At 32.0% G+C, this 288358-nt stretch overlaps 16 protein-coding genes and 1 long non-coding RNA gene across 30 annotated transcripts; 8 read left to right on the plus strand and 9 right to left on the minus strand.

Annotated features, from left to right (window-relative positions):
- Positions 1-23082: 23082 nt before the first annotated feature.
- On the minus strand, positions 23083-39989 carry Lon (lon protease homolog, mitochondrial). 4 transcript variants are annotated; one of them, XM_088225441.1, is made up of 15 exons: positions 39365-39963; positions 38556-38814; positions 37617-37860; positions 37438-37479; positions 36820-36949; positions 36467-36607; positions 35922-36085; positions 35279-35508; positions 33469-33661; positions 32091-32278; positions 30483-30658; positions 29382-29547; positions 27703-27889; positions 26081-26270; positions 23083-23632 (listed from the first exon to the last, which is right to left on the minus strand). In XM_088225441.1, exons 1-15 carry the CDS (start codon positions 39866-39868, stop codon positions 23486-23488), a joined length of 2961 nt encoding a protein of 986 aa, XP_088081567.1. In that variant the 5' UTR covers positions 39869-39963; the 3' UTR covers positions 23083-23485. The 4 variants fall into 4 exon arrangements, with proteins under 4 accessions (XP_088081567.1, XP_088081566.1, XP_088081570.1 ...); XM_088225440.1 differs by having other exon boundaries at positions 37617-37914; positions 39365-39962; XM_088225444.1 differs by lacking the exon at positions 37438-37479 and having other exon boundaries at positions 39365-39989.
- A 1159-nt stretch (positions 39990-41148) lies between these two features.
- Positions 41149-44439, plus strand: RpS15 (ribosomal protein S15). Its single transcript, XM_088225448.1, has 4 exons — positions 41149-41185; positions 41401-41486; positions 43103-43325; positions 44244-44439. The coding sequence occupies exons 1-4, from the start codon at positions 41177-41179 to the stop codon at positions 44367-44369; spliced, it is 444 nt and encodes a 147-aa protein (XP_088081574.1). The 5' UTR covers positions 41149-41176; the 3' UTR covers positions 44370-44439.
- A 147-nt stretch (positions 44440-44586) lies between these two features.
- Sirt6 (sirtuin 6) lies at positions 44587-52005 on the minus strand. Of its 2 annotated transcripts, XM_088225447.1 has the most exons (7): positions 51784-51964; positions 51226-51353; positions 50239-50374; positions 47229-47471; positions 45997-46170; positions 45733-45856; positions 44587-45651 (listed from the first exon to the last, which is right to left on the minus strand). In XM_088225447.1, exons 4-7 carry the CDS (start codon positions 47378-47380, stop codon positions 44752-44754), a joined length of 1350 nt encoding a protein of 449 aa, XP_088081573.1. In that variant the 5' UTR covers positions 47381-47471; positions 50239-50374; positions 51226-51353; positions 51784-51964; the 3' UTR covers positions 44587-44751. The 2 variants fall into 2 exon arrangements, with proteins under 2 accessions (XP_088081573.1, XP_088081572.1); XM_088225446.1 differs by lacking the exon at positions 50239-50374 and having other exon boundaries at positions 51784-52005.
- A 78-nt stretch (positions 52006-52083) lies between these two features.
- On the plus strand, positions 52084-66674 carry LOC148282202 (cell division cycle 7-related protein kinase-like). Its single transcript, XM_088225445.1, has 10 exons — positions 52084-52341; positions 52457-52682; positions 52982-53075; positions 54103-54245; positions 58734-58932; positions 59278-59397; positions 59904-60696; positions 63433-63582; positions 64657-64985; positions 66341-66674. The coding sequence occupies exons 1-10, from the start codon at positions 52191-52193 to the stop codon at positions 66482-66484; spliced, it is 2349 nt and encodes a 782-aa protein (XP_088081571.1). The 5' UTR covers positions 52084-52190; the 3' UTR covers positions 66485-66674.
- Positions 66675-73926: 7252 nt separating this feature from the next.
- Positions 73927-77424, plus strand: TAF1C-like (TATA box-binding protein-associated factor RNA polymerase I subunit C-like). Of its 2 annotated transcripts, none has more exons than XM_088225449.1 (3): positions 73927-74558; positions 75737-75943; positions 76053-77424. In XM_088225449.1, the coding sequence occupies exons 1-3, from the start codon at positions 74270-74272 to the stop codon at positions 77393-77395; spliced, it is 1839 nt and encodes a 612-aa protein (XP_088081575.1). In that variant the 5' UTR covers positions 73927-74269; the 3' UTR covers positions 77396-77424. The 2 variants fall into 2 exon arrangements, with proteins under 2 accessions (XP_088081575.1, XP_088081576.1); XM_088225450.1 differs by having other exon boundaries at positions 74076-74558; positions 76120-77424.
- Positions 77425-78305: 881 nt separating this feature from the next.
- Positions 78306-86598, minus strand: LOC148282204 (mitochondrial import inner membrane translocase subunit TIM50-C-like). The gene is made up of 7 exons (XM_088225451.1): positions 86398-86598; positions 85254-85437; positions 85006-85177; positions 83785-83918; positions 80949-81174; positions 80579-80702; positions 78306-78726 (listed from the first exon to the last, which is right to left on the minus strand). Exons 1-7 carry the CDS (start codon positions 86537-86539, stop codon positions 78536-78538), a joined length of 1173 nt encoding a protein of 390 aa, XP_088081577.1. The 5' UTR covers positions 86540-86598; the 3' UTR covers positions 78306-78535.
- A 3053-nt stretch (positions 86599-89651) lies between these two features.
- On the plus strand, positions 89652-98447 carry RpL24-like (ribosomal protein L24-like). Its single transcript, XM_088225459.1, has 3 exons — positions 89652-89776; positions 90054-90376; positions 97626-98447. The coding sequence occupies exons 1-3, from the start codon at positions 89696-89698 to the stop codon at positions 97792-97794; spliced, it is 573 nt and encodes a 190-aa protein (XP_088081585.1). The 5' UTR covers positions 89652-89695; the 3' UTR covers positions 97795-98447.
- A 991-nt stretch (positions 98448-99438) lies between these two features.
- Positions 99439-110649, plus strand: ninaG (neither inactivation nor afterpotential protein G). 5 transcript variants are annotated; one of them, XM_088225452.1, is made up of 8 exons: positions 99439-99636; positions 102766-102960; positions 103048-103272; positions 103354-103675; positions 103861-103985; positions 105409-105592; positions 106596-106815; positions 108418-110649. In XM_088225452.1, exons 1-8 carry the CDS (start codon positions 99562-99564, stop codon positions 108578-108580), a joined length of 1509 nt encoding a protein of 502 aa, XP_088081578.1. In that variant the 5' UTR covers positions 99439-99561; the 3' UTR covers positions 108581-110649. The 5 variants fall into 5 exon arrangements, with proteins under 5 accessions (XP_088081578.1, XP_088081579.1, XP_088081582.1 ...); XM_088225453.1 differs by having other exon boundaries at positions 103354-103546; XM_088225454.1 differs by having other exon boundaries at positions 99538-99636; positions 102791-102960.
- Positions 110650-110855: 206 nt separating this feature from the next.
- On the minus strand, positions 110856-116681 carry Zip88E (Zinc/iron regulated transporter-related protein 88E). Its single transcript, XM_088225458.1, has 4 exons — positions 115494-116681; positions 115029-115241; positions 111625-111781; positions 110856-111185 (listed from the first exon to the last, which is right to left on the minus strand). The coding sequence occupies exons 1-4, from the start codon at positions 116067-116069 to the stop codon at positions 111172-111174; spliced, it is 960 nt and encodes a 319-aa protein (XP_088081584.1). The 5' UTR covers positions 116070-116681; the 3' UTR covers positions 110856-111171.
- Positions 116682-121758: 5077 nt separating this feature from the next.
- LOC148282208 (uncharacterized) lies at positions 121759-125609 on the plus strand. The gene is made up of 2 exons (XR_015822150.1): positions 121759-121900; positions 124383-125609. It is a non-coding gene; the product is annotated as an uncharacterized LOC148282208 (long non-coding RNA).
- A 5378-nt stretch (positions 125610-130987) lies between these two features.
- LOC148282209 (OTU domain-containing protein 7A-like) lies at positions 130988-142969 on the minus strand. The gene is made up of 7 exons (XM_088225460.1): positions 142870-142969; positions 139295-139427; positions 136603-136872; positions 136080-136269; positions 135524-135790; positions 135084-135255; positions 130988-132621 (listed from the first exon to the last, which is right to left on the minus strand). The coding sequence occupies exons 2-7, from the start codon at positions 139419-139421 to the stop codon at positions 131128-131130; spliced, it is 2520 nt and encodes an 839-aa protein (XP_088081586.1). The 5' UTR covers positions 139422-139427; positions 142870-142969; the 3' UTR covers positions 130988-131127.
- Positions 142970-143130: 161 nt separating this feature from the next.
- Positions 143131-187653, plus strand: Crag (DENN domain-containing protein Crag). Of its 4 annotated transcripts, none has more exons than XM_088225461.1 (33): positions 143131-143369; positions 143653-143801; positions 148898-149062; positions 150361-150688; positions 153544-153703; positions 153913-154104; positions 154198-154299; positions 157090-157262; positions 158129-158220; positions 158405-158526; positions 158611-158719; positions 159967-160043; positions 160116-160280; positions 161344-161578; positions 162194-162466; positions 163443-163519; positions 164726-164892; positions 166091-166278; positions 167337-167468; positions 168551-168657; positions 169905-170004; positions 171910-172018; positions 173220-173432; positions 174777-174863; positions 176761-176847; positions 178334-178563; positions 178938-179017; positions 179801-179980; positions 180379-180469; positions 180573-180803; positions 182304-182451; positions 184194-184310; positions 186301-187653. In XM_088225461.1, exons 2-33 carry the CDS (start codon positions 143666-143668, stop codon positions 186482-186484), a joined length of 4857 nt encoding a protein of 1618 aa, XP_088081587.1. In that variant the 5' UTR covers positions 143131-143369; positions 143653-143665; the 3' UTR covers positions 186485-187653. The 4 variants fall into 4 exon arrangements, with proteins under 4 accessions (XP_088081587.1, XP_088081588.1, XP_088081589.1 ...); XM_088225462.1 differs by having other exon boundaries at positions 174789-174863; XM_088225463.1 differs by lacking the exon at positions 176761-176847.
- An 8389-nt stretch (positions 187654-196042) lies between these two features.
- Positions 196043-202110, minus strand: Ras85D (GTPase ras-like protein 1). The gene is made up of 2 exons (XM_088225468.1): positions 201530-202110; positions 196043-197473 (listed from the first exon to the last, which is right to left on the minus strand). The coding sequence occupies exons 1-2, from the start codon at positions 201923-201925 to the stop codon at positions 197294-197296; spliced, it is 576 nt and encodes a 191-aa protein (XP_088081594.1). The 5' UTR covers positions 201926-202110; the 3' UTR covers positions 196043-197293.
- Positions 202111-205182: 3072 nt separating this feature from the next.
- LOC148282212 (uncharacterized) lies at positions 205183-225377 on the minus strand. 2 transcript variants are annotated; one of them, XM_088225465.1, is made up of 12 exons: positions 225122-225377; positions 224085-224232; positions 222639-222874; positions 220162-220389; positions 218333-218446; positions 217738-217878; positions 215753-217306; positions 215574-215660; positions 215359-215465; positions 210902-210990; positions 206657-206765; positions 205183-206566 (listed from the first exon to the last, which is right to left on the minus strand). In XM_088225465.1, the coding sequence occupies exons 1-12, from the start codon at positions 225263-225265 to the stop codon at positions 205447-205449; spliced, it is 4077 nt and encodes a 1358-aa protein (XP_088081591.1). In that variant the 5' UTR covers positions 225266-225377; the 3' UTR covers positions 205183-205446. The 2 variants fall into 2 exon arrangements, with proteins under 2 accessions (XP_088081591.1, XP_088081592.1); XM_088225466.1 differs by lacking the exons at positions 205183-206566; positions 210902-210990 and having other exon boundaries at positions 206740-206765.
- Positions 225378-226355: 978 nt separating this feature from the next.
- LOC148282213 (uncharacterized) lies at positions 226356-237536 on the plus strand. The gene is made up of 10 exons (XM_088225469.1): positions 226356-226556; positions 226631-226785; positions 228572-228822; positions 229876-230034; positions 230589-230905; positions 232656-232842; positions 233372-233876; positions 234286-234392; positions 235733-235876; positions 236702-237536. The coding sequence occupies exons 1-10, from the start codon at positions 226508-226510 to the stop codon at positions 236769-236771; spliced, it is 1944 nt and encodes a 647-aa protein (XP_088081595.1). The 5' UTR covers positions 226356-226507; the 3' UTR covers positions 236772-237536.
- A 3596-nt stretch (positions 237537-241132) lies between these two features.
- On the minus strand, positions 241133-243303 carry LOC148282214 (uncharacterized). Its single transcript, XM_088225470.1, has 2 exons — positions 243177-243303; positions 241133-242400 (listed from the first exon to the last, which is right to left on the minus strand). The coding sequence occupies exon 2, from the start codon at positions 242398-242400 to the stop codon at positions 241396-241398; it is 1005 nt and encodes a 334-aa protein (XP_088081596.1). The 5' UTR covers positions 243177-243303; the 3' UTR covers positions 241133-241395.
- A 21396-nt stretch (positions 243304-264699) lies between these two features.
- On the minus strand, positions 264700-270596 carry LOC148282215 (uncharacterized). Its single transcript, XM_088225471.1, has 2 exons — positions 269820-270596; positions 264700-268677 (listed from the first exon to the last, which is right to left on the minus strand). Exons 1-2 carry the CDS (start codon positions 270594-270596, stop codon positions 268249-268251), a joined length of 1206 nt encoding a protein of 401 aa, XP_088081597.1. The 3' UTR covers positions 264700-268248.
- Between the last annotated feature and the right edge of the window lie 17762 nt (positions 270597-288358).

Below are 288358 nucleotides of genomic sequence, written 5' to 3' on the forward strand. Positions count from 1 at the left end.
CAAAGGTCTGTGGTTCGAATCCCACTTTACCCCAACTTGATTCCCATTTTCTAATAGTGAGTTATTTACAACTCGTTGAAAATGGCCCTCAAAATTAAATATTTGGGTAAATCATAAGAACGCAAATATTTCTTTTTCCAAAAAAAAAAAAAAAATATTGAATCTTACAATTTTATACAAAAATTAAAAACAAAGGTTAACAAAATAAAAATATTAACAAATTACAACAGGGATGGAGAATACCTTAAACATAGGCAAAATGGTAAATGTTAAATAGTGTGTAAAGTGGCCACATAAACCAGCCAATGACAGGTCATAAGCCCTGTAAATGCCTAGACTTCCACACACCCTTCTCAAAAATGTTATACCTCTCTGTTACAACCAATTAAGGTTAAAAACACGTATAAAATAATGAAAACGCTTTTTCCCTTATTTAAGGTATTTTCCATCCCTGTTGTAATTTGTTAATCTTAATGACTCCCGAGGGGGTGAAATCCAGTCTTTTGTCTACGAACATTTGGACAAACTAAAATATTGAAAAAAAAAAATAAAAATAATAAGTCTTAATAAATTTATTGCATATTTAACATATTTAATACCAGGGAATCTATATAATCTAATAGTTTTGTATCCAAAGAAACACAGGATTTTCCATCGATGGACCAATATTGAAGGCGCAAGCGGAAAAGTTCGCAAAACAATTTGGAAACGACGATTTTAAATGTAATAATGTCTTCATGTGATAGGTATGTTTGTTAGCCTGAAATATGTTTACTTGAATAGGGAATTGTTTAGTAATAATTTAAATCGTATTAGTAATAGATCCGATAGTGTACTGTCAATTCCAGGATGCAGAACTAAGTTCGCACAGAGGCACTCCTTACATGTTGGTCCAAGATCCTTCAATCTTCTAACTAAGGAACTACAAAACATTAAATCACTGGTACAGTTTAAAGTAGGTTTAAGGTCTTGAAAAAAAAAAATTTGAATTAAAATTAATAATAAATGCATACTGCAAATAAATCATGTTTTCGTAAAATCAGCATACGTTAATTTGGTTTTCTTTTATTTTTCTTTTATTTTATTTTCTTTTCTTTTCTTTTCATGTCATACCATATTTATATGCTATACACTTTTTAATAATCAAAAAAGGAATGGCCCACGCTCAGACGCTGAAGTCTTTGTGGGCATTTTTTCAAATTTATGTTATAGCTTAATTTTAAGATGTATTTTTCTAAAGTGTATTTTTGTAATTATATAAGTAAATAATATACATATGGAAAATAAACAAATAAAAAAAATAAAAAGAAAAGCATTTATTATAAGTTTCCCAAACATTTTTTTTAAATTTTTTTTAATGAATTATATATACTTACACATATGTATTTACTCGTTTACTTAGTGAAGATGTGCACTAGCGATTGTATAAAAATAACTTTTCTCTGGTACAACGAGCAAATTCAATCGGCCCCATCTTTATCGTAATGACCAAGTTCGACTGTATTTGTATAGATTATAGAAAATATGTTATTTAACGGTAAAAATGCATGTTAGTTTCTTAATATGTACATTTTAATATATCTCCTCTTTTGTTTAACCATTCTGTTTCTATGACGTCACATGAGTATATTTTTATTTTTACTTTTTTCATATTTTTATTTACTGTTTTTACTAGACTTATGTCTCTTATTTCTTCAAATAATGAAGTATTTTGCTATAACAGGCCGAAATTGAATGATTAGTTTTACAAATTATGGACTATAGATTACTAAACACCAGTTTGTTAATTTTTTGTTTTTAAATATTTGTATTTAAAAAAATGTTATCATTTACAATATAACACGACTTTACAGCACCGTCTCCAAGGGGATTTTTTAGTATAGCTTTTTAAGAGTTAATGTAACAAGACGTCTCAGCACCGTTTGCAGAAGAATTTTTTAGCACAAGCTTTTAAGGGTTCAAATCGAAGATCGAGAATAAATTAAAAAATAAGTCAAACACCATTTATTTATATTCTAATCCCAATTTAATATTTTTTATTGTTTCCCATACCGGTAGACGGCTTACAATAAATATAAAATGTATTTCTTAACTTTTTATCTACAAAAAAAGCTTTTTTCATACACTCCGTACAATATTTCAACCTTTGACGACTCCCACAGTTGAGGTAATTTAAAAACGAAAAAGCATGTTTACAAAACTGAGTAAATACAATTTTTATGTATAGCACTTATATTTTACGGGCTCTTTGCTTCAAATAGCAAAAATTGCCATGTGTGAGGTTTTTCCGTATTTTTATATGAAAACACCAAATCGCTTTGAATCTGTGTATTTCTATATTAACTTTAGCAAGTTTATATCAAAGTACTTTTTTTATTAAGTTTTTTTATCATGCTTTACTGTCAAACTTTGTTTTTAGATTTTTCGTCTCAGCCTACAGCGTTCATTCGTCTTGCGTCTAATTTTACGAGTTCAAAGTAATCTGGAGAATCCATTGTACAATTTAATATTTCTTATTTCGTATTGTATTTTGAGATAAATTAAAAAAAGGAAGAAGATCGCGCGTTCATTATTAAACAAGGTATTTTTATTTTAATATCGTACCTTAATACGTATATAAAGATTATTGATAATAAATGTAATTGAGAACCACTAGCATGAAAAAAGTGGAGTGTAATAAGTTTAAAGGTTTTGTTCATTTTCAAAACGAAACAATTAAATTTTGTTTTAGCTTTTTTTGTGGTGAAACTGGCCCTGAATATTTTTGTATTCCTGTTTTTTTAAATTCTGAAAAAAACAGAGTTTTTACCATGTCAAAATCACTATATTTATTCATTCATTTGTTTTATAATTCATATGATGATTTTTACAGTACAAGGTGTTTTTTTTAGTATCCCGACATAGATAAAACCATGGTTCAGTTTCAGTGCCATAATACGGTGTTTATTGGCAAAAAATGGTACAAAAAGTTTACTTGTATTACAAAAAATAAATATAAAAAAAAAAAAGATTTGTAGGTAGTGTGTAAATAACTTTAAATTTTAAAACTGACTGCTTAATGCTCACTAACTTTTCAAAAGGAATAGTAATTACTGGAGAGAATCGTCCTGAAATGTTTATGACCTAATCTTAGTGATATTTTCATAACCGAAAACAACCTTCAGATTTACGACTATTTTTTTCATCAATCGAGTTTTCGCTGTCAGTTCATTTCGAAATTTTGCAATAACTTAAATATTACATATTACTTGGGGTACATTGTAAATATTATAATGAAATTAATATAAAATAACTCATACTTAAAATAAATATTTAAATGTACAAACATTAGAAAATAGAAGAAAACTGAATGATTTGTTATTTTTATTTAAAGTATCAAATTCAATATTTGATTGTTCCGAACTGTTACAACCGATTAACTTGCGAGTTCCGGGCCGGGTTACCCGATTTAATAAACTATTCTATGTAAATATATCTACCACAAACTACAGTGCACACTCGCCAATAAGGAGAATTCATACATTTGCAAATTAATACGCAAATGACGTAGATATATTTAATATAACACTTTTGAATTTTAAAAGGCAGTGTATCAATTTACTATCTTCAAATTGTAACACCTAAATAATACTATGTTGATTTCAATTGTTTACCGTTTATTGACTTATATATGTATTCTAAATAAGTATTTTTCTAACTTCTTCTAATTTTAAGATTATTTTAATACAACTTATACGCAAAAATGTACTCTTGTTCTCCACTGCAATACACGTATGTATTATTATGTATCATCATATATTTTCTACTAATATGTAATGTTTTTTTTTTTAATTTTTTTATTTAATTTTTATTTTTCTTTCTCTTCTTAATTCATTTTTATTTTTGCTCCTTTCTTTGTGTAAAATGCATTTCTGTCTTCATATTTAAAAATTCACTTCTGTTCTTTCCACTTTTATACTAATATGTAAAGATGATATTTTTGACATTTTTCTTTTTCTTCTAAAAATCATTTATATATTTTTTGCTACTTCTTTGTAAAATACATGTCTGTCTTTATTTGTATATATATATCTAAAACATGTAAAAGCCTAAAAGGCGTTTAAATAAATGAGTAAATAAATAAAAATAAATTGTTATTTAATGTGCTTAATATTAAATACGTTATGAATAGATTACATCGGCCTAAGTTATTTCTTTTACACAGTTTTTAACCATCACCTACATTTCATACTCGGGAAAAACATCAGTCCAGAATGGTTTGATTCTTTCAATATGTTAAGATAGTAAATTTACTCTACATGATCGTTAATTTCAGCCTTGGCATAAATAAAGAAACTCAGTAACTGTGGGTAAGTTTTGTAATGCCTGAGTAGTATAGTATTTATACTGTATTTCCTACACACACCAAGGTATGATTTGTTTATGGCAACCTTAATCAAGTCTGTAAGCAATAAATTCATTATCGTGGGTATATCAAAATTATGATAATCGTTGCTCATTATGGGATTTTCATATTTGTATGTATGTATTGCATACAACCCACGCGAACGTTATCATATTAACATTACCGCCACGTTTGATTTACGTTTTCCACCCTTAAGACTTGTTTTAACGAGACATCGGTTGTGCAATTTTGTATCGAAATATGATTTCCCTTAAAGTATATTTGGAACCAGATTTTGGATGAGTTGGTCAATACTAGCCGCGTGGCAAAGTGCTTTGTTTATGTTTATACAAACTAGACGCTAGAAATTAACTTTTAAATACTTGGACGCTGACGTCATGGATTTTCTTTTATTATTATTATTTATTGATACATAAAATATCGTGTAAGGGTTGCTCTGTATGAGCTGTTATAGAATGGGTGGAGGGGCGGCAATGGCTCTGGTTTACCTGATCGGAGAACTTGGTTTATTTATTTAAACATTTTATATACTTATATACAGTTTATATACATACTCGTATAAGAGCTGGCAATTTCTTCCTACCTACCCATACCGTTCATTTTGAGAAAATGAGCAGTATATTTATGAACATATTGTAGGTACGAGTATATTATATTATTTTAATTATAAAAGAAAACATAGATGTTTTTTTGTAGGCAGAAATTAATAGAATATCTACACTATGCTATGAAGAGAGGAGGGAGTAAAAGTGTAGAGGAAAGAAAGAGAAAGGAAAAACTCGAATATTCAGATAGTTATTTTTCATTAGTAATTTAATCTTTTCCTGCCCAAGGTGTCAAATCTTTGTTTTAAGTGTTTTTACGTAAAAATATTTTTTTATTTTTTTATTGTAAAAATGAATTATTTTAACCCTTTACGGGATACATATTTTGTGTTGACTTACGTCTTGCAAACCTAATAAAATATATTATTTTTTAAGATAATAAACCTATTGCATTTGAAAAAGCTGAATAAAAGACTGAACTACCAGTGCAAGTTATTACGATGGACATAATTAAGACTTATTATTAATACGAAATATTATAAAACAAATCCCTCAATTTCGGTGGTATATTAATGTTCTATAAAGAGTTAAAACGGCACAAGATTATGTGAACACGTCCTTACAATAACTGATCAATTATAGCGTTGTTATGTTGTGATAGATTTTCGGTTTCAGGGCCAGTCATGTTTTTCTACGTTTTGCGTTTTTTTGACATCTAGCGGATACAAATTGGCGGTTTCGGGGTTTCACTTTTAAATGTCAGAAAAACTCACTGACTAGAACTCGCGACGTGGGCGTTGTAATTTCGAAATTTCGATGGAGATTTTTAAATTTACAAAACTTTAAAATATCATAACGATAATAATAAAATACATAAAAATATTTTTAAAACCACTGAACTTTCTCATAATTATTATTTTTATATAATGTCACTCGTGTCTCGTGTGCACGAAACTTTAAGCCCCCAACCATAGCTAGAGAGAGCACATTATAAGAGTCTCCTTTCTGAAGAACTTGATATCGTTAAGTACCACATTAATCTACTTGAACCGGCATTAGGGCCCAATACGTGCTAATCTCCCAATCAATACACCCCGCCAGCCCATAGACAGACATCCATTGTAATTTGCTACGTTCGACTTAGAAATTATGGCGTCTTTAAGAGCAACTCAGCTAGGCCTAGGCGAGTTGATTAATCATTGTTTATATTATCGTAATATGATATGCATGTGAATTTGAAAACCATTGTTTGACTTTAGGCTATCAAAATGAAAGGCAAGTGATCCTTAAATTCACCAATTTAGAATGACTAGTGACCACTTCCCGACATCTTCAAGACTAATATTTTAACCGTTAGAATTAGCAATCGTCAGTTACAAAAATCATGACCGCAACCAAAACAGATTTCTAAGAGCCATAAAAAACTCATTAATTTTAGTAAATTGAATTTTGAAGATCTTTAATATTTTTACAATGTAACTAAATTTTTCTAAAAGTATTGATTTAAATTCTATGACTTAATATATAAATTCTTATGAATGAAGCCTATGCAAAAACTAAAATATGGTATTTGCAACTACTGTACGGATCAGAAAATCAAAATGACATAAACAGAATACAAAAACAACAAAATAAAATATCATAGTTAGTATATAACCTCGCTTATCTAACAGCAACTAAGTAACTCTTGAAACAAACCTAACAATAAAATATGATTGAACTCTTTCAACTAGAATCCTTAATATTTATTTAAAAATGAAACATTTATGTAATTGAAGACGAAGAACTAAAACTTGAAAAAAAATGTAGTAAACATGGACACAATACGAGAATATCAGAACAATATCATATACAACATGCTAAAACGAGACAAGGACAGTCGAGACTAATAAACCAGGGACGGAAATTATACAATAAACTACCAGACAAAACCAAACAAAAGACTCAGACAACCTTAACAAAAAATGTTTAAAATATTATCATTAACGATAGAATACTAATATAAAAAAGAAAAATTATTTTGTCAAATGAATGTAATCCGTAAGGGTTATTTTATAAATAATAAAAGATATTTTATAAAAAAATATTTTACATTATTTTTTTCTTTGTTTATTCGTATTATTGTTTACACGGGCTCAAAGGTGTGTGGTCAGCGCGTTTCCCTAAAATGCAAGACATGAAATCTTTACTTATTTTTTTTTATACTAGAATGTTTCATTGTCCCTAGACTGGCACCTGAAAAGTAAGACTGATCATCTTACCTTCATGTCACAAAATTAATCATTAATAATAATCAATACGCTGTGATTGGTGTACCAATACAGTGCCCTTTGCACCATTAGGTGCGGAAAGGGAACGACGATGATGATGGTTCTTATTGCATATTGTAACGTGTTTTATTTAATTATATGTTTAAAGAAACTCGACTCACATGTTTTATGCGTTTATGATTTATATCATTAATAGTAGTGCTTTGACACTTATAGAATACGCAGACAGGGTATTTATTTATTTTTATTTCACGTTTTACATAACACTTTTGTTTTATAATGTAAATACCTCACTGACCACAACCCGTGTCTAGGCATTCATTAACATGATTTAATTTACTTTTGGCGTCTAAAAATATACATAAAATAAAGCATATTCATACTTAAATCCACTCAGATACATAACTAATAGTAAGAAGAAAAAACCAAAAACAAAATAATATAATTAGTACAGCTCACATATTTAACAACTGTATACATTAGTCCTATGTTATATAGTACGAGTACTATAGTCTAAACTTATCAATAATGTCAAACGCGTTTTAATCGCCTGACAACAATTGTTAAAATTATATTGGCAATTAAAACTTGTTTGATATTGTCGACAAAATAAGTACATTGCTACGCGAATTCAATAAAACACGTTACAAAACTTTCCTTCTTAAAAAAAACAAAAAATTCAAAGTTAGTAGATCAAATTGAAATCATTAAAATCTTCAAGTTAGTTTTCCTTAAAGGAAATGTTCAGAATATATTTTAAAGTAGGATTTTGCCACATACATAAATAACATTTACTTCAAGATTCTAAATAAAAAAGTAATGAATATAAAAAATGTTAGAATATCAAAATAAAACGAAAGTGTTTTTTTTATTTAATAGTTTAAATAATAATTTGTGGGATTAAAGATACAGAAATTTGTTTTAAATTATTTATCTTTTTGATGTATTTAGTTTAATTACATTCATAAATTTAGAATAACTAGTCATCACTTTTTCGTAATTTTCAAGACTAATATTTTTTTTATAAAAATCAATTAGTAAACAGCTTGATAAAAAATGCACGAAATTTGTGAATATTTTTTTAATTCCTTGATCACCATCGGATATTTATTTATTTATTTATGTTAAAGAAACAAACAGTCGACAATGATATGGTAACATTAAAAAAAAAACGGTTTAAAGACAGACCAGCGAAGTTTCTAAATAAAAATCATACATATTATTAAATTGTGTTACAACAAAAGGATATGTGTATTTGTATGAGAGTAAGTGTAGATGTGTGTTTATGTATATTAGTGTAGGAGTAAGTGTTCAGGTGTGTGTAAGTGTGAGCATCATTAAATAGTAAGTGGGATCGTATCGCAGCCAGAAATAATAAGTATTAATTTATTTTTAAATAAATTAAGGGGCATGTAGAATATATCAATAGATGAAAAAAAAACATTATCGTTAGAGCAAGAACGATAGAGGAAAGAGTGTTGTGCATAGTTAGTGCAACAGACTGGCAGATGGAATAAATACTTATTTCTTGTCACGCGAAAGGGGACATTAAGATTAATTTTGGAGAGTAGGTTAAAAAAGTCTACTTTATTATTTAATAATTTATGTAAATAGCATAATTTAGATACAGTGCGTCTATTTCCAAAGGTAAAAAATCCATTTTGTTTGGCAAATTGGCTGTAAGTACAAAGCATTTTATTGTTTTTATAATCTAGGTATTTTAAACATTTTCAATCCGTTCTATGTTTGTTATAATACACTACTACTTGAAACATTTCTGGAACCGTGGTATATATGTTTACACTAAATGCAGCTCTTAGCACCCATCTTGTGTTCCACTCAACAAAGTTCCGGAACTTAACGGGTAGTAAGTAAATGTGAAGCATCGTAAAAAGGCGCGACAGTAAACTGGCATACACAATCAGTCATTTTTACTCTTCTTCGCGTTTTGCACGGCAATATTAACGCGACAACTCTCATTGTTCAGAACATGATTTCAAACTTTCGTTCTATGAAGCATCATTGCTATTTAATTATACCTCAGTGTTTAAAACGCACTTTTTAGCATGCGCTTCAGTTCCATCGGCGATTTGGTCTTTATTTCCTCTTTGGTCGCGATACGTCGACCTTCCATAGTCCTCTTCATATTTGGGAACATGAAAAAGTCACAAGGGGGCAGCCCGGTGAATACAGTGGTTGGGGCATCAACACGGTCTGTTTTTTTGTCAAAAAGTCGCGAGGCGTGATCGGCAATTTGTCATTTTCGCTGCGGAATGATTTTGAAAATTCTCCGATCACACGAAAACACGTCTTACTATTTTGTCTAAAAAAAAACAACGCATCCAAAACGGCCGAAAATTGACAGATCAATTATGTGTACCAATGTTGAAATAACTAGGCTCTTATAATTACGTATTGAAGTTCAAAAATTCCTCGTATATTTACGCAAAATCAGTAAATAAATAAATAAATAAATAATAGTTAAATCATAAAGGCAATTTGTAATACCATATTAGATGTTTTCACAACAGAAATGAAGCTGAGGAGAAAATGGAGGTTTAGGGATTTACAGAGCTTTTTATCCGTCATCGGATGTGTTAAGTGATCACAAAACACACTAACACACCTAACATTCACCATTCTGCCTATACACAAATAGTTTAGCTTAGTCTCCCATATTCACGCATGGCTTATTTCGATTCTCCATATATGCTTGGTTTAAATATTAATAGCATAATAAATAATGTTTTGGATGTTGGTAGCACTAACTTTGTGGATCATTGTTATATGTATAATAATAAGTTAAGTTATATGTATTTGCAATAACAATTCTGACGTTTCTGATATTTTTAATATAAAGTACAGTTTATATGAACCAACTCTATTTAAATATTTCAAAGTTGATAAAAGTAAACTTACATTTGTTTTTTAATTAATTTTGCTTTCTATTTACTTTTTGTATATTTTTGTTAGTACATGTTACGTATTTTTTGTATTATTATTTTCAACATAAAAAAATATTCCCTTTAAATTGATAAAGTTATATTTTGTAATTTAAATTTATTTACATATTTTTTCGTTTAATGTACCCTTTCTTTTTTTACCATTTTAATTTTTATTGTCTTTTAGTGATTAATTTTTTTGCAAAATATGTTGGCTTGTTCATCGTATGAAACCACTGTCATAATATGTACATATATTGTTTTATTAAAAATAAAAAAAAATATTTGCGTTCTTATGATTTACCCAAATATTTAATTTTCAACGAGTTTTAAAAAACTCACTGTGAAAAATGGGAATCAAGTTGGAGTGGAGTGGGATTCGAACCGCGGACCTTTGATCCGTGAGTCCGAGACACTAGCCACAGGACCGCAACCCGACTCATATAATCTTTTTATGCTTTTTTTTTCGTTTATCTACTGTGTATTATTTGAAGTGTTTATTTCTAAACACTATGTACTTTTTTGATGTAAAAGACACCACGTGCCGTGTATATTAATAAATGATTATAATTTTTGGGAGATAAATAAAATTATCATTTTTCTATATTTATAACTCAAAAACATTATGATAAAAATTATTTAATTTAATTAATTATTATGACTTCTCTAGGTCTCTTTATTTTATAAGGATCTTGGAGATGCGAAAGTAAGAACACCGGTTACTGATTATTCTAAATGAGTGAATTAAGCATTCCTTATCTTTTATTTCCATGATAAACTACAATAAACAACATTCAAATTAATGTAAAGCGTATTTCCCCTTTTAAGTGCAGTTATTGCTATTCCATTATTACTATATTTTATCATAGTGCAGAGAGCACTGCAATTAAAGTCCTAATGGTTTAGTTCGTATAAAGGAATTACTATTATTTTTTTATTTTTTTTTTATTTAAATTTTTCATTGATTACATACATTTAACGAAATATTTTTACTTTTAAAATTCACATTCTACTGGTAATATTAATATTTTTAACATCTTTTGTAAAGGTTGTCTGAGTCTTTTGTTTAGTTTTGTCTGGTAGTTTATTGTATAATTTCAGTCCATGGTTTATTAGTCTCGATTGTCCTTTTCTCGTTTTTAAATGTTGAATATGATATTTTTCTGATATTCTCGTATTGTGTTCATGTTTACTACAGTTTTTTTCAAGTTTTAATTCTTCGTCTACAATTACATCAGAGCCTAATTTATGAATAAATTTCAAGGATTCTAGTTTTAAGAGTTCAGTTACATATAATTGTTTTGTTTGTTTAAAAAGTTCTTTAGTTGCTGTTAGATACGGTAGGTTATATACTAACTTTAATTTTTTATTTTACTGTCTTTGTAGTATGTTTCTGTCATTTTGATTTCCTGTTCCCCATAGTAATTGCATATAACATATTTTAGTTTTTTACATAGGCTTCATCCATTTTTAAAAAAATCCTTTATTGATTTATGATGATCATTACATAAATAAATAAATTATGCTAATAAAACACTATTAGTTTGTGACCGTGTAAAAACTTCAATCTTGATTTTCCAACAAACAAAAATTGTGACTTGGTCAGTTTTCCTAGTAAGTATGCTCACGATATATTTTTTGTAAATCTTACATTTTGATACTAAAATCTCGATGTTTAATGGAGTGTGATAAACCCTCGAGAGGGTGCATCATTAAAAACGTATTTCAGATTTGAATAAGTTCTTGTTTAAGTACTTGTATTTCAGTGACTATAATCCGGAGCTATTTTCCCCGCATTTACACTTCTCTCCGAGAGTTATATGCGACGATTAGTATCCTTGTATTCGTCGCCTGTTAATGTGCGCTCTGCTAATATTAGGAAAAATATTTAGAAGACAATTTTACCTCGAAAAGTTTTATGTAAAGCAGAAAAAAGAATACGCACCTTACCAAATAAAACATAACACAGATTACTAATGTCACTAGTGTAAAATATTTGGGTTTAAAAATATATAAATTCATGAGATGGAACCTACAAACTGAAGAAATTTCTAATAAAATAAAACGTTTGATTATTTTTTTCATACCTTTAAGAAATATACTAATAATTAAAGAACTAAAACAATTGTATTATGGATTGGTAAATTCAATTCTGACGTATGGTCTGATTGGCTGGGTAAACTGCACTAAAACGACTTTGGCTTCAGCAGCTATAGCTCAAAAATCAGTGAAAAGAGTCATTAAAAAAACCATACCGATACCCGAGTGATTCGCTCTTCAAAGAATTTCACGTGCTGGATATTCGTCAACAGTATATATTGGGGTCAGTAGCGGTCACGCATCTCAACAGGGAAAAATACGCAATGGTTTGTCATGTTCATAATACTAGACACTCCAATAAGGATCTGATTCTACAGAGAGGAGTTAATACTTTTTTGGCTCAAAGGCAGCAATATTCTGTAGACCCAAAGATACATAACCTTATCCCAGATTCATGGAAATGTGGTGGGATTGCCAGGCTGAGGAAAATGTTGACTGCATTTTTAATACATATTGGTCGGAGGGAGTCAGGAAAATTGTTGTCCGATGTAGAAGGACATAAGCTGATTTCTTGTTTTAATTTTGGTATTATTTATGTATTCATTGTATATTTATTATTTACTTTTAAGACTGAAAAAGCACAAATAATAATAAAACTGTAATTACTTTTAATTACTATTATAAAATACATAATTTACTGCCTTAGAACGAGGAAATTATCCCTAGTTAGGCAGTTTAGATGAACCACCAGCAAAAACAAAAAATACGTATGTTTACTTTAGCCACTTAATTAATTTATTTTATAAATAATTCATTGTAAATTGCTGTAATAAACATAAAATATGTAAATAAAACATAAACTTCATTATCAGTTATGTAATATCTTACACATACATATAAGTTATTAATTTAAAAATAACATATTAGTTATTAATTAACATATAAGTTATTAATTTAAAAATACTTTGTACACTTCCACTTATTTATTTGACCAATTAGCGCTTTCCTCCTCTAATGGGCATCTTCAGACTGATGAATATTATACAGTGTAAGGATGATTTATATAAAACTAAATATTATCTTAAGTGTAGGTACATTTAAAAAAAGGTTGAAAAAGATACAATACGTAATATTTCAATGAAACAGACTGAGAAAAATTATTGAAACATGTTTACTTTAAAAGAGGATTCTATTCTATGAAAAATATTTATTGTTTTATTACAATGTACAGGGTCCAACTAAGGGGAATAATAAGGGTGAGTTTTTAAATTCTATCTGTTGATTTATTAATGTTCTGTCCTACATGTGAAATTTTTATGTTTTTTGATTCGTCAAAATTATGTTTTAATTCATTTAAATGTGATGCATAGTTTGATATATCGTTATTTAATCTATGTGAAGCTAAATGTTCTTTCAGTCTATATTTAATTGCTCTCCCGCTTTGTCCTATATATGAACCAGGACAAGTACATGTTAATTAATATATTCCGCTTTTTCCAAATTTATTGACCTGATCTTAATTATTAATTAATGTTCATTATTAGTGTTATACAATAATCGATATATATTTCCTCACTCTAAACAACTATAAAGAAAATGGTAGAGCCTTAATTGCAAATAATATTTATAGTTTCCTTAATTACGAATAATAATCTAAATAAACCGGGTTGTGGTTCCGTGGTAGTATTGTGGACTCACGGGCCAAAGGTCCAAAGTTCGAATCCCACTCTACCACAACTCGATTTCTGTTTTTCCAGCCATAGAATTAAGAATAGTCCAGAAACCGCATACGCGCATCAAACAGAAGGCGACTAAACTACTCTTAAAAGAGTAGTTTTACGTTTTGACCCATTAGTTTCTTTGTAGACGTCGCTCAGTACGCAACTCCCGATTTGAATTCATCTATGCCATGTTGTGTCGTTTTAAAGTGTAGAAATACTGCTGGGATATTAAAGAAACAGGATGGGGTCACATTTCATGTGTAATTAGCAAATGCATTACTTAAAATTTAAATTATTTTTCTATCTGTCAGATTTTCGAAGAAAATAAAATGGACATTTTGTTTGTGTTGCAGGGTAGTAAATTGTTTTACCCTACTTTGCTCATCTAATGAGAGAACTAATGAAAAATGGATCTCGGATTAAACAACGCCGTGGTAGACATTTGACCGACATTATCTTTAAAACATCAAATATTATTTAACATGAAAAAAAAAATCTGTTTTATGTTAAATGAAATTTGTTTTATATTTTAAGTTCAAAGTTTATAAATTCAATTACTCTTATTAAATTACCCTTTACTTATCTACTTTTTTGTGTCAATCAATGTTTTCGCGTGCACAATAAAATTTTACAGAAATTAACAAATTGCTTTTTTTTACCCTTCATTTGTGTTATTATTATATTTTTTCCCATCTGGCAACATTACGCTTTGATTACGGGCGTTATTTACGACTTTAAGAATGTTTTGAAAATTTAAATATTTGAGTATATAATAAGAACAAGTAATTCTCTTTTTTTTTTTTTTTTTTAAACTTAGCAATTTTACATTTTTTTGTATTTATTTTCCTTTGTTTAAATAAAGAAAGGAGAAAAGGCTGATCTGGGGTTACTCTGTATGGATCCGCTAGCGAAAAGATTTTTTAAGACCGAGTACCTAAACAAAAAACTTGTATTTGTAATTTGACTATGCGGATGTATGTTATCCAGGTTCTAACTCTGATAAGTTAGAACGATTGCAGAATATTTGTATTTGTTATATCTTTGATCTTCGCAAATTTGACCACATAACCGAGTATCGCTCGCAACTACAATGGCTCAGTATCAGGCATAGAAGAAACATTCACATTCTATCACTTCTTCACAATATTTTAAATAATCTCACTCCGCCTGTTTATCTGAGAGAGCTTATCCAACCTCTTTCATAACACGGACTATCTCTTTGTTCTAGTAACGAACCCGAACCCTTTTAATACCCTGTCATAGCTCTAATTTTTTTGCCTCCTCTTTCACAGTAGTAGCCGCTCGATTGTGGAATAATCTACCCACTAATGTTAGAGACGCCCCTTCTTTATTTACATTTAAGTCAAGATTGAAATGTCACTATCTAAATATTTAAATTGTTCCTTAATCCTTCTTCTTTCTTTCCCATCCCTTTTCCTCTCTTCATAGTTTAGTGTAAATTTGTTTTTATATGTATTTTTATTTTGTTAATCTTTGTTTTTAATTTTTGTATAAAATTTTAAGATTCAATATGTCCATAATTTTATAATTTTCTCAAACTGAACGGTTTGGGTAGGTAGGAAGTAATTGCCTTAAGGCAATATGCCCGCTCTTATATATATATATCCGTGGCATAACTTTCATTCGTATAATTATTATTCTTCGCATGGCAAAGATAAATATTTTTTGTATTAAAATCTAGCATATTTATACATATTTTACTGTCCGAATCCGATGTGAATATGTCGGTTTAAAGATAACCACAAATTCAGCTCGATTATTTAAATAATAGTTTAGTTTAGTTTAGTATATTATTTTACTTAAAATTCATTGAATCACTAATAAACGATAATAGATTATAAATATATAATACAATTCAACAATTATTAGTAACAAATTACAACAGGGATGGAGAATCCCTTAATAAGGGAATATGAAAGTCTAGGCATTTACAGGTCTTGTGACCTGTCATTGGCTGGTTTAAGTGGCCACTTTACACACTGTGTAACATTCACCATTTTGCCTATGTTTGAACATCCATATTTCTTCAATTCTTCCATTTGTTGATTTGAGTGAAGTTAAAGAACTGAAACCTTTATTGTTGTGAAGAGATTCATCTGACTGAATTATTTCACATACTAGGCAACGCCTGAAAACAATTTTTCAATTTTCAAACTTCTTCTTGGACCAGTTGGTTTTATTACAATATTTGAGTTTGTCCAAATGACTCCCGAGGTGGTGAAATCCAGTATTTTGTCTACAAACATTTGGACAAACTCAAATATTGTAATTATTAGTAAATTTAACCTAACAAACGAATAAATTTAAATCAACAAACTAAAATCTATAAACAAGAATCTAATGCCAAGCTGTCTTGTCTTGCAAATATTCTTCGACTCTATAGTAGCTCTTTCAAAACAGCCTGTGCTTTACAAAATCTTTTTTAAAAATTCTTGGCGAAACCTGAATTTCAAGAGGTACCTTGTTGTGCAATCGTATGTAGTTTGAGGCAAGAGAATTTTATAAAAATTGCAGTCTAGTAGTGGGCACAATTAGCATATCTTTATTTCTCGTGTTGAACCTATGGAAATCTCTTTTTCTCTAAAAATCCTTAAGAGAGATATGTGGGTTACATAGGTGAGGGGTATAAGCAAACGATGAATGTTACACAATGTGTAAAGTGTCCACTTAAACTAGCCAATGACAGATCATAAGCCTTGTAGATGCCTAGACTTCCATATTTTATCCTCAAAAATGTTTTCCCTCTCGGAAAAAAATAACATCCATCCATTTTTTTGTACGCGCATTCTCGGCTAATGCAACCCTGGTGATGAATAAAAAAAACATTTACGCTCCTACCTTTTTTTGTACTTAATAAATTGAAAGTTTTATGAGCTTAAAACCTTCTCGCGGCAAAGATGTACATTTATCTGAAAACCGCACGTAAATCGGTCCGGTAGTTATCAAGTCCTTCGAGGAGAACCATTTGAACATTGCCTTTTATATATACAGAAGAAGATAAAAGATAGATATAAGTATTGGATTTTGTCTTTACGCATAAGGCGGTGTTCATCAAATAATTGACGCAATTGCGCAAGATTGTTTGAGCGGCTAATTTTTAAAAAACATGGATAATTAATCCAGCTGCTAGGAGATCTATTTAATATTCGTTTGCGGATAAGAAGCTTTGGAGATCTAGGTACTCGTACATTCCCTAACACAATTACGCCATCTCCTTCAACATTTGCGCCGCGTGTTTCCCGAAATTTAATAATCAGAAGATGAGGACATCAAAGCGAATATTACGGCTGTAATGCGAAGCGGTAATGGAGCAACACGACTTGTGTTCGGGTACCTACTTGTACATACGTTTAGTTTAATTTGTTCGGGATGATGAACAGGTTTAATATGTGTGTTCGCGCGAGAATATCTGCGGTTTTCTGGGCTTTTCCCGCCAATTCCTCGGGACTCGTCTAACCTCGCCGTGTTAGGATTGTGTACCCGCTATCCAAACATACAATATCATATTATAATATTGTAAGGGGGAAACAAGAAGCGGAGTAAACGCTGATTCGTAGACTTTAACTGGTGCTGAGGGATAAAGATAAGAAACTGAGATACCTACATCGCAGGGGTGCAAAATGTGCAGAGTCGAAACGCTTTTATTTCTTTCTGTTTTTATTGACGTTAAACCGACCAGCCCGGGTGTTTAACTTATGTTTCTTTTATCTTTTAAAATTAATATTCTAGATAATGGCTGGAATTACAATTTTCTTTTTAATTGTACAAACCGATGATATTACAATTTCCTAACTACGTATAACTGCTATGGTTCATGCAGTGCCAAAAAATGAGGCTTGGATATTTTTCAAAACTTGATCAGTATTGTCGTGCTGTCATAACTTTCATCTACTATGCTTGCAAACAGTTACAGTTATTGTTTTTTTTAATGAAATATTTATTTATTTGGGAAAAAAACAACAGTTTTTACATATATTGCATCATAGAATTAAGAATAGTCCAGAAGGAGCGTAGAATCATATTTGAATACATCGGACTGTGTCTAATAATCCCCCCACTATGTCCTACTTTCGCGCGCGCATTCGTGATGTCGCCGCGTAATGTTGCTTGATGGGAAAAAAAAAACATAAATGTAAGGTTAAAAAAAAGCAATCTGTTAATTTCTCTAAAATTGTATTGTGCACGCGGAAACATTAATTGACGCAACAGAGTAAATAAGTAAAAGGTCATTTAATAAGAGTAATTGGATCAAAGAACTTTGAACTTAAAATATAAAACAAATTTTATTTTACATGAAATGAATATTTTTATATCATGTTAAATAATATTTTATGTTTTAAAGATAATGTCGTTCAAATGTCCCCCACGGCGTTGTTTAATCCGAGGTCTAATTTTCATTAGTTCTTTCATTAGATGAGCAAAGTAGGGTAAAAAAAATTACTACCCTGGCAACACTAAGGAAATTTCCATTTCGTTTCTTCGACAATCTGACAGATGGAAAAATATTTCCATTTTTAAGCAATGAATTTGCTACTTACACATTCGTTTGCTAATTACACATGAAATGTGATACCATCCTGTTTCTTTAAGATCCTAGCAGTATTTTTACGCTTTAAAGGGACACAACACGGCATAGTTGAATTAAAATCAGGAGTTGCGTATTGAGCGACGTCTACAAAGAAAGTAATGGGTCAAAACTCAAACCTACTCATTTATGAGTAGTTTAGTCGCCTTCTGTTTGATGTGCGTATGCGGTTTCTGGACTATTCTTAATTTTATGTATTGCATACAGAAGATGAGAATATATGTTAACTAAAATTGTGAAAACAGTCAATATAAATTTTCCACAGTGATGTAAGCTATTAATTCAGTACATTATAGGTATCAAAATAAAAGCAATTTAAAAATTGAGAAATGCTAGGCACTTAGAAGTTGCTAATAAAAAATACCTCATTGTATTGTAAAGTAAATTTTAATTTAATTAATAAGAAAAAAAATACGGTTATATAAAAATAATGTAAAAGGTCCAAAATATAATAATGAACATACGAGTATAAACATAATTACTGGCATCGTATAACTAAACGGGTGTACTGTCTATAAGCAATCTCCTATATTTCATATAGGAAAGATGAAAATATAAAAATATTATAAATATTTTAAGCATTATCTTTGTGGTCAAACATTTTACTAAATATGATTAACTACTTGTATATAACCACTTACCGATTTCGAGACGTACCCGTCTCTTCGTCTATTATACTCACGATCCCTCCCTTCATCCCTTACCTTTTTTTTCAACTATTTCTCCCATATCATAAAATATTTTCATAACTTAATCAGCGTATGTAAGGGTTGCTTATTAAAATGCATGTCGTGTTGGTTTTATATTTTTGTACAACAACTATGGTGGAGGTGTTTTGCATGTTAGTTTAATTGATGTCCTGACGAAGAGACGGGTACGACTCGAAACCGGTATACATAGAAAAATCGATAAGTGGTTAAATACGTATATTTAATAACATTCAGTGAAATAGTAAAACATTTTGTTAAATTAAAAGTAAGAAAGCCAAGCAGTTAAAGCGCCCCTCACATGACTTTTTCACCCTTGGTAAAAAACATTTTTTATTTATTAAACCAGTTCCGGCATCGTGTACACCCCTGCCTACATGAAAGCCTACCTCTACGCATGCTATTAAATTTACCACCATCGACATCATTATAAATTATAGCCAGCCAATTTTCGTTTGCTGTGTACGCTCCCCCGAAAAGCATTAAAAGAAAAATATATTTATAGATTAATAATACCTATTATGCTGTAAGGTTGATACGTCGTGAAATAATAGATGTGGTTTCGGAAGCCAATGAAACACGTAGAAAAGAATATCACAAACTATTTTTTTAGAAAACAAGATTTTTTGTATTTTTTATTTGAAGTTTATTTGTATTTGATTACATTCATTTAACAATGTACATATTTTTTAAATTCGTATTCTATTATAAATTCTATATTTGAAACACTAACTTTGTGGTTATTCATTATAATAAAATAAATAAAACATTTTTGTTTTTAACCAATATTTTTTTTTTTAATTCTCTGACCGGTTTCAAAGCAAACCAACTTCTTCGTCAAGGTTTACGTAACTAATGAATTCTTTCCTATTTTATTTTTATCATGTTAACTTAATACTACAGGTGGACCCAATAAATGAGTCCTCTCCTGTCTAGCTTCGAAAATATTGATATCAAATTACCACCCTTGTAAGAAAAAAAGACTTGATTTTTTGGGTCCACGTGTAGTATTTAGTTAACATGATAAAAATAATATAGGATAGAATTCATTTGTTACGTAAACCTTGACGAAGAAGCTTGTTTATTTTGAAACCGGTCGGTGGAAAAAAAAATTATAAAAAAATTGTGGTTAAAAACAAAGTTCTTTTATTTATTTTATCATATTCTATTGTTAATGATAATATTTTTAACATGCGCAGACGCATGACAGGCGCCGTATCGCAGTTGGTTAAACGGCTAACTGCGAAACTGGCGTCGCGGGTTCGATTCCCGCCAGTTCCAAGAAAAAAATCCAACAAAGATTTTTTTCTCAATTGGTCTGGGTGTTGTTGTGTATTATTCATAACTTCGTTCCATGTCCTTTCTTTTCCACCTGCTGAAAAGCCTTTAAAATAGAGGCTTAGCGGGTTATTAAAAAAAACTTTTTTAAAGGTTGTCTGAGTCTTCTGTTTAGTTTTGTCTAGTGGTTTATTGTATAATTTCAGTCCCTGTGATGGTATTCTAAATTTCCTCTACCCCCTAGAGGGAGGATAATTTGAGGACTTTTATTTTTTTAATACGACGACACTTCGCTTCATAAAATGGCCACACTGATGATTAAACGTCAAATTATGTATAAAACGGTTCAAAAAACTGAAAAAAAACTAATGCAGTTTGATCAATTCAACCTAATTAAGTGTTTTGAGTAATGCTTAAGGTTGCAATAATGTTCTTAATGAAAATCATCATGTTTGATTCCACGTGTTCGCATTTATTTGACGTTTAATCATCAGTGTGGCCAGATCTGAAGCAAAGTGTAAACGCATGCAAAAAATAAAAATTCGTAAATTAATTTATTTGTAGGGGGTAGAGAAAATGCAAAATACCACAATTTTTTTATAATATTATAGTTCTTCGTCTACAATATTACATCAGTGGCTAATTTATAAATGAATTTCAAGAATTCTAGTTGAAAGAGTTCAGTTATATTTAATTGTTTAGTTTGTTTTAAGAGTTCTTTAAATGCTGTTAGATAATGGAGGCAATATACTAACTTTGATATTTTATTTTGTTGCCTTTGAATTCTGTTAATGTCATTTTGATTTCCTCTTCCCCACAGTGGTTGCATATAACATATTTTAGATTTGACATAGGCTTCATACATTAGTTTTTTTTCAGTTTTTGGAACGAAGTTTTTTTATTTTAAAAAAAAGACTATAATGTCGCCACTTTGCCAATTAAATTGTTGATATGAATTGTCCATGTCAATTGTCTGTCTATTGTTAATCCTAAGCATAGAATTAAGAATAGTCCAGGAGCGTAGAATCATATTTGAATACATCGATCTGTGTCCAATAATTCCCCCACTATACCTCACTTTCGCCGCGCGCATTCGTGAAGTCGCCGGGTAATGTTGCTTGATGGGAAAAAAAATAATCATAACACAAATGTAAGGTAAAAAAAAAAAAGCGATCTGTGGGGTTATTGTGCACGCGGAGACATTGATTGACACAACAGAGTAGATAAGTAAAGGGTCATTTAATAAGAGTAATTGAATCAAAGAACTTTGAACTTAAAATATAAAACAAATTTTATTTTACATAAAACGGATATTTTTTATCATGTTAAATAATATTTTATGTTTGAAAGATAATGTCGTTCAAATGTCCCCCACGGCGTTGTTTAATACGATGTCTAATTTTCATTAGATGAGCAAAGTAGGGTAAAAAAAATTACTACCCTGGCAACACTTGCGAAATTTCCATTATGTTTCTTCAACAATCTGACAGATGGAAAAATTATTCAATTTTTAAGTAATGCATTTGCTACTTAAAACATTCGTTTGTTAATTACACATGGAATGTGATGCCATCCTGTTTCTTTAAGATCCTAGCAGTATTTCTACACTTTAAAAGGACACAACGGGGCGTAGTTGAATTCAAATCAGGAGTTGCGTACTGAGCGACGTCTACAAAGAAACTAATGGGTCAAAATGTAAACCTACTCATTTAAAGTAGTTTAGTCGCCTTCTGTTTTTCATTTCATTTTTTTTTTTGCACCCCATCAGGCCAGGAGGCCCAATTACAGTGGTGAATTACATTACAGAACAACCAGGCTTGAGAAAAATCACATTTTTAAATTTTTGTGTTCTCACCGGGAATCGAACCCGGAACCTTCCGTGCGTGAGTCAAGCGTCTTAACCACTACACCACGGAGGCCGCCGCGTTTGATGTGTGTATGCGGTTTCTAGACTATTCTTAATTCTATGGTTTGAGGCATTATTTGAAATATCATGGAAATATCTTTGACAGAACAATTTTTGCATAGTTTTCTGACTTTATTCGATAAAATTGGGGAAGAGGATAATGAAGTGTTTGATAAAGATGTAGATAAGATGTCGGGAGGTTTCTTACAACGCGTTTCAATTCTCTCCATATTCCCAGAAAATTAAATAATATGAAACTAAAAAATCTTACATCAAAGAAAAAAAAAACAACAAAAGTTATTGTTACAATTTACTACTGAAATTAAAATTTCAGTAGTATGAAATTTAAAAACTTAAATTAAAATGAAAATAATAAAATAAAGATAGATTTGGCTTATCTGAGAAATACTCCTTTACCAGCAAAAAATAGAAAACTAAATAAACTTTGAAAACAATCACAAAAACACACTAATATGGCAAAATTACTGGAGCTAAACAGTGAATGAAAGGACAATTACAGCTGTCAAAACTCAAGTCAAAGTGCCATTTATTTAAATGAAATAAAATAAATTATTTAAATAGGAACATTGATGTACCCAGGATTAAATATTACAATTAAATAAGAAATATAATTAAAGATTATGAAAAAAACACATGAATTATAAAATATAATTTATTTTTTATTATTCACAGAGAACAAGCAAAATAACAATATCTCGTAATGTACATAGCAGTTGTATCCCGGGACAATAAAACTATAATATTACACTTTTAACGCAGCATTTAACATAATAAATAGTATCTTATGGTACTCAGAAATAGTATGCAAACCCTTACAAAGTAAATTACAAAAATAAATGCATTCTACCAAAGGTGTCAAAATTCCATGTCCAAATAGATCATTTTTCATATAAGTAATATTTTACATACCTAAATCACTTTCTACAAGAATGTTTTATTTTATTTTTATCTCAAATTCAGTAAATAATTGATTCCTCCTTTTTATCATCAAAATAATTTTAGGTAACGGCTCATAAGTTTAACTTAACAAATGGCTAGAGTTTATTAATTTGAAAATACTATATCATAAACATCTCTGTAATTACTAACAAAATGAACCTCGAGACCTTCTGTTATAAACGAAGGTAAATCGTTGTAGTCTTTCTTGTTTTCTTCAGGAAGTAATATGCACTTTACGCCAACTCTTTTAGCCTGAAATTTTAAAATGACATTCAAATTTAAAATAAATATTAATGTGGAAATTACATTTGGTAATAAATATTGTGTAATGGATGAAGATTACAGTTGTGTGTAAAATAGAACCAGAACCCTGAACAAGTGTTTTTGACTCGATGGTTTTTGAATAGTAAGTAATAGTAATAATAGGTAGTTTGAACTGAAATACTTCATTGCTCGTGGACTGGCACCTGAAGCGTAAGACTAATTACCTTCATGTAGCAGATGATCAAAATATGCTGCATTTGGTTTACTAATGCAGTGCTCTATGCACCACTGGGTGCAGATTGAGAAATTATGATACTGAATGTTTAAAAAAGTAAAAAACAAATTCTCAAGTGTAAAATCAAAATATAAACCTTTAACATTGATTTTGCTACTCTATGAATAAAATAACAACCTAAAATATGTAACACGTTACCAAGCAATATTAAGAATAGTGAGTTAAATACAGGAGTGAGACGTAAAATATGGTATAATACATGATGTGTCCGGAAAATAATGTCAGTTAGTCGAATACAAAGAAATTATTTAACTTTTTGTTACAACACATCAAAATTCCTCAAAATAGGCTCCTCCTGCGTTAATGCATCAGCTCCAGCAATTTTTCCAGGCATCGAATGTGCCACGGTAGGCCTCCTCCGGAATGCTCCTTAAGTCCGAAGTACAAGCTGCTTGGATCCCTTTAAAAGTCTCGAAATGCTTTTCTTTCATGGGTCCTTTCAGGCGTGGAAACAAAAAGAAGTCGGGGGGAGCCAGGTCCTGACTGTAGGGGGGCTGGGGAATCATTGGAACCCCTGCTTTGGACAGGTAGTTGGTGATGAAGAAGGCGCTGTGCTGTGGGCCAGCGCGTTGTCGTGATGCAACTTTCAGTCGTCTGAGATGTCAGGCCGGACGCGTTGAATCCTGTGTTTCAGTCTTTTTAGCATATCGACGTAAAATTTAGCTTTTACAGTTGTACCAGGTGGTACAAACTTGTGACGGAGCAGTCCATTGATATTAATTGTTCGTGCTAGATTTTAAAACCAGTCGACTGCATTAAATATTTGGGAATAAATGCAACGAGTATCGTCTTGATTTTGGGTCTGCTCATTCTGGCCTTCTCAGGGCGAGGGGACGCCGACCTTTTTCCGATCTGACAGGGCATCTTCTTTAAAGGCTATATTGATCATTTGAACAGTTTCCGCGGCAGTCTTGCCAAGTTTGATGCAAAACTTGATCACCATCCTTTTCTCTACGGAGTGCTCCATTTCGACTTTTGTACAAGGTCCCAAAACAACTTCCGCAGAAACGCATGTCCTCACTCTCCGGATGGTCAGAGAAGCCTGACAGACCCAGCGTTCGTTAGCTGACTTCCCCTACTACCATTCCCAACCGGTCCGCGTGCGCTCCAATGTACAGTTTCACAGACATTACTTTCCGGACACACCATGTATGTAATGTTTTTCAAATAAAATTATTATTAATGTAGGTGAAGTATGAAACAATCGAAGCAATATATAAGAACCTGCGTATGAGTTGTATACTTACAATTCAGCAGGATTTTCATTTTACGATCATTGTACAAATATTTTTGAAAAATAAATTTTAAAAATTCTGATTGATAAATTATTTTTATTCTGGCTATCATAAAGTCTTTTGTTTCAGATGCCAGTCCAGGTACAATGAAATAATGCAGTGAAAGTACTCCCTTCACATACCTGAAAACCGTTTCAAAGACCGTGAGTCTTCCTATTGGTTTCGCTCGTACGAAAAAGCAATGTGTTTTTGATCAGTAAAAAACTCTTTTTTTTTTCAATTTCATATATTGCGGTTATAATTGAATTTAACTTTACTACTATCACTGCCCCTTTCACTGTGAGTTTGGCAAATTATATGGAGGGTCTTTGTCGGATACTGTCATTCTTCCTCATGACCATGTTGCATAAACAAGTTCTAGCATAAACTGTGTATACTTGTATTAAATTCAGTCACAAAAGTAACTGTCTGTCTAATGAAATATTGCAGTATAAATCAACCGTTTGATCTTACGTTTCATATTGACATTGCTAGGAATCGAAATTGGAACCTCGAGCATGTTAGCAACCACTACACTACGAGGTAGACTTATCTTCGCTTGATTTCCTATTTCACGATTTTTATCTGAGAGTAACCTGGTTCTAGTTCATGTCCGCTAAATGTACAAATTATATTAATCATTAATTTTTTGCACAACAATTTCAGTGGTGAATTTCAGTGGTTCAGCACAGAACACACAGAAATAAGAAAAATCACATTAATTTTCGTGTTCTCACCGGGAATCGAATCTGGAACCGGCGTGAGTCAAGCACATTGACCACTACACCACTGAGGCCGCCAATTCACAAAATTTATTTTAATATTTTTCAACACCAGATATTTAAATTTAATTCGATATTAACTTACGGCGATAGTTTTTTCTTTGATCCCTCCAACTGGCAAAATTTTCCCTGTAAGTGATATTTCTCCCGTCATCGCAACATTCTGCCGGATGGGTGTGTTCATAGCTAGCGAAATAAGGGCTGTTGTAATGGTGCACCCTGCTGAAGGGCCATCTTTGGGAGTAGCGCCTTCCGGAACGTGCAGATGGATATGACTGTAACAAATATTTATTTATTTTAACATCAAAAATATTTTTCACTTTGTTTCATATTAATTTATAATTTTGTATAAATCACTTGAATTTACAGTTGTGCGTCAACCGGTTTTGAGGTTGCTTCCGCATTATCAAGACTTATGATCACCCGCGTCACTATTTACATTATGAAATATTGAAAGAAATGATAAGGAGAATGAAAGAAAGGGAGAGAAAGAAAATAATATTTATCATAACGGGAATATTTTTAGAAGAGGAGTTGAAGTGAAATTGAATTGATTATTAATAACCAAAAACTGTCCATAATACAATCCATACTAATATTATAAATGCAAAAGTGTGTTTTTTGATTTGTTTGCATTGCCTTCATGTCGTAACGGAGCGACTGATCGACCAGATTTTTTGCATAGGGATAGCCAGAGAGCTGAGAAGTGATATACTTTTTATCTTGAAAAAAATATCACTCCTTTGGGAGAATTTTTAGTAGAAAAATTAATTACTCTTTTACGTCGCAGCGGAGAGGCCGATTAATGTGATTTTTTACATAGTAATAGCCGGAGAGGTGACGTTTTTAACAAGCAACTTTTCATCTGTTAAAGTATCCAAATCCAATCCTTAATCCGAAAAGGTATCACTTAAAAGTAAAAAATAATAACGATGCACCATCACCATGGACTATTGGATTGTTGTTTGTTTTTTTGCATAGCGATAGTTGGGAGGACTGGCAATTAATACAGACTACTTTTTATCCCGAAAAAAAATATCATTCCATCTGTAAAATTCTTAATGTTAAACGAAAAAACGAATTGATTGACTAAAAAAAAGCTAATAAATTATATGCATATTTTAATAATATTTCGAGTATGTCCAAATTCTGAATTTTACGAAAATCACAAAATTTACTACTTAATTTAAAAACATAGGCAGAATGGTGTGTAATTACTTAAACCTACCATTCACAGGTCATACGAAACAAACAAACAAACCATAACGCCGTTTCCCTGTAGGGGTAGGCAGAGAGGATAGAATACCATATAACTCTCTCTTGCATATAGATCTTGCTTCCTCTACATTCATACATCTTCTCATGCATGCACGCCGATTCTTCCAACTTTTGACATGTCGCTTTAAAGTATTTGTTAGATTTGGTCATGCCATGTGTTACTCATATCATAAATGTCTTTAGCCGTTCTTTCGCTGTCCATTCGCTCTACATGTCCAAACCAATGTAGAAATCCTTTCTAGATTTTGTGAATAATACTAATCTCCGCCTTACATAATGTACGGATCTCGACATTTGTGCACCTGTAATCGCACATAATTCTTCAATAAATTTCCATATTTCCCTCCCGAAAATATTTTCCATCTGTGTTAAAATTAATATGTATTACAAAGGGTTTTGTAAAAATTAGCAAAAATTCTCTAAATATACCTGTTGTTTAAAAATGAGTTTGTTCCGTCTATTTCAGCCATAAAGTTTCTGGCAACAGTGAGAGCTATTCTGACGGACTCTTTCATTACATCCCCTAAATGTCCTGTCAGCTCTAAGGATCCATCACTCTTCGAATCTGGGGAGGCGTCTTTTCTCTTTGCAGTCTCAATAAATAATGTAGATCCACCTGTAAACAAATCCATGTAAAAAATAATAATAATATGGATACATACAACACACTCCTGTCGCCGGAATTTCTGAATTCGAACTGCCATGGTGTTATGTTGCTAGGACAACCAACCAAACAATTGTGTCATTTTGCGTCACTTTTGCCATATTACTACCTAATCTCCGAGTTTTGCCATTAAAAACGTCTAAAAATCGAACGATCTCGTTATATGTTATTGTACATTGTATTTTTTGTGTTTGTGTCCACGTCTAAGACTATTATAGCGACAAGTATAGCGTGTGTGCGCTTTAGAAAATAAGACTTAGTATAGTGTAGACAGGCGTGGTGGCGCAATCGGTTAGACGGCCAACCGGGAAACTGGCGCTGCGGGTTCAATTTCCGCCAGTTGCAAGAAAAATTTTTTTAATTGGTCTGGGTGTTGTTATGTATTTTTCATAACCTCTTTCCATATCCCCTCTTTCCCACCTACTGACAAGCCTTTAAATAGAGGCTTAGAGGGTTATTCCTTTAAAAAAAAAAAAAAATCTATAAGTGAGAACTTTTTTGCTGAAAATACACTGTATTTCTTTGGAAGTGTATGTTGCAAATTGAACATGTTATGTTTTCATGTTAAAATAAAGATTTATAAATTATTTTTAAGTTAACACATATTATTTTGCATTGTGCTTGGACAAACAAAAACAAAAGACACCATGACAGGTCGCTCATTAGCGATTTTAATTTGATAAACTACACAATTAAAAAAAAGTGTTCCATCTGAAGTGTCTTTTTTTATTTTGTCTCCTTTGCCTTAGTTATAATAAAAGCCTCTCAACAATAATCAATGTTATGATGATTTTAATTTGATTTTAAAAGTTTGTTGTTAAATGTGGTGTATTCAATTTGTTTTTTTTTTAAATAGCTAACTAACATTTTTTTATTATATTTTTATTAGATATGTGTTTGCAATAAATTACCAAAATTGACATATTTTCAAACTTATTTAGTCAGTGGTAATAATTAAAAATCGGTAATAAATGCAACCATTTAAAAATTATTTGTTTTAAGAAAAAACTCATATTTAACTGATTTTTAATTATAACTAATGTTTAAAGACGAGGCGTAAAAACTTTTATGGAAAGTTTTGAATCTTCTGCGGATTTATGTTTGGAGCGATATAAGTGCCAACGCATGGCAAACTAAAATAAATTCAAAGAAGAAGAACTGAAAAAAACTAAACATCAAAATTTTGCTACAACGTCGTTGTTCTGTATAATGTATCTGTACTTGTTCTACATAATATCCGGATCATAATTGAGAATTCAATTTTAGAAATAATTTATGGAAAATTATAAAATTTCAAAAAAATCCGTAAAATAAAATATATCAATTGAAAACAAACGCTTTTAAGTTTATATAAAGAACACATTCTAAAATTATTTTAATTATTATTTCATTACGTTAGAGTAGGTACTTTACGACTCACAATACATTATAATATTTTAGTTACCCATAGCCGTCCACGCAAGGCCCATCACAACACCAGGTGGAGTATCTTCATACATGCGGTCATGTGTGAAAACAGGTTTGCCAACAAAATCATTCAAATTTTCTGCATTGACGTTAACAAATTCGACTTCTTTCTTTACTATCTTAAATGCTACTTTTCTTATGACCTGTAAAAAATATTATGATTTAATCACAGCCAATTTTAAAAAAATAAAATAATAATGTATTGAATACTTTAATGCCAATCTCAATTACTTTTTTATTTAAAGTGCATGTTTCTTTTTATTTTTATATAATATAATAAATTTAATTGATCATTGCTCTTTAAGATGTAATAGCATAGTAATGACATTATTTAATATTTTATTTTAAAATTTGTTTGAAACCATAGAAAAATTAAATAATTACTACTTAGTGTTTCTTTTTCTATTAGAATTCAATATAACTCATGTGGAAATGAAATATACGTTTATACATTTATGATTCATATCATTAATTGTAGTGCTTTCACACTTATAGATATATATTGTATGTGCATGTTTCTTTACATTATTGTTATTATGGATAACTAATATAGCGCCATTTTCGTAATATACCTCAAGATTATATACTAGAATAAATTTCATTGATCATTGCTCTTTAAGACGTAATAACATAGTAATAACATTATTTGATATTTTTAATATTAATATATTTTTATAACCGAGTTGAACAGATTAAATCCGCACTGTGCCAGCAGGTGTCATGCATGACTTCGGACCCTCCCTTTTACATTTACTATTGATGATGCCTGTGGGGAGAACGATTGGTCTGTTGAACAGCCTACCGAGAGGTGGATCTTTTTTATGCTGGAATTACCAGTTTAAGACTCTTCCTCTTTTACTATGTATCATAATGTATACTAGTGACTTATTTGTCTTTGTTTACTATTGTTTTTATGGACCTTAATAATCTATTGGGCTTTTTTGTATCATGTTTTTGAAGTTATCTAATTATATAATTTATGTACATAGTAATTGGCAGTAGTGCAGTATTCTACATTCAAATAAATAAATATATATTGCTGTTTGAGGGAAAATTTTGTTTTCATAATAAAGATTACCTTTTCAATGTGTTTTTGTAAATTTCTTACACCACTTTCCCGACAATAACTTTTAATGAGGGAATGTAAGGAGTCATCACCAATTTCAATTTGCTTTTCATTCATTCCGCAGTCTTTCATAGCTTGAGGTATCAGATACTGTTTGGCGATGGCGAGTTTCTCTTCAGCAACATAACCTTCAAACAAAACATAAAGAATACCACTTAAAGCAAAGAAAGCTATAGTAAAATTGAGTCCTTCTTAATTAAATGTTAATGAATTCATTATTAAATAATTCCCTCTGTTGCAACAAATTTAGATCTAAATAACACCCTAGAGAGGAAATCCAGTCTGTCTGCAAACATTTGGACATATTCAAAACATTGTTGAATTAACTAACTGATAAAAGAGGAAGTATCAAAATTGGAAAATTGTTTTCAGGCATTGCCTAGTAGGTGAATTGGTTCAGCCGGATGAATCTCACCCACATGATAAAGGTTTCAGCTCTTTTACTTCACAAAAGTCAACAGATGGAAGAGTTGAGGAAATGTGGAGGTTTAAATATAGGCAGAACGGCGAATGTTACAGTGTGTAAATTGTACAGTGGCCACTTAAACCAGCCAATGACAGGTCATACGCCCTGTAAATGCCTAGACTTCCATATTCCCTTCTCAAAAATGGTTTCCCTCTGTTGCAACAAATTTAGATCTAAGTAACTATCTAGGGAGGAAATCCAGCCTGTCTGAAAACATTTGGACATACTCAAAACATTGTTGAATAATTTCATAATCATCATTCCCTTTCCACACCTAATGGTGCATAGGACACTGCATTCCAGCTGCAGCGTATCTTGATCATTTTTATTTTTTGTTTCATGAAGGTAAGTTGATTAGTTTTACGCTTCAGATGCCAATTCAGGAACTTTGAAATATTCTAGTGTAAAAACACCTTTTAAAATATTTTTCGTTTTATTAAAAAAAAAATCCCTATAAATTACATAGGTTTACAGTACACGTGAATAATAATTTTACAAAATGATAAGAAAAAAAATCTCACATAGGCATAGCCTGTACGTGGGTATACTGGTTTAATCAGCTTAACGTGACAGCACGAATTCATCTCAACCATATCGGGAATCGAACACGAGACCTCTTGCATGGTAGGCCACTGCACTAACCACTACACCACGAAGCTGACAAATAGAATAATTTAACAACTCAAATATTTATCTTTAAAAAATCCTTATTTGATACATTATTTACATTATGATACATTATACATTATTTACATTATGTAGTGGAACCAATATGTGAAATGATTTAATGCAGTAAGAAGTATGTAAGTACCTAGATATTCTTTTAAAATCTATAAAATGGTAACATATTCTACCATAAAGATAATCTACAAAATTAACATAGCTAACAAAATTTATTTATTAAGTATTTTTCTTTGGACTCTTTGGATTTGTTAATAATGTTTTCCTTTCTGGGAAATCCTATCCCAAGGAATACATTTTAGAGGTTTTTTTTTTGACAAAGAACAGTTTTTTTTCTTATTGTAATAAATAAATAAAAATATTTTAAGTTAAGAAATTCAATGAAAGTAGAAAAAAGTATTTTCTGTTGTTACCTGACATGTCAATCATTTCCATTCGATCCCTTAATGGTTCTGGAATAGTATCAATAACGTTTGCTGTGCAGATAAATAATACTTTGGAAAGATCGACAGCTACATCCAAATAGTGGTCTAGGAAATTGACATTTTGTTCCGGGTCAAGCAACTCTAAAAGAGCAGAACTAGGATCGCCTTGGTAACCCCTGAAAAAAAAATCTTGTTTTAAACTGCATATTTCAATATATTTATTAAAAAGCAAACTTAACAAAAATATAGATATTTACTAATCAAATCCTATACCTATATAGCGCGACGCGCCGCTAAATGCGAGGTATAGGAGTGATTAACATTTTTTTAAAGTCATAAAAACTTCAATAGATACGAGGGTTGATGATAAGTTCCACTCCTAACCAGCTTCGAGTTGACCAGCCAAGCCGATGTCAATGCATTATATAGCCTAATATGCCTACATGTATTGTAAAGTATCAAGTGACAAGCTGAAAACTGCAATGGTTTAGTTAAAACAGGCCGCTGACCATTGCAAAATGCTGGAAAATGCTCCAGCACACAATAATAATGATAATAATTTTTTACAATTTTTACAGCGCTGTTTTTGTGAGTAATCACTTCAAGGCCGCTGTACATTATACTATTATTAATTACATAACTCTTAATTACTATTTACTTACAGACAACAAACTTTTACACATATTATGTTTGTACTTCTAAAAATTATATCTAAAAGTAGCACTTTTCAAGTCAGGAAACGATTTCACTAATAAACAAGTTTTAATTTTTTTTCTGAAAAGCGATTCTGTTGCACGATTTGAACTTCTGAAGGTAAAGCGTTTCACGCCAAAGGTCAAGCCCTATTACCAAATTTGGAACTCTGGTTGCGTAAATGTGGTTGTATCACTTTCCCTACAGCAGAACAGGAGGCCGAGCAGAGAGTGAGGCGCCTATCTGCCAGCTTGTCTGGAAAGCAGAGTTCCTTAAGAGTAGCCGTGTTATGCATTGCCTTGTACATTAACCAACACATCTTAAACTCGACCCTTTCTGGAAAACGTAGCCAGTGAAGACTACGAAGCAACGGCGGAAGCACAAGGCGTTAATCTCAATGACTGCTATTCACGAAGCTGGAATTGACTTGGTTGATCACTATTATTCACCTGATCTAGCCCCCCAGTGACTACCGCCTATACCCAAAACTCAAGAAACATTTGCATGGAAATAAATTTTTGGATGACAATGAGGTTGTGTGCTGTGTAGACGGACAAATGTTCTACTAGGAAGCTATAGAAATGTTGGAGCATCGTTGGAAGAAGTGCATACAAGGAAAAAAAGATAAGAAAAATAAAAATTATATTTTTTAAAAAGGTAAAAAGTTACTTACTTTCCAATTTTATCAACTTCATCAATCAGAACAAGGGGGTTTTCAGTTTTGGTTTTCTTTAAACACTGAATGATTTTTCCTGGCATGGCTCCCACATACGTTCTGCGATGACCCTTAATCTCTGCCACGTCTGTCATTCCTCCCACAGAGAACCTGAAGTACTCTCTGTGGAGAGCTCGAGCGATGGAACGAGCTTCGAAATACAAACATATCATTCCAAATTGACAAAACATATTATTTGCTGAAGCATAAAGGCAATTAAATACATTTTACGAGACATATATCTGTAAAAACTTATTCTATGCCGTAGGAGCGGATTATCCAAACAGCTTGAGTATTATTGGTTTTTCCCAACAACTCGAGCAACCAGTGTATGGAAGGTCTAAGAACTTACATCATCTTTTTTTAAAGATTGCACAATACTGATATTTTATTATATCATGCATAATAGATTTTTTTTTTTTTATCAATTTCGTATTATTAAACCATGGAATGCGGGTGACTCACCCGCCGTGTACTTGCCCTGTACATGAGCACCTCTATTATAACCTCAGAGTAATAATGCGTAACCTAGAGAGAAGCCCTATCACTATGTTTCATAGAACGCAAGCGATGTTGGTTTGTTGGTTAGCAACCAATTGGTGGCCATTTTGTTTTATTTGAAAACATAAACATAACGGTTCGATCGGATGCTTTTGTAGCTGTGTTTGGCTATGTTTGTAAATAACTTGGATGTTTACGTTATAATAAATAAAAATCAACTATGGTGAATTGCAGTATGTTTGGTTGCAGCAGTAGGAGCGTCAAAGGTGTTAAAGGAATCAGTTTTCACAGGTAATTGATTCCAAATATTTTCCCATGATTTACATTGATTTTTGGCATTTATTGTCCCGTGTATCATGTTGCTTAAAAACTTTCCTTATATCAACATATTTACTACGGATACTATTTTTCCTCAATTTAGAGGATAAATTTGTGAATCAAAGTATCTTTACTGTTGATTATAGGCAGTATGTCAGGCCCGCACTAGGCATCTATATAAAGTTTGAGTTTTTATTGAGTAGAGGTCGATTACAATTTTACTCGAAAATAGCAACGTTAACCTTGAAATCGCATCTAAAATGACGTGTCCAAATTTCAGGCCGCTACGACTCGCCATTTCGGAGATGTGACGGACAAACAAACAAACTCAACACAGGACTTTGGTTCAATGGAGTTAGGATTTATGTCTCAATGAATATAACATAAATATATTGTGAATAAAATGAATAAATAAATAAAAAAATAAACACAAACATGTATTTTCAGTTTTATAAAATAAATATAGGCGAATTATAGAAAAATAAATTGGAATAACCCTGCAATGATGAATACACGGGTACATATTTGCAACTAATTACAATGCAAATTAATATCCATTTGGCAATTCTCGACCTCAGTACGGCCCATTGTTTTGCTGCAAACTGAACCTAACTTAATACCCAATAGTCATAGAATGGTTTTCCTACGTTTGGGCTCCTCTCTAGGTTACGCATTATAACTCTGAGATTATAACACATTTTAAAATGCATTTTTTTTATTCATTTATGTTATACTGAAATTATTTACTGATTAAAAATAGAATCAACAAATTACTGTAAGATGTCACTCTCCATTATGTACACAATAATTGATTTTTCTTTTATGTAATAGGAACGTTAATGTAAATATATGTATTAAATTTATTTAAAAATTGTATTTAGTTGTAATATTACATACTTATATTTTTAACTGAATAAACTAAAAAAAAATAATCCGTGTAGCCACTCACCAATGCTGGTTTTTCCGATGCCAGGAGGTCCATGGAAACACAATATTTTGCCCTGGGTAGATCCTTTCAGTTGTGATACGGCTATAAACTCTAATATTCTCTTCTTGATGTCCTCCATACCATAGTGATCATGATCTAACACTTTACTTGCCTCATCAATATCTAAGTTCTCTTTGGAAGAAACTCCCCAGGGTAATGATGTTAACCAATCTAGATAATTACGGGTGACGCTAAAAAACACAATAAAACCAATGGTAAACAATTATTTATTTAACACTTTGCATACATACACAATTTTTATACATATAAGGGTGGGCACATTACCTTAAGGCAAGTACATGGACATATTCTAGGTACCGACATATACAGAATCTTATAATTTAGACAAAATTTAAAACAAAAATTAACAAAAAACTTACACTATACTATGAAGATAAATATGTACAAAGGTAAATATGTGCAAACATTTAATTTTTTGTTTTCCAAATTCTATTCTTGTATAATATAACTTTACCGGTGACACATCACATATATTGTCAATTATAAGTTTGAAATCATTTTTAGTCTAGTATTATAACCGTATTATTGTGTATATTACTGTAGATTTCAATAAATATATTGTAAATATTGGCATACAACTTACTTAAATTCAGAGCTATGACTTTCAAGAAAGTTTAATTTGGTCAATTCTTCTTCAATAACGACATTGATTGCTTCCGGAACCTGTTTATCTTTAATTCTCTCTCTGAATTTCTCTCCTACGGCATCTTTATCATCTTTCTCAATACCTAATTCTTTTTTGATAGCCTGTCAACACAAACAAAAATTATAAACATAAAAATTACACATACTAAAAATTATGAGAGCAACACATTCACACTACACGGGTTACAAAGACAGCACGAGCTTGTGGGACACTGACCCCTACCCCCTAAAAATATTCAGAACCTTAACTATGATTTGATATATAGATGGAAACAGTTTTTATTTTAATTTTGAAACTTCATTTTAAGAGTTCTATTTTAACATTTTGATAACAGTATATACTCCTAAACAATGAATAAATTTACGTAACAAATTGACAGCTGAAAAAAAGATACAATGAACAGGAAATCCACTTGACAGTTCATTTATTTTCTTTAAATACTTGAAAAAAATATTGTAGGTGGTTTAAGTTTTCATAAATACCTTCAGTTGTTCTTGTAGTATGAATTTCCTATGTTGTTGTTTTACTTTTTCTTCCACTTCCCGCCCAATCTTCTCTTGCAACTTTGATAGCTCTAATTCTTTCTTTAATAATGATAATGACAACATTAATCTGTTTGGTATCTGAAATAAAAACAAAAATAATCCATTAATAACAATACAAAATATTACTTAAAACTTTATCTTTCTCAACATGGAATATTGTTAGCCTCGAATCATTTTGGACATTTATAATTTATTGATAGCTCTGAAAAAAACTAAATATATAACTTTTTTAAAGTATAAAGTTTTTTTAACCTGAAACTTAAAAAGTAACAGAACTATATTACACTTACATTTACTTCTTCTAAAACAGCTTGCAAGTCAGGAGCATCTGCTCCAGTCAATGCTGCACCGAGATCACTCAAGTAGACTGGATTATCTACTACTCTCTGTCCCTGATGCAGCATTTGATGAAGACTCTCTCTGAAATTCAAATACATATATTAGGAGATTATAGAGAAACTTTGCTATAAATATAATGAGTTTTAGGCATTTCTTTTAGGTTTAACTTCCTATGTTTTTACAGCCTTTCTGAGTACTGATGGTGTTCTTCTGGTTTGTTATGTTATGCATTATTTGCACTTCTTTCGGACGTTTTGGACATCAATACAACATCTAACCAGCTCAGATGATGGATGCCACGATACTGTCAAAAACGTCAGCAAGGAGAGCAAACAACACACAGCATTACAAGCTTAGAAAAACATTGGTAGTACTTTTTAAAAAGTATTCTGCCATTTCACAATCTAATGAATAAAAAAATAATGAATTGTGGCAAATATGGAATAAGATTTTTAATTGTAAGTCTCAAAATTTTGCAGATATCAAAGATAAAGCTATCAAAACTAATGAATCAACTCTTTAAATAAATTTTCCTAAGAAATGTGAATTATTAATCAAAACTAACTTACAACTTTTTTTTTACATCTACTGATAATGATAAGCGGGAACGTCTAAAACAGTAGCAAAAAAAATCCATGTATCTACGTGAATTGTTAAAATCCCGCATTTTACTCAGAATGTTACTACATACTACTTAATGAATTTCTTTACTATGCAATGGGTTTAAGTTTTATTAATTTGAATTTACCTGTATAATGGATTGAGGCTGATTATATCTCTTATAGTCTTGATTACTTCCTGCGTCAGTGCTTTAACTTCTTCTGAATGCTTGAACTTATCATGCACAATATTTTCCACTTCCACCATTAGAACAGGTTCTTTGGATTTCTCAACCGTTCCATCGGCATTTTGAACAAAAGGTTCAACCTTTGCATTTTTAGACATATTTTTCAAATTGCGATGCTTTCTTCTACGGCGCTCTGCATCCGTCTCTTCAACAGTAACGTTAATATCATGTTTAAATGGTGGAAACTTCAATTTCATAACTGCACAGACATACGAAGCATCGGCATTGGGTGTGTGGCGAATTTATGAAAATGATTACGACAAAAATATATTGTCAATATATAAATACATAAAATATAATCATACACAATTTCAAAATAATTTATGTAAGAGTAGAGCAAAAAAATAGTAATTGTGATTTTATATTTTTAATTTAAAAGGGAAAACATTTTTTAAGGGAATACAGAAGTTTGAGCATTTGCAGGGCTTAGGGAGGGGGCCGCTTTAACTAATAAAAACATGCTCATAACAACATATTATTTATTCTCTCTCAACGTTTTATTTATTTATACACAGTTTCCTATTATATTTCTTAATTTTTTTTTATTTGTCCCAGCTTCAATTTTTATAGTTGTATTTTTATTCTTTATTCGGATAACCAACACCTACAATTATCATATATAGAAAATAAAACAAATAACAAATAAGCCAATTGCAGGTTTTCACAAATAGTTGTTGATCATTCTTGTATATAAAACAAGAAATCTATTTTATTGTAATTAAATAGACTGAATGAGTCGGCAGATAAATTAAATGCTTACGCTTCAGGTGCCAGTGCAGGGACAATAAATTATTGATCCATAGATACACTGAAAATAAAGACTAAAATGTAATTTCTAACCTGGAGGTGGTTCCTCCATACTATCCTTCAGCTGTCCCGTTATTTTGATTCTCCGGTGAGCCATTACCACCAGCCTAAGTTTATCTCCCATATCCTGCATCTCGTGTATCTGAGCAAAGGTGCCGATGTTGTATATCTCATCCAAACTGTGCACGACATCTCCTTCCAATTCTTCATTTTTCTTCAAAAATATTCCGGCGTATGGTTGGTTCAGTTTCACTTTACGCCTCAGAAGGTCAATCAGAACCGGGTTTGTTACCTGTAAATTCAGTACTTATTAACTTGTACATATATTTATTTATTTTACTCTAGTAAAATGGCCTGAAGGCGTAAAGCCAATTTTACCAAAGTATTATTAAAAATCATCATACATCATTCATTTTCCGCGCCTAATGATGCATAGGGCACTGCATTGGTACACCAATTGCAGCGTATCTTGATCACTTTTTGTTACATGAAGGTAAGATGATCAGTCTTACGCTTCAGGTACCAGTCCAGTGGAATATTCTAGTATGAAACTACCCTTCGAAATAAATATTTCATTTCAACCACGTCGGGAATCGAACCCGAGACCTCTTGCATGGTAGGCAAACGCGCTGACCCTTACACCATGAGTCCGACCTCGTAGCTTCTAAAGAGCTTAGGTCTAGTATATAACTTATAGTGATATCTTCTGATAATTACGAAAGGTTTTAAGATTGCATGAAAAAGAAAAATGATTGCATCATAATGTAAAGAATATGTATTTTACAAGCAGAAATTTTATTATCAAAGGGATACTATAAATAATGAAATGTACATAAACAAACCTCGACAAGTTTGATAAACCTGGGGAAGACGGGGTTTTTATTTATGGCTATGACTGGTAACTGTGGCCAAACTTCTGGTACAGCAACAGTAGCAGGTAACTGGGCTTGGCCTAAAATAGGCTCGTCGTTATCCGAAGAAATTTCTGTATCAGTGTCTTTTTCATCATTCCGCTTCGAACTATAATATCTGACATTATAAGGAAAATTTAACTGAATCGCATTCACTGGTCTGCACGGTGTAAAACCACAATGGCTAAATGAATTACATTTACTACCGAGATTTCCGAGTATTTTCTCACCACCCTTCTCACACTGACGTATAACACGAGAGTGACTTTTAGAAGTCAATGAAGATAATTCGTAGACTCCAGAGGTTAAAAAAGAATTACGAGATAAATTATGTACAACACTTATAGATCTTTTAAAATTATGCATTATGTTCACTTGGTCTATGTTTTTCGTAAAAAATGAACTAGAGACGCATACTAATTTATTTCTTATCATAATAAACTAATAACCTAAAATATATTACAACAAGAATAATAGCGAAAAATAACAACTGCCTAAATGTGGACTGTCAGATTGTCAGACGATGTGTATAATCTCTGGTCAGATGTAAAGATCCAAAGATAAAATAAAATGTTCAAAAATTGTCTCTGACCACTTAGAATGATATTGTTTGTGCTAGAATGTTGTATCATCATCACTAAATAAAATACATATTATAATAAAAATACCAATAACCAATACTGTAAAAAGATGATTGAAAGTAGTGAAAAAGAATTGTCCTACCGAACTGTGCAAAATATAAAGCATAAAAAGACCTCCCTTTCTTCCTTATTTTCGTAATTCTACTCATTTACTTTATATTATGTTATCTGACTAATCAAAAAAGGGTTGACTAAGAGTTTAGATAAACAAAAAACCATGTTATTGGACCATCTTTTCCATTAGGGCACGGGCCCAAGGTCCCCGACCTGATGAAGGCCTCAAAATTCTACAAGGGTCCCTTTCCAAAAGCCCCAACCTCAGTATTTCCAGGTGCCCCTGCATAGCCTAAGATAGCTCTGCATATGAATATAGAGCAAGAGAAGATAAAAAAAAGAAATATCAGTGGTCTAATGACTAAGATGTTTGACTCATGCATAAAAAGTGTCAGGTTCGATTCCCGGTGAGAACACAAAAATTTGAAACATTTTTTTCTCAAGCTTGTGTGTTTTGGATTCAAAATATAGAGAGTAATTAGTTTGAAGATTTTTATTTTGCATTTCTTTGTATAATGGACACACTTATGATTACACATCAAATGGTGTATAAAACTGCTTTAAAATTGGAAAAAACGAATACGGTTTGTTCAATTCAACATTAGTTTTTTGGGTAGTGCTTAAGGTCGAATTAGTGGTCTAAATTTTCATCTTTAGTTGCTCGTGTTCGTATTTGTTTGACATTTAATCATCATTGTTACCATTATATGAAGCAAATAAAAAAATATTAATGTTCAAATTAATCATTCTATAGAGGGTGGAGAAGATCCAGAATACCACCCCCTGTAGTAAACAGCGTGTTATTAACACTCGTCTAGGATTCTCATTCTTTTTCATACACAAAACTTTATTTTTTGAAAATAGGTAATATTTATCATGCGTTAGATTAGAAAACAATAAAAATAATCATTTATGAACTGCCCCTGTAAAGTTTTACATATAACTGGCCATTCCTGATTAACTATATCGCCTTAAAGTATACTACCGGATATGCTATTTTGACAGCCGCCTCTTCTCTTTCTTTGATTTTGTCGTTTGCAAAGGAAACATGGCCGATGTAAGTATTTTTTACTTATTTGAAGTAATCGGCATCTATCTGAATAATCTTTATATTTTTTAAGTCAAAAGTTTGTGTGTATGACAGTTTTTTGTATATTTGGAAGCAAAATTTGTAGTTTTTCCGCCGTCCTTCTTTATTGACATTTTGGTATCTTTGGTATTAACAATCGTAAATATGGAACATATTCTACCAAAGTTATTATTTTCTTTTAGAACGAAGATCCCCAGAAGAAAAGGCGTGCCTTCAGGAAGTTCACCTTCCGAGGGGTTGATTTAGATCAACTCCTGGATATGCCACAGTGAGTATTCACCTAACCTAAAATTTACATTAATGTTGTAAAACTTGTGCAAATGCTACACGTGAACGCAACAATAGTGTCAATCAATCAATAGTGATAATTATAGTGCTTAATATCAGAATGAAAAGTTTCTTTGGTGATAAGATGTCAAAGTTGATCAGTGAAAACCGTTCTGTGCTACAAAATATTTGACAGTTAATGATTCTTATAATATAAAGAACGCCTGTCAATGGTAAATAGTGTCTAATTAATATAACCATATCCGTAACCTCCTTTTTTTGTACAAATGGAATGTTATTGTTTTTTAAGATTATAGTAAATTGACGACACATTTCTTTTGCTAATATAATGATATCAATTTACTAGACAAATATTTTTTGTTAGGACGTCTCTATAAATCTCGTTTTTTATCAATGTTTTTGATTTTTAGGATTATTCAATATTCACACTTTTGTTTTTTACATTCAAGTTTACATATTGCAAAACAAATACTTTGATACTCAAAGATTCCAAGGAGTAATTTGTAACCTGCCCAGAAAGCTTTCAAGTTTATTTAAAATAAATTTAAGGACAGGAACAAAAAAACATTTATCATTAAATCTTCTTATTTTTACTAAAATATAAAATTGGGTCTGCAGTTGTGTAACTTTGGATCGCTGGTAACGCAACATTACAAAGATTTTCATGATTCATTTACTCTTTTTATTTGATGATCCCTTTAATTCAAAGTGCCCTCAGTGAGATATTTTTATGAAAATGGGGTTAAAGAATCATACTTATTATTATTGCAATTTTTACCAAATTCTCTTCATTGTATGTGAAACATGTGTACATTGAACCATAACACCTTATTTATTTCTTTTTTTTCTAATGTGTAAGGTTTTTCTTCGATATTTCAAATTCTCTGAGAAATATAAATATAGATTAAATAATTACAGAAGTAGATATGTAATACCAGTTTTAAACATCTAACCTCGAAATCTCTATAAAAATGGGAAAAAAACAATTTCGGTAAATAAAAATATCAAAACTATTGTTTATTGTATCTTTATTTATTATTATCTTATCTTATTACTCTTCTCTGGGTGTATATCCGTTATTGGACGTCTGCGATCATGTTAGCTATCATTATTTTCTTTAAGGCTGCCCGGCATAGCTCCACTGAAGACTTGGCATACCACTGCCGCAAGTTCTTCAGCCATGACGTTCCTCTCCTCCCGGGCCCACTTCTGCTCGCAATTTATTAAATGTCATTTATGTTTAGACAAAAGACCTGCCCGTTGACGTACATTTGGTACAACATAGTTTTATCACTTAAGATATCAGAGTCTTCCGCATACCTCTCAAAGCCTACTGAGTAGAAAGTCCATGCAGGGGGTGTAGGAAAGTCCAAAAATAAATACACCGTATTACTTTAATGCATTGTGAAATTTAAATTTAATTTAATATGAAAACTTATTAAATTTCCACCTTGTTATGTGTTTGTTATACTTATTATAGATTTGCGATTTTGACCCGTCAATATTATAGAGGTTTCACTAAGAAATTTTATTACAAAGCGCTTAAGTAAAATCACAACATAAAATGTAAGTTTTTTTTCAATCGTTCTCTTACAGTGAGCAGCTCATGGAGCTGATGCACTCACGCGCACGCAGGAGGTTCTCCCGCGGCCTGAAACGCAAGCCGATGGCTCTGGTGAAGAAACTGCGTGAAGCCAAGAAAGAGGCCCCACCAAATGAGAAGCCCGAGATTGTAAAGACTCACCTGAGGAACATGATTATTGTTCCTGAGATGGTTGGGTCCATTGTTGGTGTGTACAACGGCAAAACCTTCACACAGGTTAGATTTGATAGGTGTTCTTATTTTATATTGGATTAAAAAAGATATGTTAAGAATGTGTATAAGTAGTTTGAAAAATTTATTATTATTTTACTCATTGAAATTTAAAAAGCACTGTTTTTTAATTAAGATTTTCTTTGTCACTACAAAAATAAAAATTTGGGGAATTTCTGCCTTGAGTGGGGAATTAAACCAAGTATAAACTAGATTTATTTTTTTTATTTGACATTTAAACAAGAAAAAAGCACAGGTAATTTTTCCACATAGTTTCTTGCTTTTGAAAAACATATTTCCCAACAAATACGTAAGTGGTGATTGCAACTTTTAAAAGAAATTCATCATATCTGCAGCCAATTGCGTACATGTGCTACCACCCCTGCGTCATTGTTAAACCTTTGACCTCCTAGAGCTTCTTTGAGGAGCTCAAAGACATGGAAATTGCAAGGCGTTAAGTCAGTACTTTCCATCTAAATGGTCCCAATTTTTCTTGTGTCAAGGCCGCTGTATGGGAACAAGCTCGTGGGGAAGAATCACTTCTCTCATTAATAAATCCAGTTGAATTTCGGCGATATTCCAGTCTCACCTCAAAACATCCCAGTAGTATGCAGCATTTATTGACAGACTTTCGTGTAAAAAATCAATCTGCAAGAAGCCTGTGGGAGAAAATAGATAACGTCCAACAGATCTGTAAATTATTAGACATCCATATTCTCTTAGAGAGGTTCTTCATCGCTATTGCATAATGATCCAAGATGCTGCAATTATTAATGTTCCAATATAATGATTGTATTTATTTATCATTATGTGATTTTTAACATTGTGTTTTTAATGAATATTTTTTAACCTGTTTTAAACTTATTTAAATGAACGGCCAATTCTAGGTTGTAAATAAATTATATTTGTTTTTCTCTACTTCAGGTTGAAATTAAACCCGAGATGATTGGACACTACCTCGGGGAGTTCTCCGTAACCTACAAACTTGTAAAGCACGGTCGCCCCGGTATTGGTGCCACCCACAGCTCTAGGTTCATTCCTCTTAAGTAAATTACCATATTTTATATATGCTAAAATGGTTCACATGGAGATCGTAAAATAAATCTTTATTTGGCCAACACATGCTTGTTTTAGTTTTCCATCAAACCTCTATAAAACCTTCGCACCTGCCTCACAAATTTATGGCCAGACATCCTTATATGATTTACATCATTCATTAAATAAAATGTTACTCATTAGGGTATTAATAAAATAAAAAAAACACCAGTTTAAACATAATTATTTGATTTATTGTAAATCATATTTAAAAAAATAACAAAAAAAAACTTCCTTCTCGAAAGGAAAATATTTTATTACAAAATAAACATATGAGTAATCTTAACTTAACATAGGTATGTTACCACATTTATTAGGTAGTATTATGTTTATAAATTTATCTGTCAATATTGTTTTTTGGTTGTGCTGAGAGATCCTTAACATTGGATTTTTCTATTGCATTATCCTGACTTTTGTGATAATCAGTATCCATTGTTTTGACTTCAGAAATAACTATGGGTAAACTATTTTCAAAAGTCATCACAGTTTTTGAGCTAGCTGATTCCACATTTATTTTACACTCTTCTGGTGAGAGCTCCAATTTTACCTTTTGTTCCTTCTGGGCAACGTCTTCAATATTATCTTCTATGTAATTTTCCTTTTTATTCTTTTGAGCATCAGAATCGAGATTGTATTCGGTTTTTATTGACTCGCCATTTCCATTTGACTTGGGCTCTGTAACATCTGGTAAAAGATTTTTACTAGAACATACTGCATCAGAATTGAAATGTAGATCTGATTTTGACATTATTTCTACTTTTGGTTCTGATAATATTGTTTTCATATCAGTTTTTGAATTGTTTAGGTCTTCGTCTTCAATGTGTGATGAATCACATTCATTTACCAAAATAACGTCGTCTTCATCTGAAGTATTGAGTTCTATGACATCGTCTTTACTCTCTTTTATAACCTTTTGACTTTTGACTTTCTTTACGACTATGGATTTTTCCATTCTTTTAAGTTTTTTCGATTGAATTTTCAACTCGTCCTGTTGAATTTTGTATTCTCTTTTTACGAGAGCTCTCTTTTTAATACCACCTTCACATCTCTTTTTAAACTTGGCCTTAGCTTGTATAAGAAGCTTCTTAGGGACAGTCCACTCTACGTATTCATTTTCAGATATAAACACAGGATCCCCTTTGGGATCATATTCTGGTATTTCCAATCCCAATAGTTTCATAATTTCTTCAAAAACATCATCAACGTAAGTATTGATGATTAAGTCCGCTTTATTATCCTAAAAATTCAGATCATTAGGAAACAAAATATAATATTTCAGTTTTAATTAATAAATTTTAACATTTATATAAAGTCTCACGTGTTTAGTCGGTTGTAAGTTGCATATGACTAGTTTCCCTCCGTACCGCAATGTACTTAAAGGAATGTTCCCACTTGGATTAATCTGCAATGTTGTGCCTAAACAAATACTTAAATCTGCCATGCTGTAAAAAATGCAGGAATTTCAAAATAACAATATACTATAATATATCTGATGAATCACCTCTCATTCATATTCTACTCTAAAGGCACATTATTTCTATATTTATCCTAAATACAAAAGATATATCAATTAATTGGTTACCAAGAATTTTTATCAGACAAATCTAAATCATCATCTGGTAAACTGTGTTCCCAATCTAAGATAGTGTCGTGTAGTTTTCCACGACATGGTTTCCTTCCCGTTCCCCCTCCATGGCATTGTATTCCTATGGTCCGCTGGCCTACAGTAGGAGCCGGCGATGATCTCACAAATTGCCTGAAAATAAATAAAATTAAATATGCATATGTCACTCACTTGTATTCAAATTATTTCTATGAGTTTTAATTTAAATATCATAAGCAGTTTTAAGTAATTTTATAACATAATACTTATTCTAAGCTGTCAGTAATTTATAATTTTTAAAAAAAAGGAAAGTGTTATTTATGGCAAAAAAAAAATACTATAACAATTGCATACAACATTTTCTACAAATATTTTTAGTAGTAAATCCAACAATACCTTGATTTAAACTTATAATATTAGAAATCAAACACTGATTTGAGTCTACTGAACACTTTATTTTATTTTTACAAATATAAAAACAAAAATTTCGTGACAATTGTTTCGCCTTGTTGGGGCATTTTCAAACTAATGTGAAGATTAAATTTAAATTTCTTCATAATATTTCAATCATGTTTTAAAATTAAAATGAACAGCAACCAGTTATAATATTATTGATATTTTTTCGACAATTATCTAAGGTTATAAAACTATAAAGCTTCATTAATTATCTCACAATACATACAAGTATGTCAATAAATACTTACTTTGTTATATTTTTCTAGAAATTCAAATATAAATACCTAAATTCCCCATTACCTATTAAACACTTAACCATTGGATTTTCCCGAAATTATGATTAATTTACATGCTATAGTTCAAAAGATTATTTTTATTTTCTACTTAAGTACCTTGAATTATATAACTATATAAGGACATTCAATCCATCTAATCTTCACATTCGTTTGAAAATGCCCTAACAAGGCGAAACAATTGTCACGAAATTTTTGTTTTTATATTTTTTATATATGAAAAAATAGAATAGAGTGTTCAGTGGACTCAAATCAGTGTTTGATTTCTAATATAAGTTTAAATATGGAGTTCTACAAAATAAACACCAAATCAATCAATACCTTAATTTATTCATATTTTTATCTTCCAGGGATTGTATAATATATGAATATCCCAATGAAAACAAACAAGTTTTTTGAGCCAGATACTAACAAGTAATAAACCCTGTTAATACATAGATTTCCTTTTCAATAAAAAAATACCTTTTACAGAAATTGCATTGATCAATAAACATGTTCCCGTGTAATTCAGCCAAAACACTCCTTTCAATCCCTGATTTGAGATGCAGCCCATCAATATTCTGGCTCACAATGTAATGAACAATTCCCTCGTCCACCATCTTCTTGAGAGCCATATGGGTTTTAGTTGGTTTGGCATCGGCAAATGAAATGTTTATACTCGGTTTCAGACCCTTTTCTTCCAGAGTCCACACCCCATTTGGGCCCCTGCAAAGAAATAATAATTTGGGATAGGAATAGATGCTAGGTTTCAAATAGCTAGTGAACTTATTATAATATAATGAACTTTTTTTTTTGAATTTCCAACAGATGTTTGCATCAAAAGAATGTAAAAATTTGGACTAGTAAGGGTGTTTCAGACATAGCTTTCTCTGAAGGCTAATGAACTAACATATCCTACCACGCCACTGTCATAGTAAGTATTTTTGATCAATATTGAAAAGCCGTTTACATGTGGACAATACAATTTATTAAATGGCTATTTTTAGGGCAAAAAAAAGTCCCAAAACATTACCGCCCAAATTGACGAGCAAGCTATCTATGCGGAACAATGACTATCCCAACCGCTGCGTGCGGCCACCGGTGGCCACATTGTCCGCGTACGGTCAGGACCTTGTCACAATAGCGATTCGCTTGTCGTGGACGTGTCCCTCCCAAATTTTTTTTTACCGAAAATGACAGCAGAAAAAAATCTTTTTAATTATTTTGTTCGTTCGTTAACACTTCCAATACATCTTTGTATAAAATAAATAATATTTTGTGTGAATTCACTCGTAATAAACGCTGTTGTGTATTCATTTTCGCAGTACTCACGTGTGAATTGCAGGCGAATTTTCGTATTGTCCCAGCGTTCTGACCTGCGCAGTCGAGGCTGTTCACGGAGCTGGGACAAGACAATATTGAAATACCCATTGTATTATCCACACGTTAACGGCCCTTAATTAATAATCTTATGGCTATAGAGGCATTGAAAATAGTAAATTTAAATACAAATCTTTGAGAAAAAAAAATGTAAAAGCCATATTTGATGCCTCTAGAACCGATACATGTGAGTTGTGGGGGCTTTCAATGCTCAGTTAGGTGTTTATTTCTCATTTTTTCTAAAACAATAGGACTTCTGAGATCCCATTGATAGAAGCGATGATGCTAGATGGAAATCTAAAGCGCATAAGGAAGATCTAATAGTGTAGTTTGGCTAAGGGAGATGTGGTTTTGATCACCCTGTTTGCAGCCAAGTGGTTTGGACCTTTAGCAGGAAGGGGGTTTCTATATGCATCGGTTCTGGAATTAATGGTTTCCGGAGGATTTATTGAGTTAAATAGGTAATCTTTTTACTTGTTTATTATAATTTATATTTGCACCACAACAGGCCAAAAGAGTCGATTATGTGTATTGTTTGTTTGGCTATGCATGATTAAGGCTAAAGGTCTGATAAAAAGTAAGGAAATCATAAAATTTTGCCATTCTAAAATGCCATTTTTCAAATCGTGTCTTTGCATGATTAAATATTTTTCAAGGTATGTTAAAAAAATATACTAAAAAGTTTTATGCATTTGAAATATAACTATTTTTCAACTGGCAGATTACACCTTTTGAAATTTAGACACATTGGTACTCATATAAAAATGAAATATTAAAGTAAAATTAATAACTTATAGATAATAGATTAAACAGGAAAGTTGTTAAAAATAATTCTTAAATTATGGATTTTAGAAGCCTTTCTTTCTAAAAGCCATAGTTAAAGAATTATATGCATTTAAAACCACACAAATTTTGTGCTATTTTTTCTTAATTTCTGGGTTAAATGATACTTTCAGTAATCTTTAAAAAAAATTCAGATACATAGTTTTAATATTTTAGCACAGTAAAATTAGGGTGCACTGTTTTTTTTTTTTGTACAGTTCATTTAAATCTTTAATAAACTTTACTTATATATGAACTTAGTTATGCAGAAAGAAGCCAGCCATAGAAAAGTGAAACTGAGATAATAGCACCTTTATGAAACGAGTGAATAATCAAACCTACACAACAGTTGGAATGTTTTTGACTTAGACAAATGATAAACAATGAATACATATTTTTTTTTACATTACAAACAAGAATCTTATCATGTATTTGACCAGTTTTAATTATTTTTAAAGTACCAACAGATTTTTCTAGTGCTGTGGGTGTTTTTTGCAAATTGAGAAATGCCGTTTTTGTGATCCGACACTATTTTCAGAAGGTGATTATTACATTTTTTGTATAAAAGCGGTCTAGCTATTTTTAGCAGAACATAGAATTGACCTTACTACACCCGATAACACCAAAATCTATTATTTTCCAAACTATGCACTTGCTGCTTTCTCATAAGCGTGTCAGAACGTTTTCAAATAAAATATTCTAATGTGCCTACTAACACAAACGAAAATTTGTATTGTTAATTGAATCGGCATTCACTTCGTAACACTTCATTATAAATTATTATGAAAATAAAACATTGTTATTAGTATGACATTGTGAACAATATTCTGTGTTTACTATGTTAGTTTTATATCACCCGCCGATGGGAGGAGTGCTCTCCCGAAACTGTAGTAGTGTTCTTATAAAAGAATAAAAATTGTGTTACACTAATAACAAAGTTTTATTTTCTTGAAAATTTGAATGTTTACTTGGTTCACCGACAGGCACGAACACATTAACATAGGCTTATTAAACAATCTAACACACTGTAATTTTAATTTACTCAGCAGCTGCTCTCAGGTAATCCTGCAAAAGAAAATCGAGTGGAGATTAGTCGGCCCCATGGTGTACTGGCAATTGTGTTTGCCTGCCATTAAAAAAAATATAATTTAAAAATAAATAAATTTATATACATATTTGGACCCCTGTATTTATAAGCCTTACGTGTCATGTACAAGACTAAGGTACTTGGAAAAATCGTTTTTGTTTGTCTTGGAAATGGGATGTTCGATCACTGATTTTGGTTTGTTACCTTTATGAGTCTAATCACCATTGTTGCAAAGTCCAAGAACAATGGCGCGTGATAACTACTTTTAACGACAGTGTGGATATCTGTTAGGGATATTCCATCTTTCCTGCATTCTGCTTCAAGATTATGGCGTTGTAAACTGAAAAATGGGCACTGAAATAACAAATGTTTAATACTCTGTGAAGAAATATCATCGCATAGACAATAGTCATCATTCCTTAATTTAAACCCATATGGGTAACTTTTCATAGCTCCGTGTCCGGTAAAAATTTGAGTCGTTTCAAAAGTACGGAAGTTTGCTGCATCAGCCAGTTGGGAAAAACATTTTAGTGATTTTACCTGTAGAAGAATCACGGTAATGATCCTCCCAATGCTGCTGCGTATTTTGTTTTATACAGCGTCTAGCAAAGCTAAGGGGAAATTCTGAGAAGAAAGGTGCCGTTCTTTTACAAGTTGCGGCTCTTGCTCATTTATCTGCTCTCTCATTTCCTACGATACCAGCATGTCCTCTTATCCAGCATATTTAAATAATCACCCCTCTGATTTTTAGATGCTTAATTTTACACTGAATATCTACAATTAATGGATTTACCGACCGAATATCAGATATAGCTTGAACGCCCGAATGACAATCTGATAATATTTTATAATAAAAAAATATATTATAATACAACAAATATCAATCTACCGATGTTATTTTATCATGCCGTGTGAATTTTTGCAATAATGTGAAATGGGCCAATCACGTGAATGTACTTTAGTCGTGTAGTCTGACAGACGACACCTTTGAATTCTGGGGTTAGTCATCGTAACAGTTTTGGGTAATGAGGTGGTAGCCCCCCAATGATTTGTAATAAGAGTTTTAAAAGGACTCATACAAAAATGTGATAAATAACAAACTTAAAAGAACATACATCTTATATAGTAACCAAGCATAGAAGAACAGGTTATTGTATATATTTTTTAAATTATAATAATACTCAAATGTACCTGAAATCTGGTATTCCTGCCGACGTACTTATCCCAGCGCCAGTATGAACAACTATATATTTTGATTCTTTCATATATTCAACAAGAGTTGAACATTTCGCTTTCACAGCATCTGCTGAATCGAATTTCTGTCAAATAAATTTCGTAATTAGAATAAACATAAATTCAACAATAAGTATAAAAAGGTAGTACTTACATCCTTAGAGTTGATCACAAATATGGGACAACTTCGAGAAATGAACGTCAATTAATGATACACTGATAAACATTTCATAAAATATTTTTTTTAAATTTGGAGGCATCAAATTTCGTATTAAAATATCTAAATGGGAACCGCGTATATTAGTGCAGCTATGTTGAATAATTGAATTTTGAACTTTTTTTTGGGCAATGGATTATGAAACAATTGTTAAATCTACTGTTAAGTGTACAATAAATTACCCTTCAAACTTAATGTTTTTAACAACAAGGTCGTAGTATTATTTTGTGAAATGTTTGAATTTCTAAGTACCGGGCGGCTAATATAATATTTTAACTACAAAAAATATATCAATATACCTCAGATACACCTAAAACTCCTTTATTTTCATATGGAGATAATCCATCGGCATAAGTGCACGACATTGCATGTGAATTTTATTTATTTATTTTTACTCCCGGCAGACGCCAACAGAGATTAGACGCCAATTCGATTAATTCGAATTAAATCTTTTATAAATCGACAAAACTGACAAATGACAAGCAGGGCAAAATCTTGAGTAAATAAAATTAATAGGCTACTATGTGATCATTTTAGCGGATGGGTACCTACTTTTGATGTCTAGAAAGAACGTTAGGTCCTTGCATCTTTTTTTTATATGGCATTACATTTTTTGGCGCGAGCAATGTTTTCTTTTATGTACGTCACGTAGTCTTTTTTTCGACTTTGAACATTTTTGGCAAGCTTTAAGTGGTCGGGTTATAAAATGAATATTCTCCCTCCAAATAATGATGGAAATATATCCATAAAGCCTTACATACCACCTGTGATACAAAATAATAGAAGCTTTAATTTATCAAAACGGAAGGCTACGCTGAAATCCATGTCTACGGATACTACAAAAAACGACGAGGAAAGTAAGTGTTTTTCTCATGATCTTATACATTTTCGCCCACCAATGTCGTTGTTTATCATGTGACACGATATTATCTTTTATTTATTATGTATTCCTTAATAATTATTTGTTTGTAGGAAAACATATAATTGACCTTTCGAAACGACTTCCTGAGTTGATGAGTATTTTTAATCTACATCACAAAATCGGGGAAGGGTCGTTTTCATCTGTATTTCTTGCTTCCTTAAAATGTCACGAACATTTGCCCCAGGATCAAAGGAAATTTTACGCCATAAAGCATTTGGTGCCTACATCTCACCCTAGTAGAATAGAACAAGAACTTAGATGCTTAAAATACATTGGGTAAGTGACCTGCTTGAATTTCTTATTTGCTGTCAAATGTTAGAGAATCAAACAAAGCCTACCACCTGTGTTTTCTTTCTTCCAAATCAACTTATTCAGTTTCTGCAAACATAACTGGCCTTGCACAGTTGTAACATAGTACACAATGTACATTTGCTTATTTTTTGCTACACATTTTGTTTTCTCAAAACCATGACTGTACCAGATTTCAACACTTATGTTCTACACCATTTTGATCTAATGATATCAGAATAATTTCCATCAACTTACACCAGACATGTAATTAACTTTTTTTTCAGGGGCTGTGAAAATGTTGTTGGCCTTGATTTCTGCATGAGAAAATATGATACTGTTATTTTTGTTATGCCATATCTACCCCACACAAAATTTTCTGTAAGTCAACTCATTATTTTTTGCTAGTAATCCTTAATGACCTAACCTAAAATACAATAATGAAATGCTAAATTTATTAATGTTTGTATTTCAGATCACTTTGAAATATACTTGTCTTAATGCACTTTCTTAATTATATAATTCTCTTCATTTTTAATCTAGGTGTATTATTATTGATTCATAGTAATAATAATAGTATTTTGCAAGCCTACTTCGCTTTCAGGACTGAAATACCATAAAAACATCATTCATGTTTTGGATTCCCGGTGTAATATCGCGGGGTAATTAATACAACTGAACTTCAAAATCAGCATTTCGTCGTGATCGTAGAACAATGACGGATGTGTGAAAAATGCGACAATAACTTTCTTTTATATTTGATCTTAAAAAGGTTTTATAAAGGCTTTATAATATTCCAGGTTTGAAAAAAATATACATATAACTAACCCAAGTATCAACGGATATATTTTTGTACTTTTCGAATTGAGAAATTTAACCACTTTTATGGAAAGTTTAAGAAAATCCCATGTGTTGTTCTACGATCATGACGATTTGTGAGTTACCCACTAAAATCACATTTTTTATCCTCCTCCGTGAATGCTGCTAATAGACAAGTCATGCATTCAAATCGTCATAATATTATGATAGAAATGAATCACTCCTTGCTTATTTTTAGCATTCATGGAGGAAGATACAAATGTGTTTTTAGTGGGTAACTCAAAAATGCTGATTTTGAAATTACCTAGTTGTAGTAATTACCCCACAATATTATGTTGGTAATTGAAATTTCAGTATGAAAGTCTAGCAATTATTTTGTTATTACAATACGTAATATAATTAACAATTTTTTTAATCTATTTTCATGCTAACCATACCATCCTTATATGAACATAAACCTTTTATCTATTTTATTTTTCATATACTGCGTATAATAAATAGTGATAAGTGGCTATGTTATCTTAATGATGTAATAATACTTAAGAATTCAAACCAAAACAAGCAGATAATGTTTATTTATGTTTTACAGGAATATGTTCTCAAAATGGACGCTAAGGAAACCAAAACATACATCAAAAACCTCCTTCTAGCCTTAAAACGAGTTCACCAATTCAATATTATTCACAGAGATGTTAAACCGAGCAATTTTTTATATGATCGCATAAATAAAAGGTATTGTTTGTTTATTGTTTTATAAATTTGTCCAGGTAGATTAAGAATAAAGTTCTGTGTGAAATAGAACCAGAATCCTGGACGAGTGCTTTCGACTCGATGGCTACACTCAGGCAAAAATCCTGCATAAGTTAATCGTTGGAGATGAGTCCACCTTGTAGTTTAGTAGCCGGTGCATTCGCCTACCATGCTTGAGGTCACAGGTTCGATTCCTTGGAATATCGACATGACTTATTAATTAAAAGGTGGTTCTACGCCGCAATATTTTATCTTGGACTGGCACCTGATAGGTAAGGCTGATCACCTCACCTCCATCTAACAGATTATCGATATACGCTGCATATAGAGGACCAATGGAGTGACAGAGGTTTGATGATAATGAAATTTCTCTATAGCACATTAGTTGGCAGGCATAACTCGACCCATTCCATTTATATTTTGAGCATTTTTAGAATCATGGTAAATTTTTTGGCTTACTTTGTTAATAATAATAATTGGTTAATTTATGTAGCGCTGTTTTTGCGAGAAATCATCTCAAAGGCACTTAACATTTTTTTACTTACAATTTTGTGGTAACACTACACATAAATCTGATTGAAACATTAAGGGTATACCTTTTTATATTAAGGGCGCGAAAAAGGCAAACAAAGTATTCTGTGGGCGTAACTACTGACATTGTAGTATTCAAATATTTTTGACATTGTGTGAGCATACAAGGAAAACTGGCCAAGTCAATTTTTTTGCAATTTTGAATTGTTTTCACCAAGTGGATGTTATTTTTCACTCAAAAAAATACCAACTTTACTTATATCTCAAAGTGTTTTTACACAATTGATATTGTATATCGATCAAGTTAGTCTATGAACATTTGCTACAGGAAATATTGACATAATCAAAACACTTCGATTTTAACACAATACGTAAAGCAAATGAAACTTATATTCAAAAGTGTACTAAATGGCATAACTTAAATATTGATTTACCAACAAATAAGAATTCTGACTTGGCCAGTTTTCCTTGTATGCTCATGATATGTACACTAAGAAAAAAAAAGTTTACCATAAACACACTATTATTTCTATAGGCAATACATGACAACAGATAATCATATCTGAATATGGGCGATAATGCTAAAAAAAAATGCCTTAGCTGTTGGCACAATTAAAAGTCTTATGAACGTGTTAATCTCAATTTTTTTTTCTTAATACTAATGCAAATTCAAATGTAGTCTGAAACATTATCAGTGCTGGGCGGATGTCGAGTAACTTGAAATATTGTTGATCTACCTGCAAAAAACCTGTTTTTGTGCATCTTATAAAATGTTTAATTCACGCATGCTCGCTAACCTATGGGCCCCTCCTTTATGTAGAAACAGCCTCGTGTCACCTCTCTTAAAAACTGTATTACAAACATTAAAAACTCCTGTAAATATTGACAATGTAATTTTTTTTTTTTTAATATTGAGATAATTTTACCAGCTGTTTGTACAAATTGCCAATAGATATATATGTACATTGTTCATATATACATCATATCTGTTTGTAATTTTTATTGTTTATTTATTTAATAAATCAAAAATGATATTTTACCTACCTAAAGGAACGTGTCTGGGCAGATAAGGAATACAGTTGTGTTTGAAATAGTACTAGAATCCTGGATAAGTGTTTTAGACTTGATGGCTACTGACGCTTATAAGTCCACCTCATAGTGGTTGATGCTTTTGTCCACTGTGCTTGATACATGTTGAGGTCGTGAAATATTAGTTAAATAGGCAGTTTTATATTGCAATATTTTATTATCACTAGTGGCAATTGAAGTGAAAGACTAATCACCTTACCTTCATGTAACAGACAGTCAAAATATGCCGCATTTGGCCTACCAATCCAAAGTTCTATTCACCATGAGCCTTTTTGAATAAAAATGCATTCCAAAATATTACTCCAGAGATATTCCACAAAATATACATGGCCTATGTAAGACTTCTATTGGAGTATGGAGTCCCTACTTCACTTAAGACATCGAACTACTGGAAAAAGTCCAAAGATGTGCTATAAAAATTCCCAAATTACTCAAAAGGATGCCCTACCATGTTAGATTAAAAGCACTAAAACTTACATCATTGGAAGAACGACGGAAGAGACAAGATTTGATAGAAACTTTTAAGATACTATATGATTACTATGACTGCCCCCTGCACGAGATGTATCAATTAAATCCCAAGAAAAGCTACCATTTCAGTTCAGTGCCGAAAATCGGCATTTATTATAGTAAATAATACAATCTATTCTAAAATAAAACAACTTTGTTTTTAACCACAATTTTTTATTTTTCACCGACCGGTTTCAAAGCAAACAAGCTTCTTTGTCAAGGTTTAAGTAAATACGTAGTTTAGTTACGTAAACCTTGACAAAGAAGCTTGTTTGCTTTGAAACCGGTCGGTGAAAAATAAAAATTAGTGGTTAAAAACAAAGTTGTTTTATTTATTTTATTATAATGAATAACCACAAAGTTAGTGCTTCAAATATAAACTTTATACAATATATTCTGTTTGCAAAACAGTGAAAATGGGTACAATTAAGTCAAACTAGATATAGTACAATTATGCAAAATTAGATTACAAGCAAACATATTAGATACTGTCTATTCTCACTAGGTATGATAAATACCTGTTCTGATGTAGGCAGCGTTTATTTATTTTTATATAATACAGCCCATTTAGTCTTAGTAATGTGTAAAGATGATTTAAAGATGGAAATCTTTTGTAATGCTGAACAAACTGAAATAAGTTCTCATTCCTAGTTGTCCATTTCATTTCGGTAAACCAGTTCAAAAACCTATAGGATGCCTAACCTATTGAATTAAGAATAACGCAGACAAAAAACCAAACAAGAGATATAGGCGCACCAGGGGTGGTATTCCGAACGCATAAACGCGCGTAGGAATTGCATTTTAACGCGTATTTACGTAATAAATACACGTTAACAGGGCGATCTCTTCGCGCACAATTAAGTTCAGAATACCAGCTCTAGGGTGGTATTCTGAATCTTCTCTACCCCCTAGAGAGTGATCAATTTACAGATTTCAATTTTTTGCATGCGTTTACATTTCGCTTCATATCTGACCACACTGATGATTAAACATCAAATAAATATGAACACGTGAAATCAAACATGGTGATTTTCATTAGGAACATTACTGCGACCTTAAATATTACTCAAAACACTGAATTGACCAAACCCTATTTGTTTTTTTTTCGTATTTTAAATAGTTTTATACATCATTGTCGCCATTATAGTCGTTGGAACAATAGGCATTATCCCCCAGTAACTACACACGCGCGTTTCCAGAAATTATCAAGCAGCCAGTGGGCCACTTGGCGACGGTATCTACCTACTGTCTACAAAAGCTTCTCTTCGGACATCTATCTCCCTTTGTTAACCATGGAGTTGAAACAGTGTTTTATTTATTTAGTTTTTTATTGCTTACTTCTTGGCATGAAAACTTGACAGATTTACTACTATGCTCTATTTTTTGTATATTTATTGATACCATTTTAACTGATAGAATTCCACTCGTCCATGCGCTTTGTAGCTGCACGATGATTGGTTCTTTCATATATTTTTTTAAATACCTAAATTTTGTAAATTGGGTCTAGAAATCCAATCGTTTATGCGCTTAGTAGCTGCAAGACGTGTTGTAATCACACTCCTTTTTATTATTCATATTATTATTATTATTTCTAAATATCATTAATAAACTAAATTTATTTGTCAATTTTTAAAATGCGTAAATGGCTAAATTTCTAACTGTATGCGCTCTGTAGCTGCAAGACGTCCTGTTATCTATATCTGTTATAATTTTTAATTGATCTTAATTGAAAACGAGGAACTAGACTTCCAACTGTCCATGCGCTCGGTAGCTGCGAGACGTGCTGGGATATTTATTAATTGTACAGCGCCCTTGAGGTGATTTTCACAAAAACTATATACATATATATTATATAAAGCAAAGTGTCATCATATTAAAAAAAAACCCCACACTATCTACTCTCTAAGGGGTAGTTATATGAAGCAAAGTGTCATCATATTAAAAAAAAAAATCCCCAAACTACCTACTCTCTAAAGGGTAGTTATATGAAGCAAAGTGTCATGATATTTTAAAAAAATAATCCTCAAACTACCTACTCTCTAAGGGGTAGAGAAGATTCAGAATACCACCACTGCAAAGGCTGCCAGTCTATAGCAAATAATAATAAGATACCTAAAATACATCATCTGCTAACATGTGTTCAATGTTTTACATCCTTATTTTATTTTAAAACCTTGACAAAGGAACCGTCATGTCCTGAAACCGATTGACATTTAAAATTTATTTTCGTGACTTTACACAAACTAATTGTGTAGTTATATTATCTACCATGGAAAATCACAAAGTTAATGCTTCAAATACTAATTTTATTAATAATAAGATTGTTTTTTTCTTTTTCAGGTTTCTTCTCGTGGATTTTGGCCTCGCACAAAAAATTGACAGAGTTACACCAAACGGTATAGACCAAAAACCAGCCAATGTCGACACTACTTCAGCAAATAAAGTAAATGAAAATATTAATAATGGTTCCAATTTGGAAACAAATGTCCAAACTGTGAATGGACGAAAAAGAAAATACACCGACTTAAATGGTAGCCAGGTATGTTAAGTACTCAATTGGCATTTAATTGGTTAACTTTACTACTGCATGAATCAGATTTGTTTGTCTATGAAAGTGTTATCTAAATAAGAAAAGACATTGGGTTTATAATTTGGCTTGGACGTGAGCAACAATTGAATCATTTCGCAATTGGTATTATGGGTTTTTTTATCATCACTAACATACAAATAATATTAAAAAGATAGCAATATCCGATACAATTTTTTTTATTTTGCTGTTCTGGGTTTATGGAATTACTACAAAATCGCCCCATATATTTTTGTGAATACTTATAAATATATTAGTGGAAATATGTAATTATAAATAATATTCCTATGTTTTAAGACAACTACAGAAGATGCAGAAAGAAATCCTAAAAGGGCGTTGATAGTACAAATAGATTCAACCGATGACACCCCCTTAAAACCTTTACAGGACGACCACCCTAAAATTGTACCTCCAATTGTAAGTCATGCCTCTTCCTTAAATTTCAATTCTACAACTAGTTTTTATTCATAAAATTTCAATAGCTAATGATTATTCTATAGGTGGTAATGAGTAAATTCAGTGCGTACGGCAAAAATTAGAGCATTAAATTTTATCACAAAGTTTCTTGAAAATGTTTGAAAAAAAAAAGATTTTAACTAAACAAACTACTTTTATTTAATGTCACTAGTTCTTCTAAATCATCCAACGATAGAGTGTTGTGGTAGATTCCCGGTTTAAGGGGAAAAAAAATACCAATCAGCAGAACTCATCGAAGAGAACTTGTGACATCACATGCAGAGTAATTTCAAAATTACAAAACTTTAAAAAAATCACTAAGCTTCCTCATTGTTTCATTGCTTTTTGGTTATACTTTTTAAAATTACATTGTCTTTAAAGGCTTAAATAGAAAACATTGTTTTCCACGGTTTTTTCTTTATACAAACTGAAGTGTTTGGATAGTAATATGTATTTGTTTTTTCCAGAGTTTAGCTCAACCAGTCAGATCTCAAGAGATTTCTCCAAAGTTAGCCGCTGTAAAACGCCAGGTTTTTGCGGATGACAGCGTCAACGCTTCCAAGACAAATATAAACCCAACTGATAGAATAGGAAATCTTCGCCAACCAGCAGATCTAGTACAAAGCTTAGATTTAAATAATTATAGCAATAATTTCTCCAGTAGTTCAACAAATTTAGTCAATTATAATAATTTACTACAAAATTACCAACTTTCCAACTATCCTATTTGTGCTAATGCGTTAGAGTTACAGAAAATAGCGCAGTACTATAGTTATTACAACGCTTTAAGTTACAATAGTTTACTAGCGAACAACATGTACACCGACGGAAGTGGTTCTCATAAAAGTTTGCATGCTGGCATGGACTACAACTGGTATAAAAGCCAGCTAAATACTCACTTGTTGCAAAATAATTTAATGAATTACAATAACCTATATACAAGCCCTAAAATTTCTCACATCGCTAATGGGATGCCGAGTTATCACATTCCTATAGCTAGTAAACCTCCGGTAAAAACAGAAAAACCCAAACAAGTGCCTTTAGAACAAGCGAACTGTGCTCAGGTATCTGTAAAACACGAGGCGTTGAGTAAAAACGGATCTAAAAAGTCAGGGTCCACTCTGAAATTGTGCGGGTGTGGGGGGCGGCCATCGGTGTGCTCCATTTGCCTGGGCAGGGGGGCCTACAATGCCCCCCGCGCGGGGACTCAGGGCTTCCGACCACCTGAAGTATTACTCAAGTATACAGAGCAAACCACAGGTAAATATTATTTAATTGACCATATTTGTTTTTTTGTGTTTTAAGAATTAAGTTGACTGACAAAAATTGTGTAAAAGGAAATTTTGGCACTTTAAAAAATATGTATGTATAGGTTTGTGATCAAAGTAAGGCAATATAAAAAATGTTTACAATTACAAAAGTGATTTATTTTTATGTTCTCATTTGAAAATAATTTAAAAACTTAATTCAACTGACATTTTATAACTAATGTTACCAACTCTTTAGTTTTCTCTGTAGCCTAGTAAAGATCGTCACAGACATAATAATTCATAACATTGTCTTATGGAATAAAACACAGTCCTCAAGAACAATTCATTTTATTTGTATGAATCCCAGTTCCTGACTATCAAACATATCAACATTAGTTATGAACTGGGTTGTGGTCCCGTGGTAATGTTGTGAACTCACAGATCAAAGGTCCGAGGTTCAAATCCCTTTCTACCATAACTAGATACCCATTTTTCCATCACAAGTTATTTTCGGATTTTAAGAAATGGTCTGAAAGTGCCTAAACTTTCATATTCCGTTCTCCAATATTTTCTCCATTTCCGTTTTAATACGTTTATCTTGACTCCCTGGGGGGTGAAATCCAGTACTTGTCTGCAAACATTTGGATAAACTCAAAATATTGTTAAATGATAAGAACTCGAATTTTTATAAATGCTTAGGGAAAATAAGTTTTTTTCATGTAAACTCTGTAATGAAATTGAATGAAATAACTTTATTTGAAAATTTCACTTTTATAAACATTTTGTCTTGTGTTTTTTTTTATAAAATGTAGTTTAATAGTCAATATTTTAAAATAAAATTTTAGTCTAATTACGAAATAAAATATTTGTGAATGTAATATTGCCTTCAAATTAAATAAATATCTGTGTAAACAAGAATATATTAAAAATACTTTTTGTTGTGGTTTGTTGAAAATAGTTATTTCGAATTCTTTGTCTTTACTACTCTACTGATTAAATATGTGTACGTATGCATACAGTTACTTTGATTCCTTACTTTTATAGCAAAATTTTGTAAAGAAGTGAGTTTAAGTGGGTGCAGATTGGTGCTATGTAACATTTTGCCTTTCATTGCATGTTACGCTGCAAGTCTTGACGCATCGCGCGCACAAACCGCTTCACTACAAAATTCCTGTGCCCATCCGTTTCTGTTTGTGCATGTCACTCTACACAACCATTTGCGGCGATGTTCCGCACACACTGCGCGTTTCTTTTGTGTTTGTTTTGAATACCGACAATTGATGGATCGCTCCACGCACGGCTTGTAATGCGTGTTGCGTGCTCTGAAGACGACCAGACTATGGAAAATGTTCAACTTGTGCTACCTTGTGCATTACATTTCAGCAATGTGTACGGAAAATTCTGTTACATTGCACCAGTCTGTACCCACGTTTATATACCTCAGAATTTGATATCACTTTACTTGCAGTAAATCAATAGTTTATCCTTTAGCTTGACTTAACTAAAAAGAAACAATAGAAAACACACTTGTCAATTATAGTATTAGTGATTTGCAAGTCACTTACTTGTTACACTGTACCCGAGATTTGGGAGCCCTAGAGGGTATTGATATTGCTTTTATTTTCAAAAGGTTTAATTCGCAGGCTTATTTGATTTATTAAATGGCTAACAAAAAATTATAATAAAATAAATCAAACAACTATGTTTTGTAATGAATAACCACAAAGTTAGTGCTTCAAATATAAAATTTATTAAAAAATTAGATTAAATGGAAAATGCATTTACTCACCAATGCTCAACTATTTCAGAACAGCAATTAAATGACTTATTTTTTTAATCACTACTTCACACCAACAAAAGCTTTATTTTGCAATTACTATAATTAAATCATAAATTCTGTTATCAAATTAGCTCTGTTTTTTTTTTTTTTTTAAGAAATATTTGCATTCTTATGAACTACCCAAATATTTAATTTTGAGGGCCATTTTCAACGAGTTGTAAATAGCTCACTATCAGAAAATGGTTATTAAGTTGGGGTAGAGTGGGATTCGAACCTCGGATCTTTGAGCCGTGAGTCCGAGACACTAGCCACGGAACCACAACCCGATTATTTTTGACGGTTATTGAATTCTCATTGGCTGTAGAAAAAACAGTGTTGCTCTCTGTTGTGTACCGTTATGTGTATATGTGTTTCACTGTTCCCCACCTAGGGTTACCATTTCAAAATGAAGGGATACCTATTCAGGGTGCCTGAATTGCCTGATTTTTCAAAAAAATACTTGTCTTTTTGTTTCTAAAGTGTAAAATTTTGATGTTTTCTCGTGTCACCAATATAGCCCTTACTGAATCAACATTTTAAAATCTATTCCTTTCTTTACTCCACTGGGCATTGATGAGGGAAACTTTACATTATAGATTTGCTTTTTTATGTATTTTTGTTCACCACAACAGATTAGGAGGCCCAATTACAGAACAGAAACTCAGGCTGGAGAAAAATTGTATTTAATTTTGTGTTCTCACTTAGAATCGAACGCAGAACATTCCGTGTGTGAGTCAAGTATCTTAGCCAATACACCACGGAGGCGTCTATACTACAGTACAAATAACTTCTCTACCAATTTTTTGATCATTGCTTTACTAAAAGAAATTGTACACTATGCAATGGTCCTCATCAAAGAAAGCAAAAATAAATCATATTATTCCTCTTTGATACAAAATTCAACTTAATGTGTTAATTTAATTTTAGCTGTGGACCTATGGGCATGTGGAGTAATACTATTGTCTGTTGTGTCGGGTTGTTATCCTTTCTTCCGTGCCCCTGATGACCTTACAGCATTAGCAGAAATGGTAACACTCTTCGGCAGCAAACCTCTAAAAAATGTCGCCAATGTTTTAGGTACGTGACTTACCTTATTTAAGCATCACTGCATAATATGCACGTAAATCACTTATAGCCAATGCTTGATTCTATTCTTATTTTGACTGAGCCGTACATTCACTGAAAAATATATTCACTGCTCAAATATATACATTTATCTGTTATATCTATCTCTGTGTGATTTTTAGTTCTTTATTCGCATGCTGTTGATCGAGACATTTGTTGTTATCACAATTTTTAATGAGGAACTTCAGCCCTACGGAAATTGGATACAAAAATGTTTTCTTGCGCGCGGTAAAAATTAGAGCATTATATTGTACGGCAAAATTTCTTAAAAATGTACAAAAAAATAATTATTATTTTAATAAAAACGCACTACTTTGAATGACGTCACTGGTTCATATGAACCATCCAATGATATAATAGCTTTGAAGGATATCCGGTTTGGTCACTGTAAACAATCCAATCGAAAGAACTGTCATAGAACAACCTCTGACGTCACGCGGAGTTTTTTTAGAAATACAAAACTTTAAAAAATCATTGCGCTGATACTACTTTATATAAAAATAATATTAATAAAAAAAATTGGCTTAGATTAATATTCCATTAACAAAAAAAAGACACTGAACTACCTCATTATAGGTATTTTCAATGTTTTTTTTTTTAAATACACCATTTTTAAAATTACAATTATTAAAATGAATTAATGTGCTTTATTAGACACATGATTTTAGTTCTAAAGCACTGTTTTTCAACCTGTGGGTCGTGACCCTCTAGGAAGTTGCGAAGGTCGTGGGCACAAAAGCAAGTAGCTTTTGTGTTGCACTCGTGACTGCGATCTCTCTGAGCGAGGCAGAAGTTGATCCTGCTACTCGTAAGGGGTTGCGTATTCAAAAAGCTGAAAAACACTGTTCTAAAGAACTGAGAAATGTATCCATTTAATGTAATGAAATTATTTCAAGTTTGAAGAAATATACAAATTTGTATTTAAATACGCATCTTTGTAAATTTAAACAAAAATATAATGCTGTTAAATCTCTGCATGTATCTTTTTTTCATTTCAATTACTAATAAAATGTGTCATTTTGTCAGGTCGCCATTTAATGTGCAGTCACACCCGCCGGCCGCTAGACCTGAGGAAACTTTGTTCGCATTTACGATATCGTGCCTTGAAATCAAATAGCGCCGGCAACTCTGAACTTGTCAAGTCCACCATACACGAATTACAACAGGATAGAGATCCGAAGGATGTTCTACAGCCGAACGCTAAAGTCCCTGGCGCCAGTGGGAAAAGCGACGGAAAGAAAAACGGGGCAAACAGCAAACTTAAAGGAGCAAAGAAGGCGAGAAACTGCCAGCATTGTACTTTACCACTAAATGTATGTGTCTGTGCACCTGACGGCAGCCACGCTGCTTTGCCTGTAAGTAATCATATTTTATATCTTAGGACATGATACAAAATTAATACAATACAGTCATTCACATTCTATCACTTCTTCACAATATTTTTAATAATCCCATTTCGCCTGTTTATCTGAGAAAGCTTTTCCAACCTCTATCACATCATGGGCTATTTCTTCCTTCTAGTAACGAGAGAACCTTTTCAATATCCATTGACCGCTCTAATTTTTTTTGCCCCCTCTTTCACAGTAGTAGCTGCTTGATTGTGGAACAATCTACCCACTAATGTCAAAGACGCCCCGCCCCTTCTTTTTTATTCAAATAACATATGAAATGTCACTTCCTAGGCAAACTATTGAACTAAAACAACAATAAATTATGTTATTTATTTGTATGGCATTAACTTTGTTGAATAACATGATTTTATTTACTAAATTAAACATTTAAGTTTATAACTTCATCTGTAGATGGAAAGATATGTGCTTTCCGAAACCGAATAGTAGTGCTTCAAAATAAATTCTAATTGGTGTCAAAGTCAATGTGTTCAATTTAATCGGGTTGTGGTCCCGTGGCTAGTGTCTCGGACTCACAGACCGAAGGTCCGTGGTTCGAATCCCACTCTACCCCAACTTGATTCCATTTTCTAATAGTGAGTTATTTACAACTCGTTGAAAATGGCCCTCAAAATTAAATATTTGGGTAAATCATAAGAACGCAAATATTTCTTTTTTACAAAAAAAAAAAAAAAATAGTAATAGTAATTTATATCAAACTTTTGTAAATTATTTAACTAAATATTTATTTATTTATTTGACTATTGTAGTCTGCATTACTTTACGGGCTGTTTTACCCATCACGTAATGCAGACTGTAGACATAAGTTAGAAATTAATGAATAGAAAGCAGATAGCTGCTAAACTGTTGATATGTACAGAAAAATAAATCCATATTATCCGCAGAAGCCGTATTCAACAATCGAATTGTCCTATTAATGGGTGAATTCTGACTTGCATTTGTACTGCTTCTGGGTGTGTAAAACAGTGCACAAGATCTCACTCCAGTATAATTATTGGAAACGTACAAACTGATCTCTTTCACATATATGCAACGCCATTTGAAATCAATATCGAAGTGTTCTTCCAGATTTATTCTTGCAGAAAATATTAATTTGTCAACATTTCATTCTACTTTTTTTTTAAATATTTAAACATATTCATTTAATATTTTAATGACTATGCAAGTTATAAAACAAAACGCTTGATAAGCTTCCACTTCATTTGACTAATTACCGCTTTCCACCCGTGATACTTTCAGACGACTGGTGAATATTACATTAGTATTACTGTATATATATGTAACAATATTTTCAATTTTAGGTTACAAATTCAACTTCCAACATACATTGGTGCGGGTTTCCCGATGAAGCGTTTGACTTGCTAGAAAAGTTGTTGGACTTGAACCCTCACACAAGAATCACAGCATCAGAAGCCCTGCTCCACCCCTTCCTATCTGATTCATGACAAATCATCACGATTACATTTGACATTTGGTGGTGTAATCTTCCAGCGAGCCATTATGTTCCATCATTTCTATTATGTAGTATCTCATAATTACTAGTCACAGGATGTAACCTAAACATATTCGCCTGACACTTCAACCCGCAGGTACAAATCACTACATTTTCAAGATTTATATTTATGTTTTACCAAATATTAAGAAAAACTTACAATTATGTACTCAATGAACTTTCGAATAATCACGCTACGTATATACTTTCATTTAATGTTTAAAATATCTAGGATTATTCAACCAAACGTAATTTAATTGAAAAAAATATTCATATTTATTCTAAAGTTTAGTTTTAGTTATGTATTAATTTAAAATGTTGTATGTGTCGCAATGACTCCATTGGGATTTTACATGTAACATCCTATTGAATTCCATTCATTTATTTTCTTTGTGTTCATTGTTTTCTTTTAACTTTTAAGATAATGTTACAATATTTTCATTTCTAATTAAGATTTTTTTAATGGACTGTAGTTACCATGAATGAATTATTCGAAACAAAATATTATCATGTACATTATTTATTTTCAATGTAAAATTTTGCTACTGTTAATATAGGAATTTTGTTATTATATACTGCCCAACTTGGATGAAATTTATGCTGTGTAAAATATTAAATCCATACTAATTTAGACATCTACCGCTGAATTTAATTTTTCAGTATTTGAATGCAAAAAAAATAATATTTCCTCACAAATTCTGACCATTAATGGTCCTTAAGTGCAGTGTTAAATCATGAAATTGACTAGAAAAATTAAAATACATACATTTTCGGACTAACAAGTGCATCAATTAATACAGACCCAAAAGTATATTTTGTCAAATTTAGGTTTCCCCCTTTTTTGAAATTTTTTCAATACATACACACCCATATTTTTGCTAAACCATCATAATATTTTTTGTCATATTCAACCCTTTCAATCACGGTGTATTTTGCATAGCACATGCAAAAAATCCAAGCTGTTTTTTAACATTTTTTAACTCCTTTAATACCCAGTGAGTTTTAAATCAGATAAATCTCAAGTTCTCTAATTGTAATTATCAAGTTTATTTAATATCACTGAACACTGCTGTGTAATTTTCAAAGTTATAAAAAAATATACATAAAACTGGCGGCCTCCGTGGTGTAGTGGTCAAGACGCTTGACTCACACACGAAAGGTTCCGGGTTCGATTCCCGGTGAGAACACAAAAATTAAAATGTGATTTTTCTCAAGCCTGGGTGTTCTGTGATGTAATTCACTACTGTAATTGGGCCTCCTGGCCTGTTGTGGTGCAAAAATAAATAAAAATAAAAAACTTATCCGAAAACTTTAAGACCTATGATCAGCTCTATGGGATTAAAGGGGTTAAAATCTTATTGCTGCAGTGTGAATTATCCCCCAAATAAATGTTACCATAGTTAACCAAGATTTTTTTTCTGAAATGAATGTATAAATTCTGTCCATTATCATAAAACAAATCTTCCAATACCAAAAATACCTCAAATTTAATATAAAATACTTATTTAATTTGAAGACTAAATGCTCATATTTTCATAAAAGGAGGATACATATTATATACAAATATAGTATATTTTATACTGCTTAAACAACTAAAAATCAAATACCATATAAACTTATCTTTAGATTTGAACATGTATACATATTCTCAAAAACAAAAAATAGTGAAATACATCATATCTGGTTGTAGTACAGATATTTTTAAATTTAAATTATGCATGTATTACTTTTCATGATTCAAATTTTCATGTGGATAAAAACAATGCTAGGTTGTCTTTGTTGATACACTGGGATTGCATTTTATGAATGCATAATTCATTAAAAAAAGCAAGCAAATTTTATTGGGGATGCATCGATGTGCACTTCTGCTGATACAATATAGATATTTATAGAAAAATATTGGCGATATCGGAACCGATATGGATAATGAATTTTAAAAAGTTTTGACTATAAATCAGACAATAACGAAGTTACTTGCATGAATTTAATTGAATAAAATGATAAACAGTACGAAAATAAAATTTGTCATTTTAAAATTTAACTTTCAGAAGTTAATAATGAAAATCAACATTAATGATATGCTCACACAACAATAGTAAAACTATATTGCGTTTGCTTGTGTTTTTGAAACTTAAGTATTGATGTATGTATCAGCAAATAAATATCGCCGATTCCGTTACATTAGTATCGGATGCATCCTTAGTATTTACATTATTTTATTAATATGCCAAATATTTCAAATGTGTAGTAATATGTTACAGAGGCAAATCAGTTCTACTTTCACAACAGCTATGGCTATCAGCTCTCAATATATTGTGGTACCTAAAGAGGCTATACCATGTTTTACATCCCATTAAAAGCATTAGCTATTTAATAAATAACATAATTGCTTATATTTTATATGTATTTTAAAAAAAGAGAACTTTCGAAAATGTTCGATTAAGTAGAGTAAAAAAAATGTAAAGCTTATCTTTGATCAATTGTTCTTCCTTGAATTGTGACTTGCTCGTAATAATTTACTTAAGAATATAAGTGCCGATTTCTGAGCAATAATGATAAATATAATGCTTGTATTTATGTTAATGATTATGAATACTGAGTTAAAATGTTAAATTAATTAAAATTTGTCATAAATTAATTAATGTAAATATTGACTACGGGTTTAGTAAAAATTTAATATTATTAAACATTTATTGAAATGAAGTTAGATGGTTCTAAAGTGTGATTCAATTCAGATAAATAGTGGTTCTATTGAGAACATTATTTAATTTCCATACCTAAAGTAGGTAAGCGTGGCTAAGGCTCTCTGGAAGTATCTGCAGTATGTGGCTCAACCATCCAGAAAGCTTCCACTTGATGGCGGTTGTCACGTGAAGTTATTGCATCCATTGTCTTATTTCTACGTTCCTTACAAAATCAAACCACCGCTCACCCAAAATTATATATCAGGAAAAATAGATTTGTGTGTTAGAACTACATCATTAAAGGATAGTAAATTACCTCTTATATTTTCATGATGATTACTGATTGATAAAAATAATTTGATTATCTGTTCTGGTTTTCAAAATAATAAATCGGCGTATATTTAAATAGACACATTACAAGTGCGTGGCATTTCAAATTGTGGGTAGTTGTATTCCTTGCCTTCATGCTCTAATGGATTTTCATTGTGATCGAACATGACGCTAAGAAAAATGATTCCACTGCGTGTGATGAAAAAAATGCTATAATTACATTGTAACTAAAAAACAATTCATGTATATAATTTCATTTGTAAATACAATCCAATTTATTGAATCAGTGGATAATTTTTTTTTTTTAAAGTACATTTTTCACAGTTTTATCAACTAGCTACCAGCTCGTTATCATAGATATGACACAGAAATAAATTATGGACTAAGTAAATCTCTTTCTCACATGAATGTTTGCATGTGAATATTTACTCTCTTTTTTTTATATTCAGGTCAATGCAATATTAGCTATATCTAAGATTTAGTTGATATAGGAATAACGTGTCTATTTATTATACGTCAATGTTTATTGTAGTACTTAATTTGTTATGATGTATCTCTGAGTGTCGAGAAAAGAGTAAAAACTTGACTTCAATTGATTGTAACACTGGCAAACCCAAATTATAAATGGCTTGCTTTCTGATTGGTTACTACAAGGTCACAGCATTATATTTCAGTACCTACTTCTGTTTTTAAAGTATTAACAGAGGAAAGTCGTAGCACCAGCGTCCTCAATTATTTTCTACTCTTTTTTTTACAGTTTAATTGAGAATAATAACTCATATGTGAGAATGCACCATTATGCAAACTTACAAGTTAAACAATATTATAATATTCTCCTCGTTACTTATATTACTATAAAAATACATTATAGTTTTATCATTTAAAAAAATTGTACTAAATTGAATATTTAAGTACATCAGAAATCTTTTTTTTTGCAAAGCATGAGTAACCCAATTATTTATAGACTTGTGTTTATATAGCTATGTATTACAAATTATGTTAAGATCAAACTTCTGTTAGGTATGCGTGATTTCTGTTGTTTTGTGAATACTTCGATCTCGAGATTTGCCATAATGTATTTCAAATTTGAAATAATATTATTGATTATCTTTTTTCACAATATGTGTTCTAATAATATGTATATGCATGCATGTAGTCGGTATTTGATTTGTTTACAGTTATCATAAAACACACTTAAACAAGTGCCTTCTACCTATAATTCATATTTTAAAAAGCAATATAATTAACTGAAGTTAAAATTAAAATGGTAAAAAGTAAGTGTTTCTTTTATTCTAGAAATATTGTTTTAGTTTAACATTTTTCAGTTGATTTATGTTTGTTTCTCTGTGATTGTAAAAGTTATTTATTTTCTTTTCAACACCTGTTTTGTTATAAAATAAAACCTTTGATTGTTTAACACAGTCTTTGTATTTATTTATTAATTTTGAGGCGCCGTCCACAAACAATATTTCTACATAGTCAATGAAGTTCAATGCTAAGGGGAATTGTATATAAAAAAATTATTGTTGCACACGGTAAAAATCAGACCATTTAATTGAATGCAAATTTTCTCTAAAATGTATGAAAAAATTATAAGAATGAACTATTAGGAGTACAACTTTGCTTCTACCGTTTTCCTGTAAATGGCTGTAGTGATAAGAAGTAATTGAAATAGCAAATCATACACGTCATTCAATAAACTTGGGCATCTGTCAACATAGTCATCTCATAGAAATATTAGTTAAGTTGTGTCTGCATCATAAAGTTATTCTCGATTGAAAATATCAGTTTACAACCTAAATTCTCGTAATTTGCGGGAGGTTTTAATTTTGTGCTTCAATACGAAGAGATCTGCTAAACGCTTCAAGAATGGTGATTTTCTCGCCGAAGACAGCCATAGTGGTGGAAAAGATAAAATTTTCAAAGATGCAGAATTGGAGGCATTACTTGATGAAGACTAGTGTCAAAGTCAAGAAGAATGAGCATGATCATTGGGAGTGACTCAACAAGCAATTTCAAGACGCCTCAAAACCATGGGAATGATTCAGAAGCAAGGAAATTGGATGCTGTACGTGTTGAATGGCGTTTATTTGCTTGTGAACAGTTGCTTGAAAGGCAAAGACGGAAAGGATTTCCGTATGGCATTGTGACAGGAGGTGAAAAATGGGTCCTTTACGATAATCTCAAGCGCAGTAAATTATGTGAATTTCCTGGCCATGCTCCCACGTCAACAGCCAAACTGAATATTCACGGCTCTGCGTTTGGTGGGACGAGCTCGGTGGAGTGTATTATGAGCTATTAAAACCGAGTGAAACAATCACAGGCGATCGATATTGAATGCTGTTAATGCGTTTGAACCGAGCATTGAAAGACAAATGGCCGCAATACAACGAGAGACATGATAAAGTTATTTTGCAGCATGATAATGCTGGACCCCATGTTACGAAAGTCGTCAAGACTTACTTGGAAACGTTAACATCGTAAGTCGTACCACACCCGCTGTATTCTCCAGACATTCCATCCCTAGAAGGTCAAAACTATCACTTGTTTCGATCAATAGCACACGGTCTGTCTGACCAGCACTTCCGGTCTTATGAAGAAGTAAAAAAATTGGATCGATTCGTGGATCGCTGCAAAATATGATCAGTTTTTTCAACGTGGGATTCGTATGCTGCCCGAAATATGGGAGAAAGTTGTGGCCAGCTATGGACAATAGTTTGAATCATCAATTAAAAAAACAGCGGAAAAAAAATTCTACACTTAATACTTTAAATGTCGTCACAAGTTCTTCTAAATCAACCAATGATACAGTGTTGTGATAGATTTCCGATTTTCGGGAAGCCAATCCACCAATCACGACAACTCACAAAAGAGAACTAGTGACGCCACGCCCGGAGTAATTAAAAAATTGCATAACTTTAAAAAATCGTAGTGATGATAATGCATTACATAAAAAAAATTGGCTTACTTTGATAGTAAAAAAAACCCCACTGAACTTCCTCATTATATCAGTTTTAATACTACAGTCTGTCAAAAAAGAGCAGAAAATAATTTAGAGCGCTAGGGTTCTTATGGTAACACTTTGAAAACAAACAGGATGATGTGACCTTGTCATAATATGGTGTTGTCTACATAAAAATCAACTGTTCTATTATTATTGATACTCTTCTTTTTTTCGACAGACTGATTAGGAATGATTATATTATTAATATATAATATATTATTATCATATAATATATTATATTATACCTATATAACTACACTGGAACCTCTTACACGGTGTTGAAATTCTAAATTGTTACCGTGTTCGGTACAAAAAATTGAATTAAATTTTCAACTTTAAATTGACAATGCCATTCGTTTTTCGAATTCCCTACATCGCTCTTTTACTTATTAGGCGCCATACCTCTTTAGGTATGGCAACACCCCCTTTTAGAGGGAATGAATCTCAGGATGAATATTATATATATATGTGATCTCACATAATATATGGGTGAGATTCATCCGGCTGAACCATTTCACATACTAGGCTACGCCTGAATTTTTTTTTTCAAGGTTTCTAAACAAATTTACTAATTGAATGTATGCCTTTTTTTCGTTGTGTATTTTATTTAACATTTATTTTAATAATCTTGTAAGGTTTTACAATAAAAGCGCACGATGTTAGGCGTTTTGAACTGACTTTTGACTAATTTAAATAGGTTTCGATTTCGGAATCTAGAAGAGAAGCCGAAATTCGGTTTCGACTGAAAATCTTATTGTGTCGGTCGGTCACTACTAGTCTGTGGTCACTACAAGTTATTTTTTTTCAAGGATTCAAGAACAATTGTTTTATTTTTTATTATCTCTTAATAGTCTATGGTAGCGCGGGGCTTTTTATACGGATTTTTCAAGCACCGCTTTCATAGTAGCAAGCAGCTTTATTGCAGCTGCGATTGCAATTGCGTTAAATCTTATTCACAGCGATTAACCTTTAATGTGTCCTGACCATAACCATTACAATAAATCATGGCATAGGCATTGTTTTATTATGATTACGAATTGTACGTAATATTTTTGAGAAGTTTATTTTTTATGAACTACTTTATTCATTTACGCAACCGGCTAGTTTTGGCAACAACATGTTGCCCTCTTCAGGATCATTTAACAACTTATTAAAAAATAGCTTGGAAGAGGGCAACGCGTTGTTGCCGAAACTATTCGGTTGTATAAATCAATAAAATGGTTTATAAAACAAAGTTATTTTATTTCTCAAAATTATATATTAGGAATTTAATGTAACTCGATTTTTTGATATACAGGTACTCATTTCCAATATTAAAATTGATGGGTCTATACGCAGATAAGAAAATTAGTAATTATATTTTTTGGAATCGAATTCGAGTTTCCGTGCTTTTACATCGCTGCACATTTTACTACTTGACCGCTGCAAATACTTCATTTTTATTACGTTACATATATACAAATTTCATACGATTATTCCCAATTTAAAATACGGAAAGCTGGTCTTTGGGATCTGGCAACGGCAACACTGTCTGTCATTTTGCAGTTTTCCACAGATTATGGATTATATATAAAATATAAATTAATGTAAGTTTTGGTGAAGTTTGGTCGTTCATCTCGTACCCCGGTTAACCTCGTTTTAAATATGAACATAATATATTCACCGTGAAAATATATATAACACGCCGATAACGTAACTAATATAAATTTACTTTCATATTATGTTGAATCCTAATGCACTAGCGTTTATCAAAAAAGTTTCTGAAAATGCGCCGACTTTTCATCTTCCACATCATTTATCTTTGTCCCAAAATATGTACTCAAGTTCCGAACATGAGGATTATGGTCATATAGTGTATAAACCATTTCCATATCAGAGTACTTTACCTTATCCGATTAATTCACCCGCAGCTGTAAAAATGGACGATCCATGTTGTCAGTACACTCTATCTAAAGAAACTTGGAAAAGGAAATTTAACTATATGAAGAAATCATATACCAACTTTCAAAGTAAGTAGTGTTTGTTTATTTAGTATGATAATGGAAATAGATAGGTTAATTAAATTTTGATAAATATTGCGTTCTCACTTCTATTGCACTGGTAATCAATATCAAGGTTTCATTACAATTTATTTCAGTGGCTTGGTTGGATTTACTTTCTTTTATGTATTATTATCTCATATATATTATTAAATTTTTTTTTTTGTCAATTTTTTAAATTGAGTGAGTATTTAACTTCCATTTCTGCTCATAAAACCATAGTGGAAAAAGTAATATTGATGTTAGCCCAGTAAAAAGTAAATATAAATAATCTGTTTGCTGCCAGGGACTGTAGAATCAATATTACAGTATTACGTTAATATTAAGTCATAGAAAAAATATGGCCAGCGGTAATTCTTCCGCAAGAAGCACCACATAAAATGGAAGAAAACTATTTCTATTATATTTCTGAAAAACCATTGTAAAATTGCCTTTTTTGTTACTACATACTTCCATTCCAGAACATCCCGACGAGACCCTAGCGAAATATGGCAACCCTATACTAGACAAAACTAAACTAAAGACTCCGACAATCTTTATCTATCATTAACAGTAGAATATGAATTTAAATAAGAAAAAAGCATTTTCTTAAATGTACGTCATTCGTAAGGGTTTATAAAAAAAATCGAAAAAAAATATATATACTGTCAATAATCTGTTTTCCATAATTTATATTTTTTTATTAAAAAATTTAAATAAATGTGTTCTTATAATTAACCTAAATATTACAGTTTTAGTGGCAATGAAAATGTTCGAGTTGTAAATAACTTACTATTAGAAAACGAAAATCAAGTTGGGGTAGAGTAGGGTTCGAACCTCGGTCCTCTGCTGCAATAGCCACGGGACCACAACCCGATTCAATTAAGGCCTGTTGTAGCAAAATATGACTTAGTAATTTTTTAAAAATAAGATATAAAATATCATGTCTTTTATTCTATGTAGTCATATGTGACATCGTAGCCACACAAGGGTTAAAACATCTGACTTATAATTTATCATTTTTTTTATTACTATACCTTCACATTATGAATGTGTACGTAGCAAGAAATTGCCTTAAGGCAATATGCTTGCCCTTATATGTATGTAAAGTGTTTAATAAATAATTTTAAGCCTTTCAAATTTTATCTGACAGTTTTGTTTCATTTTAGATTACAGTAAAATGCATGAAATTAATTTGAACAATGGGACTGCACGTATTCCACTCCATGTACTAAAATTTACAAGATTATTAAGAGACGATCCCGATCCTTACTTTGACAGCCATTACAACTGGTATTTGAGTGGAAATGGAAATTTAAACTTCATAAGCATGTTGGGTAAAACATATGTAATCAAATCATCACACTGTGAATTGAGTAAGTCTTTTAAATTTTTATTTAAAACTCCATTCAATGTTTTAAAAAAAAGAATTAAATCAGTTTATAATAAATATTTTGTGCTACAATTGTTCTTTTTTTGTTCCAGATGTGCATAGTATTGATCACAAGTATAAAATAAAGGAGTGTAATAATCATGCCACATATTGTTGCAGGGATAAAAAACTCATTCATGAAACCATACACCAGAAAATGTCCAAAAACGATATTATCGGACTTCGCCAAAAAAATAAAATACACCTGATAGAATATACTGAAAGTGAAAATCTCCAACACATTAAAACGATCTTTGCAGATACCCCATTTACTAGTATGGTTTTTGATAATGTTGATAAAAGTATTATTTATTCAGATGTAGATGGGATGATACAAATTTATAAAATAGATGCCGAAGAAACTATAATTATTGCAAATGATGATTCTCCGAAGAAAATAAAAAAAGTTAATAACTGGTCTTCCATCCAGATGTTTGATCCAAATTCAATCATGCTAACAGATAAGAAGTGTGTTAAAATATTCGATAAAAGAAATCAAAAGGATTACTTAACGTCTCACCCTTTGTTTCAAAAGGAATGTGAAAAGATAACAGCCTCAAAAATTTGTTCCAACAATTCAAATTTAATTTATTTAGGAACAATACATAATTTACTTCTTTATGATGTGAGACATCTGAAAGAAACTGTATTGAATAAATGGACCCATGGACTAAAGGATCCACCTCTTTTCATTAATTCTCAAACATTTCAAAATAAAGAAATCGTAAATGTATGCGGACAAAAGTCAGAAGATGTAACTATTGTAACCCATCCCTCAAAGACATCCGCAGATGTATGCGCAAGTGCTGTAGGATTATACTATCCGTGGCACCCTCCTAACATGAATAGAACATTAAAAAATGCCCAAAAGCTAGGCTATTGCTTAGATCCTACATTCAACCTAAGAAAACGATTCCAAATGTCAAGAATGGGTTCTGTATTTCACACTAACTGTCGTGGCAATATAAATTTACTTACATTAAATTCTTTGGGAGATGTGTTTTCTCAAGAACTTTATTCTGGCCATGAAGACATTGCAGATGAGAGTACTTATGCAAATCTCAAATTTTGGACTGAACAATTACCAAAAGATAGGTTTCCTTTTGTAGTATCCCAACAGCTGAATATGAGTAATATCCAGTCTTCCATGAAAAGGCCATCAAAATTAATGGTAGGAAGAACAAAATCAAGGGGATTAATGGTGCTCAAAATGGATTGGAAAAATTCATTAAAAAGACTTAATGATTATGAAGATTTGTGGGCGAATGAATTGCTGAGTGTTTGGGAAATCGATGAAAATGCAAAAAAAATTGATGATTTAGTGCCTGCCCCAATTGAAACTAAATTCAAAATAGATACCTGGTTAAACCAGTTTCCTTTAAATGATGAAGATTAATTACAAAATAAATCATATTTTAATACTTACATTTGTGTTTTTTTCTTCCAAAAAATATTATTGATCAAGTTCAGGGCCAATGCAGACATTCCATTCTGCGTTTTTATTCATCATTACTTTCTTTTCTTTTCTCTTTTTTTAGAAATAATTACATATTTAGTGTAATAATAATGATTTTATTTTATGTTTTATGTGCTTTTTAATTGTATACTGTAAGAGCCCTCCGGGCGTTTATTAAATAAATTACAGATAATTTCGAGGATATACATGAATCAAATTTTAAAACTACATATGTAAATTTCAAACCTATATTTAGATACATTTTAGAGAAGTTGACCATACAATCGAATTCAATCATACCTCAAGAGTACAACATTCACGCGCATCTTGTACTCTTGAGGTATGAACTATTTTACTATGAAAATGGCGTTATATTAATAATTCATAATAACTACTAATTAAAACTGAAATGCAATGAGATGATTTCATGTTATTTGTTTTTGTGGAAATATTTACACCCAATACTTACATATGCAATTTAAAAGCCTTTTAAAAAAAAAATATTTACATGGGTCAATATATTTTAGAAATATTTTATTTTATTTATAAATACATCTCCGTATTTCCTATTTGATTTTTCCAGTAACCTCAATACAGTCAAAAAATTTCTAGAGAGGAAAACTATTTTGTATTCTACAGATTATTTAGAATAATAAATACTTCAAAGTCAAAAACATATAACAGCTACACTCAATGTGTAAGACTTTAAATTATTCACAGTATAGAAACATCCTACATTATAGTAATATAAAAACTATTTATTTAATTAACACACAATTTTAGGAAAAAATATCAGTAAACAACCTCAAGATCTTGTAGCATTTTGTAACAGAATAAAAAGATGGGCTTACATAATAATTTCTAATTATTTATTAAGATTTATCTTACAAGATGATACACAAACATAAGTGGCTTTAGAAGACCATTTACAGTGCATTATTGACTTATAAAGTATTGTGATAACTCTTTCAATGTGTATGTGTGTATATATGTATACATTTACCAAAAGATAACTATTAAATGCACTGAAATACATAGTATTTCTTGAATGTTCTACACAAATACGGATTACGTGTACAGTTAATTTCTAAGGAAGGTTTTTGACCATTTGGTAGTCATGGGTTGTGGTGCTGCTTTCGCTTCCTTTTCTTTTTCTTCCATTTGTTCCATAAGTCGCCTCTGGTTCTCTCTGAATGCGGCGATAGGATCTTCGAACTGACTATAGTATACTAAAACCTCCCGAACATCATCTACACTAGACAGTGCAATAGCTAGAAACAAATGTATAAATAAAATATTTCAGCGAATATAAAATAATGATTTTACGATAACAATACTCAAGTTACTACTATTACCATCGTGCCATTTCCTTGTAGGGGTAGGCAGAGAAAATGGAATGCCACACACGTCTATCCTGACATACATTCCTAGCTTCTTCAACATTCATACATGCTCTTCAGTTGTGTCTGCTTTTGACATGACCAGACTTGAGATTTCGATTTATCTGATCATGCCACATCTTCCTTGGTCGTCCACGTCTTAAGTTACCATTAATTCTCGCCATATATATATCTGTTTTACCATTTTATCATCATCCTTTCGTTCTAGATGTCCAAACCATCCCAATGAGCCTTTCTTAATCTTATCAATTACACCTATTACATATTTGCACTCTCGCCTGATTTCATTATTCGTAACGCTGTCATATATGGTGTGTCTGGAAAGTAATGTCAGTGAGTCGATTCTATAGAAGTTATTGAACTTTTCGTTACAACACATCAAAATTCTTCAAAATAGGCTCCTCCTGCGTTGATGCATCGGCTCCAGCGATTTTCCAGGCATCGAATGCGCCATGGTAGGCTTCCTCGGGAATGCTACTTAAGGCCGCAGTACAAATTGCTTAGATCCCCTTGATACTTTCGAAATGCTTTCCTTTCATCAATCACCATTATTATTCTCCAATTATAATTTTTCCATACAGTTTATGTTATTTAAAAAAAACAAATACATCCAAACTAGGCTGCAATAAACACAGATAAAAGAGATTTTGACTGCATTGAGAAAGAAGCCCTTACAATGAACTGATCAGACGCAGTATTGAAAGTCAATATATACATCAATAAACAAAACAACACAAAGAGATAGTCAGGTTTCAATAAATAACTACACATTCTAAAAATAATCAAATAAATTAACACAAATAAAATAATATTGTCAGTTCCGTATACTGTTATCTTCCATGTACTCATTTAGTCCATAATAGGCCTTTTTTAGAAGTACGCTTTTTATAAAAATTTTGAATTTAATGGCTGTCATAATTAGGACATTGTCGTGTTATTCTATTGTAGAAGCGTACACAGTGCCCCACAAACCATGTGCTTATTTTACTTAGCTTTAATTTCGGGATTACTTATTTGTCTTTACTTCTAGTATTGTAATTATGTTTGTCGCTATTTTTTAGAAAGAGAGATATATTTTTACGCACATACATAATATTCTCATAAATATACTGACTACGTACCGTCATAATGTTTATTTCTTTAAAAAGATTTCTTAAAGAATCGAGAAAATGTAAGTTGTTGATACCTCTCACTGCCCTCTTTTGCAAAACAAAAACTGCGGAAATATCCGCAGCCCGACCCCACACTAAAATGCCACAAGACATAATAGTGTTAAAGTAGCTAAAATAGACTATTCTCACTGTAGCTACATCCGTTATTAGTTGGATCTTCCTGGTGGTGTATGCTGCTGCACTAAGTCTTGCCGCTAAAGCTTTTACATATATGAGGGTCCCCACTGTAGGGTTGAATCTATCATTAGACTTAGGAAAACTGCTTTTAAAAAAAATTCTTACATTGGGTAAACTAAATTGAATACATTTTGTTATTTTTTTTTTTGCATTTAATACTAAATTATTTGCATTAAACCATTTTAGAATTCTCAAAAGAGTGTCATTTACTTATAGAAAATCATTAGCTTTTCTATTTATTTTAAATATTAGAGACATATTATCTGCAAATAGAACTATGTTTGATAAATTCAGTACCATGAATGGTAGATCGCTGATAAAAACTAAAAAAAGAAATGGTCCTAACATAGAACTTTGTGTATTTATAAACTTACTTTTTAAAAGAGCAGTAAGGTCTAGAAGTGTTGTATCATCGTCGTTTCCTTTCCATTTTGGTAACCGTAACGTATTCTGGGGATGAAATTTGGTTGAATGTTCATTCCAGTCCACAACTATGACCTAAAATATATCATTTATAATATTTTTAAAACTAAACATTGAAATTAATATACATTGATTGTTTCAACTTATTGGAAATACAATATGTATTATAAAACCACAATAAAAATTGCACAGTTTAAGATTTTGAAAATGTGCTTGATACAGATTAATTCAACTAAATTAACAGACAATAGTGAAAAATACCCAATATGACAGAATGAAAACAGTTATTGCACAATTTGGAATTATCAGGCCAATTATTACCTTTGAGAGATCTCTATTTAGATTGTCTAAATTCTTAACATGTACTCCATCGACAAAATGTGTTGAGTCTCTAAATAATTTATACGTTATCCTGTTTGAATTAGGATCTAATTGTTCTATAATAGGCCAAATCATGAGAGGATTTTCTGTTGTAAAAATAACAACTTCATAAGCAGTGGAAGCCATAGTTTCTAAAAATGCATCTAGACCCGGGCGCTTTTTAAATCTGGAAGAAAAAAAAACAGATTTCAAAACTTTCAAACATTACACAATGTTATTTATTCTGACTTTTTTCAAACATTGAAGACCACATTACAGAACTTATGACCTGCTTTTATAAATAAAAATTATTCTGCACTACTATTTACTCTTAAAAACATGACATTCCATTCAAATGACTTAAGAATCGGGTAGTAAACCTGTGGTTAGTGTCGCAGATTCATAAACTAGAGGTCCATGGTTCGAATCTCACTCTACTGCAACTTAATTTTTCAATTTTCTAATAGTGAGTTATTATAATATTACAACTCGTTGAAAATGGGCTCCCAAATTGAAATATCTGGGTGAATCATAAGAATGCAATTTTGTTTTTAAATAGATAAAATAATTAGTAAGTGAAAACTTAACAATAAAATAAACTGAAAATATCAGAAGTAGCCCTGCTACAATCCAGTTTGCTTTCTTAGATTGTTTTAAAAAAATATATATATTGAAAGATAAATTCAATTGACATTTAATTTATATAAAGCGTGATGTCAAAGAATTACTATTAACATATTACAACAAAGACGGAGAACATTTCAGAAAGGGGCATATGGAAGTCTAGGTATTTACAGGGCTTATGACCTGTCATTGTTTAAATGGCCACTTTACACATTATAACATTTTGTTTATTTTTGTAGTCATTTTCAATAAAGGTTTCAGCTCTTTAACAACAAACCATCATGCCGTTTCGCTGTAGTGATAGACAGAGAGGATAGAACGCCGTATCACTCTGTCTTTGCATACAGACCTCACTTCCTCTACATCCATACACATTCTCATGCACATATGCCGATTATTTCAACTTTTGATATGTCCATTTTCAAGTATATGTCGAATTTGGTCCTGCCATGTCTTCCTCGTTTTCTGCATCCATCAACATTCGAATAGTAAATCCTTCTAGCCATTCTTTTGCTGGCTATTCGCTCTACATGTCCAAACCAACATAACACTCCTTTCTAGTTTTTGTCGACAATTCTAGTCTCAGCCTTACATAAAGTGCTTAAGCCTTAAGTTACAGCCACATAATCTAGTGAATTCTCTCAAATGTTTTCCATATCTGCTGTATCTCCAAGGGCAGCAATTGGCAATCGGCGGCCCTCGACTACAGTAGTACATGCAGCCCGGCTGTCAATCAAGGATTAAACTTTATTTTCTCGTAAATCAGAATGTTCAGAGTAATGAGTGTTGTAATCAGCATATTTTGTATTAAAAGGTCATTAAAAATTGTATTCTTTCATCACAGCAATCGTTTAATTGTATATTAGGCACATTGGTTTTTAATCAGCTGTGTTTGGCTCGCAAGCGCATGAGTGACGTCAACGGTCATGTGGCCCCCAAAAATTGACGTATTCATACGGGCCGTCACCAAAACTGATTGCCGATTGCGCCCTAGGGTTGAAATCCAGTCCCTGTCTGCAAACATTTGAAAAAAACTGAAAATATTTTTGATGAAAGAATTACTTTTCATGGAAATTGATGTTTCTCTGGTCAGTCATAAAAACCAGCTCCAAGATTCGTGGAAGATTTGGTTAAAAACTGATTGAAATGCAGATTAACAACTTTGGCCATTAGCTCGACTATATGTGTAAATAGATATAACAATATAAAAATCTCTATCTTAGAACAGGCTGAGCCATGTTAGATGGAGAATATTCTAATCAGAGAACGCTCTGTTTTAATTTTCTATTCACTAGTTTTATATAGATTCCCTGTTATTAAATATGTATACTTATATTATTAATACATCTAAGACTAAATATATGTTTGCAAGAAAGTCACAAATAACCTATGTACAACAGGCAATTGACATTGGGTCACACCACATAGACAATGTCAATTCCTTTAAATATTTAGGTACTGAAATGACTAATGATAACAATTATAGTACCGAGATTAGAGCACGGCTATCGGCAGCAAACAGATGTTATTATGGCTTGTTTAAACATCTGGGATCCAAATTGCTCACTAGAAAAACTAAGACCATTATTTACAAAACTCTCCTCAGACCGGTCATTACATATGGTGCCGAATGCTGGGTTATGACTAAAAGAGATGAAAATATGGTATTAGTATTCGAAAGAAAAATATTTAGGAAGATATTGGGTGCTGTCAACCAAAACAGAGTGTGGAGGAGACGGTTTAATCATGAATTAGAGGCACTGTATGGCGAACCCAACATTGCACAATTCATCAAAATAAGAAGATTACAATGGTTGGGCCATGTGCACAGAATGAATGATAACCGCACCCCAAAAAAGATTATTTATACCACTCCGGAAGGCAGACAAAGCAGAGGCAGACCAAAATTAAGAGGGCTCGATTATGTGGAAAGTGACATAAGAGCGATTGGCCTGACGAACTGGAGAAGAGCCGTGGGGTGCAGGGACGAATGGAGACAAATTCTGGAGGAGGCCAGGGCCCACAACTCCACTGATAATGATGATACTTATATTATGCATTAAATTTATAAAATAAATAAATTAATGTAAAAATAATATATAAGAAAATCTCCTTTACAAAAAGGATCCAAACAATATGATTTATAAAAACACTAAATAGAATTCTCCAATACCTCCATCCAGTTTGGTACGACCAATCAGGATGTACAAGAACATCGGTAAATTCCAATACTAGAGTGTAAGGTTGTTGGTACGGATAAGGCACCGGGTCTGGTAAAAGCTTCTCACGTGACGGTTCTTTGATCATCTGTAACAAGGAAAAATAAAACTGCCTTAGTCCTTTCAAAAATTTATTATTTGCCAACAATGCATACAAAATGTTTTAAAAATCGTCATCATTCCCCTTTCCACGCCTAGTGGTGCATACGGCACAGAAATTCAGTGTATTTCGATAATCTGTTACATGGAGGTAAAACATTTTTAAGAGGAGAATATGGAAGTCTAGGTAGTTACTTATGACCTGTCATTGGCTAGTTTAAGTGGCAACTTTACACACTGTGTAACACTCACCATTCTGCCTATGTTTAAACATCCACACTTCCTCAACTCTTCTATCTGTTGCCTTTTGTGAAGTAAGAGCTGAAAGCTTTATCATGTGGGTGAGATTCATCCGGCCGAACCATTTCACCTACTAGGCAATGCATGAAAATAATTGTTAAATTTTCATACTTCTTATACCAGTTCGTAAAATCAACAATGCTTTGAGTATGTCCAAATGTTTGTAGACAGGCTGGATGTTTAAACATTTATTTTCCCTCTGTTGTAACAAATTAAGATCTAAATAACTGAAAAGTTCAGAAAATGTGGACATTTAAACATAGGCAGAAATAGAAGGCCTTTTAAATTACTCCGTTCCGGTATTTATTTGACAGAATGTATTCCAAAAAATGAGAAAGTTGTGTCCGCTGACTGGATCATGTAAGGAAAGTGTCCGCACACGTTAAAAACCAGGTTATTTGTTCAAGGATTGCAAGGTTTATAGCTACAAATTTAGATATGAGGCTTAAACTTGAAACAATCGCATGCGTTACAAACACGAGTAGTATTGCTGTGAGATTTAGATATGAGCACTTTCGGAAATACAAAATATTTGGTTAGATATTCGCGACTGCTTCGAGCAAGTACGTGATGAAAGTGTTTGTAAAAATTAATTTTAAAAATACCAACATGAATATTAACTGAGCAGCGGTCTGATTCTGAGTCCATGCTATCGCAAGTTAACACTGAAATTAACACGGCCACGCTTTACTTCAAAATTCATATCCGTAATCAGTTAACACGAGCTCGTGTTAAATTATCTCAAACTTAGAATCAGACTGCTGGTTAGGTTTTACCTTCTGGTAGAATGTCATTTCTTTCCACATTCGTTTAATATACTGTTGAATCGCAGGTAAATGTGAAAATTCATCTTCAATCATTTTTCCATTTTCATCAATTCTCGGAGAACCCATTTCATATATGAGGTATCCACCCGTGGCCCCGAGTGAAAGGCCGATTAATGTGAAACTAAAACACAGAGTAAAATAATCAATATTTTGAAGTTGTTTCTATATTATTAACGATGAATATGTGTATAAAGTACCCTAATTTCATTCGCTGCCATGATTTCTTATTTTCTTGTGATTTCTCATTGGACTCCTTCTCCAACTCCTCCTGCTTCTTTTGTATTTCTTCAGAGTTGGCATTGGCAAGCGTCGTTTGGGGAAATAGTTGACCCAACAAATTTGGGGCTGCAGTAGACGATGTTTCTTTTGCTTGTGGAGTCCCTATTTTTAGAGTATAATAAAACCTCATTATATTTCCTAAAGGATAGATTTACTACTTAAGGTGATCACTCGTTAAATTATTTTTTTTGGTATACCGTAGAACGAATGAATATGAATATCATAGAATTAAGAATGGTCCAGGAGCGTAGAATCATATTTGAATACATCGGACTGTGTCCAATAATTCCCCCTCTTAGACACACTTTCGCCGCGCGCATACGTTAAGTCGCCGGGTAATGTTGCTTGATGGGGAAAAAAATTATAACACAAATGTAAGGTAAAAAAAAGGAAATTTTTAATTTCTCTAAAATTTTATTGTGCACGCGGAAACATTGATTGACACAACAAATTAGATAAATCAAGGGTCATTTAATAAGAGTCATTGAATTTATGAACTTTGAACTTAAAATATAAAACAAATTTTATTTGACACAAAACTGATATTTTTAAATCATGTTAAATTATATTTGATGTTTTAAAGATAATGTCGTTCAAATGTCCCCCACGGCGTTGTTTAATACGAGGTCTAATTTTCATTAGTTCTTTCATTAAATGAGCAAAGTAGGGTAAAAAAATTCTACCCTGGGAATACTAACGAAATTTCCATTTTGTTTCTTCGACAATCTGACAGATGGAAAAATAATTAAATCTTTAAGTAATTCATTTGCTACTTAAACATTCGTTTGTTAATTACACATGAAATGTAATGCCATCCTGTTTCTTTAAGATCCTAGCAGTATTTCTACACTTTAAAAAGACACAACACGGCATAGTTGAATTCAAATCAGGAGTTGCGGACTGAGCGACGTCTACAAAGAAACTAATGGGGCAAAACGTAAACCTACTCATTTATGAGTAGTTGAGTCGCCTTCTGTTTGATGTGCGTATGCGATTTCTGGACTATTCTTAATTCTATGATGAATATACACAAAAATATATTGCATTTTAATCCAATCTAACCTGCAACATCAGAAGCAAACAGCCGGATAGAATGAGAAGGCACAATAAAACTATTCTTGTTAAGTGAGGTATACGCGCTAACCCCAAATAAAGTATGGTTCAGATGTTTTCCCGCAAACACTATGTTTTTAAGAGACATCATTTTGAAAATTAAAAAATATTACGAAATTCACAACACCGTAAATCTCCATAGACTAAGTCAGAGATAATGTAGAACTCGCGGATTAAATCACAGAAAACAGAGATCACAGATATAGAATATATTATATAGATTGCCGATCATGAACGTCAAGGGTCGAGACAAATTTTATAGACGTAATAGAAAATTATTACGGGGGGAAATGAATCAGAAATGAAAAAAGTGATTATATGTGGGGTAGTGTTATTAAGATAAAGTGGAGAGATTGAGAAAAAATAATACGAGATTTAATTATCTCGGAGGCTATAAAATCAAGTTCCGCGTTCGCGCGTATGAATAGACGGAAGCTGTTGATACGAGCTAAACATACCTGTTTAAAATATTCATGCATTTAAATCTTTTGCAGCAGGTATTTTCGTTTTAGATTATGATTTCAACCTTTGTTTGTATTGGGAAAAAACGCGGCGATGTTTCAAAATATTTCAATACGAATTTAAATCTAACTTTCCAATACCTTCTATTGTTTTCTCTATCCTGGGGTTTCTCAACAATAATGCATTTAAATATAACATTTTTGTTCATGCCAGCCAATTCTCAAAAGAACCCCATTTTAATTACCGCCTTTACAAATAAATACATTAAAATAAATCCCCATTTACCCGAGCCGTTACTAGGTATTTACAAATATTTCGTCTCTTTTTATTGTCAATTACTATTCAATACCTCGGGTTAAATTCAAATGACCAAGCGGCAAATTATCTGGAATTCCAAAACCCTTTCTATTGAAAACAATAACTTTAACAATAAATATTGACCCATGTTTTCCGCTGGGGAAAACAAAATCTTTTTTAATAATAATTCGCAAACCGAAGGCCATTAAAATAATATTTGTATTTTAAAAATAACAAAAATAAAACGCATAATTAATTCCTCTGTGATACATACAAACTTTTCTTCTTCAAATTTCATACATCTTCATTCGTACGCGCGCCGATTATTCCAGCTTGCCACATATTAACTTAAAACTCTAATTAACTTTTGCGCCATCATTTTTACATCCGCGCTCGTGGTACTTAAGGCACCGCACCAGTGCGCCAATCGCAACGTATCAGCGATTATTTTATAATATGTTTGAAGGAATTTTACCTTGCCAGGAATCGAACCTAGGACCTCAAGTATGGTAGGCAAACGCGCCAACCACTACACTAGGAGCCGAATCATTTCCAATTTTTAACTAATGATTCCTTTCTTAACTTCATAAATATAAATTAGTTTGATGATTTAATTTTCTATGATTAGTATAGGTATGTTTATTTTTTAATTAATTGGTTTTAAACGTATTTAATTTTAAATACATTCTGATCTAAGTTAATTATAATTTAGTTTTATAAGAAACAATATGCAGAACATAATATTTTCGTTTTAAATATGACGAGGTGTTTAATAAAAAGTGTGGAAAAGAGACAATGAGTTTTAGGCAATAAGTGAATGGGAGAAGGAGAGACCTCCTAAATTGAGTGTTATAAAACCACCCCAAACGGTAAGAACGAAGAGTCGGAAAAGAGCCAGGAAGGAGAGTCGACCAAGAGCCGGTCGAGAGCCGGGGAAGTGAGTCGAGTCTACGCGATCGTACCGTCGATCGCGGAGACGATGCAGCGTGGAAGTCGAAGTGGAAGTTGAAGTGAAGTGAGTGTACAGGGTAGCCAGTGCTACGTAGCAACCTCGTGGAATCCGATTACTCTACGAGGGTCATCGGAGGCCGCCTTCCAGCCGCGAAGGTCCCTCCACATCCAGGACATCCATCGTCCTCCAAAAGGAATGCCAGTTTCCTGCACTGCCAGCGCGTGTGCCCAACCCACGGCCGGCCAGTCTTCCAGCTGGCTGTTGCCGTCACCATCGCCACGGGACCGAATCCCGAGAGCCATCCAAGGCTCTATTCATGGCAGATCTCCGCCCAGGACATCGCCCAGCATGTGTTCATCCAAACACAGCATCCGGACCACCATCCTTCATCTCTCCACATAAGTGAAACCGATAATATTGTGTTAGAATTAAGCTATAAGTGAAGAGTGACAATTACGAACTGCATTAGTTAAGGACCTAGATCTGTAAGTATTTTCTTTCTCTCATGTTTGTAACTAGTTCTAAGATTATTATCATGTTCTAGTTAAATAAACATAGGTACATAAAACATTCAAGCTTTTAAACTATCTCCCAATTTACTCGTTTTCAGAATAGATTTAAGTTTTCTTTATTTTCTTTTGGGCTTTCAATTCATTTTGTTTTAATTAGGATTATATTATCATGATGAGGAATAAAAATGGGAAATATATGGTGAAGTTACTTTTTATTCCACATACCCGATGAGGCACCAGGAAGACGTGATCTTCCAAATTCATCTCTTGTTTCCGTTCGTTGGATGTCCCGTTTTCTCTCAGTTAGCGGAGAGACGGACAGCTTCCGTCTATTCATACGCGCGAACGCGGAACTTGATTTTTCACAGCCTCCGAGATAATCAAATCTCATCTTTAATCTTTCTCTCATCGCCACCCTCAAATAACCAAAAACTACCCCATAAACAACGTTATTTTTTATATCCTTATTTTACCCCTCCGTGATATTGTCCGTCTCTCCGCTAACTGAGAGGAAGCGGGAACATTTACCGACCGACAACTTGAGATTAAATGGAAGGTCGTGTCTTCCTGATGCCATATTGGATATGTTGAATAAAAAAATAGTTCGCCATGTGTTTTTCTTATTTTAATTCCCCGTCAAGATAGTTTAATTCGTATTCAAACTTAATGAATTTAATACCCAAAAGAAAATGAAGAAACATTAATCTTACCTAAAAACGTATAAATTGGATGCATATGATCGCATAAGAAAATGTATAAATTTTAAAGAAGCGAGGTTTGTATGTATGACTGAGGAATAAGGTTTGGGTTTTATTTAAAATAAATTAGATGGAATTTACATTATGTAAGATATGTTTTTCCTTTTTGTAGCTCGTGCTATATTTATATATTTAAAATATGTTTTAGTAAAAGTATTTTTTTTTGTCTCTGGTTGAAGCCTTATATCTCTTAATATTTCTTCATTCATGTCTATGTCCATTCCTTTGGGGCAAAATAATTTGTCTGACACGTGCGAAAACTAAAAATGCGTATTGAAACTTGTTACTTTTGTTCATCCAGGCTCTATCCTGGCCATGGGATTCAATTTGTCCGAAACGACTGTAAGGTAAGTGATTCAAATTTTAATTATGGTTCAATAAATTAAATTTCAAGTGCTTTACGCAATGTCAAAACACTCCCGTCATCCATCATAATAATGTAATATAGTATCGAAAATTTCCTTACCAAAATATTATTTGTCATTTTATTTCATCTTAAAACTGATTATCACACGTTCATTACGGTTGCTTTACATAATTCGTTTTTTTTATTTATTTGCGAACGTCAACATTAATATTTTCTTTAGCTATTTAGATTTGTAATGTATTTGAGTGTCGTTTTAGATATTCAGATTTTGCCGTTCAAAATGTCACGCAGCCTTTAAAAAGAAAAAGAATCCACGTAAGACAAGATGGACCAAATCTTACAGAAAAATGAACGGCAAAGAGTTGTCCATTGACCCAGCATTTGAGTTTGAAAAAAGACGCCATGTTCCCATGAAATATAACAGAGAACTCTGGACCAAGACTGTGGAAGCCATGAAGAAGGTGGAGAGCATTCGGCAGAAAAGACAAAATGTGTACATCATGGAGAGGTTACGCAAGGGAACACAGATTGAGATTGAACGAGATGTTAAGGAGGTTCAAAGAAACATTTCTCTCATACGGTAAGTTTTTTTTTTTCAAAGAACTTAATTGGGAAGTTTAGTGTTTTAGAAAAAAAATTGGTTTGTAACGTCATTTTGGTTTGACTATCAAACAAGGCCAAAAAACATTTTCATGTATAGTATTATTACTGCGGTTTTTTTAAATAAATTCTAATAGAAGATTGTGGATAATAAGTTTAGGCAAATTGCGTAGGACTCACATGTTGGTAGAGAAGCTGGGTGTTTGGATAGTCAAAGGAGAACAGGAAGTTCTTACATATTTAATTAATGATTTATTTATCAATCCCCATGGGATTTTTACATTGTCGGCCTCGTGGTGTAATGGTCAGCGCGTTTGCCTACCATGCAAGAGGTCTCAGGTTCAATGTGAAATATTGTAAAGGGTGTTTGAATGCTGTCGAAATGCGATCCCTCAGGCGAATGTGTGGTAAAACGATGTATGATAGGTGCACAAATGTCGAGATCCGTGAAGTGTGTAAGGCTGAGACATGCATTATTGACAGAATCAAGAAAGGGGTGCTGCGTTGGTTTGGACATGTAGAGCGAATGGACAGCGAAAGAATGACTAAAAGGATCTACGATGCAAATGTTGATGGATGCAGAAAACGAGGAAGACCGAGAAAGACATGGCACGATCAAGTCCATCAAATACTTGAAGATGGACATGTCAAAAGTAGGAATAATCGACGTGCGTGCATAAGAAGATGTATGAATGTAGAGGAAGCGAGGTCTGTATGCCAAGATAGAGTGTTATGGCGTTCTATCCTCTGCCTACCCCTACGGAGAAACGGCGTGATGGTTTGTTGTTGTTGTTGTTGTGTTTTCACACTATAATATTTCATAGTCCCCGGACTGGTACCTAAAGCGTAAGACTGATCACCTTCCCTTCATGTAACAAAATTTATAGAGATATGCTGTGATTGGTGTATCAATCCAGTGCCCTATGAACCATTAGGTGCAGAAAGGAAATGATGATTATAAATTAAACTCACACCTATTATAAAAATAATACCATAAAATTAAAAATTGGCGGCCTCCGTGGTGTACTGGTCAAGACGCTTGACTCGCACACGGAATGTTCCGGGTTCGATTCCCGGTGAGAACACAAAATTTAAATGTGATTTTCCTCAAGCCTGGGTGTTCTGTGATGTAATTCACCACTGTAATTAGGCCTCCTGGCCTGTTGTGGTGCAAAAAAAGAAAACTACAAAAAAAATACAATTTTTTCAAAATAGGAACAGCAATTACCCTTTGAAGCACAATGAAGTTAATTTGTTCTTGTAGTCTAATGGTCAGTGCATTCGTTTGCCATGCAAGAGGTCTCGGGTTCAATTCCCAACATAGTTGACACTAAGTATTTATTTTAAAATGTGTTCACACTATAATATTCCAGTCTTGGACTGGCACTTGAAGCTCATCTTACCTTCATATAACAAAAATTATCAGGATACACTGAGGTTGGTGTACCAATGCAGTGCCCTATGCACCATTAGCCGCGGAAAGGGAATGATGATGACGAAATAGATGTAAACAAGCATCATTCACCACTTCAAGATATTTTTCAGATCAACGATGTGCTGTAATTTTTATTATATATATATACGACTACTCACTGAACGATGAAATATTATCATCTGTGTCTAGTATACTAGATTTAGGTATTATACTTGACACTAAACATTCTTTTACAATTCATATTGAACATGTTATCAATTAATACTTAGATTTATTAACAGAATCACAACTGACTTGCCTGCACCTAGAGTATTTCTCTGTTATCTGGTCTTCATATTATGATGTCACATCAAAAATATTGAATCAGTTCAACATTGATTTTTAAGAAAGATAGGCTGGAGGTTGGGCTTATCCCGAGACCAATATACGTATAATGAGTTAGAAACTAGCTAATATATACATTTTCTCTTCAAGACCGTCGAAATAAATCCCACCTTCTAGTCCTATTTAGAATTCTCAACTCACTCTTTGATACTACTGAGCTCAATAAAATTAAATATCCCAACTAGAAATCTCAGACAAAACATACTCTTCCATACCGATAACCATAGAACTAACTATGGTTTTCATTCCCCTATGCCCAGAATTCTTAGGTCTGCCAACAAACATACCAGTCTTGATTTCTTTGATAACAAGTTATCTTCTTTCATATAATCACTGAATCAAATTCAATTATAAACACCTCTCCCCCTTCCACTCCCACCAAGTCTACTATATACCATTGTGTCTTTCTACTTTTATAATAATTTTCTATGAATAAATATGTCCTTAAAAATACCCATTGGGCGTATATATAAATAAATATTCTCAATAAAATTAGTCATTTTGCAATTTAGAATTATTCTCCTATTTCTTCCGCTTTTGACATGGTTGATTAGACTTATCCTTTGGAAAGCTTGACCAGAAGTTTTGTGTGTTTTGGTTCATTATCAAATTACCCAAAATATAAAAGGACCAAAATATAACAAATACCACCAAAGCTTCTTAGTGAGAATATTAGTGATCCCCATATTTTTGTATGGTGTAGAAATGTGGATTGTAAATGAGAGGTAGCGGCAGAGAATAAATGCTTCGGAGATGTGGTAATTGTTAAGAATGTCGCATGTGTTGTGAACTAATCACTGCACAAATATTATGAATAATTTATATTTATATTTGGATAATTTATATAGCGCCGTTTTTGTGAAAATCACCTCAAGGGCGCTGTACAATAAATAAATATCCCAGCACGTCTTGCAGCTACAGAGCGCATGGACGGTTAGGATTCTTGTTTCTCGTCTCCAGTTATGATATATAGGAGCTAGATTACACGTCTTGCAGCCACAGAGCGCATGGACAATAAGAAATCTAGCCCCTATTTACATTTCTATTTTTTTATTTGACAATGGAGTTTACAGTTTTAGTGATATTTTAAAAAATTAAATAAAAAACAAATTTATAAAAATGGAAGTTAGATAACAACAAGTCTTGCAGCTACTGAGCGCATGGACGGTTGGAATTCTAGACCTCATTTACTAAATTTGGATATTTGATAGTTGATAACATTTACCTGTTGAAGCTAGATTACTAATCGTCTTGCAGCTACAAAGTGCATGGACGAGTGAAATTCTGGCAACTTAAAATTATCAAAAAAATTACAATAACAAACATTGAGCATAATAGTAAATTTGTAAAGTGTTCGTGCTAAAAAGTAAACAATAAAAAACTAAACAGATAAAGCACTTCAACACTATGGATAGCATAACAGATAAAAATATCCGAAGGGTAGCTTTCATAGATGTTCGGTAGTCACTAGTCACTGTCGCAGTGTCGCACATGTGCAAACACATGTTGTTTGCTAAATTCCTAGAAGATGGTCCGGTCCACGTGTAGTTGCCGGAGGGGGGAAAAAAGCCTATTGTTCCAACGACATTGTATCCATTTTAGTCTGTATTTTGAGTATGAAATTCCCGCTCAATTTTATTAATTTTTGACATTATTATTAGACAAACGTGTGTATGAGAGTGGTTTACGGATTGACGCATCATTTTGTATGTACGAGTATATTAGAAAGTATATTCTAAATCTATTGAGTATGTATCAATAAGTTCACTTTTAGTAGCACTGTTGTAATTTATCGTGGGAGGTAGTATTCCAGATAATTAAGTCTTGGTACGTCCGCATCACAAATTAATACATTCTTAAACGATTTAATGGGTTCAAATACTTTTTTATGATTTTAAAGTAGGTGCACTGTTGTTTGAAAGTTTCCTTTATTCACTACTTGTCACATATTTTAGTAAGAATAAAGCGCAAAATAATGCTTTAAAATGAATAGTCTTCTTTTTCCACTTTTTGTCTACACATCGACCACTTGTGTGGTAGTGGTATTAGTGGTATTATAGAAATAAAAGACGAGTGATACTTAAAATCCACAAATTTGGAATATCCAGTGACTGGTTTCATCGCTGTCGTGACATCTTCGAGACTCATCAGAGTAATGTTGCAAAAGTAATAAAACCGGTCATTGGATGTTTCAAATTTGTGGATTAAAGTATCACTCGTCTTTTATTTTTATATTAAATTACAATAAACTTCCATCAAGAATTTTCACTTTCAAACTTAACTGGAGAGGAACCTTCGAACTTTACTTAGTCTCCTTTACTTTACTTAAGTCCATGACTACCGCGGAACCATAACCCAATGAGGAACTTCAGCCCTATGGGAAATTGGATAAAAAAATGTTTTCTTAAATTTAGAGTATTAGATTATGTGGCAAAGTTTCTTGAAAATGTAGGAAAATAATATTTTAATAAAAAAGACTACTTAGAACGACGTCACTGGTTCCTATGAATCAACCAATGATAAGAGAGTTGTGGAAGTTTTCCAGTTTACTCACCGTCAACTGACCAATCGGCAGAACTGACCGAGAAGATAATACTATACATAAAATTTAAAAAACAAACCACTGAACTTTCTCATTCAAATTATGCTAAGTTGTGAGTAATGATTGAACGAAGGAACTGTTGTGTAAAAAAAATGGTCCGTCTAAAATTACCAGTGTTTGCATTTCGGTACAGTACTGCAATAAATATTATTCATTTGAAATGTGTTTATTTTTAAATAAATTAATTATTTTTGTCTCTTGTTTTTGTGACAATTTAAAAAAAATAATAATAATAAATGCAGTTTAATAAAAAAATCTGGTGCAAAAGTTACTCGTAGTAAATAATTACACAATTGCAGTGTTGCATGTCAAATGAAAATATGTTATAGAAAATATTCCTACAATTACAAGAATACTAAATGCCTTAGCACTTATTGGGCTTTACATTATTATTGCTGAAATCTCATGTTTATACCAAATGTAGGCTAATAAGTATATCACGATTTTCATAGGTTTCCCAACCTATGAAAATAATCATTTAACAGTAAATGCATCCCTCCCTGTTGAAGATACACTTTTAAAATTATTATTATTATTATTTTATACATTAGCAGCTATTAAGCTGATGCGTGTAGATGTAATGCACTATGGTTTAAAAATAGAAAATATGACAAGAAAACATTATAAACTCATATGTGCGTCCAGATAGTTTTTGAACTCATTGACCGAGCGTGCACCTATCACTTTCTCGGAAAAACCATTTCATTGCTCCACAACTCGGTTTCGCAGGAAGTTCTTCCTGGGGTTGGGTGAGAAGGAGGTAGTGTTATATTTCAATGAATGTCCATTTAAGATGGTCGTTATTATTAATTGTGAACATTGATTTCAAAGCTAGCAGCTAGCAGCAAAGAAGACCTTCAATTCTTGGTAACAAAAGTCTACGATGTATGCAAGAAAAGCGATTTGCTTATGAATGTTGATAAATCGAAAGTGATGGTTTTTGAAAGGGACGAAAATATTACTAAATGTGAGATCAGCGTGAACGGAGATATTCTGAATCAGGTAGAAAAATTTGTGTACCTGGGAAGTATGTTTACTAGGGACGGAAAGGCCGAGAAAGATATTGAAAGGAGGGTGAGTGCCGGGAACAGGGTGAACGGTGCACTAAAATCTACTTTGGCAAACAAATGTTTATCGCAGGAGGCTAAACTAGCAGTTCACAACGGAGTTCTAGTTCCAACTCTAATGTATGGGAGCGAAGTATGGAATTGGAAAAATAATGATGAAAGTAGGTTGAATGCTGTCGAAATGCGATCCCTCAGGCGAATGTGTGGTAAAACGATGTATGATAGGTGCACAAATGTCGAGATCCGTGAAGTGTGTAAGGCTGAGACATGCATTATTGACAGAATCAAAAAAGGGGTGCTGCGTTGGTTTGGACATGTAGAGCGAATGGATAGCAAAAGAACGGCTAAAAGGATCTACGATGCAAATGTTGATGGATGCAGAAAACGAGGAAGACCGAGAAAGACATGGCACGATCAAGTCCATCAAATACTTGAAGATGGACATGTCAAAAGTAGGAATATTCGGCGTACGTGCATGAGAAGATGTATGAATGCAGAGGAAGTGAGGTCTGTATGCCAAGATAGAGAGTTATGGCGTTCTATCCTCTCTGCCTACCCCTACGGGGAAACGGCGTGATGGTTTGTTGTTGTTTTTGATTTCAACGGTACATTATATTGCTCTGTTAAGATTTTGAATGTTTCAATTAAGTCACTATGCTGCCTACGCTCTTCCAGCAAACTCAATAAGCGGTCCTCATATGTTTTGTTCCTTAGAGAAATTACCATTTTAGTTGCCCTTTGGACTTTTTCCAGCAACTCAGATGTGGTTTCAAGTGAACACCACTACAGAGAAAAACAATCGGGAATTGTTTTGAAGGAATTGCGTCGCAAATTTCTAGTGGATCAGATAACAACGGCTGATTTACTTCCGACACAAAGATTCAGGGGTGCAGCTTGTTGTTTTTTTTTTATAACACAAAGTCGAGAATAATTTTCTTGACATGTAAAATTGCAAAAATACCAGTATTAGAAAAATGGTCCGATAGTTTATGCTCTAGTTTTTAAGAGTTACACTTTATATTAATAAGAAAATATCACGTACTATGAATACCGATAAAAATGTATGAAATAGATTTAGAATAATTCATTGTATTTTCAAAATCAATATGGATATTGTGGAGAAATGTTTTCATATATAACTTTTTTTTTAAATGTGTCAATAGAAAAACGCGACATGTTTGTCATTGATAGTTGTGATGTGAAGATTCGTAACAATTTTCTATAAAAATTTCAATGGTTTGGAACAAAGTTAAAACTGAACATGAATTGTGGCGTATTAGAGGCGTTGCCAATGCAATGACCGTTTTTGCAGGCATTCAAAATTACAAATCAAAAAATATTTTTTATGCTACTCCAACGGTTGGGCCTGGTTGCGTACTGCGAACCAGTTTGTTTATAAAATAATTCAACATGACATTGGCAAAAGCATCAAATTTATAGTGCAACGCCATTTTATTTTTAAAAAGAAAGCAAAAAAACATTATTTTACTAGACAGTATTTCATTGACCCTCATTACTTTAAAAATGTTTTTAAAAAACGTGATATTTCCCTATTGAAAGGGGGTGTTTTTTACATATAATAAATAGTATAACTCAAAACTTCAAATTTTGAAGCTATCCCTCTATGGAACTGAGCCATTGATATATGTAAAATATAAGGAACCAAATATGCTTCAGTAAAATAATAAAAGTCACAATACAACCAAAAAGTACTAATCTTTACATATGTTTTTTATTTCAGTTCTCCTGCTGCTGGTTTGAAACAGAGAAAGGAACAAGAAAACGCAGAAATGGATGTTGAGCCCGAAATGATTGAAGTCGTCGACTCAAAGGGACGTAAGAGCATTATTGCGGCACCGATTGAAGAAACATCAATACAAGAAGACGAAGCCCAAATGATAGAAATCTAGATAAAGATCTCACTGTAACCCATATAAAAATTTCCAAGACAATATTTATTTGGACAAACTCGTGCTTTGTGAATGAAAGACTCATCATTATTGATTTTTGTCTGATGCAATAAACATTATATTTATCAAGTTCTTAATCCACTTAGCAAGTGAAACTTTACACCATCTATGCCAGTCTTTGAAAGTACTTAGTCAGAGTTGCAATCTGTTTCACTAGGAAAGTAAAATGATTCGTTTTGAGAAATATTCTGTTCTCTGTGTTGTGGCTGTCATTATATCGAGTGTTTGGCAATACATTTGGTATTTACCCATAAGTTTAGTCTCAACAGTTGCATCTGAATACGATTTTATAATCGGTTTGTATACATTATATATTTTATTATTTATCTTTTCAGAAGTTACTAAAAATATAATATACAAAAAAAAACAAGGTTTTACTGATTCCTTTTGTAATTTTACTGGGATTTCCTGATAAAATGTTATTTTTAATATGTAAATCAGATGCAAGGTACCAAAATTTAACATGTGCTAGTTCAGTTGTAACTTTTATCTAATCAAAAATGTGTCCTAAACATTATATTTATTTGTTTCTTGCAGCATTATTTGTATGTAAATTTTCTTGAATAAAAAGTTTTGGCACTATATTTAAAAAATATCTTTAATTTATTTTATATCTATTATAATTTGTTTGTCAAAAATCTATAATTGTAGTCGATTTTTTATTGTCACTGACTGACTAATGAGGAAGTTGAGTGGATTTTTTTTATTCATGAATAGGAGACTGAGACTAAGACAAAGTTAAAAATAAAAGAAAAATTATGTACCATCGCTGACTTTTAACATAAAAAAAAATTACTCTTCTGCACTAGACGTCACTAGTTCTCTTCGTTGAGTTGAACTGATTGGTGAGTTGGCTTTCCGGGAATCGTAAATCTATCACATTACTTTATCATTGGTTGATTTAGAAGAACTTGTGATGTCATTTAAAGTAGTTCATTTTTATTAATTTTTTCATGCATTTTAGAGAGACTTCGCAGTAAAATTAAATGCTCTAATTTATGCCGTGTGTAAGAAAACATTTTTTATATCCAATTTCCCATAGCACTGAGCTTCCTCATTGGTTAAGTATGAAATCACTTAACTCTTGCAAGATGGCCTTGATTGACTTTATAGTTTATAGAAAGCTCATTTTATAGTGACACAGAATGCTGTGGAGAATGCTTGATTGTTTCCTTCTTACGTACAGTCTATTAAAATCTTCAATAACTTTTACTTATGTGTGCAATTTTTTTCATATAAAACATTCAAATGTGCATACAAGCAAAAAATGTATGTTTACCTTGGTTCACCGTAACACAACATAGGCCATTCAATATTCAAACACACTGCACCATTATGTTGCTAACATAAAAATAAGTATTAGCTCACTGTCAAATACTTAAAAGAAGTTGCCTATCTACATAAAATGTGTGTGGAATTAAAATAATCTTAAAGTACTAGTATAAGTGAACTTAGTACATGGTTTAATATATGATATTACTTCATTGAATTAAGGTTATGGAGGAAGTTATTTTTCAGGGGTTAGAATTGAATAAGTAACAGTTTGCAGTATAACTAAAGAACTTTTTGTCAATTTTAGTTGGTGGTGGTACAGCAGGGTCTGTTTTAGCATCACGTCTGTCTGAAGACCCAACTGTAACCGTTCTTCTAGTAGAAGCCGGTGATCTGTTTGGTTATGCCTCTAAAGTTCCCATATTACCAACAATAATGCAGAGAGGATCCTATGATTGGTCATTCTCTACAGTGCCACAAAAATATTCGTCTTTTGGACTACACAATAAGGTATTTTCAAATATCACAGCCTTCTCTATTCGAGCTTTAGTAAATAATAGAGTTCTGAGGGAAACATCATTAAATCTGCGGCAGTATAATGTACTATCCAAATTTTTACACATTTGTTATTCATATTTTCTTGCCTCCTTTTTTACAGTTGTAGCTGCTCGATTCAGGGGCGGATCGTGAATTTCTGGGGCCCTAGGCTAATAGTACTTAGGGGCCCCTACTTATTACTCGACTAATTTGCATTTTGTCAAAAAACTGTTTTCATAAGTCAGATGAATGCAGAAACATTAACCCGTGGCTTGCTCGTTACATTTGCATAGTACATTATGTTGATACATATTACAAAAGCTCTCTTTGGAATTCTACCTTTACTGACAAACTATTTTATATTATATTGATTTCTAAGGTCACAAAAACAACATAATGATTCAAATTTTAGGTTATTTTTATTTTTAGTTACATAGATAAATTTATTGATATATTCACATATTATGTGGTGAAGTTTCGATTTGAAAAGTACAATCTCAAAAGTAAATTATATTAATTAAAGTAAAAACAAAGTACTGTTTTTACTTTAATTTCATTACGGACTTTACAGTCCATTTAGTTACAAAAAATACATTACATTTTTTATATGCAAGTATGGTTACCGTAGAACTCCCCAATTTTAGTATATTTTGACAAATAACTACCTTGTTTGTGTTTTAATCAATTTTATTTTGTATTTTTTAAAAATAAAACACTATCTACGAAATATTCTGAGATTGAAATTTGTTGAATATATTAATTGGAAGTATTTTTAAATATTTTTCTAAAAGTGGTATATAGATAGGCATCGAAGTTCTAAACTATGTACCACCTTAGAAACTATCACTTTATTTCACAAAAAACAAGTCTTGTTGATTGATGTAACGCTAAATATCAACATTGTATTCAAGTTACAAATATTATTGAAAATAAAAACACAACTTTATTAATAAAAGTAATTTATTTCGACAAGATAATAAAGTCTAATTTGCAAAATAACAGAAAAGTTGAGAAATTATATAACCTAATTAAAATTAAGTTAATTGAACTGAAAAAGGGTATGTAGGTATTAAGGAATTAAAGAAAGGAAAAAAAATCCAAGCAAGAATCCCAATCAAGGAATTTTGTATGCTGCCCTGGTAGAAGAAATCTTTTCTGGGGTTTGTGTTTTCTGTAAATCTTTGCTTTTATAATTTGAAGTCTTCCTTGGCTGGCCAAACCCAATGATGATTTATTCCGCATCTGGACATGCTATTCACCGTAATTCAAGCATCATAATTTTTTTAATTTGCCCTGGCTAATTCTCTCCTTCGAATAGCACAAGAACATAGTCATTCACTTGTAATGTTTCATTGTTATTCATTCATTGATGTTCATTTGTAGATTCATCACTACTTTTGGGATTAAAATTTGAGTCAGTTTCAGACAGTAACGGTGGTTTTTCCTCTTCAGACTCACAACTGTCATCAGATTGTTCCTTTACGTTGGCACTTTGTAGCTCCTGCTTTCCTCCGGTTGGTTTTAGATATTAAAATCCGAAAATATAGGTACCTATATAATAAAATATATATAAGCAGGTAGATACTTCTTAAATACAACCTAATACTTCTGTAACAGACGCGGCGGATCACTGGCTTCCGTAGCAATCGTGCCAGTCACAAGAAATGTATACTGTAGATGCTGATGTCAAAGCAGAGTAGCCGGGCGTAGACGGGCCTCGGCCGACGAACGATAAGCTCCAGGGGAGGTATCGCTGCCTAGAGATCCCTTGCGGGGTCGCTAGTGAGTAGCACTGGCGGCCCCAATCCTGAAGCAGGCCACCGGGTTGTAAGGCCGGTATCTCTCCGTCGGCGGGAACGGCGGGGTGTGTTCCGGGGAAGTAGCCAAGGGTCCAAATTATCCGGGGTCCAAAATCCAATCCAAAGAGTATCCGAGTTCCAAGTCCAGGGGGTAGCAGCGGTCGAATATTCCAGGTGGCGGTGAGGTCCGGTTTAAAGCGAGGCAGGGAGACGATGTGGAGAGTAAAAGCCCTTAGTAGCGTGACGATTTGACTGATTTATTATTTGCCCGGCGGGGCTATACATACAATACATTTTGCCGTGCGGCGGCGGTGCTAGGCCAATAGCGGGCGGTACTAGGTTGATCAATCACGCGGTGAGAGAGATAGCGAGCACATTCGCCCGCTCTATCGGTCTCTCTCGCGCCACGTATAAGGACGCCCCCCTCCCGCTACCCGGCCGCAGTTCCCCGCCGACCGCGCGGCGATCAACATTCAAACAGAATAATGAACAAGTTTATTTTTAGGATACATTAAATAACATAGTGGGTAGTCAATAATATTAAATTAAATGATTCCTATTCTATACATGCTTCAGTATGGCGATGACCATCCCCGAAAGCGACAAATACTGGTCTTTATTGGGGAGGTAGTACCTCGCTTACACATACTGAAGTCCCTATGTTAAAATTATATTGAAAGGCCCCAGGAAGGGCCGCCAAGTTGACATAGGCCGCGTTACGTCGGCAACAACTTCATACTTTTACAAAAAATAATTGAAGCTCTGATTTAAAAAATAATATTTAATCCCAACTATGTACCATAATAATTATTGGGCAACATTTAAAGAATAAATAAGTTGTCTCATCTCTGAGCCATGGTACATAGTTGGGTGACAAAGTGTTCTTTTCGACATTTTCGTAAATATCAAGATAACCTCAAACAGTATCAAAGGCTACATAGAATCTAAATAATTGCAAAGAAATATCCTACAATTTAAAATATAGTACTCATTTGTAACACTTACCAGTTTTCCTAGATGCAAGAAAGTTTGACAAGAATAAAAAAGTAGCAAAAAATCAACTAAATTAAAATTTATCACCCCGTAAAACGACCAACAGCAAGCCGCGATGAAATGACATGAGAAATTGGCTCCAACTCTCAACTGTACCACAGATAAAGAAAGAACCAGGGGCGTCTTCGTAAATGCATGATGTTTAATAAAATGTTTCTGATTCTGGGGTGGTACATAGTTGGGGAGTTCTACGGTACATAAGTACTTTTTAATAGCATTTATTTTTACATTGTAATGTATCTGTTTTAAGATTCAGTTTTTGCCTCGTGGAAAAGGTCTCGGGGGCTCGGGACAAATTAATTATCTGTTACATGGCTTGGGGTTGCCTGAGGATTTTGATATGTGGAATAAAATGGGAGCAAAAGGATGGGAATATAAAAACATGGAAACTTTTATTAACAAAACTTTTGTTTCATCGGAAGATTCGTCAAACATTAAATCTAAGGTATGTATTTTAAACAAACACTTATAGAGCATTCAAATAACTACTCTGTATTACCTACACACAATTTTATAACATACTTATTTGCAGATGGATCATGTAATTAGACTATCGAATATTGACCAAAACCTTGAAGACATTAATGTGGCCTTTATGAAATCTTCTGTTGAACTGTCCAAAGAAATAAAGATGGACGTACATCCATTAAAATATACAATTTATAACGGACAAAGGGAATCGAGTTTGATTTCTCACCTTTTGCATAACTTAAATAGGAAAAATTTACATGTTTTAATTAATTCTTTAGTAACTAAGGTAATAAAAAAAAGCGGTGTGGATTATTTAATACATGAATGAATGTATAGGTATATTAAAAAAAAACATTTTTGCTTTTAGATACACTTTAACAAGAAAGAAGCTGAATCCATTGAAATGTATAGAAATGATGTTTTCTTTACAGTAAGAGCTAGAAAGGAAATAATTTTATGTGCTGGATCTATAAAAACCCCACAGCTCTTAATATTATCAGGGATTGGACCAAAAAATGACTTACTTAATTTAAAAATTGATGAAGTTTCACAGTCAGAAGGTGTTGGAAAAAATCTGCATGACCATCTTAATATGCCCCTTTACATTAGTATAAACAAGCCCATAACAATGACCCTAGCCAAAATAAGCACCCTGAAATCATTATTTTCATACTTATTGAAAGGACAAGGTAACTTAATATTATACTAATTTAGTACCATCTTTATGAACTTTTAAAAAGGCACTCTTTGGTTTATTTACGCTTATAATAATGAACTTAGACTATACCTAACACAACAATTATATTTATATGTACATAGTTCTAGTCTTATTGATAAGTATTATATTTTAGTTCCAATAATCTGTTTGTGACAGGCTACCTTGCATCACCTGGAGTTGTAGCTCTTGGAAGGGGAGAAGATCACTCTGCTATAATTTTGTTTGCTATGGGTTCTGTGGATGAAGTTGTACTTCGGGAGATAGCTAATTTCAAGCCTGAGGTATGAAAAAATTACCACAATGAGGAAGTTCAGTGCTACGGGAAATTGGATAAAAAAATGTTTTCTTCGTAAAAATTAGAGCATTTAACTGTACGACAAAGTTTCTCAAAAATGTATGAAATGATTAGTGATAATGATTTGAATAAAAATAGACTACTTTGAAACGTCACAGGTTCAGGTGAACAATAACCAATAAATTATAGTGTTGTTATATGTTGCGATAGATTTCCGGATTCCAGATAGCCTTTTTCTTCAATGTTTAGTGGGTTTTGATAGGTACGGGATTCTTTTGAATATCAAGAAAACTAGCAGACTTGAACTTGTGACATCATGGCCGGTGTAATTTAATAATTACAAAATTTAAAAAAAATCATAGCGATGATAATACAATACATAAAACTAATATTTTTTTTGGCTTAGTTTGAGTCTTAATAGTAAATACCAATATTATTATTTTTACCACCACTGAACTTCTTCATTTTTCCTTGCTTTTCTATTTAGGTACCTAGTGAGAAAAATATCTATAAATCAGCTTAGATATAAAATACTAAGAAATCCTCTTTTTAAAACTATTTCTCATGTATAATTACACTCACATATACACGCACAAGCACACTCACTCACACGCACATACACATTCATCCACGTGCCTACATAATGTAACATGGTGAAGAAAATTATAAAATAAGGTTTTCAAGTTACTTAACAAAAGAAAAAAACATTAAAAAAAAACAAAAAAACATATTTCTTTAATTTTAAAATAAAAAACTTAAATATGATTTAAATGTTAAAAAGAAACATTTAATTAAGGAGGTTAATAAACAAATATTTTTACCTTTAGTTTGAATTTTGAAAAGACATTGATAATTTTTATTTTGTCAGGCAAATTGTTATAGAAATTTATTCCCTGATATACATAACTTTTTTCAAAATGTTTAGTATTAAATTTTGGCATATTAGTATAATATTGGCAAAAATATTAAACAAATAAATCAACTCTGTATCTTCTAAAAGAAGCTCCAACTATAATATTTGATATTATTCATTGGTAAAAACCAACATTGTAAAAACTTATTGACGAAAGAAATTTCCGTAAGGTAATAAACTCACCAGTGTAGGTTCAAGAAACATGTTTGTATAAAAAGTCATTAAATAAATAAAAATAATCTTAAGTATAATGTAAATATTCTCACTGGTTCTTTGTGTATTTATGATTTTAATATATATATATATATATATATATATAATGTAATAAACGTTAATTAATGCATAGTACTCGGAGGGGTTTAACCAGATGCACTATTTTTTCTTTTTTTAAATGCATCTGTCTAATTTGTAAAAGAATGGGGTTTTCATCGAGGGATTTAAAGTCTCAAAATCAAATCCCAATGTTTTTTTATCTTGTGAATGTTTTGTATTTTAGATATTTCGTTCATTCTTTCCGTTTTACAAACATCCTGATCAGGAAGGATTTATTTTCTTGAACACGTGTTTCCAACCATCCAGCAGAGGCTCTATTCTATTGAAAAATGATGATCCAAAGCAGGAACCAATGATAGATCCTAATTATTTATCGAATCATAATGACATCAAATGTATAATAAAAGGTAAAGAAGTACATTTTACTAACTATAAATATTTAAGTTGTGTTTTGTTGGATTTAAAATTTGTCGTGGGTATAATAGTAACCCAAGCTTGTATTTCTTTAAAAAATTGAAGAATTATTAAAAAAATAAATCAACATAGATAAAAATTCATATCTTTTATATGCGGTAGGTAGCCATTATGTTGGCATTTTTGTTAACAAAAAATAATGTATTTCTTGTGTCTTTTGCAATTAGTAATATGATAAAGATCTTGAGAATTGATTTGATCCAAACAAAAATCATTCTAGGATCATCAATCATGAAGTTAGCTATAGTTTATAGCAAAACAATCTGCTGTAGGTACCCAGGTCGAGAATCACAAGCGCAAACCTAAATCATTCTTTACATGTTTGTTTTAAACTAAAAATTTGCAACCCTTTTGTTTTATGCAACAGAGTAAAATGCCATCTCTACAGCTATGGGGTCTTATGTGGGGTTTCATCAATCTTTAAAAAAATAAAAATATTGGTAAACACACTATCTGTCCCCCTCGCACCACATATAAAGATGTCCCCCCTCGCTACCTGGTCGCATTTTGGCGCGAACCACACGGCAGTTAACATACAGACAGAAATGATATGGTAGACAGTAAATAATAGTATTTTTATTTTATATCTATAATAATCTCTATTCTATGTGCTTCGGTATGGTGATGACCACCCCCGAAAGTAACAAATGCTAGTATTTATTGTAAGGGCAGTACCTCGCATACACATACTGAAGTCCCTATTCTATATAGATATTAAGAGGTCTCAGTAAGGGCCGCTAAGTTTTTATATGTGGCGTTACGTCGGCAGCAGTTTAAGAAAAATATATTTAATTACCTTTAATTTTTTAATAAAATAATGTTAAAATAGTGCATTTTTTAAAACTCGGTTGCAGAGTGGTATGACCGTATGCTTGTTTTGTATTGTTACTAGCCCAATTTATTTTTAAATCAGTACTTTTTAAATCATCTTTTTAGCAATAAGGTTATCAATGGATGTGTTAAAAACCAAAACATTTCAAGACCTTGGTGCCGTTTTACACTGGCCCCAGTTGGATGATTGCATGCATTTATGGACAGAAGATATTTCTGATACCTTTCTGGAATGTATAATAAGATTTGGAGCTCTGACAGGACATCACATTGCTGGTACATGTACTATGGCAGGTCGAACTCCGGTTGTTGACCCATCTCTAATGTATGTTTAGTTAATTTGGTTAATTTATATTTAGGATATTCAATTTTCTTATTTTAGTGTTTTTGTTGAAATGCATAATATTTAAAGACTCCGCCTCGTATCATAGTGGTTAGCACATTCGCTTACTAGAGAGGTCTCGGTTGTTATTTCCGATATGTTTGATATTAAATATTATTTTAAAATGCAATATTGCAATACTGCAATATTTCATAGCCCCTAGACCGATTGGTGTGCACATGCAGTGCCCTATGGATCATTATGTGTGGAGAAGGGAATGATGATGATGAAAATATCAAAATTTAAACAATTAAGAGCTATTAATTATCAGTATTTTTTTTTTCAACCACTGAACAGTTGGATTTTATAGAAATCTTTTCTTGTTTCAACTGGTTTTGTTGACCGCTTTCTATACTCTGGATTGCCAAATTAGAGTAGTCCAGCTATATGCTGATGTAGCCGTATATACAGGTGTCCCAGAAATCAACGTCAACCCGGAAACGGGTGATAGGCCAAGTTGTGACAGTTATCAGAAAAATATTTTTTTAAATTTAGTAAAGTACTTTTCAAATTATAAGTATCAAAAAATAATTCAGAAAAACTGACACCCTGTGATGATCTTTCAATTCCTGTGACTACAAATATTAACTTTTCTTAGATTTTTTTCCTGTAATGTAACCATGAATAACTCTTCTCTAAATTTCAGTTAAAAATTAAAAGGTTCCTGCCTCAGTTTTTGATAAAATTTTAGATTTTTGTCCAACATTGAATTAATAATAATTACATCGCCAAACTTTAACCGACTGTGCTGAAAAAAAAAGTACTACGCTATTTTGGCAAGTGGCTTTAAAAAATGGCCCGTTTAGTTTAAATTCTAAAATGGTATAACACTTGCTAAAAAACTTCTTAATTGAGGAAAAAAAAATGTTTTTTATGAAACCTAATTTCATGCCAATTCTGTTCATCCATCCAAACCTAATTTCATATCACCCGTTTCCGGGTTGACGTTGATTTCTGGGACACCCGTATAGCCGTATATGTACATATTCGCAGTCCGCTTATAGAGGTGTTTATATGGACAAAAACCATTCTAGGATTATTAATCATTAAGTTTAGCTACAGCTTATAGCAAAACATCGGGTAGTAGGTAGTCAGGTCGAAAATTGCAAGCGTAGTGACCAACCAACTGTTAGTTGTTATACCAAAAACCAAATTAAATATTTGCAATGTGAATAATAATAATAATATTTGTGCAATAGAGCAAAAGATATTCTCTATCGGCTGTAAATTATGAGATAATGTTTTATCCAAATCTTTTCTTTTGAGATTTTCTGCTGTACTATTCTGATAATTCTGTGGCTTGGATATAGAAGGGCCAATGTCAGATTTCATATTTTTCTTGCCACCATTGTAGAGGGTCATCATCAATTTAAAAAACTTGTATATTTAACGCACACATTGTGTGTTGTAATGTTTTTTTATTAATATTTGTTATCAAAGATGTCAAACAGTTCATTATAACGCCACAAAATGACCCTTATAGCTCCAAGCCACATAATTAGTTAATCAATCAAATACAAATAATGTGTATGCTGCAATTTGTAGGGTGCGAGGAGTTCAGAAACTAAGCATAGTGGATGCCAGTATTCTACCCACACCAGTAAGTTCGCCCCCAAACTCTGTGATTGTGGTAATCGCTGAAAGAGCAGCCAAAATAATAAGAGAAAGACATAATATACAACCATCTTGTAAAGAAAAAGCACAATAACCTTAAAAGGTCATTAAAAAATATTTTACATATTTAAATATTTGTGAATAAATGATTTAACACTGTTGATAAATTTAATTTTGAATTAATTTTAAACTTTTTACTGAGTACTATATTTATTTAACAATTGTAGTCTGCATTATTTTACGGATTGTTTAACCAATTACGTAATGCAGACTGTAATATCAGATAGAATAACATTACAAATGACAAATTAATGAATAGAAAGCAGATAGCTGCTAAACTGCTGATTTATACAGAAAAATATGTCCATATTATCTGCAGAAGCTGTTTTCAGCAATCTGACTTGAATTCTGACTTGCATTTGTATGGCTTCTAAATGTGTGTAAAACAGTGCATGAGATCTCGCTCTATTATAGTTATTGGAAACATATACATAACTGATCTCTTTCAGTATATTTGAATTATATTATATACTTACAGAAATCAGCTTGTCGGAAATTTTTCGCAGAGAAATATGATTACGAGATTAGAGAGTATTGTAACCCAGCACGCACATGAATATTCTGACTTGTCATGTCAATATTCTAATATTTGTTGAACAGCAAAAGAACGACAAGAAAGATTTACAATGTGAATGTTGGTAGATGTAGAAAACGAATAAGACCAAGAAAGATATGTCATGAGTCATGACTAAATCAAACAAATATAAATAATTTATTTTAAATTTAAAAAATAATTATATGCGCCTCATGATTTACTTAAATATTTAAATTTAGGAGCCTTTTTGAACGGGTTCTAAGGAGTTATTTAGATCTAAATTTGTAGCAACATACTCAAAATATTGTTGATTAAACTAACTGGTATAAGGAGTACAAAAATTGTTTTCAGGCGTTGCCTAGTAGGTGAATTGGTTCAGCCGGATGAATCTCACCCACATGATAAAGGTTTCAGCTCTTTTGCTTCACAAAAGTCAAAAGATGGAAGAGTTGAGGAAATGTGGATGTTAAACATAGGCAGAATGGTGAAAGTTACACAGGGTGGCCACTTAAAACCTCACGGTCATAAACCCTGTAAATGCCCAGACTTCTATATTTTCTTCTCAATCTTTTTTTCCATTTGTGTTGCAACAAATTTAGGGTTGTAAATAACTCACTTTTAGAAAAATGGGAATTAAGTGGGGCTTTAACCTCAAAACTCTGATCTGAGTGAGTCTGCAAATTAAGCCTGCCAATTAAGTATATGAATGCAAATATAATAAATACATCTCTTAGATGTAGTGAAAAATTGTGAGCATATCTTATGAACTAATTGTAATGTTTATCTGTACTTGTTCTTAAATTAAAATACAGGTAAGAGATTGTGAATAAAAAAAACGTTAATAGAAATGCAAGGTAAATTTAATAACAAATTCAAAATTACATCAAATTTCATGATACACAAAAGTAATCAATACAATATATTTTGAAAGAATACATGAAACAGTTTTTTCTATTAACCCTTTGATTCCTGAACATAGATTTTAGCAGTTTTTGAACTTTTTCTTTTTGATTTATGTTATTTATGGCTTGGAAATGATTACATATTTTTATTGTGTTATAAATGTGTACTGTCAGAGAATAGCAATATAAAAAGTTGTTATTTTTCCAATATGATATGTTATTTACAAAAAAATAATAAAAAAACCCGCATTATAACCAAACCATAAGAATATTGAAAAAAAAACTTACCTGCCATCATAATTATAATATTGAGGTTTGTTAACGAAAAGGAGTAGTAATTTTTCACAACGAAACGGGTGACAGCTCTATACAAAACTGATCCCTAGGAGTCATTTTTTGGAACTAATTACTTCAAAATGGCCGAAACTACTAAAAAAATCTTCAAATATGTACCGACAGTGATTAGTTACATCAAATGCATTCTCATATAAGTTTAACGCCTGGACAAATTTGTAACCATCAGGAAGCAAAGCCTTTGAAAAAATCATCTACACCCATTTATATGCATGTCTGATAACATTATTAAGTATCTACTATAAATATATATGTATATATAAAATATATTCTAATCAATTTAATAGTGTAATTAATACCATAAGCACACAATTATTATAAATCACTGTTTATACTGATTGTTGAAATAAGTGCCATTGTGTTTTCACATTTCAATATTTGTATAATAGTTTTGTAATCAATATGATTTCATTATAAACAAATCATTAATTATTGCAATTTATTGACTGCTGATTGTTCTTTCACAGAATATATTTTTTAACCATATAAAAATCACACTATGAAATAAAGTTTAAAAATTGATATTTCCAGTTTATTAAAAAAAAATGCTTATGTTAAATTAAATGTCAACATTGTATTCTTACCCATATTAAATTATCTTATGTATGAATCATTTAATACATTTTTACCACTTGTTACATTTTATATTTATAACCTTAATATAAATTAAATGTCTCTTACAAGGTTTTATTCAATAACATAATATATAATATACTTATGTAAGTCAATACACAATCTTCAAGATTGATCAGTCGTACATCATATCACAGATTTATATCATGTCAGTTTTGTGTTATAATTTTGGTTAAGTATTCAGGTCACCCGATAAAATAATTACTGATCTTCACCTGAAAAAGTAATTAAATGAATGGTTTAATTGGGATATATTTAATTTAAGAGTTCTTTCAAAGTGGATCATTCTTTATTGTGTGTAAAGTTCCCACTTAAACCAGCCAATGACTGGCCCCGTAAATTCCTAGACTTCAATATTCCCTTCTCAAAAATATTTTCCCTCTCTGTTGCAATAAATTTGAATCTCTTAGTTCAAACGTTTCAAATATTTTTTAGGAATTTTGTATATTTTTTAGGTGTTTCCTATCTAAAAAATCTCATTTGTAAAAAGCACTGACAAACAGGAAAAAACACTAATTGTTTCATATAGAATACAAAAGCATGTTTAATTTACAATTTATTGAAAATTCGTAATGATCAATTTAGATTATTGACCACTTGTGTAGATAGAATATATGTACATAATTACAATGCTTTATTTAAAAAAAAACTTACCTATAAATCTTGTCATGAGGTACATTAACACAAAACCAAAAAGTGTGGAAGTTAATTGTATCAAGCCCGCTTTCCTGCTTGAGTGATGCCATTTGGCTCTTTCTCTAGGAAGCACTTCACTTACAGTAACATATAACAGGGTTCCAGCAGCGAGTGACTAAAATGAAAAAAACATAATTGGATTATTAATGAGTTCAAGTGACTTCTGAAGGGCGATTACAATGGGAAGATAACAAATTTATCTTCAATTGATAATGGAAGAAAGCTCATTGCAGTATTTTTAGACCTTGCTAAAGCTTTTGACACGGTTTCCCACTTGATTCTCATAGAAAGAATACAACATATTGGCATCAGAGATAAAGCTCTTCTATTACTCAAAAATTTCTTAGCCTTGAGATCACAATAAACAGTAATTCATACATCACAGGGAGAAGCGCGAAGTACAAAGTCGACTATTACTTTTGGAGTTCCACAGGGCAGCGTCCTGGGACCAATCTTATTTTTAGTCTACATAAACTCTCTTAGCAAAATAAATAATTCCAGAAAAATTATTTCGTTTGCCGACGACACGGTTTTGTTATTTGAGGCTAGAGACTGGAACGCTGTCTTTCAGAAAGCAAACTTTGGTATAAACATTGTTAAACAATGGCTCAATGATAATCTTCTTACACTTAATATCAATAAAACTAAATATCTGACATTTTGTATAAATAATAGTTCACTACCAAGCAATACGCTTAATCTAAGAATTTACTGTAATAAAACACACCAACTTCTGCAACAGGTAGATTCCATAAAATACCTTTGTGTTATCATTTATAGGAATTTGCTATGGGAGGGCCAGGCCCAGTCACTGAACTCTAGGTTGAGAAAGCTGTGCCATCTATTTTGCTCTCTTAGAAACATTCTGGATATTGACACTCTCATAAGTGTGTACTTTGCTCTGTTTCAATCCACGGCAACCTATGGAATAGCTGGCTGGGGGGGTTGTGCGGCATCCATTTTCAAGCCGCTCATAATTACACAGAAATTTTTATTGAGAATAATGTTCCGGCGCCCTCCAACATACCCATCAGAAAGCTGTTCCAATACATGAAGGTGCTGGATATGTGACAACTGTACCTAAAAGAAGCACTTACACACTTCTGGTCAAACAATAAGGAGAGGTCTCAGCAAAATGTCCGTACGAGGTTTTCCCAGAGCATGAATTATGTCATACCCAGAACACGACTTTTGCTCAGAGACATCTCTTATTTATCGCACCGAGAGTGTTCAATATTTTGGAAGAACGTATTAAGCTCTCAAGGATAAAAATTATTTTCAAGAAAAGAGTTAAGGACTGGATTTTCCTTAGTGGGAGGGATTGGAGTAGGAAACTCCTTGATGATTTTCCAAATGCTTGAGTTTACTGTTTACTATTGGTGTGCCATATATATGTTTTTTTAAATATTTTTTAAAATTATTTTTTATGTTTCTAATCCTTTATTTGTGGTGATATACTCTGATATATGTGTCTGTGTCATATAATTGCTCGTCCCATCTCACCACAGGACTTTTAGTCCCATGGAGTTGGGACTTATTGTCTCAAATAATGTACCTTATGTATGTGAATAAATAAATTGTCTAAAAGCTAAAATTGAATTTTCTGTAAAATCTTTTATTTTAAATATGTTCAGTATCAGGTTAACAGAGAAGATATTTAATTTTTTTAATATGTACAATTTTATTACAAATGTTTTTAGACATAGGCAAAATGGTAAATGTTACACAGTGTGTAAAGTGGCCACTTAAACCAGCAAATGACAGGTTATAAGCCCTGTAAATGCCTAGACTTACATATTCGCTTCACTAAAATGTTCTCCATCCCTGTTGTAATTTGTTAATATACAATTTTGTTTAAGAAATTATATTTTACTTTGGACAATAGAGAAATATCACATACTACGATTACCAATAAAAATATATGAAATGGATTTAGAATAATTCATTGTATTTTCAAAATCAATTTGGATATTGTAGAGAAATGTTTTCATACATAAATGTAAAAAATAAATTCAATAAAAATATGTTAGCAGAAAAACGCGACGTATTTGGCCTCTGTTGTTGTGACGTCTGGCCAATGGAATTACCGTTTTTGCGGGAATTCAAAATTACAAATTTAAAAGTATTTTTTATGCTACTAATAATTAGCAAAAAATATTTTTTTTTACTGGACAGTTTTTCATAGACCTAAATTGCTTAAGAAATGTAAAAAAAAACGTGATTTTTCCTATTGAAGGACCTGCAAGAAAGGTGAAAGAAAAAAAGGATAGAGAAAGAGGATAGTTTAAGGAAGAGATAAACTATTTGCTCAGCAACAACATGATTTTCATTTAATAATCCAACCACTTCAAGAGATTTACGTATTTATTTGTATTATAATTTATTGATAACAGAAGATAAATACCCAATTTCTGTTCTCAAATTGGTTTGTCTCGTAGAAAGACTGATAATGATAATTTTATTATTTAAATTTATATTTTTGTTTCAACTTGACAGAGGACAGAGAGGTTCCATTGTGTTGGAACAAGTCGGATTTTAGGAGAGTGAAAAAGGGTTATTAATGTAAAATAATTTGATGAGCGGACTGTATTGTATTTATATTTTTCGTTTTTTTTTTCCATTAAAAAATTTTATATTAATATTTCCGATTGTGTGATTCTGATTTCCGAGATGTGTGCAAAATTTCAAAATCTATTTTGGATCCCATAAACTGAAAATTTTACATTAGAGTGTAAATTATTTAGCTATCATTTAAAATATAACATTTTGAAGCAGACTTTTTAATACAAAAAAATATCTGGAAGGAATTGCATGTTAGGTACATTTTCATACGCTACTAACAAAAATTATAATGCAATAGTGGAAAATATTTACAACTTTTTTATGAAATTTTGAATTTTTTTTTACTGTAAATTTGTTGCAACAGTGAAGGAAAACATTTTTGAGAAGGGAATATGGAAGTCTAGGCATTTCTCTCGGTTGCAACAAATTTAGATATGAACAACCCCCTAGGAAGGAAATCTGCAAGCATTTGGACATACTCAAACATTGTAGAATATTTTACTGTTTATTATTATTTTACCTAATGGTGCATAAGACACTGCATTCGTACACCAATTGCAGCGTATCTTGATCATTTTTGTTACATGAAGGTAAGATGATCAGGCTTACGCTTCAGGTACCAGTCCAGGGACTATGAAATATTCTAGTGTGAAAACACCCATTCAAATAAATATTTCACATCAACCTCTGTCGGGAATCCAACCCGAGACCTTTTGCATGGCAGGCTAACGCGCTGACCATTACACCACGAGGCCGATTATTTTAGTATGCGTATAAAATAATAGAGCAAATAAAATTACCATTAATATTCCCATCGTAGATTGAGTTTGGATTTCATCGGAACCTTGTATGAACATTCCGATACCGATTCCAACAACTGAGCCCAAACTGAAGATTGCAATGGTTACAATATGAGAACAGATATTTCTACTTCCCGTGGCAGATATTTCTACTCCAAGGCAGAATCCTACGACCAGTTTGTGTGACGCCACAGCACCAGCTAGTAAAATGACCTGAAATAAGTATGTATTTTATCATAAAAATAATATAATAAATGCTATGGATTTATTTATTCACTGAATGAACTGATATAAATTATTTGAAGAACTACACACTAAAATAGTAATAAATTAAAAATGTTTCAATACCTTTTCATTCATATCTTTTGTGCGGAACAGTTAGTTTATTTAAAAATAAAAGAATTTGGCATTGATTTGCTTGGCAACGTAATATTTAGTAAACATAGAAAAAATAAATATTCGTACTTTGTTACCGACGCTCTGTAGTCCGATGGCTAGGCCTTCCAGTACAGAGTGTAGAAGTAGTGCCAGTAGGAGCCCTATAAAGCCAGCTGAACTCCGGTTACACGGCTCTTCGTGGCTTACGTGACATGACGCATCTCCCAACCCGAGTACCAGCCTCTCGTCTCTCACTTCCTGCCCCACAAAATCTGAAGCATCACACGAACCATAATTCTGGCTCTGTTGCGAATAATGGCTGTGTCCGTGGTGTTCGTTCAAATGCTGTCTTTCGTTACGTTCGTCTTTGTCTATAGACTCTCCACAGAGGAAGTGGACTAATTCGTCGACAAAGTAGATTATGAAGAACCCCCCACAAACCGATAACTCGGCATGCAGTGGAAGGGTTTCTCTCGCTTCTGGTAGCATGTGAAGAAGAGACGTAGCCAGGAGTACACCTCCTCCGCAGCACAAGAGACAAGACAGGAAAAGGGGGCAACGCTCCCTACTCAGGGGACTGAGCCAGGCAGGTAATATTCCAGCTAAAAAGCTTCCGATGCCCAATGACACCATCGATATTATTTTTGCTTCCGCGGCTTCCATTTTAATGCAAAATAGGCGCAAATTACAAAAAACCGCAAAGGGGGCGGACACAGTTCGGCGTATTTAAAATACCAATAATACGATCATATTGACACTCAATCGCGGATTTATAAATAAGAAACCACACGTCTTGTTTATATTAGGTAGATACTCGGAATAAATCAAATAATATTAAAAAGAACTGACACTTTAAGACTAGATCGCGAATTATTAAGTCACTTGTCACTATCGCAAAATAAAAATAAACCGGGATAGTATACCTATTTATGCATGATTATAATAACAAATAATAACGTTATTGCAATGTAGACGCACCGGACACCCACATCAGAACCTGAGCCACACTAATTGAAACTGCGAATCCTAATCGCATTTTTTTTTGTAACAAGTTTAGTAACAATGCATGTTATCAATAAGAATTCTTAAGTTTGATTTGTATAAATGATAAATATGCGGTTCATAGTACTCATACAACAAATAAAATATATAATTAACTGATAACATAATACTACATACACATAATAAATAAGCAAAAATGACAACCGTAATTTCAATATTTCGCGATCTTTGTTATCTTGCAAAACTACACACTTCTACCGACGCATATTCTGTAACCCAATAATAAAATAAATTACATACCTACTATACCTAGGTACCGTAAACCCTAATCTCTGATTCGGCCTTGACATATTTACCTCATTTTCAATAGGTATATTGTGTAGGTATATAAACGAAATCCCAATAAAATCTTTCGATAAACCTGTTGGTACCTACCTATCTTGCATCTACACTGATCTACACTACCTATCTACAGTTTTTAGTTTTTATCCAGTAGGTAGTACAAAATACCTACCAACGTATTTACTTACCTGCACAGTTACAAATATAGTTAAGAGCGAAAATACGAAAATCATAATCATCTCATGTTTCATAATAATGTTATATTATACAGGTGTTCATTGAATCCTGTCACATCCGAAACCACGATGATCAGTATGAGCAAGAAGACATATCACATTAAAATATTTTTTTAGAACGAATAAAATTTAAAAAAATAAAATATCAAAAAAAGCAAATGGTTGCTTACTTTTGTGGGGTGAGACGAGGAGGGGGGGGAGTCTGATCTCCCCTCACTTCTCCCCTGCAGAAGTAAGCAACTATTTGTTTTTTTAAATATTTTAAATTTAAAATTTTCTTTGTTCTAAATATATTTTTTAATATGCTTATATGTCTTCTTGCCCATACTGATCATCGTGGTTTCGGATGTGACAGGATTTAAAGAACTCCCTGTAAATAAGTACTTTAGGTACTACAAAACAAAAAAAATGTCAGTTCGGATTTCAGATTGATGAAAAGAAATATGGAAAATACTCATTATTATTATGGCATTTATGTAATATTTTCTGATTATTTGGCCATTACGGCATTTAACATTTTTATCAACACTATATTGGTTTATTCATTCAAATATTTAGATCGTAACCCTGTATTTAAGAAAAAGCAATTTGTTAATTTCTCTGAAATTTTACTGTACACGCAGAAACAGAATAATTTAATTAATGAACTTTGAACTTAAAAAATAAAACAAAATTTATTTTACATAAAACGGGTATTTTTATGTCATGTTAAATAATATTAGATGTTTTCAAGATAATGTCTGTCAAATGTCCACCACGGCGTTGTGTTCAATTTTCATTAGATGAGCAAAGTAGCGTAAAAAAAATGATTAGCCTCGCAACACTAACAAAATATTCATTTTGTTTTCTATGACAATCTGACAGATGGGAAAATAATTCAATTTTTTAGTAATGCATTTGCTACTTACATATGCATTTGCTAATTACACATGAAATGTGATTCCATCCTGTTTCTTTAAGATCCCAGCAGTATTTCTAGACTTTAAAACGACACAACACGGCATAGTTGAATTCAAATCGGGAGTTGCGTACTGAGCGACGCCGACGTCTACATAAAAACTAATGGGTCAAAACGTAAAACTACTCCTTTAAGAGTAGTTTAGTCGCCTTCTGTTTGATGCGCGTATGCGGTTTCTGGACTATTCTTAATTCTATGTTCCCGCCATTAATTTCTTGCTTTTTTATTGGTCAGATTGTTGTATGTCAAATTATTGACACTAAAAAAATATTAGCAAGCGAAATTTATTCGTCCCTAAATTATTATTGCTAACCTTTTCACAGTATTGTTAAAATTAATGACCTTTTAGAAGGTTTCAGTCTTCTAAAATTTCTTTATCCCATTTGATTTTTTTAGTTTTAGTAAATATTAAGCCTGGTCATGTCAAAAGCAGACAGAACTGAAAAGGCATGTACGACAAGATGTATGAATGTGGAAGAAGCATTTGGAATCACAGATTACAAGGAATATATGCCAGGATAGATATGTGAAGCGGTCCATCCTCTCGGCCTACCCATCCTACGGGGAAATAACGTGATGGTAGTAGTAGTAGTACCAGTTTTAGTTTTAAAGTAGACTGTAGTATGTATTCTTATTGTTAATCAGTTTTAGAATATCAAGTATTTTTTGGCAGCTTCCATTGCTATTGTGAATTCATGGTGTTAATATCAATAGTTAGCAGTTCAAAGATTTCCACCAAAATTTAAAATTTATTTTAAACACAGTTTTATTATTGTAAAATAATTAAAGTGTCATGGGAAAAAGACATGTAAAATAAACAGATTATTTGTACTTTTTGTTTATAATTCACATTATTATAAAATACAACCTAATTTTATGTTAGCCTTTTTATGTATTATCCAAACATATTGAATACAAACACATGTATTATATTTGTTGTGTACATAAAATAAAACAAATATTCGAACAAAAGAATTATTGATAATGTGTCAGGACTATTGTGATTGCATTGTTTATAATATTATTACTATTATGAATCATTTGATAAAGTCTTATCATTCGTTGATTCCTTCCCACTTGGTCGTCTTGGAAAACAAAGGAAGATGAGAAAAAATGGACAAATCCATGAAGGACGAATTAATTTTAAAATATTTTTTTTATTTTAAAAATAAATATTTACCTTCTTATAATTTACCTAAGTGTTTCAATTTTGAGGGCCAAAGAGTATTAAATACTCACTGTTAAAAAATGGGAATCATATTTTATGTAATTATATTAGTAATTTTAATACGCAATAAAATGATAAGTTTTTTTATTTGCATTCTTATAATTTATCCAAATAATAGTATATATTTGTCATTATTTTCTGTTAGTCCTAAATGAACATAATAAAGAATTGAGAAATAAGTCGTGGCAGAGCGGGGTTAGAACCTCAGACCTCCTGATCTGGTGTCACGACACTGCCATGGGACTACGACCTGTCTAATTAGTAATTTTGGATGGTGGATTAAAACCTAGGAATGATTGAAATTTTGTTAATGGTGCATCTTTAAATCTTCTTATATTTGAGGTACTGATGATTTGTTTTCATCAAAGTTTTATACACTTTAAATTTCGAGAAACATCTACAGAAGCACGGTCTAGTATCCATCCGTTTTAAATTTTGAGAAACATCTACAAAAGCACGGTTTAATGTATCTCATGGCATGTTCCAAATAGTTTAATTGATAGAAATTCAACAGACATAGAGTAAATTTTGAGAACCAAATATAGATAATGTCTAGGCATTTATAGGCTTATAATCTGTCGTAGCCACTTTACACACTGTGTCCATGTGGACGTATACTTGTAGATTTGAGATTGTAGGTGTAAGAATATACATGTTGGTGTGTGCATGATGTTTAGTACAAAACAGCATATGTCAATACTATTCCTGGCTGATTATCTTTCATTCCTATCCTTTTCGCGATCCATCCTCATGATACCTACCTTTGAATTAAGAAGAAAAAATACTTTAAAACACCATTCAAATACGGAATTACAAATTAAAATGCTAGAAAAGAACCACTAAATGTCTATTGGCTTCGAGACATACCCATCTCTTTGTCAGGACTCACACTAAATAATATGTAAATACACCGTCACCACAGTATTTACAAAAATATTTTATAACCGCATAGATTTTATAAGGGATACGACAAAAACCAGTTCTAAACATGCAGCTGATGGTGTATTTTATTATTTACATGTTAATGTTGTGAGTCCCGACAATGAGACGGGTACATCTCGAAACTGGCAGACATTAACTGTGGTTATATAAATACTAATATTTACTAACATTAGTTGAAACGTTTGACTACAAAGTTAATGCTTTAAATATAAATAATACATTACATATTCCTGGGATTGTCGTTCATTGGAGCAAGTACAAAATAGTTTATCAACTCCCAATAGTTTACCACCAGAAGGACATAGGTAGGTCTATTCCCGTGCTCCTATTCTTTTATCTCATATGTTCTAATCTTTCACAAAACTCAATGATATTCATAATAAAGCCCACTTTTCACTAATGTGTACATAGTTTGTGATTGAAGAATAGTAGAGTAAAAAATCATAGGAGGGTCTGATGTTTTGCAAGACACCTGCTGGCACAGAGCAGGTTTGAACTGTGAAACTCTGTTCAGCTTAGACTATACCTTGTCGGCGTAATCTATAATAAAGAAGTTCAGCGCTACGGGAAATTGAATTTTAAAAATGTTTTCTTACATGCGGTAAAAATTTTTGTACAGCCAAGTTTCTCGAAAATATATGAAAACAATAATAAAAATGAACTACTTTGAACTAAGTCACAAGTTCTTACGGGTCAACTAATGAAATAGTGTTGTGATAGATTTCCGGTTTACGGGAAGCCAACTCTACAATCAGCAGAACTCAACGAAGAGAACTTGTGATGATTAATTACCAAACTTTAAAAAGTCAGTGCATATAATACGATACACAAAATATTAAAAAAATAGTTTTTGGCTTTGATAGTCTATTAGCGAACAAAAAACCATTGAACTCTCATTGTGAAAGCACTCCAATCAATTATATGAATCATTAGCGCGTACACATTATGATTTAGGAATCGTGTGAGTTGAAGTACTCTTTTATGGTGGAGATGGTTCAGAAAAAAGTTCTTCGATTTCTCTATTCCATGGAGTTTCTCCAGGGTATTTCATGATTACAACAGTTTGAAGACCAGAAGGGATGTGTATATAACTATACATTTCCTTCGATTGTTGCCCGGTATAGTCAACAATCCTGAAATTATGCGGACCATAAGTTTTTGTTCCGGATAGTGCCAACTTAGACTGTTTCACATTCCAATATTCAGGACTAACCTGCCAATGGTTATACCTATTGGAAGGGCTACCTCTGTGTTGAAAAATATTACTTTGGACATTGATATTTTTTACGTTTCTGAGGGAGTTTTTTGATGCAAGATTCTCTTGCTTTTTAAATATTTTCTCTAGATATTATGACATAAAAAAATAATAATTTATGAATTAAGAAGTAATATATGTAATAAGATGTAAATAAATTAATTTAAATTGTCTGAGAGATCATGTGAGAACATGGGATTTCGGAGACCAGACATAAAATTGTATTGGTCGGAGCATAAGGATTAAATAAAAAACAATAAAATGTGATGAGCTTTGTGTGTAATATCAACATTAACATTGAAAAGAAAAATATTAGTTTTAGGGTTACAAAAATATTTGGATATTATTTAATGATTACTTCTACAAAAGGCACATTAAATATTAGTATGAATACATTCAGGACAGCCTAGAATGGTTAGAACTTAAGAATTAGAATAGTCATTTAAAAATCATAACATGAATATAGCTAAGCAAATAAGAGAATTTGAGAAAAAATATACTCTAAAATTTTAAGAAGTCACTAAATTGTAGGCATGTGTCATTCGTTCGTTTGAAAAGATCGAATCAGTAAAAGATTGGTTCCAAAAATGATCGAATCAAATGATTCTATCATTTTTTGATTGAATCATAAATTGATCGATAGAGTTGCTTCTGTCAATCGTTCATTTGAAAAGATTGGTTTGAAAAATGATTGAATCAATTGGTTTTATCACTTTGTGATGTGTATGGAAATATTGAATCATGCTAAAAGGCTGGACCCATTTTAATCTTAAGTAGATCTCAACAATAATTTAAGCTTGTCCAAATTTTTGTAGACAAGGACTGGATTCAATTTCCTAGGGAGCTGTTAATATTAACATATTACAACAGAGATGAAGAACATTTTAGAGAAGGTAATACAGAAGTCTAGGCATCTACAGGGCGTATGACCTGTCATTAGATGGTTTAAGTGGCCACTTTACACACTGTGTAACATTCACCATTCTGTCCATATTTAAACATCTACATTCCTTAAATTCTTTCATTTGTTGATGTTTGTGAAGTTGAAAAGCTGAAACCTTTATTTATGGGGGTGATATTCATATGATATAATTATTTCACCTGCATACTAGGCAACGGCTTATTTTAAAAAAAAAAATCTATACTTCTTCATGGATCAGGTGGATTTATCAACAATATTTTAAGTTTGTCCAAATTTTTGTAGACAAGGACAGGATTCAATTTCCGAGGGAGCTGTTAATATTAACATATTACAACGGAGATAAAGAACATTTTGGAGAAGGTAATATATAAGTCTAGGCATCTACAAGGCGTATGACCTGTCATTGGCTGGTTTAAATGGCCACTTTACACACTATGTAACATTCACTATTTATCCCCTGTAGATGCTTAGACTTCCATATTACCTTTTCTAAAATGTTTTTCATCTTTGTTGTAATATGTTAAATAGATCTGATTGTGTTAACCTTTGACAAACTAAATGAAAAAATTCCCCCTGAGTCACTGTGTGTAACCTGAGGTTACCCATGCTAAATTCATATTAGCGGCCTCCGTGGTGTAGTGGTTAAGATGCTTGACTCGTACCCGAAAGGTTCCGGGTTCGATTCCCGGTGTAAACACAAAAATCAAATGTGATTTTTCTCAAGCCTTGGTGTACTGTTCTGTAATTCACCACAGTTTTTGAAATTGAAATGAAATTTCCTAGCTTTTAAAAAAAATAATTGTAAAATTTTATTTGCATACTTTGGGATTATATATATTATATATTCATCATAATTATTCATTTTGTATTAGAAAACACCTAAAATGAAGCGCTAAAATGTAAATTATAACGCAGTTGTCATAAAACAGTATACCTAGTTGGCCTCGTGTTGTAGTGGTCAGCGCGTTTGCCAACTATGCAAGAGGTTTCGGGTTTGATTTCTGACATGGTTGGCATGAAATATTTATTTAATAAGGCGTTTTTACACTAGAATATTTCATAGTCTCAGGACTGGCACCTGAAGCCTAAGACTGATCATCTTACCTTGATGTAACAGAAATGATCAAGGAACGTTGCGATTGGTATACCAATGCAATGCCCTAAGGACTATTATGTGTGGAAAGGGAATGATGATGATGATGTCATAAAACAATATTTCAAATGATAAGCGAGAGTACATCTGCATATTACTTTTACACTATAGTCGTTCAAAAATGAAGTCAATTTTTTCACTTTATGAACTATTAAAAGTTCAATGACATCTTTTCAATTGATAAATTATTTTTTATAGAAAGGGATTCGGTTCGAGTGTAATAACATTATTGTTTATGTTTAGTAAACGCAACACTAAGATATGATGTACTTTAGTGATGATTGATTTATTCTACACATGGAATCGCACAAAGAAATACTTTACCAAGTTTGTTAACCATCTTATATAAATTACGTTAAAAATAGCTTGGTGAATGACAATAATATGTGTCTATTTATGAAAATATAAATCGACACCGGAAAAAATCTTATTAGGTACCCGGTAAGTAATTACTGATATACTGATAAGAAATCAAACCTATAATGTTCATCACATCCTCTGTAGTTGGCCTTAGTTATTTTGTGCATGGAATACTTGTCAACTTAGTAGCGAAAAAGTTTATTTGCTATATGCTCTAAACATATTATTTTTATAATATTGGACCCTTTTTACAGATAGCCGTTCGTTTATAAATTGAATTCTCCATACTATGCTTTTCGTCTCGCTTCAATAAATATGTTTTCTTATTCGTTGTCTCGCTTATCACTCGCAGTAGTAGATCCGTAGATTTAAGTTTCATTCGATCTTAATATTCGTTCTTTTTAAGAATCCAATCGTTTTGAGAATCCAATCTTTTTATGAATCCAATCTTTTTCAGTATCCAATCGTTTTGAGAATCCAATATTTTCGTACAAGTGATTCGATCATTCAATATTTGAAAATGATCGAATCATAAAGATTCGATCGTTCACGAATGACACAAGCCTACTAAATTGTAGAAGAAATCGGTGTTTTGCAAAATCAGTAAGGTAAACCAGATTTACTTTTTAAAATCAGAATGTCAATAGAGGTACGAAGAAGTCTTAAATCAACTTTTTTAATGTGTGGTCCATCAGCCCTTAATCTTATTTTTACAGTGGGTTATTTTCATCTTCAGTATAATGACGATATGTTAGTACAAGTGATAGTTGAAGACGATCCATATAATTGAGACTTCTGTAGCTATTGGAAGAAAACAAATTGACAGTCTCAAAGGAAAAAAGTTATATTTTATCATTTTTTGGGAGATGTTTGTTGAATTAGTTCATATTATTATGATTATTCGTTATAGGCAGGCAGCCATTGCTGGTGCACCTTTATCTCAAGTACTGCTTTTTGTCTGTGTTCCTCTTAAAAAAAGCATCCAAACGGTTTTTGAACTGGTTGACCGAAATGGAATGGACAACTAGGCCCGGCAATTTATTTCAGTCTAAAACCACCCTGCTGGAATTCTCGGGTTTGAGGCGGAATTGGGGACGATAGAGCCTCCACTTATGACCCCGTAAATTTGTGTTGGAATTTAATTGATACATCTCAGTCAAAGTAATCATTGAGTATTTTATACATTTCTATCAAGTCTCCCCTCCTTCGTTCTTCCAATGATGTAAGTTCTAGTACTTTTGATCTATTGTGGTAGGGCATTCTTTTGAGTAATTTGGAGATTTTTGTAGAACACCTTTGGACTTTTTCCAGTAGCTCGATGTCTTTAGTGAAGTAGGGAATCCATACTTGATATCCACATTCCAATAAAGGTGTTACAATAGGTCTTGTATATTTTAAGAAATATCTCTGGAGTTATATTTTGTAATGCCTTTTTAATCAATTAAATTATTGAGTTATCTTTCTTGGCAAAAGATGTGGTGAGCTTCCTATTTTAAATCCATTGATATGATTATGCCGAGATCTTTTTGATGCTTTACAGGTTTGAGTTGGACACCACCCAAAAGATAAGTATACATAGGATTGTTTTTGACTATGTGAAGAACGGCACATTTTTCAGCTTTCAGTGAGACTAGCCAGTTTCAAGAGTGGAGAATGGTAATGTTGATGAATTCATCAACACTCCTTTAGTGATTTTTCATTTAATTTATTATTAATATCATCATCGTTCCATGTCCGCTCCCTAGTTTGAGCATATGGTGTCCACGAAGATCCTCCAGGCATCTTTATCGGCTGCCAGCTTCTGTGTGTCCTCCCAAGTCAGGTTCGCGTCCCGTAGTTCTTACATGAACTGCCGACGAACAGTCAGCAGTGGACGTCCAGGACGTCAAGAGCCTGATGCCTTGTAAAATAGGCAAGCACGGTTAAGGCTCTCAGGAAGCATCCGATTATAAATAAATGTTTACATATTTATCCTCATTGTGTAGTGGAACATTGGACTTTCATGCGTGGGGTTCATAGTTTGATTCCCTACAGTATTTCATCTACAATGGGCATCTGAAGTATAGGACTTAGTAGTCTCACCATCTTTTGATGGATGAATTAGAAAACTATGGTTGGTGTACCAATATATTTTCAATGGTACCATTATTAGGTGAGGGTAGGTATGGATGGAACTCAAATGAAGAAAAGTATCTTCCAATACTATGTAGGTACACATGTTTGAAAAATTGATAGTTAATTGTGTTTAGTTTCATTTCAGAAATTTATATCGGGAGATAATAAGAAAAAAAACCTTTTTTCCTTTGAGACTGTCCAAATTTTAAAGTCAGGCATTTATTTTAAAACAAGATAATTTTCAAATTAAAGATAAGTATGTATGTTAAAATATTAAAAAAGGCAAATGATAAGTACCGTGAAATCAGCTAACATTGCCTTTGAACACTACCTTTGCCCAGGCGGTAAAATGAACTTTCAACACACTTTTCTACAAGTTGTTCTTCTTTCTTTCTTCTTCGGCCTTCTGTTCTCCACTGCTGGATATAGGCCTCTTCTATATCCTTCCATTTCTTAAGGTTGGTTGCTGCTTGCTGCCAATTTTTATCCCCCACAGCGGCTATGTTGTCAGACCATCTTTTTTGAGGTCTTCCGACAAGCTTTTACAAATTCAATATTTTTTCTTTATTTTTTTGTAAATTTGAGTTTTGCTTCGGTGACACTAGCAAACTACCTTAACTTAATTCAATTGCTTGTCAGAGCTCGTCAAAAGCGGGCACCATTTTTTGGGCAAAATCTGGTCCGGAAAACTATTTCTGGAGAAGATCAGAATTGCACCATTCTTAGTGGTGTGGTTGGCTGATTTCATGGTAATTTTTTTAAAAATTAATTAAAAAGATCAAAATATTATTCTATGTACACAATCTATGTAAAATATTTGTAATACGAGTAGAATAGTAAAAAGAGCAAGTATTTGACACACAAAACAAAATAATTTTTTAAGTTTGTGAAATTAAAAATTTTTTGTATTTTTACATCTTACACATCTGAGTAAACATTTTTATCAGCTAAAAGGAATTTGTCATAAAATAAACATTTTAATCAAAGTTTGATTAATCTTTTGTTACTGAATGTGACAATATTTAAAGTAAATTTATTTGTGTTTGACACAGAATAGGAACCTTACTACAATACAGAATTAATAGATAATTAAAAATACTGTATTGTAAATAAATTTAGGGCAAAGAGCAGCGGTAATGGTACTAAGGAAACAAATTACACAGGTGTATACATATCGTTAGTCCAGAGCAACAGTGAGATACAAATCTCTAATGAACATTTTCTGAGATAATTGGACTTAGAGGTGTAGAACGGGATTGACTGAATAAAATTATTTGAAGTAGATTATGCATACAATATTTTCACATAGGTTAACTATCTAACTGCAATATTTTATTTTTTGAAAATGTTCATTTATTTAATTTATTAACAATCATATCTGCATGTGTATTTAAAAATCGGAAATTTTGGGTTTATCTCACTGTTACTTTGGGTAAGCGATGTGTAGATGAAAAATAATGTTATTATGGAGTGACCTAGTCTGGTGACGGGCAAACTACGGCCCGCAGGTCGGATACGACCGGATTAAAGGTTATTTCTGACTTGCCACAAATTTTAAAACAATAGTACACAAATATTTAAGGAAGACTATTCAGAAGAATCCGACAGTCTTACATAATAAAAAATGTTAGCTTATTAACAAAATTTCTGGTGTAATTGGCCAAAGAGACGTCCTCACTACTACTCATCGAGTTTTTTTGTTTGTTTTTTAATCAATTAAGTATATTTTTAGCCCACCAAAAGTTTATTAATTCTTTGTCCACTCCTAAAAAAGTTTGCCCATCTCTGACCTAGTCAATACTAATACTAGTTATTTTTAAAAATATAACACTTCTAAGTTCTAATTAAACAACAATGAAAATGTTTACAATTTCAAATAAATGTTTGAACAAAAACAAGTCATAATGACATGTATGTATATTATTATCATGTAATTTATATGCATTTTGGCACCACCATGAAATCATTTGATGCAAAATATTATCTATTGTTACAAATTCTTTATTCTATTATACTCTTTCTTTGTAATTTGGCTTCCCTATTATTTATTGTCTATTGTTAAGTACATAATTATTTAATAAAAATATATTCATAATACATACAAAAATATCTTCGTATAACTGTGCATAATAAAATAATAATATTACAACATTACTTCCACCTGTCTGAGATTCTTTAGCAAACTCGGTATAATACCATAGTAGATTTAATAAATATAGAGAAAATATATGTTTTAGAGAGATCTTATAATATTATTATCTATAGGAAATACTATTAAAGTATGTCCATACATACGTAATATTATATAATATGCACGTAGATTTTACATAAAATTTAAGGAAACTACTGGTAGGCAAACAAAAATAGTAACAATTCATTTTATTTTTTGAACTTCTTAACATTAAGACTATTTGCTTTATTATTTATGTGCATAAGAAAGCTAATAATTCAATCAATTCAAAGTAGAGGTCACTGTAAAGCAGTTCTTTCATTGTCTTCATCAGTAATATATAAATGTCAAAATGAAGCCATTTTTCCATATCTTTATTTTTCATTTATGACGACCCAATCTCTTTTATCTCTGTGAATAAGTTTGAAAAACCCTTCAGCATTATATTTTTTTACATGATTTTATAATATAAATTTACTTTTTATATTAGACACTTCCTTCTTATTTTTCATTTATGGAAGTCTAAGGTTGACATTGACTTGATAATCCATATTTTTTCAATTGCGTCCCTGACAAAGAAAGATTTCTTTGCATTTTAAGAAATATACAATCATATAAACACTGTATCATTTAATTAAGTAGTTTCTTATGTACAAAAAGGTGCAGATAAAGAGAAAAAAGTAAGAAGATAAATTATTACTTTACATGAAACATGCAAAAGTCTACTTGATTAAAAAATCTACACATTTTACAACACTAATTCAGTTGCTAGAAAACGTTTGGCTCCAAATTTGAGCTGATACAACAATAGAACTAACTGATGTTTTTATTTATATTGCAACATACACGTTTCTTTACAAGCCAGAAACTGTTATTTTAGAATGAGAAATTATAACTAATAAACAAAATATAAAATAAAAACAGGATAAACACTGCAGAATGTTTACCAAAACGAGATGCAAATTTGAGATTACTAGATCACAAAAGCTTCATCTTGTATTTTGGAAGACATGCATAATATCAGTACATACACATGTGTACTTATGAAATTCAAGTCCACATTATACAAGTAAAAAGAGCGAAATACACATGCAATACTAACCTATGTTTATTAATTTTTAAAGACAGCAAAATGATTCTTTATTGATAATATCAATACTTCAATCAGACATTTAAACATTACCATAAGTTATGATAATAGAAAGAAAAATAATATAGATACATAATGATATTATCCAATAATTAAATAAAAAATATTTAATATAAATGGTTAGGATGAGTTATTTTTAATGAATTTTAGAGCCAAGAATGATTCAGTTGTTTTTGTTTCAACAGTGAACTGCAAATTAACATTATTTGACATAGAAGTTACATGTTTTTAAATGTTAACATTTGTAAACAATGACAATAAACTGGTAAAATGATAAAAAGATTCATCTTATATTAAGCTCAAAACAAATTTATATTCGATCCATGAGAGTTTTGTATTCTTGCTTTATAAACATTAAAATACAAATTTATTCTTGGTATGAAAGAACATGTTTTGGTAATCATTTATTTAACCAAAGATATTTAAAAAATAAAATTATAAGCATAAAATCTTATACATATGTGACTAGATTAAGTGCTTAAAATGAATACTGTAAAATGTACCTATTTATTTTGTTTCTATATAACTTTTTTATTTCTTAGACAAATAACAATCTGTATTGCAGTCTGCTTATATCGTTAAATTTCCTTCATAAAACGAACGTTGTTTAATATATTAGAGATAATAAAGTACAATAACTCAGCATAAAATAATGTTAAGCTTATATATTTTAATAAGCAAATGAATGTATGGTACATTTGCAAAACACTTAGCAAATATCACTGAGGTTCCTACTTGTAATCATATTAAGTTAAACTATGCAATATGCATGTATATTTTGGTGAGATAAATTTTAGTACTTAACTAAATTGCAGTAGTGAAGGTTTAAATTTATGCCTAAATTAAAATAATACTTGTATTAACTTCTTCCCTGTGTTTTCGTGGTAAATATGATCGCACTGACAACTAAATATATATTATGAAAATGTAACATCTATGATTCAAATATTGTATATTTAATTAACGCCATTTGTTTTATTTGTATTAAGACTGAATTTTTTTTTATATACAATACAGTTTCTGTTTTTTTTTTTAAATTAACAAATTAAAAACCAAATGGTTTTAAAATAATTGTAAAATGAATTTCCTCTCTAAACACAAGCTTTTTTCTCCAATAGAGAGGTAAACATTTTGTAATGTGTGCTGTGAAAAGATCACCACATTGAAAAAAAATGGTAAGATAAAGATAATAAATTTAGTACATTATTAATTATGTATGCAGTTAAAAATAAGTTTTTTTTTTGTTACATTTTCTATCACAACCCTGATAAACCGTGGATTATATTGGTGTTATCTCACACAGTACATACCAATAAACTGTTGGCTTACCCATAGAAACTCATATGCATTTTGAATGCTATTTGATGAGTTTCTACATTGATATAAAATTTCACTTCTTACTTCGATATTTACGCTAAAATATGATCAAAAGTGCAGATTTTTTTTCAATACCACAATGCACGAGATTTTGTAACATTATGTACGCGTAAAATATGTTCTGTATTGTGACACCGTTCATAAGAATTTTTAAACATCACATTGTATACAGGATAAATGTAATGAAGTAACATTAGTGATGTCCTGAAATATCTACTTGTATATAGTAGAAATTAAAAGACGGAAAAAATAAGCAATGTTTGCTATTGTTTTATGTAAAAATAACAATAAATTTTTTGATGTAGGTATGAACCTAAATATATGCAGGCTTATTGTGTATGTATCGAGTTGTTTTAATTAGTTTTTATCCATTTTGGGAAGAATGAAAGTATTAGTAATAAGATTTTAGTAATCTATGAAGATTGGCAAAATACACATTTTTAGCTTACTAAATTTTATGACTATTATCTAGTATATTTATTTATATGACTCGGGGATTATGAGAAGGGAATTATGACTTGTTATACTTTGCAGATTTGCAACATTTGGAACAGAGGTAATCTGATAATGGACTTCCATAGTACACACAGAAGGGAGTCTTGCAATGCTGTACGTGGTTAAATATATCAGTTGGCTGGTTCATATTATCTAGCGCATCGGAAGATCCTCGACTCGAGTTCCAGCCTGGCCGACTTGCAGCCGATGTGGAGTACACCTTGGCAGGCAAAGTGCTCCTCTTGCTTCTCTCTCTCTTGTTATCTCCCGCAAGGCTGGAAAGGTCATCGCTCGAATTGTTCTTCCAACTTTTAGACTGGGCCGGAACATCTAAGCTATTGACTGACTTGGCACACACGAGCGAAGGTTTGCCAGTGTCATTGTAGAATGTAGATTTGGAAAGGTAGAGCGTCTGATCGATTTTGTTTATTGCCGAAGTAGGCAGCATGCGTCTTACCAAGTCATGAGACTCGGAATCAGATTCCGTGTAAAATTTGGATTTCCCTGTTCCGTAGCGAGGCATGCCGTTATAGTACTGTCGACCGGTGGGAGGTTGCATATTGCTGCACACTTCCTGCTCTTGTTGGCGCTGCTTCTGGAAACAGGTGCTACACATATAGCTTGTTAGAGCAGTCCCGTACTGGTCACACCCCGTGCCGGCATTTACACACTTCAGTGGCCCCTCTAACAGCGCTTGTTCCTTTAACTTAATCATTTCAAAGTGTTTTCTTTCCGAGTCTTGTTTACCCTTGAGCATTTCTGAATTCATAAAGCGTCGCTCCGCATACTCCAAGTAGTTTTTGACCATTTCGTCTTGGATAGCGTGCCTCTTAGCTTTTAATTGGCAACAGAGAATCTTGTATTTGGGTGATGATAAAATTGAACTGTGGGATGTTTTCTTAGTTGCCCCATTTGCTTTTGCGCCAATTTTTGTAATGGATCCGAGATTCTTCTTTAATTTGTTACTCATGGACTTTCCTATACTGCCGAATTGTTTGGCAACCGTGTGGATTTGTTTAGCTGCTTTGCTTTTGTTATCGAACATGTTTTGCTCAGGAAGATCAGATTCATATGGGTTGACAAACAGTTCGGAGAACTTATTGGTAATGTCTTCTTCGGAAAGATCGATGAGGTCAGGCTCCTCTTGCCCGGGGCTGGATGAAGGAGACATATACACAACATCTAGATATTCCGAGAGAAGGTTTATTTGATCACGATCCGTTAGAAGTAATCTCTGGATAGTTTTTGGATCGTTTTCATCTTTCCATTGAAAATCTTCCCCGGGGTCTACGGAGAACTGAATAGGAAGCAGACATCCGTCGGAGTCTGTGAGTGGGATAAACGATGACGTTGCACTAGGTTTATCAGAGTCCATAGTGACTAGTGCGGAGAAGTGTCCCATGTCGTAGGCAAGAAGCAAAGGAGACTTGTGGCAATCTTCTGGAGAGCACTCCAAAGGTAAATAAACTCCACCAAATGGAATAGGAGCCATAGCTTCACCATTCAAATCCTAGGAGAAAAGTTAAACTAAATATTACAACCCTTGAGCATAAAATCATCATAAACTACATGGATATTATCTTTATGTTTGTTGATCTTTGCAATAATGGCATTTAACTCTTAAGAGACTGTGCTAAAAAATCCCTCTGGAAACAGTACTGTAACGTCGTATTACATTAAGCAAAAGATGTCATTTTTTAATAGGATTTTTAAAAACAAAAATTTACCACAAAGATACATTCTGTTTAATAATCTATTTTCCATAATTTGTTTCTTCTTCATTCATTGATTTACTGATTCTAATCACGCAACTTTTCCTGTTGGTAGGAAAAAAAAATTCAACCCGAAAATTGGTTGGTTTATTTAACATGTAGTTTGTTATTTTTTTAACATAGTTCTCGAAATCTTTACAAAACAAATCACGTGAAAATATTATCACAAGAATTTATAGGTAACAATAAAAATCTTATAGTACGAATTTGGCCCAAAAGAACATACATTTTCTACACAAATATCAAACAGAGTAAATTTTATTAAAAGTATCCAGAATTAATTCCACTCTCAGAGTAATAATGCGTAACCTAGAGAGGAGCTCAAACCTAGGAAAACCATTCTATGACTATTGGGTATTAAGTTAGCTACAGTTCGCAGCAAAACAATGGGCCGTACTCAGGTCGAGAATTGCCAAATGGATATTAATTTGAATTGTAATTACTTGCAAATATGTACCTGTGTATTTATCATTGCAGGGTTATTCCAATCTATTTTTCTATAATTCGCCTATATTTATTTTATAAAACTGAAAATACATGTTTGTGGTAATTTATTTATTTATTTATTCATTTTATTCACAATATATTTATGTTATATTTATTGAGACATAAATCCCAACTCCATTGAACCAAAGTCCTGTGTTGAGTTTGTTTGTTTGTCCATCACATCTCAGAAATGGCGAGTCATAGCGGCCTGAAATTTGGACACCTCATTTTAGATGCGATTTCAAGGTTAACGTTGCTATTTTCGAGTAAAATTTTAATCGACCTCTACTCGATAAAAACTCAAACAAAATGCCAAAAAATAATGTAAATCATGGTAAAATATTCGGAATCAATTACCTGTGAAAACTGACTCCTTTAACACATTTGACGCTCCTACTGCCGCAACCAAACATACTGCAATTCACCATAGTCGATTTTTATTTATTATAATGTAAATATCCAATTTATTTACAAACAAAGCCAAGCAGAGCTACAAAAGCATCCGATCGAACCGTTATGTTTATGTTGTCAAATAAAACAAAATGGCCACCAATTGGTTGCTAACCAACAAACCAAGATCGCTTGCGTTCTATGAAACATAGTGATAAGGGCTTCTCTCTAGGTTACGCATTATTACTCTGAGATTCCACTACTGTACATACCTAAGTAAAGATATAAAAGTAGGTAGGTACATAATTAAATGTGTTGAAAAATTATAACAGTTTTAGGGAAAAAATTAAGTTGAAAGTAGGTGTATTTAAGTGTAGGTAAGCAAAATAGAAAAAATCAGAGTGATTTTTACAGCATTCGAATAATGTAAGTTGTATTGATTTTATCGCCATAAGAATTTTTAATCTAAAAACTAGCAATGGAAAATGAAACATATCAACTTCTCCATACTCGTTTCCGAGCCGGTGTAGTCTGACAATAGGGAAATATCAAATACTACGAATACAATAAAAATATATGAAATGAATTTAGAATAATTAGTTGTATTTTCAAAATCAATATGGATATTGCGGGAAAATGTTTTCATACATAAATGTAAAAAATAAATTTAATAAAAATTAGTTGCTAGAAAAACGCGATGTGTTTGGCCTTGATTTTTGTGACGTCAAGATTTGTGATAGTGTTCTTAAAAAATTTCAATGGCAGGAACAAATAAACATGAATCATGACGTATTAGGGGCGTGGTCAATGGAATTACTGTTTTTGCGGATATTCAAAATTACAAATTTAAAAGTATTTTTTATGCTACTAATAATTATCAAAAAACATTTTTTTTAATGGACAGTATTTTTTTTTACAATTTTCATAGACCTTTATTACTTTGAAAATGTTTTTAAAAAAAAATTGATATTTCCCTAGAGAATTTACAAAATAATTATGTCTACCGAACGCCACAATAAAGGTAGATTGCAATCTTGTACATCTATTTGGTACTTTAATACTTATTAGTCGCGTTAGATCAGGTATGTCCAGTGTGCTTAGCCATTTTATACTAATTGATTGTATCAATAAGAATGAACCATGAATGAGGTACCAGGTTTGATTCCCTATAAGACTGACATGAAATATTTTATTGAGTGTTTTTACTCTATAATATTTTAGTCTCTGCACTAAATCTAAAGCGTGAAATTGACGCTGCAACAGAACTGTTACACTGTTAATAGTATTTCAATGATGATAATGTCAAAAGTTTAATACCACTCACCCTGAGCATGACATCAGCAATGACAATGATAGGTCTGCGTAAGGTGTGCGCGAGAGCGAACACATGAACCTCTTCGAGGGAATGGTGAGCGGGCGCCGCCCTTTCAACCACGTGGGCCCACTCCGTCTGCCACTCCTCACAGCTAAGTACTAGCCCTGCCTGTGTTGTTTGTCTGGAATCATTTTAGATTCAATTAAATACCAATTTACAGAGTCATAACTAGATGCTCTATTGAATCGCTTTTTTGAAGGAAGAAGAATGCAGACAAAAAGCAGTACACGAGATATACGTGCACCAGTAAAGGTTGCCTGCTTATAACAAATAATAATAATTACAAGTTGAGGTTGATAAAGATACTACGACACTAGCCACAAACCAGTTTATTTTGCAGAGCAGTTTCTAATAAATGTCAAACTAATTTTAATTATCTTTTTAAGCACCTGGTCTGTGCCCAGCGCCAGCGCCGTCGCAAAGCATGCCTCCAAGGGGCAGAGGCCAGTGCGGCGTGCAGCAGGCGCCGCAAAGTAAGCAGGCGATCATGGAAGCCCCACAGGCCGAGGGACGCGGCGTGCGGCAGGCAGTTGCCGTCCCCCGACGTGGCCAGAGGTCGCAGCCGCGCAGGTCCCGGGCCCCACCAGTTCAGGCGTCCGCTGCCCTCCAAGGACACCAGGGTAGAAGTCTCTAGAAGATCCTTTTCTAAAAATTTCCTGAAATATCAAAATAGCTGTTATTTTCAGTTCATCTCAGTCCTAAATTCATTATAATGCTCAATTATAAAAAAAATAATATATAGATTCCACGAACCAATATGGTAATCAGCGGATTTCTACAGGTATATATACAATCATCATACTGGATAAGTATGCACGGCACATGAGTATTCTTTGTATCACTTGAGAGACACTTAATTATTTATCGCATTTAAAAAAGTGATTTTGAAAGAAATGGAAGATTAATTAACAGACTTAATGTAGAACAAATAAGATAGTTACTAACCTGAAATCCTCAGAGTAAATTGTGATATCTGGCAAGGTGAATGTATATTCAGGAGTCTCTATATAGAACTGTTCATTATTGGTGTTGCTAGAATTATTGGAAGATACATCTTGGGCACACTCGGACCGAACTTTTGACACAATATTCTCATTATCAGTAGCGCGAGATATTCCTCTTTGTAATTTTTTATCTGGAAACAAAAAAGAAAACAATCATTGTAAAATAAGAGAACAACCTAGTACATACTTTTATGTATTTAATATATGCAGGCATTTTTGCAATTGATTGACCGAAGTGAAATTGGCAACTATGTTTGGCAAATTATTCCAGTTTGAAAACGCTCAGTTGGAGAGGTAGTTTTTTCTGGGGTTTAAATTGGTCACAAAATTTATCCATGTCATCTTCTCAACAAGTCGCCTGTTTGTTCTTTACTAAGTAATTTTATAAATTAATTTATAAAATTACTTAGTAAACGACTTTTTTTAGATTAATTAGGATTTCAGTTGTCTAAAACAACACTTACAATCTATTAAGTCTATTGCATCGGCTTTCTGCAGTATCGGCTTGGTGCTGGGTGCTCCGCTGATGTCCACTGTTGCTGGTTGCAAGAAAGGTGGAGGAAGGGATATGGGAATCAGGGTAGTCACTGGTACTAGGGGGGAAGAAGGAGACAGGGGGGCCCCGTCTACAGTATCTATAGTGTCATCTCTCTCATGGGTGGCACGCCAACTTCCTGATATGTTGTAGCGAGAATTTTCATCACATTTGTCTTTCGAGTCAGTTTTGGCCAAATCTAAAAAAAATATTATGTAACACATATATTAAACTCCTTACCATATTTAAAATAATGAACATTAAATGTTACTAAAATACTATTTAAAAGCAAAGAAATTCAGAACACGGTAAGAAAGATAAATAATAAAAATGTGAAATTTACGATTTATTTAATTTATGGGTTAATGATTTACTCCCTTCCTGACCTATTGTGACGTGGATTAGTGGATGCACCTCATTTCTCGATGTAGTCCCCCTGGACTTGTATGCACTTCTTCCAGCGATACTCCAACATTTTTATAGCTTCCTGGTAGAACCTTTGTCCGACCCCTGCCAACCACTCATATCTATACAGTACACTATCTCTCTGTCCTCCGAAAATTTCTTTCCACGCAAATGTTTCTTGAGTTTAGGGAATAGCTGGTAGTCACTGGGAGCTAGATCAGGTGTATATTAGGGGTATTCAACTAATTCAAACCCGGCTTCGTGAATAGCAGCCATTGACACTGATGCCAGCAGCCTGTTGTTAATAAGCCGTTGCAGGTTTCAACTTGTCTGGTCAACTCGAAGTAGGTCAGGGGTGGAGCATATCAATCAACCCTCGGACAATGTGTACACATTTATATATATATAAATATAATATGTGCGTGTGGACTTTCATACATAGATGTATGTTTGTAGGAATTTATATATTGGAGTAAACATTTGTTAAACATAAAATCTTTTAACAAACAAACAATAAATAAAATGAACTTTCTTAATTAACTAATATTTTTAATATGTTCAAATCATTGTAGACAATACTGGAAATCCAACTATTGAGAGTTTAAATATAAAGAATGGTAAATGTTGCATATTGCATGTGTAAAGGTGGCAAGCCTTCGAAACCACGAAACTTCTTCGGTGGCCACCGTGGTGTAGTGGTTAAGACCCTTGGCTCATATGTGAAAGGTTCCTGGTTCGATTCCTGGTGAGAATACAGAAATTTAATTTAATTTTTCTCAAGCCTGGGTATTCTGTGCTGTAATTGGGACCCCAGGGCTTTTGTGGTGCAAAAAAAAATGCCTAGACTTTCGTATATATTTTTTTTATCTAAATCAACCATGTTTATAAACAAACTTCACATACTAATAGGATTTCTTATATAGAATTGCAGTAGAAAAGTCTTTCAGAAAATGTGTGATAATTATCTGATGTAGTATTTATACATTCTGTTAAATAAATACCGGGATTGAGTCAGAAAAACAACAACAAATCAATTATTTTTCAAAGTTATTGAATCTCCCTCAAAATAGGCTCCTTCTAAAGCGATACATTTTTCAATCCAGTCATCCATGCATTTTTTGTGGGCATACTCCGGAATTACCTTGAGTTCCATCCGCAAATTTTGTTTTATGTCTTCAATCCTGGCAAAACGAGTTCCACGAAGCGGTAATTTAAGTTTGGGAAACAGAAAAAAGTCACAGCGAGCCAGGTTAGGAGAATACGGGGGGGTTGTTCGAAGACATTCATGGAGTTTTTGTTCAAAAATTCATTCACAATTATGGCTTTGTGAGACGGCGGACAAATCTAGCTTTTTTCTGCAGATGTTCTCTCTCAAATGTCTCATAGCGCTAAATTGATATTGCTTACTCGCCGTCTGGCCGTTTTTTCAATTTCAGCTCATTGGGCAAGCACCATTCCGATGCCTGTTGGCTAGTTTGTATTTTGTACTTGTAAACCCATGTCTTGTCACCAGTTACTATGCGCTCTATGAATGTGGGGTTCATTCTGACTAATTCCAGCATGTCCTCAGTCAATTGAGTCTGTTGCTGCATTTGAAAAAAATTCAGCGCTTTTAGAACAAACCGCGCTGCGACGCGTCTCATGCCCAAAACATCAACCAAAACCATTTAAACTAATTTGTGAGAGTTTTTTAGTTCATTTGCAAGCTCTCTCAAGCTATAATGACGATTTTCAAGCACTTATTTCTTCACTCGGACGATGTTTTATTCAGTATTCGACGTTGAAGGACGTTCAGGATGAGGCAAGTCTTCAACCACTTCACACTCTCTTTGAACGCTTTGTACCACTCAAATAATCTTATTGTCGATATAGTAGAGCCACCGTAGGCTTCTGAAACATCTTCAACGCGTCTGAACCCGAAATTTTGTTCGCAACACAAAATTTAAGACTAATTCTTTGTTAACTTTTTTTCTCCTTAATAAAAATAGCAACACGCACAAATTGAGTAAAATCAATGTTTTTGACTGCTGACAACAAACTAAATGACAGATCGCACTCAAACTTAGCGTCAATATAGAGTACAGTTGTGCCAACTTAGCGGGGGAAATAAATCTTAAGAAAATCATTTATGTAGGCCTTTTAAATTACTCGGTCCCGGTATTTATTTGACAGGATATATTTATAATCAATGATATTTTGCCTAAAATAATACATACCAGCTAATTGTAAATATGCTACAAGAGCTGATGTCAAGTCCCATCCTTGACCTTGGAGTAAAGAATAACATAGTTCCTCGGAAGCCCCAGTCTGTTTTTTCAGCTCACAAACTAAATTAGATTCCATATTTACCTAGAAATAAAATACATACAGACATTACTCATAAAAATGTGAGTATTTCCAACACAGAAATTCCTAGATATGTAGATAAATGGAAATAATTAAATTAATTTATACGAACAAAGTGTTTTGTTCGTGAGATTTGTTTTGGTTTTTCTATTTTAAAATACTTTATTCTTGTGTTTTTAGTGTATTTTAGTCCTAAACTTCTAGAATAGCAAAAAGTAGAATTAATCTAAAATCTAAAGATTACATTAAAATTAAACTAATTTATATATTCAATTCATATTATTTACTGACAATAATTCTTGATTGAATTCCATTGTAATGATAATATGCTTGTTGGGGGGGTGAAAGTGCAGATTAGTCAAATAAATTAGTGGGAGTGCATAAGTGTTTTAATTTACAAGTTATCTGAAAATATATTGTCACCTTAATTTGAATACAACGTAAGTAATTTTTTTCTGTGTTTGAAACTATGATTGAATATTTTTCACTGTAGAAAATGGCATTGAATGAAGAAATTTTTTACAGAAAAGATATAAAACAATTTATTTTAAATAATGCATATCTCAAAGATGTATATTCCTTAGAATACAACGTAAGTCAGTAGTACAGTAGTTTCCATTTGTTAGGAAACACTTAAAAATCATGTATACCTTCAAAACAAAATATTTGGTAGAAAAAATCACTAAGTTTTATACAAAATTACTGGTTCATGAAGTTTTTACTGTCTCCTGTAAAGTTATCATTTAGTGACTAACGTATTCGTGAGGTCGCAGCGTAATGTTGCTTGATGGGAAAAAAATAATCATAACACAAAATGTAAGGGAAAAAAAAAGCAATTTGTTAATTTCTCTAAAATTGTATTGTGCATGCGGAAATATTGATTGACACAACAGAGTAGATAAGTAAAGGGTCATTTATTAGGGGTAATTGAATTAATGAACTTTAAACTTAAAATATAAAACAAATTTTATTTGACATAAAACTGATATTTTTATATCATGTTAAATAATATTTGATGTTTTGAAGATAATGTCGGTCAAATGCCCACCACAGAGTTGTTTAATCCGAGATCCAATTTTCATTAATTCTCTCATTAGATGAGCAAAGTAGGGTAAAAAAAATTACTACCCTGGCAACACTAACGAAATTTCCATTTTGATTCTTCGACAATCTGACAGATGGAAAAATAATTCAATTTTTAAGTAATGCATTTGTTATATACACATTCATTTGCTAATTACAAATGAAATGTGATATATACGGCATACTTGAATTCAAATCGGGAGTTGCGTACTGAGCGACGTCTACAAAGAAACTAATGGGGCAAAACGTAAACCTACTCATTTATGAGTAGTTGAGTCACCTTCTGTTTGATGTGCGTATGCGGTTTCTGGACTATTCTTAATTCTATGGTTATAAGTATTAAGTATTTGAAAATTAGTTTCAGTTTCCATGATTGATGAATGACCTTAAATATGTAGGTACGGTGAAACTAATAGAATTTCTTACAATAATAATATTTTGTATTATTTTAGCACCATTTTTGTAAAATCACCCCAAGGGCAATTCTGCACTTAAATTTGCATTCTATTTAAGCTAACACTACATATTCTAGATTTAAAATATTCTTTCTAATATACTCGTACATTCAAAATGATACGTCAATTCTTAAACCACTCTCATACACACGTTCGTCTAATAATAATGTCGAAAATTAATGAAATTGAGCGGGAATTTCATACTCATTATAAAACGAAATAATACAGACTAAAATGGATACAAAGTCCTTGGAACAATAGGCTTCTTTCCCCCCTCCGGCAACTACACGTGGACGGGGCCATCTTCTAGGAATTTAGCAAAAACATGTGTTTGCACTTGTGCGATACTGCGACAGTGACTACTGAACATCTACGAAAGCTACCCTTCGGATATTTTTATCTGTTATGCTATCCATAGTGTTGGAGTGCTTTATCTGTTAAGTTTTTTATTGTTTACTTTTTAGCACGAACACTTTACAAATTTACTATTATGCTCAATGTTTGTTTTTGTAAATTTATTGATAATTTTAAGTTGCCAGAATTTCACTCGTCCGTGCACTTTGTAGCTGCAAGACGATTAGTAATCTAGCTTCAATAGGTAAATGTTATCAACTATCCAAATTTAGTAAATGAGTAAAACTCAGTAGCTGCAAGACTTGTTGTTCTTCTATTTTTATAAATTTGTTTTTTATTTCATTTTTTAAAATATCACTAAAACTCTAAACTCCATTGTCAAATAAAAAAATAGAAATGTAAATAGGGGCTAGATTTCTTATTGTCCATGCGCTCTGTAGCTGCAAGACGTGTAATCTAGCTCCTATATATATCATAACTGGAGACGAGAAACAAGAATCCTAACCGTCCATGCGCTCTGTAGCTGCAAGACGTGCTGGGATATTTATTTATTGTACAGCGCCCTTGAGGTGATTTTCACAAAAACGGCGCTATATAAATTATCCAAATATAAAAAAATATAGTTAAACGGTCTGATATACAATTTCACATTGCCTTTACAATCTTTGGTGTTTTTTGTTGTTTCAATCCTAAGTTAACACAATTGTTGTGAGTATGAAAGAAAAATATCTGCAGACAAATATTGACAACTGGGAAACCAAATAAGTAAACAACATTTAAAATAAATAAATCTGGATGGATTCCAATATGAGACAATCCAAATATGAAAATGTACATAACTTATTACTTGACTAACATAACTCGGCTAATTATAAACTAATGCAGCCGAGAAAATCAAGTAGGAAAAAATGTTCTTCAGGGTTCATAGAAAATTCATTATCCATTTGAGGTCACATCTCTTTTCTTGCGACACCAAATAAATGCGCATTGCGATTGAATATCATCCAGAGTATACTGGGGCTGCATTAGTTGTGATACAAACTACGCGAAACATTGAACAGCTTTCTGATTTATAGATGCCTAATTTTTCGAACTTCTTAAGCTTAATTTAAAACACATGGCCTTGTAGTTGTCGGTGTGATTGAGTAAACGCACTGTTTCCGTGAACTTTTTGGGTGTGAAAAAGTAGCCAAACGACGATAAATTTACATAACAAACTCCCATCTTACGACAGACAATTTAATTTAAAAACATGAAATAACCTTGACAGAAATATTGTTTACTCATAGAAAAAATACATTAATTTAAAGGGACAAGGAAATACGAAGTGTGACAATCGATAAAAGAAATGAATGCAGGTGTAAACCATGTAAACACCTTTGCACAAACAATAAGTCGTTATGATTCAGCATAACAATTATTATTTTGTATTTTCTCTCAAAATCAAGAATGACAATTTAAAAGATAATGAAATTTTTATAACAAGCTAATTATTTGCAACAAAAACTATGCTTGAAATATGACAAATAAATTTGTTTACAAAATACACTAACCGTAATTATGAAAATATCACCAACACAACTAAAAATAAATCATTTTCACCAGTAACACTACGGATATTTACCTACGTCTCTAAGAAATATTTTGACATTTGCATTCGCCGGTTGGTAGATCTGGGTAGAAACAGTTTCAGAAACAAAATAAATCAAAATATTTTTTGAGTAGGAACTGACAGACAATGTTAAAATTAGGATAGATTTTAATTTATGGAATATCGGAAATATCTTGACAGCACTAATAACTATGTCGGTATTACAGTTTGTCGACCGAAAATATTTATCACATCATGGCTGACGTAAAAGTTGTCATTTTATAGCTGTTTAACTGTTCTTCACGAGTAACAAATTAATTAATACTTTGAAATAAACAATATTATTTATAATAATATCGACTTTTTATTAACGTCTTCAAAGACACACATGTTTATGAGTGATAATAAGTTTAAAGTTTCTGTACGAAGTACTGTTATGTGTCCTCACTTTTATTATTTGTTGTTAGTATTTAATTAAATTAATAATATATTAAGTATTCCTTGCACTCGAATGAAACTATGTCAATTTTTTATTCCAATTTTCCATTTTTTTTTATTACTTCATAATACATGCTTGTTAAAATTTATTGTGTCATTTTCTATTTCCACTAATGGTTATCTTTTCTAATGAAAATGATATTATAATGAGTGTGTAGTCATTTTAATCTAAATTGCGACCTGCATCAGGTTGCACTAATTGTTATGTGTTTGGAGCCAAGCATTTATCAGTGTTAATTCATTTCAGATAATTCAATAACATGGATGAGAGAAGAGTAGCGGATTATTTTGTCGTTGCCGGGCTTCCAGAACATCCTGAATTGCTGGAGGAATCCATATTTAGTGATTCTGGTCATCTGAAGAGTAATGACTCCAAAGCTCCTATCACAGACTTGGGTAAGTGGAGCAAAACAAGTTTATTTGAAGTATTATTGTGCAAATGCAATATTTAGGCAAATTGCCATTGGGATACATTCCTGCTGATAAAAAGAGGCTTTTAAATAAAAAGATGCTACCCAAAATAAGAGGAATATATTTAGTGTATTAGTTATAATACAATACTTAACTAAACAAAGTTATTTTGATTTGCTTACATTTCTTGGTAAGAGTTTACTGTTATTCAAATAACATTAATTAAACAATGAGTAAATACATCGGTCCTCAAAGTTTTATAGACCTTTTTCTATTTTCATAACTTTCATATTATTATTATTAGACTGGTTTGATTTTCAAGGTAATCAATCACTTATATTGTGGGTATTTTAAAAAGTACATATATATATATATTTTTAAATAATATTCTAAATATGTTATACTTTTAGGGGCGCATTGCATCCATTAAACAAATTGACCTTTTCAAATATTGTTTTGATTATTTATTCAAGAAATAATTTTATTTATCATTCCATATTATTTTATTTTATTAACATAAACGGCAAATCTGCCTTTTAAAAACTTTTATAATATTAACATATTTGGCTTAATATTTTTTTTTTTTTTTTAAAAACATGAATTTCCTTATACCCAAGATTTATAAAAATAAAAATTAAACCAAAAATTACACAAGATTTATATTTAAAAAAATAACCCAAAAATTATACAGCATATTCAGTAGAAAGTTTAAATAATAAAACATTCTACAGTAAAACAACAAAAAAATCATAAGTACTGTTTCACACAGCTAAGCAAAGTGAACAAAAAACTGTAAATATATATTCATAATATGAAATGCATGAATAAATAAATATAATTACCATTCACCATCTTTGAAAAAGTTCAAAAGGTTTGTTCTATAGGAACAATACCCTACACTAAATATATCAGATACGTGGGAATAACTATTGCTGAGTTCATGAAGTCTATTTAATACGGCATTACAAGTATACACTGTCCGTGAATTGTTGCTACAAAACGGTGGCACCTGTCTAGTCATTCTTCCAGGCACCCTGAAGTTGATGAGAGATAATAGTTCAGGGCAATCCCATATTGAATTTACAATTTTGAATAAATTTAAAAGGTCTATTATTTTTCTTCTATCGTTAAGTTTTAACAAATTTAATGTTTTTAGTAAAAAATCGGAATTTAAAAATTCATGACTGATTCTAAGTTTAAAATTTATATACCGTAAGAATTTTTTTCGGACTCTTTCAAGAGAATTTTGGTGACAGTTGTAGTAAGGGGTCCATATTGTAGAGTATATATCTGTTAATTATAGGATCAAAATATTTACAAAAATGTGCAGTGCCTTAGAATATTTAATAGCCTATATTAATGTGTTAGTTCATGTCAGTGAACCAAGTTAACATACAAATTTTGTTTGTTTTAGTAATTATCATTCCCTTTCCGCACCCAATGGTGTATAGGGCACTGCATCGGTACACCAATCGCAGTGTATCTTGATCATTTTTGTTACGTGAAGGTAAGATGATCAGTCTTACGCTTCAGGGGCCAGTCCAGGGACTGTGAAATATTCTAGTGTGAAAACATCTTTTCAAATAAATATTTCATGTCAACCATGCCGGGAATCGCACCCGAGACCTCTTGCGTGGTAGGCAAAAGCGCTGACCACTGCACTACGAGGCCGAATGCATAATAAAATATTTTTATTTTTGGTCCATAAAAAATTATTCAGCACAAACCTTTTAAAAAATTTATGATTTATGTCAACTACTGCACAACATCAATATACTTACAGAGGAATATTTTTCTTTAATGAAATGAACAAAGATAATAAAAAGCACAGTCAGGAATACAATATATTTAAGAAAGAAGTGAAAAATTACATCTATAATTCTTCTTTATGTAACACTGATTGAAAACATCGTTTATTTATTTTTTGTAATTTATTTATGTTTTTCTAAAAATATTATTAATTAAAATAAAATAAACTATGGTAAGACGTCACCCCCCATTATGTACACAAAAATTGTTTATTTCTTTTATGTAATGGGAAACGTTAATGTAAATATATGTATTTGATTAATGTAAAAAATTGTATTTAGTTGTAATATTGCATTTTTATTTGTTATTAATAAAAATTTAAAAAATGTTGGTTGATTTTATCACGTTCGCTGTTATACTGGCTGGCTGTAGTGGTCAAAATCGTGTCTTTTATTTAGAAAATGACTGCTTCAGCCGTCACTTCATAAGACATTGGTAGTTAAAACTGCTATAGCCTATGTGAAACTGAAGTAATTATATGGTAGGAGGAGATATTGTCTCATAAAAAACAGTCAGTATACCAGTTTGTTAGTCAAATAAGATTTACTTTAAACCATCGACTACTGTCCAATTGGAAGTGAAATATTTTTAAAAAATAAGGATTTTATGATATGTGTCCTTATGAGTGGGTCCTGAGTGTCCGCGAATGTGTTCATTTTGGTCCATAAAAAGTTAAAGTACAAGCCTTTCCAAAAACATATGATTTACGTCAGTTGATTTTAAATACACATTTTTGTTAGTTTTCATTTAAGAAATTCAGTTTTATAAATAACATGTCACATTTCTATGTGTGTTGTTTGTTGTCTGTTGAATTCAATAATGAACTCATTAAATATAAGTAATTCAATCTGTCTATAGTAGACAAGGTCAGCTTGTAAGAGAATACCCGAGTGCATACCAATCAACCACCATTATTGGTGAGGTGTTTATAACTATTGATTACCATAGATCCAATAATTTATGCTTCTGGAAAAAGTACGCACTGTGTTATAGTATTATGCTAAATCATATTATTTGTTTTTTTCTTTTATGATCCTAAGTATCAAGCCGTGTTTTTTTATATTCGACTTGTACCATTACTTTGTGTAAATTATATATATATATATTTTATTGCATCATTATTGCCTAACACAAATAACAAATAATAATAATAATAATTATCCAACAGTGAAAATAAATACATACAAAGTTTACTATGTCGATTTTTTCAGCATTTTTAAATGCAGTAGCTGTAATTTTTAATATGCATTTTTCAAAAACTATTTGTTTCCATATTTGAACTAAAACATTATGAAAATAAATTATTTGACATTGTCTCTTAATCTGATTTATCTAGAAGATTAAAATATTATAATACTTTTTTGGTTAGATTCAACGTTATAAAATTGCATAACGAGTATTGTCACTGCTTACGCATATTGTGAGTAGGAGGCCTTTGATGAGTCATTATGGTAGAAATAATGAATAACTCTCCTGTAATATTTTTGATAAGACATTATAATTTTAGAAATGACAAACAAAAATATTATAATAATAGAAATACGCATATATGTAGTTTTATTCTACTTTATTTTTTATTCCACTCATAAATGTGGAATAAAACTATACACGTATTTTTATTATTATAATTAAAATGCATTTCCACCAAGAAATGTCAGTAGAAAAACTCAATCTATTAAACAAAAATATATTTTTTATCAGTTACATGCAAACACTAATAAAATATACATTATTGAAAATGTCCTTTTAACCGTTAGAATGCTACGCGGCGCAAAAGCGCTGCGATCGTTTGTATCGAAAATTGCGGCGCAGCGCAAAAGCGCTGCGAGTTTCAGTGTGTTTTCGGTGCTCCGCGGGAGTGCACGTACGCTAACCTCGCACTTTATGTTTAATAAACATTAATAAACAATAAACATTTTATCTTTATAATGCAAAAATAATTAATAAAATTGATTGATATTTGTCTAAGTTAGAGTGTTTTATTTGACACCATTATTTTTTCCTCTAAATTAATCAATATGTGTATAGCAATTTTCATTTATTTTTGCCAAAATTGCTTAGCACTAAAACGGTTAATGAAAAAACAATATAACATGTATTGAATATACAAATTACAGTACCCGGCGGCTTAACAAAGAGACTGCCAATTTTGTAGAACGTTGTCTCTGTTGCATGAGTCTGGTATCTGGATGAATAACACAGACGACGCTCTATAAAGCCGACTAGGCCGGCAGTCTCTTTCTTAAGCCCTTTTATTTAATGCCGGCTACTGTAATAAAGTGATTACAATAAAATTATTATATTAGTAAAGAAAAGTATCTTGCATACATTTCTTATACCTAAACAAAAGTTCATGCTTTGATAGTTGTTTCAAATTCATATATTCTCATTTTACCCTTTCAACCCAGGAACCCGATCACAATGGGAAGTGAACAGAGTTATCTTTGACTGTCTATAAAGAAAAAACGATATTTGTGTACGAAAATGAGTATATTTCATGAACATTTAAAGTATCTTCGTCGGTAACCTATAATTGAACATGTTTAGAAGAAAAAATTGTATGCATAGATTGCTTTTCATACAGGAAACTTAATTTTACTTTATAGATTAAAATCGAAGATAAATTTTAACTTCCCATTGTAATCAGGGCCCAGGTCTTCATTCAAATATACACAAAAATTAGGATTTATTTACTCACGTACCTAGATAAATTAAATAGTGGCTAGTTTATTTTTTAATTACCGGTATCCCTTAGTATGTCTTTATTTCTTCTGCTTATGCTGGTAGTGGAGTCAGCATTAAAACATTTTTTTTAGGAGCGAATTCCTGTCATCCTGAATTATATTTCGAGCAAGTTTTAAGTTTACAGTCGAACTTGGTTATAACGCTTACAGAAATGGTGATATCTCATATCTAATAAAGAAACATTATTTGACATTTTAGTAGATGATTTTTTTTTTCAAATAGCAAAAATGTTTAAATAATTTGATAATGATTAACATCCTTGGATAACATTTACTGCGATAATAAATTGTTTTACTTGAATTAAAAATTTTAAGTTAAAATTAAATTGATATTCATTGAATCACTTTGTAAAGCGCCCTTGAGGTATTAAATTACAAAAATGATGTAAGTTATCCATAAAAATAATTAGCCACCATTGCCTGTTAATTAAACAGAGTTAATTAAGAATGATTCATTATTTTACGAAAGCATGTCTGCTGTCATTATTTTACACAATAATTTGTAAAAATTAAAATTGTTAATTTCAGGTATCCTTTTTCCTGGTTTGGGAGAAGAAGTTCCGGATGAATACGAGCTCTTAGAAACAACACCGACTGGCTTACCGGCAAATTTAAACCATGGATCTCTTCGTTCAGCCGAATGTTTTATTTGCTTTAGGCGAGGCAGGGACCGTCCTCCTCTTGTGGATATTGGTAAGGGATTTTAAAGTTAATTTTAGTACAAATTTCTTGGGAAGACTGTACAGTGTTCTTTTTTATAATAAAAAAATATATAATAATTCTAAATAACTGTAATATATATAATAATAATGACTATCAACTGGAGGGGGAGTCATGTTTCTGGACATCGCATAAAATGTGCGACTGGCCGGCAGAGGGCACTGTCAAAATTCTATAAAACAAAGAACCTAAGACTGATCTCTCTCTTTTCCACGCCAACAGCCTCCGACTAATACGTGACGTTTTATTCTCTGCCACACTGATGATTAAATGTCAAATGATGTATAAAACTGTTTAAAAAACTGAAAAAAACTAATACGGTTTGATCAATTCAACCTTATTAAGTGTTTTGGGTTGTGCTTAAGGCCGCAATAATGTTCTAAATTAAAACCATCTTTAACAATGGTTTGAGTATGTCCAAATGTTTGTAGAGAGGCTGGATTTTCTCCCTAGGGAGTTATTTAGGTCTAAATTTGTTGCAACAGAAAGGGAAAACATTTTAAGAATGGAATATGGAAGTCTAAGCATTTACAGGGCTTACGACCTGCCATTGTATGGTTTAAGTAGCCACTTTACACACTGTGTAATATTTACCATTCTGCCTATGTTTATATACATAAACATAAACTGTTAATGCCTAGACTTCCATATTCTCTTCTCACAATGTTTTCCCTCTCTGTTGCAATAAATTTAGAAAATCATCATGTTTGATTTCACGTGTTCATATTTATTTGGCGTTTAATCATCAGTTTAGCCAGATATAAAGCAATGTGTAAATGCATGCAAAAAATAAAAATCCCCATATTGATCACTTTTTAGGGGTGTAGAGAAGATTCAGAATACCACCCCGGAATAATCTTCCAATGGATCATATTCCAACAGTCCCAAATATTTTAATTTTGGGGCCATTTCCTGTTAGCCATAAATCATGTCCAGTTTTCAATGTAAATTTTAACACTTAAATTAATGAGATGCTTAATAATGAAATGAGATAATAAATTTAATTTATACAAATCGAAACATTAAAAGTGAGTTAAATAATCTTCCTGAAATGTGACGATAATGGATTAGTTTGGTTAATCTCATACCAGTCGAAGTGTAGCTTTTAATTAAATTGGTTTATACAAATTTATAAACAAAATAGTCTAAAATGTCATATTTCAAAGTGGAAACTGTTTTTAATATTAAAAATATCAACTATGTTTTCGTTTTCACCACGGATTTATGTGCTAGGTAAATAAAATGAAAATTTATGATGAATTTCTTTACAGGTGTTATGTACGAAGGCAAGGAGCGCCTCATGACAGATGCAGAAATGATTACTACCACGACTGGAGGGCGAGTGGCCAATGTTAACAACTCTACGGCCAAAACCTTCATCACGTACCGTCGAGCTCACCGCACGGCTCCCTGCAACGCTCTCGTGGTGACCGACATCTGCGTAGTCGTCTCCAGCAGGGCAGAAACTCCCCCACACGCCTTCTGTCTTATCAACAAGAATCTCAACAAAGGCATGATGGGAAGCGACGTGTTTCTCTGCTATAAGAAATCTATGAATAGACCAACACTTTTGTCCTATAAGCCTGAAGTACTTTTTAGGTAACATTCATTTATATATCACTGTTTTCTGGTGTATTGTGCCCAGGTGAAATTAATAATGCAGTTCTGTGTATGAAATAAAATCGTTACTCGAGACAAGTGTTTTCGACTATCAGGTATAAATTGTATTGTAGAAAATTTTGCATTTTGGTATTTGTGAGATATTACAAATCGAACGTTTGTTTGTTAGATAATATTTTGTCAACAGGTTAGATAATTTGTTTTTTATTGTAAATTAAGATGTGAAATCAGTTAAAATATTTCATCAATAATTTGGGGTCTGTTTCACACAAGCTCCCGACGTCACTGCTAACTGTGTAGATCTATTTTGACAGGTCTCTTCAAATTAAGTCTTCGAAGAGCCTGGGTCCTGATGGAGATCAGATGCTTTCATATTCATTATTATACTCCTCAAAGCCCAAGTCCTTAAAGTAAAGGGCAATTAGGTAAGGGGCAAGTGCTCTCACATCCTCAGGTTTAACCAATGAATAAAAATTCAGACTTGGATATAGAAACATTTGCAGTTACTAACTTTTACTACAAGCCTGACAATTACACTGCATTCTGCACAGCAATAGTATGAATTCAAATTATTCGGTAGTCGTGTAAAAGATAGATCAGTAAAAATTAGTAAGTAAGTTGCATAAGATTTTTTCACTCCTATTAGTTTTTATATCAAACTAATAAAATATAATTCTTATTTATGACTTAATCTTAACTTGAATGTTAAATTTGAATGCAATTTGTTACTTATCTTATTTTTTATCTCTTGCCGTTATTACATACATTAAATTCACATTGGTGTGACTATATCTTTAGGTATGGTTAACTGGTACCTGATAAAATATTTTTATCGAAAAATATATGTTTGAAAATACTATAATATTGTTATCTACTATTTATTTAGGAATCATTTTTTTATTATGTACATTAGATTTTTTATTTAAAAGATGATTTATTTAAGTACTGGAATGAAACATAGTTTATACATAAAAAAAATAATGCAGTTGAAAGGTACACATTAATAACGGTCTCATTAACAAATATAAATACATTAAAATAAAATTTAAGTTCATTTCAGCAATTATTCCATTTTTTTATTATGGTTTTACTAACCGTGACCTCTTATTGTATTCCTACACTTTATCAGACAAGGAGCCACATTTGGATAGTTTTAAGTATTTCATTCTATTGAACTCATTCAGAAGAAAAAAAGGCATTAATATCTCATAAAATAAAAAATGCAATGTGCCTGTTTTTGCCATGTACTTTTTAATAATTAAATCATTCCTATCAGAATATATTTTTAGAAACCACAGGTAATTTTGTTGTTATTACATGCTGGCACAAAGTAGTCTGAAATTACCCCTAAAAAGCCGCTAAAATGAGATAATTGATAACTTAAATAAACAATTTCCATATCTATGAATCAATGTTTACATAATCTGTGTGTTTATGTCCCTTGATAAAGGTATTGATAAGTCATAGACATTTACATTCATATTTTTTTTTCAAATGCAACACACATTTTCATTTTAGTTAAATATGTATTTACGAGGTGTGTTCAGAAAATAACAGGGATTTTAAAATTTCGCGGGTTTGGAGAGTCTGATTGTTATTTTTTTTACTATGTTTGTATACATGCTCCTGGAGTATGCTAAACTTTTCAGCCGTATTCATTGTTTACTTTGTCTGTGGCAGCCGCTAAGGTTAGACAGAATGCCTCCACTGGGACGATTGAGCCTTAGTTTCGACGTCGTATCCGTAAACTCATGTTTGGTCACCTGTTATAACACGTTTCAGTAATTCTGCATCGTCGTTGACTTCATTTAGTGACACCTGAGCAACTTCCATTCGCCGCTGTTTTTGTTCAAAATTCATAAATTTTTTAACATATTTTGCTGCCACGCGTTTCAGACCCATCAAATTTCATGGCATGAGCCAATCAATATGCCAACATCATCAGCGACTTCTCTGATTGTGATTCGGCGATTGTTCATAACCATTTCATTAACTTTTCCACGATTTCATCGATTGTTGATGTGCTGGGGCGTCCGGGCCGTTCGTCATCTCCAACGTCTTCACAGCCATCTTGGAAATGCTTATATCACTCGTAAACTCTTGTTTTACTCATAGCAGACTCACCATAGGGCTTGTTAACATTTCACACATTTTGTTACACTTTATTGCATTTTTTACACCAAATTTTATACAAATTCTTTGATCCATTTTTTTTAACAAACGAAAATCACCTAGCTCCTAAAAACACGTCTAACCTTAGCAGCTGCCACAGACAAAGTAAACAATGAATACAGCTGAAAACTTAAGCATACTTCAAGGGCATGCATACCAACATAACGAAAAAAAACACAATCGGACTCTCCAAACCCGCAAAATTGAAAAATTCCTGTTATTTTCTGAACACACCTCGTATATTGTCAGTAAAAATGTGCCTGCTTACTATACGAAACAATGCCATATTTTTAACACACAATATTAATTTTGTAAAAATTGAACAATCCTAACTGCTTAAAACAATCACATTTACCTATTTATTATATTTTACAAACGTTTTATTATGATTTTTTTAATCTTGAATAACATTGCAGCTGGTAAAAAATTTTCATGTAAATTTGTTGCAATGGAGAGGGAACACATTTATGAGAAGCGAGGATACAATAATGATAACTTCCTGAGGTCCAGCTTGTCTACAAACATTGGGACATACTCAAAACATTGCAAATTTTAATATTTTTTCTATCTTATAATTCATAAAATGCTAATCTATACAATATTTTTTTGGTCTCTAAAATCAATTGTATAAATTAATTTGTCTTTAATTTTTTTATTTTCAGATATCCGTCCACAGATTATAGTAATTTTAGTTTTCCAAGTTCGGTGCCATTATTTTGCCTTCCTATGGGTGCGACATTAGAAATTTGGCCAAATGAAGCTTCTCAACCAAAACCCGTGTTCTCCACGTTTGTTCTCACAGTTTCGGATGCAACAGACAAGGTCAGACAATTCAAATTAAAACTTTTGTTTTATTCATAATCCCTTTTTGAAATTTGCAATACTATTTGAAATGAGCCAAACAGTTTTTCAATCCTTGTTTTCAAACATTTGGACAAACTCAAAATACTATTAAAAATGTTCTTGCTGGATAAAAATGAATTATACAATATTAAATTAAAAAGAAATATAATGACTTATTTTTTGCACAGGTTTACGGATCAGCGGTGACATTTTATGAAAATTACGATCATAATAATTTAACAGATGCTCAGTTGGAAGGCTTGTGTTGGAGGAAAGGTATCTCTCAAACGGAATATTCCATTCATGTCAATAAGAGTATCTGTCTTCTATCACATTGGCCTTTTAGTGACACATTTGAAAGGTGGCTATTGTACATACTGGTAAGAGAAAATATGCTGTTTGTCTACTTTATTTACTACCCCTAGTTTTCAAATGAACGTTAAGATCTCCAAACTATTTTCATGCTTTTATAGGATATGGCGTGCTCTAAAGAATCCCTGTCAGTTCCAGTAGAACGGTATATCACTCACTTATTGGAAGAAGTTCCCTTTCCTGAACCAAGAATTTTAATACAGGTTTGTAGTTTTACAAATTAAATCAGTACACTGGATCAAATGGTCCGGGGAAATCCCCGGTATTGAACTTGAGAATTATGTTACTTTTGTAGATATTTATCAACAATATTTTTAGTTTGGAGGGAGTTGAATCCAGTCCTTGTCTACAAAAATTTGGACAAACTCAAAATATTGTTGATAAATCCACCTGGGCTGGTATTCCGAATGCGTTTACAGCGCGCTATAATACGTATTTAGTACGTAAAAACGCGCTATACCGCACTATAATTTCATTTTGAATACCAGCCCTGGTCCATGAAGAAGTATAGAAATTAAAAAATATAAAAAAATTCAGGCGTTGCCTTGTATGTAGGTGAAATAATTCAATTAGATGCATCTCACTCGCATAAATAAATGTTTCAGCTCTTTAACTTCACAAACATCAACAGATGAAAGAATTGAAGTAATATAGATGTTCAAATATGAGCAGAATGGTGAATGTTACATAGTGTGTAAAGTGGCCACTTAAACCAGCCCTGTAGATGCCTAGACTTCTATATTGTCTTCTTTAAAATGTTTTTCATCTCTGTTGTAATATGTTTGTAGATATTTGTTGTTGACATTACAGTATAACTACGTAAAAAGTACATTGTTAATGTCCGCCTTTTGAAATGTATCATCAAGTGTACATATTGCTAAATCGAAAATTCTATATAAAAATACTTGTAAATTGTTAACTTACTTAAATATATAGATTATTTGTAGTATACATAGTTTTTAATTGTTTGTCAAGTTTTAAACATATATAGTTTTTTCTCAGTCAAAATTATTATAATTATAAAATACAATATAGATAATGTACTTTTACCAAATCAAAGATCTTGATATTGTTTTTATATTTTTTTATTTTTTATTTATTGGGGATATCAACAGTAATACATGTAATACAAATATAACAAATAACATATACAAAGAATAAAACCAATGACAGAAATACATTAAATACACGTACAATACATACTAGTGTGTTTGTGTGAGTGTAAGTGAGTGAGAGGGTGGGTGTGTGGGTGTTATATTGGAAAGAGGGTGTCAGGTATCGAAAATATAAATATATTTAAAATATTAAGAAATAGAGATAAAATTTAATAAAATAAAATAAAACTTTATTATTGAAACTAAGTATAAGACAAAAAAGTATGTTTTAAGACGCGCATTTTAAATGTTATTTTTTTACAATCAAATGGATCAATAAGGGGAAAGTTCAAATTATATTCACTAGCAAAACGTATAAGTGGAGAGCTCTGGGCATAGTTCGTACGAACTGCTGGCACATGAAATAGAGAGCTCGACGTGTGACGGGTGCGGTAGCCGGGGACATTTAATGATAACTCTGACAAAAGAGCCGGACTATCAAGGCGTCCACTGAGTATGTCATGAAGCACCCCCATGTCCAACAGTAGACGGCGATCTTCTAAAGTAAGCAAGTGGTGTTTTTTGCAGGAAGACATATAATTGAGATCGGTATACCTGCATTTCCAGTTAAGATGTCTAAGAAATGTCCATTGAATTTTCTCAAACTTTTCTTTATGTGTGACATATTGTGGAGACCAAACAGAAGAGGCATACTCGAGCAAACTGCGAACATGAGCAAAGTAGACCATTTTAATACACGCGATATCTTTAAATACCTGACATGTACGAAGTACAAAACCAAGGTTTCTATGTGCACGGGTCAGTATGTCATCGAAGTGATTCTCAAATGTAAGTTTGCTATCAAGAATAACACCCAGATCGCGTACGGTATCAACTCTCTGAACAGGTTGGTTTGATAATATATAATGATAGGGGATTGGATGTCGACCTCGCGAAAAAGAAATAAGCAAACACTTTGATACATTGACGTTAATACGATTTTTCAAATAGTATTCTGTCAAACGGTTTAGATCATCTTGAAGTTTAAGACAGTCAAGGGGATTCTTAACTTTGAAGTATATTTTTTTATCATCTGCGTACATCAAAAATCTTGCGTTCATAAATACAACATAAATATCATAGAGATACTCATTGTAAAACAATGGTCCCAAATGTGAACCCTGGAGTACTCCGGAGGAAATATCAGCAAACTCAGATCGAAAACCACCAAGAACAACAGCTTGGCTTCTATTGCTGAGATAAGATAAGATCCATCTGTGAACGTCTCCTTTTACACCCAAGTTTAAAAGTTTTCTCATAAGAATGATATGATCCACTCGGTCGAAAGCTTTTTCGAAGTCTGTATAAATTACATCAACCTGCTCAAGTTTGTCCATACAATGAAAAACATAATCTATAAATTAAGCAAATTTTAGTTTTACTTCTATATCACTAGTGTTGTAGATGAATCGAGTATGATGCTTGGATTTGTACTTGGAAATTCTAGATCGTTCAATTATACAATTGCAATACGCACATTGTATGATACACTTGTCCGCAGTATACTAGAATACTGTGCCGTTATTTGGGACCCTTCTGAGTTGAACCACATTCATAAAATAGAAGAGGTTCGAAAGTGATTTTTGTGATACTTATATCATAAAAAATATAAGTACAATCCATTTTTGAATGTGCATTAATATATTTATTTTCCTCCTATTTAAACACTCTTTTATAACATGTTATGTAAATGGCATTTATAAATAAATAAAGAAAATTGTGTCTTAAAGTTATTAATTTGCAGTTGATCGGTTTTCTACTACCTACATTATGTATAAATATAATTTAGTATACAACATAATAATTTAATTTATTGTTAATTTTAATTTTGCTTTGCAGTTATCAGCAACAAACATGGGCGATCGTGTTGTGCTGACAAGGCGAGAGGACCAACCCCTGGTGAGGAGCGGAGCTGGCTTTCGGCAGTTGCTCCTGAACCTCGGGACAGACAACTGTCTCCTGGTGCTCATGTTGGCTCTAACAGAACAGAAGATCCTTATACACTCGCTCAGGTTAGGATATCGCCAACTCTCCACATCTCCTTGAAATTCCTTGTGAAATTTTTAAAATCGCCAATGGAATGTTTACAAATGTTACTGGAGGTATTTGGTGATTATGTTATGTCACGGGTGTAAGTTTTTGAATGGCACAAACTTTTTTCCAACGGTTAGAAAGAGGTTGAAGAAGCGCGAATGAGCAAGTCGAAAAGGCAATACTGATAGTTTTTTTTCGATATCAAGGGTGTTATCATGACTGACTGGGTGCCTGAGAGTCAAACATTTAATCAGAAACAGTACAAATAAGTCCTAATCAAGATGGATTTGTGGAAAAATAAGTCTTGGATTCTGCACCAGGTCTACGCACCAGCTCACAATGCCCTATTTGTAAAGGAATTTTTAGTCGACAAGCACTTTCCTGTGCTTAATCATCCTCTATATTCGCCAGATATCACACTATGTGACTTCTACCTGTTTTCAAAAAAGAAAAGTGCATCGAAGGGAACATATTTTCAGTCTGTTGAACATGTGAAAGTAAAAATGGCATAGTTTTGGAAGAGGGTGACAACTGATGAGTTACAGCATTATTTTGAACAATGGAAAACACATATGCAGCAGTGTATAAGATATGCGAGAAGAGTATGTTGATAGGGATTAAAGTTCAATAAATTAAAGTTTATTGCAATAAATTACATATCTAACAGCAGTCTTGTTATATAATTGCCACACTATGTATGTACATAGTTAAATTTCTTGTTTTATTACACAATTGTGTGCGCTTATTTGGGTAGTATATACTCTTTTTAAAATTACATACATATTTATGTATGTGGTATTCAAAACTTATACCATATTAATTTCCTATGTTTTTTTATTTTTAGACCTGACACATTAACCGCAGTATCTGAAGCGGTGTCCAGTCTCCTGTTTCCATTCAAGTGGCAGTGTCCCTATATTCCTCTTTGTCCCTTGGGTTAGTATGAAAAACTCACAACTCAATCAAAATCCTGAATTAAAAACATAGTTTTTTATAATTGCTTACATTTATTATCATTGTTGGTTTTCTTAAAATTGCCAATAAGCCTTTTCAAAACAAACATGTTACACCTGAGCTCGTTGAATAAAATGTGTTATTAACTCTGTCAATTTATTTACAGGTTTAGCCGAAGTATTACACGCACCTTTGCCCTACTTAATAGGAGTAGATTCTCGATTTTTTGACTTGTACGATCCTCCCCCCGATGTATCTTGTATCGATTTAGATACTAACAATATTACGGTATGTCTCTGACTATATCAATGTATTATACTTATATTAACTGTTTACATAGTACATAATCAAACATTGTCATTTTTATTTTAGGTTTGCGAAGCTCAGCGCCACATTTCAGCCAAGTTACTTCCCAAAAGACAAGCTCGGGTACTCAGAAATACACTAGAATCGTTGTATAATAAATTGAGACCTTCTGGAGGTGAGAATTTATAATTTTATTTACTGCCAATTTAGTGACTACATATTTAAATACTTTAAAAATTTACATTTGTGAACCATAATAAGTAAAACTATCAAAAATGTTTTAAATTTTGAGCACGTTCTACATACATCAAATGTAGCTTAAATGATCTGTTAAAATATTTTTTTAATATGTTGTGGAAATGTATACTATAAGGATTTAATTAAAAAGTGATTATTAGAAAGTTCCCGTAACTGTTACTGTTGCCTCTATTATTCACATTCCTTCCCGATCCTACTTTCTAGGTATTGTTAATACATAATGATCAATTGGTTTTTATTTATTTTATTTATTATGGTTCACAAATAATACATACAAGTGTATAGCTTATGTTAGGTTTTTGTTATTTTCATTGTGCGTTTTGTAATATAAACAATATAGATGTACATATATACCTAGTTTTTAAAACTGTGAATATTTTGTTAATTATCTCTGTTTATTAAGTTAGTCTTCTTTGTTTATTTTCAAATGTAAAAACATTTCAAAAAAGTATATTGTTAAGTGTCCTGGGCACGGGTAACCCCAGTGAGGTCACATTATGTTTATTATTAAATATAGTTTGTAAGATAAAATTATGAATAAATAAAAATAAATAAAGTTTGGTATAATAATCACAACATGCACAAATAAGTACAAAAGAGTTACTATATATATAAATATATATATTTTTTTTTTAATTGACAAGCTTAACTAAATTCTATTAATATTATGAAAGTTATTACAATAAATTATACTAACAGGTTATTACGAATTATTTTACCTAACTCACATAAGGGACTATTTGATTTTATAAATTGCGTTACAGTTCTCCTATAATTATTCCATGTATCGTTAAAGATATTAATATCAGCATTACTTTCTACATACATACATAATTACATAATCTTATATATGCATCAAAGTGCTCCATTGAATGTTGGAAGTTAAAATGTATTGTACGATCTCAATCGCCGACTGGGGACATTCAGTGGTATATTTTCTAAACAAAATGTAGAGTCAATACTACAGTTACAGTTAATTATATTATAAAGATACATCAAGTAAAGTAATTTCAATCAAGTAAATCCATAACAATATTTATTGTAGTCAATCTGTACATTAAAAAATAATGATTGCCACCGAGATCAATGATGGTCTATGGAAAATATTTCAAATACATCAACAGTTATATTTTCCAGAAAAATTATACAATTAGATTTTTTTAGGTGGTCATCATCACGGTCACTATAATGGAGAACCTACCACAAGTTTAGATAGAGATTTCCAGAAAAGAAGAAAAGAGGTGAGTTTTTTCTTGCGAGATTGAACTGATATTTTGTACATACATATTATTAACTTTGTATTTGTCTCACAGTTGGCGCTTGAGCTAGAAATTCAGGGCGCCTTCTTAAGATTTATGGCATCCACACTAAAAGGATATCGCACATTTCTTCTACCTATTACTAAAGCTCCCACTGTTGGAACTACAGATCCCCAAGCCCTCTTTCAACTTCAGGCTTTTCTGCGCTCCCGGGATAAGGTATTTTCTCTTTGTATTTGTATCTTTTGATATTGTCTAAACTGTTATTTTGTTGCATGATTGATTACTTTAATTTGTACTTTATGTACCAAATTAAAATTATTATATCAATTATGTTTGTTACTTCATAGGTATGTTTTATATTTTATTAGCTAATTTTTAATGTGATTTCTTGTATTCGGATTGTTTTTAAAAAAATATTGTGTCATATATTTTGTTGTAGTTAATTATTATGACTTAACACAGGCACAGCTTAAAAAGCCATAATATGTTAGTGAATATGTGAGGGCATTGGAAGCAAAGATAGCAACCTCCAAAAAAAAAATTTTTTGGTTATGATGTCATTCTGTAGTTTATCAACTTTATTTTTATAAAAATCATGAGTTGAGTTGCAAATGTAGTTAAAATCATACGTCTGATAGTTTGAAAATAGTGTTTGGAAGCAAACATAGCAATATCCATCAGCCATTTTATGCGACCAATGACAGGCTTGAGATTTAAATTTTCAAAATGGCCCCGCCATACAAATATTAAGAAAGTTTTTTTTAATTCGTGTTTCTATTAAAGCTAATTTATTAGTATCTTGTAGTTTAAGTTCGGTGAAAATAATATTTCTAACATGAACTCTTTGGCATTAGTGTAGCAGTTTTTGTTATTTTTCTCGAAAACACCAAAACGGGAGTTTGCTATCTTTGCTTCCGAAGCCCTCATGTATACAAATGTAATTTGAAATTAATGAATAAATCATCCCTTTATCCACCTTATTGTGCATAAGGCACTTAAATGGTTTTCCAATCACAGCGTATCTCGATCATCTGTTATATATGAACATGAATGGCAGACAATCAAACTTACGACTATTAAATAATGCAATGTAAAAAAAAAATGCAAATAAAAAAGAAAAACCCACAAAAAAATGCCTTAAAGGTGATTTTTATAACTGGGTCTAATTTGACCCACTACCGCAATGCCCATATTTTTTTGATGCAACGGGCTTTAAGATTTAATGTTTCATAAATAAAATTAGGGCTTAAACATCATTGATACTAATTTTTTTTTACAGATGAATCAGAAATTCTTTTCTCTCGTGATGAAAACACAAATGTTTATCCGCTTTATTGAAGAGAGATCCTTTGTATGTGACGGAGACCAGGGCTTGGCTTTCTTCGACGAATGCACAGAAAGAGTCAGTGGACTGGATGATGTCACAACACAAGTTCGGTTGCTGGACATCGACATGGCAGCGCACAGTTCTGAGAGAACCGTATTTGTACTACCTCCAGATAACCCACACCCCGGTATGTAAATAATAATGTATGCAATGATTATAATGACGATGCATATTCCATGCACATGTTGTAGATTATTTGGTGCTTTATATCACAAAAGAGGCCATATCAGACCACTAGTCAAACCCAAGGACACGAGAGCACTTGCCCCGTATCTGGTAGACTGATACTTTAAATCCTCCTTAAAGGTCCTTAAGGACCTGGACCTTTAAGGAGGATTTCTACCAATAGATGTGAGAGTACTTGCCTTCCACTCAGTAGCTCTGCTCTTTAATATTTGTGTGGTTATGATGTCACATGAGTCTACATAGAACACATGACTTGATATAATATGTCTCTTATTTTTTTAAATAATTTAAGTTGTATTCTACTATAACATGCCTAAATTATATGATTATTTTCACAAGTTATGGAAAATTGATTATTAACTATTATATATATATATATATATATGTTCAATTTTTATTTTTAAATATCTGTACTCAAATCATGTCGTCCTTTGCTTAATGTAACACGACGTTACATCACCGTCTCTAGAGGGATTTTTCAGCACAGTCTTTTAAGAGTTAAAGACCTAGGCTTGGAGAGCGAGAAGAATTCACGAGGATTTCTTATCTTCAACAGGCCAGACCTACAGGTACGAGAAGTTCGAGCTGGATCCTTCATTAATGGCCATGAAGGTGGAAATCCAGAGCAGGGAGGGACTGGGTGCGAGCACCTTCCTGGAGAGCCAGGACAGTGGGCCCATGGCTCGCCGCACGCGACACGAGATCCGCGCTGCGCAGCTGCTAGCCCTTCGCCTCGCTGGGGGGCCCGAATCCTGGGCACGCTGCCTACTGGGGGCCTGCTATAGTCTCTACTTTATCCTACTACCATGCCAGCTGATGCTGAACCCAGGTATATACTGCGAATATTTTTGCAAGAGAAAAATTTTGAGATGAATTATTTTTCAATTGTTTTTTTATGATTTAAATTGACTAAATTATATAATGACTTCGCATTCCCCGAAATACACTGTTTTATGTCTAAATTGGCCATATTTCACATTTATTAATGTTCATAACTTAATTTATATTGATATTATAATGCCCAATTATTTTGTAGTATTTGCTCATTTGACTGTAAAAATACGTACATACATCATAGTTACTGCAGTATTCTTCTAGATACTTTACTCAATTGATTTCTAAGCCTACTGAAGTTTGTCGTATATTTCGCTCAAAAAATCATCAAAACTTAGACTTACGACAGTATACTTCTGAGGGTGCGACTTATGTAATGTTAATTAATTAACAGGTTCACTGCCATAGTATGTAAATCTCGATCAATAAAATTTAAAAAAATAGAAAAAAAAAATTCTTTGAATCAGCACCATTACTTTTTCTAATTTCTATTGTTAATTTATACCCTTATATATATTTATTTTGTTGCATTTCCAATCATACATATGTTTTAAATGAAATATATTCCTATTCTATTTTTATATTCATCAACTCAAATATACATATACCTTTTTCTGTATCCAATCCATATTAGTTGCACCTATGTACTACATATTTTATTTATTTATTCATATAAAGATACATATTAAACATATACAAAAAACGTATCCCTAACTCTATGAGGCCAAGAGCCTTGTGTTGAGTTGGGATACAACATAATGGAAAGTGCATGCATATTATTAAAGAATACTAAAATTAAAAATTATTACATAAACATAAATTTCAATAAACATCTGAACACACACTTAATAGTATATAAATCCATGCAATGTCTCGCAGCAATCTACTGCAATGGTCTCTTCCCTTAGACAAAATCCAAACTTGTACACTTCTGATTACATAAATATTTTTATTTATATTTCTTTTACCAGGAAAAGAACACTCATTGCTGAGATATGCCTACGAATTATTGGTTAGAGCTAGCAAGCTGAAAGTTCCCTGTGATGAGGTAAATATAATTTTGATGATTTTTAAAATGTAAAGGTTTTATAAAGAAGAAAACTTATGTAATGTGATGTATTTATTCAGATAGTTGTAAAAAAATCAGCTAGTAATCATTTAACTATTATTTAATAATTTTGAATTATATTTTGTTCTGTAATCATTTTTTTAAACATTGTTATTAATTCAGACTTTCTGAAGACACCTTAGCTTCCTTATATGGATGTTTATTTTTAACGAAAACCATTGCTATCTCACAAAATGATGTGATAAACCCATCACACCTAATCTCCTTCGGCAACTCATTTAACATCTTTAGTCTTTTATGACAGATTAAATGAAATAATGAAGAGATATTTAAACTGTATTATGTTTACGATATAGGAAAAAAAGTATATGTATTCACAAATTTTATCGCTTAATACGACTTACCAAACATAAAATTATTCTTCATATTGAATTCCCACATTTCTTTAGTTTAAAGGGGTCAATAAGTCATTTTCTTAGAATCTCTGAGAACAGTTTTTAAATTTGTTTTATTCCTCTATGTACATATCAAACTACTTGGTTTAAGGTTATTCAAAAAAATATATTTCGCTGCTAATTTTTGCTAAATTAGTAACCAAAAATTGTTAGTGAATGTGCGAAAATTAAGAAAAACAGTTGTTTCTATAACTAGTTTCTAAAAGGACAGGCGCTTTGATTGTATCTTTATTTTGTGATTTCTATTATAATCTTTTGCAACCCTGCGATTTTTTACCCCACCAAACATTTTCATTATGATCCCACCAGAAATAAAAAAATATAAACCAATCTTTACGGCTGTATTTTTGGAAAAGGTCACAATCGTGCCATTCAGGAATAATTTGACAATCACATTTGCGGAAATTTTTGATATTGTGTTGTGAAAGGCAAACTCACGCTCGTATCAAGTCGGTTGCAAAAGGATAAGGAATATATGTTATTATATAACAACTTATACTTATTTATTTGACCAATTAGCAAATTCTCCCTCTAACGGGCATCTCGACCAATCTAAAGATGCAATGAAGATGAAGTGGTAAATTGGTCAAATAAATAAGTGAGAGTGTACCAAGTGCTTTTGATTTATGACTTATATTCAAATATAAGATTTTATGCAATTACAGTGGAATTCCATTAAGAATTTTAACTGTCAATAAATAACATACATCAAATAATTTGTTATTTATAGGTCTGCTACCGTGTGATGATGCAGCTTTGTGGAGTCCATTCCCTCCCAGTACTGGCAGTACAGCTCTTGTTCCTCATGAAACGCAGTGGAGTTCAACCCAACGCCCTCACATATGGCTTCTATAATCGGTGTGTTCTTGAGGCGCAGTGGCCCCAGGACATGCCAAGGTAATATTCACAATTTATCTTATGTAATTAATTTAAAAAATAACTTTTACATACAATTGTTTCTTACTTATGTAAATATTTTTTTGAAGCTGTTCAAAACATTTTTAAAAAGTTGTTTGAATTCCGCAAGGTGCAATATCATAAATATAGTTTTTGTGTCTTTTTACTGTAATAGCTCTGTTGGTACTTATAATAAATATTTTCAACACTATAATATAATTCTTCTAATCCCTCGATGTTTTCTACACTTTTTTCGTACGATTAAAATTATTTTGAAACCGTGTTTTGTTTTAAAATATATGTTCAATTTAATATATAGATGTTATTTTGCGAACTCAAATGTGGGTCACTTATACAAGCTGTAACGTACGCGTTACCACGTGTTTTGTGCTGGTTCATCACTGGCCATCTGCATCAGTCAGGCTTACCGCGTAAATGAGAGGCCAGTCTCCCAAGCATAGCCAAAGGCAAAGCTGGAGAGTAGAAGCAGACTGTGCAGACTACAATTCAACCTCAATAGCCCTAAAAAGGACTTTCCACCCGGTCTAGGTGATATAGAGAGCCGAAGGCAGTCGGCGGGCAGAGCAGAGGCGAAAAACAGGATAGTGAAAAGCACCCAGGGCGAAGACAAAATAAAAGACAATGTTCACTTATCAAAAATCACAGATCAATTGATTTGTTACCATCAAATGTACACATTTTATAGTACCATGCGATAGAGTAAGACGGATGGGAGGGGGCTTGTACGATCCCACCACTCCCTGCTCTACTTTGACTGCTGAGTCTGTAAAAACACAGTGTCTGGATGGGCCATTTCGCCAATGACCGCGGCACACGCGACACATAAAATTCAATAAACATTACAGCAGCCCTTTTTAGGACCACAACTCATTTATCCAACGTTTTTAATAATTCTACACCATATTGTCCCCGTATTGCTAAGGCCAGACTTGAAAGCTAGCCTTTGTCTTTTTTGAGGGCCCAGCACTTAGCTAACAGATACCATGGTTCCTAACTAGGGGCTTCTACTTCAGCATGTCTAGAACACAAGCTATCAAATATTAAACTAACAACTTAAATCGATATTTCTTGGATTCAATTTGGGAGTCTGCACATCCCTAAGTAAAACTGTCGGGCAATCATTTTTGGGGACATTGTACTGTTATTTTATGCATCGTTTTATATTCTCGGTTCTTAGTGGGTCTCAGTTGCTGTGGAACAAACTGCGGGTGACGGTGGCGGGGGCAGCGCTATTCCGGCGGGCAGGGGCGCGGCGGGAGGCACGGCGGCGTGAGGGGGGCTCCAGCGAGGGGGGCCCCCGCCAGACTGCCACCCTCCCCCGCCCCGTACAAGACAACGCTGCCAGCAGGACAAGCCTGGACTCCGGTACTGACTTATCTTAATTAATTATACAAGATTGAATATTGTTTGTGTATGTGTAGTCTTAATAGGTATTGTAAATGACAAAATTTTGCTGAAAATTCAATAAATCATCATCATTCGCCTGTTCGTCACACCCAGTGGCACATAGGGCACTGTATTGGCATGCCAATCACAACGCATCTAGATTATTTTTGTTACATGGAAGTTAAGGTGATCAGTTTTAAGCTTCTTTGCGTCTTATGATCGAGATACACTGCATGCACTTTTCCAATGCAGTGTCCTATGCACCACTGGGTGTGACGAACAGGCGAATGATGATGATAACGATAAAAAAAATCCAATAATTATTTTAGTACATCCAGAATACTAAATATTTTTCGGTACATATCGTATTAGCTCGAATTTAACGCAATATATTTTACTAAAAATATTTTTATAAAAAATAATTCGCGTTATATTTGTGATTTAGGCTGTGTCTAGATGTACCAGAGTTCACACTACCTACTCGCACACCCAAGCCAACAGCAATTGGCTCTTAGCTGGAAATCATTCTCTCCCTATAGGGAAAATAAAGAAACCATCAATTCGTCTCAGGGGAATGGATCATGACCACCTGGCAGAAGATTAGTGACACATCTATTGAAAAAAGTTTTAAGAAATGTTGCATTTCCAACAATCTGGATGGGAGTGAGAATAAGTGAAGGGAGTTTTGTGGGAAGAATATGATGCATCGAGTAGTAATCATTCTAGCGACACTGATGACAATTCAAGCATGCCTGAATAAAAAATCTTGTTTTTTATAATACAGTTTACCTAATTCATTTTTGTTTTATATTTGAATTCTTTTTCTCATTTCTGCTCCAAATATATAGGTCGCATTATACCCGAGGCCGGTATATTGTCGGTGGTTTGAATTGTTGTTTCATTGTATTATTTATAATTCATTATATATTCATATTCAAATGCTCTTGTGTTATATAGATTCCCTGGTAATAAACATGTGTGTATTCAATAACATTTTTATAACAAAACGTCCAGTGAGACTAACTTTTTATTTTTAGGTGGTTGGGGAGGAACGGGTGACGCTCCACAAGTAGACGAACGTTGGAGTCGCGCTAATGCGGGAACCATTCTTCGTTCTGGAACAAGACGCCCCAACCGAATATCAACTGCTGCAGGATTACTCATAACAGGTTGGACTTAACTATTGAATTTTCTTCATCCATCCAACGTACAAACCTGCCTGAGCAATTGAGCCCTTTCCCGCTGTTTCTGGCGCTGGATATTCTTGTAATTGCCCTGCCTCGCAACAGGGTATGATCACAGCTCGTTCCAATGAGGCATGCGAATCTTCCTGCGCGTCTCTATAGCATGTATATGCGTACTAACGTCATTCACTCATTGCTCCACACGCGACGTGGGCCTCTTTTCTCGTCCCCACATCTACCCTCCCCCGTGAGTCTATCTGTACCCTGATACTGGAGGTTTTTGTGAGACTTACTTTTTATTTATTGATATTTAAAATAAATGGCACATTATTATAGTACTTTATGTTCACCTCGTGGTATAGTAGTTAGCGCTTTTAGCTCTCTCACATGAGGTCTCAAGTTCAAATCCCGACAGGTTAACATGAGTTTTTTTTTTCAAACTGATTTTTCACAATATTTCATATACGTATGTATGCACTCCTAAGCATAATTATTATACTGTGTTTTTTTAATACTTAAAAAAAATTCTGGAAAATGCTAAAATATTAACAGTGATAACTGATAACCGTTCCCTATTTTTTTTTAAACAAATTGTTTGATGTGTTATTGAGAGTCTTCCAGTAAATAAAACAAATAAAAACACGAAAAAGTATATTTGATATTAAATTTAGCCCTATAAGAATCGGGTTTTGGTCCCGTGGCTAGTTTTGCAGATCAGAGGTCCAAAGTTTAAACCCCACTCTACCTCAACTTGATACTCATTTTCTAATGAGTTATTTACAACTCCTTATAAATGGCCCTAAAATTATTGGATGCATCATAAGAACGCAAATATATATTTTTTTTTTTCAAATAAGCATATCTGTCTTAAGGATATTTTTGCATTATACTATTATTTTCATGTCCAATTATTGCACGCCTCGCTATCACACACTACACACTATTATACCCCTCAAAAGGCTATACAGATACACAAATACCCGCATTACTGTATGCGTTTGTTCGTCTTAACTTACGATACGTTAGCTATATATGCATCTTATTTTATTTTTTTGATTAATCAACAGGTCTCCCATCCGATCCGGATTTGACTGAAATTGTCCGTCATCGATCAAACAGTTTGGGAAGAGCAGACACCAACAGTTGGTCTAGCAGTATTACTGATAAATTACAGGTAAGATACAGAGTCGGCACAAACGGCACAAAGAACAAGACGCTTGCAAACAAAGGAGGGGAGAATAATATGCTCGTATACATTTACAAATGTGTCTATTCCCGTCCCTTTTCAATAAGTGAATGAGAGCTAGCGCCCCTTAGCTCTAGCACTGGTAAGATAATATCCCTACTAACTAACTCAACAGTCACCTCATTTACTTTATTGGAATAATCGAGTCCTTATTATGAAAAGATCTAAAGTAACAACTCTCATTTTACTTTTGTTTTGAAAATTTTAGAATGAGGAAGTTTAATGATTTAAAAAAATTTGTTAATAGACTATCCACTATGTATAGTATAGACTATGTATCGTATTATCATCACTTTGATTTTTTAAACTTTGGTTATTTTGAAAATCCCTATCGAAACTTTGAAATTGCACATCACGAGTTCTTCGAGGTGAAACATAACTGACAAGATACAAAAGAAACACGGGTTAAACCGATGTTTATTTTAGAAACAGCTGACTTGCAGGCATTCTACAACATCGTTTGACATGTTTGGGTTAGTTTGTAGGCACGAAAGTTTGTTTTTGCTTCTGAAAGTTAAACCCTGTACAATTGTAATTTGTACCCACTAACCTTTTTAGTTTTGAAACGAGAAAGGAGAAAACTTTCTCGGAACTTTTAGACCTTACCTATGTTACCTATATTTATGTTGCTTGCAGACCCGACGATTGGACCTGGTTTCGAACCAGTTTGTTTATAAAATAATTCAACATGACATTGGCAAAAGCATCAAATTTATTATGCAACGCCATTTTATTTTTTAAAAAAACAAAACAAGCTACCCCGGAAAACAGAATTCCGTTGCCGTTTGGAAACATGATTTCCGGTTGCCACAACAAAACGCTATAGTGTATTGGCTATTGCAAACCTGTGACATTACAAAGTAGTTTATTTTTATTAAAATCATTTTTATTCATTTTTGAGAAATTTTGCGGTACAATATAAAAAAATGCATGTATCCAATTTCCCGTAGCACTGAACTTCCTCATCGTGTGAATAATTTTAATACAAGGTATCAATCAAGTTTTTTGTCTCTCTGCACCTTTAAAAATATCTAAAGAAACATTTATGTGAAAGCGCTTCATTGTATTGTAACTTTTTATATTTAAAGATAAAAATCTCTTCCTGGATGAAGAAATTCTCCAAACACGATTTTAAGCGAAAATCCCTTCATTCAACTGTTTTTATTTTGTTACAGACACCTCCCGATACTCCCTCTGAATGCATGCGGTTATTAAGATCAGAAAGTTTCGCCGGGGACGCTCAAATGTTAGACAAGTTACAGAAAATCAAATTAAGTAAGTGGCACGACATTATGCAAATGGATTTACAAAACTCTGAAATAACCTTATTTGTTTAAATGCCAGACAAATTCAACAGATTTTGGAATGCTTAAAATAAATACTATATATAATTTGATTACAAAACTTCTGAACAGCATAAGATTTTATTTTATAATGTCAAAAACATCTTTAATTATGTGATATGAAATTTTAGTTTACTTTTTTTAATGTCAGGACTTACTGACGGAAGAGTAACTTTTAAAACCGGTCAACATGTAACTCAAAAATGAAGTAGTTTATTTAATTATTTTTTTTAAAAGTGGAACATAGTATTTCATACATGTTACTAAATAAAATCTCTGTATTAGAATCTGATAATTCACATGTAGAATAAGCTTTCATATTTTATCAGATTCAAATAATCCCACTTCACCTGTTTGTTTATTTGTGAGAACTCTTCCAACCTCTATCACAACATGGGCTATCTTTTCTGTAGTAGCTCTGCTTTGTTTTAGTAAGATGACCAAATAGGAGTACAGTATTCCAGCTGGGTATAAACAAATGTTTTATAAAGTTTTTCATATGTCTGCATGTTTAAACTGTATATGTATATAAATCCGTGATTTTTGGTATATACATACATGATAACTCCAAAACTATCAGGGCCTTACAGGGATTTCCTTATACCAGGTTTATATTAAGAAATAACTATACCCGGTTTAACTATTTATAACTGATATAAAAAAAGCTTACTTATAAAAATATTTATTACCTAGAATAATAATTCACATGTTATTTCATGCTTAATTTTTTTAAACAGTCAATACTGATATGTGCGCGTGTGCAGTAACTTTTAAAACAACACAAACAAACGTCAAAGTCAAATCGAGACTACTGTCAGTGTAATCCAGAGATAATGTAGAACTATAAGAAGTTGTGTAATCGAGAACATGGAGAAAACCGTTAGAAAAAGAAAACAAAATTAGGAAGAAGAGGAGAAGTTAAAAGCGAATTCAATAGTTTATTCGTGTTTCTTTTTTTATCACAATTAATTAAAAAACACATACAAACATGTAACATTTCAGATATTATTTAAACAAATAATTAAAAATCACTTGAATCGCATTGAGAAGGTCGCAGGACTTCGAAATAGTTTAAAATTGAAAAAAAAAACTTAAACTATCCATTTTGATTACCAAAAAATATGACTTTTGACAAATCGCGTGCTTATTCCAGCGTTATACCACATAATGTGCAGGTATACGTTTCTATGGTCGCTATCCCAGATTTAAACTGGGTTTAACTCTGCGAGGTTTATAAGTAATACTTTTTGCAATACCATCATTGTTCTACCACTATTCTCAAGCTTGGCTTTATACCCGATTTATAAGTAAGGCGATAATTGATGTGATAATTTTTTAAATACTTTCATTTTATTCATACTTAAATGATAGCTCCAGCAATGCAACAAGTCACAGTTATAATTTGCTCCAAAAGTGATGTCTGTATATTTTAGTTTATATATCGCGGGGTAATTACTTTAACTAGATAACTTCAAAATCAGCATTGGTGAGTTCCCCACTAAAAACACATTTTTTTTATCCTCCTCCATGAATGCTTCATTTAGACCACTCATGCATTCAAATCATCGTAATAAGATTATTATGAATTACGACTTATCTATTTGTAGCATTCATGGAGCAAAATATAAAAATGTACTTTCTGGGGGTAACTCAAAAACGTTGATTTTGAAGTTACCTAGTTGTAATAATTACCACATAATATAGTACAAGTATGATAAAACATATTCCTGTAAAATGTTTCTTTTGGATTTATCATGTACATAATTACATACCTTTATATTATAGTGTTTAAATAATAAAATTAAACATAAATAAATAATAATAATGTTACTTCTAGCTCCGATTCCCAAACTCGCGAGTGGATGCTCTAGGAACTTAAGTTTTGCTGAGGCGAGTTCTCGCGAAGAATTGGATGTTGAAGATATTGCTAAGTCATCTCCCCTAAGGTACATTGCCAACAGAGACTCATTCTCATTGCTTAACCCACACATCATATTTGCTCTTGTACCCAATAAAAAAACATACATTATAATATAGTGCTTTTAGTCACACTTTATATCTATGCCATACGTGCAGAATCGGTATTTATGTAGCTTAAAAAATCATACAGTATCTTTTTTACTGTATGGCTCAGTAATTTTTTTTACATATTTTCGATTACCGTACTGTAGAATCCTGACCCACTATAATACACATTTTTAAAAACATTTGTACTTGTTTATAACAGTGTGGATATTTTTTAAACACTTACATATGAGAAAGCATTCGGCCAGTAGATCTAGCAACACAAAATATTTTAATCTTCTTGATTTTGATTAACTATAGTTAAAAGATAAACAAACATTATTTTATTCTATCTTATCTACTTATAACTCAATTTTTTTTAAAATAATATTATAGGTACTTACTTTTTTCATGATTTCAAATGCAACCGGTTATAGTCCCGTGGCTAGTGTCGCGGACTCACGGATCAACGGTCCGAGGTTCGAACCCCGCTCTACCACAACTTGATTCCTATTTTATAATAGCCCCAAATTTGAAATGCTAGGGTGAATCATAAAAATGCAAATATTTCTTCTTAATTCATGTTGGCATAACAATGGGGGGTTTAAATAGGCAAATAAATGCCCATTCTAGGACCTTATTTTACAAAATTATATATGTGTCCAACTAACAAAACTAATTTGTAATAAGAGATTTCTTATTATTTACCCAAATATTTCAATTTTCAGACCATTTTCTAAATGTCATAAATAACTTGTGCTGGTAAAATGGTAATCGAGTTGTGGTACAGTGGGATTTGAACCTTGAACCTTTCTTCCTTGAGTCCACAACACTACCACTTTTTACTATTCATATTTTTGAAATGAAGTATTAATATAAAACATTTACATGCTTAACTGACTATCAAATTCTTTCACCAAGTCAAGCATCTTCAGGTAATTGTGTTAAACAATGGAGTTTTATCAAGAAATATCGATTATAAAATAATAAAAAAACATTAATAATATTGTGATTTCTAATTAGGCCTTTTTAGTGTTGCTTTAATTCGATTTCGACGCTCAAATGGTTAAAAATTGTTCATAAATTTGTTCCGCTTTCAGTAGAATTAGTTTGTAACGCTAGTTGTGAATATGCATTATTTAGAACATCTCCCCGCACTCCCGTGTTGATTGACGACCCCCTCGGAGCACTAAGAGAACCCCAAGTGTCGGAGAGCATCCAAGAAGCAGTGTCAGAGCCCCCGCCGTCCAGGGTAAAGCACCCACTCTCGGATAACCCTGTCCTGTTTCGAAGAAGCGCCACATTCGAAGATGTCCCCGGCAAAGAGATGTCTGATTCATCATTGGATACATCTGTGTTAGTTGCACTTCTTCCTACCTTGTTTACTTTCATTATTTTTATCAGGAGAATAGAAAAAACAACAATTTGAAATATACAGATAAAAAATATGGGACTAAAGTAAATACATACATTCTGTAACTTTCATAATTCTGCATAAGATCAGGGAGTTTTAAAGAATCGTTGGGTGTTAACATAAGTTGTGTCCATTTTTCCAAATGAAGAGGACATAACAAATCTATGTTTAAACATCCACATTTAAGATTTTAAGTAATGTTACACAGTGTGTAAAGTAGTCACCCAAACCAACTATTGACTTTTTAAAAGAAGTTTTTTAAAATGTATTTTTTTTTACATATATAAAGATTTTATATACACCCCTTTTACGTAAAGCTAAATACACCATCAGCATAGAACCGATTTTGAGAGCGAATGAAGGTGTTATTTTATCAATAATTGTATTGGTGTTCAAATCCCTGTAGCTCAATCACAAATAACTATCGACATGCTTAAAAACATGCTAAGCATTTGAGCGATCACAATGAACAATAATGAACATGCTTAAGTTATCGCAGTCATAAGTCAACGCGTATGTAATCTCTAAGTCAACGCTCGTGTCGGGTTGTTTTCTGTTTTCCTCGTAAATAAATACAGTTCACTGGCGAAAAATCGGCATTTACTATAAAAAATAATACAAGATATTGCATTTGCAGAATAGTAAAGAGTATCTAATACAAAAAAGTGAAAATTTTATTACCATGACGACTGCTTTTCTTGACATTTGGCTTGCCAACCGCTGGCTAAATGCAATAAATAGCATGATAAATAATAAATAAATAAATAAAAATAGCCATTTTTGAATATTTTCCATATGTAAATGGAGTAATCCAGTGAAATTCAAATATGTGATTGCGCAGCAGGATTATACGTCGCGAAACGTAAATATTTTGACATTTTATATTAGGTATTCACGAATGTTCCATTGTGGTCGCTTATTAGCACATCGATAGTTATCTGTGATTGAGCTACTGGTCTGGTATTCCAAACCCTCACGCGGCCATATTATCTCGTGTATTTTGTGTGTAAATACACAAGAAAAACTGTTTTCTCGTGCCGCGAGAGTGGTTCAGAATAGCACCCTTGATGTCTCTGCTTTTTGTTTTTGTCACATAACGCCTTTATCCACTCTCATGTCTTCAATTATTAACTTGTATTTTAAAAATTACTTTAAAAAAAAAAATTCAAATCGAAAATATAAAAATTAAATTTTTATAGTCTTAGTTTACTTGACAGCGTGCTGTGTACCAAAAGTGTATATATTATAATTATAAATGGCCATCTAGATTGAAGTATTTGTTTTAGGAAACTCCACAGGAGTGAGACGGTTCCCACAGCTAGTATGACTTCTGGTCTCGCCAGCCTTGGAAATTCTCTGAAACTCAGCTTTGGGTAAACAAAACTTTGTTTTTTTTTTTTTTATTTGTCACTGGACTTTATTTTTTATTTGCATAAATGTTTATCATATGCATGAAATGCTACCAGTTGTATTAGTTTTCATATTATGGATGATTATATCATACCGTCATTCATACCTTATGTTCAAATATGACCCGGAATTTGTAAAAAAAAATCTTTAGCTTGATTATTTATTTTATCCCTTTCAAAGTAATCACCATTAGAGGCAATACCATATGCCAATGATTTTTCTATTCCTCATAGCACTTTTCGTGGACTGATTTCGGAATGGCTTTCAGCTCCCTCTGCGAATTTTCTTTTAACACCTCAATCGAGTCAAAATGCTTTCTGCGAAGTGGTAATTTGAGTTTAGGGAACAGGAACGGAGCCAAATCAGATGAATTCGGTGGTTGAAAAACGAGTTTTATTTTTGGTCAAATAATGGCGTACAAGGACTGATGTGTGAGACGGCTCATTATCGTGAACCAAGGTTATCTTTCCATAAATCTAGCTTTTTTCCATGAATATTCTCCCTCAAAGGCTTCAATAGTAGTATTCCTTATTGACCATCTGACTTGTTGAAAGGAACTCCGAGCGCACAACACTATGATAATCGAAAACAGTCAACATCACTGTGATTTTTAAAGGGACTTTGGCATGATTTTTTTAGGTTTTGGCTCATTTAGCAAGCGTCACTCAGAAGACAGACTTGTTTCCACGTCATATTCATACATCTACTTCTCATCACCTGTAATGATGCTGTGACAGATTTGTGTTGATCTTTTTGAAGACAATTAAGCTAAATTCCCAGAACACATAAATGATAGACTTTTTTGTACAGCTGCCACAAAAAAACCTGACAGTCCTACCCAACCTTAAGAGAGAAAAAATTACGAGCGCGATTCATTTAAATCATAAATTTCGGGTCATATTTGACCATAACAGTACATGGAAAATATCTTGCGGTAGAATTACAGGTTTTTTATTATTTTCGAAAGCTTTAGGTCAATCACCATGGAAGAAATTATAAAATAATGTCATAGATACTTTTAATTCTACCATGATAGATCATGTATAAAGTTTGACAAATTAATTCATTTTTATTTCACAACAATCTTTTTAAAATATTTTTAATTTGATCAACCATATTGCTAGGAGCAACAAATTAAGCATCTACAAGTAATATTAATGTTTTTTTTTTTAATAAACACAGTGTGTTTTACACTAACATAGCTGTGGTTTGGATCTATGTAACGTTTTGTAGATGGTCTAATTCAATTAAAAAACATATTATATACACATACATACACGGTAATGATAAATATTCATCATCAAACGCGTCAAACAGTTTATTATAATGCCACAAAACGGCTGAAAAATTTATCTCATGTGTTATTGCGATTTACAACATTGGCCCTTAGATAGATCCAAGTCGCAGATAGGTGTACCAAAAAATAATGGAATTTTCGAATGCAATGAGTATCAAAATTGATTTTTATCAATACCGGATTTTCATATTTAAAAAAGCCTCGTAATTTTATTTATGGAAGTGAAAGCTTAAAAAGAAAATATAAACTAGAAATGCGCGTGTATGTAAAATGATGTATCAAATTATATTTATATTTAAAAAAAAATGTCTTTCAATGACGATTACTTCTTTAAATTGACATTCTTTTTTAATAAACCTTAATAATATTCTTCACTTTATTTCACATACATATCATTTAAACTTTATTATTTTTAATTGCATCCTTGAATCCGCAGAGAATGAATAATTGCTTGGATATTAATCTAGCTATCCACATATCTCTCACTAAAATACCACTCACAAATTTGCCTTTTTATTTTTTTCCAATTATGAAATCGGTGTTGTCATGTTGATGTTTTGTAGCCGTTATTCTCCCGCTCGTCTTTCTCTAAGAAAAGCTGACATGAAGTTACCCAAACAGATAATAGAGAGTGCCATCACAAACTTCAGGTAAGTTCTTAAAAGAACAAGAGATACATAATGAATAGTGATAAATAAAAAATATGTATATTTATTATCTTTCAAACTAAAGAATTAAAAAAATAAATATTTTATGTATCATATTATTAGCATTTCAATTTCTTAAAGTTCTGTAACTACCCTACCAGTGACGTCACAAGTTCTAGTCAGTGAGTTGAGCTGATTGGTGAGTTGGAACTTCCACTTCCTGGAAACTGGAAATCTATCACAACACTCCATTGGTTGATTCGGAAGAACTTGTGACGTAGTTCATTTTTATTAAAATCATTATTATTCATTTTTCATACATTTTCAAGAAACTTCGCTGTACAATTGAATTCTCTAATTTTGACAATGACTGGATTCAACCCCCTAGGGGGATATTAATATTAACATAATACAACATGAATGAAGAACATTTTAGAGAAGGGAATATAGAAGTCTAGGCCTCCACAGGGCTTATGACCTGTCATTGGCTGGTTTAAGTGGCCACTTTATGCACCGTGTAACATTCACCATTCTGCCTATATTTGATTATTGATTGGGCAACCTCCATGATGTAGTGGTCAAGACGCTTGACTCACGCACGGTAGGTTCCAGGTTCGATTCCCGGTGAGAACACAATTAAATGTGATTTTTCTCAAGCCTGGGTATTCTGTGATGTAATTCACCACTGTAATTGGGCCTCCTGGCCTGTTTTCAATATTTTTTTAAAAATACACCTGGTCCAAGAAGAAGTATATAAATTGAAATATATTTCCAGGCATTGCCTAGTATGTAGGTGAAATAATGCAATCATATGAATCTCACCCGCATTAATAAAGGTTTCAGCTCTTTAACTTCACAAACGTCAACAGATGGAAGAATTGAAGGAATATATATGTATGTGCAAATATAGGCAGAATGATGAATGTTACATAGTGTGTAAAGTGGCCTCTCAAACCAGCCAATGGCAGGTCATAAGCACTGTGGATGCCTAGACTTCTATATTCCCTTCTCTAAAATGTTCTTCATCTATGTCGTATTATGTTTTTCGTCTAATTGAAAATGGCTCCTAAAGGAAGTATTTTTTAAATTTAAATATTTACCTTTCAAATCTATTGTGCACTTTTTCTATTGATTTTTTAAACATGTTTTTGTAAATACACGTGCAGTGTAATTGGCAGTTGTTCTGTATTGTACATTTAATTAAATAAATCATTCTAGGATTATCAATCACGAAGTTAGCGCTATAGTTTACAGCAAAACAATGGGCTGTAGGTACTCAGGTCGAGAGTTGCAAGCGCAAACCGAAACCAAAAACCAAACGCAATAGAGTGAAATGCCATCTCTACAGCTGTGGTGCCATATTACTCTGAGCTTACGATACATACTTTTTTAAAAACAAATGAATTAATCTTCTTTTTATATTACTATTCTATTATATTCTTAAATTCTCATTTTCAAAGCTAACAATATGAAATGTTTTCAACTCCAGTCCTGGTGGAATAACCGGCAAGAAATCCAATGAGCTGATCCAGGGAGGCATCAGTAGCCTGAAGTACGCTGCCACTAGTGTGGCCAAGAAGTTTGACGAGATCAAGGAAGCCATCTCAGCCAACTCCACCCCTGTGAAAGGAAGCATCCGGGGAGCCAATGTGGGAGATAAAGACACTCTGGAGGAAGAATCTTCCGAAAGAGAAGGGTCTGGTTCTCTAAACATTGACGGTAAGTACGTACAAATGAATAAAAAAAACTGCTGAAAAAATTACTGTAAATTAAAATTTGGCAAAAATTATTTTAATACATCCTGATAAATTTTACAAGCAATAATTAATTATTTAACATTAAACTTTTTTAAACCTAACCTTGTTTGGTGCCATTGGCCCGGCCCTTAGAAAATAAATATTTAAATAATCACCAAATATGTAATGTTATTTATTTATTATACCATGATTGTCAACGCAATGTTTATCAGAATAATAATTATAAAATATGTTTTTTTTTTCATACTTTGACTGACTAACTAATTGTGTACCCCGTTCTACAAAAGACAGTAACAAAAAGCATATTATATTGCATATTATGATATATTTTTTCAGGTGGAAGTTGTGCTCCTAGTGAAGTAGAGTGGCTACCACAGAACCTTCCAGATAATCTCTACCCTCCAATCGATAAATATGTAATTATGTTGTTGTTAATATGTTAGACGCTTGATTTTATTATTAATTTTTAATCCAAATAACCTAGATGTCTGTTAACGAAAGAGTATTTCAATAATAACTTTGTCATTTTCATCAAGTAATTTTTTTTCTGGCCTAAAGCATTCTTTCTAATTTCTCTATCTACACCTAGTGGTACTTGTGATCAAGGTGAAACTGCAATCTTGATGATTTATTGCTTTTAAATAGGATAATCAATATTATTGTGTTTGAGTTATAATGATATAATAACTTATATTTCCATATAAGTTATTAATTTAAAAAATACTTGGTACACTTCCACTTATTTATTTTGACCAATTAGCGCTTTCACTCTCTAATGGGCACCTTCAGACTGGAATTAATAACTTATATGGAAATATAAGTTATTACATCATTACAATGGAATTCCATCAAGAATTGTCAATAAATAATTTAAATGAAATAATTTTAGTTATAAGTCGAGAGAAATTAAAACTGTATGATGAAAACACTTTAAATGTCTGTGAAATTTGTAAAGCTTATTTATTTTGGAAAAATAACAACCGATTTTGCATAAAATACATACAGAATATATAAATAAGAAACATGAATTGTAAAATGAGTCTATATACATTTTTCACAACTGCAATATTAAGTAGATTTTTTTTCAAATTAGTTAACATTTTGACCATTGATCACCAAAAGTGAAGTGTGTTTTTTAAACTACATATATTATATTGTTTCTTACTTAACGTTTCCTAAAATATTATATTTATTTTTAGGAGGGGTCCGATTCGAATTTTTGTGTGCGAGTGTTAATAACATCGTGTTCACAGTGCCATAACTGCCTGGCATTATTGTATGATGAAGAAATTATGGGAGGGTGGAGTGCAGAGGATTCGAACCTCAATACTCGGTGTGGGGCATGCTCCAAGTACACTGTTCCTCTTCTCTCTGTAACGGTAAGCTACCCACTTTTCAAATTATGACTGAACCCCACGGTTTTGTCATCAAATATTTTTAATAATATTCTGACATCGTCAAATTTTATATTGTATTTATTTAAACGGTGAAACTATTTAATTTTTAAAACAACAGTGGTTAATATTAAATAAAAGTTCTTAATATATAATTATAAGGGACGCGAGATTGACGTAGGCTGAGGCAAGAGAACTGGCTAGCGATTGGGTCTCCCGGAGGCGTCTGGTGATGTCCACATGCTCCATATAGGAGCGGATGTGGGAAAGAAGATATATTTTCCTTAATTTATCCAAATATTTTTTTAAAATTAAAATAGTGTGGTCGCAAAAAACTTATATTTAATGATGCTGAAACTAACAATATGAAAATTTTTTTTTAGGTTTTACGAAGAGAAGAGAAAACTCCAGAAAACATTAGTGTTCCTTACTTAAATCCGTTAGTGTTAAGAAAAGAACTAGAATCAATTTTAGGTTTGTATTTTGACTTAACTTTTATTTTATTATCGCAACAATGAAGAGTTTAAGATTTGTAATTACATGTAACCAGATCAATAATGCCCAAAATCATTTTCAGCGCATGAAGGGGATTCGTCCTTAGCTGATCCTAGATTTATAGACGAGCACCCTATTATATATTGGAATTTAATTTGGGCGTTCGAGAGGGTAAACATAACGAGTCACCTGCCTGAATTACTCAATCCTCGCTATAAGAAACAGTTCCAGTCCCGCTGTGGACAGTCTATAGAAATTCTAAACAACAATAACCACCTTTCTAAGGAAATATCCAGAGAAGATCTCAATACAGGTAAAATAACTACATTTTAAATTATTATTTCATTTATTATTATTATTTGTTATAGGCAGGCAGCCTTTGCTGATGCGCCTATATCTCTCGTGTACTGCTTTTTGTTCAAGTTTTTCTTCCTTCAAAAAAGCATCCGGAAGAAAGTGGTTACATAACAGACATATAAGACAGTGAACCATCACTCTTTATTCTCCATTCCTAAACTAAAATAAAGTGTTTAACTAAAAGCAATACAAATCTATGTAATATTTTATGTAATTTAAATAAATATAACATATTATATATGTAGATAAATACTCAATTACACTTGACCCAATTGGCGCGGAAGATCCTTGAGTTGCTGTGTTCTTGCCCTGTACGTGGGCCTCTCAAATATGAATCGCAAGTTTCTCCCGCGGTAACTAAGTGAAAACGTACTAAGATGACGAAACTTATTTGTAAAAAATCTCCGGTCTTTGCACTACTGACGTATGCCTAAAATAAAGCTCTTTGCTCATCAAACAAAGCTTCAAAGAAGAGCTCTAATTTTTATGAAATAAATCATCGGCAGTTTCAAATCTTCCCGCGCGAGCCGCAAATTGATCGAATTCAACAACTAACTATCACACACTGCGGTGGCCGGTGCAGGCTTGTAATCGTAATGTTTTAAATAAAAATACTTTTTTTCTAGAATATAAACCTGTATGAAATATTATTTTTCAATCAGCAAATGTTTTAATAATAATACATACTGAAAATTTTGTAATTAGAAGACAATATTTCTTTTGTTGATGATTTACTCAAACTTTGTAAACATTAGATTTGTGTTCATCAAAATACAAAAGATTTTTTTTTTTGTGAAAAGCCATGCGCTTCTTAAAAAGACTTTATGGCTTAATTTAATGACAAATTTTAATTAAGGAAAGAGATGTTTTTAAAAATTACCTATTTTATTCCCAAAATTAAAATTGTCTTTTTCAAAATATTTTTTTATAGTAAAACTTTTTTTACATTGTAAAGTGCGTACTTAGAGAGCGGCCAGGCCCCAAGCGCGGTGCCACCACGCGGCTGTACAGAGGAGATATAAATAAAACATGTATTGACTTGTATATAAATAACGAATAGCGGCTATAGCGCGACTAATGTGTATGGAAAATAATCTATAAATAAGATTGAGCAAAATGACTGCAGCATGTGAATGAAGCGTGTGAATATTTTGATTGTGTCTAAGAGTTAAACAACCACTGGAATTATAAAATAAAAACACAATGCATGAAATAAATATTTTCTGTTGACACTACTTATATGAATATTTATTTTGAGCATAGGCAAAACGGATGGCCACTGGATGCCATACAATTGTTTTCACACAAAATGTGCTAGGACACATATTTTAAATCATAAAGTTAACTGTAATGTTAATAAAGAACAATATTAGTCATTGGTTGATAAATACATAGGTGGCCTTGTGGTTCCTTATTTCCAACTAGATATAACAAGATTGGGATGATATTTCCTTAGGTGATGTAGAGATCCAATGTTTCTGGGACAATCCGAGACTTCACGGGGAATTGGGACCAACTCTGCACGCGTTGTGGAGACAAGCTCCCTCTCCGTCCATCCTGGTGTCGGCTCTTCTGACTGACCTCGCAACAACATCTCCGCAAAGGTCACTTGTAGCTTTTTTTTTATCTTACCCTTATTCCATACTATTGATGGTGTATAGGACACTATTATTTACACCAACGAGAATATGATGGAAACATTATATCGTCGGTTGGCGTGCATTACCTATCTACAATTTTGTATAAAATGATATTTTCATATGGGGGGATTTTAAACTTTTATTGGATGTTCCCTAATCATCCGATACGCATGGGACCAATAGTAGGCAAGCTTTCTGTAGAAGAGCAGTACCGCGGATCGAAGTTAATTGTAATGTGTTTGATTTGATCTTAAAAACAGTTTTTGCTGTCTCCTGGAAAAGGTTGATTTAGTAGATTGGCGGTAATTCACACTCCATATTCTATAGCGATTTTTCTAAAATTAATTAAAAAAAACAATTAGTGTAAACTTTACACTTTTTAAATGGATATTTATCACCATCATTTTGCCGTGATTGTAGAATAACGGCGGATGCGCAAAAAATGCAACATTGACTTTCTTTTATACTTGATCTTGAAAAGATTTTATAAAGGCTTTGTATTCCAGTATTTATTGTTTCAGCATTTTCTTTGTAGAAAAACATTTTGAATTTATTTGAAATGAAACACTTAGTAATTTTGACCACATAAGAGTTTAATATAAAATAACACTACTTGTTTCAGGTATTCTGAATTACCCATCATCAGGTGTAAATATAAACCACATAAAATACAGTTTATATTTACACCTGATTCCTGGTAATTCAGAACACTTATGCCTGGTAATTCAGAATACCTGAAACTAGTAGTGTTATTATATATTAAACTCTTATGTAGTAAAAGTTACAAAGTGTTTCATTTTAAATAAATTTATATTCCAGGTTTGAAAAAAGTATATATAACTAACCTTAGTATCAAAGGATATAGTTTTACACTTATTGAATTCAGATAATGTAAAAAAAAAAATTAACCGCCATCATGTAAAGTTGAAGAAAATCACGTGCGTCGTTGTTCTACAGTATGTTATTTTAACTATCTTGCTAATTATAAGCGCCTTCATAGACATGGGATAATCAGCATTTTCGGTTACCCACTAAAAACATATAATATTTGTATCTACCATGGATGCTACAAATTGACAAATCATATGATGATAAAATAAATAAAACAACTTTGTTTTTAACCACTAATTATTATTTTTCACCGACCGGTTTCAAAGCAAACAAGCTTCTTTGTCAAGGTTTACGTATTTTATTATAATGAATAACCACAAAGTTAGTGCTTCAAATATAAACTTTATACATATTATGATGATTTGAATGCATGACTTGCGTTTATTTGTAGCATTCGTGGAGTAAGATGAAAAAATGTGTTTTTAGTGGTTAATTTACGAATGCTGATTTTGAAGTTACGTAGTCGTAGTACTTACTCCTCTATATTATAACACAAAATGGAAAAACAATGAGGTTTACAAAGAAGTTTTACAAGAAAGCTTACAGTGACACAACCAAGTCCACCAAGCACTTATGCCAGTGAACTTGCTCCGACTCACTAGAAAATCCGTGTTGAGTCGGGGCACTATTATTTCAACATTGATATTAAATCTTTTTTGGAAATTTAATCTAATCATCGTGTACCAAATGGGAATGTTCTCTTCAGTTCTTGTACCTAGGTCGTTTTACAATGGCGCGAACATGACCTCATAGAGTTTTTTATCGTCCATTTGTTCCTCATGACGGAACACCAATAATAGTGATGTTTTGTACAGGGTGGTGCAACAAGTTCTAGATGGCTTGAGTAGTAATGACCTCACAGACAGTCTACGCAAACTGCAACAGTGGAGAAGTACTACTTCACCTCATGGGAAATATCATTCCCTTTACAGGTACACACATATTTATTATTTTTATTAAATTATTCCTCATAATCCAACACAAAAAGTGAATTGAACAGGCGTCTCATAAAATGAAATAATACGGACCAAAATGGACACCAAGTCGTTGGAACAATAGGCATAATCCCCCAGTCTACACACGTGCGTTTCCAGTAAATCTCCAGCAGCCAGTGGACCACATGGTGACGGTATCTACCTACTGTCTACAAAAGATTCTCTTCGGACATCTATCTCCCTTTTTTTTAACCATGGAGTTGATACAGTGCTTTATTTATTTAGTTTTTTATTGCTTACTTCTTGGCATGAACACTTGACAAACTTACTACTATGCTCTATTTTTTGTAAATTTATTGATATCATTCTAACTTTGCTAGAATTCCACTCGTCCATGCGCTTTGTAGCTGCACGATGATTGGTTATCTAGCTTTCTAGATGTTATCTAGAATACTATTAAGCACATGCGCCGTCAAATATTTATGTTATGTCTAATGTGCGGATCATTTCTGTAACTGTCCCAAAGCTAATGATCTCTTGATTTTCTCATGAGAAAGAAAGAGATGAAACGTCCCGTGCATACATGAACATCTGAACATTTTGCTCAAAATTAGTTGGAACGTGGGCATTGTTCCGGTAGAGATACTAATATAAAAATCTAAATAGATATATTCATGTATTTTTACAAAAAAAAATTGTGTGAAAATTATGGTGAAATACACATGTACCTACTTAGTAAAAAAATGACCCCCCATTTTTCTCCTTTTCAGCCGCCACTGAGTGTGATATTCTGTTCCTTTTAGTATAATTTTTTTATTTGTTCCGAATATATTTGTTATCCTTCTAAACCTTCATTATATATTATGGTATTTTTATACTACTGCTTTGTATTTTTATTTATTTTTTTATTATTACAATTTTTTCGTTTTTTTTTACAATACACATAGGTAAAACAGTATTAAAAAACTAAGGATAATTACATAGCAATGAAATACATATTAACAGTAAAAATAGTGAACAAAAAGTCCCACAAAGGCATCCCCTGTTCATGGGTATAGGTACAAGAAATGTTTATGAATTTTTCGCTCCTATAATATTTTTGTGTAATATGAGAAAGAGAAAGGAAAATATTCTGTAAAATATTGGAAGGTACTTTTTTATTTTATAGTAATCAAAAAGGAAATAAAGAAATACAAAAATATTCCTTATTATAACTGTATAGTAAATTAACTAAGTAGGTAATAATGTTATTGTTTATTTTGCATAAAAATGTCTGCCTTAAAACAGGTTGTACCTAGTTAGGCAGACTAGAGACATGATCCAGAGAAATCTATTACCAAAGTGTGTATGTAGTAGATAAAGTAATTGTTATTTTTGTTAATAAATCATGATTATTATTAAAGGGCAACAAAATATATCATAGAAAAAAGAGTAAATATCTTTAGTTTGAATCCAGGATACTGCGTATTTTTCAAAAGAAAGAAAATTTTGAAAGTTTGGGATCAGTGAAATATTATCAGTAAAAAAAGAATTTAAAATATGTATTTATTACATGTTTTGTTGGATATTTGCATACTCCCTTAACAAAGCTGGAAAAAAATATTTTAAAATACTATTTTTTTCTCTACATCAGGCTCCCGCCTTTTTTGTAAAATTTTTGTTCAAATGTGAAAAAAAATAAACAGAATTCTGGACGAGTGTTTTTGACTTGATAGGTAAAATCCTAAATAAGGAAAACGAGTGGAGATGAGTCTACCTTTTTGTGGAGTGGTTGACGTGTTCGCCTACCATTCTTGAGGTTCTGGGTTTTATTTTAAAGGTTGTTTGAACTGAAATACTTTATTATCCCTAGATTGACGACACCTGAAGCGTGTGACTGGATCGCCTTGCCTTTGTGTAACAGATGATTAAAATACGCTGCATTTGGTTTAGCAATGCAGTGGGTATGGCTTTCCCATGATGAATGATAATGTCATATTTGTTTAAGGGATGTGTTATTCTTGGGAATCGGAGAATTTGGGCGGAAGAATATGGACCTTGTTGCGCTCCAGCGAGAGTTCTCAGCGGCCGCCAGTCGCCTTTCTCTGCGCACTATCGATGGTCCCCCCACTCCCCCCGCCATCTGCTGCCGTCACTACTTCACCCCCCTGCACCTCACGCCCCTTCACTGACACTTGAGACAGATAGCTTCCAAACACACGTTGAAGTGAAGCTATCGCACACAATCAAATATTACTAAAATACTCTAAGAACGCTGTCACGCTTCTGTTTTATATTGAAACTTAATAAAACAAAGTATCTTCGATGTTTAGGCATATCAGTTTCTCTTATAAAAGCTGCATAAGGTTACCCCAAAAACTTCTAATTTTTTCCATTAATAAAGAAAAGTCTGTATGTTTATACAATGTATGAAACTTGTATAAAAATTTGCAATTTCATTGCTACCATCCTGTAAAAAAGTGAGTTTTCAATTAAATGTGACAAAATAAGAATTTCACTGCCGCCACAATTACTGTTTAAATACATTATGTAAGTACATATTTTAATAATAAATGATTCCACAATTTCATCATAATACATTAAGCATTCCATGGAACATATATTAAATATACCTGTGTACAATAGTGGAAAATACGTAATCAATACTTTAGTTAGAAAAATGGAAAATGAGACTAAGAAAACCTGTGTAATTTTCTATCAATTAAAAAAGGTTCAATAATGCACTTCAGAATTAATGATTGTGTGTAAAAATTTTGTATGAAATTACATATTCAACTGAATATCAGAGATGAGTCAATGCAATGTCAAAACTAATTTAAAACATGTATGTAAATAAATAGGAATGCAATAATTGTTGTGAATTCACAGTATTGTTTATATTGTAAGAAGTAATTGTTATCCAATGTGGAGTTATATCAAAACAGTGACAATATAAACACTTAGATATAAATTTTAACTGAAAATGAACTGCGGCGATGATAATATATACCCTGAAACCTAACTTAATCTAATACTGTTTAATGTCAGTTTTCTCATTGTTAAGTGCCATACCAATTTTTCTCCACTATGCACTTTTAAGTAGAAAACTAGCAAATATATTTACTAATTTGTGTATAGGTCATCCTATCACTTCACTAATGTGCGGAATTATGTAATTTTTTAATCAAAATGAATTAATTTATAACATTCAACTAAAAAAATATCAGTTCAATGCGGGCTTTTTATATACCAATTAAAGTGTTGTTTACTAAATTAAGGGAAGGTGAAAGTACTGTAGTGAAAAAACACTTAAGAAATATTTGAGAATTGAGCCCGGGACTTTGTGCACAGTAGCCCAAAATTAAGTACTACCCTACTAGACGGACAAACATAAAAATATATTATGTACATAGATATACAAACTAATTAATCAATTACATTTTATTTTGAGATTATATAAAGGTATCTTCTATTTTTTTTATTTTAAAGTATGAATATGGGACATGCATCTCTTATACAAATGTGTACTGTATCAAAAAATTATGTTTGTATGTAAAATATGTTTTGAGTATTTTATAAAATTATGATAATTTTATTTCTATGTAACGTTAAAAATTCAGTAAATAACACTTAAATTAATTATATTGTTTACGGGAATTAAAAAAAAACTATGGAGCAAAATAATTCATTAGTCAAAATTTGACAGCTTAGTTTAGGAGAAAAATGCAGTAAAAAAAAATACTCACTTGAATTGATTTGTGCACACCCAATTTTCAAATACAGTATGCATAATATTATTTATGGGAATTCAAATTTCTGTTGGCAATGTATGTGTAAATAATGTGTATTTTCTAAATCTTATAAAATGTTGAAATTGTCTTATGATTATTTTGTATTATATCATCCTAAATAAATTTTGATAAATCAAGATCAATTCATTTATGAATCTTTTCAAAGACCTGCAATAATTATCATTTTAGTATTAGAAAAAATATGATTTTTAATAAAATCAATTCAATTTATCTATGAATTACTGTGCGATAGATAACATAGTTCTGCTTACTAATTTTAAAACGTATGTATTTTTTATTTATCTTATTGGATAAGGATCTCTTATTGCCCACCATATGTTGTGCAAATAGAGCTCATCGATTATAAAGAAATTCAATAATGAGATAAGTTCCATTAACATGGAACCACTTAATATATAAAATACAAACATTTGATGTGATCAAACACTTCTTTCCATTTATATCTGTGATGAATGTGTTATGTTATCAACAAAGCTATATTACTGTTTCTTTATTACTAGGAAATAAGGCATTCATTGATCTGCTCCCATTTATTAAAAAATGTTTTAAAGCTGAATACGTTTACACTTTGTTGAGAATTTGACATTTAGCATAGCAGTTTCTATACTGTACAAAATAATACATAAAGCAACAACGCAAACATTACGGTTATTAAAATTATTATTGCCTTTTGATTGTTTTGGCTAAAATATTAACTTAGTTTTAAAACATTTGTTTTCTAAAATATCGGAAACACATTAATCAGTGTTTGACTATCAATATTCTCAAAAGAAACTTCGAATATAAAAAAAACGGAAACTAATATGTAATTTAAAACATACAACATTTTCTCTAAAGTTTGTTATGTTGATGGTGTTGTTATACAGATTAAAAGATGCATAACACTTGTCAAGTTGAATTAATTGGCTATAGTTTTATAATTTATTAGGTAACTTTAGTTATATAATTTATTAGGTAACTATGTACTTTTCAATTAATACCTAAATAATGTATAACTAAGATTATGTACCGGAACGCCTTACTAATTTTATAAGTGCAAAACTGTTTTAAAGCTTACTTGAATATTATGTGTAGAGACGAAATAAATGCAAAGCATATTGCAGATGATGTGATATTTTTGGAACGAACAATGATTGTCTGTAAGAAAAATAAGTACACAAGTCTTACATAATTGTTTTTTTTATATGTAACTGTTAAACAGTTGTTAAAATGTTGTTTTTTGTTTTATTAAAATGATGACTTAAATAAAAATATCATGACATATTTCAAAATCCATTCGAAAAAATTTATAAAGTTGTTTTTAAATTTATCTTTTTTTAACAAAAAGTTTTGGGTTAATTATCGTTATTGAGTGACATAAAACTATAAAGAACAAACTTTGTTACAGTAAACTATTTTTTTTTACAAAAAAAATAGGCATGATTATCACCAACTTACAATATAAAACTTTTTTTTAGGAACAGTTAAACGAACTCTATCCTTTAAGAATTATTCCAATTTATTTATAGTAATCATAAATAATATATATATATATTTTTCATAAAATGTGTTTTATTTGCTGTTTATCCAAAAATAAATTACATAGAAATAATTACGCAATCACAAATGTAAGTATAATATGCGGCTTGTCATATAAAAGGTGGAAATCTTGATTTCATAAAAAAAAATTATTCATTATTTTGTTACATCATAAAATCTCAAATCTTCATTACAAATCTTATGATCTGCACTGCCATTAGTTCATCAATTGCAGTGTATATTGAATCCTTTACTAGGACAAATCAGTCTTACACTTTTTATGTATGGCGGTTCCTCAGAGTAAAAACACGCTACTGTATATACTTATGTTACATTTCAGTCTCGGACACTTGGACTGAATCCTTTCAAGTTGACCTACATTGCAGTTTTGAGTGCCCATATCTACAACAATTATAACAAATCATGGTAGGATAAAAATATTATGGAAAAGGTATATATGCTTTGGAAGAGTTTGGCCCTCAAAAGTAACAGTCATAGTTTGAGATGGTTTCCAAACTATTTCTCCTGATGTTCGATCTTTAGATTTAAGCCTTCTCGCAGCGACAATTTTACCAATGCCAGAGGTATTTTTGATTACATCGTCAATAGAAAGACCGGTGACCTTCCTCTGACCAACCCCATTTTTGTTAACTTGTACCTAGGTATATATGCCTTTAAATTGTTTTTACTTAGAAGGGAGGAAACCAAAACGGAGTTGGCCGATTCGCGATTCTCAAATGTTATAAAAAAAATATTTCTTCCTTTGGGATTTACTCCTCCGGGAGAAATACGTTTCACATTATCAACAAACAGAATTTTCCCAAGAAAAAGAGGATGAATTTGTTTTGAGGAATCTATGTTCAGGATAGAGACAAAAAAGGTCCGCATATAATTACTATGGTATGTAATAATTACTGGGGCTTTTGTTTCATTCATTGTGTTTCCCAACATTGTGGGAAGAGTTTCTTCCGAGGATACTACTTTCCCAGCCCTGGGACGTTTATGCCTAGGTTTAGATTGTATAACAGGAGACATTCTACCATCCTCCAAAACAATAACATTTGCTTCAATGGAATCTCCATCAGAAGGCTGGAGCGGTTTTTCCTTACTGTCCGTTATTTAATTTACCAACCAAAAATTAAGTATATATAATTTACAAAATAATAAATTAAATTTTAATTAAACCAAAATTTTGGAAAATGACAGAAGAAAACAAATAAAAAATAACTGAATTTTAAAGATTATTGTTGTATGGAAGTACCACATTTTAAATAAATTTATCAAAAAACTGGATTTACTAAATCCGATTATATTTATATGAATGCAGAAAAATTTAAAACCAAGGTTTAAGACACTAAAACACTTTACACGCCACTAAAACAACAAATAAACCAAATAAATTTGTAGAGCACTTTGACACACGACGAGTTCATGAATCATTTAAACATTATTATTAATAGGAGAAAAACATAGAAGGTTTATAGTTTATACCACAGACTACAGATATAGATATGTATTACATACATACACATAATAAAAACACACCTTATATTTATTATTATCATTGGTTCGAAAGTAAAACTCACCATATACATTTTTTGTGAAAATGAGTTTTTTTTCATTTTTGCTGCTAATTTTTACAATATTTATCACAAAAGAAATGCACTCGTCATACAAATCAACTTCTTATTTACAGAAAAAAATTCAGGAAAAATTCATTGTAATTGTGGTAATTTAAAATTTGTGTTCAGGAAAAAGTCATCATGTACAACGGTGAGTGCCGAGAACAGGGTAAATGGTGCATTAAAATCAACCTTGGCAAATAAATGTTTTCACAGAAGGTGAAATTAGCCATTCACAATGTAGTTCTGGTGCCGAGCCTTTATGTATGGAAGCGAAGTCCAAATTCCATAATTGGAAGAAGGTTGAATCGGGTTGTGGTTCCATGGTTGGTGTATTGGACTCACGGCTCAAAGGTCCATGATTCGATTCCCGTTTTCTAATAGTGAGTTGAAAATGGCCCTCAAAATAAAATATTTGGGTAAATCACGCAATGAATGAACGCTAATACTTCTTTTTTACTAAAAAAAGGGATAAAAGTATGCTGAATGCTGTCAAAATGCGATCTCAGGCGAATGGATGGTAAAACTATGTATGATAGGTGCACAAAAGTTAAGATCCATGCATAATGTAAGGCTGAGGGTAAGCATTATCGAGAAATTCAAGAGGAGTTCTCGGTTAGTGTGGATATGTAGCGCGAATAGGACAGTGAAAGAGTGGCTGAAAACAATGCGAATGTTGATGGATGGAAAAAATGAAGAAGACTAAGAAAGTAATTGCATGACCAAATCCAACAAATACTTTAAGGTAGACATGTCAAAAGTCGGAATAATCAGAGTGCGTGCATGAGAAAATTACATGTATGAATATAGGAGGAAGCGAGGTCTGTATGCAAAAACAGAGTTATATGGCATTCTATCCTCTATGCCTACTCCTACGGTGAAACAGCATGATGGTTTGTTTGTGTTTGTTTTGACATAATTGTGATAATCAGTTTTAACAATATAATTTTAATTGTTAAAAAAAACCTTGAAGTCAAAATAAAAGATTTTACAATACATATTTTTTATTTTATTGATATTTTTGATATTGATAGGTTATAAAAAATATTATTTTTACTGTATAGAAAATTATTAATATAAAGTGAGAAAAATACTGTAGAATATCAAACCAGCATTCACTTTATTAACATGTGTCAGGTTTTATTTAACTTATGTGACAAAATATTTAAAAAAATAAATTATTGTTTTACAAAATCAGATTATATATTTTTTATTACATTTAATTTAAAAAAATGGGAAAAGCAAAGATTAGACAGTGAAATTTTAATTGCTAAAAATATGTTCAAACCTATCAAAATGTCATGAATTTTCAAACCAACGTTCCTTGTTGATTTAAGACTCATTTTTGACTAGATGGCTGCTCTCAGGTAAAAATCCTAAATAAAAAAAATCGAGCCAAGACAAACCTGCCTCGTTGGGTAGTAGTTGACTTATTTGTCTAACATTCTTGAGGTCCTGGGTTCAATTACTGGCAGGGTGGACATGAAAGATTGATTTTGACGGTTGTTTGATGTTCAATGTTCCTAGGCCCCGATTACAATGGGAAGTTAACAGTTATCTTCGACTGTCTATAAAGAAAAGCCGATATTTGTGTACGAAAATGAGTATATTTGCATGAACATTTAAAGTATCTTCTTCAGTAACCTATAATTGAACACGTTTAGAAAAAAAAAATTGTATGCATATTCTGCCTTTCATACAGAAAACTTAATTTTACTTTGTAGATAAAGTTGAAGATAAATGTTAACTTCCCATTGTAATCCTGGGCCCTGGACTGAAGCGTGAGACTGACTACCTCACCTTCGTGTAACAGATCAAAATACTTGGGGTGTAAAATACCACTGGGTGTGGAATGGGGAATGATGGCAATTTTAGACGATATTTCCAAAATAATAACAAATTGTTCCATATGCGGGTGGGTGAAGCATACGGTTGTGTGTGAAATCAAAACCCTGGAACTGATTCTGACTCGATGGCATCAGGTAAAAAAAAAGAAATCGAGTTGAGATAAGTCCTCTTCGTAGTATCTATAATGCAGTGGATGGTGCGTTCGCTTACTATGACTGATGTCCCGGGTTTCATTCCTGGCAGGGTAGATGAGAAATATTTGTTTTAAAGGTGGTTGTAAAATGTAATACTTCATTGTCCTTTGGCTGGCACCTGGAGTGCAAAACTGATCACCTTACCTTCCATACAGAGTTGCCAACTTCCATCAAGCTAAAATCGGTAGATTCAGAAAAATAAGATTCGTTATCAGCTGAAACAGTTTCACAAAAATAAATTAAACAGTTACTGTTGCAGCCAAAACTGTTATTTAAGAAACATTTTTTCATTTTTATATTACTGCTCTAAAAACTTTTTTTACCCTTTTTTTAGAAAATAGTTTCACATTCCCAACCTGATTTTTTTTTCGTGTCTACACAAGGATTTACTGCACTACTCCAAAGAATGTTTTTTTTTACACAGTTTTGCATATTACGCATAGTTCAAAAATTCTGGTAAGCGGCGGGGGAAAGGGGTGAATGCTAAATATGCAATAAAAATAACCGATTGTTCAAGATATTGAAAAATCAGTCAAATTTCCACCGAATTTGGTAAATTGGTAGATTGCTCCCAAAATCAGTAGAGTTGGCAACGCTGCTTCCATATAACATCGATTCGATATATTACAATTGGAGTACCCCAGGATCAAATTTTACCTGGGGGGGTCGCAGTCATGAACAAGTAGTGCCAGCCAGATCATAAAAGATTACCCTCCCAGGATTACTACTCTTTAGATCAAAATTATCAATAATTATAAATTTATGACAAAAGTATGGGTATTAATTTGACATAAGAGGTCTTAGTTAAAAATTTCCTATATTATTGCAATGGGTAAAATTTGTTTATAAGGATAATAATAATAATGATATAATATTTTTTAAAGGATATTAAGAAAATATATGTTTGGGTTTAATTTATTATATTTTGATAATCCAAAATACATTATGATGAGTATTAAAAAGTACAATAATATGTACAAATGTGCGTTAGCTTTTATTGAAAATGTAATGTCAATTTATAATGGTTTGGATACAAAATACTTGCTGCGCTTTAGTATACACTATTACATAATATGTATTAATATAAATTACAGTTAGACACAGTGTGTTTATGTCTATTGGAAGATTTGTAAATTAAACAGATAAATCAATTTTTATATTCACTAGATAAACCAAAATTCTGTATAAAACCTCTGTGAATAGTGGCACACATAGAAAGAGGCTTTACTTTATGCAACTATTGAAACAATAAACTATCTTAATCTATGTTGTCCTTGAATCGGGATCTTGGGTAGACTATTCTTGTTATAAAACATTCAAGTTCATGCCACTATTCTTCCCGAGGCGCGATATCCTTAACAAATTATGCCTACATTTTTTTATACAAATCAATGAATTGTTAAAAATATGTAAGGCTAAAAAATAAGTTTCCGAATCGTATGATACTTTATCAATGACTGCGAAACTATGCAGTTTCATCAATGATAAAACTAAGGAAATACAAAATTATAATTAATTGAAGTAAAGTAGTAAAATCTTACGTACAAACTATAATTATGCATAAAAAGGCTCCAAAAACCATATTTATTAAGTAAATATAAAAGCAATGAAATAATTATATGAACTCGGATACACTTGTTTACACACGAGAATGCACTGCCTGAGTAGCAATGGCTCTATCATAAATCAAGGGGAATAGATACAACTTCTATTAGTTGTTAGGTCTGAGATCGTCGTTTACTTTTATGTTCATATTAATGAACAAAGTCAGCATAATGAAAATTCCCGAAAACAGCAAAAAGGCGCACAGAGAAAATATTCCATGTTGCTAAATTATAAAACATATTTTTTCTGCGAACCTTTTAAATACGGTAAAGTTACGGCTATTATATTTACATTTCACTCTTACATCAACCTTTTCCATAAAGCGGTATTATATAAAGTGAAGTAAGTTGGATATCCAACAAATTCTGGAGTATGTGGTTCGTCAAAAACAGAAAATACACTCCATAGACATTCTTTACGCTATCTAGATATTGAAAAATAGGATCTCTGAATATGGCACGAAAACATAAAATGACTACAAAAAGCTAATGACACTGAATCAACCTTAATACGAAAAATCTTCACAGTGGAGAGTTTCAAAGAAATACAAATTTTGCGCAGATTAAATTGTAAAATGATAAAAATAAGGGACAGATTTACTTACAAGCACTAACAAAAGGCACAAACCTTGATGGCTTTCCTTTTAATATAAAAAACCAAACTACTTATTCTGAAATGATCAACATCTCAGTTACATGAACATAATGTTAGACTGCATTTACAATACTCGTATTTACAGACAAAATATAATATGTAAAGTAGGTGTATTATCCAACATGACATAATACTATGTATCTCTATACATTCAGTGTATTTTTATTTCACAATTGAACAGATTCAAATTGATTAGCTGTAAGTTAATTTTAAGAAATAAAAGGTAGGGATACTTAATTAGTTTTTTGGATTGAAGTATCCCTCAGCTTTTATTTCTACGTATAATAAATATTAGTTTAATGAGTAAACATGTCAAAATGGGTTAATTAATAGTAAGCCAAATAAAATACATTTATTAGATTATTCGTGAGGTTAATATCCCAATAAACTTTTGATTTTAAAAATTTGATTTATGAATTTTGAGTTGAATAACTTAAATACAAAAATAGAGACGGTAGTGACTTTTTCACATACTTTACATATTATTGATTTTTACATTTTTCCCAACTGTTCATAAAGATGATCAACACACACTCACACATGTTGTATTAAATTTAAATTGTCAGAACTATTTATTTACAAAAGGTAAAATGGAGTCACAATTTAATTATACATTAAAAACTTAAAGATAACTTTATAAGTTGCAATTCTACAAATCGCCTTTTACAATATAATATAATAATGGATCGAACAATAAAACTGATCAAAGATGAATCAATGATTATGTATTTCAACACGGTCCTATAGAACATCATCCGTCTTGAAAAGGAACCATAAATATATATTTTTAACAATCATCATTCGGCAAGCTGTAGAACAAAGTGTATGAACTCGTCAACAATATTTCAAAAAAATAATCGGTTGAACACAGAATATTAGGAAGTTAATTTATGTACTTTTACTAAATAAGAACACAGTGAACTTGCGACCAACCGTATATTGCACAGTTAATCATCAGTCTCAGTTATTCAACAACGGTTATGGAGAGATCATTTCTACTCCGAGTATATTTCCTGCCAGTAAGTGAGATGTGCGGTCATTTATATAATATAAAAGTTCTAGGGACATTCCACTACGCCAAGCACCCGTGGGCAGGTGGAGAAACTGTTCTGTTTACAGTAATAAGTCCATCTTATAATGTGCTGCCATAAGTTTTTGGATATAAAGAAAGCTAATCGCTCGCCGCTAATTCATTGACATTTAGAGCGTAGCATTTTAGCTAAATCTTTATTTTCATACAAAATGAACAGTATGAGTCATTGGGAAGGTAAAAAAACTTTCGAATCAAAGAACAGATCGCCGTGTTACGTGTTTATTTTACCAGGAAAGAGTTTGGTAATTACATAGTGCCGCATTCCTACTGCGGAAATATTAATCTCTGATCAACAGAGTTAAAATCAGAATAAGATCAATAACATTTGATTAATTAACTAGAAGAAACTTGTTTTCTTTAATGAATTTTGAAACACGAGTTGAAGAGGGCTGGGCTTTTACTATACGCAAAATCGGCAAATCACCCAAGCTGCCTATCATTTTTCTATCTTCCGATTTGTACAAAACCACAATCAATTATGCTGCAAATTAAAGGCTTAAAAAAAGAATGGATGATTGTGTGGTCTGATGATTTCACACATGCTAAAGGCCGGTTCTATTTAATTACCAAAACTTGAAACTCTTCTGTTCAGGCATAGGAAGTTAGAGGAAGTTAGAGGAAGAGAGTTGATAGTTGACCAACCAGCTATGGATGTTTACAGAATATGGCACTTGAAGCGCCGGTGAGATCCGATCTTGTTTTGCTTCCTGGACTTCTTCCCCCGAAACTCCTTGTCCCTTCGAATCTCCCGAACTAAAGTGTAGAATGCGTCGTCTACTCCCATTCGGGTTTTGGCAGAGGTCTCCACAAAGGGAACAGCGTACTGTTTGGCAATCTGAAATAACATCCGCCTGTTTATATATCTAGCTCACATAAAATACCTACAGTAGTGTAGACATGAGACAACCAAGAAATATATGCCATTATCAGGTTAATCAAATTCTTAGACCTGTCTACATAACATAAGGGCATGAATGTCAAGAAATATGAAATTAGAAGAAGCTACGACTGTTAACCAAGATAGAAGCATGTGGCGTTTCATCCCCTCTGCCTACACCAGTATGTGACAATAATTATAGTAGTCATGGCTGACTTTCATAGTGTCATTGTTGTCATTACCTTACGGCTAGAATGTTACTAAGATAACTCAAAGGTGTGGTAACCTTGAATTAGCTTTAAAATATTTAAACATTAGAACATTGTTCATCATAAGTTTATTGACGGTTTACATCAGCAAATTTTTTTTCCACCACAAAAGCCAAGAAATTAATTACACCAAATTGAATTACAATTTGGAATAGAATTTAATATATAAAAACTATTATTGTTCATTTTGTCACACAATCTATAAAAATTTTAAAGAATATAATCTTAAAATAAAACTACAATAGAAATAATAGTACATAAACATTTGAATGAGGAAGTTCAGTGTTTTTTTTTAATTTGTTAACAGACTCTTAAACTAAGCCAAAAAAATATTTTTTACAATTTTTAAATATCGTATTATCAGCGCCATGATTTTTTAAAGTTTTGCGTTTCTGAAATAACAATGCGTGTGATGTCAGAGGTTCTCTTCCGCTTATTCTCGATCATTTCTGCCATTGATCCATTGACAGCAAGCAAACCGGAAATCTTCCATGACTTTATCATTGGTTGATTCGTATGAACCAGTGACATTGTTCAAGGTATTTCGTTTTTATTAAAATATGTATTTTTTTTGTACATTTTCAGGAAACTTTGCTTTACAATTTAATGACCCAATTTTTAATACATGCAAGTAAACATTTATTGAATCCAATTTTTTCGCAGGGCTGAAGTTCCTCATTGTTAATATTATTGTATTCTCTCGGCATAAGATATTTCAGAGGGAACAGTTATCTAAATAAAAAGCAAATTAATGTAAAATAATTCAAATTATTACTTATACATCGCAAGTTTTAATTCAGATATTTTATAATTACAATTTTATCATTATTATTAATAGCAGCTATTAAGCTAATGTGTGTATATCAAGTGTACATGGTTATTAAACATTATAAATTGATGTGTGCATCTAAGCGGTTTTTGAATACATTAACTGAACTAGCACCAATCACTTTCTTTCAATTCAATATTTTCTATTGAGTTTTGCACTATCGGTGATAATATTGCTGGAATCGGTCCATCTGGTTTTCGGATATAAGATTTTTTAAACTGCTTTGCAAAGATGTTAGCTACGTCACGATGAGCTGTGACAATGTCACCTAAGTTGTTCTCTCTTAAAGCTGGTGGTACACACATCTTCGATGCTAATTGGGTGCGGATATAACTATGGAACGCCTTCGGTCCGCTATCAACGATATTACTCTCTAATTTCTTTCTTGCAAGCCTTACAGCTGAAGTAATCTTATTATTAATTGCTCTATAGGACCCATATGCATTATCGGATTTACTCAGTTGATATATTTTCCAAAGTATTCTTTTTTCTCAAACCATAATCAGTATTTGTTTGCTAATCCAAGGTTTATTTTTTATTTTTCTTGATTTATATATTAGTGGGATATGACTTTCAATAGCTTTTTTAGTAGTGATTTTGAAATCCCTCCACGAACATACTATATCGGTGTGATTGTAATTAGTGATGTTCTACTGCCTTAGAACGGGGAAGCTATCCCTAGTTAGGCAGTTTAGATGAACCAACAGCAAAAATAAAAAATATGTATGCTTACTTTTACTACTGAATTAATTTGTTGTATAAATAATTACTTGTATATTGCTGTAATAAATATGTAAAATAATTTTTAAAAAATAAAATAAAAAAATAATAAGAATTGAAAATTTCCATACTGAATATCCAACCCTATGGTTGGATATTCAGTATGGAATTTTTTTTTCTTCTTCTTTCTTTTTGCTTCTACACTTTCCTTATTATACGTACGGTTTAGTTTTGATAAGATGGGAGTGTTTTAACGACTAGTGGATATATAGATGGCTACACCTCCCCATTTCTTGTCACTGAGTCTATCGTGTCTAAATAATGTGTATCCTGTTATAGTAACAACACGTTTTAAGTGAGTTTCAGTTATAAGAATAAACGTTGGTTTATCTTTGGAAATTTCCAATGGCAGCAAATCAAATTTAGCAGTTAGTGAAGCCAGATTTATATAGAAGACAGTTAGTTCGGTGAATTTGTAAGATATAAATAATACAATCATCGGTGCACAAGGGTATGTAGTAATTGTTATTAGAGTTCTGGGATGAATCAGAATTAATCAAATATTTATGACTACTTTATTGTTAACTTATCAAGGTAGTTTTTTATTATTGGTTAAGGCAACCCATCCGAACAAGGATAATTTGTGCCATATACTGTGCTTTAAACATTTTTTTTTTTTTAAATGCAAATATATTTCGGTTTAAAAATTTTTACAATTTAAAACAATAAAGTGAAAAACTACTTCTGGGGATAAGACTGACGAGACATGAGATGAATTTATGGGAAGAAGAAGGTTTAGTTTAGAGTACAAAGGATATGCATCCCGAATGGCGCATCCAAACGTGTGGTCTTTCCTCGCCAAGCCCGCACTCACACAAAGGACTGTCCACTATCTTTATATTTGATCAAGATTAGTTTTATGATAAAATAGTGATATTTTACTCAGCTACTATTTTAATCGTTCAATTATTCTTTGAAATTTACTCAACCACAATATCAAAATAATTGTGAATAATAATTTTGATTGGCCCATGTGGGACCCCCCTGCAAGTATCCTACTTGCTTTTTAAAACAATGATTTATTTGTTTTCGAAGTGCATATATCGCCGGTATACTGGTAAAACCCTCTAAATACATTTTTGTCTATACTGAGAAAAATAGATTTGAATGTTTGACTCTACAAAAGTCTTGTCTTTTCAACATATTTTGGACATGATACGTACTCGTAAAACCATCTTAGTTCTTTTAAATTGTTTCGATTGATGAGATTTCGAAAAAAAAATTATGGTAAATTGAATAATTGGTTTTCACCAGAAAACGCAAAAAAAACTTTTAGTGGGTTTTTATGCATCATAATTTTGGAACTGAATCTTGGAGGATTGTATCAGTTGGTAAAGCTCCAAAAATGACACAAACCTGCATTTTTAACTTGTTTTCTCAAATTTTGGCATTTAGAGGGTTCTATCAGTGTACTGATGTTTTATTTTTAATTATGCGTTAATACCATATAAATGTTTACTTTTTATTTCGTACATTTAACATTTTATTTTCACTTTACATATACAGCTTATTTTTCCTAAATTGTACCTTTTCATGTGTTTATTTATTTTCATCTTTTTTGCTAAGCTGAGTTTTACTTTTTATTATTTTGAAACATGCCTACATCTTTAAAAAAATATTGGTTGTTTTTATTATTTATTGTTATATTTTTGTAAACGCCCCTTGGCAAATTGAGACTAAATAAATTAATCAGAAAATAATGAATTTGTGTTATATTGATCTTACAAACAAAACGTTATTCTTATTAATAGATAAGACAATCTCAATCTCTCAAAAAAATGGTTGGCTTTTTTGTCCCACAACAGGCCGGGTGGTCTTATTAGTGGTAACATACAGCCCAGAAAACTCAGACTTGAGAGAAATCAAATTTTAGAGGTTACCAAAGATTAGCATTTTTCACACTCTGTTAGCAGTGTTACAAGCATTTCAATGTAAATTGTAGATAAACACATAATAAGATAAATATAATGTAAAATGTTAGATAATGCTTCGAAAAAACCTAAAAAAAAACAATTTCATCTAAATCATTTACATACTGTTTATATTTAATTTCAAAGTCAAATTTTTTTTTTTAATTTTCAGACATCACGAAAATGGCGCTATAAAAGTTATATGTGATAATAATAGTAATAATACCTCTCTGGCTTGAGCACTAGTGACGGCCCAGTTAGTCAGGTCACACTTGTTCCCAACTAAGACCATCGGAACTTCCTCCGCGTCCTTGACCCTCTTGATCTGTTCCCGATACGAGCCGATGTCCTCGAAGCTCTTGGGACTGTTTACAGCAAACACTAACAGAAATCCTTCACCCGTCCGCATGTACTGGTCCCGCATAGCGGAGTATTCTTCTTGCCCGGCGGTGTCTAGAATATCCAGAAGACATGTTTCCCCATCTATCACCACCTGTTTCCGATAAGAGTCCTCGATGGTCGGGTCGTACTCGTCAACAAAGTGGTTTTGGATCAGCTGTATCGTCAATGCTGATTTCCCGACACCACCAGCACCAACAACAACCAGTTTATATTCAGTCATAGTTTTAAACTAAAAATAAGATTACCGAATGGCAAAATAATATTTGTGCAGCGATATCCGGCACTATCGCGGTTAATATTGTTTCACTCGAGCATACTAAATAATACAAGGATATATGAAAGCTTTGCGATAATTTTCCGAGGGAGGTAACGAGTGCACTTGTCATTCGCACGAACCATAGACACGAAATTTGGAATGAGTAATCAAAGGAATGTTACTGATGTAATCAGCACTATAAACAACCAATGAATCAATCGACATTGTAAAGTAAATCGACATTATTTTGAATTATTTATGTCACTGTGAATAAATTTCAAATCAATGCGATGTTTTAAAAACCATTTTTTTCCACCAGAAGTTGAAATACTAATGATTTTTTTTTTCTTAAATTTTACCAGTGTGCCATAAAAAATATATTATGACAATCATTAAAAAAGGCGAACCTCCGATAAGAATGTACTAGGTAATGTAAAATTTTACTAACCCATTATTATTTATGTTTTAAATGTTAAAATATTCAATAACTAGACTATTGATAAGTAGCAGACGATAGTCAACAAATCAATTACCGTAAAGTATGTTACAGAATTTTTACTTTTTATCTAAGAAAAGAGGCGCTTGTGAGATTGAGCACTCTTCAAGATATTATTTAGCAGAAAATACTAAACGTCATTTAGTTTTAGTGGCCTTATTTATGGTGGACTCTGGACTCATTCGTCTTTTAAAAAAATTGGAGACCCCGATAAATAAATATTTTTCTAAAAATACAACCTAAAAATGGACGAAGCGTGCACATACTTTTTTATAGTTATTACTATTTTCTATCATACCTACCTATCAATTTAATAAAACAGGTCCCACCTAAAATACGTAATAATATAACGGTTTGATATTATTTTGAATGGGTATGTAGTATATGTACATATTATATTGATGGTAATCAACTTTAATATTATGAATTCTTTTAAAACTTTATGTTATTTGTAAGATCTAAAATTACAGGATTGAGAGAAAAATTTCTGAATCCTTTACGTGATCTCATATTCTTATTATTAGATTATGGGGCATAACCAAAATTATGTTTGAAAAACTGGACATTCTGTAAAATACAGGACAGACTAATGCCCGTATTCAGAGACAAAACTTAAGGTGAGGAAAGTACATTCTATTGACATCACTTTCGAGTTATTATCTGCATATGAGATTAGAATGTACGTTCCCAACCTCAAGTATTGTCTCTGAATACGGGCATAAGCCCTTTGTTGAGTTGGGATAAATTAAATTATAATGAAAATGCATGAGTATAAAACAAATTTATTGCAGGGAAAACGAATAAATTATATATATATACTATTTAAGCCTACATGCCCAATAAGAACTGTATATATTAGTAATAATAATATAATTGAGAAAATCGTATTATCCATATTATGGTAGGTAGTATATATTTTGTAGCCATATTATATTTGGGTTCAAAAACTACAATATACTTACTTAATTTACGAATTTTTAGCAGTGTGTCGTGTTTATGCTGCCAAAAAATAATGATTGATAACGAGAATGAAGCAAATATACAAGTGGGTTTTTGTTATAACAAAAATAAAATATTTTGATAGCTTAGGATTGCAAGCCTGTACCGCGGCATTAGGGTGCCCAACTGTCCTTTTTTTACAGGACGTGTTGTTTTTCAGCCATCATTATTATTTAGCTAAGTCCCGTTTTAAAAAACAAAACAACTTTGTTTATTCATATTACAAAGTTTCAACATACATGAAGAACCTCTTTTCGAAGAAAACATGGATGTCCAGGCATTTGCAGAGCTTATGACCTGTCATTGGCTGGTTTGTGAATAATTTACATGAAGTTAGATTCATTCTGCTCATGTCGGAATATCAATAGTTCTTAAATTCTTTCACATGGCTAGAATTTTTTTAATTTGTGAAATTTAGGTAGGTACTTTTAAAAAATCTTGAAAATGAGGAATTTCAGTGATTTTTTTTATTTGTCAATGGACTATTAAACTAAGCCAAAAGTTTTTTTTTTTGATGTTTAGTATTATTAGCGCCATAATTTTTCAAAGTTTTGTATTTATGACATTACTGCGCGTGTGACGTCTCAAGTTCTCTTCCGCTTTTTCTCGGTCAGTTCTGCCAGTTGGTCCATTCAATTACCGTAAACCAGAAATCTTCCACAACTCTCTTATGATTGTTTGATTCATATGAATTAGTGTTTGTCGTTCAAAGTAGTATGTTTTTATTATTTTTTTAATACATTTTCAAGAAACTTTGCCATACAATTTAATGCACTAATTTTTACCACGCGTACGAAAACATTTTTTATATCCAATTTCCAGTAAGACAATCGTCATTGTGCCGGCAATATTTGTTAAGAGGAAACGCGGTCTAACTTTTCTCCCAAACAAACGTAATCCGTATTTTCTCACTGGATTATGGACATTAGAGCAGTGAGTTTTTTGCACACTATATTTACCATTAGCGTGTTTCTATCATTTTGCATTTTTGATAGATTGTTTCTAATGGGATCTAGGACAATCCAAATACCCAAAAAAGCACTCAGTTTTATCTGCCATCTTTGGGCGTACTATACAAATATGATAAATAATTTAGAAAAACCGAAAAAGTACCGATATAGAAAATTTCATTCTGATACTCTTTCTTAACAAAAAAAAAGACAAAATCGGTGTAGTTTTGGGGTGCGGAAAATGGGACAACGAAACCTTAATTTTGCAGATTTTAGGTAGGCATAATCAACCTTTTTCGCACAATATTGGGGAGGCATATGCGAGTGTCAGAAAAACTGTGTTCAAATTTCTCAGACACCGGACATCCTCTTAAGTGAACTTTCTTTTTTAAAAATATTTTTTTAATACCTCATCTTAATTACACAATTTTGATTCAACAAAATATTTCCCTTTTGTTATCATTAAAAAAATATGTCAAAAAAAACCCATCATCAAAAGGTACATGGTTAATTTAATCTCCTGAACAATTTTTAAAATGTTACAACAGATATTGCCGGCGCAACGGCAAAACGTTTTAAAAAAATCTACATATAAAAATCAAAGCGTACTGTTTTTTTCTTTCATTTAAAAAAAATATATAAATAAAAATGGAGGAGAATGAGTAAAATGATGTGGGTATCCCTTAGTTCTTTTATTTATCATTGGGTACTAAAAAAAAAAAGTAGACAAAAATAATGGATTCATACATTTACGTATTAGGTAAAAACAAACAAAATTTAGTAGTTTCATAAAATCATTTATTGAAAAGAAACTTTATGAAACACTTAAATTTCAAAGAGATTCTCAAAAATAATATTTTTTCTACACTATTGTAATCAACTTATTTGATTAAAATATGGTTTTCCCTTTAAAAAAATAAAACAATTAATATAAAAATAAAATAAAATACAGTGTCATTTTAATAAGATTGTAGATATTGAGTTCATCTCAATTCATATTTAATAAAAAATAATGGTCTACAACAAATTGTTGGTAGTATTTAATTTACCCAGTAAGGGTAAGGTGGTTGCGAGGTCATGTTGTGTACATTTGGTGGGGGTGGTGGGGGGGCTATGTGTGGGCGGGCAGGAGGCATCATGGGAGGGGGACCACTGGAGGGGGGAGGAACCATAGACGGTCCCATGTTATGCACCATAGACTGCATGCTCATCCCCATGTGCTGGTTATTATTTGGCACGTTCATCGGCATACTTTGATTGTTATTTCCCATCATCGATGGCATCCCTTGACCCATGTTTTGATTCATATTAGGTTGAATATTCTGGGCTGGATTTGCCGGAGCACCTTGACCCATATTTGGGCTCATCATATTTTGTCCCAAATTGTGCTGCATGTTACTGGGAACGTTGTGTCCTATGTAAGATGAGGGGCTCTGGCCCATATTAGGCATCATGTGTTGCCCCATATTTTGGGTAATATTTTGTCCTATGTTTTGATTCATGGCTTGCATATGATTGGGCATGATTTGTCCCATATTGGGAGACATGTTTTGTCCAACATTTGGGTGCACGTTTTGAGCTATATTCATGGGAATGTTTTGATTCATTCCTGGGGGCATATTAGGTGGCATAATATAATTATTAGGCGCCATGTGATGCTGTTGGGCTAAATTATTCATCATGTTCTGGGACATGTCATACTGAGAGTTCTGGTGGATATTTTGTCCCATATTCATATTTGGTGGCATACTTTGGGTTACGTTTGGCATGGCTAAAGGATTTTGTCCAAATGCCTGGTTCATGCTGGAATTTCCCATTAGCATATTAGGCGGAGTATTGTTCCCTTGCGGCAGGTTGAACTGCATACTGGGTTGTATTTGCATGGAGTTGTTTTGTGACTGGCCTCCAGGCGGCGGGGGAGGTGGAGGCAGTAGGTGGTAAGGCAAATTCCCTTGGAACATCTGTGTAGCATTTATGTACGGCTGATAATTTTGTTGAAACTGTCGGTTCGCCATATTATCACCGCCCATTGGAGCAGGCTGTCCTTGGAATTGACCAGTACTATTATACTGTACCGCATTACCTTTGTATTCTGTTCTTTGATCTGTCCAAGGAGCTGGTTGTTGCATAATCTGGTTTCCATTTGCAACAGTACCTGATCTGTGTGTTAAAAATAATTATTTTAACTGATAAAGAAACATTAAATATAACACCGGATTGTTTTTTATTTTGGTAAAACTATAATCTTACTTTTCACTAGATGGCTCGGTAGACTTTTCATTTTTACAAGGAGATTTTTCATCGTGGTCCTCTTTTTTCATTTCAAATTCGTCTTTCTCTGATGCGCTTCCCGAATCACCTGCACATTAAGAAATTAGTATCTGGATTTGCATTCACAAAAAATCATAATAACAAGACTCGGTCACTTCAAAGAAAAAAAAAAAAAATTATAAATTTTATAAGTTGACATTTAATAAAACATAGTTTCCATGTAATGCATTGTAAATAGAAAACTATAGGAGGTACGCCATTTATGCAATTATCTCGTTCCACTCATCGATCACAAGCCCATGAAAAGAAGCTAATCAAATAGTATTTCAAATTATTCATGGTTATTTTTCAGCTGACGAAAATTCTCAATTGGAAAATAAGTTAAACATTCTGAAACTAAAATTAAATTTATTGAATATTGTGTCAGTTCAATATGTCAATCATATGTGGAGTGATGTTCCCAAGAATTAGCTTGGTACAATGATCTACTTAGGAATATTAGCTAAACATTTTACAGCAGTTATGTGCAGCGCCGGATCTAAGAGGCGCTAGCGCCCCATCTAAATATATACAGCCAAATTATTCTCCCCTTCCTTGTGAGCAAATGTCCAGTTTTTTGTGCCCACTGAACCTATGGTGGGTTCGACTCTGGTTATGTGCATCCTGAAATAATATATTTTAATAAAAATAACATCTGCAACAGATATACACATGACAATTTGTCGAACGATTTTTTTTAGAAAAAAATTGCATGGGTTGATTCCAATCGCAAATGTCATTTACTTTGTGCAAAACTGGTGATTTGTGCAAGGGACCACTCGCGGAATATTTTCAAAAACCTAAATTTTATAGAAAACGGTTCATTTTATGATAGCAACCAATATAAATGATATTAAAGATCATGGTAATTTCTAATATTTAAGCCTCAGAGTAATAATGCGTGAACATTTAGAGAAGCCCTATCACAATGTTTCATAGAACGCAAGAGATGTTGGTTTGTTGATTAGCAACAAATTGGTGGCCATTCAAATTTGCTTGACAACATAAACATAACGGTTTGATCGGATGCTTTTGTGGCTGTGCTTGGCTTTGTTTGTAATTAACTGAAATATTTACATTATAATAAATAAAAATCGACTATGGTGAATTGCAGTATGTTTGGTTGCAGCAGTAGGAGTGTCAAAGGCGTTAAAGGAGTCAGTTTTCACAGGTAATTGATTTCAAATATTTTCCCATGATTTACATTGATTTTCAGCATTTATTGTCCCGACACGTGTATTATGTTGCTTAAAAACTTTCCTTATATAAATATATTTACTTCAGATACAATTTTTTCTCAATTTAGGAGATAAATTTGTGAATTAAAGTATGTTTACTGTTGATAATGACAGTCGATTACAGGCAATGTGTCAGGGCCGCACTAGGCATTCATATAAAGTTTAAGTTTTTTATCGAGTAGAGGTCGATTCAAATTTTACTCGAAAATAGCAATGTTAACCTTGAAATCGCATCTAAAATGACGTGTCCAAATTTCAGGCCGCTACGACTCGCCGTTTCGGAGATGTGACGGACAAACAAATAAACTCAACACAGGACTTTGGTTCCATGGAGTTGGGATTTATGTCTCAATAAATGTAACAAAAGTATATTGTGAAAAAAGTGAATAAAATGAATAAATAAATAAACACACACATGTATTTTCAGTTTTATAAAATAAATATAGGCGAATTATAGAAAAAGAAATTGAAATAACCCTGCAATAATAAATACACAGGTACATATTTAAAAGTATTTACAATGCAAATTAATATCCGTTTGGCAATTCTAGACCTGAGTACGGCTCATTGTTTTGCTGCGAACTGTAGCTAACTTAATACCCAATAGTCATAGAATGGTTTTCCTACGTTTGGGCTCCTCTTTAGCTTGGCGCATAATTACTCTGAGATTTAAGTAATTTTTAAATTTTGAAATTCATTATTTAACTCACTTAAATTATTCATAATTTCTACAAAACCATTTTAAAAAAAAACTATGTTGTTGCGAACATCGACTGTGGAAAGCGGCCTTTTTAGGACTGTCACCATGCTAGAAATGTAGTTAGCATTAGGGACCTCGGTATCTGTTAGAAATGTGCTGCCCCTCAATAAAGACTAGTATTTTTCAGGTAACCCGTGGGTACGAGGGTAGCCTTTTTCATACCGAGGCATTTAGAATAGTTATTTATTTCGAATTTATATTGTTTCGTACTGCAAGGCCGCTGCTAGATTGACATGGGAGCTGGAGTAGTAGGCGCCTACATACGTGGATGGAATAAGATGGCTGGAGCGGGTGGGTGGCCTCCTCTATCGCTCTCTTTCTCTCCGCGCGGTATACGACGGCCTAGGCCCGCGCGGCGGGGTTGAATGGTGGAGCACATAGCGCTTATTGTTTATAAGGTGAAAAATTAAAATAAACAATTACTTCTCTGACATTTGGCTTATAATTATATGTATTCTCTACTCTCGACCCGGCTTTCTACTCAACTTCACTATGCTTCGCTTGAGACCTTTGCTTCCCTTGAGACCTTCGCTTCACCCTGAAATTGGATTTCAGACTTCTCTCCCTACGAATTCCTGACCACGGCTATTGGATCCTTCGACCCTTCTGAGGACATCTCAGACCTTGACGAGATGTAACTGGGTTGCCTAGCCTCCACTGCCTTGCAACCAGTGGCTGGGGCGGTGAGTCAGTAACTACAGCAGGATGGAAACACGACACAACAATTTTTCTAACTCTATTAAAATCACTAAGACCAACATTCATTCACCTGTTGGGACAAATGTGTAGTGAATTATTTGCTGTAAGACTCCAATCCGTTGTGACAAATGAGTACTGAATATTGTTCTGCAAGAGTCCAATCTGTTGTGGAAATTTTTTAGTAAATAATTCTTTGCTGCAAAACTCTGGCAAATGTGTAGTGAATTCTTTGTTGCAAAATTTAAACCTGTTGTGGCAAATGTGTAATAAATACTCTGCTGCAAGACTCCAATCTGTGGAAAATGTGTAGTAAATAATTGTTTTCTGCAAAACTTCCACGTGTTGTGCTAAATGTGTAGACAGTTCTTTGCTGCAAGACTCCAATCTGTTGTAAAAAAATGTGTAATGAATCCTCTGCTAAAAAATCTCTACCTATTGTAGCAAATGTGTAGACTCCAATCTGTTGTGGAAAATATGTACTGAATAATTTTCTGCTGCAAAACTCCCACCTGCTATGGAAAATGTGTAATGAATTCTTTGTTGCAAAATTTAAAGCTATTGTTGCAAATGTCTAATAAATACTTTGTTGCAAGACTCCAATCTGTTGTGAAAAATGTGTAATGAATTCTCCGCTGCAAAACCTCCACCTATTGTGGCAAATGTATAATAATTCTCTGTTGCAAAACTCCAATCAACTGTTGTAACAAGCACAAATACTCAGTGGCAAAACTCCAATTGTCTGTTGTAACAAACGTAAATTCTCTGCTACAAGACATCAATCGTCTGCTGTGACAAACGTGAAATGAATACTCCCCTGTAAGACTCCAATCATCTGTTGTGACAAATGTGCACTGAATGCTCGTGTAATAAGTAGTTGAAACAAGGATTATTATTATCATTAAATATTTACTGTGAGAGGTGTAGGTAGGTTGATTGACAACAACATATGTACAGTATCTGCATACCCACATACCCTGGCAAGCTCATTCCGCGATAATCTCTCGTAGAGTCAACAGCTAAAATTATTAATAGTCCTTCTCAGCAATAAACAAGTACACCAAATCTGGGGTTTTATCTTCTAAGCTACAATCAGAAAAGTACCCTACATTACATTAAATACTAAATATAGTACAGTAGACTCTCAATTTACCAGAAATTGTTATGTTTAGATAAATAAACCTTTTTTACGTTGCCGACATTGAGATTTCACATTTCCTCTTTCTCAAAACAATAATTGACCCTTGGTAAATTTAGAGTCCACTATACTTAATTTGGGATAGCATTTTGTGACCGAGTCTTGTATTTCATGGTTTGATTACATTTAACATTTTATGATATTATTTTCTGCTTTCTCCAGTGTGTTTCTGAAAAATACTATTTTTATTTGCAAAAATCGTGTAAGGAAAGGTCGAGGTAGTAGGAATAAGCATACTACAATATTCATATTTTCCTTATTATTTGGGAAAAATATTATGCCTTTCTTCTTACCCCATTTACTGGAACTGTTCTTATCACCCTTAGTAGAATCTGATGGCTTGAACGATTTGCTGCCTGAAGATTTACCCGAATTCTGAGATCTGAGAAATGTTTAAACATTTTATATGTTAAGAACTTATATTTACAATAATTCTCTAACTAGATTCAATATTGCTGGAAATTTAGGAAAACTTTAGTTCATTCATATAATACAGCTTGCCCACCACATACCGCACATCGCATCTGAGGACTTGAGTCTCTCTGGCGGTGCCAGCATCCAAGAAAAAATTGCTCATTGCTAAACGAGAAAAGCCGCCTGAAGCAGCTTTCTGTAATCTAGTAGCCTTGGTATCTTCGTGTAGAATAAAGGTAATCCAGAAGTACAAATATGTATTTCATTGGATCAAGGAAAAGAGGGAAGTGAATTTTTCACTGACTGGTATTAAATTGATTAGATTAATCAATTCGCCAAAATGATTACAAAACCTTTTAAAAGCCTTGAAATTCTTTTTGGCAGCCACCAGGTCTGTATATCTGACAGGACCTATAAAAGAACATCCATCAAGACACATATTGCAAATACAAAAACAATATTTCAGCACAAAATATCATCAGATCAATCCCAAAGTCACAAATTGCTTTTCATTTGAGATATTTTACCGAAGTTAGTTTTACACGAGCAAAACAATATGAATATAAACGAATATGAAATTATGTAATAATACCAGATATTAGACTATAATGCAAAGCTAGTTTAGTATGGTTTAAGTAAATTTGTAATACAAGTTTTGAATATTAAAACCTCCACGTGTATTTTTTTTGTATTTTGATATTATCTGATGATATGTCAATACTGTGAAGCTGTTAATTTATTTTATTATTAGTCTATTGTTTAACAATCGCTGAAAAGACATCCATACAGACCATTCTGAATTCATTTTCGGATTCTCAAGATTAATGTTTTCATTCTGATGTCAACGCTTTCTCTGACTGATTAAATCAGGAAAGGCTTGGCATGTCTGCTTCCGCATGGAGTTCCTATTTATTAGTCGATTATACTTTGCGCAAGTCTATAAATACATACCATGTGACATATGTAGAGCAGCAATGGTCCTTTGGCTACAGGAAAACTTCGCCAGCCAAAGTTTTAATGTTAGTACAAAGAAAATCCAGGTTAAGTGCAACAATCTCCATCTTAGAATAGGCTGAGCCATGTTAGACGGAGACTAACCTAACCAGAGAACACTCCATATTCATGTTAAAATGCTCTAGTGTTATATAGATTTCCTGTCAATAAATATGTATATATATATGCAATAAATATATAAATAAACAATAAAAAATTGTGTATTATATTATGCAATACAATGTGCAATTATTAGTCTTGTTCCAACTGCGACCATTTCTCTTGCAATCCACTGAGGAATTGGATCAATTTTGAATATGATAGCAGTCTGGAACTTTATGTGTATTCAGCCAAAAATCAAATACCGATTGACCTCCAGTTATTTTCTGGTTCTCCTTTGTAGATGTGATATTTTGTCACCTTGAACACTTGATCCCTGAGTTTTGAGATCAAATCTTTGGTCCATTGAATATAAGGGTCAACATTTGAGTCCAAGTAAGCGGGTAGAAGTCTCCTATAACTGGTGAAATAAGGCGCAGTGGTGGACTTAGCTAAAAAATATGCCTAAGATATCTCAGAGAAACCCTAACCCTTGCCGCATTTTCTTCATATTTGTAGACTCCTGCAATCTCAAAGCTGTACTCGGCAGAACTGCCCTCATGCCTGCCCGTCCCTACGGGGATTGACATAAGAAAATATAAAATTATGCCGCAGAATTAGATCCATTTACATTTACGCAGTAATTTATTTGTCTCAAGGTTGTAATTTTTTTCTTTTGTCCTACCTTTAATTTTTATTTGTTGTACTTTATTTTAATCGTACCTCTACACAATTTTTTTTATTGTAGCTAAATCCCATTTGTCTAAGCTTGCATTTATTTATCAAAACAATATTTTTCACTAATAATAAAGCAGATAGATTGTTTCCATATTTGATAGGCCTGGAACCTATCTACATACGATGTTATTAAAGGTTTTACCGCAGAGGAATAATTTACATTTCTTATAAGTGGAATTATAGAGTAGGCACTGACAGACAAAAATTTCGCCTTCAGTTTTCAATAAACTATAAGAAAGACCCAGACGGTTCGTAGCAATGCCGTTTTTTTTCCAGTGCTGCGTCTTGGTAAATATATTAAAAATTTATAAGTATGTCTTTTTTTCATAATTCTAATTTTCTCGTAGAAATACATTAATTAAAAAAATAAATAATCTGCAACTTATTTTGCTGAGGGGAAAGTTTTATTTAACAAAAACTTTTTCTTATAATTCGGTCAGAGCCTCAAGCAATTACTATTGAGTGGGAATTACCAGGGTTAATTATACGGGCAATATTCAAAGGCGATTTGTAAAATATTTTATTATTTGAATTAATTGTACGTTTGCAGAAATAAAGCCTTAAAATCGTTGCCTACTTTATTATATTTATATGAATTTATATTTATTATATTATATTATATTTATTTTATTACACGTTTTGTAAGAATGGAATAAAATAAAAATTTCAGCTGTGAATTGTGGTTAGTGCATTTGATTACTTACTGATTTTACTATTTGCAAAATGGTCCAATATTTTTGTGTGCCAAATCAGACAAACAAAATGGGATACAAAATCACCTAGAACTTACATTTGAAAGAATATTAATTTATTATAATGTAAGCAAGATTCAATTAACTAGGTAATCATATGGCAGAAGGGACCATCTGTCATTTTCAAAAATGTTCAGGACAGCTGAAGTAGGACTGATTCAATCTAGAAATTAAAATATTTTAGTAATGTGTCCAGTTAAAAACTAAAAAAAAGGAAGTAAGTAAACAAAAACTGGACAAAACATTGCAGATTGAATCAAAATTTTATTTCAGTTCTCCTGAAAATTAAAAAAAATGACAGATAATTCCGCCATCAGTCTACCGAACTGTCTTTTTTACTTCCTGGCTCTCTTTTTTAACAATTTACTTAAAAAAAAATTATATTTATATTGTAAGAATATGTATATGTATAATTAGGTGAGAAGGTTTTCGCGGTCACTGTTATCAATATGTTTCTTTATTGGGTGAAACCGTGTGTGTTGGATTCGTTCTGACGTTTCGGCTACCATTGCAGGAGCCATCCATCAGGAGCAGTTTACCCTGATGATGGCTCCTGCAATGGTAGTCGAAACGTCGGAACAAATCCAACACACACGGTTACACCCTAAAAAGAAACATATTGATGTACATGTATGTTTTGTTATTTACTAACGACATTCTTTTTAAAAATATTATAAACTGTATAAATGTGCAAGTTTTGCGCCTCGATCCCTGGCTCATTTTTAACAACTGTAAAACACATTTTTCTTTAATTTGTATTTTATTAAATATTAAAAAAAAAATTGTTTCTTAATTTGAATAAAAGTGTTTTATATATTATGATTGTGATTATTTAGGGTGGCAATGAATGATTGAGTACAGTTTATGGCTCTCTCTCTCTCTTTACTATGAAGAATATCTAAAGGCACATTAGAAAAAATGTGTTGCCTATGGGTAGTAAAAATCTAAAATACTGGATTTAAATAAAAGTTTCCAGAAGTCAGCCGGTTCTTCCATTAGACAATTATTTTTAATTGGGAATTACTGGGATTTTTCAAATATACTCCATACTCGAATATAATTTTAGAAATCTTTTTAAATCTGAAATAAAACTGTGTGTTTTTTTAATGATAAATCAAGTTAGCGAGTATATACAAATGTGTATACATTTTTTTACTGAGTAACACCACACTACGCCAATGCTTTTGCTACAAGCCGTCCGGGTCTTAACTATGAGAAATATACTCTTAATCGACTATTGTATATATGTAATTGCAATGATTTTTAAACATTTATATTACAATGGAGAAAAAAAAATGTGTATGTAATGAAAAAGTGGCACGTTTTAACTAGCAAGTGTAAAAAATAATGACTGCCAACATAGTGAAATTATTGTGTGTTGTATAATGCTAGATTTTTAAAAGTGCAGATTTTAGCTTACATAGGACTTAATATAATTTATTTTTTTTGGATTGGTATTTTTTCAGCAGGGCAATAATCTAAGAATATCTTCTTACTTTTGATATTCCAAATAAAGGATTTGTAAGAGAATCGGAAATAAAATAAATTGTTGTCAATTTTTTTACACAACATGAAATAAATATCAAGTGAGGTGTAAATATCTAACCACTTATATAATAATACATGGGAGTCTTTGAAAGTGCTGAAAAATAAGGTTTATTAAGTAATGCAGTAAGTTTATTAAATTAAGTCATCGTAGTCCCAGGAGAAAAAATATTTACATCATTAGTAGCATTATGTAAAAATTATCTTACCCAGCAGCTCCTGATTTATAGTCGTCTTGATCAAATCTTTTCTTGTGACTAGACTTTCCGACATCTGGCGATGATTTTTTACTATCAGATCTGTTTCCCCAAGCCCCCTGAAGAAATGAGCATGCATAATATAATTTTTTTCAAATTTATCATGTTATATACATAATAAACATCACACAGCACTAATTTATTTATGTGGAAGTGAATGGATTTACCTCTTGTTCAAATTTTCTCTTTTGTCCTCCTTCAGGAGACCTTTCGTTTCGCATATGATCTGACTCATTTCTATTGCGATTTGATTGCTGTTAAAATATAAAACAGAATTAAATGACACATTAATGCAGCTCTAAAAATAAGCAAATCTATTTGCTGATTAATAAAAGATAATTCTCACCACAAGTTGACTGGGTTTAGATTCCCCTTGTCCATATTGCTGTGCAAATGTGTTACGTTGTCCACTTTGATTTCCGGAAACCTGGTTAGATCTTGACATATTTTCCTGTTGACCTTGATCACCATCGAAACCCCTGTATTGCTGATTCTCATCTGGCTGAGGCTTTATATCTTCTTCTAACGGTTGGAAACGGGACTGTCTACCTTCGTTCCTTTGCATATCGTTAACTTTACGTTCGTACTCAAACTCTCTGATGCTTTCTTTCCTCTGCCATACAGGATCTGTTTGTTGGTTCGGTCTGTCTTGGTCGGATCTACTCCAAGGGTGTTGATATTGTCTACTGTTTCGAGGTCCTCTTCTGCTCCTTCCTCCCTGGTTAGAGCTCCTGCTCCTCTGATTGTCATGTCTCCTAGGCTCTTGCCTGGATGGTTCATTCTGAGTTGATCCAAATGGTTGGTTGAAATTTCTTTGGTTTTGTGAATGCTGATTAATTTGATGCTGTTGACCATCCTGAGAGAAAACTTGCATATTCACTTGTTGCTGATTCTGAGAATTCATTTGCTGTTGGTTACTGTCAGAAGAAAACTGATTGGGAGGCATTTGCCTCATTTGTTGTTGATTATTTATGATTTGATTGTTATCTTGATTAGATTGCTGGCTCATATTCAAAAAATTTTGTTGATTTTGGTCAACGCCTTGCTGATTTTGGTATTGGTTATTGGACACTTGATTAGATGGCGGAGCATCTGAAAATTGGTTGGGCGGACGGTTTGTACGTATTTGTCCAAAGTTAGCATGGGACAAACGATTGTCTGAATTGTTTGTGGGTGGATTTATTTGAATTTGATTCTGAGAAAGTTGCATCTGCATATTTGATTGCCCGCGCTGGTTGTCTTGCTTCCCTTGTTCAAACATTCCCATTTGTCTGGATCCGGGTTTTCCGTCTTGGTCAGATTGCTGATTACCTTGTCTTATCTGAATTTGATCTTGTTCGCCATCCGAAGATGTATTCAGATTGTTTCCCGTATTACCCTGATACGGAGAATTAATAATGCTGCTGGTTTGATTAGAGTAATTGTTAAAATTTTCATTTTGAGTATCTTGATTTTGAATTATCTGTTGAGACTGATTGCTATCATCCCGATTGATTTGGTTTTGGATCTGACCGATGACATGATACTTTTGGTGGTTTCGAAAGTTTTGGGACATTTGATCATTTGAATTAATGATTTGTGAATTAGGGTCGATTTGGATTTGGGTGATGATCATTTGTGGAGGTGGCTGGGAATGAGGGTTAATAGAGATATTTCCTTCATTTTGTCGACTGTTCATGATTTGGCTTTCTCCTATCTGGGCCTGTGTCTGTACAGGCGGTGCCTGATGGTACACTAGGCCGCCCTGGACTAGAGAGAAGGTCCCCAGGGAGGAAGAGGCCACCATGTCAGGTGGTAGATACAGGGGCTGTGGAGGGGGGTGCCCCACTACCAGAACGGGGGGTGCATTTGGGCCCGTGGGAGGAGGGGCTGACAATTGCACTAGTTGTGGTGGTGGCACCTTAAAATGAGAAATAAAAAAAAAGGCGATGAAATACACCTATTACAAAAACAATAATACATGGCATTAAGTCCTAATTCAAGACGGAGTAATTTTATGACTATCAAAACTTTTTCAAAGTGTGAAATTTTTTAAAACACAATTCTGGGTGCAGACCAGGTTTCCGTGGAGAACTTTTGCCAAACCACACTGTTTCTTTTCTCCTTCCTTTTTTTTCAGTCACTGCATACTGCACAGTCCTTAGATCCACTTTTCTCTCTTGGCTAAGAAGTATTACTTTACATCTTATTTGGTAGTCAAAAAAGATAACACGACAGGCCGGGGTTAATCTACTCAAGAATGATGAGTTTATATTTTAAAATATCTGTATTTGTAATCAATAAAACAGATTAAAAAATATAAAACAATTGCACTTGTTTTGGTAGTATTACCAGGGGACCAGCATGTTGCGGGATGTGAACCCCGGGCGGAGGGATGTTGACATGCGTACAGGGGCGAGGGGGAGGCTGCAGGACGACCTGCTGTAGCTGGAACTGCTGTCCTGATACTCCCATCTGATGTCCTGCAGACTGCTGAAAATTTGTTCAATTACCATTAGTCATTTAAGGATCAGTGTATGTTGAATTTTATGATTCAAATAGTCCAGTGAAATAAAATAATTTTTTGGAGAAAAAATCTTTAAATAAATTCCATCTATCGATCATTGTTGGGAATCGAACCCAGGCACCCCAATGCAATGACCATTAGGCTATAAAATGGACATCAAATGTTTAGAGGACTTATTTTCAAAGTGAACAGAAGTTTATAACTGTAAAGTGCGTTTAAAGGTTTAATAACCCTATGTTAATGGGTTAGTGCCAATTGGTATACAAGTAAACGTACAAATGTCGTTGTGTTAGTAGGCACATCAGAATATTTTATTTGAAAATGTTTTATCACTTATGCATTAACATAGGGTTATTAACTATTTGAATAAGTAATAAGCTTAAAACTAGTTATTAGTGTTTGTAAATAGGTACTCCTTACATTATTTTGAGTGTTTATTAGCCAAGGATGTTCTACAGAGAATTGAGGGGGGGCGGTCATGTGCTGTTGCGGGGGCGGAGGCATGGACATCTGTGGAGGACTGCTCATTATTTGCTGCAATCAAAACATTTGATTTATGTATGTATCATACAAAATATTAATGATTTTGCTTTGGGGTAAATGCATTTAGAAGGACGATAGGAATTCGCTGCAAAATAAGCGACCAGACAGAAACCAACTGTCTTTTTTATTTCTGTGTAATTTTTGGTGCAAAAATAAATAACAACAATAACAAATAAAATAACGCTAACAACTAAAATAAGCAGAAAAAAAATAGTTGTGATAGGTTTGAGGAGAAAAAAACAGCTATTTAAAACAGTTATTATCCTGAAACGGCTGTAACAGTTTCCCATAAATAAATCAAACTTTTTAACAAAAAAAATAAAAATGCAATGAACACAGTCTAGTGACACAACCAGGGATGAGGAATTTGCCCCAACTCTCTAGAAAATCTATGTTGAGTAGTGATATTATCAAACAATATTGATTAATCCTTTAAAGGACACCTAGAAGAACAAAGTGGTGCGTAAATATACCACCAGAATAGGGAAATATCACATACATATTACGAATACTAATAAAAATTTGTAAAACAGATTTAGAAAAATTAATTGTATTTTCAAAATCAATTATTGAGTATTGTGGAGAAATGCTTTCATACATAACTTTTAAAAGCAAATTGTAATAAAAACTAGTCTACAAAAAAGCGACAGTGTGATGTCAGGATTTATGACGATGTTCTATTCAAATTTAAGCGGCCAAAAAGTAAAAAATTTAACCGAATTGTGACATATTAGGAGTGTGGCCAATGCAATGGACCGTTTTCGAGGGAATTTAAAATTATAAATTTAAAAATATTTTTTTTACTCTACAGTATTTCACAGATTCAAGTGTCAAACCATCCTATCCTTCGAAATCCAGGGGCCCTAATATTGATTTCCGCAGTCCCTGATGTCACTTCCTTACCGGCAGCAAGTCAAGAAAAAACAGTACTTCTTGTAAAATCGTGACGAACAAGACATGAAAAATCGCATCTTCAAAATCGATCTAAGATAACATACCCGGACAATAATGTTAAGTGCTTATAAAATCGATAGAGTTCTATCCTGGAACTAGTGCCAAAGGAAGAAAAACGTAAGTCCTCACCTCTTTCATTAAATTTCTGGATTGACACTTTTGGGAAAAGGGAGCCCTTGTTTACAGTCTAAGGCATCGAAGAAATAACAAACAGTCTCCTTAACGGTATAGAACAAAAACCAAAAAACAAACCAAAACCCTCTATTAGTTCAAAATAAGTCGACAATGATCTTCTTGTGTCCAGGCGGATGAAGAATACAGTTTTGTGTGTGAAATAGAACCAGAATCCTGCAAGAGTGCTTTCAACTCGAATCCTAAAAATCCTGAAAAGTAAATCGAGTGGAAGTAAGTCCAACTTGTGTAGTGATTGGCTCATTCGCCTACCATTGGTGGACATGAAATATTGATTTTAAAGGTTGTTAAACTGCAATATTTCATTGTTCCTGGATTGGTACCTGAAACATAGGCACCATACCTTCATGTAACAGATGGTCAAAGTACGTTGCATTTTATTTACAAATGCAGTGACCTATGCACCATTAAGTGCAGAAAGGGGAACGCTGATGATGCAGTCTGGAAAAACTGCTAAAAAAACATTTATTGCATATTACTCTTTGTTTTAACATGCTTCAACTGTTCAACAGGTCTCTTTCCTAATGGACTTTAAATAGTTACAATTGATTCAGCAGTACCTGCTGTGGGAAGTCAGTTTGTTGCAACTCCTGCACCAAGGTTTCCACCAGGTTCACAGCAAGCTGCCGCGCTGTGGCCAGACCTTCCGGCCGAGGGTGCTCTAGGTAGAGATGGAGAGGGTCGGGACCCTCCCTCCCCAGGGCGGCCTCAATGAACTGAGAACCACGTCCCCGAAGTGTCACCGCGGCTCCCGTCTCGCTGCGAATATAGTGAAGATTGGAACCATTCTGGAAAAAAATTTTTGGAAAGAAATGTAGGTAAGTGTAAATGTAAATAAGTAGGTGCCGGCCAAGTCGAGAGACCTGCAAAGTTGGCAGCCCTGATGATCAAGTGACATAGGCAAGTCTATATAAAGCCTACACACTGGTCACTTGGCCTCATCTTTCGTTCACATCTCGTCACAACTACCCAAACCTACGAACCTCGTTGTGTCGATTTTATTGCATCCGTGAAAATAAATTTTATAAAAATGTAAATTCCGTATAATTGTCATAAAGTAATAGTTAAATTATACCCTTTTAAATTGGTGGCCTTCGTGGTGTAGTGGTCAAAACGCTTGACTCACAAACGGAAGGTTCTGGGTTCGATTCCCGATGAGAACACAAAAATTCAAAGTGATTTTTCTTAAGCCTGGGTGTTCTGATCTGTAATTCATCACTGTAATTGGGCCTTCTGAGTCTGTGCTATCGCAAGTTAACACTGAAATTAACATGGCCGCGCTTTACTTCGAACGTAAATTAAAATCCGTATTCTGTTAACGAGCTCGTGATAAATTATCACAAACCTAGAATCAGGCCCTAGGCCTGTTGTGGTACAATTTTTTTTTATTAATTATGTAGTTAATTTATAAACAGTGTATTCTACTCATGTAAGTAGTATTTTCTTCATCATTGATGGTTTATTAAGCGACCTTCTGAGATACATGGTAGGATTTGCGCGAGATGCCGATGTAAGACTTTAATTGACGTCTTACATTGCATTTAGTCTGTAGTACAGACTAAAAGCATCTACAAGAGAGTACATACACACATAGGCCTACCTACGAAACGAAAGCGCTACGAAACAGTCGATTGCCACAACTGGTAATTTAACCACTGGCAACCCTCATCCCCACAATTACTTCGGCAATTTTAGAAATTTTATTTTATTTATTTCGAATACAAACAGATGTACAGGTTAAATTAATATTTTTTTAAATTTATATAAAATGTATACATAGGCAAGGCCTGCAATCCAATTATATGTATTCACTAAATAATACTGTAATAAAGCGACGACGGCTTAAAGTTTAAACTAAATATATAATAAATATACGATAGTGGGAAGGAAAAGAAGGAAATTGATAAGGAGTGGTAAAGGATGATTGAAGGAAAGTAAGAGTGGAAAATTGCATTTGATTTCATGATTAAATGAATTATGAATAAACGTCTATTCTCTGTTATTCTGAATCAAGCCTATTAGTTCTCTTCTGTACATATTGTATGGAAAAATTAAAAAATAAAATAAAAAATGTAATTGCACAATCACAATCTGTTTTTATGACATATTTTTCATGTTATTAATTTAACACATTCATGTTAACTTATAATATATTTAATTTTTACGCTTTATGCCTATGTGAGATTAAATTGAATTTTTTGTTTATTATCTTTTTCCATTAATAAAATATTTATTTTTGCGGAGAAGCCATTATTTTAGCTAAAAAAAGTATGTTTCAGCAGTTTAATTTATAACTAAATACAATGACTACTAACAATGTAAATGTAATACTGATGTCCTAATTAAAAATCACATAAAAAGTAAAACATCAATAAAAACTATGCATATAATTTATTTTATAGAGAAACAAACAGCAAATAAAAAAATAAAGAGAGACAAGGAAAAAATAAGAGATTCAATCAGGAGTTTATTTCTAAATGAAAATAATTTTTGTTTAATTTGTGTTTCTGTTTTATTTTTCTTATTATTGAATAGTCGTGTCTTTTTAAAATATATTTTCTCGCTTTCTATAGTTAAGTTAGCAGTATTTAGTATTAGATAAATAGTGTAACTATATACTTCTCTTCAAAAGGATCTGACAAGCCATATAAATTGTCTTAGGTTTGTAACTAATAATACATATGTAGTGTGTTATGTTTACTTTTATTGGATGAAATTAGTTTGTTTTAAATAAAAAGATAACGTATATTGCTACAATATTTATCTTATCAATTACTTGTGCATATAACATGGATTATGTTTTTAGGTAGGTTTAATAAAATATGAGGGCGCTAGTATCAGAACTTAATCTAGCATTTGGAATATTTTGGTGACAAACTATAAAATAAGCTACTATGTATATACTTTTTAATGAGGTGGTATATTAGATTGACTTTTTCTATGTTTAGGCATTTCTTATTTAAACATTTGATGTTTAAGCATTTTTTTATTTAAACATCCGTGTTAATAATATTTTAATAAAGGTAGGTTTATTTACCGGTCCAATAATTTTCCCTCTCAAATCAAAGGATGCTGGTACTCCATCCAAGCCTATGTAGAGTTTCTCCACTTGAGTGACATTGGTTGACACACCCATCAGAGCCGGGGGTTTGAGAGATGGTTGTGTGGTGGGCATAGTGGTCCTCGTGTTACCCTGTGTAGGGGGGTTTGTTGCTTGGCGAATCGGATTACCGATATCATTACGGATTATCTCGTGGATCTTCTGAATAGCCACTAAAAGTAACAATAATTAACAATGTTTTGAGTGTGTTTTTTAGCCCCTAGAGATTTGTCAAAATTGATAGATATTTCGTAACATATGTGGAGAGCTTTTTATTATTATTTGATTTGTTTGACTAATATTTACAATTATTTTAATTAGTATATACTAATTTGTAAATCTACATTATTATAATAAACATCTTTTTTAAAAATTAAGTTTTCTTTTACTCTTCATACTTCAGGCATCTCATCATCTTTTGAGAAAGAATATGGAAATCTGGATTTCCAGGAGGGCTGAAGTTCCTCATTGGAGTCAAAATAATATGTAGTTTTTTTGCAAGGTAAAACAGAAAATAATAGATAAAAAATACTAAACGCCCTACTTTAAGAATGTTATTTGTTCAATAATGAGGAAGTTTAGCCCTTTGGTAAATTGGATATAAAAAATATATTCTTATGCGTGGAAAAATTAGAGCATAAAATTGTACAAGTTTCTTGAAAATGTATGAAAAAAAAAAGATTTTAATAAAAATTAACTACTTTGAATGACATCACTAGTTTTTCCGAAACAACCAATGATAAGAGAATTGTGATAGATTTCTGGTTGTGATAGAACTCACCAAGAAGAAGACCAATATAACTTGAGATGTCACACGTGGATTAATTTCAAAAATATAAAACTTGAAAAAATCATAGCGCAAATAATACGATACATAAAATTATTATTTTTAATTTTTGGCTTACTTTAATGGTGGTTATTTAGTTAATTGGCAATTTTTTTTTTTTAATAAACAACTGAACTTCTTTATTGTAGTATAAAAATAGCATAAAAAACAGCCATTAACTAATAACTGCAATTTTCAAAATAGCTGACTGTATCAATGATATAAAAATATGCATATATACATCGGTAGCCAGATGGCAGAAGGGACCATCTGTAATTTTCAAAAAATGTTCAGGAGAGCTGAAATAAGACTTTAATCCATAAACTAAAATATTTTAGTGTTACATGAAATAAAGATTAAAACTCTTGAAAACTAGCAAACTGAAAAATTACAGACGGTTCTGCCACCTGACTACCGATATACTGTACAAGATCCATCAAATACAACCACTGATAATATTCACACTCCCTTAAATAAAGATATGTCAGATATTTCTTCTCTAGCATAAGATAGTATTTTATTTTGTGAGATGCTTAAATAAAATACTATTCACTTACACTCAATGCTTTGCTTGGTTGGGCCTTGTATAAAAAGATACAAAGGGCGGTCAAGTGGATTCTTCTGGTGGTCATTTTTTGAAATAAACCTTCCACGAGTGGTAATTGCCGCACCAGAATGGTGGTTTATTTTATCTTGAACAAATCCCTGCAAAAATAAGCATAAAATTACTTTTTTTTCTGCACTCCCTCTGTTTCCATGTACATTTATATTAATTTAAAATAACATTTCACAACCAATAATTCATTAGATACAGGTAGTAGGTATGTGTAAAAGTTAAGTAGAAGATAAATTTAAAAAGTCTTTAACAGACCTGATAAAACTATAGCATTTATAGTGTAATAAGTCAATGTCACTAAAACTTATATTTTGGCACAACGTGGAGATTCTTTACCAGAAAGGGTCAGTGTTTAGAACAGGAATTAAAAATCTACTTAAATTGTAACTAAATCAGCTTCATTCTTAAATGTTTGGTCTTATTTACACAATTGCACAATGTATTTTACAGGTGGTGTACATTTACTATGCTTAAAGTTTCTCTAGATATTTACATAATTAAAAAGTGGGCAAAATTCATTGCCCAGACGACATTGTGACTACTAGTGCGGTGATTTAGAGTTAGTCCTCTGGAATTTACTGAATTTAATGGGGAATTAAGTGATAACACTATATGGGTCAGATTTTAAATGTTATTTAAGAAATCAGAGGAATATTATAAAAACACGACATTTAAAATTTAACTGGCATCTTATCTAGCAAAGATTTTTTAAAGGAATAACCCGCTAAGCCTCTATTTAGAGGCTTGTGAGCAGGTGGGAGATATGGAAGGAGGTAGTGAAAAATACACCATAACACCCAGACCGGTTGAGAAAAAAATCCCTCTTGGATTTTTTCTTGCAACTGGTGGGAATCGAACCAGCGTCGCCAGATTCACAGTTAGCCGTCTAACCAACTAAGACACGGCACCTGTCATGATATCCTATATTTTTTGTGGCTGGGCATATAATTATTATTATAATAGTTTACATTTACATACCTTAGTAAGGAGATTTCTTGCTCCAACCGGTGCATCATTAATTTCGAATTCAGACGTAAAGTAATCTGAATTTTTTACGTTATTATTAAATGACTGAGTTTCATGGCTAAAATTTTTATTGAATCTATTAAAAACATTTGTCATTTTCTTTCAACGCTACGAAGAAAAAACAGCAACTGTCAGTGCTCAAATGCAAAGATTTTGTAGACAATGGTGTTTGGCGATAAGCGACAAGCCAGAGATAATGTAGAAATATTATGCGACAAGACACTAGGCACATTGTCACACATTCTGGCCATTGATTTTCGTATTTATTTTAGAATGACGTAAAGTAAACAAAACGTACACTAACCACTCACCAATAATACGAAATTTTGGAAAAAAACATCGAAATAAAAAAAGTTTAGCAATTTTCAACGTTTAATTGTTTTCATTGAATTTCGGTGAATGATAAACAAGAGATATATTCTAAAACCATGTTTAAAAAAAACAGATCCAGATCAGCATGCGCGTTCTAAAAATTGAACCTATTATTTATTTTTAATATATACACGGCCTAAGCCAATAACAACAGTTTTATGAAGAAACATACGTACAAGAAACTGAACAAAAAGAACATAAAACTATGTAGCAAAGACTAACAAGAGCAATAAATAGTAGTATAGAATATATTCGTAAACACGATCAACATGTAAAACTTCCACACTGTTTAATATAGTGGCGAAGAGATTTACGAAAAGCCGGAAGATCTAACCCAAAAATTTTCCAAGTGGTGTGACAAATGGACTAATCTACAAAAGTATATTCTTAACATTAAGGCATAAAAACAAAAGTTGCTCTTAGAAGATTTGACATACTGAAAATAACATGATTTATTTTAATAAGGAGACATACATATTTTTTCTCCAGCTTTTTATACCTGGGAACGTAATATTATCATTAGCAGTTCAATGCTGTCTTACAGCTGTTATGGAATAACATGGCTCTAGGAATCGTTCCATCATCGGCAATAGAATTTTAAACTTTATCTGTTAGCTGTGAATGCCTAAAATATAGTTTTGGAAATACTTTCGAAAATTGTTTTTAACCGGTACTATTTAGATTTTATAAAAAAATTGTTTTGCCATTTTATGCATTTTAATTATTATTAATTATTACCCCGTGAAATACACCAAAAAACAAGTTCCTGCTTCTGCATTAAAAAAATAGTCAAAAATGTCAAATTTAATATTTTAGTTGTACGGCAACATCGTGAATGTATATCGATTTTACAGCGGGTGTCCGTCGGACTTTTGTCTTTATTGTGTTAAACGTTAAACTTGAACGAATAATTTGAAACAGAATTTGGATGCAAGTTTTTTTTACTCGAGAGTATTAGTGTAAAATATGCTAGCATACCTGATTCTCTTTACACTATTCTCTCTAAATCTTTATGGTGAGTGAGATATCTGACAGCTGTCAATTCATTTTCGATTGTGAAAATAATGTTTTCATTTTCTTCGCCCTTAGTTCCAGCGTTGAGTGACGGAGAATGCCCCGACATACACGGAAGAATCATTTCACCAGGCTTGCACTACGTTCCTGGACCTGATACGTGCACTCTATGTATTTGTGAAAATGGCCAACCCAAATGGTGTAAAGCTGTGTTATGCTCACCACCACAGGTAAAGTTTCTTGTTTTGTTTTCAACTTATCATGGTATCAGTGTCAGTTTCGATTGTTCGACTCTTGTCATAATCTTCGGTTCAATTCTTCAGTTCTGAAGGTTCAATCATGATCACAAATTTCAGAAAGCTGTTCAAATATCATACATTAACACAAATCCTGTAGGATAGATAATAATCGTAAATATATTCTTAAAATATATGAATTTCATCTTTGTAAGTATGATTACTTCAGTTTTATTTATAGGCATTTATTTATTAATTACTACTACTACTACCATCACGCCATTTCCCTGTAGGGGTAGGCCACCACTGCCACACACATCTATCCTGGCATACATTTCTAGCTTCTTCCACATTCATACATCTTGTCATACATGCCCTTCGGTTCTGTCTGCTTTTGAGATGACCAGACTTAAGATTTTGATTTATCTGATCATGCCACGTCTTCCTTGGTCGTCCTCGTCTAACGTTGCCGTTCATTTTCGCCATATATACTTGTTTTACCATTCTTTCGTCGTCCATTCGTTCTACATGACCAAACCATCTCAGAGATCCTTTCTTAATCTTATCAATCATACCCGACTCAGAATTACACTCTCGCCTGATTTCATCATTCGTAACCCTGTCATACATTGATTTCCCACACATTTGTCTAAGAAATCGCATTTCGACCGCCTTCACTCGGCTTTCATCCTTCCTCTGCCAGTTTCAGTTTCACTTCTGTACATAAGTGTTGGGACTAAAACTCCACTGTGCACTCCCAGTTTAGTTTCGGAATCACATATTTTATGGTGGAAACACTACGTTTTAAGTGGTTGTTTTGTGATTGGTTATGACAAGGTCACAGTATGACAAAGTCACATTACGACAAAGTCACAGTATGACAAGGTCACAGTATGACAAGGTCACAGTATGACAAGGTCACAGTATGACAAGGTCGCAGTATTCTATTCCAGTAATGCTATTTTTAAAGAGGAAAGCTATAAGAACACCAGTGCTAATTGTTATTTTTTCTTCATTGGTTGGCCTCCATAGTGTAATGGCTAAAGATATGGTTTCCTTAAAGAGAGTGTCGTTATCTAGCAGCCATGGTATGCCGTGATGCGGGGGGTGTAACGAGATGGCCGTATTGGCGGTAACCAGAGATGTCCGCTTAAAGAGAGTGGTGCCATTATCTAGCGGCCGTGAACTCCTAATTTTACTAATTGCTCAACTTATTTGTATAAAACTGAGACATACTGTGACAGAAAATGAAAAATCTAGACAAACTTAGCATTATGAGTAGATATTTGTAAGAAGAGAGTCACCGAAATCGAAAACTATCGTTTGGAGGAGAGTGCGATGTTCAAAAATCATGCTGCATACTGTGCGTTTCAAAATTTCATCATTTTGTAAAGCACAAATCATGTTTACACTCATTTTCATACACAAAAATGTTCTCCTCTACAAAACATTCCTAAACTGTTCATACCCCTGTGACAGCCATCATGCAAATGACAGTACCGCTGTTTGACTTTCTGCAACAAAGACAATCAAAGCTCTTTAAAAAAATTGTGCCATCTGTTTTGTAAAGACAACGTTTCATTGGCGTCATCCACCACTACACGACGGCCGTTAGATGACACACGCACAGAAGGTTCTGGGTTTGATTCCCGGTGAGAACACAAAAATTAAATGTGATTTTTTTCAATTTTGAGTGTTCTGTGCTGTAATTTACTACTGTAATTAGGACTCCCGGCCTGTTATGGTGCAAAATACGAAACCCAAATTGTTATTTTTTCAGGACTGTAAGTCATTTCGGCTTGGCAACACGTGTTGTGAGTTTATCTGCCTGGATGATGCCCTCTCTAAGCATCCGGACTCTGTACTGGATGGCTCGCAAGATTTTGGCTTACGGTTAATCGCCACTGCGGTGGTGGTCATCCTGTTTCTCTCGATGCTATTCTTCATGGTCCATCGACTCAGGCAGAGGAAGCTAAGAGGACATCAGAATCGGCAAATGAATGAAGATCAACGTAGTCTAGCTAGTATTGGGTAATATATTTTTTTCTGTTGTCTATCAGATCATGTCCCATTATTCTGACCATGAATTGTATGACAGTGAAAAGGATAGTTTTTCCTTATAATTTTTTTTTAGTTTAACATAGTTAATAATAAAATAATTAATTAATCGAACCTAGAAATTCAAGAATTTCAATGCATAACACTGTATTAAGGTGGAGATTACATGTGATTGGTTTGTTAAGTTAGTATACAATTTCCGCCATTTTATAAAATTGTATTATTAACCTTATTGCTTGTGTTTGTATGTTTTTCAATTTTCTAGTTTATTATTTTATGCAGATTTTTGTAATTCAACAGTAATACGTAAATTAATACACTTAAAATGATTAGTAAATAATGTATTTTATTTTACTTTTTACAATAACTTTTTTCAAACTATGTATTTATATATATAATAATAATAATAATAATAATAATAATCAAAGTTTATTAACAAAAATAACAATAACTTTATCTACTACATAAACACTTAGGTAATAGATTTCTCTGAATCATGTCTAGTCTGCCTAACTAGGTACAACCTGTTTTAAGGCAGACATTTTTATGCAAAAATAAACAATAACATTACTACCTACTTGTTAATATACTAATCAGCTATACAATATTAATTTATTAGGAATTTATTTTTAGTAAATTTTCCGATTTTTCTTGTATATATATATATATATATATATATTCTATTTGTCTCTTCGATTTGTTAAGCCGCTATCAAATGAGACAAATTTAAATTAAATTAAATTGCATAAAATTTAGAATTAATGGATTTGTTAGCTTTAACTTAACTTAAAGTTATCTTTTAAAGAAAGTATCTCAGTTTTTTTTACTAAAAAGCATTGAAATTTTATAGAATAATTTTCTATACATTTGTCAAAATACTTTTGTTTGTAGGAATTTGTTTATGCATGTATTTTCTTTTATTTTTTACTGAGTGTATTGTTAATTTATGCTAATAAAGGTTTTTATGAAAAAAAAAAATGTATTGTATAAAAAAAACTGTGGATTATTTATTATTTTGAATTCTAGTTATATTGGTGGGAGTCTTGGCTATTTGGGAGGAGGCTGTGAGGATGGTCCTTCCCACTTCCCTTCCCTGTGGAAGCCCCCAGGAAACTATTTTCCCCGAGGAGAAGCTCCTCCACCCTATGATGAAGCAGTGGCCCAAGCCAGGGCAGAAGCCATCAGGTTAGAGAAAGATGATTTTATGCTTTGCAGGATAATCGATCAAACTATTTTCACCACAATAAATGCAATTTTAAAACACATATGTATATGACAATGAGGCATGTAACATCTAATCAACTAATATTATTCATGTTTCTTTGTAATCCCGGGTATTAAATGCTCATTTCTATTGAAATCAATATTACAGTGTTTCATTACTATTTAAAAATATCAAAGCAAACATAACTTTTCTTCAAATTTATGAAACCAATAAATTGTAAGTCTCACTGTTTTTAGTACTACCTGTGTGAATAAGCACTGATAACATGAATAATGAGGAAGTTCAGTACTACGGGAAATTGCATATAAAAATGTTTTCTTACACGAGGTAAAAGTTGGAGCAAAAATTATAGGCAAAATGGTGAATGTTACACCATGTGTAAAGTGGCCACTTAAACCAGCTAATGACAGGTCATAAGCCCTGTAAATGCCTAGACTTCTATATTCCCTTATTTAAGGTATTCTCCATCCCTGTTGTAATTTGTTGAACTTAATTTACACTTTTTATTTTATAGTATCAACAACATGTCTGGATACCACCGAAGCTTCCCTCTTAATGCCGCTACAAACATGGAGAATCTCATAAGGATCGAGAACAGCCATTCTCCCCAACAGAGGTCTCACAATATACAGTCTTCCAACGATCATTCAGTTTCCCAATTCCACAACAGCGGGAACAGATTGGCGGCGCCATTTTATCTCAATAATTTGTCTTCCAACCACAGTAGTGTTGGCAACAGCATCGCCGACATGAGAGACAGACAGGTTATCGTAATGGGCACTAACCAAGCAAGGAATTTTACTGCGCAGCATTCTATAACCAGCTCTGCAGGTGAGTTATTATACATTCGAACCATGTTTATTTATTTTATTTATTTGCAGTGTATAAAAGTGTCGAATTTCAGCTTTCTTTTCCTTCTGTGAGAGTAAGGCATAATAATAATAAAAATAACAACCGAATGCCGAAAATATGGTAAATATTACACCTGCAAATTTAGGGTTAAATATTTAATCAAATCTTGGGTCTTATCTATGATGGCACAACGCTAACTCTTACATGGTGAAAATGCTTTATTTGAAATATATGTTAAATCATTGTCCCTGTATCCAAATAATTTTTATCTAATGTATCTAATAGAAAACATAACTAAGGCATCTACAATTCAGACAATATAATTTATGACAAAACCGGTTCACCACTAAAAAATATGTAAAAGTAATAATGTTTGTTGGATTTTTGTTAGTTGTTGCTAGGGGAGCTCCTACATCATGACAGAAGAAACGATGTTGATGTTCGATGTGTATTTATTACATAGTGAATGTAATGTACGATAGCAAGAACTGAATCAAACTGAATGATGCGACTAGGTGAACACTGAACCGAACTATGTTACCACGTCCTGTGGTCCTTTTATAGGTCGTGTTCTTTTGTTCTGGACATTTCTATGCCGGGGATGAAGTTGATACACTCCAGAGCATTGCATTGGATTTGTTATCCGATTTCGTTATTAAAAGTTGACGTCCTGTGCGTAATAAGTTGGTCTTGCACTACATAATGTACATATTGTGTTTAAGAGAAAATGCTACGCAGCTTTCTTCGGTCGACGCTCTAGATTTCTGGTATAATAATTTGGCGTATGTGAGTTTCATCAGTTTATAGACGTTGTACCCAAATATATACAGTAAAACCCCTGTTTTACGTTTTTCAAGGGAGCAACAAGTGTAAAACTGAGGAAATGAAAAATGTATAAAAAAAATAAATTTCATTATAATATAATTATTGTATAAGACTATTTTAAATTTACTGCAGAAAATTTGTAAGAACTGTCATGATTGGGAATTATTCAAATTTATCAATGATATCATTAAAAATATTTTTTATTTTTTCAAATTCAACTGCAATGTGTTATTTTTTATTGAATTTAAAAAAATACATGCATAAATAATTTTATCTAGGTACTTAACCTTAAAAAGACGAAAATAAAAATTAGCATGGAATGCATATAACGATTTTTTTCCTAATTATTGGGAAATTTTATTTATGTGGTATCACTTTTTTTAGTATGGCACCACAAAATTTCAACTGTCATTTACATCGCGGACTGTTTCACACTTTTATGATAACTGTTTAAACTATCTCCTTTTCACATTATGTGTGTATACCATCAAATAATATTTATATTGCCATTTTTTTAAAACATTTTGCATCGCAATTTATTGATGCAAGGACTTTTTCCTTCCTAAACATGCGTCAACTGCATGTCACTATTTAGTAAAACGTCAAAATTAGACACTTAAATAAAATGGTCAATTACACTGCACCGCACCTACTTTGATACAATAATTTTCACATTTTTTTACCTCAGGGAAAATTGAATGAGAATGTATGGAAAAAAATGGGACCTAAATATTTCGGCGTAAAAAGCGGGAAAACATAAAAACGAGGTTTTACTGTATTTATCTTTTAAATGTAATAATTCGATCCACTGAGCATCTCCTTCCTGAAAGAAAACGCATCCAGAGTAGCTTTACCTGGAATAAAAATTGTATAGTGGAATAATGTAAGTTAAATGATTTTTTAGGTAATAACAATTTCATTAGCACCCTCAAGATAACCAGTTCCCTATCTGCTGTCACGGCACGCAACAGAGAACACGCAGACTTCCTATTCGCACCGACTCCTCACCAGGGGAGTAACTCCAATAGTGATAATCATGCTTCCACTCAACCCCGAGTGCTTCCAGCCAGCTCGATAGATGCACCGAGGCAGTAAGTAATCTCAATACTCTCGTGCAATTAATTGCCACATTATTTCATAAGTCAGTAATAGTGTAGGATTTTTGGTTGATGATGATGGGACATTACGTCGGGTTCACCGATGGTTGATGCAGGGAGCATTTCATTATTTATGAGTCAAAATCTTAAGGAAAATTGCTATAAATTATAGACCATCTTATTAAAAATATAATTATACGCTCAAAATACAAATTGTGTTAGTTTTTTTCCATCAACTAAAAATTAGAAAAAAATCTGATGATTGGTGAATATGTTGCTATTAATAAATAAAAACAAATAATTTGGTTTAACTCATATTTTAACCAGATAAAACAAGTTGAACCCAAAAATGTATATAAAGTTAATTATTAAATTCAATTGAAGATCTACAAGTTACTCACTAGTTTGTTTTTTTCAATGGGTAAATTTCTCTCCCAGTTTTTGTCCTTTGTAAGAATAAAACGTGCATATAAGAGGCAATGATAATGAATATGAAAAATTATAATATACATTTTAATTTTAGACACAGAACGATTCCCCGTATGCTCAGTGCATTGGATGACATGCCATCGGAGAATACGAACTTCTCACACTTAAAGCAGAGAGGACTTCATTCCAAATCCAACCGAGACATAAATGTCTTCCGCGCTTCCGAAGAGACTTCCCGTCACTCGAGCTCCAGCTCTTCCAGAATGTCTTCTGACGTTAACAACTCGAGGACGTCCAACGAAAATGGAACCAAGCTGTCGGGAGACGACACACGATTGTTACTAGATAGCAACAGCCATAGGTTGTCTAAAGAAAATGTGCTGAGATTCGGGAATGAAATGGCTCAAAGCGACCATCAGAAAGGCGCCAAGGACTTGCCCCGATCATTGAGCGAAGTATCCCGGCAGTTGGCGGGAGAGATCTCCCGTGTGGAGAACGAGACTAGCAGAAGTAGTGTAGAAACAACTAAAAGACAGTCTTCTGGTTCACTGGGAAGACTACTGGAGAGACATCCACTGTTACCTATGCCGGTAGATAATGTAAGAATACTTTTATTAGTCTCTACGATCTATTGATTGTGTATTTTTTTATCGTGCGGTTTTTTAATCACCAATATTTTTAAAAAATATCTCGTATCAGTTATTATTTAATTTTTAATATAACACAATTAATATTCATAAGAGATTTATAATATTATATAAATTTTAGTCATACGTATTTATGTACATATCACACATCCAATAAAAAAGATTCACAACAAAAAAAAGCAGAGTATCCAGAACAGCCCAGTCTTAAAACCAATAATTATTGCGTTTTTTTTTACAATGATTGATTTTCGTAAATATTGCATTTTATTCCCAGTAAACTTGACAAAACATATTTTTGCCTATCATTACAATGGAACATACTAGATACGTGGAGTTTATAATAGTAACTGATATTTTACAGACGCCGTGCAACTGTAGTTATGACTCGGAACCTCTGGCTGTGCTTAATGACGATCAGGATGATTACCATAGTGAATGTGAGAATTGCAAGTCTGCCAATGGTTCAAGGTAAAGTCAGATGCATAATAATATGTAGGTATCTATACATATAGGAATACATAGAATAATGTATTGGAGAAATAATAATGCATGATATTATAATTTACAAATCAATGGCTATTAGGTATGTAAACTGTCTAATGTTAAAACATCAACCTTTTAGAACATTAAATATGTTTAATAGTATTTATTTAAACGGCCATGGGGCTTTTTATATTTTTAAAATACATAATGTTAAATTAAAAATATTAATAAAAAAGTAATAAGTGATAAAAATACAGAAATAAAGTGAAGAATATATATATATCATCATGATCGAGGGCTGTGAGAAAAATGTGACATTGACTTTCTTTTATATTTGATCTTAAAAAGGTTTTATCAAGGCTTTATATTCCAGGATTGAAATAAAAGTATTTATAACTAACCCAAGTATCAAATGAAATACTTTTATACTTATCGAGTTATGATATAAAGTGTCAAAAAAAAAAAACGCTCTCAAGTGTAAAGTGGAAAAAATCACATATGTCGTAGTTTTACAGAATTGACTTTCTAAATATACCTTGATAATTGGTTAATTTACATAAATTTAATTAGCTCCTGAAAAGAGCATGCTTGTTGGTTTGCATTCTAGCACAAATTGGTAACTATAAATTTTCAAAAAATGAGACGTCTTCATAAATGTCATCAAATAATCTTTGTTTAAAAAGTAAATAAAATATTTCATGTGTTATAAATACGAAAAGGAAAATTTAACTTTCAGTTTTATTTGAATTGTTGATTTGGGATGAGCTTTTAACTTGAAAAGTGCAATATCTCACAACTGGTAAAATGTTAGTTACCAACTTGTGCCAGACACCTGAAAATATGATAGTTTATATAGCTGCCATCAAACTGTTGAATGACTGAATACTGCTTATTTCCATAATATTATAACAATGGTCTTCCGAGAACTTATTCTAGTAATAGATTTGGGATTTAAACAGTATTTTTTTATGTCTTTTTTATTTACAAGTAGATTGTTTATGGATATAATTTAAAGTTACTTTACATACAAACAACACGGTTAAAATATGTAAATTGACCTCACCCCATCCATCAGTCAAATATGCATTAGGTGGTATTTTTGCCAGAATCACGTGTTTAGATTGAATCATTTGTTGTAAATTAAATTGATTTTGTGTAGAGGTAGGTACATAATCATTATTTTATCTCATTTAGGAGAAATAATATTCATATATTTTAAAAACTTTTTGAAAGTAGGCTTTTTAAAACCATAGATTCGGATTATTTGTCAATTTTTTAATTGTTTTCATCAATGGTGTGAAGGAGTAACGTTTTGTTTTTTAAAGGTATTACTTGGACGAGTCTGAGGAAGGAAGTGAATTATGTGAGACAATGACTCTGCATAGAAGACCTTTACCAGAACACACTACGGAAGACTTGCATCAACTTCCGACATCGCTAACATTGCCAGTCAAAACCAAGCGAAACAGGTTAGAAACTGTCCTTTAATTATCATAATATCCCAGGGTAATTACTACAACAAGGTGACTCACTTAAATCAGCACCTTTGAGCTAACCACTAAAAACACATTTTTGTATCTTCCTCCATGAATGCTAGAAATAAACAAGTTGTGCATTCAAATCATCATAATATTATAAAAAAACAACTTTGTTTTTAACCACTAATTTATTTTTTTCCACCGACTTCTATAAAAATTTCTGCAGACAATAAAACTTCTACAATATTTGTTTATAAACTTGTATAAACCACTTTAACTTTTTTAGTTATATGTCGACCGGTTTCGAGGTTTCTTTCACATCATCAGAACTTAAACTAACTAAGAATTACTTGCGCTACTATTTATATTATAAATCATCGCAAGAAAGAAGCAGACGAACGAAAGAAAGAGAGAGAATTAAAGTGGTTTATAGAAATGTACAAACGAATAGTGCAAAATGTCGTACCACAAAGTGAAAAATGTTTTTGACATTAAAAATAAAATAAAACTTTTGTTAAGATTGACAGACCTTTCAACAGATACAGAAAACCTCTCTGAGAAGATAATATGGAAGTCGAGACATTTACAGCCCTTACGACATTTCGTTAGCCTGTTATAGTTACACACTCAGTTAGTTAGGTTATTTACCTATCTTTGACCATTCCATTTACTGATTTTTGTGAAGTAAAAGACTCGAGACCTCTTTCTATGTAGGCGAGATGATTCTGAATTATTCACCCTACTAAGAAAAGCCTGAGATTACTTTTTACATTTATTTTTAGATGAGTTATTTTATCAATGTTAAATTTTTCTTAGATGCCAACCGGGTACAAGAGATGCGTGGTTTAGCTCTATGCCAGGAACATCTTCGTCCGAAGAAGATTAGACCAGAGACCATCCAAGATTACAAATGCAGCAACACAAACTAACTTATAAGGCCCTAATTATATTTATTTAAGGTAGGTCTAATAAATGTGTCGAGGTAAGTGAACGGTCAGACGTACATACATTACTTGTAAATGTATTTACCAATCTATATATATGTAATTAATTCTATAACAAATATTTATGAGCGCATATTTTTTTGCTAAATGCTCTTTTCTTCAACATTCCTTAATGAATTTTAACCAAAAACAAAGTTTTTTTATATTATTTTACGCGTTTAGTACTCTTGATCAAAATGCGAAGTTTAGCGCCATTCGAAATTATACTTTGATAATGTTTTGTTTGGCATTATAACAAAATGAACATTTGATAGTATTGCAAATTTTTTTTTTACACATTTTAAATACACAAGTATCGATTGTAAAAATGCTAAGTGACTGATGTCCTACTATAGGCGATATCGAGTTGTATATACCTAACACTTTTCTCAAAATTTTACCCCTTAGTCATATGAGCCAACACCCATGGCTATCGGATGTTAATTTTGGTGTTTACATCAAAAAGCCTCACTTGTATAATTTTCATAAAAGCTCACATAAAATTAGACTTTTTACAAATTGCCGTTCTGTTTTTACTTTTTATCCTGCATAGCCCTAATAGTTTTGCACAATACGTGTCTTACCTATTTTGTTTTGGATTTGATTCAAAATATATAAAAAGTAATGCTCGTTTTTATTTTAAATATATTAAATTGACTCCCTCAAAATTAACTTTATAGCGCATTAGTTATTTAGCCTTTTAAATTTTACCATCGGTATTTATGTCATCATTACATATTCACAAATTAGTTTGCTAATCATAAACGTCTGTTTGAAAAAAAAAAACACAAATTTCGTAGAATAACTAGATAGAAAGGGTGATACATGGCGACGTCACAAGGGAAAATGAAAACGGGGATTTCATAAATATATATTTTAAAAACTGTAATTTCCTGATTCTGTTTTTGGTATGGACATTCATATAACAATGTTTAGTAAATATGTTTACATTTCGTAAATAAAACAAGTTATTAGTTTTAGTTCTGAAGAAACAACTGGCCATAAATTATTTAATGGCATAGACAAACTTAACAATTTCAGTGTTAACCAGATTAATTTTAAAGAATGTAGAAGAACTATTAATATTTTTCTGCTTTGTGAAATGTGCGCATTATGATATATGCAAATCTTCTAACTCTATTTTTTAATGACATTTTTCTTTGTATTTAAATGTACATGCTTTAACAATTCTATGAGTTCAAGATTACCGGGTTCACCCTCAAAAACACTTTAAGAAAAATTCTATTTTTTTCCCCCTTGAAGTTAGAATGAATTTTTATTTGTATCTATGTAATTTCCAATGTCTAATATAACATGTTATTAAATTAAAATATGAATAGATTTTCTTATCAATATAATGAATTTGTGATTTTTTATAGGCCTAATTTTTAAGAGCATTTACTTTTCGTTTTCGACTCATCCTATTTTTGATAGTAATAAATGTGTAAATTTTACACTAACGTCAAAAGTAGAAATTGTGTACCTGAATACATGAACAACCATTAAATATGTTTATTTGTTAAATTTGAACTTTAAAAATAAATTTGTTTTTATTGAAATTAAAATTAATACAATTTTTAATATATGTAAGTCATAGAATTGTTATTTTGAGTAGAATAAAAACATGTATTTAACATAAACATTTAAGATTACAATTGATTGATAGACCAATCTGAAGATGTTTTATAAAGGGTGAAAGTGTTCATTCAGACAAATGGAATCGTACCTTGAAAAAAAAGAATTCTTTTTAATGTTCCTATAGTTTTACTGTGATATTATTTAATTTGTGTTAAGTTTAGATTTTTCTATCAAAATATTTTTATATTTCTATTTCTGTTTAAAATTTTATTTTGGTATTTTTTAAACTTTCATGTTATTTTATTAGAACTAAATTAATGAGCATAGATTTTACTGTGTATCATTGATTTAATTAAGATTATTATTACAACAATTGTTACTTTGCTAGTAGGGTTATTTTATTTATACTTCTTTGAAAAAATTGCAATGACTGGTACTTTTTATATATTTTTATATTCATGTATGAATTTTTACAGTTTAAAGTGTGAAAATTTTGTATGGGTTCTAAAATAATCACATAATAGAACATTTCGATGATATCATTTAAAAGATTTCACACTGCACAAAACAAATTAAAACAAAATATCACAATGAGAATTTGAAGTATAGTATTTTGACTGCGCAATCCATAGAACAAACATTATTTTTTAAAAAGAGAAAAGTGAAAAATGATGACATCAATAAAAATCTAAATAAATACCCATTATTTTAAAACCCCATTCCTAGTTTGTGAAATAACTATCATAAAAAAAACAACAAACGATTCTACTACATTTTGGTTCATTCAATAATTTGATTAATTTTCGTTTACAGGTGTGTAATTTAAAAACTACTTTGACTCATCTTTTTAATAAGTATTACATCTTAAAGTAAAATACTTTACAAATTTATATAATCCCATTAGTAATGGACATTATAATATATTTACATACATATTTAAACTTGGAAATTTACCTAATAAAATGGCCTTCAATGTGTATATGATATTTAAAACATTCTTTGTGATTGTTTTCTAAATATTTCTTAGTTCAATAACATTTCACTGATGTAAGTACCAAACACACTTTGTTAAAAGTTATGCGGTTAATTTTCTTAATAAAATATACATTTAAGTTTTTACATACATACTTAAGTTCCATATTACAAATTGATTTTGTATCATCTTATGTATTATTCTTTTTTTTTATCTAGGTAGAAAAATTAAGCCCCTTTCTAACTTATCTCTTACATGCTATTATGATGCATAAAGTAATTATATAATTTTGTTCATTTTTGGAAATCACGTGAGATTTCAGTGAACTCACATTGGCCATTGTAAGGAACAAAATCTTTCAAAATGATGTAAATAATATTATATATTTTAATATAAGATATTGTCAAATAGCTACATATATCACATGTTACCAGACCTTTAATGTACCAAAGTTGTTAGTATTAAACTTAACTGTGAAAAATAGTATATACTCTATTCTCTGTTCATATTGATGTGAAACTAATTACTCATCCACAAAGTGTTCGGAATATTCTGGAAAGTATTGCAAATATTTTGTTAAGAGACTTTTAAGTCCAAGGGTAATCATCGCATGGAATTATCAGTGTTTAAGATATTTGAGCTATTAATATAATATATATATTAAGTTTAGAAATTTACCAAAATAATTATCGTATAAATTAGCATTCCGAGTTACAAACTAACAAGCCAAAATATTAATATAATAAAAAATAATTAATTAATGTAATATTAAGTAATTTGATGGAGATCTGAATAAATGTAAAAGTGATACCTATACGCCAACTAATTACCGATTTACTGGTTTAGTAGAGTTGCTGGAGTAGGAAGCCAATATGTACACATTATGTAATATATGAGATTAATTTTGTAAAAATACGTTAACATTTCATTTAACTCGATGAACAGAATTAAACCAGTGGCCAATATAGAAATCCTAATTCTGATGATACGTTAGAAGATAAAACTCGGGTCATGATTTCAAGATGCGATGTGCATTTTAATTATAGAGCTTTTTAAAAAAAAGTATTATTTTTCAATATGCTTTTAAAAATACATTGTTTATATTTTTATTGTATTCATTTATTGAAAAAAAGGTCACATCTCTTTTACTTATAATGTTTTTTTTTGTTATTTACCACAACTTTACAGTAAGCGTGAAGTTTTTATCAATCATCAATTTAATTATGAATTTATTGGAAGAGAACTATTCATTATACGGCACTATTGGCAATAGCATCACATTGTACTTATTATCTGTTATGTCAAATGAATGCTATTTGAATTGAATATAGGATGGAGGTTGTGAATGAATTTTCGATGTAAGTTTAATGGTAAATGTTAGAACAGAAAAATTAAACGATCGATAAAAGTAATGTGTTTTATTTTAAAGGTAATGAAATAACTTGCGTATTTATTTAAAAAAAATTATGCTTAACTTAATTAATTTTTATAGTATGTATGCATTTAATTTCCATGTATATAAAAAATGTCAATAAGTAATTTGAACACATTCTTCACTTTTGAGTTAAGCCTTTGCCTACCATGCAAGAGGTCTCTGGTTCGATTCCCTAAATGGTTGTCACAAAATATTTATTTTAAAAAGGGTTCGTGCACTGTAATATTTCACAGTCCCTTTCTGTAGCTTAAGATTGAAAATATAATCTTACCTTCATGTTTTTTTTATTATTCAAAAGTTATCAAGATACGCTGCTGTTGGAGTACCGATGCAGTGCTTTTTGCATCATTCTGTACGGAAAGAGAACGATGGTGATAATTAAATAAGGATTTTGCCAATATAAGGAAAAATTCATTGTGATTGCCTCAAATCCGTGTAAAATTGATAGTAAAGCATACCCCCAATAGACAATGGGTGTGGCAGTATAGAAATATTTTTATATTTTGTTGGAATCGATGACCAATTTCTTTTCTTTGTTGCACTAAATGAGTCCCGATAAAACGGCTTTCCTTCCTCGTGGCCTTTGAGCTGGCACCCTTCTATATTCTTGTCTCGGTATCACCATTTTCTTCCTGTGTACCTTCTTATGCTTGGCTAAGTGATCCGACCTACTAAAACACTTCACACAGTCGTCACACTTGTACGGCTTGACTCCCGAATGGCTTCGTCGGTGTCTCGCCAACTCGTCGGACCTGGAAAACTTCCAGGAACACCCTGGCCACGTGCAGAAGAAAGGCTTTTCACCCGTGTGTCTTCTTAAATGCGCCTTCAAATGAGAAGCCTTCGGATACAATTTAAAACACCCGTCAAACATGCAGGGGAAAACTTTTTCATCGTTTATTATGCTAGGTCCCGAATGTGCACTGTTTTTTTGGATGGCGTATTTCGGATCTATTGTAATGGTGTATTCCGGTTCTATTTTGCTGAATTTCTGGTTATTTGTGTTGCCGAATTCGTCACCTTTGTAAGATAACAAGTCTAACTCCAGTAAGTAAAGAGGCTCCGGTTGACTATGTAATGATAAGCATTGTGAACCTTCGTTTAGGAAGTTTTCGCAGAACTCATTGCAGAACATGGTTTTATCAGGTAAACTAGATACGTCCCAAGATGAATCACAGGAGAATGTGGATTCAGAGAGAAAATTGTCTAATTCTTTGTCAATATTGAGTAATTCACTTATATCCGTGCTCTGTTGGTATTCATAACTATTAGGATTCATGTATGGTTCAGAATATGGCATTTGCGTGCTATAATTATTGGGGTTAAGAGTTATTTCATTCAGCCGTAGAACATCTGACAGGAGCAACTGTTCAGTACTTTCTCTTTCTTTGTACTGATAATCGTACGAAGAATCCTTCACGATCTCCAAGGCTCCATACTGGTCAGGATAGCTTTCGACAAATGTTTCTGTGTTGTCAAAGTGCTCGAAGTAGTTGTTGAATTCCATTGGCTCTAGAAAATTGAGTGAAGAGGTATCACCCGTCATCTTAAAAGAAAAAACATCACAGTTAATTCATATTTTTAATTCCAAAAATATGTTTCACTTTGTGGTAAGACATATTTTACAATGATTTAATTTTCAGTTATACCTAGACCAGTTTAGAGGTTACTAATTTATAAATTAAATTGACTACTATAATTTATAAAAGTAAGTATATATTCGCTTCCTAAAAGAAAAACAGCATTTACCAATTTTAAATTAAACGTTTTGTCTGATTCAAACTTTCAACATAATTTAAGAGATGATTTAAAATTTTCAATACTCTCCAAAAATAAAAAAATATTTAGCTCCCTGGAGCAGGTAAAAATATTTAACAGTGATTTAAATTTTTTAAACTGGCATTAACATTTTATTTATTTAACATTATTTTATCATTAATGGGAATTAGAAAGAATAATCTTGATTCATATCTGGAAAATTGTTTTTAAAAGTTGGATGCGTCTATTTTCATTAATTTAAAAGCAATGAAAATGTTTATTTCAAAATGCTGGATCATTTTTGCCAAAAAGACATAAAATAACAGTTATAATTTTTGTGTTAAAAAAACTGTTTTTTATTTTGTTTCAAAATTATTTTCAAAAACAATATTAGCTACATGAAACGGCACCTAAAACGTATGAAAAAAAAAAAAAACTACATACTAACTGAAATAGTACATATTATATCATTTCAGTGCTCTATGTACCATTCGATACGAATAAAGGAAGGTATTCAAACATCAATGTTATAAAAAAAACAATTTAAAAATATGTATATCTTACTTTGATGTTTTTTCCAAATTGTAGCACTTGATTTTCACTATTTAATCGAAGTATTTTAATCTAATTTCTCTCCGTACATGCGTACGCTGTTTGGAGGTCCAACCGATTATGGCGTCCACAAGTGACCATCTGATGGTAATATCATGTCCAGAATTCATCAAACTACAGATAATATTGACGCAGGCAATGTGCAGACAGCATCAATAACAGAGATGACACTTAAAATGACAACATATGAAAAAAATCCTGAGTAATTTCCATCGGACTTTTGCGTACGAAACAGCAATGCTAAAAACTTATCTTACCAAACATTGTTTTCAGGGCTAAAATTTTAAGGCCGCTTTAACAGACTAAAATAAGAATCAGAATTGATTGCAATTAGTTATTGTTAAAAAAATTTATATATATAAATAAAATTTGGGTAACACTGTAATCTGGGGTGAATAGGGATAGGTTTCAGTGTTTTAAGTATCATAAATCGACATGTTTATCGCAGGGGGCAAAACTGCAGTTTACAATGGAGTTCTAGTGCCAACTCTAATGTATGGGAGCGAAGTATGGAATTGGAAAAATAATTTTGAAAGTAGGTAAAATGCTGTCGAAATGAGATCCCTCAGGCGAAACAACGATAAAACGATGTATGATAGGTACACGAATGTCGAGATCCGTGAACTGTGTAAGGCTGAGACATGCATTATCGACATCGAAACAGACAGCGAAAGAATGGCTAAATGGATCTACGATGCGAATGTTGATGGATGCAGAAAACGAGGAAGACCGAGAAAGACATTTTCAAGTCCATCAAATACTTGAAGATAGACATGTCAAGTGTAGGAATAATCGGCGTGTGTGCATGAGAAGATGTATGAATATACAGGAAGCGAGGTCTATATGCAAAGACAGAGTGATATGGCGTTCTATCCTCTCTGCCTATCTCTATGGGGAAACGGCGTGATGGTTTGTTGTTGTTGTTGTTAAATCGACCCATTTAAGGAATAAAAAAAGCTTTTTTTCGAGTCTATGGTTGCTCTATTCATCTATCCACCAAAATGAGATAATTAAAAAAAAAAACTGTTTCTATTTACTTTACAATGAGGTGAATATGGACGAGTAGTGGGGTGAATCTCTATTTATATGCCGTCTCTACAGCAGATATATTTATTTTAAATTCCATTGTCTTTTGGAGAAAAACATATCTCATTTTTACTAAATAAATAAACAAGATAATCCAAAGAAGAATTTCATATTTTTTTCCGAAATAATAACAAACATAGGAAGGTGAAAAGATGGAAAAGGGCTTGTGAAATAAAATTGAAAAAAAAACAGACATTGTTTTAAAATATGGATAACAATTTTCATTGAACAGACTGGACTGTAAAGACAGGGTTGGAGACCGGGTTGCAAACTTATACACAACTTTTCTAAATCACACAATATCTTGGTTATATGTGATACCTGACAGCTAAAACTGTATAAACGATTTTTTTTTATTACAAACAAAACATGATCCCTCTACATAAAATTATTATTTGTTATAAGGTAAAATAATTTTTTAAAACATATTTTTTAAGCCTAAGTTAAGTGTGGTTAAATTTTACTCGTTAAATTGCAATAACTTAGACCTTCGAATATCCAAGAATTTTTATTTGCAACAGTTTGTCAATAGTGTTTCCAGATAAGGAAATATATCTTATTTTGAAAACAAAACATAAATCAAGTCATAAACTTAAGTTAAATTCAAAAAGTCATTCAAACTTTTTCCTGTGATCGTCCCTCACCTCCGAATCCTATTCAGCCCAAATTACTGTACGTATTTGATATACTCGTATGAAATACTCAAATAAAATGCCGGATCGCGCGCTCATGATAAAATTTCAAAGGAAATTCCACTATTTACACACATAAAAAAATAGACTCGCAGTTACCTGCAGTAAATGAACGAGCCATTTTGTACTGAATTCTCTGTATATACTATTTTTTTAAATTATAAAACGTTTTATATTTTTTCAAAGTTCCTGTACTGTAATCTGAATGAAATAAAACTAATATATCTGCAGTCATAGTTTCGTTTCTAATTGTGGTTTCGTAGTAATGTTTCTAAAAATAAACTTCAGGGGTTCGTTACAAAATTTTCCACAGCTTGATTTATGCTCAAATTGAACGGTTTGGGTAGGTAAAAAGAAATTTCCTTAAGGCAATATGCCCGCCCTTATGCAAATATATGTAAACTGCATGTGTATAATACATTTAAAAAAAGTTTTTTTTTTAATTTTTTTTTTTTTTTTTTTCATACAATAAACATAATAAAACAGAGTATTAAAAAAATAAAGCATAATTACATATCAACGAAATACATATTAATAGAAAAATAGTTAACAAAAAAATCCCACAAAGGCATGGCCTGTTCGTGGGTATACAAGAAAATGTTAATGAATTTAACATAAAGTGATTAAATAAATAAATGTTTAAAAGTTATATTTTCAAACACAGAAAGTTATTTAACACAAGTGTAAATTAAGCATCGTAAGAATGCAATGATTATAAAAGGTACTTTGAAACCATTTTTGGTAATATCTAAAAAATAGTTTAAATTATTGTACCCAATTCTTTTTCATCGATTCTTTAAAAAACTTGTGATTTATTTTTTATTTATATATAAAATAATATGATTAAGAATTTCTATGAAACTTATTTTGTTTTAAGAAGAAAAAAAAAATTATGCCTTTGAAATTTTATGAATAATTTGAATATATTTTTCATTTTCCGTAGATACCATAAACTGTGAATAAATTATAGAAAAAGTACGATAAATATATTGCTGAAATATGTACGCAATTACGCATGTACATGTACGTGATATACATTTATATATAAATATGTATGTACTCGTATATGCGATTTTGAGAATTAAATAAGTAAAATAATAAATGAGATTACGTTGACGCGCTTAAGCGAATGCCCCAAGGAAATGTATAGTAAAAATCTTATTCAAGTGTGTTCGTTTGTATTCTTATTTATAAATGGCTCTCTCGAGATATTATTCTAAGTGTTTATGCAAATTGAAGTTAGATTGACAATAAATCTGTGTAGGTGCTTTCCAGATTCCAGTTACAAGTACTTGTCCCAAGTCCCAAGGGATACCGAGGTACTAAATAATATTTAATCTACATTTCTACTAAGTGGTCTTCAATACTAATTTAAGCTTTTACTGAGCCCCGAATTAAAAGTAACGATTACAGTTATTGTGCGTCAATTTTATTTGCTAATGTTTTTTATATATAATTTGATAGGAATAATAAAGTGTTTGATATAATTGATATGTGATTAGGCCGTACTATAAACGTATAAACATATTTCAACGGAAAAAATGTCTCGTTAACAAATAACGAATTTTAAAGGAGAGCAAAAAGAAAAAAAACCTTATAAGCGGGACACTGGGTTTATTTATATATTTTTAAAATTTATTATGGCTTTTACCATTCTTGGTAATACTAGCCAGAAACAAACAGTGTTTACAAATGTTAAACGGGAGCAAAACAATATTACAGACAAGACAGAAAAAACAGATAAACCCGGGTTTATATACTTGTTAAAATAGGTTTTTAATTAATGGAATATATATTTTTAGATAAAATCACAGAAAAAACAAAAAAAAAACCTTTATTTTATATTTAAAATTACTGTATTTTGTTCTCTTCCAGCCAGTAGCTACTTATGGTAGAGTGGGCTGGGCGTCTATTATGAACCCCCTAATAAATGTTTAAAAAAATTCTTACAGTGATGCCTCGATGTCCCCCAACCTTCCCATCTGACACATTGTTTCAATTAATTAAGGTACTGGATATTAGACACATTTTTTTAGAGTTGTCGACACATTTCTGGTCATGTGGTTACAAAAGGAGATCCCGGCAGAATGCTCGTACGAGGTTTTTCTGTAATTTGAATTATTTAATACCAAAAGTATGTACGACTTTCGCTCAGAGAAATTTCTCTTTTGTGGCCCCGAGAGTGTTCAATGTCCTGGATGAACATATTAAGTTCTCCAAAACGAAAGCCATTTTCGGGAAAAGTGTATAAGTTTGGATTTTGTCCAAGAGAAGAGACCATTGCAGGAGACTGCTGCGAAATATTGCATAGATTTATATATAGTACTATTAAGCGTGTTGTCCAAATGTTTATTGAAATTTGTGTTTATGTCATAGTTTTTATTTGTAGTATTCTTTAATAATATGCATGCTTCCACTTTCTATTTTTTTGTATCCCAACTCAACACAGGGCTCTTGGCCTCATAGAGTTAGGAATGCATTATTATTTTTTTGTAATATGTATCTTTATATGAATAAAGAAATAAAATAAAATAAATTGATGCGACACTCATTATAATATTTTGATTTTTAAATCCTTATTGATTTAGCACAAATACATTGATTCAACCTCAGAGTAAATTCTCTAGAGAAGCCTAGGATAAAAGCGTTCAAATTTTTGGTTTAGTTTTTAGTTTAACAACAAATGGACGGTTTTGGTAAGCGCTCGTAATTCTCAACCGAAGTACCTACGGCCAGTTGTATTGCTGTAATATGTAGCTAACTTTGTGGTTAATAATCACATCATGATTTTTCTCCGTATGGGCAAATCTATCGAGTTATTACTCTAAGGATTTAACTGACTCTTAGAAAATGGGAATCCGGTTGTTTTGAGCAGGGTTCAAACCTCAGAACTCTAACCCGGTTCAACATGTTAGAATAAGTGTTAAAATGGTAATTGATTTAATCATCATCATCCCCTTTTCCACACTCAGTGGTGTATAGAGCTGTTGGAGCTCGGAGCTTGGAGTTATTATCCGTGGTCCTGTTAAAGGTCCTGTCAAATGTACAGATTTGGTGGCTTCTAAAAAGGATTTCAAGGCTTTTAAAAAGTTTTGTAATTATTTCGGCGAATTGATCATGTCCAATCAATTGAATCCCAGTCAGTGAAGAATTCTCTTCCCTCTTTTCTCAATACCATGAAGTGCATATTATGTACTTCTGGATTACTTTCTTTCAGCACAAAGATGTTAAGGTTATTAGATTACAGAGAGCTCCTTCCGGCAGCTTTTCTCGTTCGGCAACGAGTGAATTTTTCGTGTTTGTCAGCACCGCCAAGGAAACCCAGATGCGGTATGTGGTGGGCAAGCTACCCAGTGGTGTAAAGGGTACTGTTTTATAAATCAAATATAGCGTATTTTGATTACCTATTACACGAAGGTAAAGTGATCAGTTTAAACAACCTTTCAAATCAATATTTCATGTCCAACCTGCTAAGAATCGAACCCAGGTCCTCAAGAATGGTAAACGAACGCGCCGACCGCTACGAAACGAGGCCGACATAATATTATGTCCACTCTATTTCTTTTTTCAGGGTTTTTACCTGCAGCTCAATCACAATGGCCTCACTTGTCGGAAATTACCGACTCTTTTTTTCGGGTTTATGTGATTGAGCACCTGAGAGTAGTCACCGAGTGGAAAACGCTCGTCCAGGATTCTGGTTATACGGACACGCAAAGTAAAGTAATTTATTTCCGAATGTAAAATTGTTAAATAAATAAAATCATATCCGTCATCATCATACAGGTACTACATAATATTATGTAAACATTTTTACTGTCTTTTACCCGCGGCTTCGCTGCCATGGTACTAGGGAGAAATTAGTTAGGTAATTAATTAGTTTCGTCGTTTATCAACAATAATTTTGCGGGGGGAATTATATATTTTTTCGAGGTAGAAAGTAGCTTGTTTCGATTGCCGGTCCTCCAACTATCGCTATGAAAAAATATTACGATCCGTTAGTCCATGGCAGTGGTCAGCAAACCGCGGCTCGCGTGCCGCACGTGGCTCTTTAGCCATGCGAGTACGGCTCACACAGCGCAAGTGATGTGCACTTTTCGTTTGATTTATTTCGTCTAAGGATCCCACTGAAAAACTTTTAGGATTTTGATAATTGAGGGTAATGTAAATACTAGCATTAAACGCACCGAGAAACATAATATTTAACTCAATAAAATACTTGAAATTTCAACAGATAGGGCTAAAAGTATGGGCGGAGTGAGAAAAAAAAAAAAAAAGGTTTTGTTTTTATTTTGAAACGAAAAATTAATCACGTTTACCATTGAATCATTCATCAAGAAGCGATTTGTGAGCAAGCTTTTACAGAAGAAATTTGCAATATTATGGAATTCGTGCTCAAGATCGTCAACCCAATATTGTAGCTGAACCTTTTTATCATCACCAATTTAAAGGATTTTTAGTTGAATGTAATAACTTATATTTACATATAAGTTATTAATTTAAAAAATACTTGGTACACTTCCACTTATTTATTTTGAAAAATTAGCGCTTTCACCCTCTAATGGGCATCTTCAGACTAGTGAATATTATACAGTGTAAGGATAATTTATATAAAACTAAATATTATCTGAAGTGTAGGTACATTTAAAAATAAGTTTAAAAATATACAATACGCAATATTTCAATGGACAGAGTGAGACAAATTATTGAAACATGTGTTGGCGGTAAACTTTAAGATAATATTATATTATATAAAAAATATTTATTGTTTTATTACAATGTACAGGGTCCAACTAAGAGGCTATTAAGAGTGAGTTTTTGAATTCTATCTGCTGATTTATTAAAATTCTATCGCTATTATTTTTAATTCTATTTATTTCTTAAATTTTCCAATCTATCTAACTTTTGACCTTTATGTCCTTTACATGTATACGCATATCTTTTGCCGCGTAGTACGAAAACGAAATTAAATTGGCTCTTAAAAGAAATCTGAATTGTTGTACTGCTGATATTTGGCTCTTTTGACTAATGGGTATGCGGACCACTGGTCAATGGCGACGTAGCATCATTTTTCTGTTCACAAATCCAAAATCCTACTACAAAGATAAAACGAAAACTATCTTATTTTACTTCTCTCTTCTCCGACTATCCCTATGTAAAAAAAGTCAATCGGTTGCCATGTAAATATGTGAAGGGAACGCAAACAGGCACACATTCGCATTTGTAATATTAGTATGGACATATGTACGTATGTTTTGGCTGCGAAGACTCTAATCACGATTGCCAAGCGTTGACTGGGGAGATTAGCTGATGTGTGTTACACTCGGCCATTAGTTGTACCAGTTCGACCCGGAGTCGGTCCCCCGGGACTTGCTAGAGCCGTGCCGTCGCGTGCCGGTACAGCACATAATGTATGGCGTAATGATGGCTAGTCCGGTGGTCTACGACGAGGAGTGTGGCGTCACATGATAGACACAAACTCAAGATGTCGGAACTAAATTAACATAGTGACAAATTCCATAAATTCTATAAACTAGGCTGGTCAAGCGTCCGACCAAGGGTCGGTTATTTTAAAATTTGTAAACTTAATTTGTATAAATGAATGACTTATCACTGTATAATTTTAAGGGAAAAATTATTATGTATGCCGATGACATTGGACTATTCTATAAAAATCAAACAGACGTATTAACAAACAACGACATAAACGAAGACCTTACTATGTTGACTAAATGGACAAACACAAACTTACTTACACCTAATGAAAAAAAATGCAATATTATTCATTTTGAATCTAGAAAAAAATGTCACAAAGTAGACATATCAACAATTTAATTAGCAAAGTGGCGACTTTATCGAGTCTATTTTTTTAAATCAAAACCTTTGTTCTAACAAAGGAAAAAAAAAATGTATGAAGCCTATGTAAAAACTAAAATATGTTATATGCAACTACTATGGGGAACATAAAATCAAAATGACATAAAAAGACTACAAAGACAGCAAAATAATATATTAAAGTTAGTATGACCTTCCCTATCTAACAGCAACTAAAGAACTTTTTAAACAAACTAAACCATTAAATGTAACTGAACTCTTTAAACTAGAATCCTTAAAATTTATTCATAAATTAGCCACTGATGTAATTGTAGACGAAGAATTAAAACTTGAAAAAAACTGTAGTAAACATGAATACAATACGAGAATATCAGAAAAATATCATATTCAATCTTTTAAAACGAGAAAAGAACAATCGAGACTAATAAACCATGGACTGAAATTATATAATAAACTAACAGACAAAACTAATCAAAAGACTTAGACAACCTTTACAAAAGATGTTAAAAATATTATTATTAACAGTAGAATGTGACTTTTAAAAGTGAAAATATTTTGTTAAATGTATGTAACCCGTAAGCAATATTTATTTTATTGCAACAGAGAGAGAATAAAGAAGTCTACGAATTCACAGGGCTTTGAATAAGATCTTTAAAAAAAATCATTCAAATAAAGAAACTAAAACAATAAAATAAATGTGTATTGTAGGTTTGTTCAAACAATGATCGGATGTTTGCATATTATATTCTAAACTGCGTATGATGCGTTGACAGAGATCAAACTTCTGGTACAGAAATCTGTCGTCCGTACCAGTCGCTAATCGTCTCTGCCAAGCTCGCAGTTATGATAAACACTATACCGAATATTGCTGGTCTCTGGAGACCGTACAGCAGTATCAGGTTCCACACACTAACAGGAAGCACCTCTAACTGGACTAGTGTTGCGTGATATTTCCCTTAATAATGCGAGATATAATGGTATTCGTGTTTTTTACGTTTTTACAATACATGGTATATATCATATTTATTCATTTCAAAATCATTTACAGTTTACACATCGACGCCGGAATAGAACATACATACGAGTACAACCAAGCGACATGTTGCAACTTTACGGCAGAGTCAATTAAAGTTTTTTTGTTTTTATTAATTTTATTTAACATATTACAACAGAGATGAAGAACATTTTAGAGAAGGTAATATAGAAGTCTATCTACAGGGCTTATGACCTGTCATTGGCTGGTTTAAGTGACCACTTTACACACTGTGTACCATTCCTCATTCTGCCCATATTTGAACATCTATATTCCTTCAATTATTTCATCTGTTAATGTTTGTGAAGTTAAAGAGCCGAAACCTTTATTTATGCGGGTGAGATTCAAATAATAAAATTATTTTACCTTCATACTGAATTTTTTTAAATTTCTATACTTCTTCATGGACCAGATGGATTTATCAACAGGATTTTGAGTTTGTCCAAATTTTAGGTGAAATAATTCAGTTCTAGTAAAAAAAAATCCGCAGGAGTTTGACCATCACCCTCGCCATCAGTAAACTGACATTCATACGCAAAAAAGGCTCGCAAAGTCAATAAAATAAAGTTTTCTCACTTGTGCAATCTAGTTTTCAGAAATAACAATGGCATAATGCTTTTATTATTTTTTAAATAAGAAAAAAATATTCAGTATAACATTGTAATTTTTGCTTTAAGGAGACATAATTATTTTTGAAGAATTATGCCGTTAATTTTATGGATAGGAAATATATTAAGGAACATTTCTTATAACAATAATAATATGTGTAGGTATATCAGACGGGGGCCAATGCGGCTCTTCGTTGCGGCTCCTAATGTCTCTTGATAAAAATATTGATACTTTATTTCCCCCTTATACCTTGTACTTTCGCGAGTTTTCGATTGTAAAGCATATTTTCAAAAACAACTACGTACCCCGTTTTAAAAATAACCTACTCTCACTGTGGGAGTAGGTTATAGATTTTAATTTCATATCCTTTTGACCGAGAGTGGTGTAAGTTTTGTATTTGCTTAAGTTATCTTTGTGATTACAGGTAAGTTGACTTACGACCACAGTCGGTAAACAGGTCGTAAGTAGGTCTAATCGTAAGTCGGGTTACGGGATCCCATGGTTTATTATTTTTTGAGATTGTCTTTGTTCTTGTTCTTGTTGTAATAACGTTTTTGCCGAGTACCCTACAGATTCACGAACAAATAATGAATTTTACAGGAGAGCAAAAAAATAAATAAAAACCTTGTTTGTGGGACACTGACTTTGTATATTTAAAAAAGTATGTTTTCAATCAATGTAAAATATATTTTTGAATACGATCACTGAACAAAAAGAGTGGCTTTTAAAAATGCGAGCCAGTTGGAGCAGCAATATCAGTAAGAGTTTGTGTGTGATTCATATTTTTTTTGTCAGTGTGTCGTATTCAATTTTTTTTTTGACAAAGTTCATATATTATTATATTTTATCAGTTTTTACCTTCTCGGACTCGGATATTTTTTTCAGTTTCATACATTTTGGCAGTTTGATTTTTTTAGTTCCATAATTTTTGTAATATGTTCATATTTTTAAATATTATTCCATCTTTTAAAAGGTTTCCATATTATCTCATGACATTACTAAGACTATATATCTTCTTCTTCTTCTTTTCCACATCCGCTCCTAAGTGGAGCGTGTGGACATCACCAGTTGCCTCCAGGAGACCCTATCGTCAGCCAGTACTCTCGTTTCTTCCCATGTCAATCCAGCGCCCCTTAATTCCGCCGAATAAAGTCTAAAGATCGTCATTGACGGCATTCCAGGCCGGCGTGAAGACTAAATATGCTGTATTATATTAAAATAAATAAATGCTGCCTACCTCAGAACAGGTATTTACTATACCTAGTAAGGATAGACAGTATCTAATATCTAATATGTTTGCTAATAATCTAATTTCAATTTAATTTTACATAGTTGTATTACATCTAATTTGACTTAATTTTACCCTTTTTCACTGTTTTGAAAACAGAACATTGTATTATTTTCTATAATAAACGCCAATTTTTGGCACCTAACTGAACTGAAAACAAACAACAACGCATACTTTAAATATTAAAAAAAAACATTCTTTGAACAGACAAAAACTAGCTAAATGGAGCAACAGTCGTATTATTGACCGTTTTTTTGTCAGCCGTGGCCCGATAGTTTTTCCTATAGTTTATAAGCTCTTTACAAGCTCTCTTTTATACCCTCTTCGATATAAATACACGTTTTCTATTATATTTTTTTACTTACGCACCTACATACACGCACCCGTACACATTCATTCACGCACATACACACACATTACCATACGCACACATAAATAGAAACGTCGCACACATACAATCATACATACGAACTCTTTTCTCATATATTATGTAATATTGGATTAAAAGTTGATTTTTTAAATCGGCTCTAGTATTGTTAATACATTTTTACTTATTTTTATGTAAAAGCTCTAAAAGTCCCAAATAAAATAAAGTAAATACATTGATTAGACAAAGAGTAACATTTAATTAGCTTATATTTCTTTCTATTGAACAAATTGAAGAGAAAATACGGTATTGATATCTCTAAAATCGAAAAAATGCACTGAACCCGATTTCGCTATGCCGTTCAACATATTACCACTTTCGTTTAAAGGGTTTCGCTATGTTTTCACTATACTCTTTCTGCAGGTTGAGAAATATACATTTTCCTTTTTGTAGACATCCAGAAAGGGATTGCAAAATGCTCAAACCACTATAGCCACGTTTAGTGCAGACGGTCAATGGAGTGCGGATTGTGGTCGCAAAGTCGAACAGTCGTAAGTCGCAAAAGTTGTAAATCGAAGACGATTATTGGTGCGTGGTGTATTGTTCGGGGTTATATGTGTGGTTCGATTGATGATGATGATCAAAATACGCTGTATTTCATGTACCAATACAATGCCCGATGCACCATAAGGGGTGAAAACAATATTTTGTGAGGTAGATAATTGTATTTTAAGCAATTCCTTATTCACATTTTAGTAATTTTAAAGATTGAAAAAATATATTTTACTTTGAAAAATGTATTACATTCTTAATGTTTAAAAAAACATTTTCCTGAGAATCAACCGCACCGTGTTCCATATTAAGAGTTATCTTGCACTTTGCTTTTTACTTTTACAAATTTTATTTGTCGGATGTAAGACGCAATTATTTTTAAAACGTTCGAGTTGGTGACTTTTCGAAATTTATATGGTTAGAAATATTTTGAGAAAATAGGTTTCCTGTTATGGCAATGGGTTCATTGCCCAAACCATGGTGTGAAATTTTAAATAAATATGTGAAAGCAGGAAATTTTCTGCTGAATTATTAGAAGCGTTAAATTTTATGTTTTTTGTCAAGGATTGAAAATACTTACTCTACTTAGAGGTGCAAAGGGCACTGAAATAGTACTCCAATTGCAGCGTATCAGGATCTATTTTTGTTACATAGAGTGTAAGGTGATCAGGTTTACGCTTCAGGTGCCAGTCCAGGAACTATGAAGCATTTCAGTGTAGAACCACCTTCAAAAATCAATATTTCACATCTACCTTGCCAGGAATTGAACCTAACACCTCACGTCCGGTAGGCTAACGAACCAACTACTACACTGCGTGGCGGACTTATCTCCACTCAATTTCCTTTTTCAGGATTTTTACCTGAGAGTATCCGTCGAGTCGAAAGAGTCGAGATTTCACACTTAGAAATGTATTTTTTATTTACACAGAATTAAATAAATAGTAAATACGATTTACATACGTGAAAATATTACAGTTTTTAATTATTTTAATTACTTTGTGCGTTTACATTATACAAGATCGGCTGAAACGTTACAGTATATACAGAAAGTTCAAAAACGAGACGAGGACGAATCAAAATTTATAAATCAGGAAATAAGGATTAAGACTAAGGCAGTTTTTTCCTTCGGAGTAAAGTAGTTTCTAAGAAGTAAACGAGATTACCTACTGTGTGACATATTAAATATAATTAATGAATTATACACGCAATACTACGTAAGGGTTTACGTATAGTTTTGAATATTTTATTTTTAATTTTTTTTTTTTTTTTTTATTTACAAATCATACATTACAAAGTATTACCATACTACAACAGAGATGAATAGCACTTTGGAGAAGGACACATATAAATTTAGGCCTCTACAGGGCTTCATGACTCGTCATTGGTTGGTTGAATAGTGAATGTTATACACACTGTATAACATTCACTATTCTGCCTATATTCAAATATTTATGCTTCTTCAATTCTTCCATCTATTGATATATGTGAAGTTTAAGAGCTGAAACCTTTATTGATGTGGATGAGATTAATCTGGTTAAATTATTTCACCCGCATACTTGGCAACGCCTGAAAATATTTTTCTTAAAAGAATGGAAGGAATACGGATGTTTAAATATAGGCAGAATGGTGAATGTTACACAGTGTGTAAAATGGCCACTTAAACAAGACAATCTCTATCATAGCTGAGGGCAGACTGAACCGTGTAAGGTGGAGACTATCCTAACCAGAGAACGATCCGTATTCATTTTCTAACTCACTAGTTTTATATAGATTCCCTAGTATTAAAAAAGTACTTGTATTTGAAATGAATTTATAAAATAAAAAATATATAAATAAATGATGGGTCATAAGCACTGTAAATGCCTAGACTTCTTTATATCATTATCTAAAATGTTTTTCATCTCTGTTGCAGTATGTTAATATTTACTGCTCCCTAGGGGGTTGAAAAAATACAAAATGACTACAAAAATTTCGACAAACTCAAAATATTGTTAATACAAAGTATAATTACATGTGAATTACATTCCCAGGAGTCACAACGCAATTTCAGACTTAAATTATATGATTTTACCTATAATTATACTTATTCAAAACAACAAAGAAAATTTAACATCTTTAAATCACAAAAATATATAAATCAAAAAACTTTTCTTACACAAACTGAACAAATATATAAAAACGCTTTCAAGAATGGAGGAATAGGTAAATCTAGGACTGAATGAGATTAGGTCGTTAACATCACATGCTATGCAGATGATGCAACCATAGTGATAGTGGCAATTCCTGATGATTCGAATACATCTAACTTAGTTAGTAAAACATGAAGTTTTGATATTTTTTTATATTTAGGTTTTAACTTCTCGAGCCACAGCGTCCTAAACTCTGAAGTGAACGAACAAATGAGTAAAGCCTTGGCAGCATCTGGACGCGTATGGCGCGATGAACACATGCGGATTGGAAGCAAAATTCATACATACAAATTGTGTGTCAGACCAATCATGGCGTATGCCATAGAGAAGAGAGTAGATACGGCAAGAACAAAAAAAAACTAAGGGCCTTACTTATAAACTGGGAATACCATCCTTATTTTAGTGGTAGAATAAGGTTGGTATTCCCAATCGTATTCTACCACTATGCTTAGGCGTAACTTAATACCAAATTTATGAGTAAGGCTCTAACTAAATAACTGCTCAGAACGTCTGAGAGATGAAAGTACTAAAGGTAATCACTAAGGAAACCCTAAGGAGCAAAATCCGGAGTCAAGAACTTAAATGGACGTGCGATACCCAAGGCATAGTACGGTAGAACAGAACAAAAATGTGATTCTGGAGAGATTGCGTCAATAGAAAGAACAGTTCAAGAATCCCCTATACCGTGGCCCACAAATAAAAATCTCCAGTACGTTGCTACAAATATTTACGTGCGTCAGATTATTACTAATAAGCCGTGACTAAAATTTCAAATTAAACCACGCAAAATATCACTAAAAAGCACTTAGTAACACGTTACGTGTAATATCATTAGTAAGTAGTTAATGACATGTTACGCCGTGTCCAGGCGCAATATAGAATCAAGACTACAGTTTTGTGTGTGATAGAACCAGAACCCTGGACGAGTGTTTTCGACTAGATGGCTGATATCAGGTAAAAGTCCCGAATAAGGAAGCAGAGTGGAGGTAAATCCGCCTCGTTGTGTAGTGGTTGATGCTTTTGTCTACCATTCTTGAGGTCCTGAGTTCGATTCCTGGCAGGGCGGATGTTATTATTGATTTTAAATGTCGTTTGAACTGCAACATTTCATTGTTCCTGGACTGGTACCTAAAGCGTAAAATGAAACACCCGATTTAAATACGCTGCGTTTAGTCCAATGCAGTGCCCCATGCACCAACGAGTGCGTAAAGAGAAATGATGACGAAAATTTCACGCGTGATTGTAAAAGGATCATTACGTGACAAGTGATAACTTACTAAATGTGCTTCCAACTTTATAACGTGCGCGCGGGCGCACACCGACTGAAAGCGGAAATTAAATTCTTGTCAATTTCCATTCAGATTAATAAATACTGAACCAAAATCGATACACCTATAATGTACAATTTCAATTGCGTATAAAGCCAAAAATTGAGATACGATTATTAAATTTCAGTTTTGAAATCCTCAAAGTAAATCAGAATTTCAAAATATCAGTCGAATTGTGACTCAGATGGTATCCAAGAAAACTTTGAATCCCGGGTTATACGTTTATTCTCCGCGTAGTCACTGGTGTGTAGATTCCTTAGAGTAATAACCTAATAGAGTCACCTATACGGAGAATAAACATTCTATGATTATTGACCACGAACTTAGCTACAGATTACAGCAATACAAATGGCCGCAGGGTACTTGCGTTGAGAATTGCGAGCGCAAACCGAAACCGTTCATTACTCGTTTGTTGTTAAACTAAAAACCAAACCGAAAATTTGAAACACTTTTGTTCTATGCAATATAAAGAATTATTGCTTTGAGATAGATTTCAATATTCAAAGATAGTTTTTAAATTGCGTTTTAAGTTTTTCTAAATTTATTTTCGGCTTCCAGAATCCTCTTTTTATGCACACTCGTCATAAAAAGACCGAAAAGCTGATTTATAATCATTGTTGACCGTAAAAAGGTTTTTGGCATCCGTAAGGCGCTGAAATATTATTCGATAATGCACGTTGTACGGGGCTGTGCAAGTGAGATAAGTAGCCCCCATTTTATGAATAAAACAATAGGGTCTTTTCAAGACGTTTTTTTTTTTTAAGAGGCTAAAAATTACAATGGTAACGAATGGCACGAATGAATGTTTGTTTTACTATAAAAACCTCAGAGTACGGTCCATAACCTTTTGCCAGAATCGTGGAAAGACGGGAGTGTTGTCAAGTTGCGGAAGGTGTTGACCTCGCTCTTTCATGACATTGGTCGTAGGGAGTCAGAAAAGTTGATGCATGCCACGGATTAGAGATTCTTACTGGATGACGAAAATAAAATAAAAAAGTAAGGAATAATTAAAAAAATTACATTAATAGATGGCAACCATGAAGTTTCGCATAAATAAATTGTCTATGTTTTTATGAATGTATGTATGTGTATACACCCGTATGTATGTGTGTGTGTATATATATGTGTATATATGTATATATATATATACATAAATGTGTATATATGTGTATGTGTGAATGTATATGTATCAAAATGTGTATACAAATAAGTTTATATTTTATTTGTCTGTGCTCTCTATTAATAAACCCGAAAATTATAAATGAAAACATGTTTTTAATACATTAATAGTCATATCATTAGAATTATTAGAATAATTTATTTTATACCAAGATTTATTGGAATTGTTGTAGGACGAACAAAAAAATAAGGCATTTTTTCTGTTGACATTTTCGGCAGAACAATTTACTATTGTCCTACTGTCTTATCCGTGCGCGTTTATATGCGACCGCGCGTGGTGGTGAGGGGTTAACCATTGCCCTGTGGAATTAGCCTGCCCTTCTTTCTCTGGGGCAATGTCTCGATCCATCGTTCAGTCCACCTAATTGCTGTTCAAAAAAGGATAATAGGTCCGATCCTGGGACAGGACAATGTTGTGCGGTTCTAGTGTGAACGCTACTGAAAGGTATTTAAAGTATTCCCAGCATTAACAGTCATTCCTATATGAGAATTATATTCAATTTCGCTTCTTTAAAGATGAATTTTATTTTAACATTTTCAGGAATACGCGGCTAATTTATTGATTTAATTGATATTTTTTTAAGTCTACATCGCTTTCTGTTATTCTCGGAATGAACCTTTGTTTTAAATTATATTATTATAACGTATTTCATTGTATTATAAATATTTTCTTAGATTCAAACAATCTCTCGTTTTTTCAGTTTTTTCCTCAAGACAGAAATGAATTCTTTTAAATTATGAAGCTTTTCATATATTTTAGGGCGCATGCAAATTTGACCTTTCCATTTTTTTTATTGAAAAAAATACGGTTTAAAACATTATAGACGTACAACTTTTCAAATCCTACCAAGCCCGTTTTTGTAGCTTGTTGGTGAAGATTTATATTAATAACAACTAATTAATAATTTGACCTAAATTGAAAAACAACGAATCTACAAATATATATAACCGCCGCGCCGATCTAAGATCAGTAACAAATATCTAAAAATGAATAGAAAAATAAACCAACATAAAAACATTTGGGATGGGAGGGGGGGGGGGGGTCCATAATAGAAAAGCGGGGCAAAATGGGAAATCCAAAAACACATAAACCTAGAGATTTTAGCTGTGTGTTGCTCAGGCAGTCTATTTTAAAGCGTCATTCCACGTTCGCGACATTTCTTAAAATATTTTTTTTTATTGCGCTGTCTTTCATCTACTTTTTGTGAGTACAAAATAATATGTAAAATGGTAGCCATTACAATAAATATTTTTGGTGTACATATCTATCTAGGGTACCTTGATATCTTGAATGTATTACTAGACATGGGGGCATAACGAAGGCACGGGTACGGGGCATAATGGGGTGCGCAAAACCACAGGGTTTAGAAAAGCAGCACAACTGTAGAGCGTACCACAGACAACATAAGAGTTTCAAGTGAAGCCGTAAGTTATTTCAAACTCAAGCTCTCTAAAACTACAGCATAGTGAGACGTTTATAATTAAGTTCAATCAGTTTATCAGATTTTCTGGTGCTTCGATCAGCAATAATGTGTTGCTGCGTCGGAATGATGATATAACACACACGTAGAATATCGAAGTGATTCATAAATGCAATATTAAGCATGTATTCCATGCTGCCTCTACGACTGGACATTATTGGATTTTCTTTGGGTTGCGTAAAAAAAAAATCTAAGTTCTTTAACTATATACTTAACCTCAAAATATGTCAAATTTTATTATAAAATGTAACAGAAGTGTTGTGATTAATAAAAAAAAAAGTACGTAAACAATATTTTTACTATCGATTGATTTGGTGTTTTTTTTGTGGAACTCCATATTTAAAACTTATAATATTAGAAATCAAACACTGATTTGAGTCTACCGAATACTTTATTTTATTTTTACAAGTATAAAAAAAAATAGAAAACTTTTGTGACACTTTTTTCGCCTTGTTAGGGCAATTTCAAACGGATGTTAAACGAGTGTGAAATACCCTAACAAGGCGAAACAATTGTCACGAAATTTTGGTTTTTATATTTTTTATACTCGTAAAAATAAAATGAAGTGTTCAGTAGACTCAAATCAGTGTTTAATTTCTAATTAATTTCTATAAATTTAAATATTTTTATTGTTAGTTTCATTAAAGCCCCCGTTATGCCCCGCTCTCTCCTACCTATATACAATGCGTTAAAATGTTTAACACATTAGTTAACATACCAAGTAAACAGGCAGGCATCAGACAAGTGGTTTGATGACACAAGACAGTATGCCGGAAGGGTTGGATGCGGTTCGCTCAGGATAGGGAGATGTGGAGATCTAGGGGTGAAGCCAATAATCACCATTGGACACGAGAGGGCTGATAATGATGAAGTAAACATACCATGTTTATTTATGTAAGTAAGCATATTTCAACATTTTATGTCAAAACTTTATGTTACGCACACACAAACAAAGGCTATTGAAGGCACAGTAATTGCAGCGCAGAACACCAAGGTTTGAGAAAAATATTTTTTTTATGGTCTCACCAGTGGCTCAATCACAAATAACTATCGACGTGCTTAAAAACATGTTAAGTATTTGAGCGATCACAATGAACAATAATGAACATGCTTAAGTTATCGCAGTCATAAGTCAACGCGTGTGTAATCTCTAAGTCAACCCTCGTGACGGCTGTTTTTTGTTTTCTTCGTAAATAAATACATTTCGCTGGCGAAAAATCGGCGTTTACTATAAAAAATAATACAATATACTGCATTTGCAAAATAGTAAGGAGTATCTAAAGCGAAAAAGTGAAAATTAAATTACAATTACTATGGCGACTACTTTTCTTGACATTTGGCTTGCCAACCACCGGCTATATGAAATAAATATCATGATAAATAATAAATAAAACTAGCAGTTTTGGAATATTCTCCATATTTACACCGGTAAAATTAAAATATTATGTGATTGCGCAGCAGGATTATACGTCGCAAAACGTAAATATTTTGACATTTAATATTAGGTGTTCACGGATGTTGCATTGTGATCGCGAATACGACAAACAACCATGGTGAGAAATTGTTATTACGTCGCTTATTAGCACGTCGATAGTTGTTTGTGGTTGAGCTACAGAGGGGATATTGAAAACGGCCGTAGAAAAAGCTTTACCTCGCGTATTTACATGCAAAATACGCGAAATAAATGTATTTTCTACCGCCGCGAGAGCGGTTCAGAATAGCACCGCACGACTCGAACCCGTAATTTTTTGTGTGTGAGTCAACTCTCTAAGCCATTATGCATTACAAGTTTTGTGAAGTTAATAATTTATTAATACAGCTTGGAAGTTAGGTAAACTCAAAATTAGTTAGCAGGCGTTACATTCGGTATACTAACGCAGTGCGCTATACACCACTAACTTATTGCGAATAGGAAAACAGTGAACTTACTACTGTACAATTAATTTATGTTGTATCGTATATTTTGTAACAGGTAATATTAAAAATAACAACATAATTTATAAAAGGTTCTTCAAATACATAAAAATATCCCCCCGTCAGTCAGAAGTACGCTGTCGTAAGTCTAAATTTGTCCGTTTTGAGTGATGAATGTAGTTTATTTCCCTTTGTTTTCTTTTTCTAAGGAGAGCACTCACGTGCCCCTAAGATTTTTTTTGAGCACTGCTAGGCGTAGGCGAGTCATTTTATTCATTGGTTGACCTGCGTAGATACCATTACAATAATCGCCTCTAGACACTACAAACGCATTTATTAATTGACGGGCGGCATCAACTGGCAAATTTTTGCGTATGCATTTAATCATCGTAGTGATCAATGTGATGGTTGAATTTAAGTTTGCTATTAAAAAGTATCCCAAGATCTCGAATTGTCTCGACGTTCCTTAAAATTGTGTTGTCGATTGAATTATTGAAAACGATTTTTTTTTCTTGTAAATTTAATAGACATACTTCTTCGCAGTCTCAATCCTGGGGAATGGTTTGCAGAAAAGTCCTGCATCTCGTCTTCCATTGGTCTCTATTTTTTGCAGCCCTATTCAGCTTGACATATAAGGCACAGATTAAATCTTCGCACACTTGCTCCAAATATTCCCGTGGTATATAGACATACATGTTAAGTAAATAACAACATTTATCGATACTATTCCTGGCCGATTACCTTTCTTTCCCATCCTTCACTTGATCCATCCTTATGGTACCTACCTAACATCAAGATAGAAGAAATTCAAAATTAGAAGATTCGGATTTAGAACAAAAACAAAAAAACATTTTTCACTTCGCATAAAAAGAGCTTGGATTCGTCGCGCGTCGTTGAAAACATTGTAACAGTTTATAGCGCATTTTGTCATCCAGTGCCCGAAATTAAAGAACATTCACATCATATTAAAGGTAGGTATCCATTCCATTATCCTATCTTTTCTTCAAATATTTCCCTATCACAAAACTGAATGAAATTCGTTTTTCATTTACAGTCCGCCTTTTCGTTAACATACATTTATTTTTATTAAAAAAGAAGTCGTTTTCATGACACCAAGATAATAGGTCATTTTCAAGTTTATAACAGTCATCAATTGGTTTTATAATTTTGAATATTTTAAGGTCATCCGCAATGCTCATATCCTTGCTCAGATTAACCTCAATGTACATCACCGTAACTTGTGCACCAATGCTGTCTTTGTTGTGGGAAATTATAAAACCAACATCGGATTCTTTTCCCCTCTGCCAGGGATCCTCAGAACAGTGAACAAAATCTCATTAAACGGTAGGTACTGTCGATGTGTTCCTACAGCAAAGGCAAGCATTCAAGAAGCAAGTGGTGTTGTTACTACTGACTCACGATGACACACTTGCCATGTCCGCCTAGACTATGCCATAATTATATCTTTTGTAAATTTAAAAAGATTTGAGGATTATTTAGATTAAGTGTTTTTAAATTTATTGAATAATATAAGTATACATATTTAATAAAAGGGAATCTATATAAAACTAGTGAATAGAAAATAAAAACAAAGCGTTCTCTGTTTAAGATAGTCTCCATCTAACATGGCTCAGCCTGTTCTAAGATGGAGATTTTTTATCTTTTAAAGTATAAGTAGTTCTATACTAAAATAACAAAAAAAAACTAAAACTACTCAATTATAAATGCCTACCTAATCAAATATAAGAAATTAATAATTGTTATTGTACAAATATAAAGTATAATATATATGTTAACATATTACAACAGAGATGAAGAACATTTTAGAGAAGGTAATACACAAGTCAATGCATCAAATTTAAATATTTAATTTTTAACATGAAGAACTAATCCATTAAAATAATGATTACGTTCTATCAGATAGTTTGCGGATTCATTTCATAAGAAATTATTACTATTTAGGTTCATTAAGTGTTTTTTACTCTAATATTAAAGTTTCTTTTAGTTTTTTATTTTATTTATTTTATTTTATTTTATTTGGGAAATCAACAGTTTTACATACATATTTATAGTAAACAAACAGATATAGTGTATAAACTCAGAACTAATAACAGATTTCCACATAGTATACAAAGTTAGTAAAGAAAATATATTACACATCAAATAAATACATATAAAAATGTTCTTTTCATGTACTCAATAATCAAAGAATTTTTTAATATTTATTTTAAGAACATTAAGTTACTGTAAATTGGGCGGGATTAGGACAAGAATGCTTGAAGAGAGGATAAGGAGGGGAAGGGAGATGTACATGTTTATTATTATAATGTCTACTAAGTTACATAATGCATTTTTAGTGTAAATTTTAAATCTGACAGAGTGATGTTTGTGTAATCTATATATTTAAATTTTGTATTGTACACTGAAAAAGTCATACGAAAAAAAGCATTTTTAACATACGATGTTAAAAATATTGGTGCATAAAACAGGTGGTACCGTCTACAAATCCTGGCTGGCACATGTATTGTTATTAAACCTAGCAGCTCTGTACAGTCAACCATTCCTGTCATAATTTTTTAAAGCAGTAGTTGGTCCGCACATACTCTGCGGTATTGTAGAGAAATGATTCCATGGAAGGTGGAGGCAGTGAGAGTTGATACATAAGGTTATACCGGTTTTGTATTTAAGGTACTTTATAAATTTCTTTTGAATATTTTCTATTCTACTTATATATATGGCATACTGGGGATTCCATATCTGAGATGCGTATTCCAAATGGCTTCTGACAAATGTCTAATATAATGAAATTAGGGCCTTTGGATTATTAAAGTGTTTACTCATTCGAATTATGAAACCTAACATGCTCAATGCTTTGGAGGTAATTTTATTGATATGCGATTCAAAAAGTAGTTTCGAGTCTAAAACTATCCCAAGATCATTAATTTCGTGCTTTCTCATTAGTACATTATTTCAAAGCTGTTTTATGTTTATTTTTAAAATAAACACTATTTGTAAAATTGCTAGATTCCACGTGATGATGCTTTTAAGTTTCCGTATAAAGTACGGATATAAAACCAGAACGTCCGACCAAATGGCCTCAACCCAACCTCTCGAGAAGTGTTTCGTTTGGCAAAGGAAAAGGTAGACTCGATTGTATCGGGCCGATTAATTTGAGATTACCTCTTGTTATACAGATTGGCAAGTCTCCCGCGCCCCGGGCAGCAGAAGATCGTACTAAAGATAACATTGGCTGTCGGAGATCTTCAACATAACGTAAACTTCCATTTTCCAGCTAAGCTTTTTAAAGCTGGTGATTTTCTTAAGGAATGAGGCTGACCGAAAATACTCGTTTGTGGTTAAATCTAATTCCATGTACCTACGATATTTTAAGTTAGTCAAAATATTTGTTGACTTGATATAATCTGCTGGAGATTTTATCAACTTGACAATAAGTGAGACGATTTTTTTTAAATAAAGGGCTAATAGGATATAGAACCACTTAAGAAAATAACATAAAATGGCTTAGTGTACAAAATTGTTAAAACTGTATGGTAAGATGCCTAAATGTATGAAAAATGAAAGAAAACTTATTGAAAAATGTTTTGATTGTGTTTAAATGTTTGTAGACAGGCTGGATTCACTTCCTAGCGAGTCACTGAGATCTAAATCTGTGGCAACAGAGAGGGGAAACATTGAATCTCACCCACATCAATAAAGGTTCATTTCATTACAAGTACAAGACCCTGGGTCTTTCTATTGGTTATCGGTTTCACTTATAAAAAAAAGAAATGTGTTTTTGTCAATAAACAAGTTACTCTTAAAATGTTCAATTTCTAATATCGCGATTTTTATTAAATTTAACTCTATTACCTTTTACTGCGCGTTCGACAAATTATATGGAGTCTTTGTCTGATATTTTCCATCATCTTCATGACCATAAAGTCAACAGATGGAAGAGTTGAGGAAATGTGGATGTTTAAATATAGGCAGAATAGTGAATGTTGTTAAGTGCACAGTGTGTAAAGTGGCCACTTAAACCATCCAATGACAGGTCATAAACCTTGTAAATGTCAAGACTTCAAAATGCCCCTTCTCAAAAATGTTTTCCCTGATAAATTAGGGATTTAAAAAAATCTATGAGTTGTCTTTAGACCTGGGTGCTCTGTGATGTAATTTACCACTGTAATTAGGCCTCCTGGCCTGTTGTGGTGCAAAAAAAAAATGTATGTATGTAAAACAACAAGCCATCATACTGTTTCCCTGTAAGGTTTAGCAGAGAGTATAGAACGCCGTATCATTTTGACTTACGATAAATGTCTTGCTTCCTCTATATTCATACATCTTCATATGCTCGCACGCCGATTAAACGTGTTATGATTCATATCATTAATTGTAGTGCTTTCGCACTTATAGTTTACGCAGACAGGGTATAGTCTAAGCTAATAACCGAGTTACACAGTTTAAACCCGCGCTGTGCCAGCGGGTACCCTGCAAGACATCGGACCCTCCACTTATTTCGACTTTTGACATTTCCATCTTCAGTATTTGTTGGATTTAGTCATGCCATGTCTTTCTCGGTCTTCCTCATTCTTTGCGTCTATCAATGGGGCACTCTTGCGCTTTTGTCGATAATGCTTGTCTCGGCTTCACATAATGCACGAACCTCGACATTTATACACCTATCATACATAGTTTTATCACACATTTACCCGAGACATCGCATTTCGACGTTTATTGAAATAATGAAAATTTATAAAATAGTATATAGTTATTAAAATGATGCACGTATTCTTGTACTTGAAGCTTAACTAAAAATATTATTTTTATAAAAACGTATTGTTTTTTAAATGTTGAAATCCAATTTTAGATTTTAAACATTAAAGATTCGCTTCGTACTTATCTTTAGTCATATTGTTAAAACGCGATGAATACGTGAAGCTAGAGTACATTTAAAATAATTATAATAGACACTTATTTAACATAGAGTCCGTGTGGTTAAATGTTTGAGATAAATCCAGTGAGAAGGCACGTAGAAGGCTAGAAATTTGATCTTAAATTAATACGTGCTGTTTTAGAAGGTCTAGCGATACGTTAATTGTTTAGACTTTGGGTATTAAATCTTGGAGAAGGTGTAATTTACGACCCAATGTTAAGACATGCAATAGGTACAAGATAAGACCTGTGTTACAATCGTAAAATAAGATCAGTTAGAGGTCTAATTCCCGGTTAATTTGACCCTAAGCTTTAATTTAATGGTTGAGTCGAATATTGTACGTAATACGAGACACTAAACTTGCTGCACAGTTCTGATTACGATCTAAGATAAGGGTTAGATAAAAAATACAGTTTTGGGTGTGAAATAGAACCAAAAACCCGGAAAATTTCAGCGGGTAAAATTACAAAAGAATCTGCCGGAAAGTTCACGTAACAAAATCACTGTCGTACAGTGCTATCAATCTTTTAATGACAAAAAATCAAATAAAACCGTATTTCACAGAAGCATTAAAGAGTCTATTTAATCTATCAGCTGTGTGATCATTAACATCTGTTTGAATACCCAATCCATTATTGATATCATTAGCAGTGTCTTCTATATTTATGGCTTTCCCTGGCTCGACCAATGCAAAAGGTAGACCACAGGCCGCCATAAGAACCCCAAAACTAAATATTTTTTTAACATGATCGTTGAATACGTTTCTTGGATAGCATTTATGGGGATCACCCCCCAACTGGGAAATGGCCGACGCTAATGATTCGTAGTACAGATTCAGAATTTCCATACAACTTGAGTCTAAAATATCCGGGTCCGTCGACATGCACATAAAATACGACACATCTGTGAGAGGAGAAGCCAATCGTATTATTTGCCAGTCTATAAATACAGCATTTAAGAGTTTCCCATTCTGAAATGAAAAGAAATAATTTTAAATAAACGTGTACAAAATTGGTGGTAAGCCCTGTAAATGCCTAAACTTCCATATTTCTTCTCAAAAATGTTTTCTCTGTCTGTTGCAACAAATTTTATATAAGTAACTCCCTAGGTAGGAAATCTAGCCTGTTTTTGGACATACTCAAAACATTGTCGATAAAACCTGATATTTCACAATTATTTGTCTTCAACTCAAACATTTAGCATTTAAAAATATTCTTAAAATCAATCAAGTGATAAATATCCCGGGTGAAATGTGTTTTTATAATTAATCATTATTTGGCCTCTTATATTTTTGGGTGATTGGAGTATAAATCAGTGGGTTTTTTATTCTCAAACGATGTATCTAACTATTGTGAACACTTTCTATAACAAAAGTTATTTTCGACAAAATGTGGTGTAAATGGTGTTTAAAAATCATACATTCAAATATTGTTTTGTAAATTTTTCACAATGCTCAATTCTAACAGCCAATTATTTCAAATTAAAAAGTTTTTTATGTTTTCTTTTGAAATTAGTTGTGAACGAGGTACTAAATATTTCTTCAAAGTTTTGCGGAAAAACTAGTTAACTTAATTGTATTTTTTATTGAAACTACGATATTGAGACTGTCCTTTTTACTGCAACACAAAGTGCTAGTTAATATGTTATTATCATAACTCCAAAGAATCGACATATTATATTTAACAATTGATAGACAAAACCTGTTAAAATAGCACATCGCTTAAACCTGAATATAGGTTTTACATGGTAAAAAACCACTTAACTAAATGTATATTTCATAAAAATATTGGCCGACAAAATCGCGTAATATTTGATACTTTGAATTGAATAAAAGTTTTTATTTGTTTTTATAGGGACAATATTTATAATCATAAAATTAATTTAAAGGTTAAATGTCCTTAGAAATATTACGTTATGATATGCGTATTATACGAGTATACATGCAGTTTAACACTTAAGCAAGTCTATCATTCCCTTTGTGACTTTCAGGGCATAAGCGATTTTCAAAAAGCTTACGTAATAATTGTGTTATTGATACGAAATAATGCAAAAATGCAATTGTATTAAAAACAACTAAGTATAACTTTATTAAGAATTGTAAAGTAAACTTACCTCATATTTAAATAACATGTTATTATTCCAACAGTCACCATGGCAAATGACATTATAGGGGTCCGTCAAACTCGCATCTAATAATTCGTAAATTTTCTCAGTCATTGTTGCTAAGAACACTTCCATTTTAAGTTTGGTGTTCGGATCGTCGATAACTTGAAGCGTTTTTTTAATAATTCCGCGATACGCTGGTATAACGAAGTCGCCATAATTCATGGTGGCGGGAATATTATGCGCAGTAAGTTTTTCAAACAAAGAAGGATTATTTTGTTTCATCGAAAAAGAAACAGCGTGCAATTTAGCTAAGTTTTTAATTATAAGTGACGCATGATTGTAATCAAGGGGGTCCATTTTGTTGTACAAAGTATAGCCTAAATCCACTTGGTCTCTCATGATTAGCATTTCTTTTTTGTTTTCTACAACTCCTTTGTAGAATTTGGCGAATACAAGTCTTTCGTGGACTGGAATCCCAAAGCTTTCTTGATATTTTTCGAAGGTCGGGATGACATTCTCATACACGTATATCTCTTTTTGGAATAAGTCAGCCACGGGGGCAAAATCTCTGCAAGCTTGGCCAGTTGGTGCGTTTTTGAACAGCAGAGTTATCGGCTTTAAATGGCTATTTTCTGGTATTATTTTAACCCGCGATATTTCACCCATGTAATTATCACCAGTAAACGCATCTTCCTTGATGCTGATATCATATTTTCCAAATTTTGCGTCTTTGGCGACATTATCAATAACTTTTTGAATATCATTATTGAGTATACGAGACATAATGTCCCCGTTGACTATTTTATCGTTCAGCTGACTATTTACTATTGGATATATTAAACTTATTATTTTGCTTTAGTATCTAAGAATACTTAATTTATCAGAATGATTATCTTACATTATGTAAACAATAACTCAAGTCTCGAAATTATGACTGGTGTTTACAGTTAAAGATAGTGGGGAATTTATTTGCGCCATCATAACACTTAACCGTGCTGCCATATATTATTTACCCAAACAAAACAATACATTTAAACAAAATACGCCACTTTATAAATAATTATTTCATTAATTTTTAAACATTCAATTACATTTTAAGTTGACATGCAACATTAAATTGAATTATCTTTTTTTCCTAAATATGATGACATTGGCCTAAAACAAGTTACATGGATTTACAAATTGTAATAAACATAAAAACAACATAGAAAGGAACAAAAGTATAAAAATAATAAAGACAACAAAAATATAGATACGAGAAAATATACATATAACATAAAATGATAATTGTATTCGTTAACATACCATATAACTAAACTAACAAAATTACAACCTAAATTCAAATAGACACAAACAGAAAAAACCCACCAAAAACCTGATAGTGCCTATTTACCAGAAAAGAGATGCTTTCATTGAAATAAATATAGGTAGATAAAACTTAATGGCTAGAAAAATTACAACAAAATTTACTGTAAAAAATAAATAAAAATTGAAACATTTTATTTAAATGAAACAAATATTACATATCATAACAAGGAACAGTTTGAATGAAATAAAATATAAACAGAATTGATCAAAAAGCAATTTGTACAAGAAAGAATTTGAGGTACATGAATTGAAAGGTAATAGATTTTTAAAGTAAAATGTCAAATAGTTTTTGCCTCCCAGTCATTAAAGGACATACGAAAAAAAGTTACTTAGATCTCCATATTTGCAGGCTTTGAAGTCTAAAATTTTAATTTTAAATAAATGGGATGGAGTGCTACGAATTTTCTAATAAATATAATTGCAGGAAATAAAGTCGTATTAAAAACAAGTGTATATTGCTTCTCTTCTGTAAGTTTTTTGTAATGTTTATAATGTATGCGTATATACTGAAAAAGGTTTTTTATAAAACAAATAAAAAAAAAACATTATTTTAAAAAATTGGAATAATATTATGTACTCAATGATGTTCATAATTATTTTAAAGAAATGGGATTAAATCATATTAAATCGGGATGAATCTAACACCGATTCATATCCCGACGTATTTGAATAAACAAATAAGAGATTTCATTTATTTATATTACTAATGAGGAACTTCAGCCCTACGGGAAACTGATTGCAAAACATGTTTTCGTACGAGCTATAATATAAAAGTTATAATATACCTTATTTTAAAGAACTGCGATTAAGTCATATTAAATCGGGATAAATCTAACACCGATTTATATCCCGACGTATTTAAGTAAACAAATAAGAGATTTTTATCAATTTATAATACTAATGAGGAACTTCAGCCCTACGGGAAACTGATTGCAAAACATGTTTTCGTACACGCTATAATATAATAATTATAATCTACCTTATTTAAAAAAAACTGCGATTAAATTATATTAAATTGGGATAAATCTAACACCGATTTATATCCCGACGTATTTAAATAAACAAATAAGAGATTTCATTTGTTTATATTACTAATGAGGAACTTCAGCCTTACGGGAAACTGGATGCAAAACATGTTTTCGTACGAGCGGTAAAAATTAGATCATTTAGTTAATCGGTGAAGTTTCTTGAAAATGTACAAATAAAACCAAAAATATTTAATAAAATAACTTTATTCAAATATTTAAAAAAAACGAACTACTTCGAACGATGTCACTAGTTCATACAGATCAACCAATGATAAAAAAGTTGTGGAAATTTTTTGGTTAACTTATTGTTAACGGACCATGAGCTGACGGAGAAGAAGCGGAAGAGAACTTGAAACGCCACACGCGGATTAATTTCAGAAATACAAAACTTTAAAAAATCGTAACTCTGATAATAATATACACATATTTTTTTTTGCTTAGTTTAATAGCCCATTAACAAATAAAATAATTGAAAAAAACCACCGAACTTTCTCATCACGTCCACAAATACCCACAATAGAAATTTCATTTCCAAATTAGGTTGCTTTGCATTCTTTTTACAAACGCGCGACGTTTGCAACGTTCATAAACTCTTTGTAAACCGCTTCATCATTTTTTTACATGCCAATATGTCTTCCTGCTCAAACCGATCATCGTAATTTCCGATACGACAGGGTTTACATTTACATATTATATATTACCCGCTCCAACATAATTATAATCATATAATTAATTTATCTGATAAACAGAGTAAATAAAACCTTAACATTGATAAGATTAAAAAAACCGCGATTTATGAACATTAGATAATTTAGCTAAATAATACACATAGTATTTTCCATTTCTGTCGAGATATATCGTACACTATAGTGACATGTGATAGTTGTGAGATTCTGTTTAAAAATGTAGAAGTTAAATAATGGGGAAGTTCGGTGTTTTTTTAACATTTTTTTTTTGTTAATAGATTATTAAACTAAGCCATTTTTTTTTCAATTTTTCTAAAACAACTCCGCGTGCGACGTCAGAGGTTCTCTTTAGCTTTTTTGTGATCAGTTCTTCCCATCGGTTCATTGACAACAAGCAAACCGGAATTTTTTCATAATTCTCTTATCAAGTAGTTGATTCATATAAGTCGTTCAAAGTAGTTGGGTTTTATTAAAATATGTTTAATTATTTTTTTCGAACATTTTCAAGAAACTTTGCCGCATAATTTAATGCTCTAATTATTACCGCGCGCGCAAAAACATAACTCAATTATCATTTCAATTATGCTTTAATATATCTATTCCTTTTCTGTTTATTTAAATGATGCTCTTATTTTGTTTTTTTTTTAATACTACTATATTTTACTATTATTTTGTTGATTTTAATGATACCACTATTTTGTATATTTGATTATGTGTGATTCTTAATTTGTATAATTTATATTTTTAAAATTATTTCTGATTATATTTTTTGCATTTTTTTTTTTTGGAATTTGATTATTTATTACATTTACCTTTTTTTCTAGATTGTGATTCTATGTCATTATAATTTATACTAATTAATTTTACTATGTATTTTTATTGTTATTTATTGTGGCTTGACACGGGCATAGCCTAAAAAGCCTTAATAAGTTCATAAATATTTAATTTTGTAATTTTGAATGAATAAATAAATAAATAAAAAACATTTATTGTTTCCAATTTCCCGTAGGGCTGAAATTCCTCATTGATTTTATTCATATCGTCATTATTATCCATGTCTGCACCCTAGTTAATTAATTAATTTATTTTTACATAAACGGCATAAATTGCCTTTAACATAAATATATTATACATACATACATACATTGAACATGAATATGTAGAAAAAAACATACTTAAGTACATATATAAATGCACAATAAAAATGGTAAAATTGCACAACTATAACAATACTAATAAGTAAAGACACGTAGATGGCAGCTCTCAGGTGAAAATTCTGAAAAAGGAAATATAGTGAAAAAATGTCCGCCTCGTGGTGTAGTGATTGTTGCATTTGCCTACCATGCTTGAAGATCCGGGTTCGATTACTGGGAAGGCATGAAATATTAATTACAAAGGTGGTTCTTCACCGCAATATTTCATGTTTCTGGACTGGCACTTAAAGCGTAAGGTTGTTAACTTTACTCTCATCAGATGACCGAAATACCCCGCGTTTGGTGTGCCAATGCAGTGCCCTACGCACCATCGAGTGCGTTAAGGGGAATGATGAAGACGATATACTGAAAAAACACTGAGCTTTTTTATTTACGTTCAGTGCAATTATATTTATTTAACATTTTTGTACAAAGTATCGATATCATATGATATTTAACTATTACCCACCGGAGATGTGTCTGATTAGACACAGCAGTATTGAAAATGATTGATTATGGAAAAAGTGAATTTTCCCTAACAAAATCTTACACACAACTTTACCGCAGGCGTTTTCCTGATTCAGAGTACCGGTGGTTTAATTAAAGCTGGCGCGTTCAGAAAACTCACACGAACGCATTTAAAATCTACAGGATGTTGATTTAAAAAAATGTTGAATATTGAATTTTTAAAAATTCGGTGTTGGATTAGAGGGTTGTCTATTTGAAAAAAAAAATACAATAGGTTAAGAAAATGTAATATTAATTTACTAAAATACTTTGTTTTATTATTTTACATTTTTCAAATCATTTTTTAAAATGTTGCATTTTACTAATTATAGTCCTTCTAAGAACAAGGGGCAATTTAAATTTGAAAAAATGTAGTTTTTACGGTCAATTACTCTAGAACTTGAATGCGAAATTGTGTAGATTGTTTTAAGTATATAAATAACAAGATTTATTGTTTATCAATAAGTGTGTATACATATTTTCTCCGATATCATTTGAAATGTGCATTTTTTTCGCTCTAATCCAAAAGATATTTTTAAAAACATTTAATAAAACAATATATAACATCAAGATTTTTAATATCAGTATTCTGTACATTAAAAATGTTTTTGTATAAGTTTTGCGAAAGCGTTATCACTACATAATTGACCTATTCATGATTTGACTAAATTAAAATACCTACATATTTATAAACCGGTGTTTTGAATCCATAACTTTATAGTCGTTTATATTATTATATTTTTACTACTAAGAATCGTAGCGAAATTCAGACAAACGCAGAAGCATCCTGTGTATATTGTATTACCATATCATTAGCAACTAATAAAGCAATAGTTGTCTATGTCACGCTCATAAGCGCGTCTAGTGCGAGAGAGACAGAGATTATTTTCATAATGCGTATGCCGTGCGATGTCATAGTATGGGCTTATTCACGGATAGTACACAATGCGTATGTGTAAGTATAGCGCACGCGCCAGCTTATAAAAATCCACCAGTATATTGTAATGATAAAATAATATAAAACACCCACGAATATGACTAAAAGGTGACTTTAAAAACTAAGTACAGCATGACTTATTGCCACCAAGCATTTATTTTTTGAGCCAGCGGGTTTTAAGATTAAAGAAAATAAAACAAACTGCCGGAACTTAGATATACCATTAAGTTAACACATTTTTTCTTTTTACTGACTATAGATTTTCATACTTAAATAAATTGCGAAAACACACTAGAGAAATTTTCAGAATTCAGCGTTTCACGGAATAAGCAGTGTGCAAATCTTGTTTATTTTTTATCGACTTTCTGAGGGGAAATTCGTCCACTGGGAGCCCAAGAGACACGTCACATGCAGGCATTATTTATATGGCAAAGGCCAGACGGAATAAAGTTAAGCGCCATTTCTGCGCAAAAAGCGCAAACGAGACTTTTAAATCGTCCTTTACCGGCGAAAATAAGGACAATACAAACAGGACGCTCCGTGCGAAAAGGTTCACGTTTCTTTCATAACTCCGCTGCGTTATGACGCTACTAAACTAATTTCCAAACCTAAGCAAGAACAGACATAAAAAGCACGCGTTTTACAAGTTTATAAGTCACAGTTATGCTGGGAACCAAAATGGCTACCACGCGAGTGCTTCACTAAGGGACATTCTCACAATGTTCGTTTATTATTCAGAAAGAAAATAGCTTCACCATCAAAAGTAACGAGATAGCAAAATACCTCGTTTTAAAAATGGTTTTAGAGCTTGAAAATACTTTTTAAGAGTTGGCTGTTCCATTTTTCAGAATTTAAACACTGAAAATTATGCTGTGAAATAATTTTAACGTATTTTCAACAGTAATTATCATTTATATAATACAGAATAGAGTACAGAATGAAAAATACAATGCAAATTGAAATAAAATACTTATTATATAGAGTCTTTGAGTCTTTATTCAATAAAATACACACATTATTAAAATTTAAAAAGAAAACAAAGTTAATACTTTTTAATAATAATTAATACGTTTAAAAATATGTTTTAATAAACATATTTTGTCCTGATTAACAATTTAATAATAGTTTGTCATCGGGTGCTCAGACATGGTTTTAATTAATAATGAAAGTAAGAGTTTAGACATAAAACTGTATACACATAAAATAACTAGCGGACCCGACAGACGTTGTCCTCCCCGAAAATTGGCTTGCCTGCTTTTACCTTGAAAAAAGACTTCATTGGTTAGAAGGAACCTAGGTATTTGCTTATGATTGAGTTCCGAAACCAAAAAAATATATATATATTATCAAATATTTTTTTATATTTTTTATTTTTTTATATATTAAAAAAAAAAATGTATATCACAGTTTTATAATGTACAGAGTTTCTTTGTTTCAGGTCCCGACTAGCTAGGAAATTCCTGTGTTTAGGAAGGTCCTTATTTTTTACATGTGTTTTTTTATCTATTATTTCATTAAATGATGCTTAATAAATTCAAAGAATAATAATAACATATGAAAAAATAAATATAAATATAAATTAGAAAACATGCAAGTAATAATAATAAAAATTGAATCATAAAAATAAATTAGAAAATATGGCATTAATAGTAAAGAAATGAGACATAATTATTATAAAATAGAAAACATACCGATAATAATAAAAATTGAAGCATAAATACACATTATAAAATATAAAATTAGTAATAAAGAAATTAAACAAAAATATAAATTGGAAAACATACCGATTATAATAAAAATTGAAGTATAAATACACATTATAAAATATAACATTAGTAATAAAGAAATTAAACAAAAATATAAATTGGAAAACATACCGATAATAATAAAAATTGAAGCATAAATATAAATTTTAAAATATATCGTTAGTAATTAAAAATTGAAGAACAAAAATAAATTACAAAATATACCATTTATAATTAGAAAATTAAAGATACGTGTAAATACTAGTATTAATAAGAAAAATAAAATAAAATATATGTAAATTAATAAACATGAACATAAAAAAAAACATAAATATAGAATTTAAATAGGTACTTGTTTATGGTTGAATTACAAAACATAAAATAATTCATTTTCAAATAAAGAATTCTTTTTGCAAATGTCAAACTCAGCTCTTCTCACCAACAGGGGATCATTTTATTCATAAATGCGATTTTCAAAAATGTATTTATTTTAAAAAGAAACAAATTGGAAGAAATTATGAGGAATGTGAGGAAAGAATCTGATTGGGATCCATAAAAAGCAAATGTTGTTTGTAAACATTCAAAAACAAACTTTTTTCAAACACAAAAAAACAACATCCTTCCTTTTTTTGTATTTTATGCATTCTCGTCGAATGCACCCCTGGTAGGTCGATAAAAAAACGATTTATGCTTCTAACTTTTTTTTACAGATTCGATTGAAAATTAATATCTACGAACACGCACAGTGCAAAGATCTACATTTCGCTAAAAACCGCACTTAAATCGGTTAAGCCGTTTAGGAGAAGTTCGGTGACATCATACGTACAGATGAATTATATATTATTTAAAGATGAACATATATTATTTTGTTTTTGATGCTGTGAAAAACATTATTAAGAAGATAGAAAAGAAAAAAACTTAAAAAAACAGATAAAATGGCTTAAAAATATATTTTTTAAAGTAGGTAAATAGAGAAAAATAATACAATTAAAATGAAAGAATAGCCATTTACTTGAATAAATTTTATTAGAGTAAAGTTTCTTGATTTCTGTTTTATTGTCACTTACTTGCATTGTTCAACAACATTAAAAAATATAAAAGTATTACTGATAACTAAAACGTTTAATATTATGATTTTTCGTATTTCTTGATAAACTCCAATAATATAATTGATATTTAATATTGACTTTATGTAATATTTTGAAACATGTCATCAAAAAAAAAAAATGAACAACACATTGATATATATATGTTTACACTAGACGCGGTACTTGTGTTCCATTCCATTGAGTCTGTTGACTTTTGTAAGGTAAAAGAGCTAAACCTTTATCATATGGGTGAGATTCAACCTACTAGGCAACGCCTGAAAACAATTTTTCAATTTTCATACTTCATCTATACCAGTTAGTTTAGTCAATAATGTTTTGAGCATTTCCAAATTTTTGTAGACATGCTTGATTTCTTCCCTAGGGAGTTATTTAGATCTACATTTGTTGCAACAGGGAGGAACACACTTTTGAGTAGATTATATGCAAGTCTAAGATATAAATTACTTTCTAGGAAGGAAATTCAGCGTGTCTAAAAACATTTGCCGCTTGACTCATACACGAAAGGTTCTGGGTTCGATTCCCGATGAGAACACAAAAATTAAAAAGTGTTAAAAATTCAATTAAAATTTCTCGAGCCTGGATTTTCTGTGATGTAATTCACCACTGTAATTGGGCCTCCCGGCCTGTTGTGTTGCAAAAAAAAAAATAAAAATTGGCAAACTCAAAACATTGTTGAGTATATATATTTAATATATTTTTTAAAAGCCTTCGATTGTTTATCGGTCTTCTTTGGTTATAATTTATCCCTCCATTAAAAAATACTATCTCAAAGATTTTACGTAGTTAGCATGTCTATATTCCAAAGAAATAGATTACATCGACATAATAACATTATAAGAAATACCTTAAAGAAGGAAATATGGAAGTCTAGGCATTTACAGGGCTTATGATCTGTTATTGGTTGGTTTGAGTCGCCACTTTACACTTTGTGTAACATTTACCATTTTGCCTATGTTTGAACATCCATATTTCTTCAATTCTTCCATTTGTTGTTTTTAGTGAAGTTCAAGAGTTAGAATCATTTTTCTGACTAAATTATTTCACATTCTAGGCAACGCCTGAAAACAATTTTCCGTTTTTTAAACTTCTTCTTGGACCAGTTGGTTTTATCCCGAGGGGGTGAAATTCAGTATTTTGTTTATAAACATTTGTACAAACTGAAATATCGTATTATAAGAAATGTTTTAAAAATGATAAAAACAGTTGATTGTAAACTTTTTTCTTCTACCAAATAAACTTTATTATTATTTTCACTGTATTTATAACTTTTGTATTTGAAAACGTAAAATAAATCTCGTATATTCCTTTAAAATATTTCCACTTCAATAATTCAATGTAGTTGTACTAAAGTCACGTTGAAGTGTAAAGTTGTTTAAAAGGCATAGAGTTGTATCTTTAGTTCAATGGGACAAATAAGCCACATACGAAAGGATGTTAAATCTGAAAAGGGACGTAACTTCGTCCTGAAAAGGTCAGCAGAAAGTGACTAAACTGCCTACCGTAAAACGGCTCTAGAATTACACGTGGGAAAAGTTTTAATTCTATCACTGCGAGATAGAAAAACGAACTTGCAACTGTTTGTCTGTCGGGTTTACTTTTTGAGTTAGGAAAAGGTGACTCGATTTTACTATTTATCAGCAAGTAAAATCACAAAAATAAGCGAAAGAATCCCCAAAAATATTATTGTGAAATAACGATTTGAAAAAATGATTATACTAGCAATATTTCAATATGAGTTTCTGTGGCAAAAACGGCGTTTATTGGCAAACCAATAGTACAAATAATTTACTTGCAAAACATCTTTACTTTGCTTACTGTTTTGGTCTTTTATACATTTTTTATTTTTATTTAATACATACAATATACAATTTTATTTTAGCACAATTATATATTTTTTATGTCACGACTTGTTAGAAAATTCCATTCTTAGCCGGTACTCTTCAATACGATGACTAAAAATATTATCATCCATCAATATACAAAACTTATAATAAAAGTATATACATGTCAAAAAATACAATAATGATTGGTTATTTTATAATACATGGTTTAGCAAAGTTAAGATCATGTATCTAAAATTTTAATTTATTTCTTTAATAATTTCATAATTCAATTAAGTAATTAATTTAGATAGTAAAAATAAGAATAAAATAATAATAGTAATACAAGGTACAATATTTAATTAAGTAAACAGTTTAATACATAATTTTATTAACATATTACAACAGAGATGAAGAACATTTAAGAAAAGGTAATATAGAAGTCTAGGCAGACTGCATAAATAAAGGTTTCAGCTCTTTAACTTCACAAACATCAACAGATGAAAGAATTGAAAGAATATAGATGTTCAAATATAGGCAGAATGGTGAATGTTACACAGTGTGTAAAGTGGCCACTTAAACCAGCCATTGACAGGTCATAAGCCCTGTAGATGCCTAGACTTCTATATTACCTTTTCTTAAATGTTCTTCATCTCTGTTGTAATATGTTAATATAAACAGCTCCCCAGGGAGTTGAATCCAGTCCTTGTCTACAAAAATTTGGACAAAGTCAAAATATTGTACATAATTTTATGTTTCGATTAGTAAAAGTTAAAATACATATTTACAAATTATTAATCATCACAATTAAGTTTATTCAAATATGATATACATAAAAGGGCAATAATGAAGACAGAATACTATAAATGTATTCCCGGAGCAATCTTATACAATAGTCTCTTACCCTCGACGCAATCCATTAATTAAAAATCCATACATTTAATTCTGAGTCTTGTATGGGTCGGATAATTTTTTTTCTTGGCAAATTTTTTTTTGGGTGTATGTCAATAAAAAAATACACATATTAAAAAATATATATGCACATACTCGTATGTGGTAGTATTTTTGTATTGAAAAAACTTTAAAACATCTCAAACACTTTATAATATCGTCTGAAAACATCTGTAAAATTACTCTGCCGTAATGTTGTGCTTTACGACATTGGTCCTTTTAGAGATAGAATTATATGAAGATGTGAATGTAATCAAATATTTTATACATATTTTTTATTCCGTAATCTTTATTTTTTCTGCGTAAAAATAGATGACAGAAAAAATGCGCCATTGTTTTCTTCACTGCAATACGTGTATATATTTTATGTAAACCTGTATATTTTTAACTAATTTGTAAACATGGTTATTCATTTTTATTCTTTTGTTTTATTTTTTTCTTTAAGTAAAAATCCTAAATTTTGGATGATTCCAAATATTATTTAACATATTTTTTTTTCACTCTATATTTTATAAAATAAATTTCTGACTGCATATTTATGTATGTATGTGAAACTGTAAAAGCCGACAGTTCGTTAAAATAAATAAATTGATAATATACAAAAAAAGTACCTACAGTATAAAGTTGGTAGTTAACTAAAATAATTTGACATGTGAAATTACTAGGAAATATTCCTAGCAGCATCACGAATTAAACGACTCGTAGCTAGTGGTTACCCGATTTGCCTACCACGCGGTCTTGTTGAGCCGAAATTTTTATAAATTAGTACCAAAACAATGTTTTTATAATAATTAAAAGGAAAAAAATATTACTAATACAATACGATTTTAATATAGATACATTAAATTATAAATATGTATTACATTAAATATAAATCGAGACAAAATGTAAAGATATACAATAAAAATTAAACATAATCAGTAAATTAGCGGAATCGCATGCATGTAAAATTCATCCTTTCCCTTTCCGTACCCAGTAGTCCATAGGGCACTGATAGGCTAATCAAGTGCAGCGTATTTGAATAATCTTATTAAGTTACATGAATGTAAGGTGATCAGTCCTACGCTTCAGGTGCTAGTTTAGCAACAATGAAATATTGCAGTTTAAACAACCTTTAAAATCAATATTCCACTTGAAACCTGCTAGGAAACTGACCCAGAACCTCAAAAATTGTAGGCGAACGCGCCAACTACTAAACAACGAGGCGGCTTATTTCCACTCGATTTCCTTATTCAGAATTTTTACATGAGAGCAGCCATCGAGTCAAAAATACTCGTCCTAGGTTCTGGTTCCGCATCATATTATTTTTTTCTTCCGCTAGAAATTATAAATTAATAAATTAAATCAATTGATAAAGAAGAATTTTAAAAGGCACAATAACTAACATTTTTTATTTATTTAATAGTTACTCAGCCAAGAAAATGTATTTATTTACCAACATAAATTGATATTTTATTTATGATATTTAGGTTCATAGCGCACAGTGTTTTACCGACAGATTCCGAAGTCAATATTTAATTAAACAATATTTTTTTAAATTATCAAAAGTGAAGATGGCTATCATAGCATATTGCTAAAGTTTGGACGACGATAGGTTCTCTTATCACGAAAGTTCAAAGTTTGATGAGTTTAAGTTTTCATTTAGGGAAATTCCTCGTATTTTGTTAGAGATAATATATAAAATAGTTTGTTAGCGAAGTATGTCCCTTCACCGCTCGTAAGAGTTGTCTTCTGACATAGGGATTTAAAAGAAAACTTACACATTTATTATATTGAGATGAACTTTGAATTAAGGTTGTGGCAGTTTGATTCAAGAGGACAACTCGAAATCATTAGAGGATGATAGATCTTACAAAATAGATAAAGAACTGCTTTTATGTAAAAAAGCTGACTGGTGTAAAGCCAATTTCATCATAGGATAAACCTGGAGCAAACCGACAGAAGGCCATAACTACACATATGTACATAGCCAAGGTGTTTGACCCCCTCTCAGTCTTGCCCATAGTCAGCATTTTTTTACGTCAAATCAAAGAGGGAGCTGAGACAGCCCCAATAGGCCCTGAACCCTGTGGCGAACGGTGACTTTTTTATAGGTAAGCTTTAATTTGTTTCATAATTTTTACCTTATGTACATACATACATATAAGTAATCTCGCAAATGAGTGGAGGCGTATAAAAAAAAGTATATCCAGGTACACGGATTTTTTAAAAATGGTTTTGTGTAAAAACAACTTCATCTCTCCAGCTCCAGTTTCACCTGCTGGCAACAGAAGACGCAATACCTACTTATTTTTAATCAAAATAATTTTAACAAAAAACAATAAATAACTTTGCGTAATATGGTATATTCTCCATTATTTTAAGACGACATGTATGCAAAAGTTTAAAAAAATAAAATATGTTAAAAAATAAGGATAATAAAATAAGTATATTCATAATTCCTTTTTGTTTGGCACTGATTAAAAACACCGTATATTTGTTTGTAATTTACATTTTATACTGCAATTATTTAGGTACTAATATAAAAGAAAGTAAACATTCTATTGTAAGACGTCACTCCCATTATGTACACAAAAAAATATTTTTTCTTTTACTATATATTTTTTTAAATAAAAAATTAAAAAAAAACAATAAGATTAGATTTAATTTAATTAAATTATGCCAAAATACAAAATTTTAACTTTACATATTACATAACATAACATAACAATAACATTCATTAGAAATATTCGCAATAATATTGCAACAAAAATGTCACGTGACCGTCGTGACCGCCGCGCCGCGCCGCGCCGCGCCGAACCGTCAGCTCTGTTTCCTTCTAAAATGAGAATGAATAATGCAAGAAATTGACGACACCGAGCGAGGCGCCACTAGCTAAAACGCGCGGACTAAAAAACTGGCGTCATATTTCAACAGAATACTATCAAACGAAAATGGTCTTTAGGAAAAAACGCTCGAAATGCTACTCTCCAAATAGAGAAGCTTGAAATTATATCTGTAATCTGCGAGTGAACTTAGCGAGGAAAATATACGCACTGGGTTTTTGAATGTTAAAATACAGTATACATTTTGTATTGAAAAATAAGCTGCAATAATCGGAACCGGGCAATGCGCTGGGTGCGCATTTAGCAGCTTATATTTATATTTTGAGGAAGATATAAACAGTGACGTTAATTTATAATAAATATAGATTATTTCATTTATTCTCCTATAATTAAAACTACTATAAAACATTATTATTGGTAGTGAAATATAATGGTAAGCTGCGAATAATCGATTATATGGACGGTTCGCCCCTGCCTGAACCCTACTGTGGGTCAGGAGCAGAGCGTAATTTCTGGCAAAAAGTACCTGGTCAGCACCATGCGATGGAACTGATAAAAGGGTACTCGCAAAGTTTTGCTGTTGACCTAATCGAGTGGGGGTAATCACTAGAGCCCTTACAGGGCATTGCAGATTGAACAAACCTCTTGCTAGCATGAACATTTCCAAAACTTCTAGATGCAGGTTCTGCAGTGCAGATGAGAAAACAGCTATTCATATTCTATGTCAATGTTATGCTTTACATCATAAATGAGCCCCATCCTCGGAGGACCACTAGTTAAATCTGAGGATGTTACTTTATACCCCGCTACTTTACGGATTTTACATTTACATTTTTTTTTTGCACCACAACAGGCCAGGAAGCCTAATTACAGTGGTGAATTACATCACAGAGCACCCAGGCTTGAGAAAAATCACATTTTAATTTTTGTGTTCTCACCGGGAATCGAACCCGGAACCTTCCGTGCGTGAGTCAAGCGTCTTGACCACTACACCACGGAGGCCGCCGATCTGGGCTTGGAGGGGGAGATTAAGCAAAATGTAAACTTTCGCCCTCTACACAGCAGGCAGGCTCTTTATAGACCTGGGATTGGAGTGTGAGAACTACTCACGGAGACCCGTCACAATAGATCTTCACAGATCGCAATGACGTCAGGAGCTTGGATAGCACTGACCCTCACCTTTAAGAATAAGAACGTCAAATCATACAAAATATACTTGCTGGCTGTACAAAAACGTCAATAGGCAGACATAAATTGTTTGAATATGAATTTTTGCGTATTATTAAAGACAATGCAGCTATAGTGGATGAGTGTTCATAATATTTAGCGACATTTTTGAAACCTTAATTGAAAATATTGTTATTACAGTTTAAAACATTTAAGTTTGTTGTTGTGGAAGTTCACTGTAATTTGTGGATTAAAGTATCACTCGTCTTTTATTTATATAATAAATTATTACAGTTTTTAATTAGGTGAGGTTATGTTATAATCGGATCAATGGTGGGTCTGCGTGACTCAGCAAAGTGATTAAAATAATACAGCTAGTAACATCTTTGTTTCACAAGAAAAGCAAAAATATATTACTAAATGGAAACTATTTTGAATTGTGTAATATAATCCAAACCAAATGTTTTTTTGACACCTATGGTACTTAATTGGTCAATGATTTCTCTAAGATGCTCTTGGAGAATAATAGGTGCAGTAGAAGCAATAAAAATAAATAAAGTATCTCTACTGCCTGCTGCTACTACCTTAAACATACCGAGAAATACGCTCAGTCTCATTCCGAATTTTTTGGATCCTACAATCAGAGCTTTATCTTGGGTGAAGAGTAGGTCCAGCGCAATGAATACTCGAAGTGGTATTATAAGAAATGTGATCCCAATGGGGAGGATTCACAATTTAGGTGAAATCGGTGAGAAAATAATATTGAGAATTAGATACTAGTCTCAATAGTAGTAGTAATAGTAGTATAGAGTAGTTTTTCATGTTAAGATTTAGATACTACTCTCTACTGCTCTAAATTATTTTATAAAATATGTATTATAACTATTTCAAGTTGTATAGATAAATTAAATATATCAATTGAACTTGACATATTTTTTATCGTTTTAAGCTCCAAAGCCGGTTACAATAACCTGAATTATGAACAAATTCTCTAAAAAAAAGAACTACCATATAAACAACAACAAATATAAAACGTTAAAAAACAATACACGAATCACTGAAATGATCCAAAAAAATAACACTGCAAAATTAAGCAACATTAGAACGTAGCAAACAATTAATAATTAATCTTCTGACGGCGTTATCAGCATTTGTAGGCAGTGCGTGAACAGGGGTGAGTGGATCCACTCTGTAGTGGCTTGGAGAAGCGTATTGTGGGAGTTATGTAGGCGTTGCCATTGGCTGCAGGGCCTCGATAATGATGGGAAGATAAAGACGTCATACATTTACCTAGACGGTATAGTTGAAGATAAATTCCCTCTAGCGATTATAAAGATATACTACCAACCCCTCACCTTCAAGTTTTGGGTAGGTACATCGATATGAATCAAGGGGATTAAAATGACATAGCTTCAGTATGACGTCATAGTAGAAGATAAAAGTCTCCCGACCGACTACAAAGGTATAGTATCGATACCCCCCCCCCCTACCGTCAAGTTTTGATGTATGTACATCATTTTATACCGACGAGTCTAGAACCCCTCGAAACGTTTATCTACGCATTAAAAGTGTCCAAAATTTTGTTCCACCGAGCAATTTTTCCTTTAATTATGATTTAATAAAAATTTTAATCGTTTTGAGGTTGGCACATTTTTTCTTAAAAGCCAATTAAAAATATGAGAGAGAAATAAGTTAGTTTTGAAGCCGAATTAAATTCCGACATAACTGTCACTTTAATAAAACGAACGCCTAGATGTGAAAATAATGTCGCTAGGTTCTCTCCTATTAACAAATAAGAGTATCTAGGCATCAGACACAGATTATATGCGTCAGAAAGTTAGCACTCTAAAAAAATAATTTAGTTATTTTATTTTTTCCATCTGTTTTACTATCTTTCCAAGTGTATGTTTCGAGACGTTATAGGAGCCGGCTTTGTAGTCGATCGGTACAGATCGGTAGATACATACAGACGATCGTTTAGTGTACCGTCTAGGTGATTTCCAAAAGTCATGCAAAATTCATGTTCAAGTGAGCATTTTTTGCTGGAATTTGGATTTATTGGATTTTATAATCGCTTTGAAGTGAGCACTTTTTGTTGCAGAAGCCTATTTAAAATGAAAGTGAGAACTATTTGAAATGTTAATGTGGTAAGGAATGCGAACTACTTGTTTGCGGTCATTCCATTGGCTTGTTTCGATCATATGATGTCGATATGACAAGTAGGTAGAATATACTAAGGTAAGATACAGATAGTACAGAAGTTCAGTATACCGTCTCGATATATACATATGAAGATAGCGTTCATAATCGAGGCACAGGCTATTTGGCGAAGTAGGGCAGCGAAGGAGTTCACCCTTCCAGTCGCGAACATTTCGGGGGTACTGCAGTATCAAGGCAGTCCAAACATTTATATTGCTTCGTTATAGGTGACCTTTAACTAACTCCACGCTGCTCGCGTAGGTAAATTATTTCATCATCCTGCGGTGTACACGGAGGTCAAATACAATCTAAAAAGAATTTTATTCAGTTCGTCACTGTACTGAGAGAAACATATGATCTGATTTGCTGGTTTGATGAAGGTTTTAACTTTTTTTATTCGCAAAACTTAAACGACGTTTCTTCCATATTTCTTTAATTCTTTTATTTGTTGATTTTGGAGGAGTAACAGACCAAAAACCTTAATTCACAAAGTATTTTTAGGTGTTGCCTAGTAGGTTAGATGAATCTCACCTACATAAATGGTTTACCTCTTCGTTTTGATTCTCAAGGCACTCTCTTAATACCCATACACAATTCTTCTTTCTTCTCTAACTCATAAAGTTTATGCGGCTCGACTGTGGAATCATCTCCCATCCACCATCAAAGATGTTACTACATTATCTTTGTTTAAATCACGTCTGAAGAAACATATCCTTTCTCTTCCTTAATCTCTCCTCCTTTCCTCTTTCCTCTTTTTCCTTTTTCCCATTGAGTAATAGTTTTGATTAAAGGTAATTTATTACGTTTATTTCTATTTTTATATATCTTTAGCTTTTCAATCTTTTTTTCTATTGAAAATGTCTGTAACTTGAATTATAAAAATAAAACTTTTATTTTATTGGTTGGTTGGAAGAAACTGCCATTTGACAATAAGCCTGCCAATGTAAAAATAACATAATGTACAAAAAGTTAATTACAATAAATAAATTTAAAAAAAAAAAATTACATTG

This window comes from Micrasema longulum, unplaced genomic scaffold, assembly GCF_059751315.1.
Source record: "Micrasema longulum isolate JH-2025_06_02 unplaced genomic scaffold, ASM5975131v1 h1tg000362l, whole genome shotgun sequence".
Taxonomy (NCBI): domain Eukaryota; kingdom Metazoa; phylum Arthropoda; class Insecta; order Trichoptera; family Brachycentridae; genus Micrasema; species Micrasema longulum.

Coding starts and splice junctions, on each gene's coding strand:
- Ras85D (XM_088225468.1), bottom strand. CDS start 201,925: ATGACTGAATATAAACTGGTTGTTGTTGGTGCTGGTGGTGTCGGGAAA. Junction 197,474..201,529: donor CTAGTGCTCAAGCCAGAGAG/GTATTATTACTA, acceptor ATGTTATTTCAG/ATTGCCAAACAGTACGCTGT.
- Sirt6 (XM_088225446.1), bottom strand. CDS start 51,849: ATGTCGTGCACTTATGCCGATGGATTATCTCCATATGAAAATAAAGGA. Junction 51,354..51,783: donor GAGTTTTAGGTGTATCTGAG/GTATATTGATAT, acceptor TTTATTTGACAG/AAATTCGATTCAGCAGATGC. Junction 46,171..47,228: donor CAATGCAATTTCTGTAAAAG/GTATTTTTTTAT, acceptor ATTTATTTTCAG/GCAATTTGTGAGATCATCGC.
- TAF1C-like (XM_088225449.1), top strand. CDS start 74,270: ATGTTGAATCCTAATGCACTAGCGTTTATCAAAAAAGTTTCTGAAAAT. Junction 74,559..75,736: donor ATCATATACCAACTTTCAAA/GTAAGTAGTGTT, acceptor GTTTCATTTTAG/ATTACAGTAAAATGCATGAA. Junction 75,944..76,052: donor ATCATCACACTGTGAATTGA/GTAAGTCTTTTA, acceptor TTTTTGTTCCAG/ATGTGCATAGTATTGATCAC.
- LOC148282202 (XM_088225445.1), top strand. CDS start 52,191: ATGAATATTCTCCCTCCAAATAATGATGGAAATATATCCATAAAGCCT. Junction 54,246..58,733: donor TATGATCGCATAAATAAAAG/GTATTGTTTGTT, acceptor TTTCTTTTTCAG/GTTTCTTCTCGTGGATTTTG. Junction 59,398..59,903: donor CTAAAATTGTACCTCCAATT/GTAAGTCATGCC, acceptor TGTTTTTTCCAG/AGTTTAGCTCAACCAGTCAG.
- LOC148282204 (XM_088225451.1), bottom strand. CDS start 86,539: ATGATGTCTCTTAAAAACATAGTGTTTGCGGGAAAACATCTGAACCAT. Junction 83,919..85,005: donor AAATGACATTCTACCAGAAG/GTAAAACCTAAC, acceptor TCCTTGTTACAG/ATGATCAAAGAACCGTCACG. Junction 80,703..80,948: donor TAAATAGAGATCTCTCAAAG/GTAATAATTGGC, acceptor GATATATTTTAG/GTCATAGTTGTGGACTGGAA.
- LOC148282214 (XM_088225470.1), bottom strand. CDS start 242,400: ATGACGGGTGATACCTCTTCACTCAATTTTCTAGAGCCAATGGAATTC.
- LOC148282212 (XM_088225465.1), bottom strand. CDS start 225,265: ATGACAAATGTTTTTAATAGATTCAATAAAAATTTTAGCCATGAAACT. Junction 215,661..215,752: donor CTAAACCCAGTCAACTTGTG/GTGAGAATTATC, acceptor ATATTTTAACAG/CAATCAAATCGCAATAGAAA. Junction 215,466..215,573: donor AGAGAAAATTTGAACAAGAG/GTAAATCCATTC, acceptor TCATTTCTTCAG/GGGGCTTGGGGAAACAGATC.
- LOC148282215 (XM_088225471.1), bottom strand. CDS start 270,596: ATGTCTCGTATACTCAATAATGATATTCAAAAAGTTATTGATAATGTC. Junction 268,678..269,819: donor ACATGTTATTTAAATATGAG/GTAAGTTTACTT, acceptor TTTTCATTTCAG/AATGGGAAACTCTTAAATGC.
- RpS15 (XM_088225448.1), top strand. Junction 41,487..43,102: donor CAACTCCTGGATATGCCACA/GTGAGTATTCAC, acceptor GTTCTCTTACAG/TGAGCAGCTCATGGAGCTGA. Junction 43,326..44,243: donor ACGGCAAAACCTTCACACAG/GTTAGATTTGAT, acceptor TCTCTACTTCAG/GTTGAAATTAAACCCGAGAT.
- LOC148282209 (XM_088225460.1), bottom strand. CDS start 139,421: ATGGAATCTAATTTAGTTTGTGAGCTGAAAAAACAGACTGGGGCTTCC. Junction 136,270..136,602: donor TGCAATAGACTTAATAGATT/GTAAGTGTTGTT, acceptor TTTTGTTTCCAG/ATAAAAAATTACAAAGAGGA. Junction 135,791..136,079: donor ATTTACTCTGAGGATTTCAG/GTTAGTAACTAT, acceptor TTGATATTTCAG/GAAATTTTTAGAAAAGGATC.
- ninaG (XM_088225452.1), top strand. CDS start 99,562: ATGCAGAGAGGATCCTATGATTGGTCATTCTCTACAGTGCCACAAAAA. Junction 103,986..105,408: donor TAGCTAATTTCAAGCCTGAG/GTATGAAAAAAT, acceptor TTTGTATTTTAG/ATATTTCGTTCATTCTTTCC. Junction 105,593..106,595: donor CATCAAATGTATAATAAAAG/GTAAAGAAGTAC, acceptor TCATCTTTTTAG/CAATAAGGTTATCAATGGAT.
- Crag (XM_088225461.1), top strand. CDS start 143,666: ATGGATGAGAGAAGAGTAGCGGATTATTTTGTCGTTGCCGGGCTTCCA. Junction 153,704..153,912: donor TTTCGGATGCAACAGACAAG/GTCAGACAATTC, acceptor TTTTTTGCACAG/GTTTACGGATCAGCGGTGAC. Junction 172,019..173,219: donor GCTAAGTCATCTCCCCTAAG/GTACATTGCCAA, acceptor TGCATTATTTAG/AACATCTCCCCGCACTCCCG.
- Lon (XM_088225440.1), bottom strand. CDS start 39,868: ATGATAAGAAATAAATTAGTATGCGTCTCTAGTTCATTTTTTACGAAA. Junction 27,890..29,381: donor CCTTGCGTGGACGGCTATGG/GTAACTAAAATA, acceptor ATTTGTTTACAG/GTGGATCTACATTATTTATT. Junction 23,633..26,080: donor TCAAAGAAAAAACTATCGCC/GTAAGTTAATAT, acceptor TTAAAATTTCAG/GCTAAAAGAGTTGGCGTAAA.
- LOC148282213 (XM_088225469.1), top strand. CDS start 226,508: ATGCTAGCATACCTGATTCTCTTTACACTATTCTCTCTAAATCTTTAT. Junction 228,823..229,875: donor CGTAGTCTAGCTAGTATTGG/GTAATATATTTT, acceptor TTTGAATTCTAG/TTATATTGGTGGGAGTCTTG. Junction 233,877..234,285: donor TACCTATGCCGGTAGATAAT/GTAAGAATACTT, acceptor GATATTTTACAG/ACGCCGTGCAACTGTAGTTA.
- RpL24-like (XM_088225459.1), top strand. CDS start 89,696: ATGCGTATTGAAACTTGTTACTTTTGTTCATCCAGGCTCTATCCTGGC. Junction 89,777..90,053: donor TTGTCCGAAACGACTGTAAG/GTAAGTGATTCA, acceptor GTGTCGTTTTAG/ATATTCAGATTTTGCCGTTC. Junction 90,377..97,625: donor AGAAACATTTCTCTCATACG/GTAAGTTTTTTT, acceptor TTTTTATTTCAG/TTCTCCTGCTGCTGGTTTGA.
- Zip88E (XM_088225458.1), bottom strand. CDS start 116,069: ATGGAAGCCGCGGAAGCAAAAATAATATCGATGGTGTCATTGGGCATC. Junction 115,242..115,493: donor TACAGAGCGTCGGTAACAAA/GTACGAATATTT, acceptor TACTTATTTCAG/GTCATTTTACTAGCTGGTGC. Junction 111,782..115,028: donor CTACGATGGGAATATTAATG/GTAATTTTATTT, acceptor TTTTCATTTTAG/TCACTCGCTGCTGGAACCCT.